A 252,422-nucleotide genomic window follows, 5' to 3' on the forward strand; every position below is an offset into this window, starting at 1 on the left:
TGTTTGATTTGACGGCAGTCTTAGATATCTGCAGGCCATCAGGGTGGGGATGTCCATAGGAAGCTGGCAACAGCACAAGCACCTTCCACATCTTCTCCTGCCATCTTCCTCTGACCATCTGGATAATCTTTCCTGAACCAAGCACATACTTTCCTGCCTCCATCCCCTTTGCTTGTCCTATTGCCTCAACATGGTATGCCTTCCATCCACCAACACCCTTATCCAAAATATTTCAAGGTCTAGTTCAAACGATATTTTCTCTCTTAAGCCATTCCTGACACTATCAGTTCCATCTGTAAAATCCCAAACCTTTTTCTGAACCTCTCTTACCATATATTATATTTTGAATTTCACTGATTTACATTATTGAGAAAAAGGCAGAAAAGCAAAAAGAAAGAATGCAAATAGATAACAAGTAGCAAGATGGAAAATTAAACTCAACTGTCAATAATCACATTAAATGTAAATGATCTAAACACACCAATTAAAAGACAGAGTTTGGGGATCCCTGGGTGGCTCAGCAGTTTAGTGCCTGCCTTCAGCCCAGGGTGTATTCCTGGGGACCCAGGATCGAGTCCCACATCGGGCGTCGTGCATGGAGCCTGCTTCTCCCTCTGCCTGTGTCTCTGCCTCTCTCTCTCTCTCTCTCTATCTATCTATCTCTATCTCTCATGAATAAATAAATAAAATCTTAAAAAAAAAAGTTTATCAGGTTGAACTGTAAAAGCAATATCTAACTATATACTGCCTACAAGAAACCCCTTTCACTATATAAGGACATGCATAAGTTAGAGGTAAAAGGATGGAAAAATTTTTACCATGCTAACACTAATCAAAGTAAAGTTGGAATGGCTATATTAAAACTAGATAGAGTAGATTTCAGAGCAAAGAGTATTACCGGGAATAAAGAGGGTCATTTCATAATGATAAACAAGTCAATTCATCAGAAAGCATAACAATTTGAGGGGCACCTGCCTGGCTGAGTTGGTAGAGCATTGGACTCTTGATCTTGGGATTGTGATTTCAAGTCCCACATTGGATGTAGAGATGGCTTTAAAATAAAATCATTAGGGCAGCCCAGGTGGCTCAGCGGTTTAGCGCCACCTTCAGCCCAGGGCCTGATCCTGGGGACCAGGGATCAAGTCCCACATTGGTCTCCCTATGTAGAGCCTGCTTCTCCCTCTGCCTGTGTCTCTGCCTCTCTTTCTGTGTCTCTCATGAATAAGTAAATAAAATCTTTAAAAAAAATAAAATAAAATAAAATAAATAAAATAAAATCTTTAGGGCAACCCGGGTAGCACAGCGGTTTAGCAACACCTTCGGTCCTACAGTGTGATCCTGGAGACCTGGGATCAAGTCCCTCATTAGGCTCCCTGTGTGGGGCCTGCTTCCCCCTCTGCCTGTGTCTCTGCCTCTCTCTCTCTGTGTGTCTCTCATGAATAAATAAATAAAAACTTAAAAAATAAATTAAAAATAAAATAAAATCTTTAAAAATAAATAAATAGGGGATCCCTGGGTGGCTCAGCACTTTAGCGCCTGCCTTTGGCCCGGGGTGTGATCCTGGAGTCCCGGGATCGAGTTCCGCGTCGGGCTCCCCACAGGAAGCCTGCTTCTCCCTCTGCCTGTGTCTCTGCCTCTCTCTGTATCTCTCATGAATAAATAAATAAAATCTTTAAAAAAAAAAGAAAATAATAAAATATCAAATTCACTCAAGAAAAATAGATCACCTGAATTACCTTATAGCTATTAAGCAGATTAAATTGTAGTTAAAGCCTTCCCACAAAAGGGCACCTGGGTGGCTCAGTTGGTCAAGCATCTGCCATCTGCTCAGGTCATGATACCAGGACCTTGGGATCAAGGTCCATGTTATTGGGCTCCCTGCTCAATGAGTCCCTGCTCAATGGGGAGTCTGCTTCTGCCTCTGCCTATGTCCTTGCCTCTCTCTCTCTGTGTCTCATGAATAAGTAAATAAGACCTTAAAAAAAAAACATTTGATGAAAATCCAATACAAATTTCTGATTAAAGAGAAAACCTCGCAACAAATGTTATATAAGAAAACTTCTCCAACCAGATAGAAGCATCTATAAACACACACACACACAAATATGGATAACATCATATAAAAACATCATAGTAGGGCAGCCCTGGTGGCGCAGCGGTTTAGCGCCACCTGCAGCCCACGGCATGATCCTGGAGACCCAGAATCCAGTCTCACGAGTCCCACGTCGGGCTCCCTGCGTGGAGCCTGCTTCTCCCTCTGCCTGCGTCTCTGCCTCTCTCTCTCTCTCTCTCTCTCTCTCTCTCTCTCTTTCTCTCTCTCTCTCTCGCTCTGTATCTCTCATGAGTAAATAAAATTTTAAAAAATAAAAATAAAAACATCATAGTAAAAGATTGAATACCTTCCTCCTAAGATGAGGAACAAGGCAAGGATATCTGCTCTCATCACTTTTCTTCAGCATTATACTGGAGGTTTTATTTTTTTAATTTTTATTTATTTATGATAGTCACAGAGAGAGAGAGACGCAGAGACACAGGCAGAGGGAGAAGCAGGCTCCATGCACCGGAAGCCCGACGTGGGATTTGATCCCGGGTCTCCAGGATCGCGCCCTGGGCCAAAGTCAGGCGCTAAACCGCCGTGCCACCCAGGGATCCCTATACTGGAGGTTTTAGCCAGTGTGATAAGGCAAAAAAGATAAATAATGGCATCCAGATTGGAAAGGGAGAATAAAATTGTTTTTATTCAGAGATGACATAATCATCTATACAGAAAAATCAATGGAATCTACAAAAAAGTTATTGGATCTAACAGCTAAGTTTAGCAAGTTTTCAAGATATAAGATCAATATGCAGAAATCAATTGTGTTCCTACCTACTAATGGCATTAGTTCCCCTTAGCTGCCATAACAAAATCTCACAAACTGGAATGGCTTAAAACAGCAGAAATGGATTCTCTCACAGTTCTAGATGCTAGAAGTCTGGTATCAAGGTATTGGTAGGGCCGTACTCTCACTAAAGGCTTGAGGGAAGAATCCCACCTTGCCTCTTATAGCTTCTAGTGTCTTTTTCATTTTTTAAAAAGATTTTATTTGCTTTTGAGAGAGAGAGAGAGAGAGAGAGAATGGGTGGGGGAGGAGCAGAGGGCTAAGCAGACTGCAGACTCCTGTGGGGAAGGGAGGCCAACATTGGGCTCAATCCCAGGGCCCCCAGAATCATGACCTGAACCTATTGAGCCACCCAGGTGCCCTAGCTTCCAGTATCTTCCGGTAATCCATGTCTTCCTTGGCTTCTAAATGCATCACTCCAATTTCTACCTCCATTGTCACATTGTCTTTTCCCAGTGGGTTTTTTTTTTTTTAATATTTTATTTATTCATGAGATACACAGAGAGAGGGAGAGAGCCGGACGTGGGACTCGATCCTGGGACTCCAGGACCATGCCCTGGCCCGAAGGCAGGCGCTCAACCACTGAGCCACCCAGGGATCCCCTACCAGTGGGTTTTTATATCATTTTCCCCTCTCTTCATGTCTGTGTCCAAGTTTCATTTTTTTTAACATTTTAATCATTTATTCATGAGAGACACAGAGAGAGAGAGAGACAGAGACAGAGACACAGGCAGAGGGAGTAGCAGGCTCCACGCAGGGAGCCCAACGTGGGTCTCGATCCTGGGTCTCCAGGATCAAGCCCTGGGCCGAAGGCGGCACTAAACCGCTGGGCGACCAGGGCTGCCCCTCCAGTTTCAGACTTATAAGGACACCAATCATTACGGATTGAGGGCCCACCCTACCTAGTATGACCTCATCTTAACTCTGTATCTGCAAAGACCCTACTTACAAATAAGATTACACTCACAGGGCAGCCCGGGTGGCCCAGTGGTTTAGCACCGCCTTCAGCCCAGGGCCTGATCCTGGAGACCCGGAATCCAGTCCCACGTCTGGCTCCCTGCATGGAGCCTGCTTCTCCCTCTGCCTGTGTCTCTGCCTCTCTCTCTCTCTCTGTGGGTCTCTTTCATGAATAAATTAATAAAATCTTTTAAAAAACAAATGAAAGACTTGTATAAGTCCAAGATTTATTATAAAGCTACAGTAATTAAGATAGTATAATATAGGCATAAAAAAAGACAGATCAATGGAACAGAAGAGAGAGTTCATATACATCCACATACATATGGTCAATTGATTTTTGACAAATGTGCAAGGCTAAGCAGTAGAGAAGGGATAGCCTTTTCAATATAGATTAGTTGGATAACTACATGTCAATAAAATAAAATAAAACAAAATAAAATAAAATAAAATAAAGGAAAAGAATAAGAGGAAGAAGGAAAATAAGAACATCAATCCATACCTGGCATCATACACAAAAAGTAACTCAAAATTGATCATAAAATTAAATGTAAAACATAAAACTTCCAGAAGTGGCTGGGTGGCTTCGTAGTTGATCATCTGCTTTTGGCTCAGGTCGTGACTCCGGGGTCTTGGGATTGAGTCCTGTGTTGGTTTCCCCACAGAGAGCCTGCTTCTTCTTCTGTCTGGGTCTCTGTTTCTCTCTGTGTGTCTCTCATGAATAAATAAATGAGATCTTAAAAAAAAAAAAAAAACTTCCAGAAGAAAACATAGGAGAAAATATTTGCAACTTTCAGTTAGGCAAAGATTTCTTACATACGACACTAAAAGCATGATGCATAAAAGATAATTAATCTTAAAAATAAAAGTCAGTTATATTACCAGAAAAAAATGGGCTTACTCAATAACAGGGAATTGAAATCGGGGACAAACTATTTCCAAATCATAGGCAAGCCCAACAAGGAAGAGGAATGTTATTTTATAGAGAAGGAAGTTGGCAGGTGTTGTTTTGATTCAAAGTCTATGAAAGGAAAGTAAGAGTTGCGGGCAATGAAGGTCACAGATTGGCTGAGTTGTAGTAGTGGGTGATTTCTTGTAGAAGATTTGATGTACAACTTTTCCTGTTGGGGCCTGTCATTGATCATTCTTTCCTGTTGATGACCCTTTTGCTGGGATCTTTAATTGACAGTTCTTCCTGTATTTGGCATTGAGTGGTATGGCTCCCCCTTCTAGGCTCTGGATTCCATGTTAATAAAGTTTCCCTTTATTAATTTTCACAAAATACAAAATGATAAATTTAACTTTACCAAAATTGAGGACTTCTGTTTTCAAAAGATACGTTTAAGAAGTGAAAAGATGAGTCACAAACTGGGAGAAAATATTTGCACATTGTATGTTTGATAAAGAACTTGTGGGGCATCCGGGTGGCTCAGTGGTTGATTGTCTTCTTTTGGCTGAGGTCGTGACCCTGGGGTCCTGGGATAGAGCTCGGCATTGGGCTCCCTACAGGGAGCCTGCTTCTCCCTCTGCCTGAGTCTCTGCCTCTCTCTCTGTGTCTCTTATGAAAAAATAAATAAAATCTTAAAAAAACAAAGGACTTGTTTTAGATTATATAAAGAACTCTCAGAACTAAAAAAAGAAAAGAAAGAAAAGGAAATAGGAAATAATATATAGCCGTATTACAAATCAAAGAAAATTGTTCTTTCAATAAAGAAAAGAGATTGTTCAACAAATGGTATTAGGATAACTGGGTAACTATTTGGAAAAAAGTAAACTTGGATTCCTACCTCATTTCTTATGTCTAATGAAATCCAGATAGAAAAAGGGCCAAAGGTAAACAACAACAACCCCAAAACAATAATAATAGAAATATTAGAAAAGACTGTGAAAGAAAGTTCCTAAGTGAAGTAAAGCTTGCTAAGAGTCATTCAGAACAGGCTAAGGAAGATACTGGGGAAGCAGGGCCTGTGGCTTCTCCTGTTTCAATTCTTGGAACATCATGAACTCTTATTTTTTGTCCATTGCAACTTGTCATTTGCATCTGGGTCCTCCTGGAACACATCCTTCTACTTCAGACTGAAATAGAGAGAATGTAACACCTGTTAGCGAACAGCCATGTATTCCTAAATTCATCTCTGCAGCACCAATTGTAACTCTTTCAAAACAAGTTTTGTGACTTTTGTCTTTATAAGCCTGCAGGCCCCTCTCAAAATTGGGAATACATAATTTCGATCAATTCCAAGCCTTGTGCCTTGGGAATTACAATTCCTAAGACCCCAAATACATGCTTTTGGTTGCTTTACAGCCTCTCCTCTTGGTTGACAAAAGCAATGGAATTTCTTCCTTTCTTTTTTTCTTTTTCTTTCCCTTTCTCTCTTTCTTTTCTTTCTTTTCTCTCTTTTCTCTCTTTTCTTTCTCTCTTTTCTTTCTTTCTTTCTTTATTTCTTTCTTTCTTCCTTTCTTTCTTTCTTTCTTTCTTTCTTTCTTTCTTTCTTTCTTTCTTTCTTTCTCTTGAAGTAGGGAAGTCCAAGGCCTAAAATACAGAAGCCATAGAAAAAAAGATGATAAATTTGATTAAAAATGTCTGCATGGGCAGCCCAGGTGGCTCAGCGGGGGCAGCCCAGGTGGCTCAGCGATTTAGCGCCTGCCTTCAGCTCAGAACGTGATCCTGGAGACCCTGGATCGAGTCCCATGTCAGGCTCCCTGCATGGAGCCTGCTTCTCCCTCTGCCTGTGTCTCTGCGTCTCTCTCTGTGTCTCTCATGAGTAAGTTAATAAAATCTTAAAAAAAAAAAAAAAGTCTGCATGGCAAAAGACCTACATAATCTACAGATCCTACCATCCTATATTTCTAGAGATCATACAATCAATTAGAAAACTCCCCCCCAAAAAAAATAAAAAAATAAAAAAAAATAATAATAATAAAGAAAATTCCCCAAAATCAAACCAAAGAGGAAAAAAAATGCCTATCACTACAACTATAGCAGTAGCAAAATTTAGAAGTTGGTAAGCATCACATGCTCATGGGGAGGTGGGAAACAGGATAATCCTGAGTTGCTGGTGCGAATCTAAACTGATAGGTACCATAGAGCAACTTAGAAGTGTCTATAAACTGGGGCGCCTGGGTGGCTCAGCGGTTTAGCGCCGCCTTCAGCCCAGTGTGTGATCCTGGAGTTCCGGATCAAGTCCTGCATCAGGCTCCCCTCTGCCCTTGTCTCTCTGCCTCTCTCTCTGTGTTTCTCATGAATAAATTTTTAAAAATATTTTTTAAAAAGTGTCTGTAATCTGGTTCTACTTCTAAGAATATGTCACAAAAATAACCCTACAAAGGATACATAAAATGATATATTCAAGGAAACTCATTGCTGCAAAAAAATGGGAAACAACCTTGGATGATACATACACGGTAGGTAGAACATGCACAAGGTATATGTAGATTTAAAAAAGTACTCATTCACCATATATTGTTTTTTAAAATATTTTATTTATTTATTCGTGAAAGAAACAGAGAGGCAGAGACACAGGCAGAGGGAGAAGCAGGCTCCATTCCATGCAGGGAGCCTGATGACCATATATTGTTTTTAAATTCCATCTCAAAAAAATTTTTAAAAAAATAAATTCCATCTCATACATAAAAGTGGAGTAGAAGTTTGTGTGTGTGTGTGTGTGTGTGTGTGTTTCAAAGAGTTTTTAAAATTTTAAGACAGTTCAGATTGAGGAAGGGACAGGTGAGGCTAGGTGGGGAGAGACAGGTAGGGGGCCACTGCCTAGGGTCACACAGGGGACTCTGTAACCAGGCTCAAGGAATCCCAGAGGTAGAGAAATAGATACCATATTTACAGGAACACCTGGTTTGTTCTCATGATAGTTACAAATTCACCTAAATATAGACATGATACTCACAACCCCCCCCCCCCCATGATAGCAACAAGAAATTTACCAAGTTCCCTGGTCAGTTTCTTATAAAAGCCAAAACATAAAAGCCCTCAGTGACAAACCCTCCTGGCCCCTCTGATTCTAGAGAGCTCTTTTCTTTCCTTTCTGTTCTCACCTTCATTTAATAAACTTTCACTTCGCTTCACCCTTTTAGCCCCAAGCTCATTCTTGAGCTCCCTGAGACCAGAACCCTGAAACCCTGCAGCAAGATCCGCGCGCTATGTTCCTTTGAGCTCCTTCACTGCCGGAGCAAGGGGACCAGGGACTGCTCTGGTTTCCCTGCCTTCTCTCTGTTCATGATGACCGAGGTATAAAGGTATCTGCTTCCCTGAACTTTAAACTTCACATTATCCTGATTTTTCTTGATCTTGATAGATTTGGCATCCTAAGGCTGGCGCTGAGCAGAGAGTCCTTGATTTCTTCCAATTTTGCAAGGCATGGCTACAAGGGGCACAGGGGAGGGCACAGCAAGCGGCAAGAAATGAGGACAAAAAGCCTTAGTAGAGGTTTTTTCGATATTTCAGTCTTTTTATTGAAGTATGATTGCTGCATGCACAATGTTACATTAGTTTCAGGCGTGCAATATAGTGATCCAAGTCTGGACCTACTGTGCACACTGCAAGTATACCACCCTGTCCCCTTACAGCCCTGTTACAATATCAGTGACTATGATCCCTATGCTGTGCCTTTCATCCCATGACTTAGTCATACCATAGCGATAGCAGAATAGTGTTTTATTTCTCAAAGATCTTTATTTATTTAACAGAGAGAGCACACGCACAAGCAGGGTGACCAGCAGGCAGAGGGAGAGGGAGAAGCAGGCTCCCCACAGAGCAGAGAGCCCTAGGCAGGGCTCCATCCCAGGATCCCGGGATCATGACCTGAGCCAAAGGCAGACGCTTCACTGACTGAGCCACCCAAGCTTCCCCAGGATAGTATTTTAAAGCACAATATTTAGTCAGAAGAAAAAAGAAAAGTAAAAGGAACAGAATAAGATAGTATTCCACAGGATTGTCCTGAAATCCAAAACACACAAAATAATATAACGTACTGATCAGAGATACACATATGGGGTGTGTGGGGGTCGATATATGGTGAAAAAAGATGACAATAAATGAGTATATGCCTATGGCAGGGGTGGCAAGGAACATGGGAACAGGGAGGGGAAAAGAGAAGATAGTAAAAAGGGAGGTGTGGATGGATTATTTAGTGTGCCTAAAGAACTGAGGGGTTTAATCCATTATACCAGCTAAACAAAAGAACAAAAGCATAGTTTTACTTAAAACACATTGTATTTTTTAAAGAAAAATGTAGAATAAAAGGAAGAAGATGAATTAAACCTTTTTTTTTTCAAGAGACCAAGGATATGAACAGGTGATTCACAGAAGAAATACAAGCATCTTAGAAGCATTTAAAACTATTATCAATCTCAAAGAAAACCTTAATTAAATATTCAATATTCCCTTTTGCCCATCAAATTGGAACAAATTTAGGACATCTGGGTGGCTCAGTGTTTGAGCGTCTGCCTTAGGCTCAGGGCGTGATCCTGGGATCAAGTCCCACATCAGGCCCCCCTGCAGGGAGCCTGCTTCTCCCTCTGCCTGTGTCTCTGTCTCTCTCTCTGTCTCTTTTTTTTTTTTTCTCTCTCTGTGTCTCTTACGAATAAATAAAATCTTAAAAAAAATTGGAACAAATTTAAAAGAATGATAATATTCATTGCTATGAAGGATGTGAAAAAATATAGATTCTCATGTGTGGTTGGAAGTACTGTACTTTTTGGAAGGAAGTTTGGAAGTATCTACCAAAGTTTTAAAGGTATATTCTCTTTAATCCAGCAGTTCCACTTCTAAGAATCTACCTTCCTAAAATGCTCCCATAAGTACACAACTATATATGCATAGAACAGTGTGGTACACTGCAGCATTATTTAGAACAAAAGACTGGAATTAACCTAAATGTCCAGCAGCAGGAGGATGGTTATATGAATTATAATACATATGTCCCATGGAGAAGTTTAAAAAGTGAAGTTAGTCTATATGTACAGATACAAAAAAGATGTTTATAACATATTGTTTTAAAAAAGTAAGTTAGCAGTACATATTAAGTTTAATTCTAATGGTAGGGCAGCCCCGGTGGCGCAGCGGTTTAGCGCCGCCTACAGCCTAGGGCATGATCCTGGGGACCCCGGATCGAGTCTCACATCAGGCTCTCTGCATGGAGCCTGCTTCTCCCTGTGCCTGTGTTTCTGCCTCTCTCTCTCTGTGTCTCTATGAATAAATAAATAATCTTAAAAAAATTCTAATGGTAAATGTACAATATAATTTTAAATGCATGCATTTGTACATTTATATATATCTGCAAAATGTAAAGTCTTAAAGGATACAGACCAAATGGTTAATAACGAATTTACTTTTGCAGAGGGATGTGCAATTCATACCTACACAATTGGTATGGAGGGGTCAAATATATATATATATATATATATATACACACATATATATATATACACCAAATATATTGGTAAAAAATATATATATATTTTAAAAATTTATATATTTTATATAAAAATTATATATTTATATATATATATATATATATATATATATATATATATATATATATATATATATATTTAAGTAAGCTCCATGCCCAGCATGAAGCCCAAAGCAGGGCTTGAACTCCTGACACTGAGATTAAGATCTGAGCTGAGATCAACAGTTGGATGACTGGGGATCCCTGGGTGGCTCAGCGGTTTAGCGTCTGTCTTCGGCCCAGAGCATGATCTTGGAGTCCGGGGATCGAGTCCCATGTCGGGCTCCCTGCGTGGAGCCTGCTTCTCCCTCTGCCTGTGTCTCTGCCTCTCTCTCTGTGTGTGTCTCTCATGAATAAATTAAAAAAAAAAAAAAGAGTTGAATGACTGAGCCACCCAGGCACCCTTTAACTCTACATAATTTAGTATTATTTGAAATTGTTAGGATAGGCCATATCTTACTTTGGTACTTTTTGAAACACTTTTTTAGAAAGAGAAATCCAGATCACACTGTCTCTGTCCCTCTCAAAATAAATAAATAACAAATAAATAAAATAAATTCTATGGTTTCTAGTAAAGTTGAAAAGATAAGGCAAAAGGATCCCTGGGTGGCTCAGCAGTTTAACACCTGCCTTTTGCCCAGGGTGTGATCCTGGAATCCTGGGATCAAGTCCCACATCGGGCTCCCTGCATGGAGCCTGCTTCTCCCTCTGGCTGTGTCTCTGCCTCTTCCTCTGTCTCTCATGAATAAATAAATAAAGTCTTAAAAAAAAGATAAGGCAAAGCTTCTGGAGAAATAGCTTATAAGAACCCCATCTGAAATGTCAAAAGGACTGGAATATATGAACAAATACATATTCTCAAGGTAAAATGGTAACAGGTGGTGGCTCAGCTGGTAGATTGTGTGACTCTTGATCTTAGGGTTGTGAGTTCCAGCCCCATGTCAGACGTAGAGAAGATTACTGAAAAATAAAATCTTTTCTAAAAATTAAAAAAAAATTAAAAATGGCAACAGGTGGACATTGGGACAACTCAGCAAATTGAGGAGGAAAGTAATGAAAGTGATGATTATCCCAATACAACTACCATTTATTGAACATTGTTATGCACTAGCATTGGGGTAAGGGCTCTACATGCTATGTCTGATGAGGAAACCGTTGCTCAAAGATTTCAAGGAATTCAACCCCAGGTCACACTAAAACCCACATGGGAGTTGACAGATGATTTCAGTGCAATTCAAGGTGGGGAGGGCAGTCTTAGAAACGCTGAGAGGCTCAGGAGGTGCTGAGCGTGGGGCAGTTGGAAGGCACACCAAGTCAGGGTGTCCCTCTACATCGCTGTGGAGGATGATTAGTACTTCAGCAGGTGAGGTAGGAGGAGGAGCCACCTGAGCAGAGGCCGGGAAGTGGGGAACCATACGGAGTGTGCCAGAGAGCTTCCGACTCCTAGAGCCTTAGAGCACAAAGTGGGAAGCTGGATGGTGGTGTTGGGGGGGGCAGACAGACCAGCAGGAGGCGCTCCCCAAAGGGACTCTGTGCCACGTTGAAGAATTCGGATTTTATTTGAGAAATAATGGGGAGCCATTAAAAGAATGCGGGTATAGAACCGTTGTGATGAGATTTGCAGTTTGGGCGGGTCACTGCGAGGGAGGGTCTGGAGGGCAGATGTCAGGGAGGAAGCCAAGGGGCGAGGAGACCAGCACAGGAGAGCAAGAGTAGACGGGTGGACACAAAGAAAGAGCTGGGAGTCGGGTTTAGAAGATGGGTCGATGTTGGTGATGGGTCGGCAATGGCAGTAGAGGGCACAAGTGTGCAGCCTGGGCGCCTGAATGCGGAGCGTGCCACTGATCCGTGTGAGGAACACCCCAGGAGAAGTGGGGTTGAGGGACGAGAAGAGAGGGAGGCCCCTTTGGGGTATAGGCGTCGCAGATTTCTGGGAGGTGTCCTAGGAAACAGGTCCAGCGGTTTGGCAAAAACCCAGAGAGCCAGCTTCCTCCCAGACCCGCCCCAGGAAGGCGTCCTGGGCCTTTGTCCCGCGCACCTTGGACCGTCCCTGCCACGGCCACCGCAGCCCCACAATTCCCCACCAGCCTCTCCTCCTCTGTGGTCCATTTTGGAGGGGAGAACTTCGTCCACAGACACACGGGGATCCCTCTACCCCACTCTGCTCAATGCGCCCCCCACTCTGCTCCACGAGCCTCGCCGCTGTCTCGGTCCTCTCTTCTCTACTCCCTCTGCCACCGCTTCAGTCCACTCTCCTGTGCTCGCCCGCTGACCTTGCCGTGACCTTGCCGTGACCTCCTAACACTGCTCCCGCGGGTCTCGGCTCAGCCCATCCCTCTGGGCAGCTACTCTCACGGTGATAGTGGTGACCGTGATGCGGGGTAAGTTCTCTGGGCAACAGTCTCAGGCTGGGGCAGGTGTGCAGGAGAGGCCTGTCAGGGGCGCTCTCGGGAACACCTGGAGCACCTGTCCGCTGTAAGAGAGGCTGCAGCGAGCAGAGGGGGAGGCTGTGATGCGATGCCCTGGTCGGCACGCTGGGGGCCTGCAGCCGAGCCAGCCCTTGGCTGTCCAGGGACTCTGACCCCCCACCCCCAACAGTCCTTGCACGCGACTGCTCCAGGGAGGGAGCACGGCCTCACACGGCAGCTGCCTTCCTCCCAGCCTCTCCTGAGGAGGCACAAGCAGGGAGTCGCGCTCCTGCAGCTGGGGAAGCGGGTGCCCCTGGTCCAGAGAAGGAGGAGACTGGGGGGGGCGGGGACTCGGCAGCACAGCCCCAGGGCACAGAATCTCTGCAAACACCTTCGGGACACGCCAACCCCTCCTGTCTCCAGAGCCCAACCCGGATGGGACCTGCCCACTCCCTCACCAGCACCTCCTCCGGTGGCTCCTTCCCCTCCGTGGGATGGTGGCGCAGGATGGTGGCGGGTGTCCCCGTGCGCCCCCCACGGCGCCGCCTGGTGGTTCAGAACCTAGAGCGGGTCGCGCTGGCTGGTCACTAAGCGGATGGTGCACTGAATGACATGGGACTGGCTGACGGAGGAGACAGACACGGGTCACAAGAGGCAAAGGTAGGCGCGCCACATGGGCAGGGATGGAGGGGAGGGAGGTGGCTCTGGGTTCAGTGCCCTCCCCGCCGCCCCCTGCACTTGGGCATGAAGCCGAGGCCCCGCTTAGGGGGCCCCCCAGAGAACCCCACGGGGAGCCAGAGCAAGGCTCCGAGCTGTGGGCAGGTGGGCAGGCGCCGGCCAATCACTGTCACCCGTGGAGAGCCACGTGGGGCGAGGAGAGGAAAGGAAAGCGCGGCCAGCTCGGCTCCTCCCTGACCCGACACAGGAGCAAGCGCACCTGTGCCCCAGGGCAGTGCGCAGAAGCAGCGAGCGCCCCACAGCCAGGACATGCACACGGACACGCACCAAGTGACACGGACACAGCCAGGAAAAAATCCCCCAGGAACCGGTACAGCATTAACACGTTTAAACGAGACCCCCATGACCCCCAGGCCCTCTCCTCCCTCCAGCCCCCAAGCACCTGCCAGAAACTCTTGACAAGAACATCCCTCCAACTGCGGCTCCCGCCACAGCCCCCCCACCCCCCGTACCCCCCCACCCTTTGTCCTCACCTGGGGGGCCCCGGGTTGGGGCGCTGGGCCCACAGGCAGGCGGGACGGCTCTGCTGGCCTCCAGCAGGGGGCGGTGTCCAACAGGCGATCGTTAGAGAGCCAGGAACCGGGCTTCCGGCTGGCGACAGGGCGGACAAGCCGGGTCCCTACCCCGTGAACGGTGATCCCATCCCTCCGCGGGCACCTAGCCCACTTCCTGGCTCAGCTCTCCAGGAGACCCAGCTTCGGGACCCCCTCCGCCACCCCCAGCCTCTTGTCCCCTCCCGCTCTGTCTTGGTGTCCAAGGTTGTCGGGACTCTGAGCTTTTGGTTGGACTCCTGAAGGTGGGGAACCCACACCCGGGCTTGATTCCAGGGCTCCCCCTTTTGGGGTGGATGCTGTACCCTCACGGGCGCCAGGGCAGACCCGTGGCTCTGGCTGGATGTCAGGCCCCTTCACCGCCTTGGCCTGGCACCCTGGGCAGTGCACAACTGTCCAACGGTACAGGTCGCCCGTGCTACTTGCTGCCCCCTGCTGTGCCACTTAGAGGATCTCATTTCATCCTCTAACACCCCTGGGAGGCAGGGCTTTATATGCCCCCCACTTCGCAGGTGAGGAACCTGGACCTGAGGAGGGCGTGTAGTCGGCCTGTTACAGCACAAAGAGTGAGGTGAACCTGGAGTCTGGATGCAGGTCCCGTGGTGCGGGCTGTGGCCTTGCTGTCCCCTCCATCACGACGCAGCTGTTGCTGCCTCCGCGCCACCTCCCTCCTCCCCGCTCCCTCCCGGACTAGCCTCCGAGGTGGCCGCCCGTTACCTCCCTCCTCCCGGGCACAGGCTGCGCCCAGACCCAGGAGCTCCGGAAAGGACGTGAGGAGGGAGCGAGCGGCAGAAAAAGGAAGCGGGGAGGCCCAGCCAGGACGACAGGGGACCCTGGCAGGCCCGACCGGGACGCGGGAGGGAGGGAGGTGGGCGAGAGGGAGGAGCCCCCGTGCCCAGCCTGGGAAGGGGCACAGGCAGGGCGTCCATTGTGTGGCACAAAGGGCCCATATGCCCGGTAGCCTACGCAGCGTGCGGGTGTGCGCGCTGAGTGTGAGTGCCTGTGGACGGGGAGGAGTGGCCGAGAGCCCCCTCACGCTCAGGCCCCTGGGCCTGCTGGGGGCTCCGCAACTGGCTGGCCTTGCTGAGCGAGGGCAGAAGCCGGGGTCCGTGGCCAGGAGGCGGCCCGACGGCTGGCAGGGGCTGGCAGGGCCTGATGAGGGCAGCCTGGGGGGACGGTCCCGGGTCCCCCCTCCACCGGCCCACCTGCTGGGACGCCTGTCCCTCCCACAGTCCCTCCTCCCTCCTCCCTCCCTGCGTGGTAGCCCCGGGCTCCCCTGTCGGTCGGTCCTTCCGTCTCCCAGGCAGCGCCCCCCACCCCCAGCTTCTCGGTCAGTCTTGCCGAGCAGAGCGCAGCCGAGGCCAATTGATTATCTGAAGAAATTTGGAGCTGCCGGAACAGCTGCAGCTGCCCCTCCCCACCCCAGGCCCCGAGGGAGCCCCCAGCACAGGGCCCGGTAGCCCGGCTGCCTTCCAGGGGGGCCGAGCCACAAGAGGGACAGGGGGCCCCAGGCCAGGAGGGGAGGCCCCGGCCGCCCGCAGGGGGGGTCCGCTTACCTGCCTCCGCAACAAAGGGGCAGGATTCAGTGACCCCCCCAGGGCCCTCGTGCCCTGCCACCCGCAGCCCTGTTGTCCTCATCCCCAGGTTCAGCACCTCCTCCAGCCCAACGGGCAAGGGCAGGGGTGCGCGGGGTGGTCCTGCCCCCCTGCTCCCGTCACACCCCCGCCGCCTGCGAGCCCCACCACCAGGCCACCAGGAACGTCTGCCTGCCTTGGTCCGTCGCTACTCCAGCCGGTCCTGGTTCCTGGCCCCATGGCACTTCCGCAGCCCGATGGCCACACGGGTTGAGAGGTTGTTCCTAGAGTTAAAATCCACTTCCCGCAATGTCCTCCCGCCAGTGTGGTTGGCTCTCCAGGGAGCAGGAGGCCTGCCCCTACCGGGAGGACGCTGAATCCTCCCGGGAGCTGTTCCTCCTGCACGGTTGTCTCCAGACCTTTTGCCATCTTGGCCACCAAACGGAATACTCGCTCGTTTATCCACGTTCTTGTTAGACGGTGAGGCCCACGGACTCTCACGGACAGAAGGAACCGAGGTTTGAACTTGACTTCTGTCCCTGCCTGACTGTGTGACCTTGGACGAGGCCCACCTCCTCTCTGGGCTCTGAGTTGACCATAGAGTTTCTTCCAGGATTCCTTTGATACTCACTCAGAGCTCCTCCTCCTCCCTTTCCCCAAGCCCTCCCTGAGTCCCAGGTCCTCCATTCTGTTCTCCCCTGTATTTTAAGGTTGGGGATCACAGCGTGCGCCAGGAACGAATTGCCACGAACACCCACCCAGCTCATAGACAACGTGGAGGAGAGGCTTCATGTCATGGCTTTTCCCAGCAGCATGGACTTACACATGTTTTACTTGGGTTCCACTGGGAACTCAAGCTCTTTCTCAGGCCCATAGAGAGCAGAGCAGAAGTGCAGTATCAGAGGGGCCAGAAAGTGGCACCCCGTGCATACCAAGATGGAGGGACGTGGGCCTGGGGGTGGGGGTGGGACTGGGACCTGTGTGTTACACCCTTCGCTGCAACCTCTTTACTCTGTGGCCCCTCCTACTCCCTCCCCGTTTACCCACCATGCTGAGCTCTCAGGGCCCTATCAAACAGCCTTCAAAGCCCAGGACCCTCCATGCCTAGGCCAGCTTCCCAACCCAATCGAATGATCCACAGCCATACCTGGTGCTAGAACGAGGTCACTTTAATTTTTTTTTTTTGTATGAAATTGGAACTGCAACGGGAGGGGGTCACACACAGAACACAGGACACAGAGCCTGGAGGCCCACTGTTGGGGGTATGAGGAAGAAGTGAGAGGTCATGGGAGAGGGCCAGAGAGAGAAAAAGGCAGGCAGGATGGGGTGGGACTGTCTGGGGGGGAGGGAGCTACAGAAGGGCCCAGGAGCCCTGGAACTGGGGTGGGGGCACCATCCCAGAGGACTGGGTGTCCTGACAGGTGGATCTGAGGAAGAGGTGTGGGTGTGGTGAGCAGAGAGGATCTCCCCACATACACTCCTGGAGTTGCAGAAGGAGTAAGAAAGGGGAAGGAGAACCAGGGAGGAAGCAAGAGAGGCCCAGCTAGGGCTGCCAGGAGCTCCCTCACTCTACCCCAAAGTGCACAACTCGGTAATAAATAGTAATATTTATAAATAAATAAGTAAATAAATAGACAAATAAATAAATAAATACGTAAATAAATAATATCCTTGTAGAGCACAGAGTCTGGTGTGAGGGAGGAGGGAGCATGGGAAGGGCGGTGGGCTCACTTCTTCTATGCTGGGCCTCCGGCCCTTCATTCCACTGCTGACCCTGGGCTGCCGTGAGCAGAGGGGCAAAGCCACATTGAGGGGGATATAGAGAGCCTGGGGGTGGGGAGCAGGATGGGGGGTGTCTTCCTTTGCTGAAGGCGAGCTGAAGGAAGGAGAAAAAGTATATATCTAATGAACTGGCCCTAGGTCCCAGGGAGCCGAGCATCCCCCCCTGCAGCTGAGGGAGGAAGCCCTGTGGGTTTTGCACTTGTTCCCAGGGGGCTGGGAGGAGGAAGCAGCTGTGAGGTCTGGCTGCCCCACTGCCTGGGCCCTCTGCTGAGCTCGGGGCCAGCATCCGTCCTTCAGGACCTAGGGTTTCCTTTCTGCGGCTGCACACAGGGAGGGAGAAAATTGGGAGGCTGGGCAGGAGGGGGCAGGGAGCTCAGAGAGGACAAGGCACTCAGTACCAAGTAAGATCCGAGGTCTGCATGTGCTGAGCCTCCGAGAGAGAAAACTCCCCATCACTCGTGGCCACTAAGCCTCCCCTGGCAGTTGTTGCTCCAGAGAGCCCTGCGTGGCCTTGCCTGTCTCCCTGGCCAGCAGTGTGGGGCCCAGAGGTCTGAGATGCAGCCCCCTTCCTGGGCCCAGGCTCCCTCCCTCCCTCCCAGGGGCAGGAGAGGCTGGGAAGGGGATGAGACACAGAGACAGGGTCCTGGGTGGGAGAGGCGGCAGCCCTGGAGAGAGCCGGGGAGGAGGATGCTTAGGAGGCCCTGCAAGGACTGGACCCTGGCAAACACTTGTGACCAGCGGGGGGCAGGGGGGGGCACTGCAGACGGTGGGAGGTACCGAGCATCGCCTTGGGGGTGGGGACAGGACCGAGGTGAGCCCAGGTCATGCTCCACCAGTCCCAGCCCCAGCCCAGGGTGCCCTGCCTGCACCCCGGGGGCCTGGGGGACTGGGTGCGCGTGGTGGGTGCAGGGGCCCATGGAGGCGGGAGGCGGGCCCGGTCAGACGTCCAGCACATGGTTCAGGTAGGAGATGTAGCAGATGGCCAGGCGCAGGATCTCGATCTTGGACAACTTCTTGTCGGGTGGCAGCGTGGGCAGCAGCTTGCGCAGCTCGGCGAAGGCCAGGTTGAAGGCTTCCACACGGATGCGCTCCCGCGTGGCGTGTGCCGTGCGGTACTTGGCGGTGGCCCGGCGCCGGCGCCGCCGCTCCTCGCGGCTCAGGTGCTGCAGGTCTTTGCGGGCTGCCTCCCCCGGCTCCAGCCCCCGGGCCTGGCCGCCCGGACCCCCAGGCCCAGCCCCATCGGGGCCCGCCCCGCCCCCGCAGTCACTGAAGCCCGACTCGGTCTCGGAGTGGGTGGGAGGCAGGTCCAGCTCCATCGCATCAGAGTTGAGCATCATGATGGAAGGCCCCTGCCCAGGGAGATCGGGGTCTCCTCCCCACCCCTCCCGCTGGGAGCCTGCGAGCCGCTTGTGGGAGGGGCAGGAAGGGCCTGCCGGACTGGGGTCGGCCACTGAGCTGAGGAGGTCAGAGCCACTTCAAGGTCCCATGGTCAGGGGTCCAGTCCGGAGCCTGGAGGAGAGAAGGGGGGATTGATTGGGACGGAGGGAGGAAGAAGGGGCAGCTCAGTAGATGGGGGAGCAGAGGAGGGTGCTGTAAGAGTGGGGGAACAGCAGAAAGGCGCTGAGGGGACAGGCCGGTGGACAGGTGCAAAGGGGTAGGAAGGAGGAAAGATGGTAAGAAGGGGAGAGAATCCTAGAAGGGAGCAACAGGAAAGGAGGAGGGGTGAGGAAGGGTGGGGCAGGGTAAAACCCAGCAGGAGGATTAAAGTCCCCAGGCTGGGCAGCTCCTAGAAGGAAACACCAGAAGCGTCCTGACATCCGACTTGGCAGTCAGTGATTTCTTGGCTAGGACGCCCAAAGGAAGGCAACAAAGCAAAAGTGGACAAATGGGACTCCGTCGAACTTGAAAAGTTTTCTAAGTCAAGGGACACAAGCAGGGGAGTGAAAAGGCAAGAGCTGCGGGAGAAAACACGTGCAAATCATGCATCTGATAAGGGGTGAGTATCTGGAATATTATAAAGAACTCTGGGGCAGCCCAGGTGGCTCAGTGGTTTAGTGCTGACTTTGGCCCAGGGCGTGATCCTGGAGACGCAGGATCGAGTCCCATGTCGGGCTCCCTGCATGGAGCCTGCTTCTCCCTCTGCCTCTCTCTGTCTCTCATCTCTCATGAATAAATAAATAAAATCTTAAAAAAAAAAAAAAAGAACTCCGACAGCAACAAAACATCAGACCACTCGATTAAAAAATGAGCAGAGGACTTGAATGGACATTTCTCCAAAGATGATACACAGATGGCCAGCAGGCATGAGAAGATGCCCAACATCACTCATCACCAGAGAAAAGCAAATCAAAACCACAAAGAGGGGCTCCTGGGTGGCTCAGTCGATGAAGCTTCTGCCTTTGGCTCAGGTCATGATCCCGGGGTCCTGGGATCAAGCCCCACATCAGGCTCCCCGCTCCAGGCCGCTGGGCTCCCCTCCAGGCCGTAGGGAGCCTGCTTGTCCCTCTCCCTATGCTGCTCCCCCTGCTTATTCTCTCTCTCTCTCTCTCTCTCTCTCTGTCCAATAAATAAATCTTTTTAAAACAAAACAAACAAAAACCCTCCATGAGCTAAAACGTCACCCCCATGAGGACAGCTGCCATCAAAACAAAAACAAGACAAGATAATAGGTGTTGGTGAGGACGTGGAGAAACCGAGTCCCTTGTGCTGTGTTGGTGGGACTGTGAAATGGTGCAGCCACTATGGAAAACCTAATGGAGGCTTCCCCCAAAAGTTAAAAATAGAACTACCAGATGATCTAGCAATCCCACTTCTGGATAGTAGCCAAAAAAAAAAAAAAGAGGAAATCTGCACTTCCATGTCACTGTAGCGCTAGTCAGAATAACGAAGATAGAGAAACAACCCAGACGTCGTCCATCCACAGCTGGCCACATAAAGATGTGGAGACATTCAGTGGAATATTATTCAGCCTTAAAAAGGAAGGAGATCTGATCACATGCTGCAGCATAGACGCAACTTGAGGACATTGTACTAAAAGAGAGGAGCCTGTCACGAAGAGACCAACACAGTATGATGCCATGGATCTGAGGTGTCTAAGCAGTCAGCCTTACAGAAACAGAAAGCAGAATGGTGGTTCCCAGGGCCTGAGGGGTGTGGGGGGAAGGGGGAAGTGTTCAAAGGGTGTAGAGTTTCAGATTTGGAAAATGAAAAAGTTCTGGGGAATCTCTTTCACCACCATGCGAGCATACTTAACACTACTGAACTCTGCACTTCAAATGGTACATTTTATGTTCCATGTTTTGTTTTGCTTTTTTAACCATCATACAAATATTTTATGATAATAAAAAGAAAGAAAAAATAACTGAGCAAAACTGGGGTCACAGCTCAGGAGAGGTTGGCCGCGCCCCTACACCTGCCCTAGTTGTGATGGGAGAGCTGCGGCCTTGCCTCCCCTCCCTCCCAGGGCCCCTCTCCAGCCTCGCAGCCTCTGGGGGGGGGAGGGGATACGCACGCAGATTGCCCATTGTAGGGTGGACTGGGACATATGGAGCTCGGCACAGCTGCCCCGGCGCCATCCCTGCTGGCCCCCACCCCCAGCATGACCGCTGCGACACCTGATCCTACCGCCCTGTCCACTAGAGTCAAGGGATGGTATCTCTTCTGACCATGACGCCCTGCCCAGGGTCAGCCGGCCTCTCCCTCGGTCCTCAACACCCTCAGCCCTGGGCTGCCACTCCCTAGTGCTCTTGGGTACTCCACAAAGGCGATGAGGGGAAGGAATCCTGGAGTCCTCCCACAGCCCAGCATCAGTTCAGATGTGGCCCGCAGTGGGGGGTGGGGATGTGCCAGCTTCTAGGAGACTTGGCTAAGGTCTGCTTGTCCCTGGGGCCAGCGGAGGTCAGGGTGAGGCAGCAGGCAAGGGGCTGGGAAAGGCTTTGCTTGGGAGAAGTGTTGAGTGGGGAGAGTGGGCCACTCATGTGAGCCCAGGAAGCAGGAGCGCTGAGCCCATGTCCGTTCCCCTGCAGCCTGGTTCTCCTGCCTGCTGGACCTCCTCCCCGGGGTCCCCACCCCCGCAGGGGAGACAGGCTCAGTTGTAGCTGACAGGTTACTAAGTGCGGGAGGGTGGCGGGTGCGAGGGCATCCTTGTCTGACATGCACATGCACACGCACACGCACAACCATCACACAAAACAGAAGGTGGTCAGCGCTGAAATTCAGGACAAGCTGCGCATTCCCAGCTCCAAGGGAACAAGAGGGATGACAGCAGCGTGACAACGGGGCAGCACCTTCCAGTACGTGGTCACTGCCCTGACTGCCCATCCTGTGGGCCTCAAGCGCGGCTATCACAGCGAGGTCCTGCCCCTGCCCTGGGCCGCGGTCCTTCCCCTCTGATGGCCCTGCCCTGCCCTCCCCGCCGCACCCTAGTGTGATCCCCGTCCCACCTCCACCTGGCCCCGCTGTCCCCCCCAGCTCCAGTCCCGGCAGCAGCTTCTGTTTACCCGCGCAGTCCTCACCCCACAGCCACTTCTGGTCCCAAAGTTCCAGGCTCCAAGGATGGGGAAAGCGGCAATCCCAAACAGCCGGGGAGGACCTCCAGCCCCACGTCTGCCTGCCGTGCTCCCCCCGACTGGGGACAGATGCAGAGAGTCCAAGGGGAGGAATGGGGAAGAGGGAGTGCAGGGACGCAGGGGCGAGGCACTGGAGAGGGCTGGCAGGGGGCTCACCCCCCCTCCCCAGCCCACAGTTCTCCCTTTACCTAGGAAGACCCTGGGAGGGGCTCCACGCTGGCAGGACAGGGGGCAGCGCTGACGGCCCCAGGCTCCTCTGGCTGCTCAGAGCTCATCCGTCTGCAAAGTTAGTGACCAGCTTTCTAGAGCTCTCGGGGGCGGCCTCGCGGCGCGGCTGTACAGGCTCCGGGGCAGATGAGAGGGGTACACATGGTGGGGACTGAGGGCCCAGGGGGAGGGGGAGGGCTTGGCCAGGTACGGGGCCAGCGCACCGCACACACGCACATACACACGCACTCACAGACACACATACACACCTGAGCTGGCCCAGCCCTATGTATATATATGGAGATACACACACACACCCCCGGCTCTCCATTGGCTGGCCCGGCCCCCCCCGCCATCAATATTAAACAGCCAGGCCGGGCAGCCATTGGCAGGGGGAACTGGGAACACCCCCCACCGCACCTCCGGGGAGCTGGGGGTGGGGGCTGGCCCTGGGGGGGGCAGGGAGTAGGGGAGCGGGGACATCTGTTCTCCATGCATATTTCATAAGCAAGAAATGGAGAGCCGGGGGAAGGGGTGGGGCTGGGGCGAGAGCCAGGGCAGGATCACAGATGAACCCCGTCCTCCCCACCCGAGGCGGCAGGGACACAGCCCCCAGCAGGCCAGGGCTAAGAGCCCAGGGCCCATTCTGAGGCCCAGCGTGACTTTGGCGGCCCCTTCCCCCGCGTCCTTTCCCCGGGGCAGGAAGCCTCCCCCAGCCCGGCACAGGGAAAGCTAGAAAAGTGCGCGCGGGCAGCGCCCAAACGCCGGAGGGGACCCGAGGGGACACGAGGGGCCTCGCCCGCGCCCAGCTCTCCGCCTTCGCCAAGCCGGTGCCCGCGGACCCGTGGGCAGGCTGCCCTGGCTCCTGCTGGGGCCCTGCCCCCGTGCCCGTCCTCCGGGACTCGGTCCCCCACGCCCTCCATCCCAGCCCTGGTCTCCCTCCCACCCAGGGGCCCAGAGGAGCGGGGTCGGCTTCCTGACACAGCCCGCCAGGAGTTTCTCTGGGCAGCCCCCCCCCCCCCCACCGACGAGGGGCTCCTGGGAGGAAAGCAAGGGCCCAGGGAGGAGGAAGGACGGGGACAAGGCGTGGCGGGCGGCAGCGGGGAGGTGCCGGGGCAGCAGACAGCGGCAGGAAAAGCAGCGACAAAACTGTCTGCAAACAGGCATCGTTGACGTCCACGGGGGCAGCCCGGCTGCCTGCAGCCCGTGTGTGCGTGTGCACGAGCGTGTGAGCACGAGGGTGTGTGTGTGCTTCAGGGCGGCAGGAGCTGGGAGTGAGGGAAGCAGAGGGCCGGAGGGCCGTGCGGGCTCCGGTGTCTAGCTCTGTCCCCCCCACCCCCGCCCGGCCAGGGGGTGTCTTCCAGTGAGTTTCCAGGATGGAGGGGCTGGGAGCACTCCCGGGGCGGCGGGCTGCTGCCGGGGAGAGAGCCCCTTGAGCCTCAGCCGTCCTTGTCTGTAAAATGGGGTCAACTGTAGCTGCTTCTTAGGTGGCCGTGGAGATTGAGTCACCGCCTAAAGGGCGTCCCCCCTTAGGAGGGGCACAGCCCACCTCCAGGTTGTTGGCGGCATCGGTCTCCCTGTTGCTGATCCACCCCCTCTGGGCTTTCTGCGGGCGAGGCTTCCCCAGGGGAGTCCTGTGAGTCCTCCCCGGGCTCCCCACCTTCCTCAGCCCCAGGTCTGGGAGGAGCCAGCTCCCACCTGGGCAGGCCCAGACAGGTGCCCAGGCGCCAGCAGATGGGCCGAGCCGGAGGGGAGAGGAGCTTGCTGAGGGGGCCGGGGGCAGGGGATCAGGTGGCGGCTCAGATCTTGCATCATCATTGCCATGGTGCTGATTAAAAACCAATCTCCACCTAATGAGCCCCCAGCAACAGCGACTCTACCTCCCCCGCCCCCTGCCCTCAGCCCCGTCCAAGAAACTGGGAGACGGAGAGACCCAGGAGAGAGGGAGAGAGCGCGGGGTGGGGGGGGAGAGGAGGGGAGCAGGCAGGGGTGGGGCGGTGCGAGCACTGTCGGTGGGTGACACGCGCGGGAGGCGGGTGTGCAGGGGGACATGAGAGACACCGGGGAACCGCCGGGGTGGGGGAGGAGACTCGGGGAGTCAGGGATGACCCTGCAGGGTGCTGGGGAGACGCAGACGGGAGGAGGCAGCCTCCGAGGTGGTGAGGGAACAAAAAATGCCAATGCCGAGGACGGGAGACAAGGCCCTGAGACCCGACAAACGGAGCCGAGGGGTGGGGGAAGGGAAGCAGGGGGGCTCCTGGGGTGGGGGCAGAAGGCAGGGAGGGCCGGCCGGCCGCTTCCCTCCTTGTGGCTGCTTGGCTCTGATGAGCGAGGCCTGAGAGCCCATCGCCCCAGCCAGCCCCCAGCTGTCCCCTCTCCAGGGCCGCTGCTGGTGAGGGGCTGGGGCCTGCCCTGGGGCCCCGCGCCTCTGCACGCATCACCCAGACCCTAGGCTCCCCCGGCCCCTGTCTTCTCTCAGGGATTCAACTTCTGTTCCTTCCGGGGAGTCGCCAAGGGGGAGGCAGGCCCGAGGTCAACGGGAGCCACGAGCGCGGAGCCCTTGCTGCAAAGAATAATTCTAGGCAACTGGGAGCCGGTGGACCTGGGTCCCGTCCTGGTGACCTTGGTCAGCAAGTTGGTCTTGACTGAGGTCATCTAGTCCCCGGCGACACGAGGATGCGCTGCTGCCCTCACAAGAGACGTACCGGGCAGCGTGCTCACCCTGGCCTCTGACACCCGGGCGCGACTTGAGGGTGGCCATACCAGGAGCGGGGGGGCCTGGGCGGGGGTGCGCTGCCGCCCTGCGTGTGCGGGCCCTGGGGGTCGCTTCCTCGGGTGGCCCCGCCTGGCCCCGGGCACAGCCTTGGAGGCTCGGCTGGCTGGAGGCTGGAGCGCGGGGAGGGCGCCCCCGGAGGGGGGGAGGGCCTGGAGGAGCTGGGAGGCAGTGGCGTTGGCAGGAGAGGGGGTGACATATGTGGGGAGCCCTGGGGACCCGCCCAGGCAGCGGCTGGCGGGGCGAGCAGACGGCGTTAACCCTCGCCGCGCTGGCGCCGCCTGACTTGCCCCGGCGGTGGCCCCATGCGCTGTGCCGCGAGAGCCGGTTCGCGTCCAGGTGGGTCCGGGGCAGCGGGGCCGAGGCTCCCGGCGGGGCTCCTGGGGGCACCTGGCCCTTCTCACCTCCCTGGGCCCCCGCCCGGCCTGGCCCGCCGGCCTCCCCAGGCTCCCCTCTCTGTGCCTCGGGAAGGTGACAGCGGGTCTCCACTCGGGTGCACCGCGCAATCTGTCACTCTCTCGGTGGCCAGCCCGGCTGGAGGCCCCCCTCTCCCGCGGCCGCCGGCCCGCTCCGCCCGCCGCCGGCCCCCGGCCTCGCTGCCTTTGTCTCCCGAGGCGGCCCCGTCTTTCTTCTCGCCTCCGCGCTCACCTCTCCTCAGCCCCAGCCCAGCTCCAATCTCATTAGGGCCTCCAACCACTGCCCCTCCAGCCTCCCCTCCCCCTCCCCCTCCATCTGTCTTCCCCGCAGCTCTGCTCTTTGTGTCCACCCATCTGTCACCAGCAGCCCCGGGCCCAGTCCCCTCTCAGCCACGCCCGCCGGCTCCCTCGGCTCCCCTCCCCGTCCCCTTGCCGGCTCGGGCTGCCCCACTTCCTGTTTCCCTGCACACTTTATTCTTTGCAGGTGGCCCTGCAGCCCCGTTTCTCCTTCCCTCCCACCGGCTCTCTAGGTCCCCTCTGGAGGGGTGGGCAGGAGGGGACCCCAGGGTCCCCGGCCCGCCCCGCGCGGCCTGCCCTGCCTGCAGGAGCCCGAGACTTACTCGCCATTGCATCATCTCTGGGCCTCCTGAGTGGCCCCTGGGCTCCTGCCCACGCGGGGGCCGGGGCTCCCGGCTGCCTGTCTCCACCCGTCTGCACGCGGGACTGCGGGCCCCCTGCCCCTTCCGCGTGTGCCTTCAGGCGGGGAGAGGGGTCAGACCTGAGGCACCTCTGAACCGCAGCCTGCACAGGGCTCGGTCCCAGGACGGGTTGCCCAGTCTCAGAGTCACTTTATGCTTCAATCCCACCCCGCCCCCAGACTCCTCTCTGGGTCCTGGGGTTCCAGGACAATAGGTGCCCCACAGGCCTCCCTCTCCTCCAGAAGGAAAACTTCCTAACTACCTTAGAAAGTTCAAGAATTGATCAACCCCCTTTTTTCTTTTTTAAGAGTTTCTTTATTTGAGAGAAAGAGCTTGAGAAGGCAGAGGGAGAAGCAGATTCATGCTGAGCATGGAGCCGACCGACCAACCAACCTACAGACCAGGGGCTCCATCTCACCAGCCCGAGATCAAGACCCTAGATCGTGACCTGAGCTGCAACCCAGCGTCTGCCACTTAGCCCGGCTGAGCCACCCTGGTGCCCCAACAATTGATCAGCCTTTTAATCCCGCTGCCCTGTGGAGTTTAATATGAAGGGGAGCTGCATGGGGGGCTATCCGAGCAAGCGGGCAGGGCCCAGGACAGCAGCCGCGCTGTCTGCCTCCCCATAGCGCCCGCGGCAGGGAGGGGATGGGAGGCCCAGAGGCCAGGATGCCTCAGAGTGGCCCTGAGCTCCCTGGTGACAGCGGGCCCCGCCCAAGCCGACCTTCTGCACCGAGCTCACCTAGAACCTGGTCCTAGCGTGGGGTGTGCGTGGAGCACGTGCTGCCCTGATGTTTGTCTGGTGTGGCCTCCCACCTGCCGTCTAGGCCCTGCATCCCAGGTCTCTAAGGGAAGGCGCCGGATCTCATCATAGCCGTTTGCGACCCCGGGGCAGCGCCCTTGCCCACAGCCGAGCTCGATCCACGTTCGTCACTGCCGTGCCTGCGAGTGCACGTGAAGTGTTCTAGTCTCGGCTCAGCTCTAATTTGCTGTGACCTTGGGTGAGCCACTCACTCCTCTGGTGAACGGTTCCCCCCCGTTTACTAAACGAGTTAGACCGTGCATTTTCAATTTCTGTGGTTCTGTGAAGAAACAGAGTCCTGCTGAATACGGTGGGATGTCGGGCTGAGCAGCAGACTCTGGATGAAACGCCTCCTTGCGGGCTGTGCCTTCGGGAGCAGTGACCCAGATGTGGGGACAGCGGGAGTAGGCCCTTGGCTCAGAGAAGCCGGGGGAGAAACAGCAGCTGTCAGGGCAGCCTTGGGCGGGGAGACAGGGACTGTGGGAGGCAGAGACGGCAGCCCTGGGGCAGCGGTCAGCAAGTCAGCCCCCACGGGTGGGCGGTGGGCATAGGGAGGGGACACATGTTGGCCTGGGTTGTGCCAGGCCCCAAGTGAGGCGGGGCAGCCAGCTGAGGACTCAGCCTGTGGCCCTGACCTGCTGCCAGCCAAGTCCCATGGGGTCTCACCCCGGGCAGGAGCCGGACCCAGGTCTCAGAGAAGGGGCCCTCAGGGGGTCAGCCCGGGCTCTGTGCCCCTCTGCAGAGCTCGCCTCCCCAGAAGCCACGGGAAGAGCTCGGCGTATCGCTGGTATCTGGGGGGGCTGAGGGGGGGTGGCAGGGAAGGCAGCAGCAAGCTGGTGGGCACAGGGCCCACCCCGCTCAGCCCCCACGCTGGGACCCTGCCTGCGCTTCCGGAGCTGCCAGCAGGACCGGGACGCGGCGCTTAGTGCCCGGCCCGCCGGGACGCCCGTTGGCCGTGGGAGGCGCGGAGGCGGCCTGCACCGGTGGCAGCTGCGCCCTGCCCGCCGCCAGCATGTGCCTGGGCCTGGGGGGGAGGCAGGCTTCGTGGCCACATCCTGGAGCCCAGACCTGCCCCCCCCCCGGGGAGCTGGGGGGCCGGAGGGGCCGAGGGAAAATCAGCCGCTCAGCCTGGGTCAGGAGCAGGCCTCCCGGTCATTGAGCGGCGGCGCGCCCACCCTCGCTGTGCTCCCAGGAGGACAGGGTCTCTGTCGAGGGGAGTCGCAGCCTCACTGGCTTGGGCCTGCAGGACGCCCACCCGCAGCAGCAGGCCCAATGCCTCCACTCGCTCCCGGTCCCCCTGGCCCGGCCTCACTCCTGCTGCACCCCGAAAAGCTGTCCTTCCCACCAAATGAGGCCGTGCCCTCAAGGCTTTGTGCTTCCACGGCTGAACTCCAGGCCGCCACTCGAATGCCCCCATGTGCCCCGAATCCTTCTGCGCTCGGGTAAATCGCACGCCATCACACAGGATCGCACCTGTTTCCCCCCCTCACCCCAACCATGAGCCACTCAGGGTCAGGCTGGTTCCCTCCATTTCCGTCCCCCAGCCCCGCGTCTCACACAGAACAGGGGCGCCTGTCAAACACCTGGTGGCTCTCACAGGAGGGACACCAGGGGCTCCGAGGCTCCCCAGGAGCCCTGCTTCCAGGATGTGCACCGCTCCTGACAGAGCCTCACCCCCTGGGCCCCTGGGGACCCAGAGAGGGCCTGCAGTCCGGGGCACCCAGCAGCCTACGGAACAGTAATGCGTCCAGGTTACGTGGGACAGTCTGTTTTAATGAAACTTGTTATTTATATATTTACACACATACACACGCGCACACACACACACAAAACAAAAATAGATATTACAGCTTAATAAAATTACAACTCAGCACTGTGGGCCGGCGGTGGGACACCCACCCAGCAGTGCTCCCCCCCCCACCCCCCTGGCTGTGCCATCTAGGGATCTGTGCCATCTAGGGATCGGCGGACAGGAGAGCAGGAGGGAGGCAGCGGGCGTGGCCCAGATGGCCGGGCCTGCTCCTCAGGGCTCCTTGGAGTCTGTTCCAGGCATTTGGCCTTCCTGTCCTTCCCGGTCAGGAAATAGGAAATGCTTGGGCACAGGGTAGGGTGGGGAGCAGGGGGCAGTCCTGGGCAGGATGGAAAGGGCAGAGGAGGGGCCGTAAGGAGGTCGTCAGGGTGTGCAGCTAGCAGTCCAACAGGAGCAAGAAGCTTCTCTCTGCCATCCCAGATCCTGGCAGGGGTGGGACCCAGGGGAACCGGGAAGGGGGAGCCGGAGAGGACAGGTGACTTGTTTCTCCCTCCCCATCTCTTTTGGGCAATTCCTCTTCTTTACATCAACTGCAGGCTGAGCAGGCCCACGGAGGCTCTGGTGACAAACTAGTGGCTATGTCCCCATGGGACAAGTGATCCAGGACCTCAACGGGGGAGCTGGCAGGAAAAGCTGGGTTCCTCTTCAGTAAGACACAGCTCCTGGCTCCCGGGGGGCAATGAAAAGGACGTCAGCCTTGGCGTTGATGCAGTAGGTGACGACGAGAGAGAAGACGAGGATGCCGAAGCCCACCATCAGGGTGATGAACTGCGGGGGGCAGGGAAGGACAAAGGTGCTCTCAGAACTCGACCCACTTTCATCAAATTCTGGAGCTGGCTCCAAGCGCCGAGTCCTGAGCAATCATAAGTAACATCTTCCCAACGGGGAGCCTGAGTCTCTCCATTTGGAGAGAGAAGGGATCCCTGTTCTTCCTTTCACCTTGTCTTAGATTTTAAGCATCTTGAAGTCAGGACCCACGGCTTTGACTCTGGAGGCTGTTACATCACTGACTTCCCCTAACACGGACTCCGTAGCTGTGGGATCCCACATATCCCAGCGCCGGCAGGTGGGAATGCTGGCTGGGAGTGGAGCCGTGGGGGGCCCGGGGTGAGGCGCACCTTCTGGGGTCTCTGGGGAGCCTGTCTCCGGCATGCATGCACACCCGAACTCTGTGAAATGGGCTTCCTAACGGGGCATGCGGGCTGATGGGGGACAGAGCTGCGGGAGGTTTCTGTGGCAATGTGGGGCAAATGGGATGAGGGAGGGGGTGTGAGGCAAGAGGCAGCAGAGGACAGGGTAAGGCGACCTCGGATCTCCAGGGCCCTTGCGGCTCACCTCCAGCTCTCTGCTGGCGATCAGAAATATGCGGGCCCGGATGTCTTTCCAGCGGCTCTCGGTCCACGTGGAGTACTCGGTGGAGCCCCACTGCCTCAGTTCAAAGGCAGGGGACAGGGCCCTGGCCAAGCGCGCCGTGGAACGCACGCAGTGGGGCAGCCGGTCCGTCTCGTTGGAATTCAGGGGGCCCTGGACCCACGCGTACTCATACAGCTACACGGAAACGCAGGCCATGGTGGGGGCCGAGGCGATCCTCCCTCACCCCAGGCACGGGGGGCCTCCACCCAGGCTGCAGCCTCCCCAGCATGCCAGTCCAAGGGGCTGCATCCCTCCACCTCTCCATTCCAACTCCCTGGGGCCCTCTGGGCCTAGGATGTTCTCGGACCTCCCTGGGGGAAAGGGGCCCTGGGGGGACCTCCCACATCCACTACCACTCACGTCCTTGTTTTCATTGGGGACTTTACTTGGATCCTGGCACTGCTCTCGGGTGAGGTCGACCACCTGGCCAGTCAGATTTGCCAAGGCGTACTGGACCACGTAAGTGGTGTTGGTGGGGCTGGAGACGGCGATGTAGTGCTGCAGAGGCCCGTCCCCTGAGTGGAGACCGCAGGGAAGGGAGGGTTGGGGGGTGGAAGGTGGATGCGGGCGGGAGAAAGAAGAGCCCACGGTGGGCAGGAGCCACAGAGAAGATCAGGAAAACGGATCCCACACGGATCAGGAGAAAGAAAAGAAGATGGGAGAAGAAAAGGAGACAAGGGAAAACAAAATCCCTTCCTTGGCTGAGGGGTCATTCCTGCAGCAGGTGCTTACCCAAGTAGGACCGCAGGTCCTGCCTGAGGATGGACTGGAACCAGGAGTTGTTGGCTCTGACCAGGAAGCCGTAGAGCAGGCGGGTGACCTAGGATCGGGAGTGAGAAGAGACAGCCTTGTGCCCCGGGGCCCAGGGAGAGTTCTCCATGGAGACCTTGCTGGGGGCTGGGAGCTGGGGAAGCAAGGCCGGCTCACCAGGGCGCAGATGAGGCCCAGCCAGGGATCCTAGGGCATTGGGGATCTGCACTGGGCTCTCAGGTTTGGGAGAAGAGGCAAGTGACAGAAAGGATGGAGCAGCGGACAAGGGAGGAGCCGGAGGGGAGGCAGGGTCCACGCTCTTACCGTGCGGGGGTCGGCCTGAATGGTATCGCTGAAGTTGGTTCCTCCCGCAAGCTGGTACAGGGCACGTCCCACCACCGTGGCCACATCTGCCAGGGCCTGCAGCGGGTGAGCGGGAGCTGAATGGCCACCTCTTCTCACCTCGGTGTGGCCGTGTTCTCTGCGCCCCCCCCCAGCCCAGGGGCTACCTTGGCAGTGTCCGTCACAAAGTTCAGGTCCTCCTCAGGGCTCTGCGACTCCGGGTAGCTCACGTTAATGCTCTCCGCAGTGTCATAAATGCTCTGGTAATAGCTGCCGGGAGAGCCACCGTGAACGTCGGCGTGAGCGTCGGTCACACTCGGGCGGCCCGCCCAGCCTCCCCCACAGACCCTTCCTGCCGGAGCCTGCTTGTCTCTTCAACCACCAGGGGGAAGGAAGAGACGATGAGGCTCCCGTACTAAAGACGGCGTGGGGACCGGAGATGGGAGAAGAGGGGGAAACACAAGGACCTTCCTGACAGACAAGGTGGGAAGGCGCATAGATCCCTGCGGGCGTCTCCCTGCCTGGGAGATCTCCAACCAGAAGACACGCTTCCGCACTGTTTGGGCTGGAGACCGCAGGATGGCGGAGAGGACTTTCGGGGGCACGCCCCCATCACCTGAGCTCCTGACGGTTTCAATGAACATTAACGCTGAGGGGGGCGCAAAGGGAGATGAGGGGTCTGATCCCGGATGCACAACATCGCGCTGGGTCAGCCACGCTATGCTCCTTGGGGAGCCCTGCGGAGGCAGGTCTCAGAAAAGAAGCCAGGAGGAGCGCTCCCAGCCTTCAGCACCAGTCCTTGCCGGCCTGCACAGAACCAGGCTTGATGTCTGCAAATGAGGACTATCTCGCCCCCCAAAGTGCTGCAGAGGTCAGGCAGGGAGGAGAGGGCTGGCCTCGGGTACTGCAGCGTCCCTGCCCTAAGCGGATGGGAAGGTGCTGCTAGGCTGGGGTCAGAGAACCAGAACTTTCGCATTTTTACTCAGAAAACCATCTGACTCCTGGCAGAAGGAAGGGAAGCTGGGGGCCTAGCAGTCTAGCCCTAGTGAGAAGTCCCCTGTTAGCCCCAGGCTTAGGTTAGCAGCAGTTTGGGGCGCCCAAAACCAGGAGAGGCACCCACTGGGCCTCCCCCCTTATCTCTGGAGTGTCTTCATCTGTAGGGGACACTTGTACCCCAACAACAAGAACATGCTATGGAGCAGAGTACGAAAACTCTGCCGGCAGCGCAGCGCTCCAGGCGGCCCCAGACCAGCAGCAGCCCGTCCTCCAGCCACGGGCACTCCTGTTGGGGATGCTGCCCTCTGCTGGAGGCCCCGGGGACCCAGGCCTCGGGAGAGCTGGGGAGGCCGGCCAAGCAAGGATGCTCTGTGCCAGGGAAGGCTGGGCGGGGAGCCTGTTCTCTCAGATGACAGCGACCTGCCTGCATGTGAGCGGGCCACTTACCAAGAACATAACTGACCCAGCATCTGGAGAGGGGAGCGTGGTGATCTTTCTCGACACAGAACTCTTCCCCTCTATGGACCCCAGACCTCAGAATAGAGTCTATTCTCTCCCAGAACGACAAGAATGCAGCCTGGGTGACTTACCGGTTATGGAAGACCGTGGAGTGGTCTGCAAGAACGACGCCGGAGATGTTCCGGGCCCGAAGGAAGCGCTGAAGGGAGGACGGTGGGAGGGGCTGGGACTGGTTCAGCCTCCGGAGCTCCACGGCAGGGAGGCCAGCACCACTTCTCTCCAGGGTGCTCAGGAGGGCCTCCACCTGGTGGGGAGGGATTAGCACAGAGAGGCTGGAGGGGGTCTCTTCGAGGCCCACCCTGCCCCCTACCTCAAGTCCCCAGCTTGGGGAGCTGCCCACAGCCCTCCTGCACCCCCATTCCTCAAGCCTTTGGGGTCGAGGCTGAGTGTCCGGCAGCTCACAGTCTCATCCTCACAGATGCTCAACTTCCTACTTGTGCAGAATTGGAAGAGCACGTTGATAACACAAAACTACACTGAATGCCACAGGGGAGCCCAGAGCAGAGTGGATGTGGACACTGGAATGGCAGGAAGACCACTTCGGGAGAAAAACAGGCCTAAAGCAAGACCCTGAGAGGAATGTAGTGAAGATGTGGAGAACAATCCGGGTGCAGAGTCTAACACAGCCAGGACACGGGCTAGGCAGCCTGGACAACTGGACCCGTGGGGCCGCAGGGAGAAAGGAGCTAGTCACCCCCCGTCCTCTGCTAGGGTACTGAGGCAGAACTGCCTGTCTCAGGGATGCAGACACACGGGCTGAGCTCCAGTTTCTCCCCAGGAGCTGTGACAGCCACGCTGTTCATCCTTCAGTGGCTGCCTAACCCGAGGTCCTGCTTCACAGGCCCTGGGGGCTGAGGGGTGTGGGGGGACAGGGCCTGGGCAAGGGGTGCCCGTATTCTGAGTTGTTGAAACAGGAAGTGAGGAAGCATGCTCAGATTACCTGATTCTGTACAGACTCGTTTTTCTGAGACATGGGGTCTGTGTGCATCCAAAGCTCTAGTGACTTTCTCAAAGCCACCTGGGGGAAGATGAGGAAGCAAGCAAGAGTCATCACCTGCGTCCACCGTAGCCCACACCCGGAAGAGAGGAGTGAGGGCAGAGAAAGGTCAAGCAGAGAGGTGTGGCCCCAGCAGCGGGGACGTGGAGGAGGAGGGAAGGGGGAGATGGACACCCGCTGCACACCTGTCCCAGCTCCACGAATGAGTCAATGTTCTCTAACTGCACAGGGAACTTGCCCTTCTCCATGTCGTAGACCATTCTTGAGCTGCCAATGTAGTCAAACGTTTCCTGAGAGTAAAGATGGGTGGGAAAGGGAGCAGAGATGCCCAAGGGTCAGGGCAGGCTCCGTCCCGGAGGCCAGATCACCCAGGCTCCAGGTGCAAAGGCGACAGCCTCATGTCGGCTCAGGCAGTCACGTGACTTCACCCTCCTCCCTACCCTGCCTCCCAGCTGTGACTCTCCCTCACACGTGTGTATCACAGGACTTCTCGAGCCTAGAAAGGAGGAGGGCAGCCTTGTCACAGGCCTGAGGCGAACATCAGCTGTCATGTGTCTGCTCCTAGCCTCACCCTCCCCTCCGCCGACTCAGCCACGGCTGCTGTTCCCTGATTCCAGGGCCAGGCTGTGGTGGCAGTGGGGAGAGGCAGGAGCCTCAGGGCCCTTGGGTGGGAACAGCAGTAAAAGGGGCCAGAGAATAAAAGTAAATGGCTGCCTCCAAAAGATCACCAGGAAGGGAGTGAGGGGACTGTTGTGGCACGATTGCAGGTCAGGGTGCAAAGGCTTCCTAAAATATGGACTCGGCTTGGGAAACAGATGGAAACATACCCAGGAGCTCTCTGCCAAGGTCAAATGCCCAGAGCTTCCTCAAACAATAGCCACGCCTACAATGACCCTGCCCGTGGTCCCCCCTTCCCCCACCCCCCAGCCAAAGAACCCATACCCCTTGGAAGAAGACGAACATGACGTTGCGGGGAAGGGTGGCCACGTCAGGGGCCTTCTGCAAAGCTTCAGCGGCAGCCAGCTGGGTGACGAAGGAGGCAACGGCGCTCTCTGCCCCTGGGGCCACATTCCAGAAAAACGAACGGCTGTCCAGCTGGGCACAGCAGAAAAGGCAGGGGAGAAAGGCTGTGATAATGGCAATTAGGACAAGGCCCTCCAGGCCCCCAGCCCCGTCCAGCCAGAACGAGCGTACCCTGGGATGAGCCCAGGCCCCTCTCCACGGGAGGCGCCCCCCCCCAGCCCCCGAGCCCCATCCAGCCAGGAGCATGTGCATACCCTGGGATGAGCCCAGACCCCTCTCCACAGGAGGTCCCCTGGCTCCTCTCCATGGGAGCCCCCCCGACTGCGGAACTCTGGGAGCTGGCGTGCCTACAAGAGGCCTGCTGCCCACTGTCCGCCAGCTCTGTCCTGTCCACCCTGACCTGCGGCCAATGCTCACCCGGGTGGCAGCAACCACAACCCTGTCGTCAGGCTCCAATGCCCCAGATATATTTATAGGCTTAAGCAGGCTCCATACGTTGTAGTCGGACAGGGGGTCACAGACGATTTCTGAGCAGGACACAGGGAGACAACAGAAGTAAGGGAGACCGCAGCACACATGGGGCCTGGAAGACACTGCTGCCCGAGGCCCCGTGGACCATCTCCTCTATTATTTAGACTCATCTCTGCTTCTCCCACTGCACGCTCACTGCCCATGCTCTCTCCTTCCCTGAGGTTGTCCCTCTGACATTCCCTGCTCCCCCAGGACACCTGCCCTGCCTCGGATCCATCCCACCTGGGTTGATGCTGAAGGTGCTCTGGATGGAGCTGCGCCGCATGCAGGTGACAGTGCTGATGACGGCATGCATGTGGGAGAAGAGCTGCATGGCGCACAGCGGGAAGGTGGGCGCGGAGCCATTTGGACTCAGGTTGTGATCGTGGTAGCACTAGAAGGGAGATGGAGCCCACTGAGGCAGCTTGCGTGGAATCCCGCCCACACTTCCTAGAAGGAGGGCCTGGCTCCATCTTCCCGATGCCACCCTCACATTTGTCCCTGAGCTTCCATCGTCTTGGGACAAAACCAGGGTATATGAGGCCCCAGAGCAAACCTCACCAAGAGGCATGAAGGGGCCCAGACTCCATGACTTCGTTGGGACAGATGACACAACCCTATCCCGAACGGCCCAGCCCAGGTTCCTACTGTGATCTGATGTAAAGAGCAGTGTAACTTTGGAACAAACCTCTTAACTGATATGCATGTAAATACCAAGAAGCTAAACCAGGATCAGAGATTACTGCAACTAAAAAGCATGTCAGAAGTGTCTGAACTGAATCTCTCAATTCCTAGTCTTTTTATCATGTTCACAGCTCCTAACTAGGGCTCTACACCTATTTCACATCAAACACCGTTTACATTTTCTTCCAACCTGCGAGTCGTCAACACCATAAGAGCAGGAAGGACAGAAATGGGAAAGAAAACGTGAGAAAAATAAATGTGGTGGCTCTTCTTGCAGCAGCTTTCAGAGGGCATGCTGGTAGATGCGGTCCCTCCCAACAAGCGAAGAGCCTACAAAACTTCTCTGTGCAACTGGAATTGCTACGAGCTGGCAGTCATTACCTGCTTGATGACCTTGGTTTCATTCTCATCTTCAAGAAGGAAAATGGGGAAACTGAAGTCTTCATAAGCCAAGCCATCGCCCAAGGGGTTCCACTGGATTTCTCTGCAGTGAGCAAATTCTGGTCCATAGGAGTTGGAGTAAACGCCTGAAGGGGTGGACGGGGGACAGGCTGTTGGGACACTAAGCACTTAGGGACTGAGTGAGGGAGAAAGGCTAAGTAGGATACCAGGGTTAACCAAGAGTTTTGGAGGAAAAGGTGACTCACGGAAGCATCAACCTGTCACCACTTATAGTAAATCAGACAAAGCTATCAGGGAGCCCGAGGCTGGGTGATTAGGGATCTGGGTATGTGACAGAAAAGGAGGATAGAAGGGAAGTGAAAGAAGGGGAAGTGCCAGAGTGAGGGGATGAATGGCACAGAGAAATACTATCTTCTATATGGGAATCAGTGGCCCCCACCGCACACGGACAGACGCATGCCCTCAACTCCTCCAAAGACATGAGGCCGAAGCAACAGCGAGCTCTGGGTGACAGGAGGTCCCCTGATCCTTTGGGGCTCTTACCAAACCCATCATTAGGACACTGCACACTGGGAGAGAAGCCTGCTGTGGGACTGGGCTTGGCCACAGACACTGCCAGGCCGGCGATTCGGCTGGTTCTCCCCTTCAGCTTCTCCATCAGATTCCTGGAATAGAGAGGCAACACCATGAAGAAAGATGGACAGGTTATCAGGGGCCCAATATCTTGCCCCCAAGGATGGAAACAAATGGGGAACTAATGGAATCCAACCTGTTGACTCCTTGTCTGCCTAAAACTAACGTAACACTGTGTGTCAACTATACACATAAAAAAAACAAACTAAACCCCCCACAACCTTTGACTCATTTCTTGCGTTCTCCGCCTCTAACTCCTAAGTGAGAACTATGATGCAACCTGAGCTCAGGGTTTAATCTCTGAGGGACCCTATGGACCCCTCCTTCCTCCCTGGAGCTCTATTTATAAGGTCACCAAGATGATTCCTTTGCAAGTGCATATTTTCTTCTGCGACTCACTCCCACCCCTGCCCCGACCAGAGCTGGGCAGCCAAAGGATGTTTCCATTCACAGGGGTGAGGACAATCCCTCAAATCTTCCCCTCTTTGGCCATGGTTTCCCAGCAGGCACACACAGCCCCTACCTGGTGAAGAGCGCGCCCTCCAGCAGAACCACGTACGGAGGGTTGGGGCCATCGGTCAGCACCCACTGCAGGTCCTCTTCCTTTTCCACGACGTGGATGACCCCCGTGTCCCCGCTGACGGAAGCTGCCAGGATGGAACGGGTCACATTAAAGCTCTCACAGCTGATGATTTTGACTTTGCTTCACTGATTCTGCAGATCGTTTATCCCCCAAACGTGGCACGGGACGTTGGGTGAATGCCGCCATCGCCAGCCTTAGACTTGAACTGAAGGCTGAGTCACCCGGCTCTGTCTGAGGGCCACCAGAGAGCCCAAGAAGTCTACTCATTAGAGGTTTCATTCACTAAATCTCAGAAAGGTTGTACAATCATTTTCTTGCCCTCTTCCTTCAACCTCATTTGGCCATACATAGAAATTTCTAGAAAGCAGACACGAAAGTTTTCAAACCTGTATTTTCTCTAGGAAATGGCAGGTTCTAGATTCCTAAATCTAGTTCAAAGTTCTAGCACGAATCTTCTTTGTGAGAACACATGTGTAGACTCCTTTGGCTTCTTCATTTTTTTTTCAAAGATTTAATTTATTTATTTGACAGAGACAGAGAGTGAACACAAGCAGGGGAGGGGCAGAGGGAGAAGCAGGTTCCCCACTGAGCAGGGAGCATGACGTGGGGCTCAATTCCAGGCCTCTGGCATCATGACCTGAGCTGAAGGTAGATGCTAAGCGACTGAGCCATCCAGATGCCCCCTGGGTCTCCATTCCTTTGCCCTATTTGGGAATGACTTTACTTGCTTTTATCCAGTTTTAGGTAAGGTTAATGAAGAACTTTGAGGTCTCTAGAAGACGGCTTCCCAACTGATGGGCTTTGCTAGATTAGCAACGAGATGATACTGACCTCCCCCTCATTTCTGGGGACCTAGGTTTTCCAAAGGCCCTAGACTGGTCACCCCCAGCAGACTCATCCATTACCCCAGGATGCCCTACAAATATCATCCATTTCCATATATGCCAGGATACCACACAAATAACATTTTCTGGGATCCCTGGGTGGCGCAGCGGTTTAGCGCCTGCCTTTGGCCCAGGGCGTGATCCTGGAGACCCGGGATCGAATCCCACGTCGGGCTCCTGGTGCATGGAGCCTGCTTCTCCCTCTGCCTATGTCTCTGCCTCTCTCTCTCTCTCTCTCTGTGTGTGACTATCATAAAAAACAAAAAACAAAAAACAAAAACAAAAACAAAAACCAAATAACATTTTCTATGTGTCTCAAGAATGACAAAGATTGGGAAGCACTGCAGTAGAGGATGGGCGGTTCACAGTCCTGAATGCCTGTCAAGTCCCTAGTGATTCACGTAGACATTCTACGGTCTCCCCATGAGCCTTAAACCCAGGGAAAATTGGATGTGTTATTTGCATATTGTCTTAGAGCAGTAATTCTTGACTCTGGTTGTGGAACACTTCGGAGTTTTAAAAAAACAGGTACTTGGGCTTCATCTCAGATCTACTAAATTAAAGTCTCTAAAGCTGAAGCCAAGGTATGTGCACTTTCCAAAGTTGCTACATATAGTGTTTTTTTTTTTTTAAAAAAAGATTTATTTTAAAGAGACAGAGAGCCAGCAAGCACACATGAGTGGGAGGGGCAGAGAGAGAATCTCCAACACATTCCACGCTGGGCGTGGAGCCTGACACAGGACTCAATCTCACAGCCCTGAGATCACAATGTGAGCCAAAACCAAGAGTCTGACACTTAACCAACTACACCAGTCAGGCGCCCCCATATGATTATTATACGAAGCCAGTCATGAGAATTATGGTTCTAGGTCAAGGCCATGAATTATTTCTAACTGGCACGACACAAAAACTTTACCCACATTCTGACCTCCAGCCAAGTAGGTTTCTTTTGTGGAAACTGGTAAAATCTAGACATGGAAGCAAGTCCCCAACCTTCAACTATGTCTTACAGAGAATAAGTACCTAGTAAGTTCATGAGAGATAATAATAAACTTAAGAGGAATATCAGAATGCGGATTGGCTAAAATAAAGATCTAGCTATGAAATGGCAGTTCTCAGTTCAATAAAAGGCAACAGTCCTTGCCACACGAATCACCGAAAAAGGAAAAGCTGTTCAGGCAAAACAATGTGTATCACTGCAGGCCCAAGGAGCACACAGAGAAGACGAGCCAGGATGCTGGAATGAAACACCCGGATTCTAATCTGGATTGCAGTTGGTGACTGTGTAGTCTGGAGTAGCTTGCTCACTTTCTCTGGGCCTTTGATGAGGAGAAACATTCTCAAGCCTTATTCATCTTATATAGTGGAGGCAGATTAAAAAAGGAAAGGAAGGAAGGAAAGGAAAGAAACCTACATAAAGCCTCCTCTGAGCACTTTAAAAGGGGCCAAAAGGGGCACCTGACTGGCTCAGCCGGTGGAGCATGTGACTCTTGATCTCTGGGTTGGAGGCTGGAGCCCCATATTGGGTGTAAAGATTACTTAAAAATAAAATCTTTAGGGATCCCTGGGTGGCGCAGTGGTTTGGCGCTTGCCTTTGGCCCGGGGCGCGATCCTGGAGACCCGGGATCGAGTCCCACATCGGGCTCCCGGTGCATGGAGCCTGCTTCTCCCCCTGCCTGTGTCTCTGCCTCTCTCTCTCTCTCCCTCTGTGTCTATCATAAATAGATAAAAAAAAATTTAAAAAAAAAAAAATCTTTAAAATAAATAAAAGGAGCCAAGAGAAGCAGAGCATTATAATTAGAAAATCAGACCTACATCTTTTTTCCTTAAGTTTATTGTGCCAGCAATCCTAATTAAAGAGGGTGTGGCTTGCTTGGGATGGACAAATGTGAAGTAAGACTTAGAAAGAAGTTGAAAAGGAGACAAGCTCTCCATGAGGAAGTGGCCAGAGTCCAACCCCACCCCTCTCGTTTCTCGTACTGGCACTTGGCTTACTTCTACAGGCTACTGCTTTGCTTCCTACAGAGCTGCTCTAAGAACATGAAGCAGAATGACTCATTCCAAAGAGGTTATCTTAGCACACACCTCTGGGAGGATGGGGGCCCTAGCCTTTTGGCAGGAGAGTGGAGCTCCAGCAAGCCCAGCAGTCTGATCTCACCCCACACTGGACGTGGCTCTCCTCCACCCACAAATCCAGTTTAAGAATGATGTCCGGATATTTTATTCGTAACTGTCTGGAGCCAGTTAATCTACCTCTAGAGTGTTCTGTGACAAGGACACAGCACAATTAACACAGAGTACAGCTCTGGGAAGGATGGATCCTCCCCAGTGTGTGTCCTCCTACCAATCCGGAAGGTTTTAGGCAATCATAGTACTCCTGGGACCAAGCTGCTTATGCAGCATCATCAATTAGAGTCTATACAAGGTAGTTTGACTTTCAGCTTTGTGCATGTATATTTTAGCTTTTTTTACAGGTATAAACTGAAATTCACACGTAACCAATTTAATGATGAAGCAGCCAAGATCTGGGGTGCCTGGGTAACTCTGTTAAGGGTCTTCCTTTGGCTCAGGTCATGATCTTAAGGCCCTGGGATTGAACCCCATGTTGGGCTCCCTGCTCAGTTGGGAGTCGGCTTCTCCTTTTCCCTCAGCTGCTCCCCACCCCACTTATGGACTCTCTCTCTCCCCCTCTCAAAAAAAAAAAAAAAAAAAAAGGCAGCCAAGACCTGACTCTAAGTTTCCTGCTTACTGCCCAATTACATTCTGACAGAGCAACTATTCACAGAAGAACAATATCTGAAGACTGAAGACAGCAGGTGAAGCAGCAGAGGAATCAGGCTTTCTCCCCTCGCATAGTTTTATGACCATATTGTCACCGTGCCCTGTTTTGGGCATAAAGGCATAAAAACAAATCTAAATGCTTTACTAATTCCTCTTGCAACTGTTTGGCTTTCTCAATGTCTTCTCTTTAAAGAGTCCACTGCCTTAACTAAGCCCATTTTGGTTCCAAAGAGATTATTCAGAGTGCTGGTGACAGTGGGCTCCATAATATACGAGGCTTCCTTTTCCTTAGAAGACAGTAGTTTTCTACCTTAACTAGTGGATGGTTAAGAGTCCCGGCTTAGAACTTGGACCATGAGGCTCAATTCCAAGTTTCATCACTTAATAGCATGATGATCTTGGAAAAGTTACTCAACTTCTCTCAGTTTCAGTTTTGTGATTTGTAAAACAGGGCTAATAAGAGAATCTACTCCACGGGGCTGAGGTGGTTAAACAAGATGCTCTAGAAGAAGCTTAAGTATGCAGCACTGACTCATTATCTTGCCTGACTTGACCAACAGTTCTCTATCACCTCCTACACACATGGACTAATTTGTGTGCTGAGACTCTGAAGCAATAACGCGGATCTTGGGCAGCCCAGGGGGCCCAGCAGTTTAGCGCTGCCTTCAGCTCAGGGAGTGATCCTGGAGTCCTGGGATTGAGTCCCACGTCGGGCTCCCTGCATGGAGCCTGCTTCTCCCTCTGCCTGTGTCTCTGCCTCTCTGTGTGTCTCTCATGAATAAATAAATAAATAAATAAAATATTAAAAAAAAACCCTAGATCTTTATACTGAGGGCACAGAAATACCAACGGCCACAAACACAAATCCAACCTCAACTCACACTGGCAGCCAATCTGGTGAGTGGCATTGAGCAGACGGACACAAGGAGCTGTTTTATTTAAGGAGATGTAGATCTTCCTCTCCACGGAATTGCCCCTGCAGAAACCTGATAGGAAGATAAAAAGAGAGTTAGGAAAAACCGAGAGATATTGCTGTTATCAAGTCATTTGCTCGCTGTACGGCTTGGGTATATCACACTTTCTGAAATGGGGCTAACTAATATCCACTCTTCTCATGTCCTGGACGCAGTTTGGGGGGACGGATAAAGGCACCCAGCTGGGTGTCAGAGAGTCATTACAAATTTCACTTAGGGCAACGGATATCAAAGCTAAAAGCAAGCAAGCTTCATTTCCTAAAGGAGAAGCACGAAACCTCAGGATGTACTGGCTTCTGGTCCCGGAGGGGCCAACATGCTTCTGCTTCCTGTCCCATATGTCTGTATCTACCTACTTAACAAAAGGGTGCCAGGGCCAAGAATGGAGATTACAATAAAAAGCTTTTTGAGGGGCAGCCCGGGTGGCTCAGCCGCCTTCAGCCCAGGGCGTGATCCTGGAGTTCCCGGATCGAGTCCCACGTTGGGCTCCCTGCATGGGGCCTGCTTCTCTGACTCTCTCTCGCTCTCTCTGTGTGTGTCTCTGATGAATAAATAAAATCGTAAAAAAAAAAAAAAAAAGCTTTTGAGGCATGTTTGCAGGAATCTGGACAGAATTGGGAGCAACCTCCTGCCACAGATCCACCAGCCGGTGTGCCAGCCCTTGGTCGCCGGTGTGTGGCTGCGGGGTGGGGCGACCGATTAATCTTTCTCCTCCGGGAATCTTCGGAGACAGCGGGAGCTTGGGGGCAGGTAGTGACGGTCGGTCACATCCAGGCGTGTTTGCATCTTAGGGCTTGGCCTACCCACCCAGCAAGGCCTACACTGCGGCATCCAGGCGCCTAAGCCAAGCCTCCTGCCAGCTCCTTGAGTCGTTCGTTATTCCACGGTCTCAGCGCTTAGGAGCAGCCACGGCCACCTTCGTCCCACTTTACTGATGAGACAAACGGAGGCAAAACGCAGGGACGCGGGTTTCGGCCGCATCCGCACGCAGAGAGCCTGGCCGCGTCCACCTTGAGCGGCCCCCGAGCTCTGGCGGCAGCTGGAGCGACACCTGTCCTGGCTGACAGGTGGGTGCGGAGGAGGGAGCAGGAGGGAGGTGCAGGGAGGTGGAGGGAGCGCTCAGGTGAGACGCTCCCAGGACGTCCAGGGAGAGGCCCGGGGAGGACCTGGGGAGACACGGCGCGCCGCGGGGTGCGGGGTGCGGGGCGGGGAGGCAAATCGGGGGGAACTTCTGTCGCGGGAACGAAAGAGAAAGAGGATTCACAGGGCGCGGGGACCAGAGCGGGGCCCGGCCGGCGGCGCTCGCGGCCTGGCCCATCCCGGCGCTTCTGCGCACGCACCGCAGCTCGCGCGCGGAGGACTCACCCGCCAGCAGGACGCAGAAGGACACCAGGCGGAGAGGACTCCGACTGCCCGGGCCGGCCGCGGAGCCGCCCCCAGCCGCGGCCATCTTGCCTCTGTGCCGAGCGGAAGCCTCCCCGCCACGCCCCGCCCCTTCCGGGCGGCCGGCTTCTCTAGGCCGCCGGAGTCTCTGTGGTCTGGAGGTGGGGTGGGCGGGGGCGCCTGGGACCGGAAGTTCGTGTCTGCGGAGCTTCCGGGAGCCACGGCGGAGCGGGGCTGACGTGGAGGGAGCCGGGGGCGGCCGGCCGCGGCGGGCCTGAAGGATGCTAACCAAATTCGAGACCAAGAGCGCGCGGGTCAAAGGTAGGGGCGCGGACCCGGGGGCGCTGCGGGCGGGGGGGTGGGCCGCGGCGCTGTGGCGGGGGGCGAGAGAGGCCGAGCGGGCCCCGGGGCCCCGGGGGCGGGCCGGCTTGGCGGGGCTTCTGCTGCCGCTTTCTCCGGAGCGGCCCGGGGGTGCGCGCGGCTGACCTCCGAGGCCGCGTCGGCCTGCCCCCGGTGCCCCCCCCGCGCCCCCCTCCTGGGCCGCCGCTCGCGGCTTTGCTCCCGCCGCCCGGGCCGGCGATGACCCCGCGGTGACCCGGCGATGTAGGGAGCGGGCCTGGGGACCTGGGGACCGGGCCTGCAGGCGTCCCGCTCGCATCCAGGTTCAGCGTTTGCTCGAGCTCGGCGGCGCCACGTCCACGTCCACGTCCACGTCCGGTGCCTCCCACGGACCGTGGTATCCTGCGAGGCCCGTGACCCCGGTGAAGTCTGTGCGGTTGCCGCGTGGACACCTATAGTTAGAACTTCAGATGAACCGCGAAGGGATCCCCGAGTACTGTCCGCTGTTTATCCGACCTTCAAGTTTAACGCGGCGTCTTCATTCTTGTTCCCTAAATAATGGCAACGCCCAGGCTTTGAGTTATCAGCAGAGGGAGGCGGCGGGCAAAGTGGCCTAAGTCGCCGAAGTCGCCGTAGTCCGTCCCTTAGGATGTCAGAGGGGGAAGGACACAGAAGTAAGGTCTTGAGGGATCCCTGGGTGGCGCAGCGGTTTGGCGCCTGCCTTTGGCCCAGGGCGCGATCCTGGAGACCCGGGATCGAATCCCACATCAGGTTCCCGGCGCATGGAGCCTGCTTCTCCCTCTGCCTGTGTCTCTGCCTCTCTCTCTTTCTCTCTGTATGACTATCATAAATAAATAAAATTTAAAAAAAAATTTAAAAAGAAGTAAGGTCTTGAGATGTTGAAACGTATGTGTACGTACATCTGGAATATTTGGTAAGATGCAGTAGAACAAGGTGTTTGGGAGCTTGGGTGTTTGGAGTCCCACTGGCTTGCTTGCTCTGGAATCCTGAACATCCCGCAGCAAGAAGTATGATCTTGGGGGACCTACTTAAGGTTCCCGAGCCTCTACTTTCTCATCCCTAAAATACAGATAGTTTTCTCTTACAGAGAGAATTAGAATAAGATATCAGGGGATCCCTGGGGGGCTCAGTGGTTCAGCACCTGCCTTTGGACCAGGGTGTGACCTCGAGTCCCGCGTCGGGATCCCCGCATGGAGCCTGCTTCTCCCTCTGCCTGTGTCTCTGCCTCTCTCTCTGTGTCTCTCATGAATAAATAAATAAAATATTTTTTAAAATTTTAGGTTAATAAAACAAAACAACAAATAACCAATTAACACCTGGGTTCAGTGACGTATGCAGATTCATATCTTTGAAAATCTGGTGAGACTTTAAACCCCTAGTCTTTTTGCAATCAGATAGTATCTACAAAAATGTTAAATGCACGTACGCTATTCCTGAGCAATCCTACTTTCAATCCTACTTTAGGGATCCATTGTCACTAGAATAATTTTAAATTGTGCTACAAAAAAAAAAAAAAGAGAATAATAAAAATAAAACATGCTACACATTTGTGTTTTGCTGTTAGAAAGAATGAGGTTATGATTATACATACTTAATGAGATCCAGGGTATATAGCTAAGCGAGAAAAGACATTTGCATAACATATTTCCATTTTCACAAAATGAGGTTTGCATTAGAAATCTGAAAGGAGGGGATCCTGGGTGGCTCAGTGGTTTAGCCCCTGCCTTCAGCCCAGGGTGTGATCCTGGAGACCCGGGATCAAGTCCCACATCGGGCTCCCTGCATGGAGCCTGCTTCTCCCTCTGCCTGTGTCTGTGCCTCTCTCTCTCTCTCTCTCTCTCTCTCTGTCTCTCATGAATAAATAAATTAAAAAAAAAAAAAAAAGAAATCTGAAAGGATATACTCCAGACTCTTAGCAGTTGTTACTTCTGTGGACTTCCATTTCCAGTTGTGATGGAGTAAGAAGACCAGAGTTACCTTTTCACCTTTAAACAGCTGCACAACTAAACAAAATGTATGAAACAAAGGTTTTCAGGTATGACAGGCAGTGTAGGAGAGTGATTCTTGAGAGAGAAATAAATAAGGTGACTCCTATGATTGTTTCTACCTGGAGAGTTTCCAGGCCGTGACATATGGGAGGGGGAAGAGCGCTGTGACCTCATGGAGGAGACAGTTTAGAGTTCAGGGAGGTCAGGACAGCTAGAATTTGCTGGACAGAATAACAAATACCACGTGGAACCCTCTGCAGGCCTTTGAGTCCTAATCTGCATATGCATTTGAGGAAATGACCCAAAGCCTGGGAAGGAACCTTTGGAGAGAAGGCAGAGTAATCCCCTGAACTCTCTTAGAGCTGGGAATAGTTTTGTGTTCCTGCTAGCCAGAATGGAAAGGCCTCCTGATACTTACTGCAAGGCGTCATCTTGAGATCTCGGATGCTATCACCTTAATAGTGGTTCCAAATTAGACCTACACTAAAGGCTCTTACAGACCGACACTAACAAAACTAAAAGCACACTTTAAAACAAGTAACCTCACAACATCCTAAAACAAAGTTTATGTGTCTTTAAGGGAATGTAACAAAATCCAGTGCCTAACAGCATAAAATTCATAACGTCTGGCATCCAGTGAATTCCTAGGATTAACCAAGCTCTTTGTTTTCTTCTCTAAATTGTAGCCCATACTTAGCTAATTGGATCATTCCCTGTTTGTTTGTTTTTTCCTCCCTAGGGCTCAGTTTTCACCCCAAAAGACCCTGGATCCTGACCAGTTTACACAATGGGGTCATCCAGTTATGGGACTACCGGATGTGTACCCTTATTGACAAGTTTGATGAACATGATGGTAAGATAACAGTTTCTTGGAGGAAATTAAAGAACTATAAGTATTTATTGTCTTCTGGAGTGGTTTAAGCTTTGTTTAAGATTAAAGAATATGGAAGGGCAGGATCTGAAAACTCCTGAATAAGAATTACCTTAGAGATTATACAGCTCTCTTAAACATATATTGCCTGCTTTCTTCCCCAGGTCCAGTACGAGGGATTGACTTCCATAAGCAGCAGCCATTGTTTGTCTCTGGAGGAGATGACTATAAGATTAAGGTACAGGGACACCTGGGTGGCTCAGTGGTTGAGCGTCTGCCTTTGGCTCAGGAGGTGATTCTGGGGTTCCGGGATTGAGTCCCACATCAGGTTCCCCACAGGGAGCCTGTTTGTCCCTCTGCCTATGTCTCTGTCTCTCTGTGTGTCTCTCATGAGTAAATAAAAAAAATCTTAAAAAAAAAAAAGATTAAGTTACAAGGGATCTGTTATGACTGGGAGTAAGGATAGGATTTGGGATTTGGCAATTATGGAAGGGACTAAAACCAGGATGTCATTCATACAGAGTTCAGGCTTCTGATGTTATCAGGGACCCTTACCCAGCAAACATTTATTGAATACTTACTGTGTACCAGACACTGTATTATTTTTTTGGGAATTCAAAAATAAATAAATGATCTCTGTTCTCAAGAACTTTTATCCTAATGGAGGAGATACACATATACCCAAAATAATAGACGTATAGTTTGGTGGGTGATACAATAGATAATGAAAGTGAAATTGGGAAAGACGGTCCACATCCAAAGACAAAAAGGCATAGGTGACATACATAGGTGAATACATATGAGAAACAGTAACTAATTTTGTGTGAATAAACTCTGAAGAAAAGGTGAGATAAGGGCCAGAAGATGAGAGGGGCTGGATTATGGGTACATATTTGCAGTGCTCAGAAGTTTGGGTGTCATCATATAGATAACAAAGAGCCATTATAGGGCTTTAAATAGAGAAGTGACATCAGATTTGTTTTTTTTTTTTTAAAGATTGCTTGAGTGGTAGTATAGAGAAAGGATTGGATGAAGTGGACAAGCCTCAAGGCAAAGATGCCAATTAGGAGACCATTGTATAACCCAATTGGTAGTTGGGCGGGACCTGACCTCAGGAGGTAGCGTTGCAGAATGGAGAGGTGGAGATGAGAGCTTAGGGAACGGCATCAGTGAGTGCTGGAGGGATGGTGGGGGAAACAAATGAGATGAAACTTATCGCAGATATCTAGCCTAGGTTACTGGGTGCCATTCATCAGGAAAGGAAAAACAAGGAGATATAGTTTCTGGAGTGTTGGGAGAGAGGATGGTGTCTTGGTCTGTTGGGGCTACTGTAACAAAATACCACAATGTGGGCGCCTTATAAACAACAGAAACGTCTCACGATTTTGGAGGCTGCAAGTCCAAGATTAGGGTGCTAGCATAGTCAGCTTCTGGTAAGGTCCCTCTTCTAGGTTGCAGATGGCTGACTTCTCTCTGTGTCTTCACATGGAGGAAGAGTGAGGGATCTCTGCAGAGTCTCTCTGATAAGAACACTAACCCCCTTTAGGAGGGCTCCTCAGGACCTAAGCACTCCTCAAAGGCCCCACCTCCTCATTCCTAAACATTGGGTGGTAGGATTTTAACGTAAGAATTCTGGGCAGGATATAGACATTCAGTCCATAGCAGATGGGTAACGAATACTGTCTTGAAACATGAGTTTGAGGTATGTAAGGGGAAAAATGCGCCTGTGCTGGAGTCCTCTCTGGGACCTGGCATTGTGAAGGAGGGAGCCAAAGCAGAGGTGGTATAAGGTATCCCTCTGGGATTATGTTGAATGGGAAGATAAGCTGTCATTTAAGAGCTAGAGGAAGTAGAGTTGTATAGGAAAGAATGATTTTAGAGGTTGGAGATGGAACAGGCGGAAGCCTGTGAGATGCCAAGGAAGGAGAGAATTTTGGGAAGGAGAAAGTGGTCGGAATAAGATACGGACCCAATAACCTTTGGATTGCTTAATTAGGAAGATCTTAGTGGTCCAGCACCTTAACATAAAGTGAGGGAACAGAATATAGGGGATTCTTTGAAGAAGCTTGACTGATAAAGGCAAAACTAGAGCCAGAGGCTTGGAATATGTTAAAAAAAAGTCAAAAATTTCTTTTTACTTTACAAGATGTTTTCATTAAAGCATGTGTATCCAATCAAACTAGTGAAATTTACCTCACGAAAAAAGTTGACAGTTTTTTCAGAAGCCAGTTCAGAAGGTTATGTTTTAGATTACACAGCAGAACCGAGGTGACAGGCATGACAAGTGAGGGCTGCCCACGGAGAAAAGAGGTGTTAGGATTATAGGAAGGACAGTCCTGTTTCTTAGATTTTGGTCCTGCATCCTGGGGACAGCTAGTGGAGGCTCAAACCACCTGACAGAGACCTCAAAAGCTCTTAGGGATTTCACTTTATTGTAATATTTTTAATAAAGTATTTGTTATTTATATTGATGACCATTGACTATCCAGAATGGTTAACTTGGGTTCCTTATAATCTGTTTAAGAAAGGAAAGACTGGGTGACATTGAAGGAAAAAGATTTCCCCAAAAATCATATTTTTAAAAAAGGATTATTTTTCATTTATATGAAATGTCCACATAGGCAAGTCAGTAGAGACGGAGGTAGATTAGTGGTTGTCTGAGGTTGGAGGGGTTGGAAGGAAATGGGGAGTCACAGCTATAGGGTATTGTTTTGAAGGGGAGGATGATAATGTGTTCTAAAATTGGTGGTGATGATGGTGGCACAGCTCTGAGTGTACTAGAAACATTGAATTTTATATTTTAAATGGGCAAATTTGGGGGGATTTGAATTATTTCAGTAAAGCCATTAAATAAAGAAATTAGCTAGCTGGCAGGTGTGCGGTGTTACAACAGGAAGCCACAGATAGCCAGAGTTTAAAAACCCTTTAGGTCTTTGTAAGAATGCACCTTCTGGAGTTTGGTAGAGGACTATAAAGGAGTCGAGATAGTTTGAAGCTGGAAATGTGGAAGTTTAGAACACTGAACTCTGTAAGGAGGAAAAAAGTTAAGAGAATGGTATTTATGGTGTGATCTAATTTCTGTGTGGCACTCAAACTCCATTGGGTACATGTATTTTATTTATACATAATTCAGCAGATGACAGTGAAAGTATTGGGATACTCTCATGTTTCGTGTTCTCTTTTCTCATTTCTACACATACCTGTTGAGCACCTCCTAAGTGTTAGCTGCTGTATTAGGTACTAGGGAAATAGTGTTGAGCATGGACTCTGCCTTTAGGGATTTCACATTCTCGTTTGGACAATCATACTTTCAGGTTGTTTGAATTTGTTACAGAAAATGGTATTACCTTTTGTAATTTGCCCAAAAAAATTGAAAAAAAATTTTTTAAAAAAGATTTTACGTATTTATTCATGAGAGACAGAGACAGAGAGAGAGAGAAAGAGAGAGAGGCACAGACACAGGCAGAAGGAGAAGCAGGCTCCATGCAGGGAGCCTGACGCGGGACTTGATCCTGGGTCTTCAGGATCAAGCCCTGGGCTGAAGGTGGCGCTAAACCGCTGGGCCACCTGGGCTGCCCTGAAAGTTTAAGTAAAAATAGTAACTAGTTTAGGGATGGTAGATTATAAGAAAATTTTAAATGTTAAAAGCATAGAAAGCCAAAAAGCCAACTGGTCTTGTAATTGGGCGCTTTTTGGGTGGTTTTCTGGATGGGAGTGCATACTTAGGTTTTTGGTCCTGGTTTAGCATCTTCCTCAGTTATGTGCATTGATATCTGCTACTTTGGTAGTTGGCTCAACTTTATATCTGAATATGATGTCTTTCTGATTAGCTCATCCTAGCTGAGCAACGTAGTATTTTCCATAGTGAAGGAATAAAGTCTGTCTGCCAAGTACAGACCGTGAATATATGGTCATCATTTGCCACCAAGTTAGCAGTCTAAGTGAAGATGATGCCATATGTTATATTATGGTTTCCTTTAGAGTCATGGTATTTGTCCTACTTTTTTCATCCTGAGCTAAGGTAGTAGGTAATGTACTAGGGGGTCAGTGTGCAAGCTAAGAACACAATTATGCAGTAGAAAGAAAAGTTAAGCCCTGGATAAACCTCTTGTTTCATGTTATTAAATAGAGATGGCTTCTCCCCAAGCAATATACTATTGCTTACTTGGATTTCTCTTTGCAGGTGTGGAATTACAAGCTGCGGCGCTGTCTCTTCACATTGCTTGGGCATTTAGACTACATTCGCACCACATTTTTTCATCATGTAAGTAGCCATGGTGGCTCTAGTTGTAGAGTATTCTTCAGTTTCGTTGTGGGAATCTTCTACTTCTCAGGAAGCCATGCTTTGATAACAGAATTACTGGAGTTCTTTAAGTGGCTCTTCTAGACTGTGTGTGGTGTTGACCTTTCTGCTTTGTTTTCCTTCTGCAAAAGGAGGTACTCAGGGTTATATTGAACTTAACTTAATTGGATTCATTGGACTGCATAAGGAAGGCATTGGTTTTCTATAGGGAAAAGTAGAGATTTGATTTCAGGTTTGCTGAGCTAGTGAACAAAAGTTTACAGACTAACCCCATGTGGAGTGTTATTAAGTAGGTGGGTCTGGAGGGATGTAGAGGTTAGATGCCATTGTGATGAGCTAATGTTTTGAGGCACTAACAATCAATTCTATCCTAGGATTTTAGGCTATAGTAGAGGCTGTTCCTCTAGCCAGGCTTTCTACCCTCCTTGATCTGTCAGATATCCTAGAAGACAGATACTGATTTATATGTAGATTAGAGATTCCAGCCTCTTAATCCAGTCTATAATTCTATGCTATTAGATTTAATTTATACTGTTGTTTTTACTCTCAGTAAACCAAGTCTCTTGAGTTAAGTTAGAATGTAATGAAATAAGAGTTTCTAAGTATACTTTATTTTTTTGTAATATTAAAAAGAAATTAGGGTAGAATGATTGTAAAATTATAGCTAAAACATTTGAGAATGATGAACCAAAGAGGCAAAATAATTATATTCTGAAAACTATAAAGCACTGATGAAAGAAATTGGAAATGACACAAAGAAATGGAAAGACATTCCATGCACATAGTTTGGAAGAACAAACAAATACTGTTAAAATATCTATATTCAAAAAAAATATCTATATTCCCCAAAGTAATCTAAAGATTTAATGCAATCCCTATCAAAATACCAGCATCATTTTTCACAGTACAAGAACAAACAATCTTAAAATTTGTATGGAACTATGTAAGGCCCCTGAGTAGCCAAAGTAATTTTGAAAAAGAAAACTAGAGGTAAAAAGAAAAGGAAAGAAAACTAGGATGAAAACTATCACAATTTCAGACTTCAAATTATATTACAAAATAGTAGTAATTAAAACAGTATGGTGCTGGCATAAAAATAGACACATTGATCATTGGAATAGAATAGAGAGCCCAGAAGTAAACACACAATTTTAAGGTCAATTAATCTTGGACAAAATAAGAATGAATATACAATGGGACAGTCTCTTCAACAAATGGTTTTGGGAAAACTGGACAGCTACATGCAAAAGAATGAAACATGACTATTTCCTTTCACCATAGACAAAAGTAAACTCAAAATGGATTAGGGACCTAAATATGAGACCTGAAACCATAAAAATCCTTGAAGATGGTGCCTGGGTGGCTCAGTCGGTTAAGTGGCTGACTCTTGATCTCAGCTCAGGTCTTGACCTCAGGGTTGTGAGTTTAAGCCCCACATTGGGCTACACACTGGTGTGGCACCTACTTCAAAACCAAACCAAACCAATTGTTTTTACATGTTATTTTCTGCTTCGGTTCCTGAGATGGGAATATTTTGAGACTGGATGGTCTGACAAGAAATCTGACCATAGAAGTTTCTTATAGAGGATCATATGGGAAGGGAGGGAAAAATAAAACAAGATGAAATCAGAGAGGGAGACAAACCATAAGAGACTCTTAATCATAGGAAACAAATGAGGGTTGTTGGGGACGGGTATGTGGTAATTGGGTGATACATTATATGTTAGTTAATTGAATTTAAATAAAGCAATAAAAATAACAATGTTCTAATCCTAGAGTTAGAGAAGATCCTCTCAAAGGATCTTAATTTACAGGACTAGTAGTGTATAAATAGAAATACATTTATGCACACACATAGAAATAAAAGTAGGTATGGTATGTATTATTTGCCTCTCAGAATCCTTTATGCTTTTGCCTGACTTCTCTTCTGAAATCTCCAGGTGAAAGTGCCAGTGTGGGAGAAGCTGGTAGAATGGTGGGGAGGAGACAGCGAGGCTGTGAATCCGAAGATGGGATCCCTTTGCTGGTTCAGCTGAGACACCCAGTAGTGGAGTGTTTCAGAGCCTGAAAGTACATGTTTGTTTAGTGTTAAAACCCTTTGTCTGAAAACAAAGCAAAACAATCCTTTGTCTGGATTATCTTTCAGGAATATCCCTGGATTCTGAGCGCCTCGGATGATCAGACCATCAGGGTGTGGAACTGGCAGTCTAGAACCTGTGTCTGGTAAAGCAGGAGATGCAGCTGAGAGAGAGGCTTCATTCTGCCTCCTATATTCATAATGAGCTTTTCTCTTCAGAGCAATCATTTCCCTTTCCCAGTAGGCCGTGCCTGCCGATTAATTCCTGATTGTCCCTGTAGGATGCTTTTACGTACAAAATGATAAATACAGAGGCAATCTTGTTAATAATGTATGAATCTGGATTTTCTGATCGTTTCTTGCCAAAGAAGGGAGGTCATAGCACTAGGTTTTTGCTGGTTTTCAGTTCTGTTCCTATGAAATCTGAGTTAAGGTCTAGACCTCCATTCTGCTTTGTGTTCAGGTCTTGAGCTTTCCATGAAGATATAAGGACCATTGAAAATGATGCCATTTAAGAGGGATGTCCTACCAAAATGTAACTGGTAGTTTTTTGTGTAAATTACTAGATTCCATTTATTTTGATCTTTGAACATCTTTAACATGAGAGGAGAGTTGTGCAATTTCACTTCTCTTGAAATTGGTAATATTTAAATACTGAAGCATCGGGGATAAAAGAGGACTATTGGTAAAACAGCTGACCTTGTTTATTGTTACTGATTCAGAATTGTTAGGATGACTTGCCTTTGCCTCCAAGAATACTTGGGTATGTTATCTGTTTGTGTAGGCTTCTGTTGAGTCCTGCCTCTAATATGGTATTGTCTTTTTTCTTCTTGCAGTGTGCTAACGGGACACAACCATTATGTAATGTGTGCTCAGTTTCACCCCTCGGAAGACCTGGTTGTGTCAGCCAGCCTGGACCAGACTGTGCGCGTTTGGGATATTTCTGGTGAGCTGCCCAAGTTCAGGGGACAGTCTCATCACATCTGACGCAAAACTGCAATTGCTGAAAATAGTGAGGGTAGTTGGCTTAGAACAGGAAAAGTTAGACTATTCTGTTCTTGTATAATAGTATCTCTGCTTATGAGGGTATTAAGTCTGCTTTTGGTGGTTCTTTATGTTAGTATTCTGGAGAAAAGTGGCTGCTCTAGAAAGTGCGTTTAACTTGAAGAAAATTTCACTTTATAGTTTGTTTCAGTTTGTAGTTTAAGTTTGTGGATACCATATCTAGTATAGTTTATAGAATCTGTATAGTTGGGGGTATTTTTTTTTTTTTTTAAGATTTTATTTATTCATGAGAGACACACACAGAGAGAGAGAGGCAGAGACACAGGCAGAGGGAGAATCAGGCTCCATGTAGGGAGCCTGATGAGGGACTCAATCCTGGGACTCCAGGATCACGCCCTAGGCCGAAGGCAGGCACCAAACTGCTGAGCTACCCAGGGATCCCCAAGTTGGGGGTATTTGATTAAGATTCATGCTTTCCAGTAAAATAAAGCAAGAAATGCATCTTCCACAAAAATGAATTTTAGGAATAGCTCAGTGCTGGAAACAGGACTCTGGGGTCATGTGGGCTCATTTAGAAATAGGAAAACCCCTCTCTTCCTTCTAGTGTAGAGAGTACAGGGGAGGGTGGGATTTTTATGTCCAGAACACCTTTCAGTGGGCAGACTTCTAGAAATTAAAATAGATTTGTACATTTTTTGATAAAATTTGTTTATTCATGAGAGATGCAGAGAGAGGGGCAGAGACATAGGTAGAGGGAGAAGTAGGACTTGATGTGGGACTTGATACTGGGACTGGGGGATCATGCCCTAAGCCAAAGGCAGACGCTCAGCCACTGAGCCACCCAGGCATCCAGATTTGTACATTTTGGATAGTAGGGATAATCCCTCTTTTCACAGTTTATGTATCTTGATTTTGGGATAAGGATTTGTTTTTTTGTTTTTTGTTTTTAATTTTTTATTTATTTATGATAGTCACACACACACAGAGAGAGAGAGAGAGAGAGAGGCAGAGACATAGAGTTCTCCCGGAGAAGCAGGCTCCATGCACCGGGAGCCCGACGTGGGATTCGATCCCGGGTCTCCAGGATCGCGCCCTGGGCCAAAGGCAGGCGCTAAACCGCTGCGCCACCCAGGGATCCCGGGATAAGGATTTGTATGTTTAGTGCTATGGAGAGGAAATGTGAGAAGTTGCTAGGTTGAGATTGTAAATTTGAGGGAAGGACGGCCCTTGTGAGGCTGTCAGGCCAGCTGGCTCCCTGGAAGTGCTTTGTGGACGGTTGGAATATGGAAAAGGAACTCCTAAGTGCTGTGGTTTCCTGCCCAGTCAAATCTGCCTTATCACTTGTTGAATTGTCTCCTTTATTTGTTTATTGCCTTTGGAATTCTCAGAGTTTGGGGTTCTGGGGAAGGTCAGTTGCTACACTGCAAAACACTTGCTTTGTTCTATAAAAGGAAGGCCCTTCAGAGGCCCTTGCCTGGTTCTTTATGGTGGTAAAGGTATCAATTGTGAATTGTGTGGCCAAGATGACAGGGTGGGCTAGAGCAGTATGGTACTTGCTGTCCTAATCCACAAATGAATAGCAAGTCAGAAATCTGGATTTCCGGGTGCAGCACTTGGAATGTTGTAATAGTAGTTGGTTAAGATTAATGCAGCAAGAGAGCAACCAGGGGAGGAGGACAGTGGGAGAGCAGAACCTTTGGGTTCTTTCTTTTTTCACTTTTTGACTTTCTGATGGTTATGTATTTTGGTGCAGCAGAGATCTGAAGAGCTGAAAACTAATTTAGGTGGCCCAAGTGCTCTTACATATCTCTCCAGCCCCCTTCCCTTCTCAACCATGAGAAGAATTTTTGACAAAAATTCAGTGTATGTTAGGTATGGTCTTGAATTCAGGGATGACAGTCTTGAGTCCTGTGTCCCCATGAATCATTGTGATGACTCTCATCTTAGGATTTCTAGAATCTCGTGCAGTTTTCAGAGGGTCAGAATTAGAAGGGAATGGTATCAACAAGATTGTGTTGGGAGATAGGGAAGTTGAACTCTTTCCACTAGAGTTTTTGCCATTGCAGTTTTTCGTCAGACTGATGAGGCTTTTTGAAGTACACCCAGATGTGACCAGCCTTGCCGACAGGAGTTAAGTACAGGCCCTACAAGCCTGTGCTCTCTCCTCACTGCTAGTGCCAGGGAGCTCCTTGTTTACTCTCTCAGTAACCTAGCTGTGGCTTTCCATGGTTTTTTGCTGTGCACACATTCAAAGCCCCCTCTCTGTCTCAGGATATAGGAGCCTGGTGGGGTTGGATTTGGCTCATGCTATTCTTGCTGATTAGCAGCCAGTTTTTGGAATAGCGTTTCCCAGCCAGAGCTCCGTGACAGAAGAAAGCACCACTCAAATACTTTGAGTGGCTGTTTTCTCAGTTCTTATGAGAACAGTGTATAGCTAATGCCATTGCAGATCATAAAGAAGTTTACTCATCACACACATAAAAGGGACGGTTTGGCCATTAGGGCTTAATTCTTTCCTCAGAGCACTGGGCTGAGAAGGGCCTCTTACTGCCCTCCTCTGAGAGTACTGTTCATGCTACCTGATGCTAGCATGGCAGGTACCTGTGGCCCACGCTACAGCGATTGGGGCAGTTGGGTGGATGGATTCTCACCGATAACCTGAAATGCCCAAGGCAAGAAATCCTTTCTTTGCTTTTGTAGGTTGAAGATCATTTTTACATCAGAATTAAGGACCTTAGAGAAGAGAGGGAGTGTGGCCCCAGTTGCTTGTGGGTCACACTTGCTCTTGAATGTGTGCAGTGCCTGGGTCACTATATAAAAATATTGCAGTAGCTGTACTTGTTTGGCATGTGTGATGCTGAGAATCTTGCACTAACTTGCTATACTAATGTTAATGTTCTCTTTACCATTTCTACGTGTTTTTCTCTACTCACAACTCTCTTGACTTCCAGTAACGCCTTAATCAGAGTAAAAGGAGATGTTTTAGTCTTTAGCCAAATGGAGCTTTAAGTTAGACTTTTGCATTTATTCTTTCCTTTTCTGGAAATCAGCATACTCTTTTTAGCAGTTATGTTTGCCTGGGTTCAAATAAGTGAACACAGGAAGAGGAATTAGCTTTTAAGTCTGTTAGGGACCAGAGTAGTAATTCTGAGAGAGGAAAAGTTAGTTCTGAGTCAGAGAATGAATACCCACATTTAAAGACTGCTGGAAATCCTAATTGTTTGGAATGTCTAGCTGTTGGAGCTCAGTATACAATGAGAAAACAGATCTTTAAAAGAAAACCTGTATTCTTGTTATCTGTCCCATGAGAATTGAGCCCTCTAGGGCTTACTTAACCTGAATCTTTTCTGTTAGCCTGGCAAAAACATGTATTTAAAAGAGAATATATTTATAATCTAGTTCTAGAAGATAATTTTTTTTAGCTTGATTTTCCAAGTAAACTGACAGTAAAATGATCTTAATGTGCTTACATCTTTGCATGTCAAGCCCATGTAATTTAGGCTTAATCTTTGAAATGACAACTAAAAAAGTATTAATTTGCTGCCAATTCCTATCCTTATTCCTCTCTTCTTACTCCTGCCCCTGGCCCCCGTTGGGAAGCGTGCATCAAACTGGTCCAGTCTGAGAGTGAACTCCCTTCCCTCTGGATTTGAGTAGCTGCTGTAGAAATTTTCCATCTGTCGTTCAGTCATAGCGAGAGGCTTGTCACAGGCTCAAATACTTCTCTAAGTATCTTTTCACTGCCTGTCACTATTCATCTGTCTGTTTTTTGCTCTCCCTCCCCCTCCCCGCTGTCGTGACAGCGAGTGCAGCAGAGGCTTGCATTCTGTCATACGGCTTTCCTTTTAATGTGTGTGTGTTGAAGGTTATTAGAGGTGAAGTTCCTCACAGGTGTCTGTCTTTGCACCTTCCTCTGAATCTGTTTCATACTCCAGACTCATTAGAAGAAGTTGACAGATCCTATTAAAGAGACAGGCGAAGTAAGTGAGAAGAGACATCCCTGTGATAACGTATTTATGAAGCCTGGGAGGGTGCATTTTTGTTCAAGTGTGGCTTTATTCCTCTTACCTGTTAACTGCTCACCTTGGACAGAGGATGAGATGATCAACATTGTCAGGCCATTGTGAAGGCCTCCCTCTCCGATGCTGCTGTCTGCATGCCCTTGGAAGAGAGATTACATGAATATTGTGATTTTAAAACAACACAGATAAATATAATCATTACTCTTAAATGTTCATATTTCCCTAGAGATTCCAAAATTTGGGCTTAAAGTGACTTAGGTTTTATTTTCAGTGATGGCTTTTATTTTCCCCTCAATTATTATGAATACTTGCTTTTTATTTTACAAGTGCCAGTTGCTTGAATTTCCTCTTTTCCCCACAAATACTTCAAAAGATAGAATTTTAGTCCCAATTCTATTTTCCTATTTATATATAATCATACCTGCTAGTCTGTCTCAAGGGTTGTTAACAGGATCAAATTACAGAACATATATTAGCACTTTGAAAATCACGGAATGCTTTTCCAGTGTAAAGCAGTTGTATTGTTTGCATAACTTTGCTTGTGACTGTACCACAGATAGTTTTAAAAGGTGTGGATGAGTTGTAAGTTTGGGTCCTATACACATACGATTCTTCTTATCTTGGTGTCTTTTTTCTATTTTCAAATTAAGGGCAGTTCCTCCCAGTGATACTACCCTCCAAAAGTTTTACTGGCAAAATACACGTATTCAGATCTATAACTAACCTTTTTAAGTAAGAGCTTAAAAGGACACGATGGTTATTTATACATACATACATACATACATACATACATACATACATATGTACCTGAACTAGATTTTATTAGTCATGATCTAAAAGAAAGAAGTTACGTTCATCTGGCAGTCTTTTTGTTGAATACATTTATAAAGTACTGTTGTGCATAAGGACATGATAGTTTAAATCATTTTGTTCTGTGCCCAAGAGTCACATAGAAGAGTACACTTGCTGCGATAGTTGTAGTTTTATACTCTCTTCCACAAGGTAGCTGTTTGGTTTCCTCTCCTGCTCTGGAACTTCCCCGTGAGTTGCCGAACAGCTTCTGGTTTGAGAAACAAAGAGCCGTGGCTTCCCCAAATGGCTTTTCTTTTCAAAGTTTTTGAGGTGATGGAAGAGAAGTTGCTGTAGTTGTCATAAAGTTGAGAGTGGAAATGGGACGCTTATCATTTGAGTCTGCATTTCCAGAACAGTAAAGACTAGAAATTTTCTCAAGTAGGCTGCTCCTGAGGCAAGGCTTGCGGAGGAAGTTAGCTGTGTTAGAAGTTTAGATTGTCATCCTCTGGGAGGAAACACAGTAGCAGGTCTGTTAAGTGTCAGGGGAAGAAAAGAGAGGATAGTGAAAGTGCTTCAACATCTGGAACATTTTTAGAAAGAGAGAGATAGGAGCCCTTGACTTCTTTCTTGAGTCTCTCTAGATTTCTTTTCCCCTCCTTTTTCATTCTCATTAGTCTATCCCTGTCCCTTCCTGTGCCTCTCTTACTGTGTTCTTTTTGGTAACACTATTTTGTGTCTTCCATCCCACTCCTTATCCCTTCAAAGGTCTAAGGAAAAAAAACTTGTCCCCTGGTGCAGTGGAGTCCGACGTGAGAGGAATAACTGGGGTTGATCTATTTGGAACGACAGATGCAGTGGTGAAGCACGTGCTGGAGGTACTTGTCTTCACAGCCTGCAACTCACATGGGCTCTTCTCCGGGAAATGGTGACAGCATGCCACTCATTTGTTCATTCCTGCAACAGAATTGTGTGGTGCTTATGAAATGGCACTGTTTTGAGGTGCTGGAAGCAGAATATCCCGTGAGCCAGGAGAAAGGAGGCTCCTGTGCCACCTAAGGGAGAGTCACATTACTTCCTAAACCCAGCGGGGAGAGCAGGAGAACGCTGGCGTAGGCTCCGTCACCATTCCAAAGCAGAGTCCGTTCACACGCCTCTTGTGAGAGTTGGGGCGGGGGTTGGGAGGATTTAATCGGACTAATTGAGGACCAGCCATGTGTAAGTAATTTGTGTGCGTGGTGAGAAAATAGAAAAGCGCTAGAGAAAGAAACTAGATTTTAAAAAAACATCTAATTTAATCCTCACAGCTATCCTCCGAAGTAGATATTAGTAACCTCATTTTACAGATGAAAAAAAATTGAGACTTAGAGAAATTGAGCAGTATACCAAAATCCACATGTATCTAGTAAATGGAAGAACTAGGATTTGAACGTGGATTGGATTCCGAACCCAGGGGACTTTGCCCACAGCATGAAGTCTCTCAGAAACACTGGTGATTTGAAACTACCTTATCTATGATTCTGCTGTAGTGCTGAGTACAACTAGATAAATGAAGTATAAGATATATTAAAATTGGCAGTTCTTTTTTTTTTTAATATTTTATTTATCCATGAGAGACACACAGAGAGAGTCAGAGACACAGGCAGAGGGAGAAGCAGGCTCTATGCAGGGGACCTCATGTGGGACTTAATCCTGGGACCCCAGGATCAGGCCCTGGGCCGAAGGTAGGTGCTAAACCGCTGAACAAGGGAATCCCTTAAAATAAGCAGTTCTTAAACTTTGTGGTCTGAGAACCTCCTTATCCTCTTAAGACTTACTGAGGACCTCAAAGAGTTCTTGTTTATGTGGTTTATATCTTTCAGTTTTTACCATATCTGAAATTAAAGCTAAGAACACTTAAAAACACAAAATATATAAGCACATATTCTGTTAACCATCAAAGCAATGATATCATTTCATGTAGCCTCTGGAAAACTTTATCCTTGGGAGGGAATAAGCGTGAAAAAGGCAAATAACATCTTAATGTTACTATGAAAATGGTTTTGACCTTGCATATTTCCTCACTCATCTGAGAGTTTCCCAACCATATTTCCTTGTTATGTTATGAGATTGGTTTTTATTCTTGAACTAATCATTAATAATTAGCTGAGGAAATAACATATAAGTAGACAACAAAGCAAGGCAGTATATCCCAAACGCAGATGACACTAAATTTGGGAGTAGAAAGATTTGGGAATTGGCATGAGAATTTGGGTGTAATACTGAATGGGTTGACGTACCTGTCATGTTTATATCTTAGAATAGCAAAATCCCTTGAGTCTTTTCACAGGAAGAACAAAAATCAGACATTTTTTATAATCACCCGCATGGCCCATAAGTTTTCTTTCAGTAATAGTACAAAGTCATTTCAGAAGAACCAATTCTTTTTTGCCACAGGGTCATGATCGTGGAGTAAACTGGGCTGCCTTTCACCCGACTATGCCCCTTATTGTCTCTGGGGCAGATGACCGTCAGGTGAAGATCTGGCGCATGAATGGTGAGTAGACCAGTGACCAAATCACCGTGTCTAAAAAATTGACTGCTGAGCAGCAAGGTGAAGTAGCTGGGTCTTCTGCACTTAGTGACCCATTTTCCTACCTTAGGTTCTTTTTTCCTCTTTTTGAGGCATCCTGGTTTTGAGGAGTCTGAGCATAGTTAAGAGTAACCATTTATTCATTCAAAAAATATTTATTGGGTACCTGCTTTGGAGTTACAATGGTGACTAAAACACATGGAGCTTATATTTGTTCTATCATGACAGCTGGTGACAAATAAGACCGGGTAAGCAAGAGGATAAAGGATGATGGAGAAGAGGTGCTGTCACTGGTAGGAAGGTCCAAATGAAAGAACAAAGAAACATGTATAGATTCTGAGGCTTAAATGAAGAAAATTACTCTGTTCGAGAGAAGTTGCTGATGCAGCTTTGGAGTAGCACCTAGCATTTGATGACAGATGCTGTGATTTTAAGTCCTGGATTTGTAATAGTAGAGAGTTGTTGTAATCTAATTCTTCTCCATCCTTCAGAGTCAAAGGCGTGGGAGGTTGACACCTGCCGAGGTCATTACAACAATGTATCTTGTGCTGTCTTCCACCCTCGCCAAGAGCTGATCCTCAGCAATTCTGAGGACAAGAGTATCCGAGTCTGGGATATGTCCAAGCGGTAAGGGGGTTTTGATGGGTGTGTGACCAAAGCCAGGGGAAGGCCCCTCCTTTCTCTCATTCTGTCCTAAAAGTTAGATTAGAGGACTTCTGTGCATCTCTTCATCTTCAGCATATAGAGACACCAGGTCCGATGTAATGGAAGCTTTAAGGAGCCTAGCAACAGCCAGCATTTACAGATCTCCCCTCAAGTACAGTCTCCACGTGCATTCTTTTTCTCCAAATTTAAGGGTGTTCTTCTGTAGTTAGAGAAATAAGAAATATGGAATGAAGGTAGTATTACAAGAAATCGTGATGAATAAGGGGAAATTGAAATCCCAAAATAGTAGGGTCTTTGTCTTCTTGGTAGAATTTATTAAGACTCCCCTTTACTTAGTATATGCGATTTGCTGTCCCTGATTTAATCTTTAATCAGTGTGCTGGCTTACAGTCAGTGCTCTCATATATGATGGGCTGAGGATTTCTCAGAAATGAACTCTTTCATTTGTGTACCTTTTGCTTTCCTAGGACTGGTGTTCAGACCTTCCGCAGGGACCACGATCGTTTCTGGGTCCTGGCTGCCCACCCTAATCTGAACCTTTTTGCGGCAGGTAAGGGCCATTTCTTCTCTTTTTCCCTTGAGTTCAGAGTTTGTAAGATATGAGAGTGATTCTGCATTTGCTTTCTCTGATTGATGCATAGCAGGATGGCGGGAAGGAGAAGGAGGGTTCTCAGAGCTGTGCAGTTGAAGCTTTTCTCCTTTGCTCTCCTTTACCTTCCTGGAGAACCATTCTTTCAGTGTTCATTGTCCACCTGGATCCATTTGCCAATAAAGCCCATTACCTTTGATCATTTAGGAGGCCAGTGGTGGACACTCAGGATTCTCTGACAGAGGAAGTGAGAAGCTAGAGGCAGAGCTTCTGTCATTCGTTTAGCTGATACAAACGGAGCCTCAGGCCCTAGTCTGGGTGTTGGTGTGAGAGCAGCCTCAAGCAGTATCCCTGACATTATGGAACTTTGATTTGTAGTGAAGGGAGAGAGACCATAAACCGTAAATATATAAAACAAATGTGGAAAATACTTTGAGAAAAGTAAGGCAAAAGGAAGGGGCATGGAGAGGGATGCATGTGGGGCACTGCTGCTTCCTACTGGGTGTTGAAGGAAGTGAGGGGTGACCCACTCACTGACAGTGCTGTGAGCAGTGCTGGACCTGTGTGAGTGGCATCGGAGGCCAGGAGGGTACAGCCAGTATAGGCTGAGTCATGGGACGGAAGAGCAGTCTCGGTTGTGGCTCCGCCTTACGGGCCAAGCTCAGATTCAAGATTTTATTAATGGGTGGAGAGCCATTGGAAAGTGCTGGATAGGGAAGTGAATGATCTGGTTTGTGTGTGGAGAGCTGACTAGAATGACAAAGGTCAGAGGTTGATGATGCTAGTAGGGAAAAAGCAAAATATTTTTAAAAAAACAACTGTACAGGCTTTTTTTTTTTTTTTTTAATATTTATTCATGAGAGACAGAGAGAGAGAAAGAGAGAGGCAGAGACATAGGCAGAGGGAGAAGCAGGCCCCATGCAGGGAGCCCGATGCGAGACTCAATTCCAGACCCCAGGATCACACCCTGAGCCAAAGGCAGATGCCCAACCGCCAAGCCACCCAGGCATCCCTGGACAGGCTTTTTAAACTAGCATCCCTGTTCAGCAAAAACTTTTATGTTCTTGCTATATGCTAAGGATAGGGGAAGGGTGGAAATTACCGTAATTTCTGTCTTCAGGGAGCTCGTGGTATAGTAGAGCTGGTGGACTTAAACAATCACAGTGCAGGGTGTTCAGTGCTATACTAGAGAGTTTTTTTTTTGTTTTTTGTATTTTTAATTGAAGCATAATGGACAAGTATACTCTATCCTATTAGTTTTAGGTGAACATCATAATGATTTGATATAGTTGATAAAATGATATATGGAATAGGGGACAAAATAGTCTCCTTGATTAAATCTAGTTACCATCGGTCACCACACAGTTCTTAGAGTATCATTGACTGTATTCTTTATGCTATTCATTACATCCCCATGACTAACTTATTTTGTAACTGAATATTTATACCTCATAATCTTCTTTATCTATTTGGATCACTCTCCACCTCCTCCAGCCTCTGGTAGCTTGTTTATTCTCTATATCTGTGCTCTGTTTCAGTTTTGGGTTTTTTTGTTTTTGTTCATTTGGTTTTTTTTTTAGATTCCATATATTAGTGATCTTTTACAGTATCATTCTGTGTCTGAGTATTTCACTTAGCATAATTCCTCTAAGTCCATATTGTTGTAAATGCAAGATCTCATTCTTTTTTATGGCTGAGTAATGTGCCATTTTGTGTGTGTATGTGTGTGTGTATGTGTGTAAAACATTTCCTTTATCTATCAGTGGAAACTTAACATTGCTTCTATATCTCTTGGCTACTATAAATAATGTTGTGGTGAATGTGGGAGTACATATATCTCTTCAAACTGGTGTTTAATTTTCTTCAGATGGATACCCACTAGTGGAATTGCTGGATCATATGGTGGTTCTATTTTTAATTTTTTGAGGAATCTCCATACTGTTTTCCTTGGGAGCTGCAAACAATTTACATCCCCACCAGCCGGGCACCAGGAGAGTTTTCTTTTCTCCACATCCTCACCAATACTTGTTATTTCTTGTCATTTTTTTTAACTAGCCGTTCTTAACTGGTGTGAACTGATACTCATTGTGGTTTTTGATTTGCATTTCCCTGATGATAAATGATGTGGAGCATCTCTTCATGTGTCTGTTGGCCGTTTCTGTGTCTTTGGAGAAATGTCTGTTCGAGTCCTCTGTCTGGTTTTTAATTGGTTGTTTGTGTGTGGTTTTCTTTTTTTATATTGAGTTGCATTCTTTATGTATTTTGGATATTAACCACTTATCAGATACGTGATTTGCAGATATTTTCTCCCATTCAGCAGTTTGCCCTTTCATCTTGATGATTTGCTTCAGTGTGCTGAAGCCTTTTAGTTTGATGCAACTCCATGTGTTTATCTTAGGTACAATGGAACTTTGTACAGAGTGTTAGGAGAACACAGAGGAAGGTGTGTCTAACTGTGACAGTATGATAAGAAAGCATTAGGAAAGGATTCACAGATTTTTTGAATAAGAAATCTAATAACTGTGAGAATTTAGGCAAAAAGCATTTAGGCATCTTTGTTTTTAGTACACGTACAGCCCTCGTCCTTGTGTATCTCCTGTTTCCAGCTTTCTTGCCTACAGCTAATTCTTTCCTCTTCTCACTGTGCTCCAGGCCATGATGGTGGCATGATCGTCTTTAAACTAGAACGGGAACGGCCAGCCTATGCTGTTCATGGCAATATGCTACATTATGTCAAAGACCGATTCTTACGTCAGTTGGATTTCAACAGCTCCAAAGATGTAGCTGTGATGCAGTTGCGGAGGTAAATCAGACCTGTTCCCTCCCTCCACACCCTTCTCTGTCACCACGATGTGATACCTACGAACTGGACTCTGTCTTTCAACATTTTGCATTTTGGATCTCCTCTCCTCTCACAGATTGAATCCCTACTGGGGAGACTGCTCAGTTTAAACCCCAAGAGCACGGTGGGCACAGAGGAGGCCATGAGGAGAATGAGAGTTTCCCTAATGAGAATGCTAGTGACCCTGTGCAGAGGAGATCATACTTCCACTGTTTGCCAGATCTCTTGCAAACCAGAGAAAGTTTCCTGGTAGAGAGCAGCCAAACTTGGTGACAGGCATTTTTGCCTCTATTTGGCATTTCTGTAACTCTTCTTTGCTTTCCAGCAAAACGCACACATCTCTAAACTAGAATATATGTCTCTGGAAGCTCTTAACTCTGAAGATATGATAACCTCTGGGATGTCTGGCAAAAAGAACTGTCCTCTTGGAAAGCCAGCTGCATCAGCATGCTGAAACATTCATGGTGGCAAACTCTGGCATGAGGGTTTGATAACCAGCCTCCAGCATTACTACAATAAAAAGATGGGTTTATGTGAACACTCCAAGGGACAGGAGAAATTAGCCAGAGACAGAGCACATCATGTTACTCTGTGGTGTCCCCTGCAATTATGTGTAGGAATTTGTACCCAAGAGGAACCAGTCCCACTCAGTACAATGAGTGCTAACCCTACCTTCTGTTGAATAATTGGGCTTGTAGTAAGGTTTGCCTTTTTTAAACTGTTTGTCAAAGCTGAGTTAGGGATCTCCTCAAGCGTTAAAGGAAGGAAGAGAGTAGATGCAATATTTATTTTTATTCCTGATTATAAAAGTGATGAGTATATGTATAAAGACTGGATAAGTAGGAGGTTTGGGAGTAATTCCATTCTTTCTTCCGTCCTTATTCTTCTTCCTTATTTTCTCTTTTTTTCCATGTATAACTCCAGTGGTTCCAAGTTTCCAGTGTTCAATATGTCATACAATCCAGCAGAAAATGCAGTCCTATTGTGTACGGTATGTAACCCACGGTGTCCTCCTATGATTGTCCTATTTCCCGTAACTTTCTTTCTCATGCTCTTAGGGAACCTCTAGTGGCTGTTTAGAAACTATGTAGTGGTCATTTTAAAAGAGCTAACATAGTGAACAGACTCAAACCAGGTCCACTCCAGTGATACCAGCATGTTAGGGTTTATGAACTTTCATAAGTCTGACAATTTCTAAACTTAACAGAGCATCAAGATGAGTGACCCAAATCACTACAAGTATATATATTCTATGCAAATAAGATGCTTATCTTGATTCCTCCATGTGGGTAAAAATTGTAGGGCTGACTTGGAAGAGGGTTGCTTTCCTTGGAGTTGCCTTTGGGGCCAGCAGGTGAGCCCCCACATTTCTTCATATAATTTGGGAGAAAAAGGAAATGACATTTTACTTTTAGTGCCCCTGTTTGCCAAGTTAAAAAGAATGAAAACCTGTCTTTCCCCATATGACTTCTAGTCTAACCCTAGTTAGTATCTAAGAACATTTTTTTCCTCACAGTTGTGTTTCTTATCTTTTCTTTGATTTTTTTTTTTCCCCCTTTTGAACAGATTTTTAAGTTGATGAGTATACACAGGTAGAGCAACCAGAATATTGGGGATTTGGTTCATTAAGTTTTGGAGGCAAGAGCAATCCTTGCTTCCTTTCAAATAACATCTGCGTTTTTGGAGGATACAAAAAATAAGGTGCTGTGAATTCTGAGCCTGAGAATTTTTAGCAGTAGAAACATTTGCTTGCCCTCTGGGTGAAGGAAAAGGAAGGGATAGCTTCAGATTGTTGTACGATGGCACAGTTTTCTCTGTCAGAATAAACTGCCATCTTGGTTCCCCTCGCTAATGATTTGACTTCTTTCTCCTTTACAGAGAGCCAGCAATTTAGAGAACAGTACCTATGACCTGTACACCATCCCCAAGGATGCAGACTCACAGAATCCTGATGGTAGGTGCTTCCTGTGTCTGCAGGCTTTGCGCACAGCTCCCGTCTCCCGTCTCCCGCGCCGTCACGCCTCTTCAGGTTTTTCACTTTCCATCCCCAGCCTGCGGCCACATCACTCATGTCTGTTGGCAGGTGCCGCTGACAGTTGCATCAGAGGCGACCATGGTGTGAAATATTCATGTTCCTCCTCCATTTTATTACTCCAGCTAGATATATATTTTTTATAATTTGGTTATTAGAAACTCTCCATTTTCTCTTTCAGCACAGCATGTTATCTTGGTTTATTGTCAGCTGATATGACTTTCACCCTGGTAGTTTCATTTATTTAAGAATGTGGTTCCAATCTTGCAGTGTCTCATCCTGGGACTAGGGATTTATGCCCTCCCATCCACATCCAGATCCGATTGGCTTCCTTTTGCATGTCAGAGAGATGAGGCTATTCGCAGCCCCATGCCCCACCAGGGATCCTAGGATCCAGCTGAGACCCCTGTCTACCTCTTCCATCACCACCACCCCTGGTTGAGTCCTTCCTATTAGAATTCGCTGACAAGAATTCACTGACAGCCTTCTCATAATGGACATGTCTCGCCTAAGCTCCTTTCAGTCCACTTCCTCCCGTTGCTTTACAGAGGGTTTGTTCCTTGGGTCCCCACCTTACTAGCACACTTCCATGATATTTTAGACTCCTGTCAGCAGAACGTGAGAAATCATTGTGCTAGTTCTGTCCCTGTTGTTAGTGCTACTGTGTCCTTAGTGTTGCTAATATGATGTACCTTAAAAAAAAAAAAAAAAATGTGGTTCTGGTGAGAAGAGGGGAAATCTGTCTTTGGTATCCATAAATCAGTTTCCCTATAAATTAAACAGTTAAGTCATTTCTGACCAAATTTTATGATTAAGTCCCTTCCTATCCACCCCCTTGCTCTTTTTCCCCATCTGTTACAATTAATAGAGTTTAAAATATCTTAGTTCTGTTTTCCTACCACTTCTGTTTTCTTCGTCTTTCAAGGGAGAGAATAGTAAAGGAGTAAAGGTGCAGCCCGGTGACAGGGAGCAGAGAGGAAGAGAAAGAGCAAAAGCTTGACTCAGCGTGGGTCCCTAGCCCCTGCAGAATGGGGGTGTTGGTTGTGATAAGAATTGCCTGTCACCCACAGGTGCTAGAGAGGTGTACAGAGCAAGGCTGGCCAGCATGTTTTGTTTACTTTTCTGCTGATGCTATAGATCAAAGAGTATTTCGTGCAGCCTTCTGTGTGTGACTGTTGAAGTTTCCCCAAGAGTAGAGAGCCCATTCAGAATTCTCATCAGCCAGTGAAATGTTGGGGAACTGAGGAGCATTTTATAACTTTCTTCAGGGTAATAAGAGTGATTGACATTTATAGAGCAACAGCTTGGTGCTAAATAGTGCCCACACAGAGCTCATCTGCCTGTCGAGATTTAGTTGGGAGCGCTGTGCCCCACCCTGCTCTACCCGGAGGTCTGCATTTGCATGTTAAAAGCAGTAGAGCAGCTGCGTCCTGGGGAGGGGGCTCAGTCTCTACTCCAGCTTGTTGAGATAGGAGGTCCTAGACACTGACAGGCTGCTTGCAGCGCTCCACGGCTTGGCCAGCAAGGCCCTGCTCGTTAGCTTGATGGAGTGTGCTGTCTCCCAAGATGGGCGGTCCTTCTGCCAGTACATGGTGTTGGCTGAAATGCAGCCACTTGGCCTAGAGAAAAGAGGCTTGGCAGGGGTGGAGGTTGGAGTTTGGAGGGGACTGGTGGGGAAAGTCACTGACAATAGCCTCAGGTTACAGCTGAATTAGTTAGGAAGCAGCTGAACTGGCGAAGCCAACATGGCAGCCAGCAAGACTGGCAGCTCCATGGCACCTGACTCTGTCACCTGCCAGTGGTTCACCACATGCTCCCACCCTTTGGTTTTGTTCTCAGCTCCTGAAGGGAAACGATCTTCAGGCCTGACAGCCGTTTGGGTTGCTAGAAATCGGTTTGCTGTCCTAGATCGGATGCATTCGGTGAGTTAAGCCTAAAAGGGGAAACTGATACAGGCAGTGTGGTAGCAGTGGTCTACGTATTGCATGAAGAAAGAGCATGTTTTTTCTCTCCTCACCACCTGGGGAGCTGTGATCATTGTGCAGATACCCTAGTCCCCTTAGGAAATAAACCTTAAAATTGATTTGACTGGGTTGATGATCACTGTGGGTCTGAGCTTGAGAACAACCAAGCTAATACCACTCTTGATAACACAGAAGCCAAAAACCATCAAATGTGAAATAGGTGGATTGGACAAGGAGTAAATCCTCTTCCTTATCCTAGTTATTCCCACTGGTATTAAAATGTAAGCCATCCTCAACAAGACAGCCAAAGCTCTTTCAAGAAAATATGTAACAAAAATTTAAGCCCCAGAAGTGCTGTTCTCTGTTTGAAGGAGGAATTCAGACTTTAGTTGGTTTTCTCAGGATGTTTCAGTTGGGGGAAGAAACAGAAGCTCTCAAGGCCCCTGAAGAGGGTCTTGTTTGGGGTGGTCTGCCCGGCGTGGTGACTCACCTGGATAGAAAATGACCCAGACTTGGTTTCTTGAAGCTAAGGAACAGTTGCTGAGGCACATCGTCAACTGCAGCTTATGAATGTGCATTTCTGATAACCCCACCTGTGATCATTATTTCAGCTTCTGATCAAGAATCTGAAGAATGAGATCACCAAAAAGGTACAGGTGCCCAACTGTGATGAGATCTTTTACGCTGGCACAGGCAACCTCCTACTTCGAGACGCAGAATCCATCACGCTGTTTGATGTACAGCAGAAGCGGTAACGTGTTAGGTGCCCCTAAAGCAGATAGGCATATGGGGGGTGAGAGTGGACATCTGTAGTGGGAGGTTTTTCTCCCAGTGACTCTACCTTAGGCTTGGCCACTTGTGTGCTCTAACTCCAAGACTCTTTCTCACCACTTTCTCCTCTGGGTCACTTTCCATCCTGTCTGTACACACTAGCATTACAATGAGGGGCTTATTTATCTGTTTTTGGAGCACTTGCCTGAACAAAGAATGTTTTGGAGACATAGAACTGTAGGCATATAGGGATGAATAGCACAATTCTTATCCTTAAAGGAGCTTACAGTCCACTGGTGAGACCAGACATACACAAATCCCTAGTAGTATGTGGGAATAAGAGGCAGGGAGTTGAGGGAGGGCAAAGTGTACAGTGTGAGCCAAAATGTTTCAGTCACTCAGCTACAATACAGAGAGCGTTCATTTGGCATTATTTTAAGAAACTGGGGCTTACGTTAATTTTGAGATAAAAGGATGTAGGTCTCAACCTGGGACGAGAGAGTTGAGTCCACTCACATTCGTTCACCTTTCTCTCTCTGCCCCAGAACTTTGGCCTCTGTGAAGATTTCCAAGGTGAAATATGTTATCTGGTCTGCAGACATGTCCCATGTAGCACTACTGGCCAAACATGGTAAGTCTTCATTGTATCCACCCTGATTTAGAGATCAGCCCTTCCCTCCCCATCCCTGCCAGTCTGCTTCACTCACCCTGTCCAGCAGAGCACTCATGCCCTTTGCCTCTTACAGCCATTGTGATCTGTAACCGCAAACTGGAGGCTCTGTGTAACATTCATGAGAACATTCGCGTCAAGAGTGGGGCCTGGGATGAGAGTGGGGTATTTATCTATACCACAAGCAACCACATCAAATATGCCGTCACCACCGGGTAAGTGAATTATCTGATACACAGAGAGGGAGAAGGTAGCTCTTGAAATCACTGTCCTGTCTCGAGGGATGTAACTGATTCCTCCTTGAACTTGCTTCGTGGGAAATCGTTCTCGGGCACATATGTACTGGGCACGGCTGACCAGTCTTTTTCAACTCTTAAAAAAATTGTGACATATGACTCAAAGAGAAATGCATGGAGTACATATGTAGAAAATAGCAGATTGTCAGAGGGGCTATAGCACACAATATAGTCCACAATAGCAGATTGTGGACGTCCATGTACCTGCCACTCAAGTCAGGAGCTAGGGCAGTGCCAGTGGCCAGAAGCCCTTGGCCATGTGGTTGTTACTGATCACAACCATGTCCACTTCCCACCCAAAGATCACATTATTCTGATTTTTTTTTTTTTTACATTATTCTGATTTTTAAGGAAATTTTGACCTAGCTATTCTTTGTAATTTTACCACCCAATATGTGTCTTAAAATAGTATCTTAATTTTGCCTTGTTTTGAATGTCATGTAAATCATACTGAATGTATTGTTCCATATTTTGCTTATTTTATTTACTATTTTGTTTGTAAGATGCATCCATGTTATAGCTCTAATTTATTTATTTTCATTGTTATGTCATATTCTCTTATATGAACATACCACAGTTTATCAGTTCTACTCTACAGGGATATTTGAGTGATTTCTAGAATTTGGCTGCTATGATGAACAGTGTTCTTTTAAGCATTTCTTTATATGTTCTGGTGCGTATGCACATAACGTTTCTCTAGAGTGTCCACCCAGAGTTGAATTGCCGGATCATAGAGTATGTGTATCTTTATGTTTACTAGGTAACGTGAAACTGCACTCCAAAGTGGCTATACCGGTTTGCATGTCTACTAGCATACTATAAAAAGGTCCTTGCTTGTCTTCCTGGCCAACTTATTTGTGTCTTTGCCACCTACTTGTGTCTGTCTAATGGGCGTGTAATGGCATCTCATTGTCATTTTACTTTGCTATTCTCTGATTCCTGAGATTGAGCAACTTTTCAGTTGACCATCCATCAGGATTTTCTCTTTGTGAATTCTGTTCAGGCCTTTTATCCTTTTTTTTTTTTTTTTTTTTTTAATGAATTATCCTGGGCAGCCCCAGTGGCTCAGTGGTTTAGCGCTGCCTACGGCCGGGGACGTGATCCTAGAGACCCGGGATCAAGTCCCATACCGGGCTCCCTGCATGGAGCCTGCTTCTCCCTCTCTGCCTGTGTCTCTGCCTCTCTCTCTGTGTCTCTATGAATAAATAAATAAAATCTTAAAAAAAAAAAAAAAATGGGTGATCAAGCAATATCAGAAACATCATGACCAAGTTAGATCTGTATCAGGAGGGGCAGCCCCAGTGGCGCAGCGGTTTAGCGCCGCCTGAAGCCCGGGGTGTAATCCTGGAGATCCGGGATCAAGTCCCATATCAGGCTTCCTGCATGGAGCCTGCTTCTCCCTCTGCCTCTCTCTCGCTCTCTCTGAATAAATAAATAAATAAATCTTTAAAAAAAAAAAGATCTGTATCAGGAATACAATGTTGGTCTAACATTTTTTTAAAAATCAATTTAATTCACTAATCAATAAAAGGAGAAAATCCTATGATTACCTCAGCATATGCAGAAAAAAGTATCTAATAAAACTCAATATTCACCTGAAATATAGCAAGAAAATTCCTTAATAAATAAAAGCTATCTCTAAAGATATCTACAACAAGCTTACATAATGCCAATACAATCAAAGCTTGCTCTTTTTCTTTTCTTAAAGATTTTGTTTACGGGCAGGGGGTGGGGTGGGCACACAAGCAGGAGGAGTAAATTGAGGAATCTCAAGCAGATTCCAAGCCAAGTACGGCACCCAACGTTGTTGCGCTCAATCTCACAACCCCGAAATCACAACCCAAGCTAAAATCATAAGTCAGACACCTAACGAACTGAACCACCCAGGCACCTCAAAGCTTACTCTTTAAAATTGGGAACAAGAAAAGAAAATTTGCCATCACCACATTTATTCAAAACTATGCTGGAGATTCTGGTCAGTACAAGAAAAACACATGAAAGTATAAGTACTAGAAAAGAAGAAACAAATTGTTATCACCCACAGATGCTATGATTATCTGTGAAAAAAAGACAAAAGGCTAACACGGTCTCTGAAATAAAATCAACCTAAAAATTTACTTGTGTTTCTAAATATCATAAAAAATTAGAAAATTAAATTCTTAAATGGATACTATCCACTTACAAATCTCATTGAAAACTACCAAGGGCCTAAGAATAATCTAAAGAACTCTATGGAGAAAATTGTAAAAACTTTATTGAAAAAGCTTTTGGAAGACCTAAATAAATGAAGAGTTACTACACCGCATTCACAGATCAGGAAATTTAATACTGCAAAGATTCAGCTAGGCCCAAAATGACAAACAGATCCAATACAATCTCAACTGAAATCACAATAGTGTGTTTTGTTTGTTTTATTCTGCATGGAATTTCACAGGCTGATTCTAACATACTTTTTTTTTTTTTTTAAGATTTTATTTATTTATGAGAGAGAGAGAGAGAGAGAGAGGCAGAGACACAGGCAGAGGGAGAAGCAGGCTCCATGCAGGGAGCCAGATGCGGGACTCGATTCCGGGTCTCCAGGATCACGTCCTGGGCTGAAGGTGGAGCTAAACCGCTGAGCCACCCGGGCTGCCCCTAACATACTTTTTTAAGGAAAAAAAAATGTGACAATTTGCCTTTTCAAGCCAAAATTAGAAAATAGCCTAATAACTTCAAAAACTGAAAGTGGGAAAGATGTGAAGAGTTGCTTTAGCAGATGCGAAGACTCCTCATGGTTTAAATGCTTAAGACAGAAGACACACACCACAAGAAACAGGTCCTTGCATTTTTGTAAAGATGATTCATATGTGACAAAGACGGCATTGCAGGGCTAGAGAATAAAGGCTAGTCTTTTCAGTAAATGACATTGGACAGCTGAATGTCCATAAGTAAAATGTGAAACTGAGCTCCCTGTACCTCACATGCCACACAAAAATCAACTTCAAGCAGATCACAGTTCTAGATATAAAAACAGAACTATAAAGTTTCTATAAGAGAACATAAAATAATGCCTTTATAACCTTGGAGTCGATAATGATTTCTTACATGAAATACAAAACCTAATATCCATAAAAGATAAGATTCATAAATTCAACAATATTAAAATAACACCTGTTCATTAAAGGGTATCATAAACAGAATCAAGAGACAAGCTACAGAATGGAAAGAGACATTAAGATTTGCAATGTGTAGCCCTAACAGAGGACACATACTCAAATATATGAAAAGCTCCTAAAATTACCAAGGATAATTCATTTATTTTTTTTAAGATTTTTATTTATTCATGAGAATACACAGAGTACAACTCTCAGTGAGTTTGTAATACAATTCAATTTAATTCTTCCTGAGATGGGGTGGCCTGGGTGGCTCAGCGGTTTAGCGCTGCCTTCAGCCCAGGGTGTGATCCTGGGGACCTGGGATCGAGTCCCACGTCAGGGCCCCTGCATGGAGCCTGCTTCTCCCTCTGCCTGTGTCTCTGCCACTCCCTCCCTCTCTCTCTCTCTCTCTCTCTCTCTCTCTCTCTCTCTCTCTCTCTCTCTCCTCTCCCCCCCCCTCATGAATAAATTACATCTTTAAAAAAATTTTTTTTCCTGAAATGTTAGGTAGAATTTGCCTGTGAAGTCATCCAGGCCTGGGGCTTTCTTTTATAGGAAGATTTTTTTATGATTCAGTTTATCTTGTGTAATAGTTACAGGACTGTATGGGGTTTTCTAATTCTTTTTAGTCAGTTTTGGTAAATTTTACTTTTCTTGGAATTTGATCATTTAAAAAAGTTTATGCCTATCCTCATCCTACAAGAGCCAGAGGAATACCCCATTTTCCATTCCTATTTTTGCTGTTCTTTTTTTGTTAATTAGCCTAATGAGAGGTTTATCAATTTTATTTAGTTTTTGTCTTTATTGAACTTCTGTGTTGTAGTTTTGTTTTCCATTTCTTAAATTTATGATTGGCTTCATTTTTTTCTAAGTATATTCTTTTATTTAACTTTTAAAAGAACAAAGTTTTTGAGCCAAGTGCTTATTAATTTTTATTACATTTTAATTTTTTGTCTTATATTGATTTTCTAATGTATGTACGTAGAGCTCATTAGTCTTCAGTGTTTTCTTTTAGTACAGTGTGTGCACTTAGCATCCTAGATTATCAGTCATGTATTGTGTTAGCTGTGCCCATAAGTTTGATAAACTTTTTTTTTTTTTAAGATTTTATTTATTTATTCATGAGAGACAGAAAGGCAGAGACACAAGGCAGAGGGAGAGGCAGGCTCCCTGCGGGGAGCCTGATGTGAGACTCAATCCCGGACCCCCTGGGACCATGCCCCGAACTGAAGGCAGATGCTCTATCACTGAGCCACCCAGGCGTCCCAGTTTGATAAACTCTTAATTTTTGTTCAACTTAAAATATTTTTACTTTTTGTTATTTCTTCCTGTGTCAGAAGGTTGCGTCTCCTGCTCTTCTACTTTCACTTGTAGCTTGCAAGGAAGGATTTAACTGGCCTGGTGACTATATATCAGAACTTAAGATTTAACTTTAGGGGAAAAAAAAGAAAGATTTAACTTTAGGCCTGATTCCTATAGCCGTGTCTGTTGGCGCCCAGAATAATAGCTTATGAAGGGAGATCATATCATGCGCCCCATCTTTTCCTGCTTCATACAAAAGAATAAGTAAATGTGGCATTTAGTTCTGTTCTTTTTTGACTTGCTTCCCATCTATACCATTGTGCAAATAGCACTTGGCAAAAGAGCAGTGACAAGCTAAAAAGTAGTGTCCTTGGCTTGTTCCAGGTCCTTACAGGTTGTGTTTTCCCCATCACTTGCTGAAACTTGTGCCCTCTAATTCCTGTTTGCAGGGACTATGGAATCATCCGAACCCTGGATTTACCAATCTATGTTACGCGGGTGAAGGGCAACAATGTGTATTGCCTGGACAGGGAGTGTCGTCCTCGAGTGCTCACCATTGATCCCACTGAGTTCAAGTTCAAGCTGGCCCTAATCAACAGAAAATATGATGAGGTATAAAACGAGAGTGCACACTGGGGGTGTGAGAGAGGGCTGGCACTCCTTTTTTCCTCTGCGTGATCTCTTTTTCTGCCCGACCCCACCCCAAATGTCTAGGTACTGCACATGGTGAGGAATGCCAAACTAGTAGGCCAGTCTATCATTGCTTACCTGCAGAAGAAGGGCTACCCTGAAGTGGCACTGCATTTCGTCAAGGATGAGAAAACTCGCTTTAGTCTGGCACTCGAATGTGGAAACATTGAGGTGAGGGAGACGTGGTCATGAGCCCCATGTCATTGCAGAGAAGGTTGAGAGGGTTATGATCACATTGTGAGGACTTTATTCTAGGCCGCTTCTTCAGCAAGTATGATGCAATTTGAGATTTTTCTAGTTGTTAGGTAGAGCTATTTTCCTGTTGCTGTTTGCCCATCTCTGCTACTTCCTGTCTCTGCTTCTGCCATAGCATTGCTACTGTCATCATTATCAGTCATTCTGAATTCATTAACTTCTAGAATTGGAGCAACAGAGCATGGAATCTGAAAAATCTCATTATTTCTTTCACCTTTTACTTCCTGATGGGCTGCTTAGATGTAATAGTACTTATGATATTTTGGGACCTGGAGGGGTACTTGGGTGGCTCAGTCAGCATCTGACTCGATCTCAGCTTAGTGAGTTCAAGTCCTGTGTTGAGCTCCACGCTGGATGTGGAGCCTACCTAACGATAAAATAAAATCTTAAAAAATTGTTGAGGGGCGCCTAGGTGGCTCAGTTGGTCAGGTGTCTGCCTTCAGCTCAGGTCATAAGTTCCAAGGTCCTGGATCAAGCCCCACCTTGAGTTCCTTGCTCTGTGGGGAGCCTGCTTCTCCCTCACCCTCTGCCTGTTGCTCCACGCAGCTTGCACTCTCTTTCTATCAAAGAAATAAATAAAATCTTTTAAAAAAAAAATGTGGGGACCTAGGGTGTACAGGCATTATTTTTAAATGGGGGGAGGGCTTAGGTGAGTTAATTTTCTAGTTCTATTTTCTGTAAAAGTAAACATCTTTTTTTTTTTTTTTTTTAAGATTTTATTTATTCGTGAGGGGAGGGGCAGAGACACAGGCAGAGGGAAAAGCAGGCTCCATGAAGGGAGCCTGATGCGGGACCGGATCCCAGGACTCCAGGATCACAGCCTGGGCCTAAGGCAGGCGCTAAACCACTGAGCCACCCAGGGATCCCCTAAAAGTAAATTGCTGAGGAGAAGGATAGTGTGATGTGATTCTTTCCATGGAGCCAGAGGGACTCTGTGTGGTGATAGGAATTTTCAGTAGAATTAAACTGAAAACTGGGAGTGATTACAGCTATAGAGAGCCTGTGGGAAATTTATGTAGAGGCAGATACTTTGTAGTCCCTGGTTTTGAGTCACAGTATCTGCCCACCTGTTAACTCTGACCCTCGGGATTCTTTAGATTGCTCTGGAAGCAGCCAAAGCACTGGATGACAAGAACTGCTGGGAAAAGCTAGGAGAAGTGGCCTTGCTACAGGGGAACCACCAGATTGTAGAAATGTGTTATCAGCGCACCAAGAACTTTGACAAACTTTCTTTCTTGTACCTCATCACTGGCAACCTAGAGAAACTTCGCAAGATGATGAAGATTGGTGAGCCCCGGCAACTAAGGATGGGAAGAGTGGTCCTTGGGGAAGGGAGGAAGGCAAAAAGAGGAACATGAGAACTTAAGAGAAAAGAGCTAACATGGTATCTCTTCCTGTCTTGATGCAGCTGAGATCCGAAAGGACATGAGTGGCCATTATCAGAATGCCCTCTACCTGGGGGACGTGTCTGAGCGGGTGCGGATCCTGAAGAACTGTGGGCAGAGTAAGTCAGCACGCGGGACTCACCAGCTCTTTTGGGGCTTAGTATTTTCTCTTCGTGGTGAGTTACCAGGTGTAGGGATGAGGTATTTCCCTTTGTTGTGCGTTTTTCCAGGAGAGAAAGCATGCTCCCATCCTGCTCAGAGAACATTCTTCAGAGCCAGGTGGGGGGGGTACAGCCAGAGTATTCAGTCTGACCAAGCACTCCTAGGAAAACAGTTAATAGTCATGTAGAGCTAGGAGGTTTTAAAAGGTCCTGAAGCAGAGACATTAGTAAATAGTTGGATGCCATTAAAATTTTACCGTTTTGCTTCAGGTCTGGAGGTTTTACTCATTTACTTATTTATTTGTTTGTATATCGAAGGGTTATTTTTAGAGAACCGAGAGGGTACCAAACACAATACTAGTGTTTGAGATATGCTAGGAAACAAGAAAGGTGAAAGATGTGATTTGCACGAAGGTGCTAAGCTGTGAAGGGGTCAGACTTGGCGTATGTTGTAAATGTGGAAACAACATGATTTATTGAAGGGTTAGGTGTGTGACGAGAGGAGTCAGGAATGATTCCAAGATTCTTGTCAGTGCTGATGAGTGAGCTTAAGGACAAGCGACTGTATTAGTTCCTTACTGCTGTGTAGCAAATTACCCCAAAGCTGAGTAGTTTAAAATAACAAATGCTGATTATCTCTGTGGCATGGCTTAGCTGGTTGCCTCTGGCTCAGTGTTTCTCAGGAGTCTGTGGTCAGGGTGTTGGCCAGGCTGCAGATATCTCAAGGCTGGAGTGGGGGAGGATCCCCCTCCCACACTCTCCACATGGCTGCAGGCTGGCCTCAGGTCCTCGTGGGCTGTTGGCTGGGAAGTGTCAATTCTCTGCCACGTAGGCGTCTCCTTAGGGCAGTTTACAGCATGGCAGTTGGTTTCTCTCCGAGCCGGCGATGGCATCCTGGTGGAGGCCACTGGCTTTGTATCCTAGCCTTGGAAGTGACAGCCCATCACTTCTGCTGTGTCTTGTTCAGTAGAAGTGCATCACCAAGTCTGTTCCACCCTTAAGGTGTGTGTGTGGTGGGGAGTGGATGGATTTTGCACAGGCTTAAATACCGGGAGGCAGGGATTGCTGGGGGACATCTTGGAGGCTGTCTGCCACAAGTCTCTCTTCTCTGCAGAGTCACTGGCCTATCTCACAGCTGCCACTCACGGCTTAGATGAAGAAGCTGAGAGCCTGAAGGAGACATTTGACCCAGAGAAAGAGACAGTGAGTCTTTATTTACATGAGTGTCTGGTTATAGGAGTAACTCTGAGATCTCAGGACAGTTTAAATCTAGAGACGTTAGTCTCCCACCTGGTTACCAGGAGAGGCAGAGAAATGAGATCAAGGGAGGCTCTGTAACGTTCCCTACATGATTCCTGAGAGCTGTTTGCTTTTAATCTTCTGCCTTTTAGATCCCAGACATTGATCCCAATGCCAAGCTGCTCCAGCCACCTGCACCTATCATGCCATTGGATACCAATTGGCCCTTACTGACTGTATCTAAAGGCTTTTTTGAAGGCTCCATTGCCAGCAAGGGTAAGTGCCCCCTTCCGTAGTGTTTTTGTAGTCATTTGTTTTGTGAAGAGCTGCCTACAGAGTGCCGTCAGCTCCTCTGTCCTTTCTTCTGTGTGAGCATTGTGGAGCACTGAGCCTCCAATCTGAGCTGTGGTACCTGCTTTTAAAAATGAAGTAGGAGCATTATGAGATCATTAAAATTTGGAAAATAGAGAAAAGAACGTTGTGTCTTAGTCCAGGCCTCCAACACCACTCTGAACATTTGGATGCATCCTCAGGCTTTTCCATGTGCATGTGTTCACTAAGTCCCAGTCAGTATTTCATCATTCATGATGTGCAGTCTTAAGGTATCAGGGCAATGACCTCAGGCTCTGGCATGTGGGTGTATGCAGACATGTGCTACCACCTGCCACCACTCCCATCCTTACCTGTTCCTGTTTTCTTGGATATGTCTACTGGCTTGTTTTTCTTGGCTGACAGCCTAGATAGACTCCTGGGCATCTTGTGCCCAGCCCTGCTTGTTCCTCCATCTCTCGCCAACCCTGTGTCACCATGCCCCGTATACACTTGTGGTGGTGGTAGCTTAGCAGAGATCTCAGCAGGAAACTTAGTCTAAGAGTTGCTAAGGAAAAAGTGGGTTAAGAGGGGCGCCTGGGCGCCTCAGTTAAGCGCCTGCCTTTGGCTCAGGTCATGATCCTGGTGTCCTGGGATTGAGCTGTGCATTTGTCTCCCTGCTCAGTTGGGGAGCCTACTTCTCCTTCTCTCTCTGCCCCACCCCCTTGCTCGTATACATGCTCACTCTCTCTTTCAAGTAAATAAATAAAATCTTAAAAAAAAAATGATTTTAGAGGCAGGGTTTGGGAGCACGAAGGCCAGTTGTTTCCATCTTTTTTCAATTCCCTCTCACTTTGAAACCTACTGCAAGTTAGCATAGCATATATACTATAAAAATGAAAAATAAGAATGTTAAGTGGACAGAGCCTTGGCACCTGCATTGGTAAGGATGCAGCTTGCCTGTAGAAGAAGCCAGATTTCAGACTTGATTGGCTATAACCAGCTCCTTTTTGTTCCTTCCCTCCACAGGCAAGGGAGGAGCACTGGCTGCTGACATTGACATTGACACTGTTGGCACCGAGGGTTGGGGAGAGGATGCGGAGCTGCAGCTGGATGAAGGTAAGAGTGTGCTTCTTGGACTCTCCTAGCAGGATGGTGGCCTGGACAGGGGCTGGGTCATGGGGTGAACCCTGGTCCCAGGGTTCCAGACCATGGGACCCACAAAGATCCCAGCATTGTGATTTATTTGGGCTAAGATTGTATCCCTTTGCAAATCCACTTTGAGCCTGGATTTTCTTACAGACGGGTTTGTGGAAGCTACAGAAGGTCTGGGGGACGATGCTCTTGGCAAGGGACAGGAAGAAGGAGGCGGCTGGGATGTTGAGGAGGACCTGGAGCTCCCTCCTGAGCTGGTGCGTGGGGTTCTCACCCTTAGAAGGGTCCCTCTGCTTCTCCCTGTGCAAGCCGGTATCCTTACTGCCCCTCTCCCCCTTCCTGAGACTCCTGAAACGGAGGGGGGTCTAGACCCTCCTGATCTGATGCTTGTCTCTCAATTTGAAAGAAAGCAGGAGGTAATTAGGTTGTGCCAACAGCAGCTAATGAAAAGGCAGCAGGCTTTATTGTCTGAATTGGAACTTTTGGGGTATCATTTTGCTGGTGAAGCTGCTCCTATTTTGAGGGTCTTCTCCCACAACCACCCCCTTCCTCCACAGTTGAGGCTGGGAACAAGGCAGAGGGCTATGTTTAGATTTATCAGGACAAAGTGCTTGAATGGCTTATAAGATGACCGACCTGTTTTTTGCCTAGGATATACCCCCTGGGGCAGCTGGGGGTGCTGAGGATGGGTTCTTTGTGCCCCCCACCAAGGGAACCAGCCCAGCTCAGGTAAGCAGGGAGGCACGGCCTTGTGGGCATGACTGTTTATGAGCTGGCCCTGCTGGGTTAGTGTGTCAAAGGCATCTGTACTCCTCTGCTCTAGAGACAGAGTTGGATAGTTTAGGAGGAGAAAGGGCAAAGTTTCACTTGGCTTGGGTTTTCCGTTTCTTGTTAGATCTGGTGCAATAACTCTCAGCTTCCAGTTGATCACATCCTGGCAGGCTCCTTTGAAACAGCCATGCGGGTAAGTCTTGCAATAACGTTGGCTTTTGTTGAGTGTTCCTCGTTCAGGGTCCCCAGGGAGACGGTTGACTCATCTTCACCAAGTGGAAATTAATATATCCACAAGGGCAGAGGTGTGTCTTTATCGTGGGAACCCTGGTCTTGCCTAAGGAAACTTGCCTCATAAGGCCTTCCCCTTCCACGCTTTCCATTTGGCTTAGTAATCTCTTCAGGTGGGTCTTCGCAGCCACCTCCCCCTCATGTGTAGTTTGCTTTCTGGCTCACATCAGCGAAATCAGCACCCCTGAAGGAACAGGTGTGGGTTTTGAACACTAAGCTGTATGTTATGATTGCAGTAACAGTAGCTACAAATGCAGTAGCCTCAAATGCTTCCTCAGTGTTGGCTGTGTGTCAGGCACTACCCTAAATACTTTATAGGTATTATTAAATAAGGCAGGTCCTATAATTAAGTGTAATTTACTGGTGAGGAAACGAGTACAGAGAAGTTAGGTACCTTGCCTAAAGTCAGCTAGTTTTTCAGTGGTGGAATTGCAATTTTTGTGTTTCTTTCCTCTTGTATTCCAGCTCCTTCATGACCAGGTGGGGGTGACCCAGTTCGGCCCCTACAAGCAACTGTTCCTGCAGACATATGCCCGCGGCCGTACCACCTATCAGGCCCTGCCCTGCCTGCCCTCCATGTATGGCTATCCTCATCGCAATTGGTAAGGCCCTTGCTGCTAGCTGCAGTCTCCAGCTCGGGGAGGTATTTCAGACAGCAGCCTGGGGAACAGTTAAGCCCCAGAGCTGAGGTCCCCTAGTAGGAAGAAAACTAGGGCTGGAAGCCCCGTGAGGTTTGGTTTACACATCTGCATCCTGCTCCCCTTTGAGCCGAGTGGGTTTCCCATTGTGCTTTCTTCTTCCTACTTCTCCAAACTCCCAGGAAGGATGCAGGCCTGAAGAATGGCGTGCCGGCTGTGGGCCTGAAGCTTAACGACCTCATTCAGCGGCTGCAGCTCTGCTACCAGCTCACCACGGTTGGCAAGTTTGAGGAGGCTGTGGAAAAGTTCCGTTCCATTCTTCTCAGCGTGCCTCTTCTTGTTGTGGACAACAAACAGGAAATTGCAGAGGTAGGAGGGGCACCGCTTGTCCCAGTCTGGGCACCCTCAACCTCCACACCGTGACCTTGCTTCGCCCATCTCTGTAGGCCCAGCAGCTCATCACCATCTGCCGTGAGTACATCGTGGGTTTGTGCATGGAGATAGAAAGGAAGAAGCTGCCCAAGGAGACTCTGGAACAGCAGAAGCGCATCTGTGAGGTACGATCTCTGGGCCTCTGCACCGTACAGAGGCGTCTTCCCCTTCCCCTTCAGTACATTTGAATTCTTGAATTCTAAACCCAGATTTCAGTGTGGGGAGAATGAGAGATTTGGGCTCACTTCTGTGAGGAGAGGATGTATCTTCTGCGCTTCTTCATTCCCTCAGTCCTCCATACCCAAGGGGCAGAAGCTCCTCTGCTGTATAGTCCTAGTTTTGTTTGCTGTGTATCCTGTTTAATGCACCGGCAGCAGCCTGTAAATGACCTACTAATGCTGTAGCGTCAGCCTGGCATGTGTCCCTCCTTCTGTCCACCAGATGGCGGCCTATTTCACCCACTCAAACCTGCAGCCTGTGCACATGATCCTGGTGCTGCGTACTGCCCTCAACCTCTTCTTCAAGCTCAAGAACTTTAAGACAGCTGCCACCTTTGCTCGGCGCCTGTTGGAACTGGGGCCCAAGCCAGAGGTGGCTCAACAGGTATATGGGAAATCATTCCATAAGCATAAAGGAACCAGATTTGCTCTTATGTGGAGCGGCCAAGGCCATTGCCTCTGAAACAAAGCACTGAATAGCAGCATTCCACAAAAGGAACCAACACAATGCCATCTTCTCTTTCCTTAGTGGCACGGGTGCCTCCTTCTGTTCCTGGAAAGTGAACTTCTATCTCGTTCAGACACGGTGCAGGTGTAAGAGGGACCTACTACCTAGTAGAGTCCACTCTTCCTGTCCCTAAGCTTTGCCACCCAGTACCACCACTGCTACCCACCCCCCAACACGTGCCAGCACTTGAGTTCACTAAAAGCATTCCTCTTGGGTAATGGAAGCCAATCTTAACCCTTGGAGTCCTGACCCTGATATTTCTCAGACTTGGGTGGAGGAATATGGGTCTAGATCTGTGGAACCACTTTGTTATCGAGAAGGGGAAATCCTGACATGGCAGGAATGGTGATTGTGACCCCTCACATATGTCCTGTACAAAAGACATATTCTGTATTCACTCGGTGCAGTTGGATCTTGAATCAAAGAAACTACTAAAGCATGGTGCTGAGATCATTTGAGTTGCAGTGTGCAACTTGCAGTCGTCTTAAATAAAATCTTTTTTCCCTTCCTTCAGACCCGCAAAATTCTGTCTGCCTGTGAGAAGAACCCCACGGATGCCTACCAGCTCAATTATGACATGCACAACCCTTTTGACATCTGTGCTGCATCCTACCGGCCCATCTACCGTGGAAAGCCAGTAGAGAAATGTCCGCTCAGCGGGGCCTGCTATTCCCCTGAGTTCAAGGGTCAAATCTGCAAGGTCACTACAGTAAGTACCATCCTCCAAAAGTGCATCCCCGATATTGAGAGAAGAGGAAGGAGAAAGAGGCATGTTGGTCCTTTTTTTCTCCTGGATTTGCCTCGAGCTCCTTGGGGCAGCAGTATTGAAGAAAGCTTGAGCTACTCCCACTGCTGTTTACTGATGAGTCACAGACATTAACAGCGTACTTTCCTGTGCTCCCTGAGGACCGGAGGGAGTAAGCTTTCTGGGTTTCTCGCCCTCACAGATCCCTAACTTTTCCCTCCGTCTCCTTTTCCGCAGGTGACAGAGATTGGCAGAGACGTCATTGGTTTAAGGATCAGCCCTCTGCAGTTCCGTTGAGGCCCCCTTTGGTGTGTGCAGGTCAATCACCATATTTTCCTCCGGAGAAGCAGCATCTCTGTCCTTCTAGCGCCTTCTTCCTCAACTACCCTTCAAATTATTGACATTTAGATCACCTGCTCTAAGACCTAGTATCCCTTTCTCATCTTCTATGACTAATCAAAATGTCTACACTATTTGTCATTGTCTCAAGGTGACTACAGTTATGATCACAGTTGGTCTTGCCTTCCCGGCTTAGATCTTTCAAGGAATAAATGAAGACTCAGTGATGCGCATTTGCTTACTAAATTCCTTCAGCATTTATTCTTTCCCTCCCCATCACCTTTGTATCTTCTTTTGGAAAGAAGCAGGGTGTCATAAATAAATAAGATCCCATCTTTTGCTCAGCCACAGCAAACTATTGCCATCCCCGTTTATCTTGGACCTTCCAGGCAGGTACCGTCTGTGTGCCCAGAAACTTTAAAATGTGAGAAGAAACTTGTTTTCCAAAAATGCACATCACCTTTTATTGATTTGTTCTCTATACCCATTGTTCTTGTGTTTTGTTTCTCACCCTTAATAAATTTCTTATGAGAATTTTGTGACCCCATTTGTTTCTCAGACACCCTCATGTTCCTATTCCATGCAGCTACCTTCCCAAAGCAGATAGCTTTTTTTAATTAAAAAAGTAATAAATGCCCATTTTTAAAGCATATATTATTCACATATTAAACTGAGAGTGTAGAAAACAAGTAGCTCCCCTGTTCCATTACTGAGGGCAGCCTTCCGCCTTTTGCTAGTTACAGCCAGTACCTACTGAGCTGTTCTAGATGTTTTACAGGTTATTCACATGTGTATATTAATTAGTAATACAATACGTTGTATTATCTTACAGTGGTTACACTGGCAATACAGTAGTTTGCTTGTGGCTTTAAGACTACAGTTGGGGGATCCCTGGGTGGCTCAGGAGTTTGGCGCCTGCCTTTGGCCCAGGGCGCGATCCTGGAGTCCCGGGATCGAGTCCCACGTCGGGCTCCCGGCATGGAGCCTGCTTCTCCCTCCTCCTGTGTCTCTGCCTCTTTCTCTCTCTCTCTGTGTCTATCATAAATATAAATAAATAAAAAAATAAATAAAATAAAAAAGACTACAGTTGGATAGAGTGATATATTGTGCCTGTGATTACAGTTTGTACCTTTTTTCATTTTAAACTCATGTTTTCAATAAAATACATTCATCTAATTCAAAACTCAGTAAAGGTAATAAGTATTGTGACATCCTTCTCCCACTCTTTTCCTCAGCTACCCAGTTCCTGTCGCCTTCCCCCAGGAGCTGCTCTTTGGGCGTCCTTGTACGTACCAGCAGTTTATCTATACACAAGCAGATAGAAATATGTTCTTCACTGCTCCCCTGCTCTACATAATGCAGTATGATACTAAATCATTTTGCACCTTGTTAGTTTTATCATGTACCATATTTAAGATATTTGTATCGTATATTAGCTTCGCTTGCTTTTCTTCTCTGCCTAGTGTACCCTTGTATGATTTACTATAGTTTATGTAAATTGCCTGCTTTGTTGATGGGTATTTGGATTGTTTTCCATCTTTGGCTATTATAAACTGCTGCAGTGAGTAACTTTAACATACATTGTACAGTTTAGGGAAGTGTGTCTGTAGGACAATCTCGAAATGGAATCCTGCGTCAAAGAGCACAGGCCTTGGTGTTTTTTAGCTTTAAAAGTTGCTTGCTTAAACTTAGTATCCCCAAAGTTTGCCTTCTCAAGAACTTGCATACTGCTTTGATGACATTCTCAAGCTGTCAACATTCTTTCTGTAAACAGGCAAGTTGGTGATAAATTTTGGCAAAAAAAAAGAAAACCCACAAAACACTTTTTATAAGTTTAAAAGTTATATTACAAAACTTCATTTATTTAAAGATTTTATTTATTTATTCATGAGAGACACACAGAGAGAGAGAGAGAGAGAGAGGCAGAGACACAGGCAGAGGGAGAGGCAGGCTCCATGCAGGGAGCCCGATGTGGGACTTGATCCCAGGTCTCCAGGATCACGCCCTGGGCCAAAGGCAGGTGTTAAACCACTGAGCCACCCAGGGATCCCCTCAAAACTAACTTTGATACAAACATAAACTTTATTCTGAACTGAGGGATATAACAAAAGGAGGACAATCTATGCTTCCTGAAGCTCAAGTTGTTGGGGAAACAAAATGGTTAAATGTAAAATAACTGTGAATATCAGGCAAGAATTTGCAGTTAGGCAATAAACAATGAAGAGCCATTAAGTCCTTAAGTGAGAGGATGGTATAAAGAAAATGCTGTAGGGGTGTCTGGGTGGGTCAGTTGGTTAAGGGTCCAACTCTTGATCTCAGCTCAGGTCTTGATCTCAGGGTTGTGAGTTCAAGCCCTGTGTTGGGCTGCATGCTGGGCATGGAATCTACTTTAAAAAAAAATGCTGTAAAATACTATTTTGCAACAGTATTCAGTATACATTAGAAAGGCAGGAGATGAATAAATGTGCAGATGAGGTTTTAGGAGTATCCCTAGTGAGAGAAAAGCAGAGCAAGTTTAAGAAATGAGGCAAAGGAAGAATCATGCTTGTTTTCAACTTCATGTTCTCATTTATTTCTGGTATTTTGCTTATTAACATGCTAATGTTACCACATTAATGTGAAACCAATAGAAATACCTGTAACATGACTGATGTAACTATAGTCACATTCGAAAGACACATGTAAGTGGTTTGGAGTTGAAGGAGAGAAGCCTGGGATAGATTCTGCAGGTGTTGGGGAGAAAGGGGTTAATCAGAAGGATCCCTTATGGAAATTTAGAATTGAAAAGAACTTCAACGTTACATAGTTGCCATCTGAGGCCTTGAGTGGTGAAGGGTTTTCAACAAAAGCAGTTGGTTACAGAATTGGGACTGGGACTTAGCCCTGCTAACTTTGGGTTCAGGATGTTTTGTCCTCAGTCACAGCCCTTGGGGTGGAACAATACAGCACGTGTTGCACAGGTGTGATTTAGGAGTCTGGGGGATCCCTGGGGGGCTCAGCGGTTCAGCACCGCCTTAGGCCCAGGGCCTGATCCTGGAGACCCGGAAGAGTCCCAGATCCCACAGATCCCACGTCAGGCTCCCTGCAGGGAGCCTGCTTCTCCCTCTGCCGGTGTCTCTGCCTCTCTCTCTCTCATGAATTCATCAATTAAAAAAAAAAGTGCGCCCTGTCTGGGAAGCAGAGAGTACCTAAGCTGGTGCTCGACACACATTCTAGCGTGTTTTCGGGAAGCCAAGGACGAAAGCCGCCAAGGGACTTCATTTAGATGTGATTTCCCCATTTTACGCCCCGCAGCACTCGAGGGTTCTCCGAAGCCGTGAACCTGGCACCGCACCTCCGTGTGCCGGTCGGGGCCGCCTCCAGCCTCATCCCCGGGCAGCGGTCCCCCCCTCCACGTCCGCGGAGCCCAGCACGGGGTCCCAAAGGCAGTGGACGCCCCCAAAGTGCTAACGCTGGCCTCCGTCTGAGGCAGGGGCGCCCTATGTCGGCAGGGAAGGCAGGTGTCCGCCTGCGTCCACGCGAGCGCCCCAGCATCCCTGGGTTGGGCGCTGGGTTCTGAGCAAAGGAGATGGTTCGGGGGAGGCCGGGGCGCCGCTGCGGGGTCTGCGGGGTCCCCGGCTCGGTCCAGGCGCGCACGCTGGCTTTTCCTGCCGGGCCTGCCTCCGCCGGTGCCGGCTTTCCAGTTGCCGGGCCTGGGTCGTCCGGTCCCGCCCCGCCGCTGGGGAACGGGGGGCGGGGGGGAGGGGGCGCCCCGCCGGGGTCCGGGCAGGTGCAGGGCGGGGTGCAGGGCGCCAGGGCCCCGCAGTGAGCGAGTCCCGGCCCGCGTGGTGGTTGAATTCGGGGCGGGGCGGGGCGGCGGCGGGGAGCCGGGAAGGCCGCGGGGGAAAGCGGCCCGAACGCCGGGTGCCCTGGGCAAGACGAGGAAACGGCTGCTTCCCGGAGAGTGCCAGAGGCGGCGGTAAAGGGAGCCGGGCTGCTAAGTGACCCGGCGGAAGCGACACGCTCCCATGCCGTTAGTTCAACGGTTCCCGGCCAGAAAGAAGAAGGAAAAAAAAAAACAAAACCCACACCAAAAACAAAAACACAAGCCCACGAAGCTTCCTGTCCCTTTAAAGATGGCGGCTCCGCACCGGCCCGCTCTGCTATTGGCTGCCCGAGGGGGCGGGCCGGGCCGGGGGCGGGGCGAGGGGCGGGGCGGGCGCCGCGGAGCCCCGCCCCCTACGGCAAGCCGGACAGAGCAAGATGGCCGCCGCCGAGGAGGACTGTGCTGCCGGTGCCGACGCGGACCGGGAACTGGAAGAGCTCCTGGAAAGTAAGAGCTCGTGGGACAAGAGGCCCGACGCGGGCGGTTGTGAGGGCTCGCTCGAGGGCAAAGCGAGCCCCGAGGTCCTGGGGGCGGGGGCGGCTCCCGCAGGGTTGGCGGGGGCGGCGGGTCTCCTTGCGACCCTGGAGCAAGCCCCTGGGCCGCGCGGGCCGCGGTCTCCGTCCTCCGCGGCGGGTCAGACCGGAGGTGCCCGGGCCGCAGGGGAAGCGGCAGCGCGCGGGAGGGCCCGACCCCAGCCCGCCTTGGCCTCGCCGCTCAGGTGCCGGGGCCGAACTTCCCGCCGGCAGCGGCTTTCGGCGCCTGGGGTCGGCGGCCGCCGCTCACCTGCCCTTCGCCATGTCAGAGCCCCCCCCCCCCCGCGCCCCCACTCAGGCCGCGTGTTCTTTCCTGCCCGCCCCGGCCCTCCCGTCTTCGGGTGGTTGCTTGCCCACAAGGGCCCGTGTCGTGCCCCCCACCCCCCCTCCTCCCCTCCTCCCCCAGCCTGGCAGGCGGGATGGCGGTGAGGACTCAGGTGTTCAGGGCAGAGGTGAACACGTTCTGTCTCCTGCCCAGTCACAGAGACGTGGGCAGACAGAAGTACGGTCAGACACGGTGAGGAGCGCCAGGTGGCCCTGTGCATTGGCACACGGTTATCTGCAGGGGCGAGCCCGCTGCGGGGAACTCCGGGAGCTCCGCCCCCCTCCCCGGCCGGACTGAGGCAGGGCTGAGTCGGAGGGTAAGAGGAGAGACCTTAGTGCCCTCCGGGGAGTCCGGTGTGCTAGCCCTCAAGTCTGTGCCACACCAGGACCCAGGGGACACCGGGTGGAACATCATGTGACTGCCGCTTCCTTGCCAAAAATCATTCTCTGGAGGCCTCCAGAGTGAGTCCAGGGGTTGAGGGACATGTGTGCGCTCTGCCCTTAGACGTTTATGTGGGATTTCTGGGAAATCGTTACAGTGCGGCAAGAAGGCCTCTGTGTAGTGGGAGATGCGTTTGCACAACTCTTAACTCCCTCCTCCCGGCTCTGGGTGAGATGCCTCCTCTTCCACCCTAAGGGATTCCTTTTATCGTTGATCACCATAAATTGGGTGGGTAGATGAGGAGGGAGGTGGGGAAGCTGATTGAAGGGTGGGCCAGGAGAGGGAGACTCAAGAAAAATTTTTTTTTTAGGAAGCTTGGCACATTGATTGTTCTCCTAATGCTTTGCCCAGAACTAACCCCCCCCCCCCCACCGCAGCCTTGCATCCTCATCCACCCCCCAACACACACACTATGTCTCTTGTCTCTGAAGGTGCTCTTGATGATTTCGATAAGGCCAAACCCTCCCCAGCACCCCCTCCTACCACCACGGCCCCTGATGCTTCGGGGGCCCAGAAGAGATCGCCAGGAGACACTGCCAAAGTATAAATTCCACCCTCTTAAGGGACGGGAGGGGATGGGCGTGCATCTCTGAGCAGACGTGGGGCAGGCCCCTGTGGGTTGGAGTGGATGGGGGGAGGAGGCCTCGGCCTTAGAGAGCTGAGCGCTCTTGCAGGCCTCAGTCCTGGTAAACAGGGACTTTCTGTGATGGAGAGGTGGGTTCTCAAGGCAGTTCTTTGAAAAAAAAAAAGAGTAGGTTTACATAATTGTTTTGGGAATGCCACCCTATACCCTTTCCTCAGTGGCCAGATGCCTTTTGTACTGTTCTCCTTAAGAGAGGTAGTTAGAATGTCCAGTGGAGGCCGGCGGGAGGGAAGCACTGCATTTCCCAGAGCCACTGCCTGTGGCTTGTGTCAGAGGGGTGCCAAATAAGAGATGCATTTTGGCCACCCTTTCCCTACAGGATGCCCTCTTCGCCTCCCAAGAGAAGTTTTTCCAGGAACTGTTCGACAGCGAGCTGGCTTCCCAAGCCACTGCAGAGTTCGAGAAGGCAATGAAGGAGTTGGCTGAGGAAGAGCCCCACCTGGTGGAGCAGTTCCAGAAGCTCTCAGAGGCTGCAGGGAGAGTGGGTGAGAAGGCAGCCCAGAGGGCTGGAACTCTGTGAACCAAGTCCTGACATCTGTGTTGCCTGAGAACACTAGGTCTCTTAGTAAAGCTGATAGCACTCATCATATCACTGCCGTGGGAGGGGCCGGGAGGTGGGAAGAGGTATGGGAACATGGTATGATGAAAGGGAGGAGGCTGAAAAGACATTGAAAAGATGACTGAAGACTGACCATTTTAAAGGTCGTAGTGTTGTGTGTGTCATCGTGGAGAATAAACTGACATGCACAGTTCGTGTAGCTTCATGAAAATGACTAGGAACCACAGAGGATTCAAGAGATTGGTGTGCTAGTGATCCACTAGTAAATGTTCTATATCTATATCTACTATATAGAAGATATTTATATCTTCTATTATCTATATATCTATAGATATATCTGTATCTACTTGATAACCAAGTCAGTCTGGGTTAGCAGACAGTTAAAATCTAAAATGGCTTTTTATTTTAAGATTATTTATTTATTCATGAGAGAGAGAGAGAGAGACAGAGACACAGGCAGAGGGAGAAGCAGGCTCCCTGCAGAGAGCCCGATGTGGGACTCGATCCCAGGACCCCCGGGTCACACCCTGAACCAAAGGCAGATGCTCAACTGCTGAGCCACCAGGTGTCCCCTAAAATGGCTTTCTTGATCTTTCTTAGGCAGTGATGCGACATCCCAACAAGAATTTACGTCTTGCCTGAAGGAGACACTAAGTGGACTTGCCAAAAATGCTACTGATCTTCAGGTGAGGGAAAGGGGTGAGGTCCACGAGGGACCCCTCAGGCATATCAGCAGCAGAGTCTCAAAAGACAGACTTTGTTGGGTAGCATCTAAAGTCTGTTCCTGCCACACTGTTTTGTTGCAAGTGTAAATCGTTTTCTCCCACCTGAAAGGGTGGTAAGCATCTCAAGAAGGCAATATACAGATCTTCCTCAACTTATGATGGGGTTACGTCCTGATAAATCCATCATAAGCTGGAAATAACATAAGTTGAAAATGCATTTAATACACCTACCCTACTGAACGTGACAGCTTAGCCTCGCCTACCTTAAACACTACAGAACACTTACACAAGCCTAGAGTTGGGCAGAATCATCCACCACAAAGCCTATTTTCTAATAAAGTATTGAATATCTCATGTAATTTATTGAATGCTGTGCTGAATGTGAAAAACAGAACGGTTGTAAGCAGATAGAATGGCTGTTAGTGCATCGGTTGTTGACCCCGGTGATCACATGGTGGCCTGGGAGTCACAGCTGCTGCCCAGCATCACAGGAGAGTATCATCTGCGTTTCACTGGCCTGGGAAAAGATCCAAACTCAAAATGTGAAGTACAATTTCTACTAAATGTGCATTCCTTTCACACCATCATGAAGTTAAAAAATGGTCCTAATTTAGGGACCATCTGTATTTGCTCACCTCTCTCCTGGTCTTTCTAGAACTCAGGCATGTCAGAGGAGGAACTGACCAAGGCCATGGAAGGGCTGGGCATGGACGAAGGGGATGGGGAAGGGAACATTCTCCCCATTATGCAGAGTATCATGCAGAACCTACTGTCCAAGGATGTGCTGTACCCGTCACTGAAGGAGATTACAGAAAAGGTTTGTGGACTTAGATTTCTGCTTTCCCTCTTTGTTTTCCATTGCATCAACCCCTGTGGGCTACTTTGTCTGCTAGAGCATACAGAGCTAGAGTAACTCCAGTGTGTGATCCATTCACTCTTTTGTTTATTTGGAGCAAGAGAGCTGGGAGGAGCTGTGTCTCTGGGAATAAAGGTACCACACCGAAGATGTTTAAGGTAGAAAGGGAAGTCCTTCAGCTCTCGTTCCTGTAATCTGGTTCGAGACTGTTGCTGACCAACCCTTTCTTACATAGTTGTAATAACTTCATTTGTTTCTCCAACAAGGTTTTACTGAGGATTTACTGATTTATGCCACAAACAGTTTAAGAGTAGTGTGAAGGATGGCCCCTGCTGTCAAAGAGCTTATGGTTTCACTGAAGAAACAAAATACAGGAATAGTAGCTCTTCAGTGCCACGTGTGGTCAAGTGTGATGTGAACCGTGTGGACCAGGAGACAATAGACCAGGGTTTGGGTGGACCAAATCCAACTCTCAAGCTAAGAATGGTTCTTACACAGTTAAAGGTTGTAAAGTCAGAACAGAAAAAAGAAAGGATATGTGACAGATCATATATGACCTGTAAGGGCTCAAATGTTAGTGGTAGCACAGCCAGGTGATGTGGTTGGAGTCAGTGCTGCTTCTCACACTGTACTCGCTTCTTTAGTATTTCCTTCCTCAATATCTTCTTTGTTTCTTCAAGTTCTATTGTCTTTTATATTTAATTGCCCTTCCCAGGCCATTGTTCATTAATTCTTCCCCACCCATTCTCTCTTTCCTTAGTATCCAGAATGGTTGCAGAGTCACCGGGAATCTCTTCCTCCAGAACAGTTTGAAAAATATCAGGAGCAACATAGCGTCATGGGCAAGATATGTGAACAGTTTGAGGCAGAGACCCCCACAGACAGTGAGGCCACTCAGAAGGCTCGTTTTGAGTTAGTGCTGGATCTTATGCAGCAGGTAAGGCCTCTCCTTGCCGTCTGCCTCCTGGTGCTGTGTGTTTGGGTGTTCAGTGGAGGAGGTATCAGGGAGGCATGCCGCACTGCCACACCTGGGTGGAGGAGGGTTCCCAAGCGAGGTCACATAGCCTGGTCCTCAGAAGAAAGGTGAGAGACCATGGCTCAAATTCTTAATTGGTGTGCTGTATTGTCTTCCAGGATTTTCTCTTTCTCAAATTCCTCTTATCTTCCAGCTACAGGATTTGGGCCATCCTCCAAAAGAGCTGGCTGGGGAGATGGTGAGTATATGTTCCCCTAGATTTGAATCTGAGTCCAAGTTTCTGGAATTCTGTAATTGTTAATGATTGCATGTGAGGTGATCACCATGGCTACAGGGGAGGTACCGTCAGAAGCTCTCATTTGATGTAAGGACAGTAATCTCAGTCCCCCCGTCTCTTCTCCAGCCTCCTGGCCTCAACTTTGACCTGGACGCCCTCAATCTGTCAGGCCCACCAGGTGCCAATGGCGAACAGTGTCTGATCATGTGAAACACACACGTGTTTTGTCCCTGATTCCCAGCCCTGGGGAACATCTGGAGTCAGCAGGACCACTGGGACCTGAGGCTGGAGTGTCATCTGCGAGAGCAGTCTGCCCTCTGCCCTCTGTCATCCCAGCTGAGATCGTGCCATACCAGCTGAGGCTTTTACTCTCTCTTTCTAGTAATAAGGCCTATTGTGCAGGCCATTTCTGTGAGCCCCATCCATATGGTTTCTGCTGCTAGCAAAGGCCCAGCTACTTACCAGATGAAGGAAGGCACCCCTTGTGGGGCATGCACTTTCTTCCCTCCCAAATAATGTTATATATGGCCACACAAATGTTCACTTTTGCATCCAGGGTCTTCGTGCCTTGTCTCTACTCCCTCTTGGACCTGGGGAGCAGAGACAGAGTCCTGGGACTCTGTATTTCTCTAGTTCTTTGGGGCAGGGCCTTTGGGAATGAATGGGGAGAAACTTCACCTGGCCTGGGGCTCTAGGTCTTTCACCATTCCCTCTTGCCTTCGGATAGACCGTTGTGAACTCTGTGAAGGAAACGGAGGTGGGGGCTTTTGCATCTCATCACAGTAGGACTGAAAGAGAAGCCCTGGGATTCTCCTCTCTCTGGGTGCTGAGCCTTCAGCTCCTTGTTCCAGCCCGAGAACTCAAGGTGCTACCTTGGTTCTTTGTACAATGCTGTGTGATCTGGGTGAAACCAGCCCTTGACCTTCCTGCGCCCCTGCCTCCTCATCTTCTCTCTTTTTAAATACCTGTTTATTCCAACTCTTCTCTGAACCCAAGCTGTGACAAAGAAGGGCCATCCACCACTCTCATTGGCCCCTCTCCCTGGAAAACATATAATTACAGTGTCAGGTCTAGGAAACGAATGACTGTTCTTCCCCAGATCCAGATATGTTCTGGCTTATTTGAGACCTCTGATTTCTTTGAATCCTGTCCCTTGATTAAGCAGGTGACTTGGGAACGGGAGTGGGGTGCAGCCTGGGTCCTTTTTCTTGACTAATAAATATTCTGATTGAAGAGTGTGGCCTGTTTTTCATTCAGGTCTTTCTCTGATCTTCCTCACCTTCTGTAAGCTGCCATGTGAGGAATGTTTGCCCGCTAGTTCTGGCTTCTACCACCACCCCCCCTTCCTCAGCTCAGTCTGCACCTCAGTTGGCAATGGAGACTGAGTCGCCATCTTGCGCCATCTCATTCCCTCTGGGTGTTTCAATCTGGGAAGCCCTTCAATTGGTATCATACCCTAACGTTTGGTATTCTTATTGTTAGTAATATATCGTTAACATGGTATTTTTTTTAATTACTTTTTTTTATTTTTTTGAGTTGACCTTGCCCTTTTCTTGGGGAGCCAGTCCGTGGACCTTGGCTGCCATGTGTCAGTGGATACTCTGGTCAGACCAGCTGGCATCCCGTTTCTGCACTTGGAAAATAATGCACAGAGCAAGTGTACATTCAGCCCGAGACACTTTGTGCTCCTGATATGCCACTTACCTCAGATTAAGCTTTTCACCCCTTAAAATGATCCTGCATGTCCCAGGGTATTGGCAAGGAAGGAAATACTGTGAGGGCCTCAAGCTGTTTGGGAAAGTCCTGCTACTGTACCTTTTTTTTTTTTTTTTAAGATTTTTTTTTTTTATTTATTCATAAGAGACAGAGAGAGAGAGAGAGAGAGGGAGGCGCAGAGACATAGGGAGAAGCAGGCTCCACACAGGAAGCCCGACGCGGGACTCGATCCTGGGTCTCCAGGATCACACCCTAGGCTAAAGGCGGCGCTAAACTGCTGAGCCACCCGGGCTGCTCCCGCTACTGTACCATATCAGAGTAGGGAAGAGTCCTGGTCCCAGGCTGAGACTCCTCTACTCTGGAGGAGGTGGGAGCAGTGTAGGTGGACTTGCGATGGTGGGCACAGGGCCTCAATGGCCAAAATTCTCTCCTAGCTCTAGCCAAAAGGTGGACGAGGATAGAAAGGAAAGGGGAAGAACGAACCCTGTCCCTTGAACCAAGTGCCTGCCATACTGGCAGTTTTCTTTTACAAATTGTCATCTCCTGCTGGCCTAGTCAGGGCTTACTCCAGGAATCTAACAGATGCCCTAGTCCAGTTTACTTTAGTTACCAAGCCATTTGTTTTCATTTCATTGAACATAAGCAAATTGACCTCCACTTACGCTCTGTTCCAAAAGTTATTATTTGAGTGATTCTGGGACTCATGAAAGGACAGAGCAGTCCTTCTCAAACTGTCTGTGGTAAAGGACCAGGCTTTTTGCTTTATAGATATCCAGTCCTTTGTACCCTAAGATGTGTTCCTGTTGCCTGTGACAAGTGTGCAGTTCACACGGTACACAGCCCACTACACAGGCTTGGCCACACCTGAATTGACCGCACCCCTTTCAGGAGAAGTCCAGTGATTAGGCATCTGGATATTACAGCAGGGTCACAATGCTCAAAGGTTTCTAAACACTCAGTTTCTAACTCATCATGTCATAGACTGTTAAAAAAAGTGTTCATGGACCAGTACAAGTCTTGAACCATCTTGAGTAGCACTGTTCTGCCCCCCCCCCCGGTTTCCATAGCTCCATCAGCCGCACTGATACCTTTCTGTACCTGTTCTCTCTCACTTGAGGATTGCTTCTAGTGAACTTTTTTCTTTGGCAAGGTATTTCACTGTAAAGATATTTATAGTATTTTTCTAGCCTTTTCTCTTGCTTAAAAATAGCCATCACAGAGTTTAGGTTTAAGCTGTATATGGAGTTTTTATGCCACTCTCAAACTTTAAAGGAGGTGCCCTTTTGTTCCGAAATTCTGTATGTTAGATAATAAATTTGTAGTTGTTTGGATGGTTTAATGAATTAAGAATTGAATTCATATAGAATTTGTGATAATGATATTTTAGCAAGGGCCCCAAGAAGTGCTTATAAATAAGCTGTTGAGATGGCTTTGGGGAGCTCGGAAACAATGATAGCTTACAGTAAATGAAGCTTAGATGATAGACCATATAAGAAATGATCAAAAGGTTTAGAGGAAGTGGGCATGCAAGAATGAATGTATTTTACACTGGAAAACCTGCCACTGACCATGTTCCACAGGACGGCCTAGGGACAATTTTTTTTTTTTTTAAGGAAAGGCACTAATGAATGGGTCACCAGCATCTTTGAGAAGTTTAGAAGTGGCTCTATGGGTGGAGGCTGATGGAAGGGGATGTTTAAAAACTGGTTTCCTTTAGAACAGTGAGGATGATAGGATCCTGGCATAGCAGAGGCCGAGTGGCAACACTTAACTCTCAGATGCAGGGTGGGTGGATTCCCAAAAGGGCGGTGGGTTCAAAGTGGAGATGGCTAATGGAACGTGGGTGGTTGTAGGGACCAGATAAATGGACAGCCAAGGAATGTATTAATTTATAGTTAATTAAGAGAGATGAAGAATGATTGAACAGAAGGAGGTCAGTAACTTCAAAAAATCAAAATTCCTTGCCTGTTTCCTACGCCTAAGATAGTTCTCAGACTCAACCTATCGTCTGAAAGAACCATATACTTAATTAACCATTGGGGAATACTACTAAATTTTTTAAGTTGGAAAACTGGGATTTAACTCTGATACCCAGGGACCTAAATTAGCACCGCCACAGCTCTTCCCTCCTTACACCCTATCCCTATTGCAACAGGGAAATATTGGATCAGAATGGAGTGCTTGCCCAAGTCAGTCTCACAGTGGGTCCAAAAAACCACTTTATGATCTTTTCAGTTTCCAAATGTATAATCAGAATGGATATATTTGGCAGTTGGTAGAAAGTCCCAATAGAAGTCCCTGAAACTGTACCCTCACTCTGCCAAGATAGAAAATAAAAAATAATATTGCATTCTGGGGAAAATGGCAGTGATTAGTTCAATGCTTAAAAAGGTAGAAGGATGCAGGGATGTGTGTTTCCATCTTTGCCTCCTTTAGTTTCACCTGTCTGGCTCTTGTAACTACTGGATTGCCGTGGACTACAGCAAACTACAGTAGGTAGTTGTTCCAATTGCAATATTGTGTTGGGTGTGTTTTCTCTACTAGAGAAAGTACTACAGCTTTTGTCACAGGTATACGGTTGTTAGTTAATGTGTACTGTCTGACCCTTTACAGAAAGTTTGCTGACTCTGTGTTCTAGTGAATATGTTTTTCATTAAAGAGTATCAGAAGCAGTTTGCATTCGCAAGTGGTGGGCACCAGTGTATACTCACAATCCTGACTAGAGCTCTGTCCATTCTCCCCCTTTGACACAGTGTAGTCCGAAGGGAGCTGGACATTCTACAGAATATCACATTTGTATGCTTTATTAAGCTTACGCCACTCAGGAATTAAGGATATGCTAATCGGACCTGATGAACAAGCAGTGTCAAGTGTTCTGGATTCCTTGATGTGACACATAGACTCCAGAGGGTAGAAGATAAATCCTGTAAAACTACAGGGTCCTGCACATTGGTTAAGTTTTTAGGAGTCTAGTGATCTGGAGTATTCTGGGACATTCTCTGTAAAGATTAAGTTATTGCATGTTATGTGCTTTACTGCAAGAAAGAAGCACAATGTCTTGGTGTAGGCCTCTTCTTTTCGGAGGCACCATATTCTGTACTTGGGAATGTGGACTACAAGATCAGCCTTTGTAGCAGATCCAGGCTAAGATACAGGCAGCCCTGCTGCATGGGCCCAATAGCTTGGAAAGTTCTATGGTACTGAGGTATCTGTGATAGGGAAAGAAGGTGTGTGGATTCTATGGCAATCCACAGTAGGAGAGTTCCAGCATAGATCTCTAGGGTTCTGGAATAAGGTTATGCTGTCTGAAGTAAAGAAAGTTTCATCATTTGAAAAGCATCTCCTGGCATGTGATTAGGCCCTGATAGAAACTCAGTCAGTACCTAACCACAAAATGTCAAGTGACTGTGATCAGTTGGCCATATAACCAGTTGGTTATTGTGAGACCTGTCAAGTCATAAGATTGGGTACAATAGCAATCCATCTTACAGTGGAAGTGGTACATTTGAGAAGAAGCCCAAACACACTTGGTGGGCACAAGTAAGTTTATCCTTGGTGAACAAGGGTCCCCAGACCTCCATATTACCTACGTCTGTTGCACTGATAGCTTTGTCCCAGCTCCTGCCTATGGCATTGTAAGAATTCCTACAACCATTTGACAGAGGAGGAAAAAAATCTAGGTCTGGTTTGTGGGTGAGTTGGTTTGATATGTAAGGGCAATCCAAATAAGGACTACTGCTTCTCAACAGCCCCATCTGGAGTGGTCTTGAAAGTCAGTGAGGAGAAATTCTCAACCAGTAGGTCTTTTTATGTTTTGTTTTTTTTTTAATTAAATTAACTTATTTTTGAGAGAGAGCCCGAGCAGGGGGAGGGGCAGAGGGAGAAGCAGGTTCCCTGCTGAGCAGAGAGCCCAACTTGGGGCTCAATCCCAGGACCCTGGGATCATGACCCGAGCTAAAGGCAGATGCTTAACGGAGTCACCCAGGTGCCCCAACCCACAGGTCTTTAGGAAATGTAGCTGATCATCCACTTTGTCTGGAAAGAGAGAAGTGGCCTAAGGGCAAGGGTATACATGAATCAGTTGGTGGGCTGGTTGGTCAAGGGCCCAGAAGGTACAAGATAAGAAAATGTGCAAGAAGGTCTGGTGAAGAGCCTCTTGGTGAGGCTGTGAGAGTGGGACTTGTCACAGTATTCACCAGAAAAGTGTTAACTAATAACCAGAGGGACAGGATAATTTAGTCAGGAGCCTCACCTAGCCCAGTTCTTGGTTCTTGCACAGTGTGCTCATGATTCAAATCACTTTGTTGGCAGAGATGGAGCTATTTATCCACCGATTAGCGTTGGACTCTTCTCTTACCCAAGGCTGACATAGCTATTTTTCAATATCTGTCATCTACAAAGAACAGTGCCCTTAGCTCAGTACCACTGCCCAAGGAGAACAAGCAGCCACCTGGTGGCAACAGTTCCATGCTGGCAAAGTCAACAACTTACTCTGCTTGCGTATTTTCCTTTGCTTATCCTGCTGAAAAGTGCCGTGGCTAGTACTACCATCCAAGGACTCAGAGACCTTTGATCTGCTGGTATGGGATCCTACATGACAATGCCTTGGAACAAGGGGCCCATTTAATGACAAAGCAGGTGCAGCAGTAGGGATAGGACAGTGGGGTCTGCTGTTCTACCAAATACTGTTCCATCTGGAGACTTCCTACCTGGTAGAGCATTGGGATGGCCTTTTGAAGGTGCATTGGTGGTGCCAGCAAGAGTGAGGTGCTGTCCTTTACAATATAAACCTACATGGCCTTAAATAAGGTGCTGTATCCTCAGCCCTCTGGTAGAGTCCAAGGGCTCTGTGGCCAAGGGGTGGAAATAGAAGTGGCCCCATTCAACATCCCTCCCAGGGATCTACTTGAGGAATTTGTACTTCCAACCCTGCAACTTTAAATTCAGTCTGGAGGTGCTGGTTTTGGCGGTGGGGTGGGGTGGCACGGGATATCCCTCTACCAGACAACATAAGAATCTCAATAAACTTAAAGATATGCTGCCTTCTGGTCCCTTTGAGCTCCTAATGCCAGCAGACGATCAAGCAAAGAAGTTAACCACACCACCTGGAATAATGAACTGTATGAGGAGGTAGGACGGCTGCTAACGTGGACACAGAGAGCAAAGTATGTGATGCACATATCCTTGGGATATCCCTTGGTCCTATACTCTAACTACAAATAAGTAAACAATTACAGCCTGATAAGGGCCTGATCTCTAGGGATGAGGGTCTGGGTTACTCTACTGGGTAAGTCATCTAGACTAACAGAAGCGCTCGCCAGCAGGGAGGTGAATCTAGAATGGATGCTAGAGAAGAGAGACAATATCATTTACAGCTTAGGGACCCCTCTTGCAAGTGTCCCCAGAAATTGTGATTAACCAGAATGCTGGAGAAACTGCCTGGATAAAATGAACTTGTGCTCTTTTACAAAGCACATGGATCTGAGCAGTGCTAGAAGTGGACTGTTGTAAACATTGTTGGTACCAGATTCTCTTGACCAGGAAGTGTTAAGTCTTGGCTGCTAATAGTTCGCAGTGGCATCCTTGTGAGAATTGCCCTCTGTGCCAATGGAGCCACTTCTGAAAATTCCTAGAAGGTTATTCCCTCCTGAGGACAGCCTCACAGCCAATGATACGACAGCAGGTTCTGCAAAGAAGGCAGCTGAGATTCTGATGGAGATTGTATTATCAGTGATGACATGTGGTCGTAATTGTGTTATCAGCAAATGATACTAGGTTGTCAGCAAATGATCCTTCCCTCTTTCCCCACGGTGGAGCAAATGTGCCATTTATGTGCCAAGAGTTCCCAGTGGAGGGTAAACAGGAACACATCTCTACCTACTTTTCCTCCCTGTCCTGTCTTGCTTCCCTCGCTGCATTACAGGTTTTACTTGAGAGCACTCCCTCAACAAACCATTTGCACAGAATCCCTTTTTTGAGTTCTGCTTTTAGGGAATCCAGCCTATGAACAGTGGTATCAATTAAGAGATAAGAATAGGAGCAGTTTGAGTTTGGCAGAGGTGGAGCAAAGGTGAGTTCACTTTGAGAATGTTAAAAGTACCAGTGGCTGGAAGAAAAGGGAACATCCTCAACCTGATAAAGTACAGCTATGAAAAACCTACAGCTGACACTATACTTAATGGTGAAAGCCTGGATACTTTCCCCCTAAGATAGGAACAACACAAGGATATCAGCTATCACTATTAGTCAACATTGTGCTGGAGGTTCTGGCCAGGAAAGTAAAGAAAGAGAAATGAAAGGCACTGAGATTGGAAAGGAAGAAATAAAACAGTATTTGCAGATGGTATGATCTTGCATAGGAAATTCTAAGGACATGCGATCAATGTACAAAAATCCACTGTATTTTATATGTTTGCAATGCACAAAAATGAAATTAAAACAGTCCTGTTCACAATAACATAAAAAGATGGGCACCTGCGTGGCTCAGTGGTTGAGCATCTGCCTTTGGCTCAGGTCATGGTCCTGGGATCAAGTCCCGCATCAGGCTTCCCACGGGGAGCCTGCTTCTCCCTCTATGTCTCTGCCTCTCTCTGTGTGTCTCCCATTAATAGATAAATAAAATCTTAAAATAACATAGGGGATCCCTGGGTGGCTCAGCGGTTTGGCGCCTGCCTTTGGCCCAGGGTGCGATCCTGGAGTCCCAGGATTGAGTCCTGTGTCGGGCTCCCTGCATGGAGCCTGCTTCTCCCTCTGCCTGTGTCTCTGCCTCTTTCTGTCTCTCTCTGTCTATCATGAATAAATAAATAAAATCTTTTTTAAAAATAACATAAAAAGACTTCTTGGGGGGAAAAGTACTTAGGAGTAAGTTTAACAAAAGGAAGTGCAAAACTATACTGTGAAAACTACAAGACCTTGTTTAAAGAAGGGAGATCTAGGGACACCTGGGTGGCTTAGCGGTTGAACATCTTCTTTGGCTCAGGGAGTGCTCCTGGAGTCCCAGGATCGAGTCCCACATGGTGTTCCTTGCAGGAAGCCTGCTTCCCCCTCTGCCTGTGTCTCTGCCTCCCTCTCTGTGTCTTAAATAAATAAATAAATAAATAAATAAATAAATAAATAAATAAATAAAATCTTTAAAAAAATAAAGAAGAGCGATCTAAATAAGTGGAAAAGCATCTTGTGTTGATGGAGCAGAACACTTAACATCTTTAAGATGGCAGGACTCCCAAGTGATCTCAAGACTCTGTGCTGTTCCCATCAGAATCCCAGCTGACTTCTTTATGGAAATTGACTAGGTAATTCTAGAATTCGCAAGAAATTGCAGTGGACTCAGAATAAGAAGAGTCCTGAAAAAGGAGGACCCATACTTCCTAATTTCAAAACTTCCTGCAAAACAGTGGTAATCAACACAGTGTGGTATTGGCACAAGGATAGACACAGATACCAACGGAATAGACTTATGAGTCCAGAAATAAACTCATATCTATGGTCAACTGATTGTTGACAAGGGTGCCAAAACCATCCAGTGGGGAAAGACAATGGTGCTGGGACAACTGGATAACCACATCCAAAAGAATGAGCTCAATCCTTACCCCACATTTTACTTAGAAATTAGCTCAAATAGGTCAAAGACCTAAGAGCAATAAAACCATAAAGCTCTTAGAAGAAAACAGGGGTAAAACTGTCATAACTTTGGGTTTATGTAGGGGTTCTTAGATATGACACCAAAACCATGAGCAACAAAAGAAAAAAGATACATTGGACTTCATCAAAACTAGAAAGCTTTGCGCTTCAAAGGATGCCATCAAAAATGAAAAGACAACCCACAGAATGTGAGAAAGGATTTGTAAATCATACCTGGTAAGGGATTTGTTTCTAGAATATATATTCTTACAACTCAGTTAAGAGAAAATTTAAAATTGGGCAAAGGATCTGAATAGACATTTCTCCAAAGAAGACAAAAATGTCCAATAAACGTGAAAAGATCCTCAACACCGTTAGTCATCAGGGAAGTGCAAACAGAAATCACAGTGAGATACCACTTCACATCCACTAGGAAATAAAAAGTCAGATAATCAAATATTGGCCAGGATGGGGAAAAATTGAAACCTGCAGGTGTGAATGTGAAATGGTAAACTGCTTTGAACAGTCAGTTTCACAAACGATTAGGCATAGAGTTAGCCATGTGACCCAGAAATTCTACTCCTAGATCAAGATCTGAGAAATGAAGTATGTGTCCACATGTGAAGTATATGAATTTTCATAGGAGTACTATTCATAATAGCTGTAGGGAGCAACCAAAGTGTCCAGCGATAAAGGGACACACAAGATGTGGCATATTCATACAATGGAACAATATTTGGTATGGAATACTGATACACGATACAACATGGGTGAACCTGAAGACACGCTAAGTGAAAGGAACCAATCACACACGCACACATGCAAATGTATGATTTCATTCATACGGAAGTCCAGAATAGGGAAATCATAGATACAAAGTAGTTAATGGTTTCTTAGGGCTGGAGGGAGATGAGAAGATGGGTGATAGCACAGGGTCCCGGGTTTCTTTTTGAAGCAATGAAAATAGTTAAACATTGACTGGTGATGGTTGCACATATCTGTGAATGTACTGAAAGCCATCCAATTGCACACTTTAAATGGATGCTGTGAATTTCATTTCAATAAAGGAGTTCTTAAAAAATTGCCATTGGCTATCAGCAACGTAAGTCTAAAGCTTGAAGGAGAAGCCTGATTGGCAATAAAGGTTTTGGGATATGGGTGGTAGTTTAAGCCTTGAGGGTGGTTAAGATCACTCTGGAGGAACACATAGAATGAAGAGGAAGAGTAGCTCCTGAAACACATGGTCAAGAGATATAAATAGAACTATGAAATAGTGTTATAAAAATCCATGAGACAATATTTAGAAGGGGTAATGATCATCAACAACCTCAAATGCAGTAGGAAAGCTCAAAATAAGAAAGATTTGGTGGTTAGAGCAATGGTGTCCATCAAAGCACAATAACCAGGTCAGAGTGGGAGTTTATTTCCAAATCACTCTTGTTGAGGTCTTAACCTCCATGTTTCCAAATTCGGTAGTCGACTTTTAGTCCTCTTAACCTCACACTGTTAAAACAGGAATGACAGTTGACAGGCCCTTCTTGAAACATTTAAGAAATTTGTTTTATAAGACCCCTTGCTCTTGGGTTTTAAATTATATTTCCTGGTTGCTCATTTTAAATGAATTTTCCTGGATTTTTTTCCCCCTGACCTTTACTAGTTGGAGCGCCTTGGGATTAGAGGGTTCAGCCTATAAATAGACTGCTTTTCTTTTCTTCCACATTAAGTGAGCACTCCGCGCTCCATGGTTATATATGCTGTTTTTTATACCTAATGACTCCCCAGTTTATACCACCAATTGTCTTCTCCTGTGAGCCTCAGATTCATATTTCAATTGTTTACTCAGTAGCTCCATTTGGAAATCTAATAGGCACCTCCCATTTAACATGTCTAAAATAGAACTGGACATTTTTCCAAAAAAAAAAAAAAAAAAAAACCCTCCCCCTGCTTCTCCCCCCTCCTGCCAGGAGTTCTAGCTCAGTAAATGGCATTACTATTTATCCTGTCGCTCAAGTCAAAAAACCTAAAATAGCTTGACTCTTTATCTTGCACTCTATATTGAATCTATTAACAAATCACCTCTGCCACCTTCAAAGTATGTCCTGAATCCAGCCACCTCCTACCATGTCCACTGTAACACTAGCCTTGCAGATCTTTTGCAATAGCTTCCTTCCTAACTGGTCTTTCAGCCTCTATTATGCCTCCCTGCAGGAGTAAATCTTTTCATTTATAAATCAGATCACGTCACTTACTCAGAACCCTCCATGGCTTTCTAGCACTTTTAGTCTGGAGATACAATCCAAAGTCCTCTCCTTGGTCTATAAATCTGGGAGTGATCTGGCTCCCGTCGTACTTCTCCAAACTAATTTCCTATCTGCCCTCTTGCCACACTGGCTTCCCTGCTGCTCTTTGGATACACCAAGCACACTCAGGCTTCAGGTCTTTTTACCTTACTGTTCCCCCTGCCTGGAATTCTTCCTGTGTATATGATTTCCTCTCTCACTTCAAATCTTTTTTTTTTTTTTTTTAAGATTTTATTTACTTATTCATAGAGACACACAGAGAGAGGCAGAGACACAGGCAGAGGGAGAAGCAGGCTCCATGCAGGGAGCCTGACATGGGACTCAATCCTGGGTCTCCAGGATCATGCCCTGGGCTGCAGGCGGCACTAAACTGCTGAGCCACCCGGGCTACTCTCTCACTTAAAATCTTTATTCAAATATCACCTCAGCAGGGCCTTCCCTGAGCCCCCTCTGTAAAAGAGCACACCTACTCAATCCTGCTTTATTTTCTACTGGTCTTCATATCATTATTGTCGGTGTGACCCTGTCTTCCCCTTACACTCCCAACCCCTACACTGAGAAATAAGCTGTGACTCCAAGAGTCTTGGTTGGTTTTATTCATTGCTTCAGCCCCAGTACCTAGAACCGGGCCTTACACACTATAGGAATTCAACAGCTTTTGGGGTGAATGGAAGAATGGATAGAACGGTAAGGCATCAGACAGCTACTTTGCACTTTGGTCCTCTTCTAGATACTGGAATTACAAAGATGAGAAGCCTAGTCCCTGCCGTTACAGAGCTTATATTCTAGTGGTATACTTAGGTTACAGACACATAATTATATGTTAACAGGTAAAAAAAAAAAAAAAGTTAGAAAAAACAATGCAGAGTGAGAGGACAGAGGATGATGGTTGGAAGAGTCAAGAGCTGCCTCTCAGAAGTAGGATTTCAGTAGAGATATGACTGAGTGGAGAGAGCAAGTCTAGTAAAGATTGGGTAGGTGAGGGCAGCCTGGGTGGTTCAGCGGTTTGGTGCCTTTGGTGCCTGCCTTCGGCTCTGGGGCATGATCCTGGAGACCTGGGATCGAGTCCCATGTTGGGCTCCCTGCATGGAGCCTGCTTCTCCCTCTGCCTGTGTCTCTGCCCCTCTCTCTGTTTCATGAGTGGATGATTAAAATCTTAAAAAAAAAAAAAAGATTGGGTAGATGAATATCCCAAGAAGAGGGAACACATGTGGAAGCTCCAGAGATGGATCGTGCCTTGGCTGGAGTTAAGAGTGGAGAAGGCTCCACTCTTAATAAGGCTAGAGCAGAGGCAAGCTGTATGGAAGGAGATGAAATCAGAGAAATAGGTGCCAAATCAGGTAAGGCCCTCTTTGGAAGCAAGCCATTGTTATCACCTTTTTTTCTTTTCCCAATTGAGTGATGAGGAAGCTTTTGAGGTAATAATATGGGGAGTGGGGTAATATGACCTGACATATTTTAAAAAGTTACTCTGCCTGCCATCTGTTTAACTGGCAGGTTAATAGTGGAAGTAGACAAACCAGCTAGGTGTCCTTTGCAATAGTCTAATATATAATATATAATGACTTAGAATAGGGAAGTAGCCATATGAGAGGTGAAAGGGGTCAGAGGCTAGCACCTGGCCCTCTGGTCAAAAATCCCTGTGCCCTGAAGGCACCTTTCCAGGCGACCTGTCGGAGGGGAGCACAGCACATCACCAGACCCGTTCTGCAGGGCCCGCAGCATGACCCCCAGCTCCCCATCTGCAGGGCCCGGGGCACGAACCCCCATTCTTCAGGACCCAGGGCACGACCCCCACCTCCCCATCTGCAGGGCCCTGGGCCACGACTCCCCCATCTGCAGGGCCTGGAGCAACAGCCTCAGGAATAGCTCGCCTGCACCTTAAGCTTCCGAAATCCTTCTTTTAATTTGAAAACGGGTAAATGGAAACGGGGGGGGGGGGGCGGGGAGCGGCCTCGAGGGCGTAGAAACCACCGAAGAAAACAAGGTCCTCGAAGGAAGCGGGGTCTGCGGAGGAGACCCGGCGGCGGCCGCCCGTTCCCCGTGTTGGAAGGCAGGGCGGACACGGAGGCTGCCCGGAGCCGCCCGCCGCCCCCGCCGCGACCCGGGGCACCCCCGACCCGTGCGGGTTTCGGTGGCGCCGCGGGGCCGGGCCCAGGCTCAGGCTCGCCTCCCGTTGTGCGCACGCACCGCCCGCCGCTGGGCCCCGCCCCGCCCCTCGGCGTCCTGGGAGCCGCGAGCTCGCGCGACCGCTCTTCCCCAGCCCCCCCCCGCCCTCGTCGCAAACGGGGCCGGAAAGCGCGGCGGCGCAGGCGCAGGCGCCCAGAGCGGAGGCGGCGGCGGCGGCGGCCGCTGGCCAGTGTAAGATGGCGGCGGCGCTGGCGGCGGCAGCGGACGGGGCGGCCGGGCCTGGGACCGTCGGAGCAGCCGCTGGCGGAAGGATGACCCGAGGCGGGGAGCGGGCCGCTGAGCCCCGCCGGCTCCCGTGCTTGTAACCGCCCCGCGGACACCCCCCCCCGACCGACCCGGTCCGTGTCTCGTTCCGGCTTGGCCCGACCCCGAGCCCCCGGCGCGTCCCGCGTCGGCGTAGGTCGGACCCCGGCCCCGGCCCCGCGGCTCAGGCGAGGCCCCGGCGCCAGCCCCGCGGGGAGGCCCGGCCGCGCTTGCCCGGCTCGGCGCGGGACTGCCCCTGAGGCCGGCGCGGCGTCCTCGCGGGGGGCGTGCGAGCCGGGGGTGGCCGCCGGCGTGCGCGTGCGACCGGGGCGCCCTGCGGGTCCGAGCCGGGGCCGCCGCGCCCCTCCCCCCCCGCGCCGGGCCCAGCCCTGCCCCGCGAGGCCGCGCGCGTCCCCTCGGAGGGCCGGCCCGGCGTGACCCCGCGCGCCCCCGCGCCCCCGGGGCTCCTAGGCCGCGCGTGCCCCGGTCCCCCCGGGCGGCTCGTGCGCGTCGCCCCCCGCCCTGCGCGCGCTTTATCTCCGTGGCGGCCGCGGGGCCCCGGCCCAGGGAGACCCAGGTGTGCGAGCCCAGGTTCCTCCCGGACGCAGGCCTCCGCCGTGTAAACTTTTGACTTTTCTCAGCCCTTCAGTGACCCGACAGACGCATTATCTCAGGAGCCCAGCCTGGTCCGCCCGCAGGGATAGGAGGAGGAGGAGGTGAGTAGGAGCTGAAGCATGCGCATCCCCGGGCCACGGCGGGCCCCACCCCGGTGCTCGGACGCCGGGCCCCGTGCCCCGGGGCCGGGGTCTGGGGCGGGCCGAGTCGCAGCGCCGGCCCCAGCTCCCGCCTCAGCTCCCCGGGAGTCACTCTGGCCAGTTCCACGGGCCCGCGGGCGCCCCGACTCCCCGTCCCGCAACTGTTGCTGCGTATCTTCCAACGACTCTGGCTAAGCCTGGAAGCGAATGCGCCCCCCCCCCTCCTTCCCTCCCTCTTCCTTTATGCCTTTGCCTCGTGCGTCGCCTCCGTGTGGATCGTGTTTCCTGCACTGTTAGAGGCTGGGAATTAACTTTGCCGGAGTTCCTGCGGCCGCGGCCTCTCATCGAACCGGGTGTCCTCCCTCCTCAGGGCCCTGGGCCGCGCTAGTTATTTCTATTTAGAGGAGAATCTTGAGCTGCTTGTCACTAAAAGCCGGGCAGGGACGCTGCCGTCAGCTGGTGCCCGAGTTCAGTCCATCCCGCGGAGTTACAGCTTGGCAGGAGACCGTAGCAAATAAGGTTAAATATATATATTATACGTACACATATATATGTATATAATAACACCAGCCGCTCCTTTGGAGCCGCTCTGAAGAGTTCTCAGTCATCCTGTGCGTTCAGCAGCAGCAGCAGCAGCAGCACGGTCCGGGGCCAAACAGGGAGTCCGAACATACTGGTAGACAGGATTTTTTAACACTCCTAGGTTGTTACTTTTTTCTTAGGTGTAGTGCTGTGGTTAAAGTCTGTGGGTTGTGACAGAGGAGTTGGGTGGCTCTGGGAGGTTGGGCCTGGCTGACTCTTAATTCCTTTACAGTTTATACTTGGTGAGGGTTGTTTTGTTCTACGTGCTGTCCTGATTAGAAAACGAACTGGAGTAAGACTATATTACTGGTGGCATGTATGTGTATCCGTGAGCTCTAAGGAGATAATACAGCCTTTGGAGCTGGACAGACCCGAGTTTAAATACTGTGCTAAGATTTATTGGCCGTGTGACCTTGGGCAAGCTACTTAAACTTCTCTGACTCTTAATTTCCACATCCCTAAACGTGGGATAATGCGCTAACGTCCTGGGGTCATTGTTAGTATTGGATGGGGGAACTTACATGAAGCTCTTAGGTTATGCCTAACGTATGATAGACACTAAAGAAGAGCGTTCTCTGTCTCCCTTAACATGTCGTTGCCATGGCTTTGAGGAAGGTCTGCGTTAGTTTACACTTCTTTGGATTCGGCTTTTTAACATGTTTTCCTTTTTTTCCCCCCTCCCCACTTTAAATCATTTCTAATTGGTCAGCTTAGAGTTATACTTTGTGGATACACCCCTGGAGTTATCTTTTGAGCGTGATTGAGGTCCGTTTGGTGGGGTTCAAGACCAGAGGACAGTGGAAATACTAGATGTTAGTCTGTGTGTGTCTCCAGATGCATTTTTATTTTTTTATTTTTTAAAGATTTTATTTATTCATGATAGAGAGAGAGAGAGGCAGAGACACAGGAGGAGGGAGAAGCAGGCTTCATGCAGGGAGCCCGACACAGGACTTAATCCCGGGTCTCCAGGATCGTGCTCTGGGCCAAAGGCAGGCGCTAAACCACTGAGCCACCCAGGGATCCCCCTTCAGATGCATTTTTAGACTAAACATTAGCACATCTCCATAGTCGATTGCTTCTTTCCTCTTGGTCTGTTAGCACACCTGATGATCGTTGACACAAGGATTATAATTCTTTCCCTTGCTGCTTTGGTGGAGGTCACTGTCTCTGCTCCAGCTACCTGTTAGACCTTTTCCTTTTGGCCTTGAATAGAATACATTTTTTTTCCCAGGCTATTTGGCACTGCAGTGATCCTCATCAATAGATTATCAGAGAACTAGATCATGAAAAGGTCTCCTTGTTCTTGGAAGTGAGTCTGGGGCTAGGGAGCAAGGAATGCAGAGCGTATTATTTCATCTCCCCAGCTGGACCATCTTAACAATACGATGGCATAGATGCAGGTTTTTAACTTTCTCTGTTGGCTATTCTTCTACATCTTTTGGGGGGAGGTAAGGGCACATTTAAACTAAAAGTGTTGATAATATTGCAGTGAAGTCAACTGTATTCATTCAGGCCAGTGGTCCAGTTAGAGTTGGTCACCTTCCATTACCACCATCCAGGGTCTGAATTCTCCCAATTGAAAAGTAGACTTTTGGATGGAGGGTTTTTGCGGTGGGCTGAAACTGCATTTTTATTATTTGTTTTTATGAGATCTGGAGATCTGTGTTGGGTAAGGGGTGGAGTTGGGAGGAAAGAAGGACGTATGTTGAAAGAGGCATAACTTTGTTCCTTATTACTCTGTGTGCCGGGTAAGAATCCCTCCTCCCCCAGGCGTTTCACAGTCTGAGCTCAGGGTGCTATCTTTGTATATAGTGAACCCCAGTGTTCTTAGTCTGTGGACCCCAACTGCAAAATTCTTAACGTTTCTGAACGTTATTTTGTATTTCAGGGCATTGCATAAGAATTGTCGCATCTTATTAGGAAGTATTAGGAGGTGTCTTATTAGGAAGTATTTCCTAGTAGGGCTGAAGTGGGAGGCGAGGTTTGCTTATGAACTTTATTCCCACCACCAACCTGACAGGGCATTTTATACGGCAGTCTGTGGAATGTGTAGGAACCAGTACCAGTGCTGTGATCTTTAGTGTTGACTAGGATTAACCTAAGACAGAAGCTTGTCTTCAGAGAGCGCTAAAAGAAAGCAGCCTTTTTGTTGCCAGTTTAAAACAATACTGACATTTCAAGAGCAAAAGGACTCTAGGAGAAGACGTTCTGCAGAAGCGCGCCCTGTTGTGGAAGTCTGAGGCCTTCAGGCTTTCACGCTCACAGTCCCTTGTTCTAGCAGGTGAGTTGCAGGCTTTTAAAATCGTGAAGTGACTAATTAAACTTTGTTTTCAGGAGATAGGTTTGTTTCTGGATTGTTTCTACCCTAGAAAAGTTATTCTAAACATGTCTAGGAATGGTCTAGGTTATAAAAGACAGTTATCCAAACAGAGCTTTCCATTGTATAACATTGGCCTTGAAGTTTTTAAGATTGAATTAGCTTTTTCCTTTTTTTAAAAAAGCAAATTATCAGTAAGCCAAGATAATCTCCTTACCCTCACCCAGTCTGGAACCCTGGCCACTAACTGAAAGAATTGAATCAGCAACAGACGTGGAGGTGGCGACGTGTATCTTGGTGTCAGAGCCAGATGCCAGTGATTTTAGTTTAGCTTTACGGTAACACTGAAAACTTTTCATCCTAATGTTTTTGTGAACGTGATAGAGAAACTTTTCCATTGTTAAGATTGTCAGAAATTCTTGTTTACTTGATTCAGTTGTTTTCTTGGTGAAGAAAGTCCTTGAAAGGTCTTTGAAAGTTAGTGTGTAATGAATTTTGTGAATCGGTCACACTCCTTTACAGCAGTAGGCTTTTATCTCTGTCTCCATAGGATACAGTTTTCTGGGCCAGAAGCCCACTTTCTCAAGTACTGCCTCAACTTCTGGAATGTGTATGCTAAAGATAAATTAATGACCTAAGTCTGCTCTGAGTTTGCAGATAGGGCTTGGGGAGTTATTAATATGACAAAGATGGCATCTTATTAATGAAATGTAGTGCGTCTAATGGGTTGGGTTATTGCAAGCATTGTTGGTATCACATCTGAGAGGTTAGGTATTTGCTCCTGTCCTCTGGTGGTACTGTTGAAGTTCTGACGTGAGGCATTCATGCTTGCCTCTCATGTCCTTTTGTTGTTGTTCTTGGTTTTTCTTAGCCATCTGGAAATCTCGTGGTAGCCAGGAGGCTGTTTGTCTGGTGTACTTTAAGCCTCGCCACGTGATCTGACCTGTTTCTAACCTTATTTAGGACCCCGGCGTTAGGCTCTCTCCTCTCACCTAGTGCAGGTAGGAGGGCACTTCTTGATGTTTTTAGCTTTTCTGTTTTTATTGTTTTGTTGTCAGTTGTGTCTTTGGAGTATCACTCTTCTGTGTCCTTTCCCGTGATTAAAGAAAAATTTGAAGTGTGAGTGGTAAAAACTGGTAATGGGAGCTGGATTCTGATGTAAATGTAAATCATTTCATTGTGGAAACGCAGTGGAGTTTCATTAGAAATGACTTTTCCTTAGAATCATTAAATCGAGGTAAATGGGCTTAAATGTTGTCATAAAAAGTTCCTTAGCTGTATGGCTGCAGACAGCACTTAAGAGTTAGAGTGCATTCCTAACATACTCTGAAATACTGTTGTTAGAATTAAAGCCAATAAACTATAAACACGGGACATGTGGTATTACCAACAGGGAGAGAAGGCATTCATCCAAAGGGGGAATGAAGCTCCTTGTGCATAGTATAGCTGATGCAGGAATTCCTTGTTTCCTTCCTCCTCATCTGTGAGGACTGCTTTGAAGTGCTCATTGTGGCTCTCCAGCAAACCTTCAAGAGGGAGAACAACTGAGAGAGAGGGAGGCTTATATTTTGGGCACCTCAGTATGTTGCTTTACCATAGTTTGTAGAGCATGAATGTGCTCAAGAGATACTGACAGAGCCCCTTGATTCTTCAAGAGGCCAGTGAGAGCAGGTAAGCAGATCTCAGAGCCTTGGAACCATGTCCTTGGTTGTGCACAGTGTTTGGAGGATTGTTGCTGAGTGGTGAAGCAGCCCAGGCTTCTCTAGGAAATGCCGTGGCGGGGGGGGGAGGGGGGCAGAAATGAGAAGCTAGAAAAATAATAAACATCTTTACCATGTACAGACAGGCTCTTTGCAAAATCCTTGTCTCTAATTCTCTAAACCAGCTCTTGTGGGGTAATGGACTTGTCCCATTTTATGGAAAGAGAAACAGACTTAAGTCTGTTATTAGACGGTGTGCTGTCTTCAGAAACCTGGGCTCTTCGTGGCCAACCGATGAAGCAAAAGCGCTGAAAGGAAGAGTTTAGTATTTCTTATAAAAGCATATGTAGGGCAGCCCCGGTGCCCCAGCAGTTTAGCGCCTGCCTTCGGCTCAGTGCCTGATCCTGGAGACCCGGGATCGAGTCCCACGTCGGGCTCCCTGCGTGGAGCCTGCTTCTCCCTCTACCTTTGTCTCTGCCTCTCTCTCTGTGTGTGTCTCTCATGAATAAATAAAATCTTAAAAAAAAAAAGCGCATATGTAAAGTATAAAAGGTCTGTCCACATGACAGTATGAATAAAAACATTTCTGAATTGTTTAAACATGGGTCTCAGGTTGTGATAAATTGGTAAGCTAATGAGTTTTTTGAGGAAATGACTTTAATGGACGTAACCAGACTGCAAGAGATAGCTGGATCCTTTCCTGGTCCTTGAAGAGAGAGAGAACAGCGTTCTCCCTTCACAGCGGAGGAAACCCCACAGAACACTGCCTGACTCTCAGAGCCTCTCCTCGATCTGCATCTTTCTGTACTTCTCTGAAGCATTTGAAATGTGGACGGTCCCCAGTTCTTGAAACCTTTTTGTCCCTTGGCTTCCAAGATGTTTGATGCTCATTATTCCTTCTGTTCTTCTGTGCATTTTTTTGGTCTCCCTCTTATTTCTTTTCCTACAGGTAGGTATTCCCCAAGATTCCTTCCTTGGACTCTCTCACCTTTCTTAGGTACTTAAATTTTTGATTTTTTTTTCCCAGTGAGGTATAACTTATAAGGTGGTTGATTTTGAAGCTTCTCTATACAGTAATTCCCAAGTCTGCATCTCTGACCCTAATTTCTCAAATTGCAGACCTGCATTTGTTTTCCACTATCTTCCTGATGTGTCAACTTGGATTTTAAACATAAAGTCAAATTCATCTCTTCTCCCACACATGCTAGCTTCTCATTTATGACACTGATCTCCCCTGGGCACCCAGAGTCAAGCTTGTCTTTTTGATTTTGGGGCTTCTGAAGAAGTGCTGTTGAAGCAGGTACTATCGGTTCCGCCTCAGCAGCATCCTCACATCCCTACTTTTCATTTCTTCTGCCAGCAGCGTGGTGCTTTTTACCTCCATGACTAGGGGAGCTTTTGAACTTGTTTCTCCTTCCCTTTCTGTTTCAGTCTGTCTTCTTATCCTTGACAAAATAACCCTCCTGATTACTCAACACACACGCACATCTTAACCAATCAGTTGCACCCTACCACCTGCCCCAAACATACCAGGTTTTTCATCTTCCATGTATTTGCTCATTCTTGGCCTGATGTTCTCAGCTTAATCCACTGAAATCCTATCTTCCCTTCAAAGCTGAGATTATCTGACACTGATGCTTATTATGTCATTTATATCATAGTTGTATACTCATTTTTCCTAATTGACGATTGGCTACAGAATGGATCAGGACTGCCCTGCCTGTATCTGTAGCTCCTGTGTCACTTTGGAGGTTGTTGCGTTACTAGCTTGTCTGTGTATGGATGGGCCACTGGGTGGTGCCAGAGGCCTAGAATTTGGGTAAACAAGGGCAGCTAGAGTGCTGGCAGATCTTCTGCACAACATGAATAGAGATTAATTTTCCTGATCCAGAAGCGTTTATAGTTTCTTTCTGCTCCTCTGTCTAGTTTACCAGAGGAGACAGTGCAGTCTGTTCACCTCCTCTAAGTACTCAGTGGAGAGTGGCACAGAACTAAAGGCCTACCCGCCCTGTAAACATGTTGTATGTAGTATGAGTTTCAGTTTCCTTGGGGTTATTCTTTGAATTTCAGTGCCTAAGGCTCCCTGATTAATAAACACCATACTGTTGGGAGTGTGGTTGGCGGCGGGAGTCAGGAAAGTTGGCTAGAAGAACCGTTTATTGTGAAGTAGAGATATAAGGTGAGGAGAATGAATTGAAAGTGAGCCATTTCAGCTTGAAAACTACACTTGGGGTGGGAAAAGTAGGACTGGTCTATTCCAGATGGACCACAGAGCCCAGGGCAGAGAGGCAGATTTGTCTTGTGGATGAAGATTGGCCCTGAACAGCTGTCCTGTTATGGGTGTGTTGGGACGTGTGTCCTCCCAAAAGGAGCCAGGGACTGTGTGGCTCTTGGATATCTGTTCTAATAATAATTTAAGTATTTTCTACCACCGTTTCTCAGTTTCAGAGGAGATTCTAAAACTTTGTCTACTTAAATATTGGGTGTTGGTGTAGGGTAGTTGGGCACTTGAATTGCAGAGGGAGGCGCACCAAACCAGACTGTTGGGCTTATATAAGTCACAGGGACTCACAGGGTGGGGAGAGTTTGGGTCTTAGTAAAGGGATCGGGGATGGTAATGTTGTAGGTGTTGATGCTCCCATTGGGCCTGAGATGAACAAGATTTACCACACCCATTTTCTTAGACCCTAGACTCCAAAGGAATTAAAATGAAATTGAATTTGAGAGAAATTTAAAAAATAAATTTTTTTTTTAAAGATTTTATTTATTAATTCGTTCATGAGAGACAGAGAGAGGCAGAGACACAGGCAGAGGGAGAAGCAGGCTCCATGCAGGGAGCCTGACGTGGGACTCGATCCCCAAACTGGGATCACACCCTGGGCCCAAAGGCAGGCGCTCAACTGCTGAGCCACCCAGGGATCCTTAAAAAATAAAAATTAAAAAGCGTTAAGTAGGGACGCCTGGGTGGTTCAGCAGTTGACTGTCTACCTTTGGCTTAGGGCGTGATCCTGGTTCTGGGATCGAGTCCCACATTGGGCTTCCTATGGGGAGCCTGCTTCTCCCTCGGCCTGTGTCTCTGCTTGTGTATCTGCCTCTCTCTCTGTGTCTCTCATGAATGAACAAATAAAATCTTTACAAAAATAAAATAAAAAATAAAAAGCGTTAAGTGTACAAATCAACAGTACAACCACTGGAACTCTTTTAAACTGCTTGAAGCTCCCGATACTTTTAGTTGTCTCCAAGACAGTGAGGTTGGAATCTTTTTATAAGTTTAGGATTCATCTTGCGTTTCATGGCGTTGCTGGTAAATCATAGGTGCCTTTGGTCACAGCAAAACCCCTCCCATACCGGCTTTTTCAGATAAGGACTGATGTTTTGCTCTCACTTACTGTGGCATATTGATCATTTTAGCTAATTTCTGTTAATAATCACAGTGTTGAGAATTGAGTGTTTTAAATTTTGTCCTCTATTTTTTTTTTTTTTTTTTTCAAGTAGGCTCCATGCTAGGCATGGAGCCCAGTACAGGGCTTGAACTCATGACCCTGAGATCAAGATCTGAGCAGAGATCCAAGAGTCGGATGCTTAACCAACTGAGCCACCCAGGCGCCCTGAGAATTTAATATTTTTCACTTTAATTGTTGGTCTTTGTCACTTAGCACTTTGCCTGACTTTCTTCCCCCTACCTCCCTTCTCTTATTCCCTTTTATCGGCCACATTTCTTGAAGTATCATTTACATGTAAACATGTATGTTGTATGAATTTCAGTTTCAGTAAAATTTATGCCTTTTCTCAGTGACCCATTCGGTGGATTCTGACAAACACGTAGTCCCATGACACTATGCTGGTCCAGGTGTAGAACATTTCCATCACTTCCAGAAGTTTTCTTGTGCCTGTTCTTCCCTCACCCCCAGCAACCACTGTTCTGCTGTCTATATAGTTTATTTTTTTTAGCATGTCCCGGGAATGGAATCCTATTATGTAGCTATTTGAGTCTTGCTACTTTGACTTAGTGTGACATATTTGCCACCTATCCACAGTGCTGTATCAGTAAGTCGTTCCTTTTAATTGCTCAGTAGTATGCCAGTGTGCGGATGGACCACAACTTGTGTGTTATCCATTACCCGGCTGGAGGACATTTGGTTGTTCTCAGTTTTTGGTGGATCTAAATAAAGCCACTAAAAAAACATTCACCTGTAGGTGTCTGGATAAATGTATATTTTCATTTTTCTTGAGTACATACCCGAGTGGGGTTCCTGGGCTATATGGTAAGTTTGTATTTGGCTTTATAAAAAAATTGCTGCTTTCCAAAGTGACTCTGCCGTTTTGCATTTCTCCCAGCAGTGTGTGGGACTTCAGTTCTTCTCCTTGTTAGCACTCAATCAAGGAAGCTTATGTTATTATTTTAATAAATTTTAGCCATCCTAATAGGTATAGTGAGGTGTAGTATAGTTTTATTATATTTTATTATTATTTTAAAGATTTTATTTATTCATGAGAGACACAGAGAGAGAGAGAGAGAGAGGCAGAGACACAGGCAGAGGGAGTAGCAGGCTCCTCGTTGGAGCCTGATGTGGGACTCGATCCCGGGACCAGGATCATGCCCTGAGCCAAAGGCAGACGCTCAACCACTGAGCCACCCAGGTGTCCCTGTAGTGTAGTTTTAATTTGTATTTCCCTAAAGACTGATAATGTTGAGCATCTTTTCAGCTGATGGATACTTAGCTGTGAGAAGTAGATTTTGTCTGCTGCCCTCTATGAAATCTATTGCAGATATTTTCTTCCAGTCCATAGCTTGTCTTTTCATTTTCTTAGCGGCATCTCTCAAAGTGTAAATTTTTATTTTGAGATGTCCAGTTATTTAATTTTTTTCTTTCATGGTTTTTTTATTTTTTGAGTCCTGTCTTAAATACTTGCCTAACTTCTGTCCCAACATTATCTTCTTTGTTTTCTTCTGGAAGTTATATTGTTTGTGCTTTTACATTTTTTTGTGTGTGGTTTGTTTTTTTTTTGTTTTTTTTGTTTTTTTTTTTTTTTGCATTTGGATGTCCTGTTCTGGTGCACGTAGTCTCTTGCACAAATCTTTCATCAATATTAGGAAAAAAAGAAAGCAGCCCCAGGGGTTTTAAACAAGAGATATTTGGTACCTCTTCCACAAAATATTTTTATACTCTGTATTAATTGTCCCTTTGCTTCGTTTTTAGTTAATAATTTGTCATATATTTGGTTAAGAATTTAAAGTCTTTTTATTAGCACAAGAGAAATCTAGGTCATTGGAGTTTCTTGGGTAGAAATTAAAATGACACCTGGATCTTTTTTTCCCCCCATCCCCCAATAGTTTACTCTTTAACCTTCAGTTTGGCAAGGGTTATGGTTATTTTTAGAGTATAGGCAGTTGAGCTAATCTAATTAAACTCCCCCAGCTACCTGGGACAGTCAGCTCATCAGCTCTTCCAAGCTCACATTGGTTTGCTCTGGACTGGATTTGACATGGAAATTGGTCAAGGTAAAAGCAGTGGATTTGTTGGGAATACAGTGCATTAAAGAATGAAGAAGGTAATTTATGTTTAGGTCAGGTATGGTCCCTAACTTCTGATCGCAAAATAAGGTTATATTCTTTGGTAATGAAAGAGATTCTAGAGTGGCTCCTACCTTTTGAGACCTAGGGTACCGTCAAAGCATCCTAGCCTGCTTTAATTTGGATACTTTAATTCCTGTCCCAGAGTTGAGATGGTTTTAAGTTTCTTCATTCTGATAGAAATGTGTATGATTAAAAATAACAGGTCATTTCCAAAGTAACTATTTCTTTTTTTTTTTACCGTATTTTATTGTCATCATTTCTTGCCTTTTTAGAAAAGTGGCCCTTGGCAGGGGGGAAGGTGTACCAAGGGGTATTGGAGATGGGCCAGTGATGTATAGAAAAAGCAAGTTGGGATTTCTATTTTTTTTCCTAGAAAAATTAAACTTAGTATTTGATGTGGTTTGATTAGTTGTGCATATGTGCATATACAAGTGTTGAGGATTTATGGTAAAAATTTTCACTGATGGGGTTTATAGTCAGTTTTGAGACCACTGCTCCAGAGTATCCTTCTGCACAATCTTTAACATACAATTCTACTTATCTGTATCATCTCTGGAATTATTAATACTATTTTACCAAAAAAAAAAAATGAAGTCTGAGAAGATTAAGTAGCTCATCGATGGTCAGAAAGGATGCTACTGGCTGAGATACTACAACCTTGGACTAATTTTCAATCTAGAACTAATTTTGCTAAACTCTGGCCCCTAAATTGTGACCTTTAGAAGCTATCTGCCTACCAACTCAGTGGTTAAACACAGTTGGCATAGGCATTTGCAGGCTTGTCCCTGCTTCTGAATTTAGTAATACATTTCTGTCAACTTCTCCCCAAAAGATCTCTTTTTGCAAGAACCTTAAGCCATTTTCCCCAAAAGGCAGATCTTTCAACCTATCAATATGGGTTGAACTGTATGGCTCTGCTTTTCCCGCCTCTCAGGGCTAGGAGCTTTGGCTCCTTCTGGTCATGGAGGCTGGGAAGGCAAGTGTATTTCCTAGCGCCAGTATGCGTCTACAGCTCGGGCAGTCTGGGCTTCTGTAGGAATTGATGCAATTTGATTTTGAGAGAGGGTTTCTGGAGCCACTTTCTTCTTTAGAAGATGATAATGGTGGGGTGGAAAATATGGCTGGTATGGTTGAGAGTTTTGCTTCTGGAGGTGAGAACATCGAATCTCTTCTCAGTTGACCAGAACGTGTGCTTAATGACCCGAGTTTTTAACCTTTTTTTTTTTTTTTTAAATATTTTACTTATTTATTTATTTATGAGAGACACAGAGAGGCAGAGACACAGGCAGAGGGAGAAGCAGGCTCCATGCAGGGAGCCTCATGTGGGACTTGATCCTGTGTCTCCAGGATCATGCTCGAGCCAAAGGCAGATGCTCAACTGCTGAGCCACCCAGGCATCCCCCGAGTTTTTAATCTTAACAAAGTAGTGCACTTGTTTTTCCCGCCTCAAAGGACTTTTTGCAGTTAATATAATTAACTTAAACCCTAGATGGGGAAGAAGATATTGCTGAGATTCTCAAGAATAAATACAGGGACTACCAATGGGAAAAGGCCAGTGCTGTGTGAGGAATGCTGTACAAAAATACCTCCTTGGAGTAGGAGGAGGAAAACAGCCTACTTTGCAAACCGTTCTTTGCTGTTGTTTTTGACGTGGCTTCACAAATCTGTGCTTTGTTGGCGTTGTCTCCCAGCACCCTTCCAGGTCCTTCCTTGGACTCGGCCTCAGCCTGCCCGTGCATTATTTCCACTCCCCCGCCGCCTGCCAAGCAAGCTTTGGGCAGCTGTCTCTTGGCAGGGGACAGTTTTTGAAGCAACTTGGATTTCTGTAGAGGAGAGTAGGGGGTCAGGATAAGGATGAGGCTGCTTCTGGGATAATTGTTATGGGAATGAAAGGGCTGTTGAAAGATTAGAAGCCAGTGTGCCTGGGTACGAGGACTTGAGTCATAATCATACTTTGTCTTTGACCAGTGCCTTTTGTCTAGGCACTGAAAGAGCTTAACAAAATTCTGGTCTGAATAATATTATTCTTTGCTCTTTGGAATTTGCTCGAGGTGGGAGTGAGGCCCTGTAAAAATAATGAATATGTTAACAGTGGTATGAAAGGAGAAAAGCTAGGTACCCAGATTGCCAGATAGGACTTTTCTAAACAGATCTGGTGAAAGTTGGTGGAATTGGGTAGAAGAACATTTGACGTTTTTAAAGTGGACTGAGATAGTTTAATGGAAATGTGGCCTTTACAAGCTTCTTCCCCAGCTGACTTAGTTGTAAAAGGAAAAAAAGAAACCTTTTAGGTTCTTTCTTGGGGAGAGGGTGCTCCTGAATTCTAATTTGGCTCTGTTGCTTATAATTCTTCATTAATATCTGTGCCTGTGAGCTTGAAGCTTGGCATCTGAGTGAACCTAAAGCCCAGGCTCTCACCCCAATAGCTTGGTCTCTTCTGTCTCTGTTGATTTGTGTGTAAGGTGATATTCAGAGTCTGGCCCACTTGTTCATGTTATGAAGACAGGTCTTTCTTAGATTTTATGGATGATCCATCTGACTAAATTTGCAACAGAAGATTCTTGCCTAGAGGGCAAGACTGAAGGTAGCTTTCTAGGTTATGGTCCTCTGCATGCAGTACCTGTCACTGGGTATGTGCCTGCTGGCACAGGTGGTATCTCAGTTCCTTCTTTCCCATCTCAGAAATCACTGCCAGCTACTCAGTAAAGAGATGGCAGTTGAGGGACCCCCGGGTGGCTCAGCGGTTTAGCGCCTGCCTTTGGCCCAGGATGTGATGCTGGAGTCCCGGGATCGAGTCCCGCATTGGGCTCCCCGCATGGAGCCTGCTTCTCCCTCTGCCTGTGTCTCTGCCCTACCACCCCCCACCCCCCGTGTCTCTCAGGAATGAATGAATAAAATCTTTAAAAAAAAAAAAAAAAGAGAGAGATGGCAGTTGACCTCTCAAAGATATGTTCCGTTATGAAATTTAGACATGGGGGATGGGGACCTGGTATGATTGTCAGGAGCTAATGAGCCCTGTTGAGCACACACTCAAAAAAATCTTCTTTTTCTTTTTAATTTTTTAAAGCAATCTCTACACCCAATGTGGGGCTCGAACTTATAGCCCTGAGAGCAAGAATCACATGCTCCACTAACTGAGCCAGCCAGGCGCCCCTCAGAAAAATCATTCTTATGAAAATGACAAAGGCTGTGTGCATGGTTAAATGTCCTGGCTCTTTTATCTTCTCTTATAGATTATTTCGTAATTATTTCATTTTCTTCCTCTCCTAAATGCAGGCTGGCCACAATAAACATCATTCAAGATGTCCAGCAAAGGGAGCAGCGCAGATGGCAAAACAGACTTAGCCAATGGTAAGGAGCTACCTGAGGTTCTCCTCCTTCCCCAAAGAAAGTGGAGAGACCTGGATTTTAGCGGAGGAAATCTTTCCTAAGAGTGGACCCTTCCTGTGTTTTATGTGTAGGACACTATGCAGGAGACACCTTGGACTATCCGGTACTTTTGTTCGTTCAACTTCTGATTGTTTCCAGAAGATCAGTAATAGAGCTGTGCCATTAGGAGGAGTTCAGGTAGTTTGGAATTCTGAAAAGTGGTAAGAGTGGATGAAACTTAGGAAAGAAAGATCAGTTGGTGGTGGAAATAAGGGAGTTGTGGGAAGGTGAGGTTCCCCAGTTGTGATAAGAGGTCTCTTTCTACAGCAGGTCCTAGTTTGGTAGAGACCGCAGACGAGAGATGAAGTTACAGCCCACACTGACTGGAGTGAGGGCTGGCCTGCATTCTTTGTAGGGTCTGGCTGGGTGTGAACTCACTGGGTCCAGGGCCCGTTTGAAGGTTTTGGTAATGGATTATTTGGTCAGTGCTTCAACCCTGGGCCAGCTTCTAAACTAGAGACATGTCCTTCAAATGGATATAATTGAACAGCATAGAGTTCAGCATTCCTCAGCACATTGCAGGTCAGGATTATAGGCTCAATTCTAGTTGATGTGATTGTAGAGCAATGACATTGAGTAAGGGAAAGTGAGATTTTTCAACAACCTGGTTTATTGCCCCTGTGTTCTCTTCTTACCATGCTGTTCGTTCATCTCTGTAAAAGAAAGTGGTTGAGATTCTTCACTGGGTTCATTTGAGAGACTCAGGTTTGAGGTATATAATTGATTTGGAATTTGGCCATTAGCCAGATCAGGCATTGGCAGACTGTGGCCTGCAGGCCAGATCCAGCCAGCCACTGTTTTTGTAAAGTTTATTGGAGCACAGTCATGCCTTATTCACATGGTGCTTATGGTTGCTTTTGTGCTCTAACAGTGGAGCTGAGTACTTGTGACAGATCCATATGGCCTGTGAAGGCCCTCTACAGAAAAAAATTGCCAACCTCTGGATCTTGGTCATTGACTGTTAGGGTCCTGTTGCTGAGCTTGTAATTTGCTGGCCCTTACGTTAATGCGGTAGGGCCTCCGAGTCGTCTTGATTGGTTAATCATAATTTTAACAAGAAATGCTGGGAGCTTTGGTGTTTCAGTTTTCCTCATCTGCAGAAGTGAAATGTGTGGTGTTTTATCCTTTCTCACCACTCCCAGTTTCAAAGCCAATTGTATTTGAGAAACCACAACTACTAATCTTTCTCAGTATTCACAGCAGTCTCAGCAAGTGTGGTTCCTAGGGGCGAATTGCTGCACTTTCCCCCTTTTTCTTCCAGTTCCTACACCCGTTTGTTTTCATGCTGGGATCTTAGTTGTGGTGCTTTCTGAAAAGAGCTGTTTATGAGTCTCCCAACCTTCAGTCACCACTTCAACCAATGTGTTTGTATTGTTCATTGGTTTTCTGTGTCGGGTTTTGCCTGAGAGTTTGTCGTGCGGAGGTTCCATTGCTGCAAAGATCTTTGGAAATTACTGCTCTACTCCAGGTGACTAAGCTGTCAGGCGCTACTTGGAATCCTTTCAGCATCCTTGTGGGGTTGGATAGCTCCTACCAGAGTTGCACATAGCTGGTCTGCTGTTGCTAACAGCCTTTACTTCTGGCAAGGTAAAGTCTGTCATCAGGAAAGGAGACTGTGAATGGTACTTAAAGTCCTCATTCCTGCCTTCCTTCATACCTTGGCTTCAGTGTGGAAGTTGTGGTCATATTGGCCAGAGTGCTCTTTTCTTTTTTTTTTTTTAAGATTTTTAAAAATTTATTCATGAGAGACACAGAGAGAGAGGCAGAGGGAGAAGCAGGCTCCATGCAGGGAGCCCAATGTGGGACTCTATCCTGAGTCTCCAGGATCACACCCTGGGCTGAAGGCAGGTGCTAAACCACTGAGCCACCAGGGCTGCCCCAGAGTGCTCCTTGAAATATGATTTGCTGTTGCTAGGTAGGCGAATGCAGTGTCTAATTGTCAGGGATGAGAGTGACTGAGAGTCACTCAAAGTGACTCCGTTCTGTTACAACCACCAACATGGCAGACTTAGAATATGGTGAACTTTCTCTCAGATACCACTCACGAAGCCCTGCTTTTCATCAATTTTACATATGCTTCCTTTTTTTTTTTAAGATTTTATTTATTTATTCATGAGAGACAGAGAGAGAGAGAGAGAGAGAGAGAGAGGCAGACACAGGCAGAGGGAGAAGCAGGCTCCATGCAGGGAGCCTGACGTGAGACTCGATCCCCGGTCTCCAGGATCACACCCTGGGCTGAAGGCGGCGCTAAACCGCTGAGCCACCTGGGCTGCCCTTGCATATGCTTCCTAATAAAGCTCTACCTGGTTAAAAAAAAAAGTTCAACTAAAAGTCCTATTAACATTATTAAATTAATAGAAATCAGAATACATTTATTAGTAAAAAGTTAACCCATTCTAATGGTCAGAATCCCCACGTGTCCCTTCTACTTCTTCCTGGATTGCTATTGGATTTTAGGACCTCAAGAAATTAGGAATTAGAAAGTAGGAGGTAGTGGTGCTTTCTTTAAGTAGGAAATCTTTCAACTCCACACCCATTGTCAGAGTGATTTTAATCCGCTATTTTGTATCCTTCTCTAAGAAGATGACTATACCAGTTCTTCCTGGAGATGGCTATTCTTTTTGTCTTATATTCAGTTTAATTCTTTGCTGTGGCTGCTGGATGTGTGTCCAGCAGAACTGAGCTTCAGGTGGTTGTATAGGATGTACTTCCACACAGCTGCCCATGCTTTGCAAGATAGACTCTTAGGCTGTCCTGCAGTTCTTCACTTATAGTGAAATACCTTTGTTTGTGGCTTTGGTGTTAATCTTTTCAGTTTTTTTGTCCTTTCCCAGATTCCTGCCCAGAAGTTAGTTTTTATAAGCATTTGAAAAAAACACTTTAACCAGAGTTGGTTTCTGGGTCTTTTGATGTGATGATTTCTGGGACTAAGGAGGGGCTATACTTCTGATCACTATCCCATTTCCTTATTTTCCCCCCTCACCCACTCATTCCTCATAACCTGCAGGAAGCCTGTCTAGCAGTCCAGAGGAGATGTCTGGAGCTGAGGAGGGGAGGGAGACATCCTCAGGCATTGAAGTGGAAGCCTCGGACCTGAGCTTGAGCTTGACTGGGGATGATGGTGGCCCCAATCGCACCAGCACAGGAAGTCGGGGTACAGATACAGAGAGCTCAGGTGAAGACAAGGACTCTGACAGCATGGAGGACACTGGCCATTACTCCATCAATGATGAAAACCAAGTCCATGACCGCTCAGAGGAAGAAGAGGAAGAAGAAGAGGAGGAGGAAGAGCATCCTCGGCGCCGTGTCCAGCGGAAGCGGGCCAACCGTGACCAGGACTCGTCAGATGATGAGCGGGCCCTGGAGGACTGGGTGTCTTCAGAGACATCCGCCCTGCCCCGACCTCGCTGGCAAGCCCTTCCTGCCCTGCGGGAGCGGGAGCTGGGTTCCAGTGCCCGTTTTGTATACGAGGCTTGTGGAGCAAGAGTCTTTGTGCAGCGTTTCCGCCTACAGCATGGGCTTGAGGGCCATACTGGTTGTGTCAACACCCTGCACTTTAACCAGCGCGGCACCTGGCTGGCCAGTGGCAGCGATGACCTGAAAGTGGTGGTTTGGGATTGGGTGCGGCGGCAGCCAGTACTGGACTTTGAGAGCGGCCACAAAAGCAATGTCTTCCAGGTGAGGCAGGGGAGCAGAACAGCAGTAGAGAAAGTCAGGCAGGAGTTAGAAAAGCCTGAGGTGCCTAGAGTGGGAGCTGATAGTGAGATGTGGTAGGAATTAAGGCAGCAGGATTCAGTCCTCGCGTGCTCCCACTATGACTTAGAGGGGTTAAATGCACTAAGCGACCAATGACAACCTTTTATTTTTCCTAAGCATAGAGGTGTTTGGAAGTCATCAGGAAGGTACTAAGTGTGCCCTAGTAGAAGGCATGCAGAGTAAGAGCAGAGGCTCTTGAACCAGACTGGGTTTAATTCCTGGTCCTACACCTATTAGCTTCATGATCTTGGGCAAGTTATTTAATGTCTGTCTTTGGTTTACTTATCTGTAGTGTAGAGCTAGTAACATAGAAGACCATGAGGGTTATATAATGATAGAGGTTAAGCAGTGTAAAACCATGCCTGGTGCTTTCTGAACATTTGATGAGTATTAGCATTATTGTTCTGTTTCTTCATCAGCCCTCTCCATCTTCTTGGTACTAGCACTGATTCCTAGGCATAATCTCTTCCCCAGTATCCTCTCTGTTTTCCTTTGTCATTGTAGCAAATTTGTTTGCTTCCTGAATTAAGATAGATTTTCCTCCTTTTTTCCTTACATTTTCCCCTGGTAGGCATAGTCCTAGTTCACGTGAGCGCTTTATCCTGTACCAGGTCCTTGCAGAGTCAACTGAGATACTCTTATATTAGGAGGTTTTCCTCCCTCTTATTTAACTCTTAGAAGAAATTGGACTTGAGCCAACTGTAAGACTAGGAGAGCTAAGTTTCCAGCTGTTGTGCAACCAAGGGGATAGATTGGGGTTGTTATTACAGTCTTTCCCTCTCAAATTAACCTCCTCAATTTCTTTCGTATATCCCTTTTTTTCATGAACATCCCAGGCCAAGTTCCTTCCTAACAGTGGTGATTCCACCCTGGCCATGTGTGCCCGTGATGGGCAGGTGCGGGTAGCAGAGCTGTCTGCTACACAGTGTTGCAAGAATACGAAGCGTGTGGCCCAACACAAGGGAGCGTCCCACAAGGTAAGTTAGCTTTGCTCCCACGGTTGTGCAGTCCAGCTGCTCAGTCAGGCATCTCAGCCAGGACCTTCCTAGATCTCTGCCTCCGTGTGTCCTGTCATGATCACCTGCTTCACTTCTTCCAGTCCTAAAATTTGTAGATAAGAAAGGAGAAGTAACAACCACCCTAAACTTCTTGGAAGTGTTTGAAAGCTCTCTAGATCTTGCGTGTACAGTATTTAATTATGCCTAACCCCTAAGCTGACCAATGGTCGGTTTGGAAGTCCTTGAGGTCTCCTTTGCCTTCCTCTTAAATTTACTTTGCTTGTATCTAGAACACCTTAATAGCTCCAAGGTCCTGGTGGTTGGCTCCTCACATGTGAGAGCTCCAACTTTTCTCCTAGGTCTCAGGGCACAGACTATTTCTGGAAGCCCTATTTAGGACTGGGAATATAGGACAGACAGTCATAGGGGCATGGGTGAGGAGCTGAGAGCTGCCTCGTCTCAGAGTGGTCATGCTGTAGAGGCGGGTGGCCTTCTCTTAGAAACTCTAAGCTAATATATAGGTGGACCTGGAATATCCTTTTCTAGTCCAGATGGCTCAGAAAATAAGAAAGTTACCTATTTCTTTGATTCTTAAGCCTACTACCTTCAACCCATTAGTTAACTAATTTTACAACTAAGATGTAGGGAGTAAAAAACTTGGGCATCATTTCTCTCCCTATCTGAGAGTGGAATTGATTTCATTTGAGAATAACCCTTTTTGGGATCCCTGGGTGGTGCAGCGGTTTAGCGCCTGCCTTTGGCCCAGGGCGCGATCCTGGAGACCTGGGATCGAATTCCACGTCGGGCTCCCGGTACATGGAGCCTGCTTCTCCCTCTGCCTATGTCTCTGCCTCTTTCTGTGTGTGACTATCATAAATAAAAAAATTAAAAAAAAAAAAAGAATAACTCTTTTTAATGGTTGAAGTTTTTCTTTGGTATCACTATTCAGATCCCTTGGGGACTTAGTTGAAATAAGAAAACTCTTGTCCTTTTGACTTGTATAGAATAAACAAGCTATAACTAATTCACATAGAACAAGAGTGAATGGGTTTCTTAGTTCCTTTCCTGGGGTTTTACAACAGAAAAGCTAGACATGTCTCTTAATTGAGATACTAAAAATGCAATCCTTCCTAAAGATAACGGAATGAACTAGATGGCTTCTGATTCTGATCTGTAGAAACCTTTCTTTTTCTCCCTCAGTTGGCTCTGGAACCGGACTCTCCCTGTACGTTTCTGTCCGCAGGTGAAGATGCAGTTGTCTTCACCATTGACCTCAGACAAGACCGGCCAGCTTCGTAAGTATAGCGATAATGTTTTTACAGAACTGGACCTCTTGGCCTTGAAAATACCCCACGTGTCCTAGGTAATACCCACCTCTCTGGTCAATCCAAAGAGTCCCTCTGTGCCTGTGCTAAGAAACAGATTGAAGTTCAGGGCACTTCCTCCCTTTGTTGTTTGCCTGCTTCTCAGCAGTACCGTACTATTCAGTCCACCTTCATGTCTAAAACAAGATACAGTTCTCTTATATGTGGGCTTTAATAACTACTTGTTGATCTCCTCTCTGTCCGCTTGGGTGCCACTCAGCTCACCCATAGGAAGCGTCTACAGAGCAGCTTAGTTCCTGTGTAGTTTTCAGTTCAATTATGTATAGAAATATGAAAATAAGTGATAAATCGTACACTAAAATATTAGTAGCGGTAATAGAGTTCTGTTGTATCACAGCTCATTTCTACATGAATTTGAGGCTTATGGTTAAATGACATCCCTCATCAGCTGTGTGATGTCATAGAAAGAACAGAGCTCTTGTTTGGCTCTGGACGGACCTAGGTCAGATTGCAACTCAGGCACTGCTATCTAACCATTCCGAACCTCTGTTTCTTCAGCTTTACTTTGGGCATAACCCATCTCTCTTTCTCTCTCTAGGCTCTGAGGGGGTCATTGATAAATGTGATTGATGGCCCAGCATAGTCTCTGGCACCATGGTTGGAACTGATTATATTACGGCTACTAATTAGTTTTTAAAATTTTAATTGTTTTTATAATAAATATATCTTATTTTAAAAATTCAAATAATAAAGTATATGGACAAAATGTAAATGCTCCTTCAGGCACACCTCCCCTCCCTGACTTTTCTAGCTATTGGTAGCCGCTGCTAAAAATTCTGGAATACCTTTCCAGTCCTTTTTGTATATTTTTATGTATCTTAACATATATTCATATATACACTTTCCCCTATAAATGGGATAAATATATGTATGTATAAACATACATAATGTAAGTTTCTGCAGTTTGCTTTCTTCGTTGAATTGTGTTTTGGAAATCTTTATGCATCAGACCATAAAGGTCTTCTTAACCATGGTACATTACAGCATTGGTGTAATACAGTTTATTTAATTGCTGCCTTGTTGATGAATTATCTAGATAATTTATGGTCTCGTTAATCTTAAAATTATAAGAAAGCTTGTATGTCAATACCAATATTAAGTAAGGGATGTCATTGATTTACATAGAATACAAGTAGAATATAAACTAATTTAGGGAATATAATTTCAAACTTGGTTAATATTAGATTTTTTCCTTTTTTTTTTTTTTTTAAGATTTTATTTATTTGAGAGAGTGCAAGCAGGGGGAGTGGCTGCCAGAGGGAGAAGGAGAAGCAGGCTCCCCACTGAGCAGGGAGCCCAATGTGGGGCTCAATCCTGGGACCCTGAGATCATGACCTGAGCCGAAGGCAGATGCTTAACTGACTGAGTCACCCAGGCATCCCTTCTTTATTTTTTTTATTATTATTATTTTTTATTTATTTATGATAGTCACACACAGAGAGAGAGAGAGAGAGAGGCAGAGACATAGGCAGAGGGAGAAGCAGGCTCCATGCACTGGGAGCCTGACGTGGGACTCGATCCCGGGTCTCCAGGATCGCGCCCTGGGCCAAAGGCAGGCACTAAACTGCTGCGCCACCCAGGGATTCCCCCCTCTTCTTTATTTTTTTAAGTAAGCTCTACAACCCACCATGGAGCTAGAACTCACAATCCTGATATTAAGAGTTGCATGCTCTACCAACAGAGTCAACCAGGCACCCAGACTTTTATTTTTAGAGAGATAATTATAGAAAAGGTTGTTTAGAAAGTGGAACAATTAATTAATTAATTGGTTAATTTATTTAGAAAGAGATGGGAGGGCAGGGGGAGGGAGAATCTTAAGCAGGCTCTGTGCCGAAGTTGGAGCCCAACATGGGGCTTGATCTTAACAACCCTGAGATCATGAACTAAGCCGAAAGCAAGAATCAGATGCTTAACCAGCTGAGTCACCCAGTCACCCTAGAAAGTGGAAGAATTTAAAAAATGTTTTAGGCTTGTGGAAAGGATGTTCAGGTTACTTATATAAACCTTCAAGAGAACGAAGTTTGGGAAATTATGGTTTTACTGGAAAGCGAACAGGACTAATTGACAAGGAATCCATCTGCCTTCTAGTACTAGCCCGCAGTTCTTTAGTTGTGAGGAGATCATTGGATTTCTCAGTCTACATGTTTGTTGTTTTCTTATTTTATTTTTTAAAGATTTTATTCATGAGAGATGCAGAAAGAGAGGCAGAGACATAGGCAGAAGGAGAAGCAGGCTTCTCGCAGGGAGCTGGCTGGGGGACTTGATACCCTGACCCAGGATCAGGCCCTGAGCCAAAGGCAGACGCTTCCCTGCTGAGCAACCCAGTCCTCCCTCATTATTTCATTCCAAAGTTGCAGAGGTAGGGGAAGGACAAAGATGTAACAAATGAGCTGAGTTTGTTTGATCCGCTTTGGTAGAGGTGTGAGGCAGACTGGGAGCTTATCCTGTATGTCAGGTCATAGGAAAACCACCATTAGGCCACAAGGAGTGGGCGGGCGGGGGGAGACCACATAATGGGCAGAACAGATGACTTTGGCAGATTATTGAATTTGGAATGAAATGACGTAAGCAGTGGCTCTGCATGCAAGCACTGATAGATGGGATAGAAATTCAAAGAGGAAACTTTCCTAGGAAGCCCAGATTCTAGATTTGGGGAATAAGAGACTGAATTTTCATAAAGTTTTTGCTTTATGGGTTGAAGAAATACAGAAAGCCTGACCGAAGTGGGAAACTGAATGTGAAGGTCATGGCTGGAAAATCCAAGCTATCCTAATGTGTTGAGTTAGTGTGTGAACATCCACCTACATCAAGAGGCATTTGTATGTGGAATTTTTTTTTTTTTTTTTTTTTTTTAAGGGGAACTTTTGTGTATTTATGATAGCTAAGTTTCTGGAAGCTGGTGAGGTTGGCTGACATCTTAGGAAGAGTTGGATTTGGAGCTGTGGGTGGGATATTCCACTAACCAGTAGAGGCCAGTTTGAAATATTCTTCAAAGGAATTCTTTGGTCTGATCTGTAATTATTTTTCCTTTTCGTTGGAACATACCTGTTTACTAAAAAAATTGCAAATTTTAAGGCAAAATTTGGTAAATTTGTTTCTGATGCTGTCATGTGCTCCCTCCTGATGTGAAAAAAATTTTTTTTTTCTCCTACTGCCATGATTGATCATTTTTACAGCACCTCTGCCAGTTCCCCAGAGAGCCCAAGGTACTCTGCCTTTACCCACTGGGTGAGAGAATTCTTCATTACAGATGAATAAATTGAAGCAGTAGAAAGATTGAGCTTGTTGTCAGGATTACAGGACAGCGGAGCCCTATTACATAATCTCCCATTAGTTTCTTTTGTTTCCACATGGTCACCTTTATATTTATCTGACTCTCTTTTTCTGAAAGTCCAAATTGCTGAGAAAATGAAATAATCCTGTGAAAAGCAGATACTGCTGTCTAAAACCCGATTAGAGATGCCTCTTCTCCATTGCTAGTTTTGTTCCTTCAACTCACTTTGGGTATATTTTTTATCTTGTGTTCTTGAGGTTTGTGTATGTGTTTGTTTTCCCTAAAGGCATTCATTTTTAATAATCTCTATGCACTGTTTCAGTGAAAAACTACAAAGATTTTAAAATCAAGTAAAATCTCTCCACTTGGCTTAGAGCACTTCTAGGCTGGAGAGACTTTGACCATGCAGAGAGGATGCTAAAATAATTTCTTTACAAAGACACTCGTTGTCATGGTTATATTTCTTTCAGTTTCCATAACAACAGAATGAGCAAAACCTTAGAATTAAAAATGAAAGCTAGAACCCAGCCCTTCTCTGTCTTTCCTTTCTTGTAAATTTACTAATCTCTGTGATATATTTGACTGGCTGGACACTTAGATTTGGGAAGAGCATTCATAGTGCCACCCTTAAACTGGGTCAGATTATGGCTATTTAGCCAGAATATTCTGGTTCAAACTCTAAAATTGTGTAGAGTTTTCCTCAGGACCCCAGTGCCCTCCTAAGGATCACCCTTTTTTGTAGTACAACTAGAAGAGTAATTTAGAGATGATTTCCCAGCTTTAGAAATAGGTGTCTTCATAAGAATCTCCTCTCCTAACTTGCTTCAGATAAAGGAAGAATACTGCTTTCCTTTGGATGGTCCCTGTGTTAGAAAGCTGTGGCTTGTCATTTTTCGGTGTGCATTTTTAGAACTGGATTGTAAGTGACACTTCTTGTGGAATCTGGGAGGTCAATTCTAACCTAAAGATCTTTTCTGGCCACTGCTTTTATGATTCATCCTCCTCTTACTCCCTGCTCCCAGCTGATTGGGAGGATGTATTTATATAGGATGGGAAGATGTGGGTGGTATCGTCTGTTTAATGATTGGTTATCATCATGTTGGACTCCAGCTAAACTGACAGCACCTGAGGAGCAGTACTTTTATATACCTTTAATTTACACGTCTTGAGGAACACCAGAAAATGACTTCACTACATGTTTGTTTTTCCCTCCCCAAGGTAACATTTATTAAATACACGTGGAGATGATTTTTGTTTTTTCTTGTCCCAGTGTTCAGAACAAACAAAGCCACTTTTTTTTTCTTTCTCAGTGAGATTCTGGTTTCTTACCAGCTATGTCTGCATTACTCTGTCTGCTCTCTCTTGCCGTGGCCATCTGGGTCTTTTACAGAATATAACTTTTACACTTTTCTACTCTCAAAGGAAACTGGTGGTGACAAAAGAAAAGGAGAAGAAAGTGGGGCTGTATACGATCTATGTGAATCCTGCCAATACCCACCAGTTTGCAGTGGGTGGACGAGATCAGTTTGTAAGGTGAGTCTGGCTCTTTTGTGTCTTTGAGACTGATGCATCAGGTACTACCAGGTATCCCTTGTGGGATGGTGTGAAAGACCTAGGAATCTATTAACAACAATCTTGGATTTTTTACCATCTTCCAGAGAGTTTAGGCTCCTTCTGAGGCATTCTGTTCCCTGATGTAACAATCCCTGACAGATGGCTTAACATATTAGAGGGTTTGTCAAGTTTTAAAGAAGTTCGATGAATTGACCAAGGTCCCCACATAGCAGCTAAGACATTAATCCAGGTTTACTAGTAAGAGCTGTATTAGTCAATATTTTCCACCATTTTTCATATATAAATTAATGTGTACTAGAAATTTTGAGTGCTGGTTTGAGATACAGAAATGATTCGAGTGGGAGTACTGAGTGAGAACTCAGGGTTTTTGACTCCCACTGTCATGAGCCAGTTTTCTTTCTGCGTAGTGATATCTTTGTTACTGTGAATGCTTGTTGTAACACTGGCTGTTGAGGCAGATCTCAAGGAAAACGAGAGTTCATAGGTTCATTCCCCATGTGTACTACTTAGTTTCCTTCTGGCCCTTAGTCTTAAACTGTATCCTTTCCCTACCCAGCTGGCCTATTTGAGCTGTATTGCTGTGGTTATCTATCCCCCTTCACTGAAGGATCATCAGTTTGAAAAAGAGGAGGGAGAGGATCACTAGAAAAATGAATGTTTTTTTGCTTTCCTGATGGTGGGTGAAAAGCATTATCTTTTAAAATGAGAGCACATTTTTATAACTATATTTTGAAATTAATTTCACTGTTAAGTATCATCAGATAGAGTAAGTTTTTAGAAATATATGAGAGATGACCTTCCCTTGTTCAAGAATCCTGCCACAAGAGAGACAACTTTGTGCCTCTCTACTTCCTGTTTCCCTTGCTTTCCAGATTTCTTTCCTTTATTCATCAATACTAGATATGTCATAGTAGGTTTTTTAAGTAAGAAGCTGTTGATCAAAAAGAGTTGTAGTTGTCAGGTGCTGCTTCCTCCAAATAGAGCATTTACTGAAATTCCTAGTTTGGATTTCCTGTTTAGAGCTCTGGATTGCTTGAAAAGTCTGTATCTATATAGATAATTCAACCATTAGGTCCTTGATGTTTGGAGGAGACTAAAGTAGTTGACTCCATGGAGAACTGCAGTTGATAATGTCTTAATCCAAAGCTGATACATTCCAGGGTTAGAAGAACGTAAGGCTGGAAATCCGTTTGTACATTTTAGCACAAGGAGAAATACTTAGATGTTCTGTCTCTTATCAGCTTAACATCCTCTGTCCCTTTGTGCATTGCAGATTTTCAGCAGATACAAACTATTTACTTGGCAGAGGCATGTATAGATTCTGAGGCACACTGACCCTGTGTGGGCAGGTGGCCTTGTAGCACCCCAGCTCTTCTCTGACTTTAGGGTCATTCCTGCTTTCTCTGGCATCTCTTCAGTTCAGCCAGTTGAGTATTTGGGGTTTCCCCTTTCTGATTCTTTCTTTGAAAAAACCTAAAGAGCTCACCTTCCAGTACAAATTTGAAAATATTTATGGTGAATATTTTATAAGAACCATTAGCTTTCATTTGTAACCTGAAAGAATTCCTTCAAAGGAATACAGAGGAATTGCTTACTCATCCTTAATAAGGCTTAGGGAATTTTGGTTTGGTATTGTGAAGAAGCATTAAAGGAAGCTTAGACATGCTTTTTGGCCTATAACCAAAAAAAAGGGGAGGATGCGGGGAAGGAAGGAAAAAGTAGGCAAGTGGAAGTGGTGGAGGTGTAAGTGCCTATTACTAAGTCCCATTTCGTTTGGTTTACAAATTGATAGGAGTGAGGAAAAGGAGAACGTATCAGATGAATGAGTCCTGTGGTGGTTGGTTGACGTGTAAATTTATTGGTAAAGGATTTGATATAGGCCCTGGCTCATAAACACTCAATAAATAGTCCCTTTGCTTCTCTGTCCTTAGGCTGATATCAGCAACACCAAGAGAACACTAGATTATGGACAGGTGGGAGGGGTGGGGAGGGAGGGGAAGCAAAGGTGAGAAGGGAAGAGAGAGGCTTAAAGGGTAATGAGTTAATGGGTGCCTGAAGGCCTGTGGAGATTCCAAAAGGGTGTCGAGGCAGTACTGAAGTCATTATTTGATTTAAAATGTGTGAAAGGCATAGGAAGACTCAATATTGTGGAGGTGTCACTTCTTTTCTTCTTTGATCTGTTGATTCAGTGCAATTCCAATAAAAATCTCAGCAGGCTATTTTATGGGTATTGGTAAACTGATTCTAAAGTTGATAAAGAGAGGCAAGAGACCCATAACAGCCAACTCAGTATCGAATGGGAAGAACAAAGTTGAAGGACTGACACTACCCAACTTCAAGACTTGGATAAAGCTATGACAACGGAGACGGTGTAGTATTGGCAAAAGAACAAATTCATCAGTGGAACAGGATGGAGAGCCCTAAATAAACCCATGTACATATGGTCAGTTTATCTTTGACAGAGGAATAAAGGCAATACAATGGAGCAGAGATAATCACTCCAACAAATGGTGCTGGAAACAGCTGGGCATCCACATGTGAAGAAAAGGAATCTGGACAGACCTCACACCCTTCACAAAAACTAACTCAAATGGATCACAGACCTAAAAGTAAAACCCCAAACTATAAAACTCCTAAAAGATCACATAGGAGAAAACCTAGATGACTTTGGGTATGGCAGTGGCTTTTTATTTTATTTTTGACTTAATAAATTTTTATTTTCCAAAAGGTAGAGTTAGTGGGATCTGTTCATGCATATTCACTAGCAGCCAGGGCATCTCCACCCTTGGTTTTTCTGGTGTAAGTTCTTTGAGCTCTGTGCTTTGAAACTAGTTCAATAAGAGTACTTCACTAAGGAGCTCCTGAAGAGAGCTGCTCCTCACATCTTTAGTCTCTCAGAGATAGAAGCTGAGAGTTGGGAACTTCCTTTTTTTTTTTTTTAAATTTTTATTTATTTATGATAGTCACAGAGAGAGAGAGAGAGAGAGAGAGAGGCAGAGACATAGGCAGATGGAGAAGCAGGCTCCATATACCGGGAGCCCGACTTGGGATTCGATCCCGGGTCTCCAGGATCGCGCCCTGGGCCAAAGGCAGGCGCTAAACCCTGCACCACCCAGGGATCCCTGGGAACTTCCTCACAGAGTTCATCATATGTCACTTTGTCAGACAAGACCAGGTTATTGAGGTTGTCCCAGACTTTGCCTTTGGACCACTTCTTTTCTGGCTTTGCCCCCAGATTTGTTCACTTGGTCTTGGTCTTTTTTGGCCACCTCTCTGGCATCTTTCTTCTTGTCCTTGGGTGGCGTTGCGAAGCTCAGAGAGTGGCGGCCGCTCTGCAGCCTTGCTAAGATTAAGATGTCAAAGAGTGGTGATGCCTTTTCAGATACAATACCAAAGACATGATTTGTGAAATAGTTGATAAGGTAGACTTTGTTAAAATGAAAACCTTCTGGTCTGTGAAAGAGAATTAGAGACAAGCCCCAGGTAAGGACTAAATACTTGCAGAAGACATAGCTGATAAAAGACTTGTTACCTCAAGTATAAGAAGAACTCTTAAAACTCAACAGTAAGAAACCAGCCCAATTAAAAAATGGGTCAGAGACCTTAAGAGACATCTCACTAAAGGTATATACATGGCAAGTAACTATATAAAGAGATATTGCACATCCTATGTTATCAGAAAAATGTATATTAAACAACAAGATACCGCTCCAGAACACACCACCAAATGCCGGCAGGTATGTGGAGTCCCGGGAACTCCCGTTGACTGCTGGTGCGAATGCAAAGTGATGCAGCACTGGAGGACAGCTTGGTAGTTTCTCACAAAACTAAACATGCTGTTACCATATGGTCTAGCAGTCATGCTAGACTCCTTGGTATTTACCCAGAGGAGCTGCGGACCTGCATCTGCACAGACACCTGTACACAGATGTGGACAGCAGCTTTATTTATTATTGCCAAAACTTGGAAACAGCTAAGGTGTCCCCGAGTAGGTGAATGGATAAACGGGTACATCTAGATAATGGAAGAGGATTCAGTGCTAAATAAGAAATGGGCTGTCATTGTCAGGACGTGAAAAGACATAGAACACGAAATGTAGATTACTAAGTTTAAAAAAGCCAGTCTGAAAAGGCTGTATGCTATATGATTTCAGTCAGATGACATTCAGGAAAGGGCAAAAAAAAACTGGGACACAATAGAAATACTAGTGGTTGTCAGGGTTGGGGTTGGAAGAGGAACAGGCACAGGAACCTGTTCCAACAGGAACAGGTTGGAAGAGGATTTTTAGGGCAACGGAAATGTTCTGTAGGATAGCAGAATGATAACTGTGTGTCATACAATTGTTCAAACCTGTAGAAAGCATAATAGCAACGCTCAGGTAAACTGTGGACTTTGGCTGATTGCGATGTGTCAGCGTAGGTTTGTCCTTGGTAAAAGCTAACAAAAACCATTCTGGTGAGTGGTGTTGATAGTGGTGGAGGTGGTGCATGTGTGTGGGCAGAGACTGTGTGGGAGATCTCTGCCACCCCTGCAGTTTTATTGTAAACCTAAAACTGCTAGAAAAAGTAGTCTCTGACTTTAAAACATTTTTTTTTTTTTAATGTCAAGGTCCTGTTCTGTGCTCAGGAAATAGGGGGAAAATTTGTATTCATCTTTGTATCCGTACGGTCTAGCACAGGAGCTGAGAAACTACACTGCCTGTTTTGTCTTTAAGATTTTATTTATTCGAGTGAGAGAGAGACAGACAGCAAGCTAGAACCAGGGGAGGGGCTGGGGGAGAGAGACAAGCAGACTCCCCCTGAGCGAGAAGCCTCATGCTGGGCTCTATCTCAGGACCCTGAGATCATGACCTGAGCTGAAGTCAGATGCCTAACCAACTGAGGTAGGCAGGTGACCCTACACTGCCTGTTTTTTATAAATAAAGTTTTAGTGGAACACAGACAGGGCCATTCATTTACACATATCCAAGGCTGCTTTCATGCTACAATGGCAGAGTTCAGTATTGTGACAGGGGCCAGATGGCCTGCCAACTTACAGTATTTACTATCTTGCCATTTAAGAAGTTTGCCAACCCCTAGTCTAGTGTCATATCTAGAATATAGTAGATTCTTATTAAATAGTTATGGAAGAAGGCGGAAGGAAGGTAAGGATTGCCTCATAAAGGGGAAGGGCAGAGAGCATCAGCTATGGAGGAACACCAAATGGTCCATACACCAAAATATCAAATACCTAAATATGTTTTACTAATTTGCTGACTTACATAGTTTATGATGGCTTAGTGACATTTAAGAGTTGTTAATTTAGACTTAGTTAAGAAGGAAAATATCTGATTATCAGATGGCTGTGTTTGCTGAGAAATAGTAATTGGTAGATAGTACAGTAATATCCTTTTTTTTTTTTTCGGGGTTCATTTAGCAAACATTTCCAGATAATTCTCTTAATGCAGGATATTAAGCAAGAAATTGTGGAGAATACTGACATGTGTTGATTGATTCATTTATTCATCCAGTGTTCACTGAGCAGCATCTCCTATGTGCTAGACATAAAATTGACGAGACAGTCTCTGCCTTTAAGGAGCATTCTGGAGAAATAGGTATATAAGGATTGAAAATAATAAGTAAATGCCCAGGATTACTCAGCTACTAAGTAGCACGGTTCATATTTGAACTCAAGTCAGACTCCTTAAACATGGGATAAACCATTTCTCCATGTTCTTTCTCACAGAGGAAATATTCGGAACAGATGGGAAATTAGTATTTCAGGTAGAGCGGACGGTATGTGTAGAGTGACATGGTATACTCAAGGAAGCATAGCTTTTTTGTTTTGTTTTTATGACGTATAGAGTATTTGAGAAAGATGGAGAGTTATACAAAGGAGTTTGGACTTAGAAAATACAGTCACTGAAGAGATTTTAAGCAGGGAATTTGCATAAAATGTTGCATTTTAGAATAATTCTGGCGACAGCATGAGCAAGGAGGTCAGTTTGAAGGATACTACAAATAATCTAGGCAAAACCTCCCTCTAGGTTATAGTTTCCCTGTATAGAGTCCAGGGAACTTAAGACCAGACCTCGGGGGAACGTCAGCATTTAGGAGATAAAGACCAACAAGCTCATGAACACGATGAAGGGGGGATGGTTGGCCATCAAGGAAAGAAATGGTTTTTAGGGAAGGACTAGTGAACAGTGTCAAGAGGAGAACGAGAAGCCTGAAGGGGACACTGTGCGTGGAGTCTGTGGGGCTACAGGTGACCTGAGCCAGGGAAGTATCACCAGTGGGCTGCGGGCCAGACCTCGATGGGAATGGATTGAGAGGGGAATAGGAAGTGAGGAAGTTAAAACACTGAACACAGGTTTTCAGTGATATGACTACGAGAGGGAAGGACAGAAAAAACAGAGGGAGGGTTTTTAGGAAGTGGGCAGACAGGCCCGAGGAAGAGGTTGAGGAGTGGGCTAAGGAGAGCTGGTCCTCGGAGTGAGGGAAAGAGCGGCACTGGAGAGGAGGTGCGGAGATGGGAGGAAGCACACCCGGCCGTGTCTTGGGTGTCCTGTATGTCCAGCACTGACGTGATAGCCGGCTGGTGACATCTGTCCTAGATGTTGGAACGAATGGTCAGAGTTTGAATTGTAAAGATAAGGAAAGGTGACGGTGGTTGGATGGGAATGAAGGCCAGAAGAGGGAGTCTTGAGGAGATGCTTGCGGGGTTTGTAATCATCACTGTGGGGAGCGCAAGAGAGAGCGGGCCGAGTTAGGAGCCAGGACAGGCTTGAGGATACACAGACTTGAGCATGGCCTCTGTATGCAGCAGGAAAGCCTGTTGGGGGCTTTCAGTGGAAATAAACAGTAAGCAATTGAAAGCTGAGAGGAGAGAGAAGCCACTTTAGACTGATGTGATTTAGTATTACCCCTTGAAAATACGAGTGTGTGGCTCAGAGGCAGGATTCAGAAAGGGCTAGCAGAGGAGGACCTGCGGGGAGGAGTGGGAGCCACAGACTTAGTTGGGCGGTGTCCTTTTTCTGTCCTGACAGCCCGCCGACTGCTGATCCTGCCACTGCTTTGCAACTCTTCAAGGTATCCCTTTGTGAGTTTCAACATTTTGTTGTTTCCTCCATTACAGGATTTATGACCAGAGGAAGATTGATGAGAACGAGAACAATGGAGTGCTCAAGAAATTCTGTCCTCATCACCTGGTAAGATTCATGAGGGGCCGCTGGTTCCCGGCTTTTCTAACTCAATCCCAAGGCTGTCCCCGAACTTGTTGGCATGGTGGGATGAGCTTGGACTTTTGAGTCAGATCCTTGGATTTGAATCCCGGCTCCACCACTAGCCAGCTTTGTGATTTTGGGCAGTGACTTCACCTGTTAGCCTAGATTTTCTTACTGACAAAGTGTAGGGCAAAGATAACTGCCTTGCCCCGTGATGGTAAGGCCGAATGAGATATGGAGTGTGTGTCAGCTGGCTAGCACACAGAAAACAACCAACAGGAAGCCCTCTCCCCTGACGTGGCCACGTTTCACTGGTTGTACTCCTGTCTCTGTCTCTCTTTCTCTCTCTCTCTCTCTGGGAGAAGATAGAGGGGAGTTTGAAGGAAAACCTGTTTCCTGAAGGTGGTATAACAAGTGGGGGGGTGGGGCATCAGTCAGTATCTGCTCCTTATTGCAGGTGAACAGTGAGTCCAAAGCAAACATCACCTGTCTTGTGTACAGCCACGACGGCACAGGTACGTGAGCAGGGCCCAGCTCCTAGGCTGGCACGCCCCCTCTGTCTAGGGAGCTGCTGAGCCAGTGAGGCATGTGCCCTCCGGTGCTCACCGCTGTGCTCTGGCTCCTCGTGGAGCAGCTGGGGATAGTTGCTGACGGTGAGCACGCAGCGGGAGGATGCAACCGATGACCCTTGGAGATGCCAGGCGCCTCTTGCAGAATGCTGCAGATGAGATTTGGCAGTGCCTGTCCTGAAGCCCAGGCTCCTTGCCTGAGCAGGTGCTTATGCCTTCGGCTCATTCTTGAGTTAGTGGGTGTGACTTCCTGAGCATTCTGCTACCCCTGGGTTGGCAGTGTGTTCTTCGGCTGCCCTGGACACCTGACTGCCTGCTGCTCCAACTGAGGGAGACGGGTGCTAGACCTGGGATTAGGAGGGGGCACCACTGGCAAGAGGCTGCGCCCCAGCCCCCCACCTCTGGCCCCAGCTCTCTTCAGCCTTTGCCTTCACGGCTGTGTGCTTGTTCTTGGCAGAGCTCCTGGCCAGCTACAATGACGAAGACATTTACCTCTTCAACTCCTCTCACAGCGATGGGGCCCAGTATGTGAAGAGATACAAGGGCCACAGAAATAATGCCACAGGTGAGCCTGTCTTCCCAGTTGCTGCCTGGTGGCTCAGAGAACTGCAGTAGCTCGTTCAGGCTGAAGGATCACAATTACCGGGCCCACGAGGGCGGCCCTCCCTGGGCCGGAGCTTTCGCGGGCCTACTGTGCTCAAGCACCGAGGGCCCGACGCCCCTCTCACGGCAGAGGCAAGATTTGTCATTTGGGCATAAGGAGACTTGAGTGACGATATTTTACTTACGATTCAGGTAACTTCAGGCTTCACGGGCTTGTTAGAGAGTCTGGGAAAGCCCTCCTCAGTCTGTGGTACTGAATTGCCTGGAGTCGTGGAGGGGGGAGCCTCTAGCTCGAGGGCAGAGGTGGCAGTGACTCTTTTGAATGGGGCCGAGGAGGCGGTGTGCTGCGGGTGCCTCCCGTCTGTGGCGAGGGTGGGCCGGTGTGTGTTCCACGTGTGGTTCCTGAGCGCGGCTGCAGCGCCGAGTCACCTGCCGATCTTTAAAAAAAAATACTGAAGCCTGGCTTCTGTCCCCAGACATTGTGATTTAATTGGTATGGGGTACAGCTTGAGAGTGGTTTCTAAAAGGCTCCCTGTGTGACTCTAATATACAGAAAGGTTGGGGTGGTCACTGCTCTTCGCGGTCGCCACTGCTCCTAACAAGTGTCTGTCATAATTTTGATGTGGAGAGAGCAGTGACTTGCCCTTTTTCTTCTGAGCTGGTGAGGGGAGCGGGAGTACTGGTGCTTGGAGCTTAGTCCACGGGCAGACGGAAGCATGGGTACAGTCCCATGACTGCTGTGCACTGCACATAGCTGCTGGGGCCCCAGCTCCCCCTAGTAATTGCAGAGAGCGGAGCCTTGTCACTCAGACTCTCGGCAGCAAGCACAGTTCAGATGCTTCCTCCAGGCAGTAGTGGCATGTACCTCCGTCGTCCTCGGGCCAGCTGCCGGCCCGAAGCAGTGACAAGGTACTAAGGAAGTACGCAAACCCAGGGTGATCCTGGGGTGTAGGACGGGGCGGCCTGGGAGTAGGCGGAGCAGGGGTGGTCAGGCTGGGACAAGGAGGGCAGTCGTGAGGCCGGAGGTGCTCCAGGGGGTGGAGACCAGTGAGCCTGACGCTGCTGCTGCTGGGGGTGTGCAGCCCCTCAGCCCTGGGGAGCTCTGCAGGGGAACAGAAATAGTCCCTGGGACTGTGTGATTCTTGTTCTATCTCTTATACACACAGCCCCTTGATGTGTTTTGTGAAAATGAAAGGAATTTTTTGGCTCTTTCTTAGCTGGCTTAGAGTTTGTGAATAACTAAAGTCCCTCTGAGGTAAATATATACAGGCATAGGCCTGATGCCAACTCTCGTGTGGTTTCTTCCCTCGTTTATCATTTCAGTAAAAGGCGTCAATTTCTATGGCCCCAAGAGTGAGTTTGTGGTGAGCGGCAGTGACTGCGGGCACATCTTCCTTTGGGAGAAGTCCTCCTGCCAGATCGTTCAGTTCATGGAGGGGGACAAGGGAGGCGTGGTGAGTATGCCGTGCTCGGCTGCCTGGCTCCGTGCCCTCGCCAGCAAGGTAGGTTTTGGCAGGGCCACTGAACTTAACCGTGGCAACATGGTGCCAGGTCTTAGGGGTCTAGCCAGCTAAATTAAAGGCAGTACTGTAGTCTGGGGTACTGAGGTTTTGGTGGAATCCTTTCTTCCTCTTTCGGTCTTCTGCCCCTCTAACGTGTGGTTTATTGAGAAGAACCACCTCCGGCTTGAATAAGCGATCCCTAGGCGTGCCCCTTTCCTAGAGAAAACCATTGGAGTTGGGGGCGCTCCATCCTGCACTACGCAAAAGACGTCTCCATGCCTCATGCCTCATCCCTTAAGAGTAGCTAAGTAGTGATCTTGACTACATCCTGGGTCAGTGGATACAAGCTAGAAGGAGCTAATAGGGACAGCGCAAATACAGCAAAAAAAAAATTTTTTTTTAAATGATGACTGAGCAGCCTGCTATGCAGCCCATGATCACATCACCGTCTGTCTCTCCTTGGAGTTCTGGACTGCCTTCCCAGAGGGAGGGCAGAGAGGAAGCACGAGGATCCTGAATGGGGGGTGAAGCATGGTCAGCTTCCAAGATGGATCTAGCTAAGCATATATTTTTTTCTGTTTTGAGACCCAGTATCAGGAAGGGAGTTGAGTGGCTTCTTATGGTAGGGTTTTGGGCTGCAGAAGATCTGAAGAGAGGCAGTGTGGGAGACTGCCTTGTACCGATTCCCCGAGGCGGTCTGGTTAAGGACCTCAAAGGGGAGTGGCTGAGACAGCTTGGTTTCTCTTCTGTTTCATTCCATCTAAGCTTTGGGCGGTTGCAGAGAGCCCAGCCACATCGTCATGAGGCTTGTCCCGAGAGTGCTGGTATAATTTAAAATGGGTCCTTGCCGTCAGGCTCCCTTTTCTTGTGTGTCTCTTCCCCTCGTGGGAAGTTATTTCAGATTTTTTCTGATTTTGTCTAAATTTGGGGGACCTGGGGCCAGTACACATCCAAGGCTTCTGTGGCCTAAATGTATGTGGAGAGGAGTTTAGATCATGAAGGCTTGTCTCACTCTTGCCTGCCTCATGTCCTGCTCTGCCATAAGCCCTCTTCTGTCATCTGCAACGAACATACGAAAACCTCGGAGTCTTCATGAGAATTCTGCAGTAGGCGTGGAGTCAGAAGGAAGTCAGGAGGGGCCAGTGAATCCTTTCTAGATCATAAACTGTCTTGCGTCCTGTTCCAGAGACGCGGGGCTGAATGCCCTCCCCCAGGCCAGCACTTGTCCATTCTCCCAGACTACTCTGCAGGCCACTGTGCTTTCACCGCAGCCAGTATCAGAGTTGGATGATTAATCCCAGTGCTCAACGGGGAGGGCACCTGCCTGGGACAGGTGGGCCTCAAGCCTGGATTCAGTGGTCACAAGTCACAAGAGTGAGAGTCCCCAACAAGAGATACAGAGACTGCACCCCGAGACAAGGTTCCCAGCTTCTGCGTGCCCCTGGGTGACTTGATGATCTGTGTGTCATCACTTGGCCTCTGTTTTTTGGTCTTGACTTCCCTGTAGTGTGTCTCCAGGCACCAGCCTCAAAAGCACATTCATAGCAGCTCATCATAAAGCAGAATATTAGAACCAGAGGGGATCTTAGAAATTCTCCTCTCCTTGCCCAGGTCTCTTGCCTCTGGTTTTGGCTCAAACTCTAGTCCTTTGTTTGTTCCCATTCAGAGACAGGGGTGGGGGCATGACGTCAGAGGACAGTCCTTAGTGTCCTGAAGCACTCGACCACTTCCTATCCCTGCATTCCCCAGGCCAGTCCTTCTAAGGCTGGAGCTCTGCTCCGGGGTGTCACTGACAGGGTAAGGCAGGCCTGGCCCGGAAGCTCTCCGTCGGCTCCCCCTGCGGCTCCAACCCAGGTACCATGCGCTACTGACTTACTCCCTGCGCCCTTGACTTTGTCTTTAGTCGTAAGTTCCAAGGAGTTTCTCCTCTGTGCTTTTTGATTTACTGACGTGCTCGAGCAGAGCTAGATCAGAGTAGAAGGGTAGCAAAGACTTATTATTATCTGGAGGTGGATGAATGAGTTCAGGGTTGTATGTGTGAGTTATCACGTATCTTTTGATCATATTCTCAGGCAGTGGAGTTCATGTCTAATGCCGCCTCGAGCTGCAGATGCCGGAAACTTCCACACTACCTCAGAGAGCCCCAGTATAAACTTTGCAGTGAGCAGACATGGGGAGTGAGAGAAGGAAAAGAGGAGAAATGGGGTTTCTGCTTTATTCTTAGGCTCAGGCTTAGCTTCAGTTTTTTCTGGAGCATTTTTATTTACTTGTAAAGTGGAAGAACAAAGAAATTGGAAGTCTGTGGATCAGTTTTATTTTCCATGCTGGCCCCGGTTTCCCCCCAGCTGCTCCCTCTGCGCGTGCAGGCCAGGCAGAGAGGAGTTGGTCCAGAGAGAAGTAAAAGATAAAAGAGGCTTTTTGCCAGGGGTTGTTTTCTTGGCCTACGGGGCAGCTGCAGGGCAGGATGGGATTGGGGATGGGATTGCGGGGGGGGGGGGGGGGGGGGGGGGGGGGGGGGCTGAGGACCACACCCTCTTCCTTCCGGGTGCCTTTCCTATCTATTCCTCATCTGACTAAAAGCCTGAAAATGCTTCAGCAGCTGGATTTGGGACCAGCTCTTCCAGTGGCCATGGGAGCGCCCTGCCCTGCCCAGCCCAGCCCTGCCCTGCCCTGCCCTGCCCGGCCCTGCCTGGCCATTTGGAAGGCTGATGTTTTCAAGTCAGACAGCAGGGGGCATGGGTGCCTCCAGACAGAAGGAAGCTGCCTAAGCCAGAAGGCCTGCCTGTCTGCCCAATTACATTTCTCCTGCCCAGTGACTGTACCCGGAGGTGGCGGACATTGAAACCATGGGTGCTCCAGGACGCTGTCTTCCTGCACTGTGCCTGTCGGGCTTCCAGGGCCACTGCAGGGTGCTGTCCCCTGGGGCGCGCAGGGTTCTCAAGCAGACTAGAGCTCCAGCACCGCATCACCCCCCAGCCTGTGCCACCCTCCAGTTCAAGTAAACAGCTCCAAGGGAATGTAATCATCCCTGGGCTCTTTTCTGGGGGTTCAGCAGCAGCTGTTGCTTTCTTCATTTTAAAACTTTATTTGAAAAAAAAATAAAAATAAAAAAAAATAAAACTTTATTTGCCATTTGGTGAAACCCACTGAGAGGTTTTTCTTTTTCCAGCCGTGGGCAAGTTGGAGCTGTGGAATCCGGAGTGGATGAGGTCATCTGGACCTCACTGCCTTTTTGTGAAGCCAGCAGTAAGCTTGGCCAGTCACCCGCCCACCCCTAGGGCTGTGTCTAGGGTGAGGCCACCCCTGCCTATACTTAGGAAATGAGCGATGGGCCTGGTCTTCTACCCAGTCTGTGTCCAGTGTTTCTTCCACCCCCAGGGCCCTTGGCCCACACTCATGACGGTTGGGCCTGCCTTCCCAGCAGCTGCCTCAGCTCTGATTGAGGAATATGTTTGGCTCAAGGTGAGTAGTGGTTTTTAAGCCCCGTTTGCATACACCCCCTGAGCCTGTGTTTTCCTTTCCTTCTCACCAGGTGAACTGTCTCGAGCCCCACCCTCACCTGCCAGTGCTGGCAACCAGTGGCCTTGACCATGACGTCAAGATCTGGGCGCCCACAGCTGAAACTTCCACTGAGCTGACAGGGCTGAAGGACGTGAGTAGCTGGCTGCCCATGTCCACGTTACATTTTGAGTCTTCGTTGTCATGGGAAGGAATAACTGCTGCTCAGTTCTTTAAAGGCACTGATTGCCCCTTGGGGAGTGGTCCCAGCGTGGGGGCTTGGGGGGGCAGCGGGGTGCCTCTAGTAAACGGTGGAGCAGTTGGGGTATCTTCAGAAGAACCATTCTGGTTTAGAGCTTCCCAGCCTTCTCTGTGGATAAACGTGGCAAATCCTTCCCTGATCTCATACAGCACCTCTTCAGCTTAACGGATCCTAAAGGAAGTTTTCAGTGGGATAGAATGCCAGTCTTTTCTGGTCAGGTCCAGGGTTCTTACTCCTTGCTCATGCCCACTCCTACCACCCATTTTGGTTCCAGGTGATTAAGAAGAACAAGCGGGAGCGGGATGAAGATAGCTTGCACCACACTGACCTGTTTGATAGCCACATGCTCTGGTTCCTCATGCATCACCTGAGACAGAGACGCCACCACCGGGTAAGCGGGTGGGGGAGGTGAGCTCCCAGGGCGGTGATGCTCTGGAGGGGAGAGTGTTCCAGTGCCCACTTCCTCACCACCTTAAAAGGGATCCGGTGGCTTGGGTTGGGTGTCCTCTGCATGGTCCCCCGTCCCCGTCAGAGCCCTGGTGTGGCAGAATGGGTGGTGTCTGCTTTCCGATCCCCGTCGCCGTGCATGAGAGTGCTGTCTCCACGGGGATAGAGGTGTGAGGGTGGGGAAAGAGTTGAGGAGGAATGTGGGGGAAGGGGTGGCCGCCTTTTTTCCCTTAGGGGGGAGGAAGAGGCTTAGGACAGGGGTTGGTGAACTCTGGCAACTTTTGTAAATAAAGTTTTATTAGACACAATCCTACCCATTCATTTACGTTGTCAGTGGCTGCTTTCATGCTGCAAGAACAGAGCTGAGTAGTTGCGGCAGAGCAGCGGCCCAGGACTCTGAAAGACTCCTCATCTGGCCCCTTCAGAAGCATTCTGCTGACCCCTGGCCTAGAGCATCGGAATTAGAGTTAAGACCTAACAGGCTTGTCCTGGTTCAGGGAAATTACTAACAAGCCTTTCCCATTCTACAGCGCTGGCGAGAACCTGGGGTTGGGGCCACAGATGCGGACTCCGACGAGTCTCCCAGCTCCTCCGACACCTCGGACGAGGAGGAGGGCCCCGACCGGGTGCAGTGCATGCCGTCCTGAGGCCTCGTACCCAGGAAGGGCGGGCTGGGGCTGCCAACCCGATCCTGCCTGGGCAGCCCTTTCCTGTCCCAGGCCCTTACATTCAGCAGACACGCACTTTGGACTTTTTGCTTTAGATGAAAAAGACAGACATCCCAGGAGAAAGACCAGAGGGGGAGCGAACCTGCCGAGTAGCTCGGAGTGGGAGCAGGCCCCGGGGTGGGCTGCACGGAGAGGCGCAGAGGGCTCAGCAGAAATGGCCTTTCCCCAAAGCCTTGTTTTTTGGGAGGGGGGAGCCTATTTTGTTAACTGGTTTGGGGTAGGGAATGGGGTTTCCTTTTCTTTAATCTCCCTGTTTCTCGGGTGGGGGGTGGGGGTGACTGGCTGTTCAGGACCCATGGGCCACAGTGGGGGCGGTACAAGTGCCACTCTCTCTTTGGTTTAGGTTTTTGGCCTTTTTCTTCTTTATTTTTTAAAAGTCTGTGACAGTTGCATTGTTTTTTTTCCCCCCTGAACAACCCCAACCCCGGATCCTGTTTTTTCTGGGAGGTCCTTAGAGCCCCTAACCATCCCACACTCTTCACTTTCCTTCCCACCCGCTTGTCCTCTGTACTTCCCACAGTGTTTCACATTTGATGAGGTGTCCTTCCCGCTCTTCTCTCCGTCGTCCCGTCACCCCAACTAGGCCTGGTGAGGGAGGCTGGGGGAGGGGGAGGAGGAATCTGAAGGACGTGTTACCTCTTCTGTTAATGTTAAGAAAAAGTTGTTTGGTGGCAGCGATTTCCTTGCCCTGTCACTGTTAGAGGCCTAATTTTATATCTATAAATATATTAAAAAGCAAGTCAAACTTGGATGTATCACGTTAAAATTATTGTCCGTTTAAATACCTATATATCCTCTATGACTGCAATAAAGGGACGAGAGCGGATCGTGAGCTCACGGTCACACCGGGGTCAGCCCGCCCTCTGTACGCAGCCCTTGGAGGTCGGGGCAAGCCCCTTGGGCTTTCGGAGGCTCTAGAATGGAAGGGTCCTCAGCTCTGCCCTGCCCTGCTTCCTGCCACAGCTTCGGGGCTGGGAAAACCAGAAACTCCTTTCAGTCCTTTGCCTCGGGTCTCCCACCTCTCCTCCCGGTGGTGTTCCGGGGCAGTCTCAGGGCCTCTGGTCCGCAGAGGCCGGCGTCTCTCGCGCCTGACTGAACTGACTGCAGGCGGTCTCTCCCGCTGTGTGCGGCAGGGGACACGGGGACACACGCCCTCCCTCGGCGGCAGCTGCTTGATTCTTGAAGCCCCCACCTCACCGCAGCAGCTCCTCTCCCGGTGGAAGAGCGAAGTAGAGAAGGCCTTCCTGGGTCGGCCGCTGGAGCTTGTCCACCTCTGACATCTTGCGATTGAGGGACACGTCGTTGGAGGATGAAGATGGCTGGGGCTTGGACACCCGTCCCGTCACCGGTCACGGATACGGAAGTCCTAGTTGAATTCTTGCCCTATTGCTTGTGCTGCTATTTCTTTGCCCCCCCACCAGAAACTGCACCCTGGGGCAGCCCGATTCTACTAGAATAAGCCAGGGAGGAAGGGAACAGTGAAAGGATGGAATTCCAGACACTCCTTCCTTCTGCCCCTTTCTTAGCCACGGTCAGACCAGCTGTGAGCTGCTGCACTTGCCCCGAGGTAGGGGGTGTGTGGTGACTGAGTGGTCTGTGTTCCTGTTGCTGGGGGGGGGGGGGGGGGGGGCGACGGAGTGGCCTGAAAACCACGCATTCTGGACTTTGTTGTGTATTTTCTCTCAGTAAAGCTTTTTTTTTTCTTCTTCTTTCTGACTGCTGTTCTGTGTGTGATGTGTGGCCCTCTCACCCAAGATGGGCTGGTGTGGTTCCTGCCGGCCTAGGTGCTTGGCCCTGGCCTTCCTAGGGCCTGAGGAGGTGTGGTGTGCGGGGCGTGTCTCCAGGCTCGGGGCTGGGGGAGGGGAAGGACACCACGATGGGGGTTTTCCTGGCCTCTGTTCCAGGCTAGTGAGGGAGTGGGATTAAGTATCATCCCCCCCTTCCCAGTCATCCAGAGGCTCCAGAAACCTTCACAGAAATTCTAGAAGCAGTCAAGTACAGTACAATCACCTTTATTCCAGGGTTAGAACAAGGCCGTGCACACTGCAGACAGGAGCACAGGATGGGGACAATCTCACAGCCGTACAGGGTGGGAGGGCAGGTTAGTCTTTTTAGGTTATTTTTGCCTTACAGAGAGATTTCTAGACTCTGCTGGAAATGACCCTGTCTCCCTTCTCCCATCTCCCCCCTCCTCTCCTCAGAGAAGGCTCCTATTCCTTCCTCCTCTTCCCCCTCTCGCTCTCGCTCGCTCTCACGCACATTCTCACATCACATAATCCTGACCGGAAGGACAGTCGTGCTCAGCTCCCCCCTCCCAATTCTACAAGTGCCTCTCGGTCCTGGAGGGAGAAGCAGACAGGGCTGGGGCATCTCGGGGAGGTCCTTTAAGGCAAAACTGTGGAGTACTCCAGGTGTCCGTGTTAAGGCAGGTGTCCGCAGCAGTGGCCAGAGGGGACGGCTGGGCTGGGCTGGGCGTGCAGGCTGCTCTGCGGCCCGTCGGCTTTCTCCCTCCCCGGCAGCCGGTCCTCCCCCCGCTTAGGCCTGCTCCCTCAGCTGAAAAGCTCAGAACTGCGCTCGCTCCAGCCTGTGGAGGTGGCACGTGGACGCAGTCTCCCGTGTGGACTCCGCAGCGACTCGACCGGCAGTCCTCTGGCTGTGGCCTCCCCCCAGCCCCGCCCGGGCCTAGACAAGAAGTTATGCTCGACACCACGAGAGGGCAGGCATGGCAGTGCGGGTTTAATATACATATATGTCGGTATATATGTACACACAGTTAGCACGGTCAGGGCGGGGAGGGCGTCGGCACAGGACGAGGCCGGGGTCCGGGGACTGGCTGGGAGGCATTCACGAGCCCGACGCGCCAGGGTGTTGAGGGAGACAGGCCAGCAGGTCCCCTCCTAGACTGAACTGGGGGTCAGTGCGGAGGAAGAGGCCCTAATTAGCTCCTTCCTGTCTTTCTAGCTGGGGGTGCTGTAGACCCCAGAGAGGGCAGGTGGCCTGTAGTCCCCACGCTGGGACCCTGTGGCTGGGGCAGGGGTGGAGTGAAGACCTCAGGGGCTCACTGCTCAGCCTCCCTAGGTCTGGAGTCCGTGTGTGCAACAGTCTGAGTAGGAATAAAGGGGTGGCAAGGAGGCCCCTCTCTGCCCGCGCCCCCGAGTTGGTGGGGCTGCTCCCAGCATGGGCCCTTCGGGGGGGGGGGCGTCTACCGCTCGGTGCTCCGCGAAGTTGGTACTGAGGGTCCAGGAAAGGATCCCATGGTGCTCTCATTAGATCCCTGGCTCGTACCCATCCTAGGCCCGCGGGACGGGAGCAAAAAGGGACCTGCTGGGGCCCAGGCCCTCCGGCCTGAAGACCGTCTAGAAAAGCTCCCTCAGCCGATCCAGCACGGGGTACAGGCGCCAACTTGGCTTTCCTTTCCCCCTTCCGGGGAGGGGGGAGGTTGGGTGACCACCTTCCCTCCCACTGCTTTTCATTAAATGCACCCACCTTGCCCGTGCTTTACCCGCAGCTCGGCTCCTCAGTAGGAAAATACAGGTCCTTTCTGCTCCCACACTTTAGCCGTGGAGGGAAAGGGCAGTAGGAGGAATGTGCCCATTTCTATTTGCATAGAAATAGCCCCCACCTCCCCCTAAAGTGGGGATACGAAGCCCCCCCCCCAGCCCGACCCCCATCCCCTCACAAGGAGGAGGAACTAGATGAGCTAGACATAGAGACAGACAGCCAGAGCGTGCGCACACGCACACACACGCGCACAATAAGGGGGTTAGGACCGGGTTAGTAAGTGGGTAGACTGGGGGGGTTGCCCGTGCCCCTCCCCTGGAGGCTGGGGGAAGGGAGTGGTCCAGTGAAGGTCCAACCTTCCTCCTCTCCTCCCCCTCGCTCAGGCTTTCTTCGGTGGCGGAGCCAATTTGATGATCTCCTCCTCAGAGGGCTGCCGGATAATGTCTGGGGGCAGAAAGGCACGTGTGCGGGACGGAAGGCGACAGCAGGCAGGCCCACCCGTCCGCTTCCGTTGGCCCCAAACCCGCGCGCTCCAGGGATCGCTGTGGTGGGGGGCGCAGGGGTGTGTGACGGGCACGGGCTCCTACCTTTGTACTTCTTGGCACTGGGGATCCGGGTGAGCTTGGTGTCCAGCTCATCCTCCTCCGAGATCTTCAGGACGCGGGTTCTGTAGTCCACCACCATGGTGAGGAGGTCGGGGCGGCGGGAGATCTCAAAGATGTGCTCGATGTACGAGAGGTTATCTGGGGGGGGCGGGGGACGGGGTCAGCCGTGTGCGGGCCGTGGGGCCGGGAGGCCAGGCCCGCAGCGGCTCGGACGAGGGCTGCAGGCTGAGCAGCAGGGACGACAGGGAGCTGCCCTCGCCGTGGCCCCGCCTGCCTTGACCCAGCCAGGGCCCCACTCTGGCCTCCACGGTGCCGCTCCCCGGGACTGCGGCGCCACCGTCCCCCGCCCCCGGGCCCTCGCTGCTCACCCCGCTCCGTAGGCCCCCCAGAGCCCCTCGGCCGCAGCACGGCCCACCCTACCCTAGCCGCTCCCAGGTCGCCTGGGCCCTGGGCGAACAAAGCAGGCGGCCTCATCCTCCAGACACCCCAACGCTCCCGCCTCTGGGGCGCCCCCGGGGTCCACTGGCCTTTCGGGGCCTCCTCACCCGCAGCTCCCTTGCACCCGCCCTCCCCGGAGCCCGGCTCTGAAAGTGCCAGAGCGGTTCTACTTCTGACACTTGTGGCTTGGCTGGGCGCTCCCTCCGGCTCTGCCCTCCCTGTGCCTGCCAGCAGGGGCAGCAGGTGCATGGGGGCCGGGGGGGGGGGGGGGGGGGGGGTCGTGGGCCCCGTGGCTCGGCCCCCGCCCACCTTTGTCCAGCTTGTTGTGGCTCTCCAGGAAGCTGAACCAGGCGCTGCCGGTCGTGATCTCCTCGCTCTTCTCGCTGGGGATGTCCTCCTTGCAGGCCGACTTGAGCTGCTCCAGGTCCTCCAGGGTGATGTTGTTGGTCAGGTCCTGGAGGAGGGTCCCGTACTCGGCCATGACTGATCGGAGGAACAAAGGGAGGCGCTGAGCTCGAGGTGCCCGGCGGTGGACTCGCTGGCACCTCCCACCAGCACCTCCACTCTGAGGGGGGGGGGGGAGGCTGGGGAGGGCCAGGCCGTTGGGAGAAGCCAGGGAGAAGCAGGGGGCCGGGCTGCGGCCTCGAGGGACCAGTCACACCTCCTTACCCCCATCTTTTTTCCTCATTCCCCCCAAGAGTAACCCTGGCAACAGCTCCCCTGACTGAGGAGGCGGTTACCATAGCAACCTGCTCCAGACTTTCTCACCCGCAGCCTTCGAGCCCCCCATCGCCCCACCCACCCGCAACCCCTCCCCCTGTCAAAAAAAAGGAAAGAAAAAAAATACTCCAAAACCACCCCGAGGGAGAGGCTGGCTGGGGCACTGGGGGCGCCTGTGTTCCAGCCTCCACGTTTCCCCAGCAGCGAGGGGGACCCTCACTTCACCTCCCCACCACCCCATGGTGACTCACTTTGGATGGATGCCCGGGGGCTTGGTCTAACGGTCCTCCCGGGATTCAGTGCTGGGGCCGGGGTGGGCGGGGAGGGGGTGGCGGGGGCCACCCCAGCCTTGAGGAGCCCATGCCTCCCGTGCTGGGCCCCGGGCCTCCGCGCCACCCCCTCCGCCAGCCTTTGTGCTACACCCGCAGCCCCCGCGCCCAGGAATACCAAGCGGCCTCCTCTGGCCCCCTGCCCGGTTCCCAGGCCGGCTGGGTGGCAGGGGAAGGGGTTCCGACGCGGCTGTGCCCCACGACGGCCTCCGCGGGGGGCTGGGCAGGCCTTCCTCCAGGCCTTCCCCCTTGCCTCATCCAAGGCCTTCAGGTGGAAAGGGAGGGAACATTCGAGGCCCTCCCTGCCCTCGCCAGGCACAAAGTGTGACTGACACAGGAAGAAGGAGGGTCGGTCCTTTGCAGGTGCTCCCCGGGTGGAATAAGACGTGAAGCCCTCGTGGGAAGTTTAAAGGGGCTTTGATCCCCCCACAATGAGGATGTATTTCTTTTATAATCAGAAAAATAAAGCGTTTTAAAAAGTAAATTACATCACAGCTCTGGCGAGACGGAGGGCCACGGCAAGGAGTGGGAGGACGGCGTCCTTGGACTGCCCCAGTCACCCCGGCAAGGGGATGGGAATGCAGCACATAGCAGGGGGCATGTGGTGTAGACGCAGAGAAACTGAGGCAGAGAGGTGGCAGCCCAGGTGTGCCCATTCCCAGCCCCCTCGGTGGGCCAGAACGAACCAGCCTCTCTAGCTTGCAGGCACCGCAACGCAGACGCACGATGAGCCAAGCGGCAGGACCCCCACGAGAAACAGGCGCTCACAGGTGCAAGGGGACAGAAGGGCCCAGCGGTGGCCCTGCCAGGCGGGGCTGGGAACAATGCTCGCCGACTGTCAGCACCAGGAACCGTCTCGCCTTGAAATCTAGGTCACAGCGGCAGCTCTGGAGCCCAGCCCCCACCCACTGATAATCCCGGGACAGGAAGGGGGCGATCGGGAGGGGTCCAGACGCGCGGAGTCAGAGGGGGTGGGGCTTCCCCAAAGGAAGGGGTGGCTTGGGAGGCGGCAGCGTGCCCCCCACAGGGAGACCCTGGGACCAAGCCCTCAGGGGAAAGCGGGACAGCCCTGAGGAGCATCCTGTCCCGTTTTCATGTGGAAGAAGAGGCTGTAACTAGATCCCGGGGAAGGAAAGTGTGTGCGAATCTCTGGAAAGAGTTAAGGCTCCGGGCTCCGATCCTACAGCACAGACTTCCAGGGGAGGTGGGCGGGCCGGGCTCAGGGTGGTGAGCAAGCCACCCACGGCACCCACGGCACCCACGGCCGGGGGCGCGGGCAGCAGCGGACTCCAGGAGGCCCCAGGAGCAGGGTGGGGGGGCGCACGGGGGTGGGACTCTGCGGTGGATGTGGGGCGGGGGGGGGCACAGGTGCGGGGGAGGGGTGCATGATCAGGGCACGGATGTGCACATGCCAGCCCCGGGGGCGTGCGTGTGTGAAGAGTATGCGGAAGGTCTGCAGGCACAGGCCCACGTCCAGAGGAGAGGGGACGGCGGAGGAGACCCTGCGGAATGGAGGCAGGCCTGGGAATGGCCAGGAGGCGGCAAAGGACAGACCCTGGGGGGCAGCCCGGGACTCAGCGGCTGCCATGGCAACCTTGGTTCTGGGTGCCCCCCAGCGCTCAGGACAATGACACCACTGGACAGGAGGGGGTGGGGAGTGGTGAGTGAGGGTCGGGCCGCGGGGGAAGGGGGTGGGGAGGCAGCTGGCGGCCGCAGGGCCATGGCTGGTCCCCTGGGGAATCCTGTGGTGCAGGGAGGTGCACTTCCTCACGCAGCCCTCAGGTCGCACTGCCCAGCGCTCGTCCCGGCTGGTGCGGCCACGGAGGGCTACGCGTCCGGGCCCCTTCACCTTCCTCCCGGCTCCCGGCGAGTCCCCTCCCCTCCCGGGATCACCCGGCAGCCTGGGCGGTGGCCCTTCTTGGGACAGGATACCGGGCAGGAACTGGCCTGGCCACTGCCAGGAAGTCCGTCCCCTTCCCTCCCGATCATTCTGTGCTCCGCTCCCTGCTTCCTCGCACCTTCCTTCCTTCCTTCCGCCGCCCCGCAGCTGCCCAGGTGGAGCCCCACGGACGTGGGACCCGCTGGGGACGCAGGGGAGGAGGGGCAGGGATCCGCTTGCTGGTCCTCGGGTGGGAGCCAGAGCGGGCCGGCTGGGGATGTGGGGGTGGTGCTGGGGGTGGTGGGCCAAGGGGACACCACCGTGGGGGGCGCAGCGCCCCGATAAGGCCGGGCGTCCCGACAGCACTTCCGGATCATCCCTAGTGGTGCCTTCCAAACCCCCAGTCGACTTGGGAAGAAAGCCCGAGGCTCAGGAGCCACCGCCCCCCTGCTGGCTACCTGTGGGGGGGGGGGTGTGGCCTGGGTGGCGGGTGGAGGTGTGTCCCAGGAGCTGGGAGGGAGGCCCCAGCCCGGGGGAGGGGCAGCAGGCAAGGAGGGGGGCACAGGGGGCCCACTTCAGTTTCCACCTGGGCCCCTCGTTCGCCCCTCATTATCCCGAGTGTCACACGCCGTGGACCTCTGCCCGTAGCTTCCGTTCAGCCTCACCCTGTGACAAAAGCAGGGGGCTCTAAGACTGAACCGCCAGAGGGGAGGTGGGTCCTGGGGCCTCGAACTGTTCAGTGTGGCCTGAGAGCAAGAGGCTTAGCCCTGGGTACGGACACTGGGCTGAGCCTGTGGGACTTGACCCAGGTGGGGGCATGGAGCGTGTGATGGGGGGGCTGCCTCCTGGTGTGGGGAGGGGGGGGGGGGGAGAGGGGGGAGGGGAGGGCCTTGCCTGCTGCTGAGTCGCCTGTCTCTCCCCTGCATCCAGCTCCTCCCCCCCCATCTCTCCCTCCTCTTCCTCTGGTGGGCTTCCATCCCATGTCATGTGGTGCTGGCCCTGAGTACTGAGGACTTCAGGGCCCTGTGCCCCAGTGTCCGTGTCTGAACACTCGGGGCCCCTACCCCAACACCCATCAGGAAGGAGTGAGATTCCCAGCTGTACAGGGATCATCACTGTGGTGGGGAGGAGCCTGAGCGGGTTGGCTGTGCCCAGGTGGTGCTGAGGGTCTGCCTACGAGGCATGGCCTCGTGGTGGGCATGCAGGAAGGGCACCCAGGGAGGGCATCCAGGGCAGGGTGGGCACAGGTGCGGGGCGAGGGAGCAGGCCGCGGGGGCTCTGGCGGCCTCGGGGGCTCTGGCACGGTCCCCGACGCGGCGCTTAGCCACAAAGGGAAGAGCAGTTACAGCTAATCGCTCTGACAGCCCGGGGGCCAGGCTCACCCAGACACAAAACCCACAGATTCAGCGCGTTTCCCAGCTCGAGCTCCCGGGCGCGCCCCCTCCCCCGGCCGCCCCGACCGCCGCCGGCCGCGTCCCTGTCCCTCGCACACATTCCCCTCATTCTCTCTCCCCGACTCGGGCTCCATCCTCGGCTGACTCATACTCATTCTCTCCCGCCCCCTCCTCCGGCCTTCCGCCGCCCCGGGGCGCAGACAGCGGCCGCTCGGGCCCCGGGCGCCCAGCGGGCCCAGCACAGCGCCCTGCGCGGCCCCGGACCCCGGATCGCAGCCCCGGATCCCATCCCCGGATCCCGCCCCGGATTCCCGCCCCGGATCCCCGCCCTGGATCCCGGATCCCGGATCCCGGATCCCAGCCCCGATCCCAGCCCCGGATCCCGCCCCGGGGGACCGCAGGACCCGCCCCCCCGCCCGTCCGCAGCGGGTCGCCCGGGGCCGGGCACATGGAGGCCGTGGGGGAGGGGGATGCGTAGCGCGGGGACGGCTGTGATTTGCTGCGTGCGAAGCGGTGTGTGTACGAGTCACATGGGCGTGTGTCGGCGCGCGTGCCGGCGGGCTCCCGTAGGCGTGTGTCCCGGTCGGCCCCCGCGCCCGCGCCCGCCCGCGCCCCGGCCCCGGCCCCCCGACCCCCGGCCCCGGCCCCCGGCCCCGGCCCCCGCTCCCCGATCCCAGGCCCCCGCTCCCCGGCCCCCGCTCCCCGGCCCGCGCCCCCCGGCCCCCCGCCCTCACCGCCTCGGGCTGAGCGCTCAGGGCGCGGTCTCCGGCGTCCCGGGTCCTGGGCAGCGTCCGGAGCCTCCGCTCGGCTCCCGCCGCTCCTGCCGCCGCCGCCGCCGCTTCCGCCCGCCGAGCCCGAGCCCGAGCCCCGCGCGCGCCCCGCCCGCCCGGCCGGTGACGTCAGCGGGGCGGGGCCTGCGGGGGCGGGGCCTGCGCGGCGGGGGCGGGGCCTGCGCGGGGGCGGGGCCGGGGTTCTGGAAGGCTCGCGGGTGGGCTGCGGCCGGCGGGCGGGGGGCGGACCCCGCTGCGGGCCTTGTCCTCTCCGTCCTCGCCCGCGGGCACCGGGGCGGCGAGGCTGCGGGGTCCGGGCCGCCGGCCTGCGCGGGGAAGCGACGGCGGAGGCCGAGGCCCCGGATCCCCGAGCGGCCGCGGCAGCGCGGCGGCGGCCCCCTGCCCTCCACCTGGGCCCTCCCCCGGGGTGATGCCCGCGTGTCCCTCTCACCTTCCCCAGATATCCCGCCCGCCGGCCTCCCCCCACCATGATGTAATTTGATTTTCTGGGAGGAAAAGAGCAGCAGTGAGCTCAGCGTGCAAATATAGACGCCGCCGTGCAAAGCCACGCTCAGCTCGGCCTCCCCTCTGCCTCGGCCGGCCGCGCTCTCACTTCCTCTCCACCTCGGGGACTTTCCTCCCAGAGTCTCGGCCACACTGAAACAGGGAAGGAACACGGGGGGGTGGGGGGGAGCAGTCTGCGCCCCATCTGCAGCCTGCAGCCGGAGGGCTGTTGCCTCAACTCCGGCGCGTGGGGCCCTGGGCAGAGGCCTGTGCCACCTCACCTCCAGCTGGGGAGCCCCCCTCCTGGCCTACAGGCCCCCTCCTGCCTCCTCCCTGCTCCCCCATCACCACCCTCTGCTAGCAGGGCGACCCGGTGCCCTGGCTGTGTGTCTCCTGTGCTGTGTCCTGGGACCGGGAGCCATTTCTCTGAGCCATCAGTGAGACCCAGAGACCCAAAGTGACGCCTGTACAGGAGCTGGGGCTTCGCGCTGGCTCTGCCCCTCCCAGGGGGCAGGGTATGCCCCTGACACCCAGCACCCTCGCGGGGAGGGTGCACATGCTGCTGCCCCCCCAGGCAGGGCTCTCCCGAGACGCGGAAATCCTGAGTGTCAGGAGTGGCGCAGATGGGTGCTCAGGACCCAGCAGCAGATGGGCGGGGGCCCTGCCCTGAGCTGTGCGGGCTGCCGACTGCCCGTGGTTGGCCCAGGGCCCACTCCTCGTATTAGAAGCAGGACTGAATGGTGGCAAGAGCCCTCCGCCCCCTGCAGGGGCGCTTCCTGGGTTTGTCCAGGACCGGGACGTGTCTCCTGCACTTAGCCGTCCTGTAGTCTCAGTGGCACCTCTGTACCTGGCCCACAACTGTCATGTCTGTGAGTTCTGGGCAATCAGTGCCTTGGTCCCCCCCACCCCCCCGACGGCATCCCACTCCCTTACCCGGACGCCAGCCTGGGCTGTGCTGGGGGCCGTGGGGAGCCTTCCTGCCCGGAACCTCGGCCGCCCAGGCCCAGGGGCAGGGTGGGGGCCCGCGTGGACAGAACTCTGTGCCTCCTCTGCAGAGCAGGCCCTTCTGGTGGCCTCTGGCCTTGAGTGCCGGGGCCCCCTTCCCTCCCTCTGCCCACCCGCCCATCAGTGCCCTTCCTCCCGGCTCCCAGGACGAGACCCAAGCCCCACACACCCCGTGACGCCCGCCCATCCTCATGGGGCCCACTTGTGGGTCTCCTCTTGTCCCGCTCATCTCTTTTGCGCCCCCAGTATGACACCCACATCCTGCAGGTGCTTCTGATGCTCTCCACTGGCGGGCAGGCCCCTTCCCTGCCTCCTCTGCCCCGTCAGCCCCCACTCTTCATGGAGGGAGGGCCTAGCAAGGGCTCACTCCTTGGAGCCTTCGGAGCCCGCTGCGTGGCGGCCACTCCCTCCTGAGCCCTTCTGTTCACTGGCACGTTCTGCTAGCAGACGCGGTGGGGGCCGCCCTTGGTGGGCACAGAGAAGCCTGGGCTCCTGCCTTCAAGGGGCCCACGGTCCAGTGCAGGGGGACAGACACGTAGCCACAGATGGAGGGGGTCGCCGAGGAGGGGACCCCAGATGAGGGGGCTGCAGCGGGCACCGCCTCTGGGAAGCCCTCACCGAGGAAGTGTCACTGGGGCTGAGTCTTGACGTTTGGAGAAGAGCTGCAGGGAGGGTGCGATCCAGCAGCGCAGGATCAGTCTGTGGTGGGTTTCCATGTGCTCCGGCCTGTCCTCACTTCCAGCCCGGCACTCCCAGAGCCTCCTGGGGTGCTGCACAAACATCTTGTGTTGGGGAGGCGAGGAAGCTTGGTTCCTGGCCACAGATAAGTCATCCACTCTCCTCTGGGGACGATGGTCTGGAGGGAGGCACCCATCCTGCTCCGATCGCAGTGCCCGCCCCTCCTGCCCCCCTCTCCCGTCCTCATCCTCCGGCTGCCCCCCTCCTGCCGCGGGGTGACACCTCTCAGCAGACACCTGCTCATGCTGCCCCAGATCCTTTATTGAGGCCTCTCAATATCTGACCCAAATACATTAACAAGAGATTGCCGCGAGGTGGCCCGGGACGTGGGGCCCGCCCTCCCTCCTGGCCGGAAGGACGGAGGATTTGGGGGTGTGGGGAAGAGTGTGCGCAGGTAGGGGGAACGGAAGAGAGGAGGGTCATGAGGGAGAGCACATGGACCGGTGGGGGAATCCGTCGTGGGACGGGGCCACCGAGGGACAGGGGACAGTCAGTGAGGCGGCTGGGTGGGCGTGTGGGGGACAGGGGTCCTGTCCCTGTCAGGTGACAGTCGGGGTCAGGTCAGCGGGCCTGATGCAGATGGAGGGTGACCCAGGGTCCCTGGAGGAGCCCAGGGAGGGGCAGGGAGGGGGGAGCACAGGAGAGGAGCAGGCGGGAGGGCAGGGAGAGGGCGGCCACAGCTGCTAGTCATCGTCGTCGTCGTCGTCCTCCTCCTCATCGTCGTCCTCCGTGTTGATCTCGCCCTCCAGCACGTCCTCCAGCCAATCCTCCAGCTCCTCGGCAGAAGGCAGGTCCTCCTCGTCGTCCATCTCCATCCACACACTGTCGGCCTGGGGCGGGGCACACGCAGGGAACCGGGTGAGCCCAACCCGGGTCCTAGGAGCCCGGTCCCCGGGCTCACGGGGCCCCCGCCGTCCTTCCCCTCCTGCGCGGCACCGGCCAGGTTGGCAGGGCGGCCTCCGTCCTTGGCCTCCCTAACAGGCCTCCGGCGTGGGCCGGCGGGGGGCCTTCGGCGGGGAGAGTGAGGCCTGGCTCCTGCCAGCACTTCATCACCTGCCGTTCCAGCACCTTCCACAGAACCCTCGAGCCTCGCAGGCCGTAAACACGACTTGCCTTTTCCAGAACTTCACAGTCCTTCTCCTACTTGTGACCTTACTTAGCTCTACCTCTTGCATCGGTTTGGAAAGGCCTTGTGTGTGCACGTGGCGTGCCCCGCAGGCTGTGCGGGCGCTGCGCCAAATGCCCCCCACCCCCAAGCCTCTCTCCAGCGGAAGTGGCTTTGATTTCTGTGGCCTCCTAGCACTTTATTGGTCTCCTCGTGGTCGCGTCTATAAGATCTGGCCGTGTCGTCAACACAGCACCTGCCTCCCCGGTCACACCGGGAGCTGGGGGGACGCAAAGACCGTACACAGCCCATTCGTTTCATCGCCACAAAACCACGGCTGAACACCTGCCACGTGTGGGTGAGAGTTCTGCCCTCAAAAAGCTCAACGTCCGCTGGAGAGGCAGACGCGCCCCATATGTAGACCCGAGACGAGCCACATGGCAGTCACGTCCTCGATGCCCAGGGGGCTCTGCAAGTGCCGGGGGGCGGGGTGGTGACTCCAGGTGGGGAGTCTGGGGACCGGCCCTGCAGGACGGGGCGCATGTTCAGAGCCTGAGTGCGTCCGTCCAGCCCTGAGACGGCGTGTCTGACTCCTGGGGGGTCCGCAGAGCAGGGAAGCAGGGGTGGAGGCCAGCGGGGCAGGAAGGGGACTCACGTCCGTGACGTTGACCACTCCTATTTGTGGGGCCGACAGGTCGATGTCGAACGTCTTCTCCCAGTATGGCACCAGCTGGGGAGAGACCACAGGGCGCCGTGGGGGGGTGCAGGGGGAGCGGGTGTGGGCGGCTGGCACAGGGGCGTCCCTGTGAGCCCCGGGGCCGATAGGGTGCGGGTCCAGCTATAGGGCCTGCAGGGAAGGGCGAGAGGCCAGCAGCGGCAGGGCAGTGCAGACGCCGGCCCCTCCCCCGAGGAAGGCTGGGCCGGAGCCCGTGTTCTGGGCCTGGTCCCGCCCCGGTGCCACCGGGTCACCTCGGGGCCGCTCAGCTGGGCGCCCCTGAGCTGAGGCCTCCGTGCGCGGTGATCAGGGCCACTCAGGCAGCAGATCACTCGCTCCTGCCACGTGTATGCTGGGGGTCGGGCTCCGGCGGGGACCGAGCTGTCCCCTGGGACTCGGCACTCCGCGTGCACCCACCTGCAGGGCCCGCCCGTCTGGTCTGCCCCCCACAGCGCTGCCAGTTGGGGCTGGGGGGGGGCGCCTGCCGGGCCTCCGCTCGGGGTGTCGTGTGTTAGGCTCCCTGCGGTTGATCTGCTGTCCTGTCTCCCCACCTCGGGCTGCCTTTCAGTGCCCTTGAGGACCCGCCGTGACCTCCCGCGCCCCCGGGCCGGGCGTCGGGGCAGGAAGACACCCGCTCAGGGCCCCGTTCGGGCCTCTTACCAGGGGGAAGTCGTCAGGGTCGATCCAGATGATGCTGAGGTCCGGGTTGTCCGTGTTATCCTGGGCCACGGCCTTGAGCGTCTCCAGGAACTCGAAGCCGTCTTGGGGGGAACCCAAGTGTTGGGTGGTCGGGGGGTGGGGGCAGGCGCCCTGCCTCTGCCTCCTGCTGCCCGGGCCGCTGCGCTCCCAGGAGCCCCCCCCCCATGCGGCGCCCTGACCAGCCCGGGCTCCCCTCCCGCCTGCACCCATCCAGTCGAGCTTCCTCCCTCACCAGGATCGGCCTCCTCGGCGAAGGCCACGATGTGAATCCCGTCCATGTCGTCCTCCTGGGAGGGGAGGGAGCTTAGTGTGAGCCCGGAGGAGGGGGCGCCCCTGGCTCCCTCGGGCCTGGACGTGGTGCAGCCGCGGCTTCCGGGTCAGGTGGGTTCTGGCGGCATCGCTTGCCCTCCAGGCCCCGCGCCGGCAGAGCAGACCCCTCCACCCCACGTCCCCCCGTCGTCGTGTCAGCCTGTGTGTCTCCCAGTCCCCAGGACACCGCCCTGCAAACTCGGCTGCCGCGCGGTGGCTCCTACCAGCGAAGCGCGGGCCGTGGCAGGGCCGGAAGCTTCTAGAACTTGGGTCTTCAGCCACCTGTGTCCCTCCCCCTGGGGCCCAGCCCCGTCCTGGGGCGGGGGGGACACTCACCCAGGTCTCATACATGCTCTCGGGCTTCAGCTTCCTCAGGGTGGACCTAGAAGAGACGGTCACTGCTCAGTGGGCAAGAGAGAAGGATGCCCCCCCTTCCAGAGAGTTCTGCGCGACGCCGGCTGCCTCTGGGTCAAGCCTGGGGCACAGACGGCTCGTAGCCCAGAGCAGAACCATCTGGCAGAGTCTGAACGCTGGGCTCCGGGCCCAGGTGGGGGCGCAGCGGCCAGGCCCATGGCCTGGAAGAGAAGAAGGTCTTTGGGAGAAAGGCGGGAACGGGGCTTTGGGGCCTTCATGCGTTGTTGTGGTTCAGCTGAGTCTGAGGCGTGTTAGGCATGTGCCGGGCGCCCTGGACGTAGGCCCTGCCGGGCCGGGGGGTCCCTAATCTGGGGGGGTCAGGCTACTGGCGTCCCACAGAGCTGTGCATGGTCCCGGCGGGGAGTGCCAGGAGGGAAAGGGTCCTGTGGGTGTGGGTGGGGGACAGGGGGCTCAGCCTCGGCACCACTGACCTTTGGGGCTGGAGAGTCCTCGGGGCCCGGGGGGGTGCAGGGAGTGACCGTGTGCCCTGGAGGTCGTTACCAGCACCCCCGCTTCTCCTCCAGCGAAACCTCCTCACTACCCCCCAGGAGTTCCCTCCTCCAGCGAAAATGCCCCATGACCCCTGGAGGGCAAAACCCGCTCCCACCCCGGCCGCCCTGCCCCCTGTGCTGAGAACCACGTCCTGGGATTGAGTCCCGCTTTGGGCCCCTGCCCAGCAGGAGCCTGCTGCTCCCTCTCCCCCTGCCCCTCCCCGCGCTCGCACTCCCTCCCTCTCTCTCTCCCTCTCTCTCTCTCTCTGTCAAATAAATAAAATCTTTAAAAACTAACTGATAACGGAGGGGGATGGCCGTCGGGGTTCCTGGCAGACGGCAGGCCGTGAACGCCAGTCAGGGTCAGGGAGCAGGGTGGGCGACGCTGTGGGGCCTGGCGGCGTGGGAGGGATCGCGGGCACCCAGAAGACGGGTGCAGGGAGAGGGAGACGAGCTCCGGACCAGCCCCCCCCCCACCTGCCCCTGCCCCGGAGGAGGAGCTGCCCGGCACCCACCTCCTGTGCTCCTCCACGAAGCTGACGATCTCCTCCTCGCTGTTGGGCTTGTCAGGGATGGTCACAGGCTCTTCCATGAAGGCCTCATAGAAGTCGATCTCATTCAGCTTCAGCGTCAGCTTCTTTGCCACCTTTGGGGGAAGAGGCAGGGGCGAGGGTCAGGGGACAGGCGGCTTCCCGGGGCCCGCGCCTCAGGAAGGGGTCGGACCAGCTGGCCCCAGCCGCTGCCTTGACTTCCCCAGGCCTGGGCTGGACGAGGGGTGGGGTGAGTAAAATCTGGGTGGGGGTGGTGGTGGTGCGGGTGGGGAGCGTCCCGGGTAGCAAGGGGCCAGGTTCCCGGGGCCCCGGGGGCGAGGTCGGGGCGGCTGCAGGGAGTGGGGCACCCCTCCGGCCACAGGGACGTGAACCTTGCTGTCGAAAGTGGCAAAGAAGGGGATGTAGGGGTGAAACTCCTCCGCTGCGTCCTCGAAGGCCTTGTAATCTGAGGGAGAAACTCTGGGTCGGTCTCTGGGGAGCCGGTCTCCCGGTGGCCCCCCCCCCCCCCCCCCGCGCCCTCTGCGTCTGGGCGGTTCGTGCTGAGACCCACCCCCTAGTCCTCTGAGAACAGCCGAAAGTCAGTGGGGGAGGTCGGGTGCAGGGGGTGCCCGACCGGGAGCCCCAAGTGCAGAGAGGTCGGAGTGGGCCGGGGGTTGGGTGTAGACACGCGGGTGGAGGGGGGTTAGGAGACGGGTAAAATGGGGGTCCCGGGAGGGCCTCAGGCATCAGGGGTTACCCACGCTCTGAATCCTTGTTCTTGAAGTAGCCAATGAGTTTGATCTCGTCCTCGATGTTCTCGAATGCCTGCAGCTCTCGTTCACCTTCGATCAATTCCACAGGGTCCTCCAGGACCTGGGGGGGCAGTAAGGAGGGGAGTGAGGGGAGTGGGGGGCATGAGGAGGGGAGCAAGGGGGTGGGGGGGTCGTGGGCTGCGTGCGCGTGTGTGTCCACGTATGTGATGCATGTGCACGTGTATGCATGCTCGTGTGCTTATGTGCGTGTTCATTTGTGTGCTCATGTGCATGCTCCTGTGTGCTCGTGTGTGCTCATGTGTGTGCTTGCGTGTGCATGTTCGTGTGTGCGCGTGCACAGAAGCGGGGGCCGGGTGGGGCCGGGTGTGGGGGGCTGAAGCAGGGCCGGTGGGGCAGGCGGATCCTCACGTCGAGCAGGAACTCCACCAGGGTGTCAGCAGAGAACTCGCCGTCGTACTCAATGACTTCGTCCCCCTTGAACACGTAGATGCTGTCCTCCTCCGTGAGCCCTGGGGGACACGGGGTGGGTGGGGGCCGGCTACCCACGGCTCCAGGCCCGGCCTCCCCCCGCCCCCTCCCCGCGCATGACGCATCCCCCCACAGCCTGAGGTCTGTGCCTGCGGCCTCAGCACCCCCGGAGCAGGCGGGTGCAGGGGGACATGGGGGGATCCAGAGTCCGGCCACACGCCCCCCATGTCTGCTTCCCCTATGACAGGCGGGCACCCCCCCAGCCCCCGGGCACTGTCCCAGGGCTGTGACTGCCCGGATGCCCGCCTTCCCCAGCCCGGCCCACCACCTCAGGCCTGTGCTGCTCCCTGGTGGCTGCCACGGCGCCCTGACCAGGGCTCGCCCCCCCCCCCCCCCCCCCCCCGCCCCCGCCTGCTTTCCAGGGAAGTGTGAGGAAGGCCACCCCCACTTTGGGATTAGAGCCCGGGTGTCTGAGGAGGGCAGACGGGCCGGGCCCCTCACCAGTCAGTGTCTCTGCCCCCGGGGTGAGGCCCTGTGCCCGGGCCTGTGCAAGGACAGCTCCTAACCCCTGGCCCAGGCCGCCCCCTCCAACGCCTATGCGCCTGGGCCCCGGCAGTCCCACACCACCCGCCCTCCCGAGTCCACACCACCCATCCTTCCGGGTCCACACCACCAGCCCTCCCAGGTCCCAAACCACCCGTCCTCCAGGGTCCACATCAACTATCCTCCTGGGGCCACACCACCCACCCTCTTGGGTCCATACCACCCGCCCTCTCGGGTCCATGCCACCCACCCTCCCGGGTCTACGCCACCCGGCCCCCCAGGTCCCATACCACCTGTCCTCCTGGTCCCACACCACCCACACTCCTGGGTCCACACCACCCGCCCTCCCGGGTCCCACAGCACCCGGCCCCCCAGGTCCCACAGCACCTGGCCCCCCAGGTCCCACACACACCCCCTTACCTAGTTTCTTGGCCACAGCTGCGTCCTTCTCAGAGTCCACCAGCCCAAAGCCAACGCCCTTGTCTTCGAGGACTTGGGCCGCTAACTGGAGGGAATGTGTTCAAGTCAGCTCCAGGGTTCTTGCCCCCTGTTCCCATGTCATGCTTCAGGTGGGGTCACTTGGGATGCAGGGAGTGAGGACTTGGCCTCGGCGCTGCACGGGGCTCTGGGAGCTCCACCTTCCCTGCAAGCCCACCCTTGGGTCTGCAGCTCAATCTTGACCCCTGGCCGTCTATTGCTCCTAGACGCTGTGCTTCTGGGGTTGCCCTGTAAGGGCACACGCGACACCCCCGGGGGCCTAGGAATGCTGAGGGGTCTGGCTTCAGAGTGGTGGAGGCCCTTCCTGCTCCGGAGCTGAGCCCTGCCCTCCATCCTGGGTAAAGGCCATGCAGTGTGGGGCGACGTCAGAAGTCCCTGTGGTTCTTCCAGTGACCCCCACTGGGCAGGGGGGTGTGCGGGGGGTCTGGCCATGTCGTGAGGAGTGGGGAAAGCCAGAGAGCTGAGTCTGAGGTCCCCGTGGCTTCCGCTTGTCGCCTTCGGAGACAGGGACCCCAGGAGGCACTAGAGGGGACACAGCGGGCCCCCCCTCGCCCCCTTTCCCTCTTCACTGCAACCCGCCTTTACGCAGGCCATGGTGGTCTCTGCCCTCGGTGCCCACCTCCCAGCAGGACCCTGGGCCACTCTGCACGGCCTTGCGGCTTTCCCCGCCTGCCAGAGCTGGGCGCCTGGATTCTCGGGAGGACGGGGAAGGGAGGCTGTTGGCAGGTGGATGGCCCGAGATGCTGAGCACTCAGGATAAAAATACTCCACGCACATCAGATGGCAGGTCCCAGCAGCCGCAGGGACACGCAGGAACAGCCCGTGGTCCTGCCCCACTGTCCTGCAGGGACGCAGAAGGGCTGCAGAGCTTGGGCCAGGAGGCTGGCAGCCTGGGGCTAGAGAGGTGGGGGCCTGGCTCCGGGCATCCCCCCCATGGGCTGCTTCTCTCCTTCTAAGTCCACTTGGGGGCCAGGAGAACCTTCCCGCAAAGAGAAGCTGGGGAGGGCGTGCTGAAGCCTCCTCCAATCGCAAGAATTCTCCAATTGGGGTGTCCAGCCCGACCCAGGAGAGACTGATGGGGAACGGGGGAGAGCGGGAGCCATGCTGGTCTCCCTTACACCTTCAGCAGAAACAGATGCCTCGCAAATAAGACATCAGGAGCATTTAAAATTCGAGCGTTTGCATCTTCGTGGGGGTGGGGTGCAGGGAGGGGAAGGTAGATGGGGCGCTGTGTGCAGCTCCTCCCCCTCCTCTCTCTTCCTCCTAGTGCTCCCCTTCCTCCACGGACAGACACCTGGGTGCTAGCAGCCTCCTGTAGCACGGAGGCCGCGGGCCTGCAGCGCCTCCCTCCTGACTGCCTCCCTGCAGTGGAGCTTCGGGCCCCAGGCCAGTCGCCCCCAGGCCCCCCTGCACAGCCCCTCCACATGTGCATGCAGCCTCGGGCGGGGGCTGCCGGGGGTGGGGGGACCGGTGTGCCTGCGACCCCACCGCTCACCTCCAGGATCAGCTCTTCCATCTCGAACTGTCTCTGCGAGGCCTTGTCATCCTCTGGGGGCTCGTGGTACAGCAGCGCCAGCACCTCGTACTTCTTGAACACGTTCTTGTAGTTCTTTGCGTTGACGTTGACCACACGGTCCACGCCGTCGTACTCGGGGAACTCCAGCCCATCCTCCCCCTGCACCCCCAGCCTGGGCTGCCCGAGCACCAGCAGCAGCAGCAGTGCCAGCGGCAGGCCGGGCGCGGCTCTGGCCCCCATCCTGTCTGCAGTGCGCAGGGAGGTGGCGGGCTCAGGGTCGGGGGTCCTGGTCCAAAGGAGGGTCGCGGCCGGGCCCTGGGTCCTGAGCCCTGAGTTAGGGGCTCGCCGTGGGGGCGGGGTGGGGAGCGGCCCAGGGCAGTGGACAGAGGACACTGCTGGGTCCCGGACAGGCCGCCGACAGAGCCAAGAGTGAAAGGGTCAGGAGGAGGGATGGGAGCAGGGGGCGGGGAGGGAACTGGAGCCGCAGGCCCCAAACTGGCACCGCCGGGCCCCTGCCTGGCTCCATCTAAATATGTCTCTTCGGTTGGCAGGTGACAGGATAACCTTCTGAGGCCAGGACAGCTCCGCAGGCCCGACGTCCCACCTCCTGGCCTTGCCCCCAGGCTCCCGCGCCCCTCCCCTCCGCCTTCCCCGACAGCCAGGGCTCCTCAGCGGGCTCTCCACGCTGCCCTAAAAGCTCATCGCCATATTAAGAAAGGAAAAAGCCTGAGCTAAAAATAAGACCAGATGAGTCGGAGGTAAATGAGCTGGGCTGGGGGAGGGGAGGTGCGTCCTGGGAGGGCAAGGGTACTCAGACCCAAGGAGCGGGGGTGTGGAGGAGCCCTTCTGGGTCAGGACAACGGGGACACGGATGGCAGATGGCCTCTGGGCCTCAAACCTCTGGGCGCAGTCTGTTTCCTTGATCCTGAGAGGCCAGGGCAGTAGAGAGCGCCCGGGCTGTAGGGGAGACCCCCGCGCTGCCCCACAGAGAACCAGGACCAAGGATGAGGTCATCTCCCAGTAAAAGATGGAGCCGCGTCCAGCACTGGCCACCTGGCTCGGGCCCAGCGGTTTCCTGCGCCTCCCTCCCACTCGAGCGGCCACGGCCACCCTGCGGGGCTGTGATTTAGGGTTTCTGTGGGCAGAGGCCCCAGGCGGAGAGGGGCGGCGTCCTGCTCGCCCTCTGCACTCCCATCGCTCCCATCGGAGGGGACTTGGTTCTCCAGGGCCCAGTGGGAGGGGGGTCCCCGGGCCTGAATGGTCTCAGGGAGGGAGAATAGCCACAGGGCATCCTTGCAAAGGCGTCAGGCGGCCAGGCCAGGGGCAAGTTAACCCTGGGGCAGCCCGGAGAGGTGGGCCTGCCCCACGGCCACGATGTCCCCTCGCCTGTGCCCTCCAGGGCCCAAGGGGACGTGGCAGGAGGACTCTGACCTCTCGCATCCCATCCTGGGGGTGAGGGCTGTGGACCAGTTCTGCTCTGGGTACCTTGTGGCCCCCCCGGGGGCTCTTCCCTGGACAGGTAAACTGAGGCACGAGGGAGCCCGTGGAAGAGGCTAGATCAAAGCCCTCCATCCCCACCCTGAGGTGTCTCTGATTTTGGAGACACAGGGTTTGTTTTGCACCCAGACAGGGGCATGGACTTGTGTTAGAGGAGGAACATCTCCCGTCCTGTGGGGTGGGCCTTGCACAGCTAAGCGGGGAAGGCCACAGAAAATCTCAAGCATGTGGCAGGAGTGCGTCCAAGAGAGACAGCTGTGCTGGAGCGAGGGAGGCCGGGGCTGGCCTGAGCAGGGCTGCTGGGAGCTCCAGCCGCCCCGGAACCCATCTCCTGGTCTCACCAGGGAGCCCCTGATCTGCCCTGCCGGTGGGTCCCCCAGCCCCAGGGCCATGGCACGGGGCGGCTTCTGCTGCACGCTGGGGAGGGGGCCACCCTGGAATATGGGACCTCCCCTCGGCACCCCTCAGGCCGCGAGACCGGGCTACGGGGTGCCCTGGGCCTGCAGCCCCCGCCCTTGGCTCCCAGGCCCGCCCGGGGCTCCCCAGCAGCTGCGCCCTCCTGCCTGCCCCTCACCCCTCTCCCTGCTCCCCTCAGCCCCTTCCCTCTGGCCCCTGACTCCAGGCTCTTGGACTTAATAGGCCCCCGGGCAGCCGGTATCAAATGACCCTGAGTTGGGGCCTCTGTATTTTTAACCCACCAGACACCCGAAGCTCCTGCTGCTGAAACCCGAGGAGCTGGCCCCTCGGCCTCCCCGTCCCCACTCAGTCCCCGCAGCCCGGCCTCTGCATCTTCCAGGTCTGGTTCAGCCTCGTCAGCAGCGGGAAGGACCCCTGTCCCCAGGGGACCTGCTTTTGCAGGAGGGCGGGCGACAGGTGGGAGCGCCCTGGGGATGCTGCTCCTCACAATGGCCCAGCCTCCCTCCGGCCTCCGCCCTCACCACCCCCTTGGTCTGTAGCCCGCATATTGGCCCAGCCCTCACTGTGGGCCTGGGCGCAGGGGGCTGAGGGTGTAGGTCTGGGAATCTGCTGCACCCCGGTTCCCTCATCCGTGAGCCAGGGTCGGCGCTAGGAGCCTGCGTGTCGTGCGCGTGGCAAGCGCTTGTCCCACGGCCAGGGCAGCACGCGTGTCCTGCGGGTGCGGACGGTCTGCCATTTCCAGCAGGTTCCTTCTACCCGGCCCTGCTCCGCCCGCTTGGGGCATGGTCCCCCAGGAGGCGTGACAGCGACCTGAGCTAGAGGGCCAGGTGGCCCCGCTCACCACGAAACAGCCCGCAAATGGGTGAAGAGTAAGGCGGGGCGCCCCGGGGTGGGGGTGTGGGGAAGGCCCCAGGGCTCCTCCTTCCTCTGCGCAGACTTCAGGACTGTCTGGCACCCTGTGGGCCCGGGGGTGGGGGGGGGGGCAGGACGCTTCCTGGGAAGTCAGGGCTGTGGGGATCCAGAGTGAAGGGAGGGGTCAGGATGGCCGCCAGCAGGTGCGACCACCATCCCCGCCCCAGGCGACCCCTCACCAGGTGGTGCTTCCCGGGTCCCGCTGGGCACCGTCTGCCTGATGAAATGCGGCCTGTTCTGCCCCGAAGTTCCACGAGGAGCCCGCTGCCTGCACGGTCGGGGAGCCGTCCCCCGCCTCCTATTCCCCCTCAGGTCTTCGGACTTTAAGTTGGGGGCTCGCCCTCGAGGGCCAGGGATGCTTGATTCCCAGCCCCTGCCGGCCTCCACCGGGGCCGGAGACACCGCCCGTGCATATCGAGGGGACCCTGGCGCCATCGCCCCTCTCTCCGGAAAGCAGACGCGCACAGGCGGCCAGGGAAGGGCCGTTGCAAACATTTACTGTTGGGACTGGCCACCGGTTCGCAGGACGGAGCCCCCAGGGCCCCAGGCCAGCCCCGGGGGTGCTGGCCCCTCTCATCCCAGGTCATTCATCCTAGCATCTCTGCCCCCACCATGCTCTCTCGAGGCGCCAAGCCCAGAACCCTAACCCCCCCTCCCTGGGGCGCCCCCGTGTCGGGCAGCTCCTCTGCTGAGTTCAGTAGTAGGTCTCTCTCTCCAGCCAGCCTGTGGGCGAGAGTTGACCACAGTGAGCTGGGGAAGGTAGAGGGGAGGCGGGTGGGGAGCGCGGATGAGGTAGGTAGGTGGGGTGGGGGGATCTCAGGGCTCCCCAGGGCGGAGGGCAGGAGGGCAGGGCCCGGGGCAGCGCCAGCTGGGGGGAGAAGGGAACGGCGGGCACAGGCTGGAGGGGGCTGCTGAGCGCTCAGAGCAGGGGCAGGAGCCTCACCGCCAGGATGACGTCGGATGGTGAGTTTTCGGATTTCGTCATAGACAAAGATAAGAACGCTGTAGGGAATGGCGCAGAGCCACCAGGGGAGCCTGTGGGGAGCAAGCGCGGGTCAGCGGGGCCGGGCCGGAGTGGCCGAGGACGGGTGGCCCCCAGTGTGTCCTGTCACCCAGGGTTGAGCCCCCTGTGGGGAGGTCAGAGCCTGCTGGGGGAGGGGCAAGACAAAAACTGAGCGGCCAGCGATAACAGACGGTGACAAATGCCCTGTTGGGGGTGCACGTGGTGTCCCCGGCTCCTGCGGAGCCGTCAGGGCGCTCCCGAAGCCCTGCAGGGCCTCTGGGCTTCGCACCTGCAAAGGGGGGCTAGTCTGAGCAGCATGGGCCTACCCGAGACCAGACGTGGGGGCTGTGTCACCACGGAGAACATACACTTGTCTGTATCGGGAACACGGGGACCGTTTTGCTCCCAGCATCTCTTCTGTAATGAGGGGCCAGGGAGAAAGACTCTGGGGGGGGGGGGCCCAGTCGGAACCACATCTGTCCCTTTGGGTGAGAGGGACGTGGCCTGGACCAGGGCCGGCCCCGAGCAATGCACTGCGAGCCACCTGCGAGGCTTGATGTCTTCCAGTGGCCACATTAAAATACGTAAGAAGAAACAGGGGCAGTGAATTCTAATAATAGATCTTTATTTAACCCAGTTTATCCAAAGTATCATCATTTCAACACGGAACCAATGTAAACATTATAAGGAGATATTTTGCATTCTCCTTTTTATCCCAAGGCTTCCAGAGCCAGGGAGTCCTGTACCCTGACACGCATTGCGCGCCAGACACTCAGTTTTCCAAGGGTCAAGGGAAACGTGGTCCCACCCAGACGGGAAAGCTGCATTTAGTGGGATAATATCTGCCACTGCTTGAGTCTTTAACTTGACATTCACCGGATAAAATGACCAACTCAGTTTCTCGGTAGCCGAACGCTGAGAGCCCAGCGGCGGGATGTGACGTGGGAACGAAGCAGACGCAAGATTAAGGTTCCTTCCCGCCTGCAGCCCACCGACACATCCTGGACGCAGGCTGAGGGGCCTCCCCCTAGGGACTCATCTGCCTCGGTGTTGACACTTGCTAAGGCCACAGGGCAATCCTAGCCCGACCCCCGGGTCCTGGGAGTTGACTTGAACATATAAAAATTCCTTTGGAAACTATCTGCAGCCCCCGAGGTGCGTGTTGATGCTCATCCTCCAAGCACACGACCCACTGATCTACATCTGGAGGGTCTCATGGGTCGGGTTTCATGGCTAGCCGGCCATAAATGCCCCCTCGAGGGTCGGGAACCCTGCTGCCAAATTGCCGGGGGACTGACGCGCTCCCTGGGCCCCTCCCAGCCTGGTAGTGTCCAGTGGGCGCTCACTCCTCGCGACCCCGTGCAGCTCTTTCTGCCAGCGGGTCCTGTCCCCATGCCTGGTAATAACACCACCCTTTGGCACCAAGGACCGCTTAAGAATTCTTTCTAGGCCCTTGGCGTTGAACCCTGACACCTTTCCTGCATCAGACAGCAGCTGCCATGGTGGCCCGTGTAGACCTCGGCTGGCGCTCAGCCACGCACGCACCTTTCCCTACACATGCTCACGGCGGCCTGCCCGGGCCGTGTGATGCACGCTCGGCAGGTACCCCGGAGGCGCAGGCGGGTTACGCACACCGTAGGGCTGAGACTCAAACCGGGCCGGTCAGGCTCTAAGGGCAGCGCCAGTGTCTGTTCCGAAACATTAATGGAGCACCTGCAGTATACAAAGCACTGTGTCAAACACTGCAAGGGGCGGAAAGGTGAGCGCGCTGCGTGCATTTGCAGCAGACAAAAGCTGGAAGAACAAGGTCTATGTCACTAGTAGGCAGCCTCTGCGGGTGAGGGTGGGTGGGGGTGGTGGGACCCGGCGGAACGGCGGTTTTGCTCTTTTCCCTGTAAAATTTTCTTTCTTTCTTCCTTTCTTCCTTTCTTTCTTTCTTTCTTTCTTTCTTTCTTTCTTTCTTTCTTCCTTCCTTCCTTCCTTCCTCCTTCCTTCCTTCCTTCCTTCCTTCCTTCCTTCCTTCCTTCCTTCCTTCCTTCCTTTCTTCTTTTCTTTCTTTCTTTCCTTCCTTCTTTCTTTCTTTCTTTCTTTCTTTCTTTCTTTCTTTCGGATTTATGTATTTATGGGACACCTGGGTGGCTCAGTGGTTGAGCGTCTGCCTTCAGCTCAGGGTGTGATCCCAGAGTTCTAGGATCCAGTCTTGCATCGGGCTCCCCGCAGGGAGCCTGCTTCTCCTTCTGCCTGTGTCTCTGTGTCTTTTATGAATAAGTAAAATCTTTTAAAAAATTATTATTATTATTTTTTAAGATTTTATTTATTTATTCATGAGAGACACAGAGAGAGAGAGGCAGAGACACAGGCAGAGGGAGAAGCTCCCTGCATGGAGCCCGACGTGGGACTCGATCCCGGGACTCCAGGATCACACCCCGGGCTGAAGGCAGGCGCTAAACCGCTGAGCCACCCAGGCCACCCTAAAAAAATATTTAAAAAAAAGAAAGATTTACGTATGCATTCGAGAGAGACAGAGCGAGTGAGCGAGAGTGCTGCATGCACACAACCGCGGCAGGGGCAGAGGGAGAGGGAGGAGAAGCCGACTCCGTGCTGCGCGTGGGGCCCCAAGCAGGGGCTCGATCTCAAGACCTTGAAATCAAGACCTGAGCCGAAACCGAGGGTCAGACACTCCTCCTTGCGGGTTTTTTTCACAATAACAATACACGGACGTAAAACAAAACAAATCAGAAGACAAAAACATGGGCATGATTTGAACCAACCAGGGTCCAGACAGTGAGAACTTCGGTGTGCGCCCACCGACACGAGCGTGTCGGTCACAGCAGGATGAGAGGCGCGCACTTCAGGCCATTTTTGTGCTCGCCTGCCCTCCGCGCAGCCCACCCTGGAGGCTCTAGCGTGTCACCGTCGGTGCCCCGCCAGCCACGCTCCTGCCCCACTGCTGGAGGTTCCAACACCCGGCAGCCCCTCCACTCTGCGTCCTGAGGGCCGGGGAGTCCGCTAACCTAGTGTGCCCCGCGCAGTGCCGTTGCTCGGCCCAGGCCCTCGTGCCTCCGGAGTCGGACACACGTGTGGGGGCGCAGACGGTTCTCCTTACATCCCCGAGGGTAGCCCATTCACCCAGGCAGCTTCCTCTCTCAGGCCCCCGCCCCGGCTGAGGCCCCCGGCTGAGGCCCCCCAACCTGCGTGGCTCCCTGACTCACTTGAGGGGGTACATCCGCAGGGCCATGTCCATGCCTGGGGTGTAGGACAGAAAGGCAGCCAGGAATGTCTCCTCCATGATCCCGAATATTAGGATGTTGTTTCTGGGAAGAAATGTTGCAGGGCGTGCTGCAGGAAGGGAACGAGATGGGGGGGGCGGGGGAGTAGGTGTCAGCGCGGGGGGCCGGGGGCGCTCACTTCATGCCCTGCTGGAAGACTGAGTTGCGGCGGGTCTTGCAGATGATGAGGTCAGCCCACTGCACGACCACGATGCTGACGAAGAAGGCTGTCTGGCAGGTGAACTCCAGCACCTTCCGCTGCTCATAGGTCTGCGGGGTGGGCGGTCCGTGTCAGGAGGGATCCCATCCACCCCACAGGCTTGGTCCCTCCCCCGCCACCCTGGGCCCCAAGGCCAACCCAGGGGTCTTAGGCCCCACACGTCACACTGTCACACCGTCTGGCCCCAGCCCTTCCCGCACGGGCTCCGTGGGTTCATGTGGGCTACCCGGGACCTGCCGGCGCTTTCCTGGCCCCCCCGGAGCATGCCAGGGGCGAGCACCTGTCCCGCCTACCCTGGTGCCGCCCTCCCACACCCAGGGCACCGGGTGGCAGGTGTTAGCCGGGTGCCCAGAAGGGCGGTGGGGCGGAGGGCACCCCCGCAGGGAGGGCAGCGAGTCGGGTGCTCACCCTGGGGCCTCCCTCGCGTCTGAGGAACCCAAGTCTGGCCTAGACCCTAAGTCTAGCGGGGAAGACGAGTGGGCCGGCCAGGCCAGCGCCCCAGGAGGTCCCGAGAGGAGTCCCCAGGGCAGCGGGAACCGGGGGAGGCGCATCTCCGTTGGCCCCCCCAGAAAGCCCGTGTCTCAAAGATGAAAACGGCACAGGCATAGTGAACGGGGAGACGGGACGAAGAATTTGAGACTGTGGACCACTGAACGACGAGACACCATGTACAGAAGCTCGTGGGCTGGGCCCTGGGAGGGCAAGACGGAGCCTGAGATGGTTGGAAGGCAGAGGCTGGGAGTCGGGGATCCGGGCCCCACCAGTCCTGTGAGCAGTTGGCGGCCAGCACCCGTGCTTGGGCCCCACACAGCCCTGCTCCTGCCTGAATGCTGGGGATGCAAACGCTCACGTGGGTGCTCGGCTGTGCGTGCCTCGGCCTCCCTCCCCAGCCGTGCGGCCCTCCAGGCCCTGCCAGGGCTGCTTGCGCCCGCGGTCGCCCCGGTCCGGCTGTTGCCCTGGGATTCCCGCTTCGAGCAGCTCCCTCTCCCTCATTACCACTTCGCTGTCTCCGTCTCGCCCACTCCGGTGTCTCAATTCCCAGCCTTCCCGGACTTCACTCGGACCTCAGTCCCGTCGACCCAGTGTGTTAGGGATTTGCTTGTCATCCGCCCACCTCCCGCCCCCTGCCCCGGGAGGACGTAAGCTCCACAGGAGCAGCAGGTGGACCGTGTGTGTTGCTACGGCGCGCGCAGGGCCAGGACAGGGTCTGGCACGTAGGAGATGCTTCGCGAATGAATGAGTGGCGATCAGTGGAATGAAGGGCGAGAGGTGTTTAGAAGGTAAGGAGCTCTCCTGGCTCCCAGCAGCCTGCAGAGTCCTTCCTGGGGGCGGCGGGGTGCGGGGGGGGGGGTCCGTACGAGATCACCTGGAAGAGGCAGCGACCTGCCTGACGAAGTTTACTCCTCGGGGCGGCTGTTACCAACCCGTTCTGCGAGACCTCAAGATGTCTTTGATGCAATCTGGCGTGACTTCAAATTAATTTTAATTACCTTTAATTAATTGTAAATGAGTATATGGTAAGCTGCCTCTTGGCAGCAGAGAGATGGCCTCAAGGTATAAAACTAACAAAGGCTGGAGCAGAGGATGGAGGAGACGCGGACGGTGTGACGACTTTGGGCATCATTGGACCGTGGAGCGACCTTGGTGGCTGGGAACACTGACCTCTGATGGCCTCGTGGGGCTCAGTGAGGGGAAGCCAGGTGTGTATAGGGGGCCCCTTTCCAACAACCCGGATTCCAACATTCTTCTGAGAAACCTGCCATCAGCTTGGTTTGGAGGCATCACGGTGCAGGAGGAAGGGGCCGGGCAAGAACCAGTGCAGAGGCCCTCCTAGGGATGCCCCCTGGGATTCGGTGCAAGTTGTAAAGTCTTTCCAGACTCAGTTTCCTCATTTAAAGAATGATGATGACAAACTATGTGTCCTCTATAGACTTTGCATCCTCTGTGGTCCTACGACTCTAGCAATAATCGGTGTCACGACCCCCGCGGTTTTGGGAACTGGGACAGGCACGTTCACAGGTAGGGGGATAAACGCCTACCTACTAACACTCTTGAACACGTCCTGTTGGCTCGAGGGCTGCAGTTTGAGCCTCACTTATCTAGGGTCTTAGGAAAGAGTACTACAGAGAGGTGCCCGCTGGGCCTAACACGTTTGGAAAGGCGAGGGAGGGCGGTTGTACAAAGCACATGCTTTTCAGACTTGAAGTCCTATAATTTGGACTCCCCTGGAGGGAGGAACGGAGCGAAACACAGAGAGAAGACCCAGCAACGGGTCTTTCAGGGGCAATGATATTTCCAGAACCTGGAAACACAGAAACCAGCCCCTGAACGTTGGCATGATGATGAAGACCTCCCGGTGCAAGGAGGCTGAGAGACCCAGCAAGGTAAGGACCGGCAACGGACAGAAATGAAGTCCGCGTCCAAAAAGTGCTCATTTGAGGAGCATTTGCCGATGTGACCGGAGAGCGAGGTCCCGTAGGACTGGACCTGAGGCATCACCTCTGTGTGCTGCCTGCGTCCCCCACTCTTCCCTGTCCCGTCCTCACCCCTCCCGGTCCCGTGTGGGCCGCCACCCCTTCGCTCACCCACTGCTGTCCGTAGCTGTCCTCCAGGTCATTGAAGAAGCGGTCCTCCCAGTTGAGGCGGATGCCCAGGAGGTCAATAGGCTTGAAACCGTTCTCGGCCAGGATCACAAAGTAGGTGAAGAATCCAGCCAGGGCCTGGATCATGCCTGTGAATGACAGCCACGGGCCGAGGAACCTGGTTCAGGGAAGGACCTCGAGAGGCAGACTGGGGCAGGGGTGGCGGTCGGGTCCCGGTGTGCAGGAGCCTGCATCAGCGACCCGACCCCTTCACCTCCGCAGGACTCGTCTCCAAGCCCCGACGTTTGTTTCGGGGCTCTGACCCAGAATCACCTTTGGGTCACATACTCTTAAAACTGAAAGGACCTCAGAGGGAATTGATTCCCACCTCCTCCTGAGCGAGCGCTGGGCTCCTCTGTGTCCACTTCCCGTCACACGCGGACCCTCATCAGGTCCTGTCCTCCCCTGGTGCCTCCCCCTCTGCGTCTTGCTGGCCTGTCCCCCCCGCCCCCCGCCCCAGGCGACAGCTCCATCCACCAAGCGTTTGCCAGCACTTGCCTACCGACCGCTGAGCTGAGCAGGTCCCCGTGGATGTCACCACGACTGCGAGCTACTATTTACCCTTCATAAGTGGGGACACTGAAGCCCAAACAGGATTCAGTCCTCATTCAGCATCACACAGGTAGGAAGTGGTGACCTTGGGATCCAGACGTAGGTCTGGCTCCTAAATCTGTTTCTCTCCTCCTCTAGATATTGGGGTGTCTCCCCTGCCCTCAGTCTCTTCTGCGTCCATCCCCCTCCTGCTCCCCAAAACACTACAGTGGCAACTCAGGAGCCAAGACTTCCAACGGCTGGCGAATGCCTTTCAAGGCTGGTCCAGCACAAATGCTACCTGCATCCACAGCCTCATTCTCTACAGCTCCTTGCTCGGGAGCAGGGGCCCCCCCAGACTGCTCAGTCTTCTGGGGGCAGCACATGGGCTCCCCCTCCTCGGGCCTGCTCAGCTGACTGTGCATCTGCGATCTTCCCCGTACCAGCGCCAGCCCTGTTCCCTCCCCTCGGCCGCCCTGACTGCCCCGCTGGCTCGGGAGCCTCCTGCCCTGTTCTGCCCTCGCGTGGCCTGTGCACGCTCACTCCTGGGCCCTTGGAGAGACGCTATCAGTTCATATATGTTTGCTCCTTCCCAGCTGGACTCCTAAGGGCAGATGACGCACAGGTGGCTCCCTGCGTGCCGGAGGGAGGTGGTGGCAGCACACGGTTTGTTGTCACGAAAATATCCCCCTGACTTGCAAGTGGAGCTGCCTGCGGCGGCCGGGCAGGTGCAGCTGCTCCCCGCCCCAGCCCCACGGCCTGGGCCGCACCGATCTGTCCGTAGGCCATGCCGATGAGGCGGTTGTTCACCAGGTTGTCGATCTTGGGATTCCGTGGGGCCCTTTTCATGATGTCACTCTCAGCTGACTCGTAAGCCAAGGAGATGGCCGGGACCTGGAGGGTGGAAAGCAAGACAAGGGAGACAAAGCTCAGAGGGAAACACAGGGGTCCCTCGAGCGAGCACTGTCCCTCACCCTGCGCCCTGGTCCCCCTCGCAGGAGCTCCGTCAGCCACGTCTCGGTTAGGGCCTCACCATGTCTGTGCCCAGGTCGATGCAGAGGATGGTTATGGTGCCCAGAGGCAGGGGGATACTGAGGATGATGAACAGCAGGAAGGGGGTGATCTCGGGGATGTTGCTGGTCAGGGTGTACGCGATGGATTTCTTGAGGTTGTCAAAGATGAGGCGGCCTGGGGGAGGACGGCCACCCTCCTGTGAGAAGCGCAGAGAGGACCCCGCCCGCACAGCAGCTCCTGGGCAGAGATCACTACAGAGCAGGGTCCGGAGGTCCTAGACCCGCTTTGCTCCTGAGCTACATGACCCTCGGGGCCGTGCTTTACCAGTGAGCCCCCCGTGGTCAGATGCAGTGGGGGTAATGGCCCCTGATCCCTGAGGATGCCACAGGCTTGGGCCTGGCCGAGGCTGAAAGGTGTCTGGGAATGCCGACACCAAGGCCGGAGAAGCTTCAGGCTGAGGCCGAGACAGCCTGGACTTGGCTCCCAGTTCCATTTTCTACCACGAATAGCTTGTGACCTTGGGCCCCTCTCACCTCCCAGAGCCTCATTCCTCCTGCCTCGCAAGTCCCTGACCCCAGCCCCATGGCGCTCATCTCCCCGTAAGCTACTATGCACTTGACTGTCTTGCTCCCCTAGAAATGAAGGAACATGAGGGTTGGGATTTGTGTCTTTTTATTCCCCGCCCTTGCTCCCCAGTATCTAGAATAGAGCCTGGTGCACGGTGCTCTGGAAAATGTATTGAATGGAGACCGGATAGTGAGCACGGCATCAGGATCATGCTAGGCCGAGTTCCACAGCCTGACTATTACTACTATATGGGTCGTCCTGGGTTTCAGTGAGCTGGCCGCAGGCAGAAGGCAGGGAACCCCGGGGAACAGACTCTAGGGCTCCCCCGCTTGCCCGGGGGCCTGGTCTTCAGATTTCTCTGGGACAGAGGGCCGGTGGTGAGGCTCATGCGGTCAGTTCTGGGGTCACGCTCCAGCTGATCTCACCGTATCAGCATCACTCAGGCGAGGGGTTCCTAGGGACCCCAAGACTGTGGTGTATGGAGCAGTCCCAGGGAGGGGCCACATCCTGGAACCTGCTGCGGACTCCCCGGGGTGCACGTGCGAGGACAGAGCACCCTATGCTAGACCACACCCTGGTCTCCTTGTCGCACCTGCGCTTTCTTCCCACCTCGTCCAGAAGGGCTCCCAGGGGTGATGTTCCCAGGATGGCCAAGCCTGATTTATGGAATTTTGCCTTATGTGGATGCTTCCCAGCCCGTGCAGGGTCGTGGAGCTTGGATGCCAGGCAAGGGGAGTGACAGCGATGCCCACCAGCTCCCGCCCGCCTGGGGTCACCTGAGTCGACGGGCGCCCTGCCCCTCACCCTCCTCCACGCCCGTGACGATGGACGCAAAGTTGTCGTCCAGCAGGATCATGTCGGCGGCCTGCTTGGACACGTCGGAGCCCGAGATGCCCATGGCGATGCCGATGTCGGCCTTCTTGAGTGCTGGGGAGTCGTTCACGCCGTCCCCGGTCACGGCCACCACGGCCCCCTGGGAGGAGCCAGGTCATCACTGTTTCGCATCGAGACCAGCCCCGGGGTCACTCGGATCCCATCATCCCTTGCTTCTGAAAGCCCTTGTGCCTGGCCCTTCCCTCTCCTGCTCCTCCCAGGACATTACAACTCTCGGGGGGCCCCCGACTGGCGCCCCTCTCAGGGGCCGGGCAGGCGGCGCTTTGGAGACTCCCCCAGCCAGAGGAGGTCTGGGCTGGCCGGGCCCCGTGCGGCGCCCGCTCACCTGCCTCTGGCAGCCCTCCACGATGATGAGCTTCTGCTGCGGGGACGTCCGCGCGAACACGATCTCCGTGTGGTTCTTGAGGATCTCGTCCAGCTGCTCCGACGTCATGTCCTTCAGGTCCGAGCCGTGCACCACGATGGCCTTGGCTTCCCTGAGGGAGACTTGTCAGGGGCCGCGGCAGGAGCCCGTGATGCCCTGGCGCCCCTGTGCAGCCTGCGCTACAGCTACAGTCTGCTTTCAGCCCGGCCCCTTCCTTTTCCGCAGCCACCTGCTGTCCCCTGATGGACAGACGGACGCCCCGCTTCCCACCCGCCCCTCCCCTGCTCTGCGGGGTCCTCCTTCCTCCCGCTTCCTCTGAGAACCCACGGCCAGAGTCATGTGGTCGTTCTCCTACTAAGCTTTACTTTGCAGTGAGTGAACCCCAGCCTCCTCCCGGCTGCAGGGGCCTCCAGGCAGGGTGGTGAGTGGGGTCGGAGTGGGGTGGCCGAGGGTGGAGGGCAAACAGTGGATCCGGGCTCTCCAGGGGCCCCACCTGGGGTTGGTCTGGCTGACAGGGACCTGCAACCGAGCTGCCACGTCCTCTGAGGTCTCGGTGCCTTCGGATATGATGCCCACCCCTTTGGCGATGGCCTTGGCTGTGATGGGGTGGTCCCCAGTCACCATGATCACCTGGGTCGGGAGGGGAGGGAAGGGGCGCAGAATCGTCTTTGTCCCCATGACCTAAGGGCCTAATGGATCCCTATTCATTCCCCGGGGCCTAGTCGCAGCTCATTCCCAAGAATGTGCACTAAGGTGGCTTCACCCCCGGGGACTGGGTCAGGACCCCCAGACCATAACACAGGACAGTTCGGGTTCTAGGTTCCCCAGAAACAAATTGGGGCTCTGGGCAGTTCATTACTATATTCATAATTTCACAGAATGGCTCCAGAAACTATTCTGCATCTTTAAGCTCAAAAGACAAACACCTACACGTAGAACATGTGGCAGCAAAGGGACGTCTGGCAAACACTCACTGGGCCCGGGTGTGCTTGGACCTCCCCCTGCCTCTCGCTCACTGTGGCCTCCCCTGGGCTGCAGCCCTTTGCAGGTGCCTGGTCCCAGCCCTCCCCGTCCCTGTCTCCCCGACGGTCAGCTGCGAGCGCAGTGCTGCCCTAGCAGTCTGCTCCTTTTCTCTTCACCGCACGGGGAGGGCTGGTCTGTCCCCCACGGGCCCGTGCTCTGCAACAGGGGCCGCTCCCGGGGGCTCGTGTGTGGCCACCTGGGACCCATTGGGCAGGTGCACCGTGGGCCTGACCCAGCCCGGCACCGGCCCGGCCCGGCGGCTCGGGGGGTGCTGTCCCGCAGCCTTCCCCATGCCCGCGCCAGGCTGGACGGACAGAAAGGCAAAGTCGGTCCCCCAAGAGCGAGTTCCCAGGGCGCGGGCTTGCGGGGCTCCGCAGTGGCGCAGGTGCAGCAGGTGCAGCAGGAGCGCAGTCCTGCAGGGGCGGCTCCCTGTCACGGAGACGTGTCTCGGGACTGAAGCAATGTCCTGTCCAACTTGCGGGTGCTGATGGCATCTCCGAAGTCCCCATGGGGTTTTGCGAGTCGCCCCCTTGTTCCCTTGTCCCTTCGGTCCCTGAATCCGTCCCGTCCGAGAGCCTGAGTCCGCTGTAGGTGCCTGACTGCAGTTCTTGGAGGGGCCAGGTTCACGGTGAGGCCCAGACACCTTCACGGCGTCCAGAGCCTCTGCCATTGGCAAATAAAATTGGATGCTTCTATTTATCTATTTTTAGTTCCCTTTTTTTTTTTTCCCTCAAGGGCCAAGCACATGGCTCTCCCTGGGAAGTACCAGCCCTGCCGTCGTCTCCTTGTAAGAACTTTGCTGCCCTGTGACCCTGGGTCCCTCCGACCCCTTTTAGCAGCTCTGCATCATTGCCGTTCTGGAAGTGGCCCTGGAGGGCTCTACCCCATGTGACAACCCACCGACTGTCCACGACCTTTGTCTTCCCCGAAGGACAGCGCCCTGCATGTGTCTTACGCTTCCGTACAGCGAAAAGGGGCCGACTCAGAATTTCTTACCACGTCTGCCAAAGTCCTGTGAGCTTAGGGCCCCGAGGAAGTGTGAGATTATAGCAAGAGCTGGAAGTGGGTGCCCAGAGCGCCGCCCCAAGGCCTCAGGCTCGCCTGCCTCGGGCTGAGATGACGCCCAGGCTGACTCACCCCTCCCACCTCGTTCGGGCCTCCCAGCCTGCAGGTGCAATCATAACTCCTTCGGGCCCTAAGGGACCCACGACTCCCCAGACGAGTCACGTTTCACATCCACAGAGTGATTCCCTATCCAACGGCCACCTCGAAGCTCAGAAATCTCGAATGGGCCCTTCTCCAGCTCTGCCCACGATGAGGGAGCCGGGGAGGTCCGACGTGGGCTACCTACGCAGACGTGCTGCAATGACGCTGCTGCTTGGACAGCATGTGGCACATAGGGAGCTCACTTGGAATAGTTCCTACGTCCGTGCCTGGGTTGTCACTCTAGTGGCCCATCATTGAACTTGGCACGGCCCTGCTGCCCCCAGACGAACAGCCTGCCGACAGTCAAGGTCTAAGAGAAAGCCCGCGCTGACTGTTCCCATCCCCTTCCCCCTAAATACCTCCAGCGCCGCCCCCAGCCCGGCCTCGAACCTGCTCTCCCCCAAGCCTGGGATCCAGACTATCAGGTATGAGCAGGAAAGGTGTTGACCCCTGATCTGTGAGGATGTGGGTGAGCCCAGCATCTGACCTGGAAGCGGGGTTCGGACCATGTCAGAACTAGAGGAATCCTTGCATGAAGCCCCCCAAGAAGTCGAGCCCCACCTCACGCCGGGCCTGGGAGCTTCACTCTCAGACCAACCCATCTTAGTTTCTGCTTTACACGCACCTGCTGGCATAGCTCTTCACCCTGAGTCAGGTGCCCTGAGGGCCCGGCTCTCAGCAGTGCAGTCTCCCCCCACCCCGTCATCCGCACCAGCCCCAGAACCCTCCCGGCAGCACATTGACCTGACCTCTTCTAGCACCTTGCTACTCCGGCCGTGGTCTGCAGACCAGCGGCAACGCTTCACCGGGGAGTTTGTTACAAATGCACAGACTCAGGGTGTCTTGCACCTGCTGAATCAAGATTTGCATTCCAGCAAGACCCCTAGATGAGTCCTGTGCACATCCTTGGAGCTGGTTCTCAAACTTACCTGCCTACTGAAATCTCTGAGACTTAAGGTTTTAAGAGTGTAGATGCCTGCACCCCCACCCTGGAGCTTCCAAGTTAATGGACTTGGGGGTGTGGCCTAGGCATCAGATTTTCCTTAAGTTTGTTTGTTTAAGTAATCTGTGCACCCAGGGTGGGGCGTGAACTCACAGCCCTGAGGTCAAGGGTCTCCTGTGCTCCACCGACTGAGCCAGCCGGGTGCCTCCCAGTCATCAGATTTTTAAAGCTCCCTACACGACGAGGCTCTAACTACAGAAGAAACTTAGGATTTCCTATTAGGTTCTCCCTGAAGACTAAAAATCATCAGCTCAAGGAAACAAATCAATTCAATTCAACCAAGGTTACCGGGAAGCTACTCTACACAAGGCTGTCTGCCGCTGCTCCAAGGTGCGAGAGGCCAGGGGCTCCTGGGACGGTCGGGGGTTTACCTTGATCCCCGCACTACGACACTTGCCCACAGCGTCAGGCACGGCAGCCCGGGGAGGGTCAATCATCGATATGAGCCCCACAAAACAAAGGTTCTCCATGGGAAAATTGATTTCATCCGTATTAAACCGGAATCCCTTGGAGAAAGTGCTAGGCAGGTTCAAGAAGCAGAACCCTGGGGAGAGACAGAGGGACCAGTCGTCACTCAGGGGCCTGCGTCCCAGCCCTGCTCACCCCAACATCTCCAACATCTCAGCCTGCAAATGACCATTTGGATGTCGTTCTTTCCAGGTTACGTCCGCAGCCCCTCACCTAGCACGCGCTCCCCGAGACCTCCCAGCTCCAGGTAGGCATTCTGGAAGTTCTTCTTCATCTCGTCGTCCATGGGGTACTCCTTTCCCTTCAGGAGGTACGTGGAGCAAAACTCTAAGATCCTCTCAGGGGCGCCCTTCATCATTAGGACGTGGGCCTGGGAGCCGTCCTCCTGCAGGTGGATGGACATCTGGGGAGGAGAGAGGAGGAGTCCTCGCAGCAGCAGCAGGAGGAGGGAGCAAGCGAGGGTTGGGGTAGGAAAGCAGGGGAAAGGTTTTTTTTTTAATGATTTTATTTATTTATTCATGAAAGACACACACAGAGAGAGAGAGGCAGAGACCCAGGTAGAGGGAGAAGCAGGTTCCACGCAGGGAGCCTGACGCGGGACTCGACCCTGGGTCCCTGAGGTCATGCCCTGAGCCAAAGGCAGACGCCCAACCGCTGAGCCACCCGGGCGTCCCAGGAGAAAGGTTTTTGAGGGTAAAACAATAAACAACCTGTCCCCCCCCCCCCCCCCCGCACTTGCTTTGTCCCATGACCCCAACACAGCCCCCTCCCTCCAGTCAGATCTGACTCAGGCTCGAGCCCTCCACTCCTCCAGTCCAGGGATCCTAGCCACCCCCCCCCCATGCATTATTTGCACCCACATCTCTGCTTTCCCCTGAGGCACAAGCAGGGCTTGGCTTTCTCTGCTTCCTCTCTGCCTGGAAAGCAGAAGCGTGAGCCGGGCAGAGGCAGCCGAGTGGATAGGGAAGGGGACGGGAGTCCACAGGCCTGCGTCCCAGGGCCAGGGGGAATGCTCCATGACCTCAGGCCAACCCGCGTAACCTCTCAAAACCTCAGCTCCTCTGATACGGTGCAAAAGAGCCTGTGGTGCTGACTTCACTGGGTTTTTGTGAGACATGACACAGTCAAAAATCCGCCCCAAACCTAACTACAAATTCAACCTGCCGTGACCCTTACCAGTAACACGAACAGTCAGTTAACACCTATGCTGTGTGTCCTTTGTCTCCCAGGCTGTATGCTTGCAGGAAAGTGAGCCAGGGAAAGGAAAACGTGAAGAGAATCACAGGGGAGAGAAAATCCACAGACAGGACCGAGCTGCGTTTACAGAGAAACGTCGGCGTTTCAAGTGGATCCACGCAGTTCGCGTCCTGCTGTTTGAGGGTCAGATCATTGTTAAAAAAGTGCCTGGACAACCACGAAGCAGAGTCCAGGAATAGGTTAGTCGTGGTTGTCCGTTTGCAACTCTCCCGACAGCGTGGAAGTCCCAGGGGCTAGTGGCTGCGTGGGGTCGGGGTCGGGGTCGGGGTCGGGGTGGGCAGGAAGGCCACATTCACGAGTGAACGTGAGGGGACCACAGACCCGGAGGGGAGAGGGTGCTGTGCTCTGTGAGCAGGGACTACGCTGCAGCTCCCCTTCCGCACCAGGAGGCCCCTCTCCCGTATGTAGCCTGTTCTGGCCCAGAACCTGCGCCTCGAGGGGAGCAGGTGCAGAGGCGACCACACCGCCCAGGGGACCAGCAAGGTGTGGCGGGGGGAGCCTGTGCGTAAAATGCTCTTAAGACCGTCCCACTGGAGACTTTCAAGTGTTTCCTGTGACTTTCAGCTACATTCAAAACACGCTTGAGCTGGTAAGAGGGAGAACTGCGACTTGTTTCAACAGAAAGCTCTACGAGGTTTTTTAAAAAGCTTGATCTCCCGAGTGCTTACAGCAGATGATTGGGGGGGGACAGCAGGGCCTACACATGCGGGGTAACTTGGTCTCGAAAAACTCACATCTTGTTAGAAATTACGGATAAAAGGTGGGAGAAAGCTGGAAATATCAGAACAGAGGACCCTCCTTTCATTTCAACCTGAGAGCAAGGAAGAGGTGTCGGGGGGTGGGTGGGGGGCGGCCTCGCAGAGCCCAGGGCTCCCGCTGCCCCTGGAGCCCCCCGTGAGGCCGAGCGCGCGCGGGGCGGGTGCCGCAGAGGAAGACCGTGCCCTCCGCACATGCTGCCTGGTAGCTCAGAAGATCCACTAATTAACCTAGTCCTTTGGGGGAAAGTGGCTATTTTTGGGGGGGGGGGGAAAGTGGCTATTTTGTTGGACACCCCAACAAACGGCAGAGATTACGTTTTGCTTTTATTTCAAATCACGTGGGGGAAGAAATATCTACCTCTTTGCAGGCACCGGCTTTGATCCGGCCCCGCCATGCACAGAATTCTTGTCTGGGCTGTGAGGCCACCGAACGTCGGGAGAAAAGTAGACGTACGTTTGCAGTTCGGGCTCGGGAGACCTATCTTATTACACCGGCTGGGAGCCGGCGGAGACAGGAGGACTCTGGATCTATGCCTTTAACCCTTACTGGCTCCGTGTGCAGTGTGAGGACACAGGCAAGTGGGTTTTAAATACTCAAAACCCCGTATGTAGCTTTTGTTATGTTATTGCTATTTTTTTAAGCTATGATTTCCTTTCCGTCATGAGGAAAATCTGGGCGGGGGGGACCTACTGTCTTAGCAACTTTCACCTATGACTCCAGGTGCGTTAGCCCGTCCGCAGGCCCTGCTGCCCCTCTGTGTTGTTCGCCCGTTAGTACCTGCGCTGCCAAAGCGAGCACGGTTATGTGTTTTTTAAGACAGGAAAACAAAACTGACTTTTTTTGGGGGGGGCTCCTTTCTCCTGTCTCGGCCGCACCTGAGCGTCTGGCCCCTGTGGTAGCGCATGAGAATTCCGCTCCTCTGAGCAAACCATGACTGTCCCGTAGGAGCCCAACCTTCCTGGTGGCGCCGCCCAGCCCCTGCTTCCACCACGACCCCCTCTTCACGTGGGAGGGTCCCACTGGCCTTCCCGTCTGCCTGGTGCATTCGGGGTTAGGGCCCCACCGATGGCCCTCAGCCTGCACGTCTCCCTCCATCACTCCTCCCTGGGCGGCGGGCAAAAGCCGGGAGACGAAAGAGCTCACACGTGCCGTCTGAGGGCCATCGCCCCATCACCTACCTGCTGGCAGCTGCTAGGATCACAGCGTGGAGTGAAGCGAGGCGCCAACGGGCAGGGCCTTGCAAACCCAGCCTCACCTGCATGGCCAACCTCACAGGAGCCCCCGCGGCTGTCCCCGAGCAGCCCTTGCTACCCACGCGACACCCCCGCGCGCCCTCTCTGCTCCGCTTAGGCCCGAACGCCCCCGCCTCCCTTTACCTGCCGGGCACTTTCCCTTGAGCTGAGCCTCCTCCCCCCCCACCCCGCCGTGGGGTGCTGGTTACCCACGGTCTCTATTCCGTTGTGCTGAGGGGATGGTGAAGGCAAAGGTGAAGGCAAAGCTCCTGTTTCCCCAAATGCTGAGCTCCTCCCCGTCCCCCGCCACCATCCCACCCCCGTGGGTTCTGTACCTGGTACTTGTTGGTGGAATTAAAGGGAATCTCTGCCACCTTGGGGTTCTGCTCTCTCATCTCCTTGACAGAACTGTACGACTGCTCGATGAACTTGAGGAGGGCAGACTCGGAAGCATCCCCTGTTGTTGCCCGCTGCCGGGACGGGGTTGGCAAGGGGAGCCCCAGGTGAGCCCGAGGGGTGGGGCCCAGGACAGGGGTGCAACAGGGAGGTCCTGGCGGCGATCACTGAGCGCCAGGATAGGGATCTCTGGGAAGAGGGCGGGGTTGCCCTGGACACCCCGGGGTCCCCCCCAGGACTGATACCTTGGCAATGGGAAGGGTCTCCTGGTTAGGCTTAAAGTCAGCTCGGTTGCAGAGGGCAGCGATTCGGGCCAGGATGAACCAGGTAGTGGAGCCCTTGGCAAACGTCTTCCCTGGGGAGGAAGAAGAGACTTGTGAGTGAGGGCGGGTGGTGGTGGTGGGTTTAGAGCAGGGACGTACCTGCACCCTGCCCTGTCCCCCCGCTCCCTGCAGCCAGGGCCCAGCCGTCCCGTCAGTCCCTCAGCCCCGCACCAGCCATCCCCACCGCGGGGCCCGTCCGGGCCGCTGCTCACCCGTGTGCTCTTCGCTGGTGTCGGCCTCGTATATGGTCTTGTCGAACCACATGTGGGCGACAGTCATGCGGTTCTGGGTGAGGGTGCCCGTCTTGTCGGAGCAGATGGTGGACGTGGATCCCAGTGTCTCCACCGCCTCCAGGTTCTTCACCAGACAGTTCTTGCGCGACATGCGCTTGGCCGTCAGGGTCAGACACACCTAAGGCCATGAAGACGTCGAGAATTACCGGAGACGGCCAGGGCAGTGCTCCCACCACTTGGCGTTCTGGAAATCCGATGGTTTCTCCTGCTATTGACATTTTCTGGGTATTTCTCTTTTGCTCCCACCTCGTCTTTAGCAATTCCATCTGCGGCCATGGCAAAGGAAGTTGGGAAGGGATCATGTTTGTGCTTTACCGCCGAGCTTCGGAAAAAGAATGTCTTCCTTTACCAGGGACCATAGAGGATGACCTTCTTCCCCAGAATGTTCTGCTCCCCCAGGACCCTTTTCGTCTCTTCTGTTCAGCAGCCCTGTTCCAGTCAAGTTCAAGCCACCCTTCTCAAGTCCAGCCTTCCCGGGGACCAGGTCAGTAGCTAACCTTCCACTGTGGCGTAAAGGGACTTGTACCAATGGTTAGAAAGAAAAAAAAAAAAAAAGAAGAAGAAGAAAAAGGGGGAGAATCTTGAAATTGAGAAAGAATATTGCAACATTGGAAAGGACTTGAGAAGTTGTTTAAACCGGGAAATTTTTGTTGACGTTCATTATGTGGACCAGGAGTTCAATGAAAGTCAGCTGGGTGGCAGGGTTGTTTTAAAAACTAGTACGTTCTTAGGTGAGGGTTATATATTTTTTTTCAAGATTTTATTTATTTATTCATTAGAGACACACAGAGAGAGAGAGGCAGAGACACAGGCAGAGGGAGAAGCAGGCTCCATGCAGGGAGCCTGATGTGGGACTCGATCCTGGGACTTCAGGATCAGGCCCTGGGCTGCAGGCAGCACTAAACTGAGCCCCCCGGGCTGCCCAGGCGAGGGTTATATGAATACAGAAGCCTGATCACGGGGTTATGATTTATTTACATATTAACACCAGTCCTGAGGTTTCTGTGCTAACCAACCACACCCTGAGTATTATTCTTGTTTCTATTTTAAGAAGAATATTGATAAACTAGAGCATATCCCAACATAGGTGACCAATAAGCCAGGGATGACCATGTTATATAAAAAACTGGGGGAAAAAGATGATTTCACCTCCCACCAGAGAGTGTGAGGGTCACACAAAAGCATAGTTTGTAGGAGAGAGAGAAATGACTTGTTTTGTGTTTCTTCAGATGGGAAAACTAGGACCAAACAGGAAATCATATTTCTGCTCAACACAATGAGATCTAGCTAGAGCAACCCAGCGGTGACATGAGCGGAGACCAAAGGGGCGGACTTCCCAGGACTAGAAATAATCATCTCCTCCTATGGATTGTGCACGAGATATTCAGCATTGGTCAAAAGGTTGAATTTCTATGGGCTTTGAAGTCCTTCCCAACAAGATGCTATAATTCTGAGTTAATCTGGAGATGTTCAGTGATTTGGCCAAGTTCCCCGGCCGGTGCAGCCAGGACCGGAACTCACTGCCGGCCATGAAGAATCTAACGCTTCCTGCATCACTACCCACGGGGAAGAAAGAGAAGGCACCAGAAAACATGGGGGGAGGAAGCCGGGAGGTTTTGGGAGCTGAGGCACACATGTCAGGAGTCCTCTGCACTGGGTTCAACAGCCAGAGAGAGACTAACGGTCTCACCCCCTGGGGCGGGTGTCTGCCCAGAGGCCGCCCTCCCCCTTGGCCACTCACAGTGACGGTGGCCAGCAGCCCCTCGGGCACGTTGGCCACGATGATGCCGATGAGGAAGATGACAGCCTCCAGCCAGCCGTAGCCCAGGATGAGCGAGAGCACGAAGAAGGAGACCCCCAGGAAGACGGCCACCCCCGTGATCAGCTGGATGAAGTGCTCGATCTCAGCCGCGATGGGGGTCTTGCCGACCACCAGGCCGGACGTCAGGGTGGCAATGCGGCCCATCACCGTGGAGTCTCCCGTGGCGATCACGATGCCCCGGGCTGTTCCTGCAGAGCAACGGGGAGGTCTGAGGCGGGGGCGCTGCCGGCCTGGGCGCCCACGAGGAGAACCCTCTGTGCTCAACAGCAAGGTGGACACTCGAGGCCCTCCGGGAGGCTCTTGTATTCTATGCTCCGCGTGTTCAGGTTTTTTTTTTTTTTTTTAAGATTTTATTTATTTATTCATGAGAGAGAGAGAGGCAGAGACACAGGCAGAGGGAGAAGCAGGCTCCATGCAGGGAGCCCGACGCGGGACTCGATCCCGGGTCTCCAGCATCACGCCCTGGGCCCAAGGCAGGTGCTGAACCTCCGAGCCACCCGGGCTGCCCTCGCGTGTTTACTTTATACAAGTAAAGTTCTCGCCCGAAACACCTCTGCGGAGAGTTCATAGTTGTCCAATGTCGTGGACTCGTCGCCTTGCCTGTCGAGAAGCTCGATGGCCTGTATGTGTCCTTCTCCGCCCTCAGCAGCCGGAGTTTCTAGAGCCCCAGGAATAGGGGTCCCCTTCTAGAGTCCTCCCTTCCAGCATCTGCTCATCCCCCAAACCAGTGGTCCTCAGCTGGTGGCAGTCCGTCCCCAGGAGACACAGGGCAACATCTGGAGGGCTGGCAGTTGCCACACCTGGGGCGGGAGGGGCGGGTAGAGCTGGGGTGCAGCTGCGCCTCCCCTGCGAGTAGCAGAGTGCCCCGTCACCCCTACCACTGAGAGTTACCCCGTGGATGGGTGGTGGCGAGGCCGAGCCCCTCCCCGCTCGGCGCTGGAGCCAGCCTGACCCCTGCCGGGGAGCAGAGGCCATAACATGGGCTCGGGCCTGCGCGGCCTGGGGTGGGGGGGTGGCCTCTGTGCCTCCGAGGCCGCTCACTCACTCACGGGGCTTGAGGTGATGGCCGAGGGCCCAGACTAGGTTCTTGGCTCAAAACAGGTTTTCCGCTTCACCGTGATGGAGGGAGTTGCTACCCTTCCAAGTCACGGTCAGAATCACCCTGCAAAGCAACCTGTTCTAGAAGTAGCACTTAGTTTAGAATCTGGGGACTCCAGCTGCAAGTTTAACTTTCCACCGGGGCAGCATGTGCCCAGGGCGAGCTCCTTACACCGACTCTCGGGCTTCCTCAGCTTTAAAAGGGGGATGAAAGCATCTAGGAGGTGCGAGGGGTGCACACCCGTCACGGAGCCCAGAACTGGATTGGGCACACAGAAGGTGCACGACTGTCGGTGTCTTTCTTCTCTTCGTTTATAGTAGTTCAGGGTCTTAAAGAGGGATGATTCAGAGTCACACGTGGGGCTCAGTGGGGGTGGCTCTACCCCGACATCTCCCACAGACACTGTGGTGCAGGAGGCCGCTCATCTCTGGGGTGGCCTCCAGCTGAGTGTGCCTGGGAGCAGGGTCCCACCTGGATGGCCACAGGAGGCTGGTGTTCCAGGGAAGAGTGGCTCAGGCACGAGGCCCTTTGCACACGCGCTCCACGCTGGCTGCCACCGGAAGGGCCGAGGCCTTTGCCGGGTCTTGTTGAGAACGCTACACTTGCTGAGAGGTGCTGAGAGCGTTTGGTGTTTGGGGCAGGCATGGAACCTGTAACTACTTTGTGTCAAGGTTTGGTCTAGTTCTTCATTTTTACTCCTTCATGGGTTACCCCATGCACAGAGAGGCAGGATCTAGTATCTAGACGTAGGATGGGTTGATGTCAACCTGGGGAAGTTAAGCCCAAGGGCAAGGCTCTCATACCCCTGGCCAGACAGACACCTCCGTTGTCCTGCACATCTCCAGGGAGACAGCTCAGGCCCCATGGAGATGCACGAGAACCCAAAGACAGATGTCTGTACCCACTGCCCCGTCAGGGCCACGGAAAGTAGGGAGCTGAGGGTCAGGAATAAAGGTTAAGGTATGCTCCTCGTTTGCAAAGCGCATGGACATTCCTCGCTTTAAGAGTCAAGAGCTCCTTCAACCTCGCTCCACCCTCTGGACCACATGTTGAGTCCCTCTGGTCTCCTATTAAGGCCGCCTCTATCCCGGCCAGACCCTTGTTTCTCGGATGGGATGCTACTGCCCACTCTCCCCCTTCTCTGAAGCATATATGTTGTTGATAAAAAACCTACTTGAGAAGGACAAATGTGAGCAAAACTTTTCCCTAAAAGTTAATAATAGGAATCTAGTGCTTGGGGCAGCCCCAGTGGCCCAGTGGTTTAGCGCCGCCTTCAGCCCAGGGTGTGATCCTGGAGACCCCGGATCGAGTCCCACGTGGGGCTCCCTGCATGGAGCCTGCTTCTCCCTCTGCCTGTGTCTCTGCCTCTCTCTCTCCATGTCTCTCATGAATAAATAAAATCTTAAAAAAAAAAAAAAAAAGAATCTAGTGCTTTCAAGGGAAGCTTGCTAACTGCATCTCTCTGCCCAATAAAAAAAAATGTTTTTTAAGTTTCAAATATATATATTTTATTTTCTGGATGGATTCTTCTTCAGCTTTATTGTTATTCTCGTCTTTTAAAATATTTGTCAAACAATTTAATGACCGGAGAGGTCGTTGGCAAGCTTTATTCCAGGGAAGGGTCTGTGGAAAGAGCACGAGCTTTGGGAGACAGACCCGCACTCAAGGGTTCCTTGAGTCTCCTCTTTGCTATTTACTTGTGCCCTTGGGTACCGCATTTAATTCCTTTGAGCTCTTCACATGTGAAGTAGAGATAATGCCTGCTGTGTTGTGTTGTGAGGGCCAGAGACATCTGTAAGCACTTGGCCCATACGGGGCATTCAATTAAAAAAATAGCTGTTTCTTAGATACCTGAACATTTATTCTTAAGCATGAATAATGGCTTTCACGTATGTTCCAGAGAGTCTTGCTGACCTCCTTCAGGGGGAAGGTTGACATGAGACTGAGTCCGTTGCAACCACCTTTCAGAATTGCCTCCCTGTTCAAGGGTGTCTTAGGTTCCAGGAGCAAAGCCAAAGTGTGAGTGGCACCCTGGGAAACTCAACTTTCCAATGCCAATACCTCCCTGGAATAGTGAGAAGCTGGGGTTCATTCAGGAGAAGGTTGACCTAGTGGGGCTGAATAATTTTCTGCCCTTCTGGGCTGTTTTCAACTTCTGGAGAGCACAGTCCATTCACCGGCTGGAATGATACGCGGTGACGATCACAGGGCACTTCCAACATGTGAGGCTTTGTGCTGGGTGTTGTATACACATTGTCTCATTGAATCCACATAAAAATCTACGGGATAGCGACCCTTGGTATCATCATGGTGCAAATGTGGAAATGGTGGCTTTGACCTTTCACCAAATGTCGTACAGCTCGTGAGTGCTGGAGGACCTGGGCTGGTCACCAGCTGTTACCTACCCAACTACCTTGAGAAGATACGTCGTTCTTGAAATCTTTATTTTAATCTCTGCTTTTGCAACGAGGCTATTTATGGTGTGATGCTCACCTTCCACACAGTTGGTGGAGAAGAAGCAGATGTTGCGGGTCTCCAGAGGGTTTTCATGGGTGAAGTCAGGGGAGCGGGTCTGGGGCTCTGACTCTCCAGTCAAGGATGAGTTGTCCACCTGGGATGGGAAGGAGGATGGGTCGTCAAGTGAGCATGGGAGGAAAGATCCCTTTATGACAGTGACACGTCTTCGTCTGCCACCACCATCATCATTATTGGCACGCGGGGAGAAACAAATTTACACACAAGCACCTGTTGTCTCCAACCTCGAATTTGCACTTGTCACTTCTGGAGGTTCTGAATAATAAGAGCATGCTTTCCTTAACCGAGTCCGGCTCACTACCTGAGGCCACCTAAGACCGTGCTTGGCCCCCTCCCGGGGCTCCCCTCACTCCCTCACCTTACATCCCTGCGTGGAGATGAGCCGGAGGTCCGCCGGGATTCGGTCTCCCCCCTTCACCTCCACGAGGTCTCCTACCACCACGTCCTCTACATTGATCTGCATCTTCTCTCCAGCTCGAATCACCAGAGCTTGCTGTGGGAAGATGGTGCGGGGTCATTGCTGAAGTTTTCTGCGCCCCCATACCCGCTCCTGGCCTGTAAGCTCCTGTGCCTCATCGCCTTCCTTCTGACTCCCTTCTCGATGCCGTCCCTCGGCACACCACCCTGGAGGGGCTCTGTGGCAGACTGTAAATGCTGACCATCCTGTCCCTTGCAGTGCGACTCCAACGGCCCTCTCCTAAGAGATGGAGTCTGCCTCCGCATCCCCAAACTGAGGCTTGGCTGTACGCCGTGCTCCAGCTCATCAGACATTAGAAGCATGATGTAGAGCTTAAAAAAAAGCTTAAAAAGTACTTGCAGGTGGGGGCTTGCCCTGCTGTCCCCGGGAACCCCCCTGCCTCCGGATCGAGCAAGCCTGAGCCAGCCTCCCGGAGGAAGAGAGGTCAGAAGGAGAAAGGCCCTGGCTGTCACAGCCAGCTCGGTCATCCCCAGACACGGGGGTGAGGTCATCTGTGCCCGTGCAGCATCCCTCAGCTCAGCCCAGATCAGAACAGCCCTGCCACAGACGTGGGGCAAACGCTGATTCTTGTTCCGAGCCACGACGTTTGGGGTGGCTTGTTAGGCAGCAAAAGCTAATTAAAGGTCTCCAAACTCCGACTTCATTTTACCAAAGCATCGTCCCCTGACTGAACCCAGGAAAAGATCCTGGGCTGTGACACCAGAACATGACAATGCTGTGGGGAAATTCTGGCGCCCGTTCCTCTCCCAGTTTCCAGCTCTGTGCCTAGAAACCTCTTTCTGCTGTCATCTTACTTCCAGATGCTTAAACATCACTTCTTATTAGAAAACCATCTAAACTCTCAGAAAAGTGGCAAGCATAAAAATTGTGCCGCGAATACCTGTATAACCTTTATCCAGATTCACCTGTTGACATCTTACCCCATGAGCTCTGTCATTTGGTCACTGTACAGGGTGCAAACACGTCTGTGCTGGCACCATCGTAGGGTAAGTTTCCTACATCGCTATCTTCTCTCCTGCGTACTTTAGTGTGGACATCCCAAGAATCAGTATGGGTTTTTTTTTAAGATTAATATTTATTTATTCATGAGAGACACACAGAGGCAGAGACCCAGACAGAGGGAGAAGCAGGCTCCCTGCGGGGAGCCCGATGTGGGACTCGATCCCAGGACCCCGAGGTCACACCCTGAGCTGAAGTCAGGTGCTCACCCACTGAGCCACCCGGGCACCTGAATCAGTGTGTTAAACACCCGCAACGTGGTTGTGGATTTCACTAGATTTCCTTTGACACCAGACCGTCATCGACCGTCTGTCTTCCAGTTTTGTCAGGGCCCAGTATGTCCTTTGCCACACTATTTTCTCCTTCAGCACAGGATTTGCTCTCAGCCAGGTGTCTAGATACTAGTTGTTGTGTCCCTTTAGCCTCCTGTGGTCTGGAACATTCTCAATTCTCATAGCTGCAGTTTGTCTTTTTTTTTTTTTTAGAGAGAAAGAGCATGCACAAGGTGAGGGCAGATGTGCAGAGGGAGGGAGGGAGAATGGCAAACAGACTCCCCCCCCCCCAGCGTGGAGCCCAAGGCAGGGCTCAATCTCACAACCCTGAGATCACGACCTGAGAGCCGAAATCAAGAGTTAGATGCTCAACCGACCGAGCCACCCAGGCGCCCCTGTGCTTTGTCTTCAAGGTCACTGACATTTGAAGAATCCAGCTTCTCCAACCTCCTTTGTACCTCCCACCTTTCAATAGAATGTTCTCATTTGGGACTCCAGATTATGCTCGCCACATTGAGATCATGCGTTGCAGACCACGCTACTCATGGTGATGCTGAGTCTTTCTCAGGTACTTTTAAGGCCTGAGAGTAAAATCTGAGTGACCCTCATCCTCATCACCAGCCTCACTCAGCTCACGTACTGTTGGGTATAATTTTCCAGGGACTTTAAAATTCCTGTGTTTGGCCACATTCTACACCTCCCTCACTCCATCCTCCCACCCCAGTCCTACCTGAGGCACCATGTTCCTGAAAGACTCCATGATCTTGGAGCTCTTGGCCTCCTGGTAGTAGGAGAAGCAGCCGGTGATCATGACCACAATAGCCAGGACCATGCCCAGGTACAGCTGGGGGCGGGGAAACAGAGGGCTCGTCAGGAGGTCTTCGTCATCTTCTTCATCCTCAGAAAATGAGCTTGCAAGGGTAACAGCCGGGGTTAAGGAAGAGTCCGAGGCGGGGGCCTCACTCCGGAGCCCTGAGCTTCCGTGAGGGCCAGCAAGGTCCAGCAAACACCCGGGAAGATGGTTTGTAGGCTGGGGGATGCGGAGGGGAGGGGGCCTGGCCAGGGAGGGGGACCGGAGAGGATGCGGGGATGAACCGTCTGGGGAAGAGGAAGAGCTGCGAGTGCTCTGCTGGGTGTGGGTCGATCATGAAGCAGAGCACGTGTCTGGGGGAAAGCATCCTGCTCGGGGAGCTGAGCCGTGGCCGCTAGACCGCAGGCCGGGGAAGCAAGGGGCTGAGGGGTCCCTCAGCGGCCGGGGGCGCCAGGGATTCGGGCAGGGACCTCGGGGGAATGCGTGGCGGGCGCAGGCCGCAGCCCAGCACACTCACGTTGTCCTTGGTCGAGTCCTCCTTGTAGTGCACCTGGATGCCGTAGGCCAGGAAGCAGAGGACGGCCCCAATCCACAGCAGGATGGAGAAGCCCCCAAACAGCTGGCGACAGAACTTGACCCACTTTGGGGTTGTGGGGGGCGGGGTGAGGGCGTTGGGCCCATTTTTTTTCAAGATTTCCTGCGCCCTTTCGGGGCTAAGGCCCTGCGTGGAGAGGAACCAGGGAAGGATAGAGAGCCCCGAGCGGAGGAGCAGCACGAGCGAAGCTCAGGGGTGCTGCAGCCCCAGGCGCTGGAGACCAACCGACCCCCTGAAGGTCACCTGCGCGTTCTTCCTCGAGAAGCGGGGCCTTAAACTGGCAGGACAGGGGGGTTCCCCTCGTTTAGCACACGCTTGCGCGGGCCGGGACATCAGCTGATGGGCTGACTCACAACCGAACACCTGTCTCGGGCGGGTGCAGCAGCAGGACATGGGGACGAGCTGGTCCCTGCCCTCCCGGGGTGCCAGCCCTCACGCCGATGAGCTAACGTGCAAGCCCAACGCCACGAGGGGGCACGCCAATGACGTACGGACGTTCACACTTGGGGTCTTTCACTCAGACTCGGGGGAAAATGCCAACCAAACCCATGAATGCAGAGATCCTCCCCGTAGCTGGGGCCTGTGTCTGTGTGCCCTTCCCTCTACCTGAAAGAGTAGAACCCACCAGAAGGTCCTTTCTTTTCTTTTCTTTTTTATTTCTTAAGATTTTATTTATTTATTTCATGAGAGACACACAGAGAGGCAGAGACCCAGGCAGAGGGAGAAGCAGGCTCCATGCAGGAAGCCCGACGCGGGACTCGATCCCGGGACCCTGGGGTCACACCCTGAGCTGAAGGCAGATGCTCAGCCACTGAGCCCCCAGGGATCCCCCCAGAGGGCTCTAGAACAAGCTCTCCTTAGTCCCCACCGGCCCCTCCCCAGTTCCCCCTGAAAGACACACAGTTTGAATGAAAACATTCAAGGCTCCTACGCGCCTCCCTGGTTACCAGATGGAGCCCTTCAGTGAAGAGATTCTAGAACTAAGAGCTTGTACTCTAAGTTTTTATTTGGGGTCCTCGTGTCAGTGGCCACAGTAGCAGCAGCACTAGTGGTGATAGCAAAGTATTAGTTCACTGTTAAAGCGGTGGTTCTCAAAGTGTGGTCTGGGCACCCACGGGGCCCTGAGACCCTCTCGGCGAGTCCGCGAGGTCAGACGATTCTCACAAGGGGGCTAAATCATGGTTCGTCTTTTCCCACCCTTGCTCTCGGGCATGTGGTGGAAGTTTCCAGAGGCTACGTGACGCGTAGCATTGCGACGGATTTAATACTGAAAATATATGGGAATCCAGCTGTCTTCTATTAAAAAGCTAGACATTAAAGAGGTTTGCAAAAATGTAAAAACGCCGCTAGATTTTTATTTGGGAAAACAGTTATTTGTCATGAAAATATTATTTTTACTCATATATGGTGGATCTACCCTCGTTTCGAAATGAATCAGGGAGTGCTTTTTAATTTTCTCAGTGGTCTTGTTGAATATGATCATCATGGGTAGATGTACCTCACATAAACCAAAGCTCCTTAGGGTCTTGATACTTCGTGGGAGCCGAGAGGGGGTCCCGGGGACCCCGGCTGGAGAGCTGCCCTGCCCCATCTCCTTTCTCTCACGTCACCCTGAGCTCTTGGGGGCGTTGCTGGGCGACGTCCCTGGGTGCAGGGCGGGTAACAGCATCGCCCGGGAAGTCGGGGCCCCGAGTGGGACCGGTGGGATGGAGACCCTCCACCCTCTGAGGGACCTCCTTCGCTCACCATCATCAGGTCCACGGAGTACTTGGTGCTCAGCTCTTCCAGGGTTAATCTGTGATCATCCTGAGGGGAAAGTGGAGTCGTTGAGGGACAGCTGGTGACCCGGGTCATTTCCGGGGGGCAGGGGAAGCACCTGGGGAAGAGGGACAGGCCTGGCCTGGGAGCTGGACCCAGCGGGGAGGGCCGGCCTGGGCTGAGGAGGGCAGCAGGGGGTTCTTACCAGGACCACTTCCTTCTTCAGCTCCTCCACATCAGTCTTCTTTTTTTTCCTCTTCGTTTTTCTTCTCTTCCCCATTTTAGGCCCCCTTTTAAGTCTTGGGCTTGGGTTCAGCTCCCGAGGGGTCACGGTCCCCTTCTTCCCCCCGTGCCCCATGGTCCTCCCTGGAGATGGCAGACCCAGCTCAGCTGGGGGGAAGGAGGCCCAGAGCGCGGAGGAGATGGTGGCAGCGCCCAGGGAGAAGCGGGGGGCCGGGTGGCCCGGTGGGGATGGGGTGGGGGAGCAGAGGCTGGAGGGGGCCTCCCGGGAGGGCGAGGCCGAGTGGAGGCGGGCGGCAGGGCCAGGGACAGGGTGGGGGCAGCCCTGTCTCGGGGAGCAGGTGCAGATGCTGAGCGCCAGTGGTGGCTCAGGGGAGGAGTCCCCGGCCCAGGCCCTGCGGGCGCCATGGCAACCCCCAGCTCTGTGGTCACAAAGGCCTCAGGACAGTTCTGGCCCAGAGTCCCTGGCTGGGCTTGCAGTGGACAGGGGCGGCTTCCGCCACAGGGTCTGAGCCTCGGCGTGAGGGCCGGATGGGCCGGGGCCCGCAGGGCCCCTTGGCAGCTGATGGGTGACGCGGGCCCTGCGTGGGGGCGAGCTCTTCCTGCGGCCTGCGGCCACCACCCTCCTCCTCCACCTTTTAGTTTCAGGAGGTCGGAGCAGAATCGGTCGGACCTTGGGCTGAGACTCAGTCCTGGGATCGCATCCTGGCTCCTGGGCTTACCAGCTGTGTGGCCCTGGGCGAGCGACGGAACCTCTCTGCGCCTCTCCTGCCCCGTCTGCGAGGGGGGTACCGCCTACCTAAGGTGGCAAGAGTGCGGATTTAAGTGGAGCTGCTCTGCGTAAAGCACAATGTCTGGCGCATGTAGTAGGTGCTCAGGAAATAGCTTGAATCAACCATTATTACTTTTATTTGTGGCTTCATGTGTAGCTCGCCTTAGAATAAAACCCGGCTTTTCCGCGTGACGGCGCTGCATTTCCTCCTTTTAAGACGACATATTTTTCTCTCCTGTTCTCCTTCTTTGACAGCTCGGAAAGTGCTTTGATAATGTTAATTGTATTTGTTTTATGTGTAAATACCTCCTTCCAGAAAGCATCTCCGAAGCAGCTGTATATTTCTGTCATTTGTAGATTTTTCTCCGTTACGCACGCCACAGACATCCTCCCCGGCTGTTGTCTGGTATCTGTTTCACTGCAGTCTAGTCTGGCACGCTTTTTACAAATACGAGCCAAAAAATATGACTACATCAGAAAACCTCGCCTTGGTTGCTGACGCAGTGCTCCTTCAACTGTTCAGAAGTAGAGATTTTTTCCCTCCCCGCCAGGACAGTGATGAGCTGTTTCTCCACTAGACTGGCCTGGGTTTCTCTTCTCTTTTAAAAATGGACAAAAAAGGGCAGCCCGGGTGGCTCAGCGGTTTAGTGCCGGCTTCAGCCCAGGGCGTGATCCTGGGGACCCGGGATCGAGTCCTGCGTTGGGCTCCCTGCATGGAGCCTGCTTCTCCCTCTCCTGGGTCTCTGCCTCTCTCTCTCTCTCATATGAAAAAATAAAATAATAAAATAAAAATGGACAAAATAAAAACGATGAGTCCCACTTGGACTCCCTCCAAACCAGATTCGCCGCCGGTGGTGTTACTGCCGGGGCGACGTGTGCACATCCTTCCAGTCTCTCTTCTGCTCACACAGTCTCGAAGGAGATAGAGGCTTGGTGGGTAAGGAATCGTCCAGCCCCCCTTCGGCCGTTGACCCGTGCCAGAGGCCAGGGCTGCGATGGTTCCAGATTCTTCCCTGACCCTGCTCTACTCGGCCTCTCCCCCGACCGATGAATCTACCGGATGATTTCCTTTGCCTTTTACTCATTGGAGACATTGCGGCAGTGGCCGCGTCCTACGTGGTTCCCGTTCAGTCCTTTGTTTCCTGGGAAGCTGACTTCTGCGGCTGGATCACAGGCTCCTCTTGTCTAGATTTTTAGGAGGTTCTCTGGATCGCTCTTGGAAAGGGCTCTTCCGAGCTCTGTCCCGGCAACCAGAGGCGAGCATGTCATCGCGCCGGATGACTTTGCTGTTGTTTCTGCCACTGTAACTGGTGCAATGCGGTACCCTAGAGCTTTCGTTTGCATTTCTCAGTTGTCTAGGTGAGCATGTTTTTCCCTTATGGGCTTTCTGGATTTCATTTTCCTTTTTGTGGATCATTCCTTATCCTTTTCCCAGGTTCCCACTGCCCTCTTATTCTTAGGGATTTGTTAGGGCCGCTTGTCATACCTGTCACAAACCTTCCCCGTGCCCCCCCCCCCCGCCCCGGTCTTTGTGGGTCATGCAGGGTCTTTGTGGGTCATGCAGATCGTAAAGCCCTAAAAAGCAAGGATCAAATGAAAGTTACCGTCACCAGGCTCACCTGTGCATCATCTACGTGAGCGCAGCCCTCAGCCCAGCTTTGCACACGGGAGGTCACCCTCGCCCCCAAAACAACTAGAATCAATGAAATTATTTTTGGAAACCTTATTCTGCTCTCAGATCTTAGCTCAAAGGTCTACTTCTTCAGAGAGGCCTTCTGATTGTCGAAGCCAATACAGCTGCCCTCCCCCTGCCCGGCACCCTCACCCCTCCCCTCACCCTTAACCTCCCATCCCCACCCCTCCCCCATCTGCACCCCTTACCACCTCCACCCCCACACCCCCCGCACCTAACAGCCCTCAATCCATCCCCGTGGCCTTCGCTGTGCTCTGCACCCTCTGAAATCATCCCACCCACTTATCTGCCGGTCGACTTGCTACCAGTCTGTTTCTCCGTGACCATGACCGTGACCGTGGGGACCTCTCCCGGCTTATTCACGGCTGTATACCCAGTTCCCAGAATAGCACAGAGCGGCTGGTCCACAAATGGTTCCTAAAAATATGTTGGATGATGAATGATGAACTTTCAGGTTTTATCTCAATGTTCAAGGTTTTGCTGATTGTCCCTTTGGTCAGCTACGGTTTAAAATCTGCCAGAGCCAACATGCTAGCCCAACGGCTGCCTGCCCATGGCTCTCATAATCACCTAGAAGAAGCTCTGATAGTCTTGCCCGAGCCCGCTTGCAGTGAGGTCACGACTGCCAGGTCGTGTTTTATGAAAACATGGTGAAGATTCTGATATTGGATCGAGTCTTCAGAGCAACTTCTGTTTCTCTTTCCTACATTCTGTCTCCCAGACAGCAGCGGGGACTCGCAATCCCCTAATTCCTGTTTGTCTTTATTACTCTCCTTGGTTGTGCTTTTAAAGTTTCTTTAGTAAGTGCCATATGTCACGCACGCAGAATCTTGACTGTAATTGGCTTTGGCTCTGTCGTAAATGGAGGCTGTTTGTACCGTATCTTCTATCTCACTAATTTTAGGGCTCTGTGTGATTTTGAAAGAACTGATATCTCCTGCCCCGTGACTTTGAACTCATTGCTTCCAGGTGTTTGTTGTTGCTGCTGTTACTTCGTTTAGGAAGACTACCGCGGATCTTTGACTTATTTAACAGCATCTCCTTTACCACACACACACATGCACAAAAGTTTTTATTTCTACTGGTTTGTCTCTCTATTTAGACTATTTAAATATAAACTCCTAATTCGGGATTTCAAAAGTTGCTAGAGCTTTTGTTGTAGTTGCTATGATAGTTCTCCAGACTTACTGCATCCCCCTCCTCTTTGAGCACGATCACTCTTCCTCGATGCTTTTTCCTTCTTTTCTTTTTTAGGTTTATGTATTTATTTGACACAGAGAGAGCACAAGCAGTGGTAGCAGCAGGCAGAGGGAGAGGGAGAAGCGGGCTCCACAGGGAGCCGGAAGCCCGGCTGGATCCCAGGACCCCCCACCCCCCACCATCTTGACCTGAGCCAAAGGCAGACGCTTAAGGGACTGAGCCACCCAGGCGCCCCCTAGATGCTGGATTTTAATCCACAATAGATGCTGAATTTTACTGATCACTTTCTCAACATTTTTTGAAATGACTATTTAATCATTTTTCCTAGTGGATGTTGGTGGTTGGTTTTCCATATAATACACTGTACTTGCATTCCGCGATTTGTTGGTCGTCATTATAGATACGTTTCATTAAATTCTATCAAAACTGTATTTGTCTTATAAAATAGGCTGGGTGATACAGTTTCTTTTCTTTTTCCTTTTTTATAAAGATTTTATTTATTCATGAGACACACACACACACAGAGGCAGAGACACAGGCAGAGGGAGAAACAGGCTCCATTCAGGAGCCCGATGCAGGACCCGATCCCAGGGCCCTGGGGTCATGCCATGAGCCGAAGGCAGATGCTCAACTGCTGAGCCGCCCAGGAGCCCCACAATTTTTTTTCTATACCCTAGCACAGTTGAAATAATATAAGGATGTCTTTAAGCAACTTAGGGGAAAAAATTATCCACAGAATTCACTGGAGCTGAGGATGTTTTTGAAAGACTCATTTTAAAAAAATCAATTAATTACCAGTATTTATATGCTACCAGATAACGTATTATTAGTTTCAGAGTAGAGTTTAGTGATTCATTAGTTGCCTATAACACCCAGTGCTCATCCCATCACGTGCCCTCCTCCATGCCCGTCACCCAGTGACCCCATGACCCCCTCTCCCCACCCCCCACCCCTCCAGCGACCCTCAGTTTGTTTCCTGGAGTTAAGAATCTCTCATGGTTTGTCTCCGGCTCTGATTTCACTTTGTATCAGATGTCTTCCTTTGATAGTGATCTACTCATTTTTTCCTATTTTTTGCTGCATTTTTAGCATTGTGAATATTTAGCTTGTCATCTGTCTCTGGTGAGTCATCATGTTTCCTATTCCGTAGATAAAAAGGAAAGGCCATGGAGAGCGTTTCTGCCTGGATCAGAGGTTGGCCTTAACCTCTAGCACCACCTCTGCCTTGGGCTGAATCCTCTAGCAGAGGGTTGAATCTCTGTATCCTTTTTCTCACCCCCCTGCAGTATTTTTAAGACCAGTCCTCCCGTTGCCTGGCTCTAATCGCTTGGGTCTGCCCAGCCCCTCCCGCGGAACAGTCATTTCCCACAGAGCCCTGGCTCCCTCAGAGGCCTCCCCAGTTCACTGGACCACTGGGCTGACCAGGCTCCGTCCGGGCCTGCAGGCTGGCGGATGGAGAGTCAGATCCTGATTCTGAGGCGCACCATCCTGGAAACGTCGACAACATATTTTAACCCTTCCAAGCTGGGGGCGCCTGGGTGGCTCAGTCAGTCGAGTGTCTGGGTCTTGATCTCAGCTCAGGTCTTGATCTTGGGGTTGTGAATTCAAGCCCTGCGCTGGGCTCCGTGCTGGGCCTGGAGCCAACTTAAAAAAAAAACAAAACACCACAACAAAAACCCTTCCAGGCTGAAATTTTCTCCCCTGTAAATTAAAGATAACAGTAGCATCCATCTTCCTGGATGGATTCTTTCAGCCATCCCGCCCACCCTGACTCATTGTCCAGTCTGCATCAGGCATTGTTTCAGGTACTAAAGACAAAGGTGGTGAACGAAAGAAAAACAATCTCTGTGTGCCTGGAACTGACCTTGCAGATGGAGTCAGGCAAACAAACCAACAACTCTGCGTATATTTGAATTGTATCTGGGTGACGGGCACTGAGGAGGAGGGCCCTTGAAGGGATGAGCACGGGGTGTTATGCTGTACGTTGGCAAATTGAATTAAAAAAAGTCTAAAGAAATGAATTGTATCTATGTTTCTATGTTTTCCTCTCTGAATTTGAGGCAGTAAGCATTCACGAATAAAAACGGAGAGGATAGGGAACGAGCTGCTGGAAGTGTCAGCTTATTGGGGTGGCCGATGGGAGCCTCTCCCAGGAGGGACTGTGGGAGGAGCCGGCGGGCGGCCCGGGAGTGTGGGACGAGGCAGGATCCTGGCTGCTGGACTGCGGACTGCAGAGGAGAAAGGCCCCAAGGTAGGATTAAACAAGGTCATAGGGACGAGGGTCCCAAGGGGACAAGGGTCCCAAGCGGCCAGGGCACCAGTGAGCTGCGCTGGGTTTACCAGGCCATCGGAGGGAAGCAAAGGGGCCAGGCTCAGACTGCCAATTGCCCTTACCCGATCCCGGCTCAGGGGTTTATTGGTTGGCATCATCCCCTCTCCCATTCCCAGGGCCCTGGGGGGAATGCACAGCACCCTGCCACCCCCGCATCTGCCCCCACAGGGTCCCTCCCGCCTGCCCATGGTGCTTCCGGGGTGGGCACCTTGGGTGAAATTCAAGGACTGCAACTACTTTTCCCTCTGCGCCAACCAGCACCTAGAACGGGCTCTGCCTGCAGTGTAGACTGTGAGCTGGTGTTGACCTCAGGTGGGGGGAGGGTGCCTCAGCCCGCCGTCTCCTTCCCCCACCCTCAGAGGGAGAGCGGCTTGATGTGGGTCTGGAACAGGACAAGCAGAAGTGGCCTTGAAAATTTGGGTCCCGGGAGACTCATGGGTCCTTCCCTGCTCTGGACAAGGCTTTGTGACTCCCAGGGCAGCTTCGCCCGGAGAAAGGCGGCCTCTACTACGACATTTTCCTCCAGGTCACTTTGCAGCCTGTTTTCCATCCCGGCTCTCTCCACTGACGTCATCTGCCCCCAGATCGTCCCCTCCCTCGCTGCTTCCCCCGCGCACCTTTCAATACCCCAGGCTGGGAAGGAGGCCAGGATTCAGTCTGGACACCTGAATGACCGACGGGATTTCTTTGTCATAAATGCGACTTTATTATTTTCAAGTACATACGTAGTACCTCGAACTAATGTCTTACAAAAGGTCACCGAGTGAAGGTCTTGCAAATGTTTCTTGAACAAACACAGGAGAATTGATGATTAGCCCATGCACACGCTACTTCTACGTAGATATTCCTAAAGTGCCTCCAAAGTATGCTTTTAGGTGGACTAGATATGCCATCGCTAGCAATGTGGTTTATGCTTTTAATTTGCTAAACAGATGCCTTTTTTTTTTTTTTTTTTAACTGACGGTGCAAAGGTAGACTTTGTCCATAGTCAACAGATCTCAAACTTCTCAGGCCCAAATTCATGTGGTTTCCCATTTCGTTTTCTGAGCTGGAGCAACGACTCACTTATTTCAAGGTATTTCTGATAAGGTAAAATTCCAGTGTAGTGAAGGGGCGCCCCCCGGGGGTCGTCCACGGACCTCCCTCCCTCTGCCTTGGGTCTTCCCTTTGGCCGCTCAGCTGGGTGTCTCTCCCCGGCTTCCCAGGGCTTCTGGGCTGGGCCTAGAGGAGGGGCTGAGCTGCCTGCAGAGCGGAGCTGTTGGGTGGGGGTAAGGGGAGGGCAATGTCTCCCAGGAACCTGAAACCAACTCCCCATCCTGGGAAGCGGGGTTAGTGCTCCCACAGAGGGGGGGGCGTTCACCTGGGAGGAACAGCCCTCCCAGCGCCTGCTCTCTTCTTGTCGGGAGGTTCTGAGCAGGCTGGTGACCTAAGCTGGTTCTGCATGTCCCTGGGCCGTGGGAAGGTCCTGGGAATGTCCTCCACCCCGATTGCAGCTGGTGGCCGGGCGCTTCAGGGAACAAGGCAGCTTCGTGGGGATGGACACAGCGGGGAAGGGGGTGGCAGGGGCAGGTGTCCCTCTGGGCCCAACACGGAGCCTCTGAGGACCTAGCAGCCTGGAGGCATGAGTGAGTGAGGACAATGCCGCCGGACCATCTGGGACACCTGGGCCGCAGGACCCAGAGGGCACGAACCGGGTGGGTGGGGACTGTACGGGGCAGGGGTGCGGGATCCCAGCGGGGCTCCTGGGTTCTCTGGCTGCCTTTGCCGCTACTCTGATGACATTTGAATTGGGTCTGCTGGCAGGAAGCTCTAAAAGGGCAGGACACGGGGCGGAGACACTGCACATCAGCTGTCCTGTCCTGGCACTCTCTTCCCCGCTCCCTTTGCCACATCCCTCCTCGGCCTCCCACGCCCCTGCCCGCCCTCCTCTGGAGGCTCCTAACCAGCCTCGCCTGCCTGCGGAGGACTGGCTTCTACAATCAGCTTCCCTTTCCGGCCTGGCACTCCCTAGGAGGAACTGTGTCTGATCCCAAGGGGCGCGGGCGGCAGCTTGCAGGAAGCAAACGATGGGTGGACTGGATGGTGGGGTGAGACGGAGAGGCGGAGGGGCATCAGTGATCTGAGACAGTCCCCTCTTCCCAGTTAAGACAGGTCCCTGGCCGGGGAAGGGAGGGCGTTGATGTGTTCTAGCAGGAGGCGGGTGTGCGGGGGCAGATGACGGCAGGGGGTTGGGGTAACCCTCAATTCCTCGGAAAAGTGGACAACAGGGTGGAGCAATGGAGCAGGATCTGGGAGGGACCCTAACGTGTGGTGTCTAAGCCAATTGTTCATAGTTAGGTCTGCAAGGCAATCGCCCCGAGCTTACGAGAGCTTACGTGCCCGCTGCCCCCAGCTTAGTCTGCTGAGTGGCTCATTGTCCCTCCCTGGACCCTCCCCCAGCACCCCCAGTCTTCTGCGCATCACCATTCCCTGCACCACCTCCAGGCGCCCGGCCTGAGCCTGGTCCTTCTTCTGAAGGCTCAGTAGTAGGTCTCCTTCTCCACCCAGCCTGTGGGAGAGATGGGGCACGGCGTGAGTTCACGGGGGGGGCGGGAGGGGCGCAAAGATCCATCTCCCTGGGCTGGGGGCTCACGGCCATGCGCAGCACAGGCCTGGGGCAGGGGCCCCGGGATCCCAGGGAGGGCGAAATCAGGGTGCAAGGGAGGGCGGACGTCAGGGAGCGGAGGCCCCGGGTTAGGGGAAGGGAGAGAGTCCTATTAGCACAGAGCAGCGCGGGCACAGAGTGGGCTGCGCAGTAACAGGTGACTGTAAAGGGGCGACCACCCTGTGGCTGTGCAGAGACGTGGCCGTGGGGTTGACAGCTCACGATTCCCTGGAAGTCAGAAATATGGATTTTATGTGAAAGCCCCTAATTTTAGTCATGGGGCCTATTGAAAAACACAGCCACACAATAAAGGGTGGACCAAACCAAACAATATCCACGGGCGTATTTGGCTCAGAGGCCATCCGTTCTCAACTTCCAGGAAGTGGCCAAAAATGCTTGTTGGAAGAAAAAAAAACAAACTTGATTGTTGCTCTGGAACCGGGAGGCCTGGGTTCCAGCGCTGGCCCTGCTGTTCTTTGCCTTATAACCCCAAGCAGATAAATTCTGCTCTGCACCTGTTGGTTTCTGTAGATTGTGGAGGGGGAAGGGGGTGCCCTGGGCCCTCCTAATTCTGTGCCCTGCAATCCAGGGGGCTGGCGGAACCTGAGGATCACCTGTCTGTTTGGTGGGGGGGAACCCGGGCCTGTGAGGAAGAGGCAGGGTCAGGGCTCCGAGGACCTGGGGCCCCGGGATCTGGGGACTGCAGGGGAAGAAGGTGCGAGGATACGCGGTAGGAGCGCTTGGGGGCTTGGCGTCCTGGGGGGTGGGCAGCAGCCGGGCGCCCTGGCGGGCGGTGGGCAGGGGTGCTCACCGCCAGGATAGCGCCGCAGGATGAGCTTCCGGACCTCGTCGTAGATGAAGATGAGGAGGCTATAGGGGAAGGCACAGAACCACCAAGTGACCCTGCACCAAACAGAAAGGAGAGCGTGTCAGGGGCGTCCCGGGTGGTCAAGCCAAGGAGGCTGTGGACACCGGAGCCCGGGTCCGGGGGGCCGCGCTGGGGACACACTCACTTGAGCGGGTACATGCGCAGGGCCACGCCCATGCCCGGGCAGTAGGACAGGAAGGCCGCCAGCGCCGTCTCCTCCAGCAGCCCGAAAATCAGAATCTTGTTCCTGGAGAGGCAAAGAAAGGAGGGTAGGCGGTGCTGGAAGGGGGGGTGCGGGGGCAGGAGATGCAGGGGGACCCTGGAGATGGGAGGGACAGAGGCCCCGAGAAATGTCCGGATGGTTAGAGACACCCCCGCTGCCCTCTGTGTGCAAACACCCTCTTCCCAGGCTAGATGGCTGGACGGCTCCTTCGCAGGTTCTCTTTACTTTTCCTGCCTGCTGACCTCAGCTCCGATTATTGCCTGTCACACACGCAGTCACCCAGCAGGTAAGTGTTTCTAGCGTGTGGGCCAACGAGCTCTGTGTGGGGGATGCTGTGCTCCCCACGAGCTTCCGCCCCAGAGGGGGGCCGCCCCACGCGGCCTACGGCCTGGTGACGGCTCCAGGCACATACTCGCTAAGTGACATGTTCAATAAAGCAGAGAGATGTGAGGAAGGCACCCAGCCAAGAGGAAGCCGTCGCTCCCCGGAAGGTGAACGCTGGAGATGTACTCGCACAACGCCAGGACCCAAACACAGCGTAGAGCACGGTCCCGGGAGCTTCTCTGGGACTCTCCACTTTCCTCTCTTACATGCTATTAACTTCACCAGGGTTTTGGCATCTTGCTTCGTTCCCCACACTGAGAAATTGTGTCAAAAGTGCCCTAGGGGAGCTTGTGCTCGAGGAGGACCCTGATTCCTCCAGCGCTAACCACCGTCCACGCCGCGGTCACCGAGTGATCGCTGAGCACCGACAGGGGCCAGACCCCGACAGAAGCCCGCCTGGTGCCGTCGCCAAGAGCGTGGGCCCTAGAGGCCGACCTGGGTGACCTCGGGCACGTCATGTAAGCTTCTTGGGGTCTCTGGTCCGGAAAATGAAATCAGCACCTACCTCGCTGAGCTATTGTGAGGGTAAACGACGTGTTTGAATGACAGCACGCCGACTGGCACCTGGTGACTGATGCACTAAGGACACACCGAGCCTGCCCCCGGGCAGCTCCCAGCCCCCAGGAGGGTGACACACTCCGAGGGGCGGGCGCTATGAGCCTGAGCTCCCTGTGTCCAGGGGAGCGAGGGGCACCCGCACTTAGGGCTGGGCACGGGGGAGCGTGGGGACGGGAGTGGACACGGGATGCAAGAGGGAGGATGGAGGAGGGAAGACATGTGGGAAGATGAAGAGGAAGGGAGAGGGCAGGGAACCTTAAAGCACCGGATTAGGAGCAAAGTGAAAACTGGTCAGAAATGGTGCTCGGACCGCTTTCTTCTCAGCCACCCATTTCAGGCTGGGCTGTGGCCGTGCGAGTATCCGGGCAGGTGCAATCTGATGCTCTGCCCCCGGATGTGGCCACGGGGCGAAGGGGTCTGGGGGGGGTGGGGGCCCGGCTCTCTGCCGGGAGTGGGGGCCGGGGGCACTCACTTCATGCCCTGCTGGAAGACCGAGTTGCGGCGGGTCTTGCAGATGATGAGGTCAGCCCACTGCACGACCACGATGCTGGCGAAGAAGGCCGTGTGGCAGGTGAACTCCACCACCTTCCGCTGCTCGTAGGTCTGCAGGGCGGGCGGGCAGCGTGAGAGGCGGCGGAGGGGCAGGGGCAGCATGCTGGGGGCCCGGGCAGGCTCTTGGCTGGGGGCACCCTCAGTGGCCACTCCCGCAGGCGCCAAGCCCGCCCCCCGGCCCCGGAGTCCACAGCCGAGGCCCCACGCACCCACTCCTGCCCGTAGCTGTCCTCCAGGTCGTTCATGGACCGGTCGTCCCAGTCCAGGCGGATTCCCAGCAGCCGCGACGGCAGGAAACCGTTCTCTGCCAGGATGACGAAGTAGGTGAAGAAGCCACCCAGGGCCTGGATCATCCCTGCGGGGGGGCGGGCAGAGGGCAGGCCCGGTCAGAGGAGGAAGGGGGGGGACCACAGACGACGTCCGGGGCCCTCGGGGGGTGGCTGCTGGCCTGGGATGTGCCTGGGGCTCCTCCGTCCAGCAGCGGGGCAGAGACTGCCCTCGGGCCCCCCCAGGCCCCAGGGCCCCGCCGCACCAATCTGTCCGTAGGCCATGCTGATGAGCCTCTCGTTCACCAGCTTGTCGGTCTGCGGGTTCCTCGGCTGCCGCTTCATGATGTCGCTCTCGGCTGCCTCGTAGGCCAAGGAGATGGCGGGGACCTGCGTGCGGGCGGATGCGGGGAGGATGGCGGTGGAAGGGAGCCGACAGGTGCAGGGGGTGGTCAGCGGGGGGGAATCTTCGATGCCCTTCGGCGCGTGCTGCTAAGGCCCTATTATGGTGAGGGTCTCGGCTTCTGTTCCCTCAACCATGGCAGCCCGGCCAGCGGCCCCGGGGGCGCCTCTCCCTCCCCGTCCACCCACCTCCACCCCCCATGCCGCTCCACCCCGGCCTCACCATGTCTGTGCCCAGGTCGATGCAGAGGATGGTCACGGTGCCCAGAGGCAGGGGTATGTTGGCGATGATGAACAGCAGGAAGGGGGTGATCTCGGGGATGTTGCTGGTCAGGGTGTACGCGATGGATTTCTTGAGGTTGTCAAAGATGAGGCGGCCTGGGGGAGGTTCGGGGGGCATCAGGGGGATGGGGGCCCCTCCACAGCCCCAGCCCCTGAAGCGAGGCTGCCCATGTTCCCCAGAGAGGGAGGGAGACTCTGAGTTTGAGGGGAGCCAAAGTGGGCTGCAGGGGCCTGGAATCCCGGGTTGGCTCTGCTTGGGGGTAAAGGCCCAGGAAACGGGGTGCTGGTCTCCACCATGCTGGGTGCCAGCCCGGCCCACGAGGCTCCTCACCCTCCTCCACGCCTGTGACAATGGATGCAAAGTTGTCGTCCAGCAGGATCATGTCGGCGGCCTGCTTGGACACGTCGGAGCCCGAGATGCCCATGGCGATGCCGATGTCGGCCTTCTTGAGCGCGGGGGAGTCGTTCACGCCATCCCCGGTCACCGCCACGATGGCCCCCTGGGTGAAGACACAGCCAGAGCAAGGAGGAAGCCCGTCCAGGCCCGTCCAGGCCCGTCCAGGCCCGGCCCTGTGCGGCGCCCGCTCACCTGCCTCTGGCAGCCCTCCACGATGATGAGCTTCTGCTGCGGGGACGTCCGCGCGAACACGATCTCCGTGTGGTTCTTGAGGATCTCGTCCAGCTGCTCCGACGTCATGTCCTTCAGGTCTGAGCCGTGCACCACGCACGCCTTGGCTTCCCTGGATGGTGGGAGCAGAGGTGAGTCCCTGCCGCCGGGTTGCAGGGTCCCTGCAGAGTTGGGGGCACGGTCCCCCTCACCCTCTCCCCATGGCCTGTCTGTCCCATCTTTCTCAGAGGAAGTGAGGCGACATCGTAGCCCAGCAGAGTCGTTGCTAGGCAACGTGCTGGTTTTCTCACCCATGCCTCACCCCCATAGCCACCCTGCAGTGTGGTTTGTGCCCTAAATTTGTAGTTGAGAGAGTGGAGGCTCAAGGCTGCCGTAACACAGCATCTCCAGGGACACGCAGTGAGCTAGTGGCACAGCCTGGACACGCTCGGGGCTGAGGGGCCGGCCGCTGGGGTGTCAAAGGTACGGCCTCAAAGCTCCCAGGGAGGTGTTCTGTGGACGGGGCGGGGTGACCGGGGACGGGGCCTGCGGAGGCCTCACCTGGGGTTGACCTGGCTGACGGGAATGTTGAGCCTGGCCGCAATGTCCTCCACGGTCTCGTTGCCTTCGGATATGATGCCCACCCCTTTGGCGATGGCCTTGGCTGTGATGGGGTGGTCCCCGGTCACCATGATCACCTGCGAAAAGGAGAAAAGAGAGGAGAAAAGCAGTGCTGAGGGCCTCTCCCAACCCACTCCTTGCCATAAGTCAGAAAGAGCCAGACTGAGAGATCCCAGCCACGCTGGGGGAACCGCGTGTGTGCGTGTGCCCATGTTTGAGGGGGACAGGCTGTACTTGGGGGTCAGAGATACTGTGTTTGGGTGGAGGAAAGCCTCCCAACGAGTAACGAATTCACCGGGGTCCCTTGGCAGAGGAGACTAAGAGGCTGGCTGTCCTGGGATACGAGGCTGTCAGGGCTCCAAGGGCCCTCATGTTCCCAGAAAGGGCCCATGACTGTCTGTGTCCAGGCTCGCGTCCACTCTGGTCGCTGCGGCCATGCAGCCTGGCAGGGCAGGGTGAGGGCACAGCCACCGCCCCGGCCTTCCATCACCCCTTCTCCGCATGGGAAGAAGTTGATCCATGCAGAGTGCATGGAGTTTGGTGGGGGGGTGGCTGGCATCTGCGAGGTGGGCTACGGGGCGGCCTGTCACGGGCGCGGGGGGATCAGAGCCCGATGGAGGAGCGTGTGCACCTGTGGGTCTGTGGGCAGATCCCATGGACGCTGAGGAGCCAGCCCCTTCAGGGCCCTGTGCCCCTGACGGCAGGTTTGCAGCCCTCATCCCACCTGACCCCTCTGAGCACCGGGCAGCATCCACCACCCCCTCCTTGAGAGTCGGCCCCACGCGGTCTGCATGGACTCCGTTACTCCCAGGTCCCTTCCCGGCTCGTTCCAGCTCTTTCCCGCATCCTCAGGGTGGCCGCCAGGTGGAGGGGAAGGGGCAGCAGGCCTGAGCCCGCACACACACTGACCTTCCCCTCTCTCCGCTGGCCCAGGGTGGGGACGACCCCAGCTTCCCGGGTCGTCCTCATGAGGAGTCAGGGACACTGGTGGGCACCCAGCAAACGTGAGCTGTGACGTTCTCCCCCTCCTGCCCTGGTTCCTCTCTCTCCATGTAGCCCACGACCCGTGGCCCTGGTTTCACCCTCATCCCTGTGTCCCCATGCCTGCTATAGGTCTTGAGCTGCACTCGGGTGCCCACCAGCCTCTCTTTCCGGCCCTGACCCTCTGTGCTGGCCTCTAAGCTTAGCCAGCTTTCCCGGGGACGTCTCTCCCTGGGCGTCTACTAGACGCTTCCCACGGAGGGTCAGAACTGAACTCGAGGTTCGCTTGGCCACCCTGCCAAGCCTGCCCCTGCCCCCACCTCCACACTGTTCCCTCCCTTCATCCCTGCACCTTCCTCACCGACTGTGTCTGGCCTGGTCACCGTGTTCTCAGAGTGTTTTTCAAAAGGGACCCATCGCCTCCACCCCTTTGCCACCCTGGTTCAGGATGTTGCCCCGGCTGGAACCACCGCAACGGCCTCTCTCCCTGCGTCCTGCCTCTGATCCTTCTCCAGATCCACCCCCCTCCACCGGGGGGCCTCTTGCAAGCTGGATACCTGTGGCTCCCTGAGGACCCCAGGATCAAGCCCAAGTCGGGCATCTGGGCAAAGCCCTTCCACGTGGTCCCGGCCCACGCCCCGGTCTCCTGTGCTCCTGCCCCATGCACCTGTACCCCGCGTGCCGTCTCATGGCGTCAGGCACGCACTGTCCCTGACCTTGACAGCCTCCCTCTCCCTGCCTCACAAAACACCGTGGCCTTCGAGGCCCAGATCGAGTATCAAGCGCTCTGTGAAACACTGCCCAGTTCTCCGCGGCGGAATTAGCTGCTCCCCGCTCTGAGTGCCCGGAGGTACTGTCCCCAGGCCCCCGTGCAGGTTCCGGTCATGGCCACAGGCAGCCCGATGTGCCCGAGCACGGCTTGCCAGACGCTGGGCCACGCTTCACATACCTGATCCACCCCTTACCGGCAGTTTTATTTTGGGAAAGCGACTTACCCACTCTGAGTCTCAGCTGGTTTTATTTTTAAATGGGGATGATGACGCCTACCTCGGAGACGGAGTGATTGGGGTTGAGAAATCCCTTACACACACGCACATGTCTACACACTGTGCTTCGGGGTGATAGCAAACAGCAGGCTGCCTTGCTTCACATCCCGGCTCCAACCACTGAGGAGTGTGCTACTTGGTGCCTCAGTTTCCCTTTCCTGTTGTAAGGGAAAGTCCCAGTGCTGACTCATCAGGTGCTTGTGGAGATCAGATGAGCTCATGCAGGCTGAGTGCCGAAAACACTGCCTGGCTCCTACGAGTGGCTGTTTGTATTATGGGAGCATCTGGGCCGTGGCAGGTGCCCACGACCCTGGCTGTCGGGCTGTTCCGTGATTAAGTGTACAGGCATTTGTTCCCCTGAGAGCCCGTGAGCTCCGGAGGCCAGGCACCACGTCTCCGTCGTCTCACTATCCCCTGGCCCTCAGTGGACGGGCAGCCTGAGCTGCTCTGGTGTCAGCTGAGATGCTGGAAAAAGAGGAGCGGCCATGGCACGGTGCCTGGCTGTGAGATGGGGTGGGGGTGCTGAGGAGGTGCCTTGGCTCCGTGGGGGAAAGGGCTTACGTCTCCGCTGGCCTCCAGCTTTGGGCAGCGCCTGGTCCACAGGTGCTCAAGATAAATGCAGAGTGGGGAACAAAAGTGGCAGGGAGGGTGCTCACCGAGCAGCAGTTGCAGGTGGACACAGGGACCTAGGAGAGGTGTGCCTGGAGGATGAGGACCAGAGCCAGCTGACGGGGCGCGTGGGGAGCACGAGGGCACCGGCAGGAGCCTGCTCGTCCCACTCCCGGGGGCCGAGAGAGTGGGCCTAGTCGGGAAGGTAGGACAGCCCGATCCCCGAGACACAAGCGCCAGATCAGCTCCGGGTCAGAATAGCAAGAGTGGGGGAAGGGATGTGCCTGGTCGCTGTCCTGAAGGGACGGGGCCAGAGCTAGGGGCGGGCCGGCTTTCCCTGCTGATGCACAGATTCTCCTCTCAGCTGGCGGGAAGGCGGCCGCTGGGACCTGGGTGTCCGGGACCTGGGTGTCCGCAAGGCAGCAGCCCGCCCGCCCCTTGGCCCCTGGCGTCTGGGAGGGAGGATGGGAGGGCGGGGCCCGTACCTTGATGCCAGCGCTGCGGCACTTGCCCACGGCGTCTGGCACAGCGGCCCGGGGAGGGTCGATCATGGACATGAGCCCCACAAAGCAGAGCTTCTCGGTGGGAAAGTTCAGCTCGTCCGTGTCAAATCTGAAGCCCCGAGGAAACTTCCCGGAGGGCAGATTCAGTTGACAAAACCCTGAATTGGGCAGAAAGGAAGAGCGAGCGCAACCAGGTGACCCCAGGCCTCCCGGGCGCCGTGGAGGCCCAGAGCCCCTCACCCAGCATGCTCGCCCGGCCCCTCACCCAGCACGCGCTCGCCCAGCCCGCCCAGCTCCATGTAGGCATTCTGGAAGGCGTCTTGCATCTCCTTGTCTAGCGGGATCTCCTTGCCCTGCACCAGGATGGTGGAGCAGCGGTCCAGGATGCGCTCCGGGGCCCCCTTCATCACCAGCACGTGGCTCTGCGGGCTGTCTTCTCGCTCGTGGATGGACAGCTGGACAGAAGACAGGCCGTTAGGAACGGGGCCGGACTTGCCCCAGGGCCTCCCAAGGGGACACGTCCTCTGGTCTGTCAACTAGTGTCAACGGAGGGAGAGCTGGCGTGTGAGGGGGCGTTTGTCGTGCCAGCCCTGTAACCCAAGAGCCACCTGCCCATAGATACTCATTCGCCTCACAAGTAGGTGAGAGGCGATCAGTTAAGAGAGGCGTGTGCGAGGGGCCGTGTGGCTCTCTCGCCAGCACCCCACCACCGTGCTGGCTTCGGGGTGCTCCCACAGGGCGGCTGAGGCTGCCTTGTCGGCACTCAGCGGGTGCCAGCAGCCTGAGGGACCCCCCAGGGAAATTTCATAGGTGTGGCCGACCCCACAGCTGAAGGGATGGCAGGCTGAGGCCAGAGCTGGGAGGCAACGGGGTTTAGTGAGGATGGCAGTTTGGAGGTCAGGGTCATTGTCACCAGACACAGAAACCCCCGGGGTTCCTGGGGGACACGGCAGGGGCAGGGCCCTCGGATGCCCCCACCACTCGCAGGCTTTGTGCGCCCCGCTCATGTCAGCCCCTTCCCCCGCTCCTGACCCGGCACCCCAACCAGACCTGGTACTTGTTGGTAGAATTGAAAGGAATCTCTGCCACCTTGGGGTTCCGGTCCCTCATCTTCCTCACAGAGCCGCAGGACAGCTCGATGCACTTGAGCAGGGCCGACTCGGAGGCATCGCCCGCCGTGTCCCGCTGCCAGAGGGGAATTCAGTGTCACACGGGCAGGGGTGGGGGGTGGGGAGCGCCGAGGGAGGGGGTCCCGGAGCCTCGAGGCTGGCAGAGGATGCGAGCACAGGAGCCGGGCATCGGCAATGCGGGCGGGCCGCGGAGGCGCCCCCGGCTCCCTACCTTAGACACCGAGATGTTCTCCTGTCCGGCCTTGAAGACGGCCCGGTTGCAGAGACCGGCGATCCGAGACAGGGCCGTCCACGTGGGGGATCGCTTGTCGAACGTGGCCCCTGGGAGGGAGGCAGAGAGGGAGATCCGGGAGCCTGGCTCCCCTTCCCAGCCCCAGTCTGCTCCCGCCCTCCCCGTCGTGGGCGTCGCGTGGGTGCCCTGGACGCCCCCGCCCCCGTGGAGTGCCCACTCACCAGACTGATCTTCGGTGGTGTCCGCTTCATGGATCTGGTTGTCGAACCACATGTGGGCGACGGTCATGCGATTCTGGGTGAGGGTGCCCGTCTTGTCGGAGCAGATGGTGGACGTGGAGCCCAGCGTCTCCACCGCCTCCAGGTTCTTCACCAGGCAGTTCTTGCGCGCCATGCGCTTGGCCGTCAGGGTCAGACACACCTGGACAGAGGAGAGTAAGGAGGGCTAAGGCCGGAGCCGGAGGGGCCCGCGATCTCGCCCCAGACCAGGCCCTCGCACTCCTGCCTTCATCCCGGTCCACGGACACCTGGTGGGACCTCCGTGTGGGGGTGGGGGTGTTCCGTTTCAGAACTGTTGAACTGACACCGTGGGTGTGTATTTAGGTGAAAAGTCCAGCCGGGAATTGAAGATACAAGGCCTGAGCCCCAGAGCGGGCCCCAGAGAGCTGGGCCGAGGGGTGTGCGAGTGGTGGGGGGGTGGTGAGCTCACTCCAGGGGTGGGGAGAGCGGAGTGGGGGGCCCGAGGATCAGGGTCGGGGTTGGGGTCGGGGGAAGAGGAGACCCTGCAGGGGACAGAGGGGAACCAGGATGGCAACATGTCACAGACGGAGGGGAGAAGTCCAGGAGGGTGGGCAGCGGTGCCGTGTGTGGGCAGAGCCATGGAAGGGCCCGAGGAAGGGTCACCGCTGGGTTTGCCAGTTAGTCATCCATGACCTCTGAGGGAGGCTTTGCGGCAGGGTGGGCGGGGACGAGCTGCAGAGTGCGGTGGACAGCGCGGCGGGGGGTACAGGGTGGCGACGAGCTCCGGGGGAGCCCCTGCGCCCCGAGGTGCAGCCATACCAGGGATTTTTCAGGCTCAGACTCTGAGCCATGTCTTAGATGACAATCTGACAAGTGACTTTAGGGGCTGGAAGGGAACAAATTGCCCAGATACCATTAGGCTCTAGCGCCTTTGAGGAAAGGGTAGCGAGACTCTCCCTCCCTCCCTCCGTCCCTCCGCCGGCGGCACCTGAGCCTGAGCCACTCACGGTGACCGTAGCCAGCAGCCCCTCAGGCACGTTGGCCACGATGATGCCGATGAGGAAGATGACAGCCTCCAGCCAGCTGTAGCCCAGGATGAGCGAGAGCACGAAGAAGGAGACCCCCAGGAAGACGGCCACCCCCGTGATCAGCTGGATGAAGTGCTCGATCTCCATGGCTATGGGTGTCCGTCCCACCTCCAGGCCCGAGGCCAGCGTGGCTATGCGGCCCATCACCGTCCGGTCACCTGTGGCGATCACGATGCCCCGAGCCGTGCCTGCAACACAGAGGGAGCCGGGGCCTGAAGTCCCACCCTACTCCTTGGAGAAGCAGAACCCCGGAAGAGTAAACGAGCCTCAGGTGGGACCTGCAGGTCACCCCGTGGCAACCGCACCTCCCGCGCTGGCCCCCCCCCCCCCGCCCCGTCCACCCCCGGCACAGACCGCCAGGCCCAGACTCCAGGAACCGCATCTCGTTTTCCCTTAACACTTGGGCCTGAGAAGAGACCTTGCAGAGAGACTCAGATTCAAACGGAGGAGGTGCAAGCAGTGAAATAAGTGTTGCTCGAGCAGCTCAGTAAAATCTGGCTCCTGCTTGTTAGGATCCAAAAGTACATGATGTTATGTTTTCTGTGTGGTCTGAAGATTTTCTCTCTCCGCCTCGGGCCAGAGAATCCACAGAGGCAGCCAGGCCGGCAGACGCCCCCGGGGCTCCCGGGGAGGGAGCGTGCCGTGAGGGAAAGAGCGGGTGTGCGGGGGCTGGCCGGTCCTGGTCCACACTCTTGCTTGGGTTCCCGCCTGGGATGGCTCTGATCCGGAGCTGCGGGGTGCCGTGACACACCTGGCCGGCGCCCGGCACATAGTAGGCGCTCAACACATGCCTGTTCTATTCAATTTTTCTCCTTCTTCCAAGCCCATTTCAGAGAAAGCAAGGCACGTATCTTACCAGGCATTTTTACCAATTGTGGGAAACGTGGAGCAGCTTTCAGAACCTCAGTACATTAGAAATTGAAGAGATTTCATGTGCTGCGACTTTCATTGTAATCCAAACTTGCTAAAGGATTGGGAGAAGCTCCGAGAGGGGCGCCCAAGTGCGCATCTAGCTCCTGATTTCGGCTCAGGGCATGATTTCAGGGTCCTGGGATCGAGCCCCACATCAGGGCTCATCAGTCCCCGCTGAGCAGGGAGCCTGTGTGAGATTCTCTCCCTCTCCCCCTCACCTCCCCACACATGCTCTCTCTAAAATAGATGAATCGTTTTTTTTTTTTTTAAACTGCTGGGAGAGACATGATACACCGAGGAGAGGTGAGAATCGGCAAGGAAGGACATGGAGGCAGGGCGTGAAGCCTCCTCCAGCCCCCGTCCCCCGCCCGAGGTCTAGCCGGTCCCCCTTCCCCTCCAGCTCTCACCATCGGCCCCTCTCCAGGAGGCACAGCCACAGCGGGCAGGGGTTTGGGGTGGGCTTGGTCTCCTGCCCTTACGTGGTGGCAGCGCGGGGAGCTCCCGCTGGGCCTGGCTGGTCTCCAGGACCCTGTATGGAGATGGGGTGTCCTGGGCAGCCCGAACCTCCCAGCCTGGTCACTGGGCAAAGCAAGAGTGATACAGGTGAGGGGCTGGTCCCAGAACCAGGAGAAATGGAAGTTCAGTCCAACCATGACTCGTAGGCGTCAAGGCTGACTGGGGGCATGTGCGTGCTGCCTACTGTGTGTGTCTGTGTGCCTCCGTGTTGTGTTTTGTGTATTGCGTGTGCATGTGCGTGTGCACGGAGGTCGTGGCCCGATATCTGCAAGCACTGGGATCTGCTCGGTCTTGCCGTAGACGGCCCTCAGATCTTCCTGTTGTGGGGGGGGTCACTTCCACGGAGCCAGGTCCCCCCAGCCTGTAATACTCAGGCCCCCCTCCCACCCCGGGTCTGGGAGCGGACTGGGGAATCAGGGTCCCCCGCACCCTGGGCTGGAGGTCTGACAAGTGAGCACAATCGCAGCCCCCTGGGGATTCATGGCAGAGACTCTTCCCTCAGTCTGGCGAGGACGGGGAGCTCCCAACCGGCCAGCTTCTCACCTTCCACACAGTTGGTGGAGAAGAAGCAGATATTGCGGGTCTCCAGGGGGTTCTCATGCGTGAACTCGGGGGAGCGGGTCTGTGGCTCCGACTCTCCCGTGAGCGATGAGTTATCCACCTGAGGAGGAAGCAGGTGCATGGTCAGCGGACGGGCGGACACGGGTGTGCACAGCTGTCTTCCGGCTCCAACCACGCTTGAACCCGTGACCCCAGGGACAAAATCACGCTTGTGCTCATCATGTATTTAGAGCATTACTCAGCTATTGTCCCTGCTCTGGTTCAGAATCCTGGCTGTCCCCGACTTCTTATGTTACCTTGGGCTGGTTACTTAACCAGCAAAACCTCCACGTACTCGTCTGCAGACTGGGGACCGTAACGGGCATCCCTGTGTCACACACCCACAAGGGGCGCCTCGGACACGAGGGTCTGAGATAACACCGCCGCCTGGGGTTGCACCTGGCACCACCTGCGGCCTGTGCGGCAGCCCCGCAGGATGCACTGCTCTGCGGAGAGAGGTTAGGCGGTGTGCACACCTAAGGGGCATCTCACACCTAACGACACCCACCACGCAGCTGCGATCAAGTGGGAATCAAACAAGCCTGGGGCATGGCGCGTGCCCAGCACAGCCTCCTGACACTCCGTGTACACGGTGGGAGACCAGCTGGGCCAGGCGTTGCGGGGGCCAGGGCCTCCCAGACCTTCCGCCTCTAGCCGGGGTCCCCCAGCGGTGTGCGGCCTGCTTCTTAGGGCCGCCGGGGCCCCCCGCCGCCTCCTCACCTTGCAGCCGTGGGAAGAGATGATGCGCAGGTCCGCAGGCACGCGGTCGCCGCCCTTCACCTCCACCAGGTCTCCTACCACCACCTCCTCCGCGTTGATCTGCATCTTCTCTCCTTCCCGCACCACGAGGGCTTGCTGGGGGGTGCGGGGCAGGAGGCTCATGCTCTCCGCTGCCCATGGCCCCACTGCCACCCACCCCCCGCCCCGGCCTCCCGCAGGCCCCCCGGGCGCCCTGAGCCATGGAGCGAGGTCCAGGCATGGAGAGCGGGAGCCCGGGTCTGGGAGCGCGAGGAGCTCAGGAGCTGGGACCCTCGGCGAACCCTGGCGCCAGCCCGGAGCCCCGTGGGTCTACCTGAGGCACCATGTTCTTGAAGGAATCCATGATCTTGGAGCTCTTGGCCTCCTGGTAGTAGGAGAAGCAGCCGGTGACGATGACCACAGCTGCCAGCACCACGCCCAGGTAGAGCTGGGGAGGAGGAAGCTGTGAGGCACCTGCAGCCCGGGAGGGGCAGCCGCCACTCCAACCGCCCCGGCCCCGGGGACTTTGCCTGTGACTGGGAGTGACGGCGGCGGAGAGCCCTTCTCCCCAGCCTCCCACTCGTTCTCCTGAGAAGGGGGGACTGTGGGCGTTGCCAGGACTAGGACTTCTCTAGGGGCTGAGGCTCCAGGGAGGCAGCCAAGCCCACGCAGGCGGGAAGGAACAGGGACGGGCTGCCTGGAAGGCAGGGGCCTGTGGGGCTGGGACCGGACGCTCTCGCTCCCTGCCCCCAACTGTATCGGGCCTCTGGGAGGACAGCGGAGCCCGGGGCCCGGCTCACGTTGTCGTTGGATGGCTCATCCTCCATGGCCGCCTGGATGCCGTAGGCCAGGAAGCAGAGGATGGCCCCGATCCACAGCAGGATGGAGAAGCCCCCGAACAGCTGGCGACAGAACTTGACCCACTCCGGGGTTGTGGGGGGCGGGGTGAGGGCGTTGGGCCCATCCCGAGCCAGGATGTCCTGGGCTCGCTGGTTGGTGAGGCCCTGAGGGAGTAGGGAGAGGAGTGTGAGCGCGTGTCCACAGTCGTCCCGCGGCCCCTCGGCAGGGCCACGATGTCCGCAGGGAAAGACCCCACCGCTCGGAAGAGGCAGGGGAGCTTTGGGAAAGGCCACGCAGAGGAGCTGACATTTGGCCCCGAAGCCCGCGGAGGCGTGGACTGTGCCCCAGCCCCGGGGGTCCTTGGGTTGAGACCCCTGCGGGTCAGGACACAGGCTCCCCGCAGATGCAGCTGCGGTCCCCCCGCCCTGGGCCTTCCTTCACATCCTTTCCAGCGAGCGTTCAAGGAGAGGCCAGCGCTCCTGACCGCGAGTGTCACGCGGCTTTGGTAACAGGTGTCCTCCCCGACAGCCTGGCCTGCACACCCCCCCCCCAGTCCACCGGCCCAGGCAGTCCCGTGTAGCCCGCGCGCTGACGGAGCCGTGCTCCGCGTGGGGCATTGTGAGCTCTGCAACACGTCCTTTCCTGCTGCTGGACTTCGAGCCCCTGGAGGGCAGAGTCCACTTAGTTACCCTTCCATCTGTGCACTCATCTATTTAATAAATGTGCCTTGAGCACCTACTGCATATGGGGTGCCATCGTCAGCTCTGGGGACCCAGAGAACCCCTGCCTTGGGGGGCTTACGACCTGGTGAGGTGACACATGATCAGGAGATATCCCTGCCAGGCCATGAAGAAAAATAAAATAAGGGGAAGGAACGGGCCGGGGGCAGGGCGGTGGGCAGGGAATTTTCAAAAGGGAAGTCAGGGAGGGCCTGCAGGAGGAGGTGTGTGCACAAACTACCATCATGGATGCTTTGTGTTTCAGAAATATGGGCTTGCTGTCTGACTGTGCTGCTCGTGGGGCCCTCCTCGAGTCCCCCCGCATCAGGAACAGGCATACAACAGCTTCCCCGCAAGGGCATCAGGGAAGTGTACCTGGACCACTTGTCCTGCCGCGGTGCGCATGGCGGGCACACGGGTCACACTGAGAGCGGTGGGGTTACCTCACCGTTTCACAGGTGTCCCTTCCCTGAGACGTGTGTCCCTTCAGGGGCAGAGGACAAGTGCCACCTGGGGAGCCCCTGGGGCCTGGCTGCCAGGTGCGCAGGGGAGGGGCTGTGGCCTATGCAGCAGGGGGTCTGGGTTTGAGTCCTGGCTCAGCCCGCAGCTAGTCATGAGTCTGCGGGTCCCAGGGCTGGGATTACAGCTCAGAGGCCCTGCCTGCGTGGGTCCTCCGGTCGTGGGCACCCTCCCCCAAGGTGACCTTCCACTCACCTTGGACAGGTCCACTTGGTACTTGCGGCCCAGCTCATCCAGGGACAGCTTGTGGTCATCCTGGGGGGACAGTTGAGTTACTCTGGGGCTGGGGGCTGGGTACCGAGCCTCGAAGGCGTGTGTGGACGGAGGGGCCCGGGGCTGAGGCAAGGGACCCGGGGGGCGCTGGGCTACGGGGGCCCCTTCCCACGGCCCGCCTCACCATGGCCACCTCCTTCTTCAGCTCATCCAGCTCCTTCTCTTTCTGTTTCTTCTTGCCGCCCCCATTCTCCGCAGTGGTGGCAGCAGGCGAGTACTCACGGCCGGCCTGCAGGGGGAAGGGAGAACCCGGAGAGTCAGGGAGGCCGGACACCCAAGCCTCTATGCCCCCTGGAAGCAGGAGTGCAGGCGCTGGGCCGGGGGTGGTGGGGTCAGAGGTAGCAACAGCCCGGGGGGGAGGGAAGGGCGTGGGTGGAGGAGGGACCCCAGTCCTTCAGTTCCCCCACCAGTCGCAGGGCCACGGGCCCTATGTTGGAGGTTCAGGGAAGGCCGTGGGCCCCGGGGCTCAGGGCCCCACTCGTAGCTGCCTATTGTTGGGCTCTGCTAGGATTTTATTGGCTCAGAAAACCCTGCTGCTTAATACTGAACGGAACAAAAACTTTAAAAAGCAGCATCCTCCACTATTTAGAACGCTGGTAGGCAGTGGCCAGGGTTGGGGGCCGCTTTGAGGTAGAGCAGCCTGTGGGGGGGCTTTGCCCCGACGCCACGGACGCTGAGAGGAGCGGAGACGGCGAGGCACCTGGGGGAGCAGAGTCTCTTGGGAGCCTCGGGTCCGGTGGTGGAGCTGGCGGTGCGATGGGCAGGGCTGATGGGCTGAGAGAAGCCATTGGCCGGGGGGGTCCGAGCGAGTCCCAGAAGCGGGGACAGAGGGGAGCCGTGGCCCGGTCCTGACTGTGGGCCAGCCCGCCCGCCTCTGGGCAAGGGGGTGGTCCTCACAGTATGAGGCCTCGAGACGCGACGGGGTGACAAGGAAACTGGGCCCCATTTGTCCAAAATACAAGAAATCAGCTCTGGGGACACAGCTAAAACTCAAATGCTCCCAGGCCCTGGCATCCTGGGGGCCTCCGGGGAGACCCGGTGACCATGTTCCTGGAGCCTCGAGTGGGCCCTTGTTCCCTTCCCCTTCATGGCCTCCGTCCAGCCTCCTCCAAGCGCCGGGCTCCCAGGCTCCACGGGGAGAACAGATTTCCCCTTCCGCGGGGTGGGCAGTGGGGCTGCTGGGGCGCTGGGGGAGGGGGGGCAGGGAGGGCCTGGGGGCGCCCCGGCGTCCTCCTCACTCCGCCCCCACCCCCGCGTCCTTGTCATAGAAGGTCTGGATCTCTGTCCCCTGCCTCCTTCTCCACTGGGCCCTCAGGCAGTGTGAGGCTCTCAGGGACAAGCCTCTCTACATGCTGGACTGTGGTGTAATTCATCTTTTTGTACAGACTGGACACCCAAGGGGGAGTGCCTGGGTGGGGGTGCAGTCACTTAAGTGTCTGTCTCTAGGTTTTGGCTCAGGTCGTGATCCCAGGGTCGTGAGGTCGAGCCCCGCCTGGGGTCCATGCCCGGCATAGGGTCTGCTTAAGACTCTGTCTCTCCCTTTTCTGCTCCTCCCCCTACAATAAATAAATCTTAAAAAAAAAAAAAAAAAAAAAAGCCTGGACACCTGGATGGGATCTACAGCCAACGTATCTATTCTTTTCTTACAGGATCATGAGCATTCTTTAAAAGTAGACTTTTCTTTTAAAGGCAGTTGTGCGCTCACAGCAAAGCTGAGCAGAGAGTACGGAGAGTTCTCAGATGCCCCCTGCCCCCCTGCCCCACTGTCAACACTCCTACCCACCCCCGAGGGTGCATTCGTGGCCATCCGGAACCTACTCTGGCCCCTCGGTATCACCTAGAGTCCAGAGCTGACAGGAGGGCTCGCTCGTGGCGCCGGCCACTCTGTGGGTTGGGACAAATGTGTCCTGACGTGTGTCTATTGTAGCTCCCCCCCCCCCAAGTGGTTTCACTGCCATAAAAATCTGTGCTCGTGGATAATGCACTTTTCCCCCCATTGAAGAGGCAGGAGCAACCCGGGAACATGGCTGCAGCCGCTGCCCTCATCAGGCGGGATCACAAGGCCTGTGCCCGCAGAGGGAGCCGTCTGAGCAGGGAAATCGGGCACAGGCAGGGGGCTCAGGGACAGGGGGACACCCTTGTCCCCACCTGCTTCCATAGGGAGCACCAATGAATCAAGTATGTCTTTGACGTCCTGGAGGCTGAGCATCTTGGGGAGACGGAAGCAGCCCAAGCGGAGAGGGGAAGGGCTCCTGGGAAGTTGTCCGACCCCCTCCCCAGGAGACCTAAGCAGGGGGACTCATCGGGTGGGATGGATTCCTGTGTTTTGGGTTCACCAACACTCCCCGTGCTGGGACCGAACTGTGGGTCGGACGGAGAGCAGCAGAGGGACCAGAGGCGAGACATCAGGCCAGACCAGCTTCAAGGGACCCTGCAGAGCGTCGGGGGCAGGAACAGGGCCTGGGCGTCAGGGTGGGGGTGCGGGGGGCTGTGGCGGGGGGCAGAGGAGCAGAGCCCCGAGAATTTCCATACATTCAGACATGAGATAAAGTTCGTGAAAATTAGAATCCAATTGGCAGTCGGTGCGCTGGGGGCACGTTGGGTGGTGGCCGGAGTGAGCATCCCCACGCAGCACCCCTTCTCCTGAGCCCCCACCCTGTTCTCCCCCCGGCCTGCACAGAGCTGGGGACACACGGCCCCCTCCCCCTCCCGTCCTGGCAAGGATCTCAGGCTCTGCAGCCAGGATCCTGCGGAGATTTGGGGCCAGCGGGCTGCCCGGGCAAGAAAGAAAGAGAGGAAGCAAGGACCCCCCCCCCGGGCTCCCCCCACCACGAGTCCCCCTCTCCGGGTCTTGAATGCTGAAGGAGAACAGAGAGTTCTTTCTGAGGGAGCCAGAGGCTGGGACAGAGTGGGGGCAGCTGGAAAGCAGCCACGCTTCCCCCACCGCAGCCTCGTGGTGGCAGCTGGAGCGGGTTGGGCGCTCTCCTACCACTGCCATCCCAGCCCCCAGCTCCCACGCTGCCCTTCACGGCCACAGGGCGCAGGGTGACACTCAGGCCTGGCTTTGTGGTGCGGATGTAGGGAAGGAGACAGGAGACAGAGGAGCCCTGGCACTGCCCTGGCACTGCAGTCAGCGGCTCTCCTGGCAGGTTGAACTCCGAGCTCTAGCCCTAAGCGCCCCCATTGCCCCCCAGCCCATGCCTCCCAGCAGAACCAGGTCCGCTCCCCAGCCTGCCATTGCCTGCGCACAGCCAGGGGGGTGGGGGTCGGGGTCGGGGCTGCTGGCAGGAGGGCAGAGACCCCAGGCAGTGGGGTCCCTGGAAGAAATCAAGGTCGAATTGCGTCCGTCTGTCCGTCCGGAGCAGGACCTGGTGGGCTGAGCCTCCCTGCTCTAAGAGGGAGCAGCAGAGGAGACCTCCCCTGGCTCTTTGCGCTGGGCTGGGGGCTCCGGGCTGGGGGCAGCCGGGCCTCTCCTCAGCGGTCCGCATGTCAGAACAGGACATGCCAAGGTTCAGCTGAGGGTCCCAAGTGGCCTGCCTTCCCAGGGGTCAGCATGGGGGTTGGGGTTGGGGGCAGCGGCTCACAGAGCCCCGCTCATCCCCATGCGGGGACATGTGCGCTCCCACGTGCCCGGAGGCCTGCAAGGTTCTCGCAAACCTGCCTTCTGAGGCACACACCGGAGCTCACCCCGGAACAAGTGTGTCAGCTCTGGCCTATGGAGAGCACATGTGTCACACACACACACACACACACACACACACACACACACCGGTTCTATTTATAGCTCCTACCCCAGCTCACGGACCCTGGTGTCCAAGCTCAGAGTTTTCCCAGCTGCTAAACCCAGCGCAATAACACGTCCTTGCGTGACCCCTCCCTGGGCCCAGAAGCTCCCCCAGGCTCCCCACGGGCATCCCCGTGCCTCTGCGCCCTCCCACCGTTCCCCAGACCCTTCCCCTCCGCCAGAATTCCACAAAAGGAAAGCATCCAGGCGCAGTGTGTAAGGGATTGGGTGACTTTTCTCCATATGGAAATTTCATTTCCAAGAATCCAGAGCCCGGTCCCTGCCCCCCCAGCCCGCCCAACTCCACAGTTGTTAATCTTCCCCTTGGCATTCCCAGGGCTGCAGAGTGGCCCGGGCAGGGGTGGGCCGCGGGGGCGCAGGCAGCTCTCCCAGCCCCTGGGAACGCGCGCAAAGCCCAAGCCACGGAGGATGACCGCCTGCGCTGCCAGGGGCTGGGGGCACACGCCGTCCCGGCACTCAGGGACCCTGGAGCTGGTGACTCGGGCACCGTGCCCCCGGGCCTCTCCAACTGTGACCTGGACCCCCATCTTCTCGGGCTGGGTCTGCCAGAGGAATGGGTATTTCGGGGAGATGGGGTGGCACACACAGGAGCATTCACGGAACCAGGTTCCCTTCGGCGGGCACACTGGGAGGCGCAGTGAGCCAGGGTCTGTCTAGGATGCGGGGAGACCAGGGATGGGGGTGTGGGGTAGGGTGGAGGGCCGCGGGCTCATCCTGGCGAGTGGTGCAGAGGGGGGCACTGGGGCATCTGAGCGCTGGGACCTGTGGACCGAGCGCGTTTGTAGCTGGGAGACTCAGCCCAAGTCCGAAGGGCCGGCTTCTTGTGCCCCTCCCTTCGCACCCCTGCCCACCCCATCCTTCTCCCTTGCGGCCTCCCTCACCCCCCAGAGAGCCCTCCTCCTCCCTACAGGGCCGCTGCTGTCTTTGGGGATACTCACCCCACGGCCCATCTTGGGGCAGAGTGGCTGAGGGAGCCTAGACTGCACAGGTCACGGGGACCGTCCCGAGCCCCCGCCTCTGGTCCCGGAGGCCAGAGACCCCGGCAAACAGACAGAGCGGCAGCGAGCCACGGGGTAGCTTTAAATAGGTCCCTCTCCCCCTCTCCCCCGCCTTCTCCTCGGGAAAGAAACGTTTGTTGAAACAGGATCCCTGAGGACTCCTCCCCTCCCGCCCCTGAAGCAACAGGCGGCTGGACCATGGAAGGTCCATTTGTCCGGCTGTGCGCTCCCCGTGGCCACCCCCCTCCCCTGGCCCACGGCAGCCCCTGCTGAGAGAGGCATGGGGTGGGGGCAAGGCTGGAGCCATGTGGCTGGGGACAGGCTGACGGGAACAGTCCCACAGCATCCCAGGTGCCACAGGCCACATGGCCCCACTGTTTCCCTTGTTTTTCTGGTGGGGAAACTGAGGCCCAGGGAGACAAATAATGTGAGTGGATAGAACAGAATCTGGGGCTCCGGACTCTGTGCCCAGCCTCCCAGAGAAAGAAGAAGAGACCGTTGTCCCCCCTGCAGAGGTTGTGGGGACGCAGGAACTGGGAAAAGGAGTCGCCTGGGAGCCCAGGGCCACTGCTTCTGAGGCACCTGGGAGGGGCCCTGGGCTCAAGAGGCAGCGCGATGCCTGCACGCGGAGGGGACAGGGTCTCGGCAAGCCCTCCCTGGGAAGCCCTCCCTGAGTCTGAGGATCGTGACTGTGGGGGGCGGGGGACAGGCTGGGGGGCCAGGCAGGCAGGGGGGCCACCCCGGGGCCAGCCCACGGACGGATGCACAACCACGGCAGCAGCGCGGGTCCTGTTCGCCCCTCGTTACTGAGGGCACCTGCCCTCCCCTACTCCCCGTTGAGAAGTCCTGGGCCGGATCTTGGCCTGGGGTTGGCAGGTGGGAAGGAGGAAGCCAAAGTGGGGACAATACAGAGTTCCTCGGAGGTAGAGGGAAGCCAGCATCATGACCTGGGCCAGAGCCGGGAACCAGAGCGGCCTCGGTCCTTCTCATGCTGGGGCAGGGAAGGCCGGTCTGCAGCGCGGAGGCCGGAGGTTAGACCAAGGACCGGAGTCCTCGGCGGCAGGGGAGTGGCGGGAAGTCCCTGGGAGTGGGGACAGGGCCTGGTGGCTGGAAGCGGCGTCTGTAACCCCGTAGCAGCTGGACACCAGGGTAGAGAGGAGCTGGATCAGGACCAGCTGGGGGGGGGGGGGGGGGGCGTTGTTGCCGTGCATCTAATAAAGGAGCCAAAGAATGAGGGGCAAAGAGGGGAAGGGGAGGCCAGAGGGGGCAGATAGGAAGAAAAACTGCCCCTGGCATCCGGGAGCAGCAGGGGGACAGGATCTGCCTGTAGTGTCCCCATTTCTCTGGGCACAGGGATGGGGTGGAGGGCAGCCAGCGGGGGGGCAGGTCCGAGAACTCTGAGCCCAAAGATGCAGAGGGAGGGGCGAGGTGCCCGCGGGGCTGGGTCCTCTGGGCCCCGCTGGGAACTCCCCGCAGAGGGATTATCGAGCTCTTCAGCAAATCCACTCTCAGGGCGCAGGGCCCATGCCTGAATTCCCCAAATAACTGGCCCCCTCCGGGCCTGCGCCTGGGATTTTCCATGACAGGGATCCGGAAGGTCACATCCCGCTTCCGCCCTCCTCCTCCTCCTGGGTTACAGCTGGAAGGATGGGTAGCATGGGGCAGACACCTTCTGTCCTTGGGCCCTTCCGCTGGCCTTGACTTTGAGCCTGGGGGGGAGCAGGCCGGGGGGCAGCCACAGGGAGGAGCAGACCCCAGTTCCAGCCCCGTGTGGACGGGGGGTTGGGGGAGCAGTAGCTGATGCCCCGCAAGAGGGCCTGCGGTCAGCCCCTTGCAGGGCCGGCCCACGGAGGAGTCCCTGGAAGAGCTGCCCACAGACGGCTGGGCCGCTGGGCAGTTGGGCGGCCCGAGGGCAGCCTTGCTCTGGACCGGGAGGCAGGGGGAGAGGGTCACTGGAGGCTTAGGAGGCTCCTGCTCCCTGGTTCCGGGCTTGGAATCCCTTCTCTGCTCCAGGGCGCAAGGTGTGCTGGGAGAGAAAGGCAGCCTGTCCTTCCCACCGCCCCCGCACTGCCCCTGGCACCGCCCGGGCCTGCCCCGTCCTTCCAAGGCCCTGGCTCCAGTCCCCGTGGCCAGGCCCATACCGGAAAGCACTGTGCCCTCCCTCTGCCCACCCGGCCTGGTGGGGGCTCCAGCCATACCTGGCACTGAGGTCAGCGGGCAGCCCCGGGAGCGATGCTGCTCACACATTTGGGGCCCAGATGTGAGGAAGGCTGGACAGGTCACCCTGGGGCCCGTCCTTGCCCGAATGTCCCCGACCACCCTCCTTGCCTGGGCGAGCATGGACGCCCTGAGAGTCGGACCCCCCCCCTCCACCCGGCCCCGCTGCTGCGTGGACCTCACGCTTCGGGGACATCGGTGGGATGTGGGCACCTGGTGCCTTGATCTGGGGTCATGGCGGGGGCAGGGGGGAACTAGGCCTGTGAAGACAGCCAGAGGTGGCTTCGGATCCAGGCCCTGGAAGTAAGAGGGACAAGCAGAGAGCAGCGAGCCTGGAAGGCAGGAGTGGAGGGACCAGGGCCTGGCTTTGGGAGAAGGGCAGAGGTCGCTGAGGACGGCTGCTCCCGAATCAGGTGTTTGGTTGGCACAGGGAGGTGCGGCAGGCAGGTGTGTGTGTGTGCAGGGGTGTGCGCCTTCCGACTGCGAGGCTGGCGGTGGGGACCCGCTGTGGGGAAGGGGTGGCTTGGAACTCGGACGCAGGAGCTGGTGGCAGGGGAGGCTCTGGGATGCGCAGGCATCCGGTGAGGATGTGAGGATGGAACGACTGTGTCCCAGGTGCGTGGTCTCTGGGCCGTGCGTGCGTGCATGCTGGGGCAGAGCCGCGTGGCCTACGTGAGAGGACCTGGGAGAAAGTGCGTGTGCGCCAGGGGGTGGGGAGCCGCTCAGCTGCAGATGGGCCGTCAAGGTCTCCCAGAAACAGTTCTGTTTCCTAAGTGACTAGCCTCCTGGGGCCGGCAGCCCAGACTTGAAGGTTGTTTCAAGATCATGAAAGGGAGGGGGAGGGGGAGGCTGGGGAGGCGCTGTCACCCCCACTGTCCCTCCTCCGGCCCCCACCCCGCAGCTCGGCCGCTCCCCACTTTGGCCCAGCTCTGCGGTCCTCCTCCCCAGGCCTGCCCTCTCCGGGGGGCCTCGCTTCTCTCCATCGTCTTCCATTCCCTCAAAGATCCTTCCTCCCTTCTCCAGGGCCTGGCCTCTTGGCTCCCCACCCCCACCAGGCTTCCGGGGCCTTCGGAAACGGATGGGACTCTCTCGTTCCAAGGGCAGGTTGGCTTGGGATGACAGCGAGGACGGGGAACCTGGAAAGGCCTGGCCGTGACAGGCGTCCAACAAAGGTCCCTTTCACTCCCCTTCCTCTCCGGGCCTCTCCTCCCCTTCCCCGCACGTGGCAGTGGCCTGGTGGTGGAAAGCCTGGGCTCAGAGCCACAGAGTGCCAGTCTGAGTCCCGCCGCTGCCTCAGTTTCCCCACTGGACCACAAGGCCAGTGTTGGATTTTCTCCCCATCCCTCCCTTGATGCCTGCACCCCTGTGTTCTTTCTGGTAGTTCCTTCCAATCTCCTTGAGTAGATTCTAAGCCCCCACCGGCTTCTGTTGTCCTTAGTCTTCCCCGCAGATGATTTCTATTATCCCCTTTACTGTTAACACCATCGCATAAAGAATGCAGAAAATATGGGAGAGAACACCCAGGATTTTCCTGACCGTCTCGTGTCCGGTCCAGTCCCACGTCTTCTTGCCCTCTGCACCGCTGTCTGGGTGTGGACAGCGTGGGGGGCCCACGCCAGCCGTCCCGGGCACCCTCTGTCCTGCCCTCCCGGCTGTCCTGCCTGCAGTCCCTGCGAGGCCTGACCTAGCGAGCCCCTCGGCTGAGGCCGGTCCTGCTGGGACCAAGCAGCTGAGGGACCTGGGATCGGAGGCGCCCCCACGCCGGCCTTGCTCCTTGTTTGAGGGACCCTCGAGTTCGTCGAGGTCACCTTCTCCTCAGCTCCTGGCTCAGCTCAGGTGAGCAGCGGGGGAGGTTACTTGTACCCGTGGGATAACCCCCCATCTGGAGTCCGGGGCTCGGGGTGGCGGGAGCTGAGGCGGCAGGTGCCCCGATGTTGATTAGCGTGACCCACAGAAATGAGTGTGCGATGGCTTCGACCCTTGGCTCAGAAGTGGGGAAGGGCTCGGGGTTGGGCACGGACTACCCGCTTCCTCGCAAAGGGCCGAGGGCCGGGCAGGCTGGGGAGAAGGCCGGGCTTGGGGTGATGCTGCCGAAACCTGACATTTCTTGGCTGGCGTTGGTTCACCAAATACCAGATTAGTCTGTTTCCAGAGATTCTTTGGGCTGGAAAAATATGTGAGGGGCGATGGGGTGCATGGGGTTAATGGACCTTGCTGAGTTTGGGGGTCAGGGGTCACAGCTGGGCCCTCTAGGGTTCCTGTTTGCCTTTGATTCCATCCGGGCAGGGAGGGAGAGGCCCTGCAGCCGCCCGAGGCAGGTTTGCTTTGGCCGGAGATCTGACCCAGCCACTGGCCCGGAGCACCCCGCCTCCCCGCTCCCCCTATCAAGAGGCAGCCTGTCCCGGCCTCCTCCTTCCTACCTCCTGCTTCCCTCGCCAGGCCCCCTCCACTGGCCTGCCCGTCCCCGCTGCTGCTCCAGACACCTGGCCAGGGAGGATGCCCTGCGAACATCTGGCACGGGTTCCCACATCACGAGCCCTCCTAGGGGCTTCGGGGAGCTCAGCCTCCCCCTTGCCTCGGTTTCTCGGCGAGTCTGGGACGCTCTCGCTCTTGTGCTCCCGCCTGGGTGCTCACAGTGCTGCCTCCTGGGGCATGTGGGTGCCCCCCCCCACTCAGTCAGTAGAGCTTGCTTGTTTTCGGGGCACCGTGCCATTCCCATGTCCTACCAGCATTTGCTGAGCGCCGGCTGCCCATTGCCCAGCAAAGTCCTGCAGAGACTATTGCAGTTGAGGCCGACAAGGCCCCCACCCGCATGGTCCTCCTTCCAAGTCTCACGCCCCTTGGTCACCCTGGTTTGCTCCCAAGGCCAGCCCCTAGCCCTTGGGGACAACTCCTCATTTGCTCCAGCGCCCTCACTTCCTGACCTCTGCTTCTGCCAAGTGGGATTGGGTGGGCCTGGACCCCGTCTCCCACCTGGGCGTTCCTGCACCCCAAAGGGGCAGGAGCCGAGTCGGGCCAGGGGCTGAATGGGGTGAGGGTGGGGGCTTGCCATATGGGACCGGCTCTACCACCAAGAGCTGTGGGCTTGAGTAGTGCTTGGACTCCCATCCCTACAGCAAGGGCCTGTGTGACTCCTCACGTCTGCACCTCATCCCAGTGGCCGTGCTGTGACGGGACCGTGGTGGGGCCTGGGCACCCGTGTCCTCTGAAATCTCCCCAGAGCATTCGATGCACAGGTGGGGTTGAGAGCCACGGAGCCCGACTGTCCCCAGGATGTCCAGCTCATCACCTACTGAGGTGCCATGTTAGGGCCTTGGCCATTTCCACGCGTTACTCAAATGGGTCCCTTTCTAGACGGGGAAACTGAGGCACCGTGCTCCTGAGCTTACCCGACAGGGGGAGCTGGGATTCAAACCCAGGCAGGCTGGTGGCAGAACCAGCACGTGGAAAACTGCGCCGTACGACGCAGGGAGGGCTCCCCTCTGGATTTCTGTCTCTGGGGTGGCATGCACGGGAGCCCCCAGGCTGCAGTGTGGGGTGAGGGGAGTCCTGCTAGATTAAGGGGAAGGGAAGGCGCCGCCCGGGGCCAGATGCCACTGGCTGCTGGCTGCACCCCAGTGGTTTACAGGGCATTGGGGACTCAGAGGAGGGAGAAGGGCTTCTCAGCCCGAAGAATCAGGAGGCCTTAGGGAGGAGGTGGCTTCTAGCTGGGCCTTGGCAGACACGCAGGGTGTGGCTCCGAGGACCAGGCAGAGCATGTGCCAAGTAGAGGCAGCCGTGTGGGCACAGGCGCAGAGGCCTGGAGCACCCAGTGGGCAAAGACGTGGCCTGGGAGCCCGCCCTGGGTGTGGGGCGTGGGAGCTACTGTGCGGGCGCCGTCCCGACCACGGGTGTTTCCTACGGGGCTCTGGCGTTACTAACCACCTGCACGGAGGAGGCGGGATGCTCTAGGAAGGCTCCCGTGATGGCAGTGTGGGTGGGCACACGGGCCGGGGTGTCTCACGGAAGGGAGAGACAGGGAGGCGGTTCTGGCAATAATTTAGGCGAGAGGTGGTGGGTGTCAGCCACAAGACGGCGGCCACACAATGGGGAGAAAGGGCAGACGGGAAAGATCTTCGGGAGGTGGAATTTCAGGATTTGGTAACGGGCGGTCTGTCACAGGGAGGGAGGAAGGATGGGGTGGCCGTTGGTGCAACGTTGACTATAATCAGGGTCTGGAGGAAAGGCAGTTGTTGGGGAGGGAAGACACATGTTCGCTGTGGGACACCTGGCATCCTTGGCACCGATGCCCAGTGCCCGAGCGGCCCCCGGCCCTGGAGCCGGCTGGCCCTGCAGCCTTGCTGCTCCCCCGGACACCAGCTCCCTCGTGGGAGGACGGCCTGTCCTGGGCAGAGGCTGCAGGGCAGCGCGGTCCGAGGGCCTGGAGAAGGAATCCAGATGTGCCGCTCACCCGGCAAAGTTGTTGCTTGTCTGAGCTCGGTTCCCGGGGTGGTGTTGAGAAGCCACGCGCTCAGCGCTGGTGCCCCTGCTGTTCCGTGCCCAGGCCTCGGGACGGCCAAGTCCGATCTCCGCGCCCTTCCCTCCCTGGAGGAGGACAGCCCTCGGCCCTCCCCCCGTGGCCCGGGAAGCCAGCCTGGGTGGTCTCCTGAGGGACGGAAGGTTCGGGCTCTGAAACGGGAGGGGAAGCTTTCTGTCCACCGGTGGATGCCTGGGCCCCGGGCAAGACGAACGCCAGAGGCGGGAACAGTGCCCTCCGTGGAGGTGATCCGGCCACCCAAGAGGAAGCACCTGGCTTCCCTCTCCCTCGCTCTCCCCCATGCTCCCTCCCTTGCTCAAGCACTCGGCAGGCGTCCACGCAGCTTCCCCTCCTCGCGGGCACTGCGGGCACCGCGCTGGGCGTGGGTCAGAGCCGCGGAGGGCTCACCACCGTGGGATGGCAAGGCCCGATGGGAAAGGCCGCCCGAGAGCCGAGAACAGGGTGCTGGGAGCCAGGGGAGGGTCATGTCAGCAGCAGGACTGGGCCCTGCGCTCCCATGGCCCACGCCTTCGCCCCCGCGGGCCCATCTGTTTCTTTGTTTTTGGAGTTTTTATTTCTGGGTTTGTTTTCCCAATAGAGAGCCTTTGGAAAGATGCCACCCTTGTTTCAGTTGGACTAGGGAAAAGGAGAATTGTCCACTCTGGGGCCAGGCTGGCAGGGGGGTGCCAGGTTCCCGGAGTGCCCAGGTGTGCCCGGTGGAGGAGCCAGGGGCAGTCAGGGCGGGGGGTGGGGGCGCCCGGGAAGAGCATGGGGCATCCGGGCTGGGAACGGGGACAAGCAGAAGCCGGGCCGGCTCACGTGGCTCTGTGGCTGTGTGTCCCCAGACCTTCCCTCGTGCCCCCCATCCCGTGACAGCAGGGAGAAGTTAAGACCCCCTTTCACCTCAGGGAGCCCCATGAGCCCTGGTTCCATCCTCTCGCCCCCACCCCGCCCCCGGGGTGCTTTACAGGGCTGGGACCCAGAGTCCGAAGGGAGCCTGCAAGACCATTCCAGCTCGGGAGGGCTCTGTGTGGGAGACCCCCGGGGCCGACCCCCCCCGACTCTCCTGCTATTCCCCTCTTCCTGGTCCTCACCCATTCATCCAACACATATTTACTGAGCACCCACTACGTGCCAGGAGCTCGCTGGAGATGACGCTGGTGGGAAAGTTCTTTCAAAAGGGTTGTAGAGGCACCAGGTGCGTGTGCGTGTGCGTGTGCTCATGCACGTGTGCGTGTGAATATGTATGTGCAGGTTCGGGAAGCAGGAAGAAGAAGAATGTTCCAGAGTCAAACAGTCTGCATTTGAATCTCAGTGCTGCCCCTTAGCCAGGTGACCTCGGGTCACTTACGTAACTCCTCGGGCCTCCTCTCCCATCTGCAAAACAGGCCTCGGGAGCACTCGGCCCACGGGGTGCTTGCTGTGGGGACTGAGCGAGCGCGCCGTGTTTAGCGTGGAGCCCACAGAAAGCAGGTGCACAGGAAGTGTCAGCAACAAGGGGTGCCTCCTCCTGGCCGTGCTCAGGGCTGGCTGCGCACAAACTCGTCAATGACCCGTTCTTCCAATCTGGCCCTTGCTCAAGCTCTGTGACTCAGAAGCAGCCACCTGGCCCTAACCACCTCCTGTCCCCTGAGGCTCATCTATATGACGCAGCCCACAAACCTCTGTCTAGCAAACCACCGCCCGCTTCTGTCCTTGTGGGGGCTGCCTCGGCTCCAGGCTACCCTCTGCACGGGTGTCTGTGCCCTCAGCTGGCTGCGAGAGCAGGGGAGGGACAGGAGGGGCTCTGGGATGGCGCCCAGGCCCCCAGCACTCTGGGACTGGGGAGCCAGGGACTTGTCAGGGAGGGAGGGTCAGGGGATTCCAGCTCAGAGGGATCCGTCCTTGGCATTCCGGAGTGCTGGCGCCAATCCTGGGCATGTAGAAATGGCAGGGCCTCCCTGGGAGTTAGGGCCAGGTCCTGCCGAGGCCAGCATCGGCCTGGGGGCTCCTCTGTTCTCCAACAGCTGTCCGAGGAGGGTTTGAGAAGTGGGGAAGGAGTGTGGGCTCGGCCAGGACCAGAGGAGGGCCCGGGAAGCAGACACACACACACACACACACACCCGAGTCCAGCACGAGGGTGCAGTGCCTGCTGGCGAGGACGGAGGGAGGGAGTCCGGCCGGCCTGTGTGTGGGTGTGGGAGGCAGCTCTGCGGCTCTGCCAGAAGGCGCGAGCGCCCGTAGGGACCAGGGACCTGTGTTGCCCTGTAGGTTTTGGCTCCACCTCTGTCCTGCCTCTTTGCCTGAGCCTCTCCCCAGGTCAGCAGAGAGGATGCTCCCGTTGGGGAGGGTGGGAAACTACGGCTCATCGGGCGGTGTGGGTCAAGGCCTTACAAACACGCAGGATCACAGGACGTTCTTCTATGTGACCCTCAGCTCCACCGAGCTGGGATTTATACACATTCAAGGGGGAGAGCTTGAGTGCTGCGTGTGCGTGTGTGTGAGCACGCGCGTGTCACTTCCATGTCCGATGTCGGGGGCGGGGGGGGGCACATGCGCCGTGTCTGATGTGTCTGTCACCCTCTTCAAGGCCTGTGTCTATCGCGGGGTCCACGCCGGGGCATGCTGGGTCCACGTTTGCCTTCAAGAAGCCACGTAGCAGGGCAGGAGCACAGGCTCCTCCAGGCCCAGCCGATCGCAGGCTCAGATCCGAGTTGGGATCCAATCCATGTACCTTGGACATGCTCCGAAGCTTCGGCCCACCTCAGTTTCTTCCTGGGGAAAGCAATAGCACGAACCACACCAGGTGCTGGCCAGGATTAAATGAGACTAAAATACGCACCTGACACAGGTGAGAACATGTTAACGGTCCATCCTGGTGCCCCTCGCAGAACCGTGTCATCACAATCGTGACCATCACGCGTGACACCTCCGTCAGATGGTGAGTTGCTTTAAGGCAGAGCGTCGGTCTTGGTTATCTTCAACGACACTCAGGACCCCTCGCTGCCGTCTCAGTGTCATGCACGTCTGTCCTCTTGAGGGGGTTATATCAGCCCGGGGAACAGAGGCCTGGTGCCTGACGTATGCCCAGCCCTGGTGGCACCTAGGGGGCGAGTGGGCAGCCGGTGATGGCACAGTGATGACAGCACCCCATGGCCACTCCTGGACCCCCCACCCGTGTCCCTCTGCAACCCCCAGCCTCCCGTCCCCTGCCTCAGGCTGCCTTCCTGTCTCTGCTCGCTCCTCCACAAGCATCAGCCACGGTGCTGGGCAAGCCTGTGTGGCTTCTCATGGGCCAGCTGGGAGGACACAGGAGCACTCTCCAGTCCGCGGGCTATGAGCCCCCTCCGCAGCGTGTGCGTGTGCTGTGCGTGTGCCTGTGGGTCTCTGTTGGGACGTGTGAGTGACGTCTCTCCGCGTAAGCTCCTCTGTGTCCGTTGTGTGACGTCCTGGAGCCTGGGCTGTGCCCCCCTCCCCGCACCCCCCACCAGCATTCTGTTACGTAAGCCTTGAGCTGGACTCAGGCCTGGGCTCCGGGCTCCCCCTGCTGGCAGCCCCGGAACTCCCAGTCTGGGGAGGGGCGCTTGGAAGAATCTGGTTCTCCCGGCCTCCTGCCTGCCCCAGCTCCCGCCCAGCCCCAAGCCAAAGGGTGTTCCCAGCAGCCTCAGTGTCCCCTCTAATAACGCTCGGCCTGGGGGGTGGTTATTACCTGCTTATGCTCTGTCTCCCTGGCATTTCCATGGTCCAGTCCAGGCCTGGCCTAATCAGTGTGTGTTGAATGACCAAATTTATAGGGTGAAGAAGCTTGGGAAGAGAAACAGTGGGATGTGGGAAGATCTGGGGCTCTGGGGACAGATAAGCCTGAGCTCATCAGACATTGGCCACTTAAAAGCTGTGTGGCCTTGGGGAAAATTCTTAACCTCTCTCAACCTTCAGTCTCTCACCTGTTAAATGACACCATCTGGCAAAATACACTGTAAAGACTAGAAATAATGTCCAAAAGGGCCTTACTGTCCTTTTAGGTGTAGGTGTAGGTGTAGGTGTCCCATAAATGGCATGTACTGGGATGATGATGAATGGCAACATCTCCCGTCTCTCAAGCATCAGGGAGCAGTGAGTCCATTCCGTCCCCAAATAATAGGAGAGTGGGTTTTCCCCCAAAGCCTCCCTGTGCCTTTCTGCTTTCACGTAGCTCAGTCTGACCTGTGGATAGACTGAGGTGAAATGGATCCAGAGAAATCAGGCTGTGAATCTAGTCTAAGCGGAAGGAAGCAGGCATTGTGCGGCCTGGTTCCTGGGCCAGTCCTGGAGGTGCTGGGGGGTGGGGCTGGGCGAAATCAGCAGTCTGCTTCAGAGTTCCTCCCGGCTCTGAGTGTGGCTTCAGATGAGCACCTCGACTGAGCCAGGCACTGGCTGCCCCCCAAGGAAGATCTGGTCTGGCCTCTGCCACTTGGCTTTTTGGGGCCTCAAAATGGGGAGGGGAGGGGAGGGAGGGGAGAAAGAGGGGAGGGGGAGGTTGGAGGAGCCCGGGGAAGGTACCAGGTACGGGTTGGAGGGTAAAGGTGATGATGAGCCCGGGCTCACTTCCCAGGAACCCCCGCTTTGACAGCCTTAGCTTTGCAGACCTGGCTGTGCCTTCTCGGGTGGGTCCTACCCTCCCTGGGGTCCCAGCTCTCCCATCCTCCTGCCTCCAGGGCAGGCCCCACTCTTCCCAGCATCCCCATGTCTGTCCTGCTGCTAAGGCTCAACAGGACCCCTCAGGAAGCACTTTTTTTTTTTTAAGATTTTATTTACTTATTCATAGAGATGCAGAGAGAGAGGCAGAGACACAGGCAGAGGGAGAAGCAGGCTCCACGCAGGGAGCCCGACGCGGGACTCGATCCCGGGACTCCAGGATCCTGCACTGGGCTGCAGGCGGTGCTAAACCTCTGAGCCACTGGGGCTGCCCAGGGAGCACTTTCAATAAGCATTCAAAAAGCATGAACAAAACCCCAGCATACCTTATCTCCCATTCCGTGTTATCCTGCGCCAAGAACCTTGTGTACATGATCTCAATTAACGTCACAAAAACCCTCGGGGTGGATGTTACCGACCAGAGAGCAGGTCGCAGGGAGTCAGCCAACCTGACGGGATCCCCAACCAGGAGGTGCTGGCGCCCAGGCGCCCTCCCTGGCCCGCTCCCTCTGGGTCTGCCCCGCGGGTGGCAGCCAGGTTTCTGGGAGCTCCGGTCCCGCCCAGCCCCACTCGAGCCGGGCTGCGGCCAGGCCTAGCGGCCCAGAGCAAACGACTGGGTCTAAGCGCGAGGCCAGTCACCTGACCCACCCGAGGCCCTGCACCCTGCTCTCCGGTGAAGGCGGGCAGGTGCACGGGGTGCGGGGCGGGGTTGGGGCTTGGCCGAGCCCAGGTGCCGCCCCCCACCGCGTAGGCCGGGGGGGGGGTGGGGTGGGGGGTGGAGTTGGGGTTGGGGTGGCGGCTGGCGGGGGGAGTACGGGGCTGGGCGGAGTCGGGACCGAAGTTGCGGCGGGTGGGGCCGGGGCCGGGGCCGGGGCCGAGCTGACGTCGGGGTTGGGGGCGGAACCTGGACCGAGGTGGGCGGAGCAGGGCCGGGGTCTGGAGTCGGGGCAGGTCCGGGGTCGCGGCGGGTCGGGGTCAGGTCCGGTCCGGGGTCGGGAAGCCGGGCGGAGACGGGACAGAGGGCGGGGCTGGGACCGAGACCGGGGCGGGGCCAGGGGCGGGAGGGGCGGGGCTGGGGGCGGGGCCAGGGTCAGGGGGGGTTTGGGGGCGGAGCCAGGGTCAGGCGGGGTTGGGCGGGGCTTGGGGGCGGGGCCAGGATCAGGCGGGGATTGGGCCGGGGCTTGTCCAGGGCCAGGCGGGGCGGGGCTTGGAGGCGGGGCCAGGCGGGGCCAGGCGGGGCCGGGCGGGGCTTGGGGGCGGGGCCAGGGTCAGGCGGGGCGGGGATTGGGGGCGGAGATTGGGCGGGGCCAAGGCGGGCGGGGCTTGGGGCGGGGCCAGGGTCAGGCGGGGCGGGGCGGGGCGCGAACGGTCTCCAGAGTCGCGGCGGAAGGAGGGAAAGCGGTGGAAGAGGAGGGAGGAGGGAGGAGGGAGGAGGGGAGGGAGGGCACTCGGAAGCTCCCGCGCCGCTCGGCTCCGTGCACCCACACCTCGCTGCTCCGCGTCGTGCCCCCGACCCGGGCATGCGCCCCCCTAGTCCCCGTCCACCCAGAGCCCGCGCCGACCCCCGGAGCCTCCCCGAAGCCGGCCGCGCAGGATGGGCGCCCTCGGTCCCTTGCCGCCGCCGCTGCTGCTGCTGCTGCTGGGTAAGCGGCCCCCGCCCCCCCCGGCCCCCGGCCCCCCACCCCCCACCCCCCGACAGGTACCTGACACCTGGCACCCCGCTGGCCCGCCTCCGGAGCCGCCCCGGGCTCGGCGCCCCGCTGCCCAGTGGCTGCCCGCCCAGCAGGGACGCAGCTCTAGGCCGGGCGGGGGCCCAGGGAGGACGCAGCGGCCCCACTGCTCAGCCGGCGGCCTCGGGCCCCGGGGGGCGCTGCGCCCAAGGCTGCGACTCCCTCTGCCTCACACCGAGCTCCGGGCCGGCTCTGGGCGCCCGCCCTGCGTGGGCAGCGCTCGCCCGTCTTCGTAATTGCCCGGGCTTGGCTGGAGGCCCAGGGGCTGGTTCTGCCCGTGATCTTTGAAGTTCAGTCTCCCCTGGTGGCTCCCCTCCCCCCAGACTTCACCGTCTGAGATTTGGGGCAGTTCCCTCCCCCGTCACCCCCATCTCCATCCTGGGCTGGGCTCCCTTTGCCCACTTTCCCTCTCTCAGCTCCAGCACTTGGCTCTGTCGCCTCCCACCGTTCGTCACACCCCCTTGGTCCCCCAGTCCCTTCCTGGGGAGACACCAGGCTCCGTGGAGACTGATGCTGGGATCTCCAAGCACCTTGTGTCTGTGAGGGTGGGTGTCCGTGGTGAGGTGTTCTGGCCACCGCTGCGTGGATGCATGAGGGCAGTGACAGCGCCATCGCTTTTGGCCTGAACTGGAGGGTCCCTTAGGAGGTGGTTCGGGGAGGAGTATGGCTTTGAGACAGGGATGCTGCCGGCACAGATGTTTGGGAGACTGAAGCTCTTGAAATAAGAGCGCAGAGTGGGGGTGGCCCTGCCCCCCAGATTCAGAGCTGCCACAGTCAAGGCACAGGCTGACGAAATGCCAGCAGCCCGTCTCTAGACCAGAGCTCCACTGCAGTGCCAAGCAGATCCTCCCCTGGCTCCATGGGTCCCTGGGCCCTGGGGAACTAGGCCTCCTTAGGGCCCTGGGTGAGAGGCAGGAGGAAGTTGCTGTGGGGCCTGGTTGCCTAGCAGTTGGCCTGTTGTCCCCAGTGGATGGCATGGAGTGGAAGAGCCCAGGGGAGGTGGGGAAGTGTGATGCACAGACTTGCAAGAACCTGCAGAGGTCTGAGCACCCACTGCGTGCAGATGCTTACGTTCATTCTGAAGAGGAGGAAAATGAGGTAATTTGCCCCAGAGAGCCCATCTAGTGAGTGTGGGGGCTTGGATTTGAACCCAGACCCACCTGACTCCAGAGCAGGTCTCTCCTGCCCCGCCTCCCCTCCTGGGCTGAGGAGAGAGCTGTCTGGCAGCTGGTTTCCTTTTTTTTTTTTTTTAAAGATTTTATTTATTCATTCATGAGAGACACAGAGACAGAGGCAGAGACACAGGCAGAGACAGGAGCAGGCTCCATGGAGGGAGCCCGATGTGGGACTCAATCCCAGGTCTCCAGGATCACGCCCTGGGCTGAAGGCGGGGGCGCTAAACCGCTGAGCCACCTGGGCTGCCTGGCAGCTGGTTCCCTAAGGCGGCCTGGCTGGCCTGCTTTCCCATGGGGATCTCCACAAGCAGCAGCAGCTGTGCGGCCAGGAAGGTGGGAGGGGGCCCTTCTAAGCAGAGTCTGCCCCGAGGCCCGAAGGTGTCAGCTCAGCTGTCTCCACCATCACCTAGATTATGAAATGCCCTGGGGCAGGGCCCTCCTGAGTCACAGGCTCACTCACTCTCAGAGAAGCAGCCCTGAGCTCTCCTCCAGGAGGGGAACTGTCTTGGGAGAGGAAGGGATGTGTCAATCCAGCTGAGCATGGGGCTGTGTCTGGGACCCAACCTCCTGAGGCCCAGCATGTGCTTTAACCAGGCGGCCATGAGGGACTCAGCCACAGGAAGAAGGGGCTGAGAGCCCACTCACGTGGGAAAGTCAAGGGGAGCACTTCTGGAGGAGCTAGAAGGCAGAGTTTGACCGCGGACTTTGTGTTTTCCTCTGGCTTCTGTAGAAAGGCCCTGGGAATGCCCCTGGGAGTGACATTCTGGTTGGTGAGGTCAGTCCCCTGAAGCCTGGCCTGGGAGTTTCCCATCTTCCTCCCTGGCTTCATCCCTCTGCAGGGGCCTGTGGAAGCCATCGGGTAGTAAGATCTAGACAAGGCCTCTGCAGTGTCTTGGTCAAGACGTTGTACTTCTCCGGCCTTTTCCGTCCCTCGTCTGTGAAATGGAGGCGGGGTGCTGACCGGGGGCTGCAGTTCTGTGGTCTTGGGGGGGGGTTGGCTATGGAAGAATGGAAGGAGAGAAGGAAGAAGCAGGGCCTCTCCAAGGGCCTCGGGAGTGTCCTCTGGGGCTGGATAAAGAACAGAAATTTGGCCTCTCTGAGGAGAGCAAGATGGGAAGAGACAGCTGGGGTTTGTGCCTCTCAACAGAGAGGGGACCTTACATAAGCGAATGCACACCATATGCAAATGAAGGCTTTTGTTAGGGAGTTGGAGGTGCCCTGCATCAGCTGGGCCAGCCCAGAAGATTGGCAGGCCCTGGGGTGGGGGGGGGGTCTTCTGCCCCCAGAGGCCAGGGCAGAGGCTGGTTCTTGCCCCAGAAGCCTCAGCTGCCTCAGTAGCGCTGCCGGGTGGGAGAAGCAGTGAGCTCATGGCACAGCTGGAGGGGGGAGGGCATTGTGTGGTGAGAACTGGCTGGGCCTGTGCCCTGTCCTGCTCGGCCACTGGCTCCATTGTCTGGAGTCCCCTGGTCCAGGTGACACAGCGGAGCCAAGCAGCCCTCATAAGGAGGGGGACGTGTGGTCTCAGAACCCTTAGCTAGAAGACCCGAGGACCTGGCCCAGAGCGGATGAGGGTGGGAAATGCCAGAGGGACATGGAGGTGCAGCTGAAGCCAAGGAGAGAAAGCAGCTGGACCTTGCTCTGCCCGCCGGCGCCTCACCTCTGGCCTGCCAGAAATGGGATGTTTCTGGGTTCTGAGGCAAAGCCAGGTCTCTGACCCCCTGGAGACCCAGGTGTCTTACGAGGTGTCTTAGCTCTGGGCATTCTTCCCCTATGCTCAGGGCAGGGCCCCAGCCGGGCCCCCACCTTCCCCAGGTTTGCTCTCCTTTACCGGACAGGGGTCCAGGATGGTGCTGGCAGCGGGGGCTGCAGTGGGGGCCCAGGCCTCTCCAGCTTCTCTCGTCCTTCCCTACAGGAGTCCAAGGCTCTGCCCGGGAGGTGCTGGTCCCCAAGGGGCCCCTGTACCGCGTGGCGGGCACGGCCATCTCCATCTCCTGTAACGTGAGTGGCTACGAGGGCCCATCCCAGCAGGACTTCGAGTGGTTCCTCTACAGGCCGGAGGCCCCCGAGGCTGCGCTGGGCATCGTCAGCACCAGGGATACCCGCTTCTCATACGCCGTTTTCGGGCCCCGCGTGGCCGCTGGTGAGGTGCAGGTACAGCGTCTGCAGGGGGACGCCGTGCTGCTCAAGATTGCCCGCCTCCAGGCGCAGGACGCTGGCATTTACGAGTGCTACACGCCCTCCACTGACGCCCGCTACCTGGGCAGCTACAGCGGCAAGGTGGAGCTGAGAGGTACCGGCCCGGGGTGGGAGGGGGCCCGCGCGCCCTGAGGGGACAGGAGGGGCCGACCTAGCGCCCATCGCCCATCGGGTTGTGTGGCTGAGGAGGCTGAGGCACGGAGTCGGTGTGGGGCTCGCACACAGTCACCGGTTGGTGGCCGGCCCGGGGCTCTGAACCGGCATCTCTCCATTACCACCCAGCGCCCTTCCTCTTCTGTGGGGCTACCTCCTGGGAAAGGGGGAGCCGGTCCCTGCCATTCCCTGATGGGGGAGCCCCCTCGGGGGAACAGGCTCCATTCCTGGGGATTCCAGGATGCAGATCTGGGGGCAGTGGGGGCCAAGTGGAGGTAGGGTCGGAGGAGTGAGGCCATGTGACATTCTTGCTCTCTTACGTTTCTTTGTCTTCTGAAGAGGGAGACAGAGCCACTCTTCTGTAGTTCTGAGTAGTTCTGACAGGGGTTAGTTCCAAACACGTGGGTGAGTAGGCGTTGGGCTGGGCTCTGATCGTCAGCAAGTATTTATCGAGCGCCTGCGTGTGCCCAGCGCTGTGCCTGGCACCACCGGGTCGCAGAAGAAACAGCACACGGTGAACCCCGCGCTGTAGGAGCCAACCGCGTGGGTCACAGTTTGCGCACGGGGACGGGGGCCACCAGCCCCGGGCCCTCCCTCACTCCAGCTGTTCTATCCAGTTCTTCCAGATGCGCTGCAGGTGTCGGCGGCCAGCCCCCCGGGCCCCCGAGGCCGCCAGGCCCCAGCCTCAGCCCCCCGCCTGACCGTGCACGAGGGGCAGGAGCTGGCCCTGGGCTGCCTGGCACGGACGAGCACACAGCAGCACACGCACCTGGCGGTGTCCTTCGGGAGGGCCGTGCCAGAGGCGCCAGTGGGGCGCGCGACTCTGCAGGAGGTGGTGGGGCTCCGGCCGGACTTGGCCGTGGAGGCTGGGGCTCCCTATGCCGAGCGGCTGGCTGCGGGGGAGCTGCGGCTGGCCAAGGAGGGGGCCGAGCGGTACCGCATGGTGGTGGGGGGCGCCCAGGCGGAGGACGCGGGCACCTACCACTGCACGGCTGCCGAGTGGATTCAGGATCCAGACGGCAGCTGGGCCCAGATTGCGGAGAAGAGAGCGGTGCTGGCGCACGTGGATGTGCAGACGCTGTGTGAGTGCCACGTGTCCCACTGTGGGAGCTGGGAGTCGCGGCCGGGGCAGGGGGCGCCGGGGGGTCCCTGCCTGACTCCGGGGAGCCCATCTTCCCGAGGGAGCGGCCCCGTTAGCGCCACTTCCTCCCTTGACGGCTTTTCTCTGCTCAGAAGTTGGGTGGAGCTCGGAGGACCTCGGCTGAGGGGTGAGGGTCAGGCCCTGGGTGGTGGGGAGGGCCGTGCCCCGTGGGGGCAGACTGGCCGCCTGGATGCTGCTGTGGAGGAGGGAAGTACAGAGGGGGGGCGGGGGTCAGGGGCTGCATCCCTCCTGCCTCCGTGACACCTTATGCCCCTCTCGTGTTCCAGCCAGCCAGCTGGCGGTGGCCGTGGGGCCAGGGGAACGACGGATCGGCCCAGGGGAACCCTTGGAACTGCTGTGCAACGTGTCAGGGGCCCTGCCGCCTGCTGGCCGTCACGCGGCGTACTCCGTGGGCTGGGAGATGGCCCCCGCAGGGGCCCCGGGGCCTGGCCGCCTGGTCGCCCAGCTGGACACGGAGGGCGTAGGCAGCCTGGGCCCCGGCTACGAGGGCCGGCACATCGCCATGGAGAAGGTGGCATCCAGAACCTACCGCCTCCGGCTGGAGGCCGCCAGGCCGGGTGACGCGGGGACCTACCGCTGCCTCGCCAAGGCCTACGTCCGGGGCTCTGGGGCTCGGCTTCGAGAAGCTGCCAGCGCCCGCTCCCGGCCGCTGCCCGTGCACGTGCGGGAGGAAGGTGAGGGGGGGGCTGGGGCCTCACCCGGGGCCGGGGCTCCTGGAGGCGTTTCCGTGTGTTTGGGGGCCGCCCTCTGCCGCATCAGCCGCTACCCTGCCTTCACCTCCTGCGCTGCCTCCTCAGGACGGCGGGAGCCCCTCGAGCTCCCGGGGGTGCTGACCCGTGCCCTTGTCCTGCAGGGGTGGTGCTGGAGGCCGTGGCGTGGCTGGCGGGAGGCACCGTGTACCGCGGGGAGACAGCCTCTCTGCTCTGCAACATCTCAGTGCGCGGCGGCCCCCCGGGGCTGCGGCTGGCGGCCAGCTGGTGGGTGGAGCGGCCAGGGGACGACGAGCTGAGCCCCGGGCCTGCGCAGCTGGTGGGCGGCGTGGCCCAGGATGGGGTGGCGGAGCTGGGGGTCCGGCCCGGAGGAGGCCCCGTGAGCGTGGAGCTGGTGGGGCCCCGAAGCCATCGGCTGCGGCTGCACGGCCTGGGGCCCGAGGACGGAGGCGTGTACCACTGTGCCCCCAGCGCCTGGGTGCAGCACGCCGACCGCAGCTGGTACCAGGCGGGCAGTGCCCGCTCGGGGCCTGTCACGGTGTACCCCTACACTCACGGTGAGGCCGCCCTGCCCGCCCTCCTCCTGCCCTTCCCTGTGTCTCTCCTGCCCTGTCCCTCTGTCCCCCTCGTCACCCCACCAGAGTCGCGACAGCCTGGTTGCAGCTACCTCTGGCGCCTGCATCCCCACTGACAGCGCGGAAAGGGGTGGGGGGAGGAGGGCCCGCAGCCCAGGGAGAGGCGCTGGGATGCGGCTGTGCCGGGGGTGCAGGCCGGCGGCCCCCCAGCTGAAGCCAGCCGTCCTCTCTGGCCCAGCCCTGGACACCCTGTTTGTGCCCCTGCTGGTGGGCGCGGGGGTTGCCCTAGTCACCGGCGCCACGGTCCTCGGCACCATCACCTGCTGCTTCATGAAGAGGCTGAGAAAACGGTGATCCCTGGCTCCTCAGGTGAGGGAGAAGAGCCCCAGCCCCGGCTTCTGTCCCCAGGGCCACCCCCGCCCAGCACCCCCTCCAGCCCCCCCAATCCCCCCGGGGCACAGCAGCCTGGGCTCCGTGCTCAGTGCGCCCACGCTCTCCCCAGGCCTTGCAGGTGCCCAGTGTCCTCCGGCCCAGCTCCAAGACAGCCTCCAGTCACCTGGCTGCCACCCCCTCCCTGCTCCCCTTCCTTTAATTTATTTGACCCCTTGCCCCCCACTCCTTCCTTCCCGACCCCCCCTCTGGCCTTCTGTTCTGTTCTTGATCTCGGCCCGGCCCAGAGGGAGGCCATTCCCTGGCCTAGAATTAGTTTTTCTAAAATGTGAATAAACTTGTTTTATAAAATCCAGGGCTAGCAGTGTCTTCCGTGGGGGGGGGGGGGGGGGCTGCTGAGAGGTGGGACAGGGCGTGGGGGGGAGCTGAACAGCTCACTCCCGCGACCTGGGCCTCCCTTCCCACCACAAACACCATCTGGCCCTTGTGGGCCGTGCCACCCACCCCAGGAGGGGACACCTGGGTCCCATCTGCTGCCTGAGCTGTCGCTGCCTTGCCAGTCCCTACTTGGACTCCTACGTGGGGGGGGGGAAGCATGGGGGGGGGTGCGTTCCCCGAGCCCGGCCCCTCCCCAGCCTTCTCTGTGCTCCAGGGCAAGAGCTTCAGGGAGGCCCCATTCTGAGTCCCTGACACCTTGGTGCCTTCTCAGGCTTGGCCCTCCTCCTGTGGAACAGAAGCCCGGGACGCAGCCCCCGGGGGCGGGAGGACAGCCGCGGGGGGGGGGCGCCTGTCACAGAGCCCGCACACTGCCCCCCAGCAGCCGGCGTGTGCCCCCAGGTCTTGGCTCCCCTACCCAGGTTCCCCACAGCCCCCGGAATTTGTCTTTGCTTCAAGACTCTCTCCTCCAGGGACGCTTAGTTGCCCGTCAGGGGCACAGTCCCCCCTCCTGTCCAGGCTCCCCGGGTTGGCAGGTAAACCTAATGACAGTGGCCCCCACCCCAGCATTTGTTCTGTGGGAACAACCGATGCCAGGGCCTGGGGACCTCATCTTTGATGGTGACCCAGGTGGCCCCATGACGTGAGGCAGACGATTCCTGGAGGGCCCGTGCCGGCGGCTCCCCCGACCCCTTGCCCGCCTCGCAGAGGCCCAGGCACCCGCGGACCTGGCTTCCCAGCCCCACTGGGTGAGGAGCCAACGCAGTGCTTTGCCCTGAGGGGCTCAGTCTTTTATTAAAGGACAGGAACAGGGTGTGGCCAGGACCCAGGGTGGAGGCCGCTGCGGGGCGCGGGGCAGTTTGTGGGAGCACAGGCCAGATGAGCTCCTCTCCCAGGAGGCCGGCCTCAGGTCCCCTCCGCCTCTGCCCGTCCCATCCTGTCACTGCTCTGCCCTCACCGTCTGGAGCGCTGCCCCTGCCCGCCCGTGACTCCCGGGGCACCACGCAGGGGGTGGGGCCGTGATAGTGTCTCCAGGGCCTGGTGGCCCAGCAGGGCAGGCAGCAGGCCACAGGCACATCCCGAGGTTGGGCTCTCCGCTTCTCCCTGGCACTGTCCCTGTCCCCCGTATTCAGTCCTGCCTCTGTGCTCTGCAAGGCATTCGTCTCTGCTAGGCCCCAACCCAAACCCTGCGCAGGAACCACCCCCCCTCGCCCCCCAGGATTCGGGGCCTTGCCTTCCCTATCCTGCCTATTGGGCTTCCCCAGGCGCCAGCTCCAGCTCCTCACTGTGCTATTTCCGCTGAGTTCCCAGGCCCAGAGTCAGACTCCTCAGCCTGGGTGTCAGGGGCTCCTTTCCCCTCAGGATAGCCCACCCTTTAGAATTCCAGCTCCTCCCCCAAGGACCTCTGCTCCTCCTCAGCTCCCCCCACCCCACTGGCTATCCCTTAGCTCCTGCTCAGCTCCTCCTCAGCTTCCTCTGAGCTTCCCTTCAGCATCTCAGCTTATGCCTTAGCTACCCTTAGCTTCCCTCCTCTACTCCCCCTCAGCTCTTCCTCTGCTCCCCCTCAGCTACTCCTCTGCTCCCCCTCTGCTCCTCCTCAGCTTCCCCTCTGCTCCTCCTCAGCTCCCCCTCTGCTCCTCCTCAGCTCTTCCTCTGCTCCCCCTCAGCTCCCCCTCTGCTCCTCCTCAGCTCTTCCTCTGCTCCCCCTCAGCTCCTCCTCTGCTCCCCCTCAGCTACTCCTCTGCTCCCTCTCTGCTCCTCCTCAGCTTCCCCTCTGCTCCTCCTCAGCTCCTCCTCTGCTCCTCCTCAGCTCTTTCTCTGCTCCCCCTCAGCTCCCCCTCTGCTCCTCCTCAGCTCTTCCTCTGCTCCCCCTCTGCTCCTCCTCAGCTCTTCCTCTGCTCCCCCTCAGCTCCTCCTCTGCTCCCCCTCAGCTACTCCTCTGCTCCCTCTCAGCTCCTCCTCAGCTCCCCCTCTGCTCCTCCTCTGCTCCCCCTCAGCTCCTCCTCTGCTCCCCCTCCGCTCCCCCTCAGCTCCTCCTCAGCTTCTCATGAGCTCATCAGCTCCTCCCCAGCTCCTCCTCTGCTCCTCCCCAGCTTCCCCTCTGCTCCTCCTCTGCTCCCCCTCAGCTCCCCCTCCGCTCTTCCTCTGCTCCCCCTCCGCTCCCCTTCTGCTCCCCCTCAGCTCCTCCTCAGCTTCTCATCAGCTTCTCATCAGCTCCTCCTCAGCTCCCCCTCAGCTCTTCCTCAGCTCCCCCTCAACAACTGCTGGGCTCCCCCTCAGCTTCTCATGAGCTTCTCATCAGCTCCTCCTCAGCTCCTCCTCTGCTCCCCCTCAGCTCCTCCTCAGCTCCCCCTCAGCTCCTTCTCTGCTCCCCCTCAGCTTCTCATGAGCTTCTCATCAGCTCCTCCTCAGCTCCCCATCAGCTCCTCCTCAGCTCCCCCTCAACTACTGCTGGGCTCCCCCTCAGCTCCTCCTCAGCTCCCCCTCAGCTCCTTCTCTGCTCCCCCTCAGCTTCTCATGAGCTTCTCATGAGCTCCTCCTCAGCTCCCCCTCAGCTCCTCCTCAGCTCCCCCTCAGCTCCTCCTCAGCTCCCCCTCAACTACTGCTGGGTTCCCCCTCAGCTCCTCCTCAGCTCCCCCTCAGCTCCTCCTCAGCTTCTCATGAGATTCTCATAAGCTCCCCCTCAGCTTCTCATGAGCTTCTCATCAGCTCCTCCTCAGCTCCCCCTCAGCCCCTCCTCAGCTTCCCCTCAGCTCCCCCTCAGCTCCGATGAGCTGCCTCCTGATGTGGCTCCCAAGGCTTTATGTAGAGCAGTGGTTCTCAAAGTGTGGCCCCCGCTCCAGCAGCATCACCATGACCTGAGAACTTACTAGAAGTGCAAATTTTTGATCTCCCCAGACCCACTGAGTCACAAACTGGGAGTGAGGCGGAGCAGCGGGCTGGCAAGCCTCCGTGGCTGACACAGCAGCGTGGTGCCCGTGGTGCCCCGGGCTTCCTTGCTCTCCGCACCTCCTCACTCCCTTGATTTGATCCCGAAGCCTCCTGCCTCTGCTTGGACGCTGGGTCCACTTGGAACCACGGTGCTCACCGCAGGGGCAGGTGTGCGGCCAGGGTGGGGCCGGGGTCCCCCAGTGCCCTCCGCCTCAGTGCAGGGTGCGCCCCCTCACCCGCCCCGGCCCCACCCGAGC

The 252,422-nt window shown here is 53.7% G+C and overlaps 10 protein-coding genes across 21 annotated transcripts; 4 read left to right on the plus strand and 6 right to left on the minus strand.

Moving 5' to 3' along the window:
- Positions 1 to 17,780: 17,780 nt before the first annotated feature.
- Positions 17,781 to 22,295, minus strand: NHLH1 (nescient helix-loop-helix 1). Its single transcript, XM_025986348.2, has 2 exons — positions 22,116 to 22,295; positions 17,781 to 18,868 (listed from the first exon to the last, which is right to left on the minus strand). Exon 2 carries the CDS (start codon positions 18,694 to 18,696, stop codon positions 18,298 to 18,300), a length of 399 nt encoding a protein of 132 aa, XP_025842133.1. The 5' UTR covers positions 18,697 to 18,868; positions 22,116 to 22,295; the 3' UTR covers positions 17,781 to 18,297.
- A 6,280-nt stretch (positions 22,296 to 28,575) lies between these two features.
- Positions 28,576 to 43,680, minus strand: NCSTN (nicastrin). Its single transcript, XM_025986273.2, has 17 exons — positions 43,490 to 43,680; positions 42,032 to 42,136; positions 37,426 to 37,549; positions 36,813 to 36,934; positions 36,249 to 36,394; positions 35,427 to 35,577; positions 35,091 to 35,200; positions 34,593 to 34,745; positions 33,836 to 33,940; positions 33,594 to 33,671; positions 32,725 to 32,897; positions 31,306 to 31,408; positions 31,121 to 31,216; positions 30,779 to 30,866; positions 30,407 to 30,561; positions 29,969 to 30,181; positions 28,576 to 29,401 (listed from the first exon to the last, which is right to left on the minus strand). Exons 1-17 carry the CDS (start codon positions 43,572 to 43,574, stop codon positions 29,279 to 29,281), a joined length of 2,130 nt encoding a protein of 709 aa, XP_025842058.1. The 5' UTR covers positions 43,575 to 43,680; the 3' UTR covers positions 28,576 to 29,278.
- Position 43,681: 1 nt separating this feature from the next.
- COPA (COPI coat complex subunit alpha) lies at positions 43,682 to 86,765 on the plus strand. 5 transcript variants are annotated; one of them, XM_072759690.1, is made up of 34 exons: positions 43,690 to 43,828; positions 46,595 to 46,708; positions 46,891 to 46,964; positions 50,910 to 50,990; positions 53,176 to 53,252; positions 53,943 to 54,052; positions 59,691 to 59,800; positions 61,359 to 61,458; positions 61,986 to 62,121; positions 62,628 to 62,710; positions 65,402 to 65,552; positions 66,516 to 66,582; positions 67,470 to 67,545; positions 69,463 to 69,545; positions 70,199 to 70,338; positions 70,904 to 70,989; positions 71,105 to 71,243; positions 76,210 to 76,372; positions 76,475 to 76,621; positions 77,803 to 77,992; positions 78,114 to 78,209; positions 79,366 to 79,454; positions 79,643 to 79,766; positions 80,829 to 80,918; positions 81,102 to 81,211; positions 81,606 to 81,683; positions 81,850 to 81,918; positions 82,482 to 82,618; positions 82,837 to 83,023; positions 83,101 to 83,211; positions 83,528 to 83,689; positions 84,327 to 84,521; positions 84,795 to 84,875; positions 86,132 to 86,765. In XM_072759690.1, exons 1-33 carry the CDS (start codon positions 43,789 to 43,791, stop codon positions 84,852 to 84,854), a joined length of 3,675 nt encoding a protein of 1,224 aa, XP_072615791.1. In that variant the 5' UTR covers positions 43,690 to 43,788; the 3' UTR covers positions 84,855 to 84,875; positions 86,132 to 86,765. The 5 variants fall into 5 exon arrangements, with proteins under 5 accessions (XP_072615788.1, XP_072615791.1, XP_072615793.1 ...); XM_072759692.1 differs by having other exon boundaries at positions 84,795 to 84,865; XM_072759688.1 differs by having other exon boundaries at positions 43,700 to 43,828; positions 71,078 to 71,243.
- Positions 86,766 to 89,076: 2,311 nt separating this feature from the next.
- On the plus strand, positions 89,077 to 95,329 carry PEX19 (peroxisomal biogenesis factor 19). The gene is made up of 8 exons (XM_072759693.1): positions 89,077 to 89,208; positions 90,492 to 90,601; positions 91,023 to 91,188; positions 91,863 to 91,948; positions 92,643 to 92,804; positions 93,604 to 93,780; positions 94,013 to 94,057; positions 94,223 to 95,329. Exons 1-8 carry the CDS (start codon positions 89,139 to 89,141, stop codon positions 94,304 to 94,306), a joined length of 900 nt encoding a protein of 299 aa, XP_072615794.1. The 5' UTR covers positions 89,077 to 89,138; the 3' UTR covers positions 94,307 to 95,329.
- Positions 95,330 to 108,013: 12,684 nt separating this feature from the next.
- On the plus strand, positions 108,014 to 150,036 carry DCAF8 (DDB1 and CUL4 associated factor 8). Of its 6 annotated transcripts, none has more exons than XM_072759695.1 (14): positions 108,014 to 108,093; positions 108,807 to 108,881; positions 122,374 to 122,448; positions 125,534 to 126,204; positions 127,119 to 127,259; positions 128,481 to 128,575; positions 133,362 to 133,472; positions 140,631 to 140,703; positions 141,176 to 141,233; positions 141,745 to 141,852; positions 143,214 to 143,344; positions 146,925 to 147,044; positions 147,427 to 147,543; positions 148,130 to 150,036. In XM_072759695.1, exons 3-14 carry the CDS (start codon positions 122,400 to 122,402, stop codon positions 148,244 to 148,246), a joined length of 1,791 nt encoding a protein of 596 aa, XP_072615796.1. In that variant the 5' UTR covers positions 108,014 to 108,093; positions 108,807 to 108,881; positions 122,374 to 122,399; the 3' UTR covers positions 148,247 to 150,036. The 6 variants fall into 6 exon arrangements, with proteins under 6 accessions (XP_072615796.1, XP_072615795.1, XP_072615797.1 ...); XM_072759694.1 differs by having other exon boundaries at positions 108,043 to 108,260; XM_072759696.1 differs by having other exon boundaries at positions 108,057 to 108,318.
- A 287-nt stretch (positions 150,037 to 150,323) lies between these two features.
- On the minus strand, positions 150,324 to 158,085 carry PEA15 (proliferation and apoptosis adaptor protein 15). Of its 2 annotated transcripts, none has more exons than XM_072759701.1 (4): positions 157,928 to 158,085; positions 153,181 to 153,354; positions 152,416 to 152,571; positions 150,324 to 152,272 (listed from the first exon to the last, which is right to left on the minus strand). In XM_072759701.1, exons 2-4 carry the CDS (start codon positions 153,350 to 153,352, stop codon positions 152,208 to 152,210), a joined length of 393 nt encoding a protein of 130 aa, XP_072615802.1. In that variant the 5' UTR covers positions 153,353 to 153,354; positions 157,928 to 158,085; the 3' UTR covers positions 150,324 to 152,207. The 2 variants fall into 2 exon arrangements, with proteins under 2 accessions (XP_072615802.1, XP_072615803.1); XM_072759702.1 differs by lacking the exon at positions 157,928 to 158,085 and adding an exon at positions 153,843 to 154,321.
- A 2,365-nt stretch (positions 158,086 to 160,450) lies between these two features.
- Positions 160,451 to 168,955, minus strand: CASQ1 (calsequestrin 1). The gene is made up of 11 exons (XM_025986276.2): positions 168,251 to 168,955; positions 166,678 to 166,762; positions 165,655 to 165,755; positions 165,235 to 165,346; positions 164,866 to 164,939; positions 164,459 to 164,589; positions 163,375 to 163,420; positions 162,962 to 163,016; positions 162,691 to 162,791; positions 161,971 to 162,045; positions 160,451 to 161,040 (listed from the first exon to the last, which is right to left on the minus strand). The coding sequence occupies exons 1-11, from the start codon at positions 168,509 to 168,511 to the stop codon at positions 160,894 to 160,896; spliced, it is 1,188 nt and encodes a 395-aa protein (XP_025842061.2). The 5' UTR covers positions 168,512 to 168,955; the 3' UTR covers positions 160,451 to 160,893.
- Positions 168,956 to 171,791: 2,836 nt separating this feature from the next.
- Positions 171,792 to 200,549, minus strand: LOC112910081 (sodium/potassium-transporting ATPase subunit alpha-4). 2 transcript variants are annotated; one of them, XM_072759704.1, is made up of 22 exons: positions 200,136 to 200,303; positions 199,919 to 199,978; positions 198,095 to 198,298; positions 197,497 to 197,610; positions 195,376 to 195,510; positions 194,976 to 195,093; positions 191,303 to 191,571; positions 189,481 to 189,679; positions 189,191 to 189,300; positions 188,885 to 189,019; positions 185,515 to 185,704; positions 185,205 to 185,377; positions 182,095 to 182,231; positions 181,563 to 181,713; positions 181,148 to 181,316; positions 179,796 to 179,950; positions 179,533 to 179,656; positions 178,175 to 178,320; positions 175,509 to 175,639; positions 175,313 to 175,414; positions 172,041 to 172,132; positions 171,792 to 171,820 (listed from the first exon to the last, which is right to left on the minus strand). In XM_072759704.1, the coding sequence occupies exons 1-22, from the start codon at positions 200,286 to 200,288 to the stop codon at positions 171,792 to 171,794; spliced, it is 3,096 nt and encodes a 1,031-aa protein (XP_072615805.1). In that variant the 5' UTR covers positions 200,289 to 200,303. The 2 variants fall into 2 exon arrangements, with proteins under 2 accessions (XP_072615805.1, XP_072615804.1); XM_072759703.1 differs by lacking the exons at positions 171,792 to 171,820; positions 172,041 to 172,132 and adding an exon at positions 172,712 to 173,813 and having other exon boundaries at positions 200,136 to 200,549.
- Positions 200,550 to 206,849: 6,300 nt separating this feature from the next.
- Positions 206,850 to 229,581, minus strand: LOC112910077 (sodium/potassium-transporting ATPase subunit alpha-2). The gene is made up of 23 exons (XM_072759705.1): positions 229,263 to 229,581; positions 224,644 to 224,748; positions 224,442 to 224,501; positions 222,969 to 223,172; positions 222,503 to 222,616; positions 222,151 to 222,285; positions 221,374 to 221,491; positions 219,322 to 219,590; positions 218,297 to 218,495; positions 218,055 to 218,164; positions 217,764 to 217,898; positions 216,979 to 217,168; positions 216,696 to 216,871; positions 213,515 to 213,651; positions 212,936 to 213,086; positions 212,678 to 212,846; positions 212,288 to 212,442; positions 211,929 to 212,052; positions 211,606 to 211,751; positions 211,317 to 211,447; positions 209,825 to 209,926; positions 209,623 to 209,714; positions 206,850 to 208,715 (listed from the first exon to the last, which is right to left on the minus strand). Exons 1-23 carry the CDS (start codon positions 229,272 to 229,274, stop codon positions 208,687 to 208,689), a joined length of 3,063 nt encoding a protein of 1,020 aa, XP_072615806.1. The 5' UTR covers positions 229,275 to 229,581; the 3' UTR covers positions 206,850 to 208,686.
- A 12,527-nt stretch (positions 229,582 to 242,108) lies between these two features.
- IGSF8 (immunoglobulin superfamily member 8) lies at positions 242,109 to 249,154 on the plus strand. Its single transcript, XM_072759706.1, has 7 exons — positions 242,109 to 242,351; positions 245,526 to 245,903; positions 246,580 to 247,044; positions 247,391 to 247,798; positions 247,978 to 248,391; positions 248,648 to 248,778; positions 248,912 to 249,154. Exons 1-6 carry the CDS (start codon positions 242,303 to 242,305, stop codon positions 248,761 to 248,763), a joined length of 1,830 nt encoding a protein of 609 aa, XP_072615807.1. The 5' UTR covers positions 242,109 to 242,302; the 3' UTR covers positions 248,764 to 248,778; positions 248,912 to 249,154.
- Positions 249,155 to 252,422: the final 3,268 nt, after the last annotated feature.

Source organism: Vulpes vulpes, chromosome 5 (assembly GCF_048418805.1).
Source record: "Vulpes vulpes isolate BD-2025 chromosome 5, VulVul3, whole genome shotgun sequence".
Lineage (NCBI taxonomy): Eukaryota > Metazoa > Chordata > Mammalia > Carnivora > Canidae > Vulpes > Vulpes vulpes.

What these genes read in the sequence shown, in the direction of transcription:
- NHLH1 (XM_025986348.2), bottom strand. Translation starts at nt 18,696, where the DNA reads ATGATGCTCAACTCTGATGCGATGGAGCTGGACCTGCCTCCCACCCAC.
- NCSTN (XM_025986273.2), bottom strand. Translation starts at nt 43,574, where the DNA reads ATGGCCGCGGCTGGGGGCGGCTCCGCGGCCGGCCCGGGCAGTCGGAGT. An exon ending in CACCTTCAGCATCAACCCAG is followed by an intron (nt 35,201 to 35,426) that starts GTGGGATGGATC and finishes TGTCCTGCTCAG; the next exon opens with AAATCGTCTGTGACCCCCTG. An exon ending in CATTCGTGGAGCTGGGACAG is followed by an intron (nt 33,672 to 33,835) that starts GTGTGCAGCGGG and finishes ATCTTCCCCCAG; the next exon opens with GTGGCTTTGAGAAAGTCACT.
- COPA (XM_072759687.1), top strand. Translation starts at nt 43,789, where the DNA reads ATGCTAACCAAATTCGAGACCAAGAGCGCGCGGGTCAAAG. An exon ending in GCACCACATTTTTTCATCAT is followed by an intron (nt 50,991 to 53,175) that starts GTAAGTAGCCAT and finishes ATTATCTTTCAG; the next exon opens with GAATATCCCTGGATTCTGAG. An exon ending in CCTGAAGAACTGTGGGCAGA is followed by an intron (nt 78,210 to 79,365) that starts GTAAGTCAGCAC and finishes TCTTCTCTGCAG; the next exon opens with AGTCACTGGCCTATCTCACA.
- PEX19 (XM_072759693.1), top strand. Translation starts at nt 89,139, where the DNA reads ATGGCCGCCGCCGAGGAGGACTGTGCTGCCGGTGCCGACGCGGACCGG. An exon ending in AGAGGCTGCAGGGAGAGTGG is followed by an intron (nt 91,189 to 91,862) that starts GTGAGAAGGCAG and finishes GATCTTTCTTAG; the next exon opens with GCAGTGATGCGACATCCCAA. An exon ending in TGCTGGATCTTATGCAGCAG is followed by an intron (nt 93,781 to 94,012) that starts GTAAGGCCTCTC and finishes CTTATCTTCCAG; the next exon opens with CTACAGGATTTGGGCCATCC.
- DCAF8 (XM_072759695.1), top strand. Translation starts at nt 122,400, where the DNA reads ATGTCCAGCAAAGGGAGCAGCGCAGATGGCAAAACAGACTTAGCCAAT. An exon ending in ACAAAAGCAATGTCTTCCAG is followed by an intron (nt 126,205 to 127,118) that starts GTGAGGCAGGGG and finishes TGAACATCCCAG; the next exon opens with GCCAAGTTCCTTCCTAACAG. An exon ending in AGCTGACAGGGCTGAAGGAC is followed by an intron (nt 147,045 to 147,426) that starts GTGAGTAGCTGG and finishes TTTTGGTTCCAG; the next exon opens with GTGATTAAGAAGAACAAGCG.
- PEA15 (XM_072759701.1), bottom strand. Translation starts at nt 153,352, where the DNA reads ATGGCCGAGTACGGGACCCTCCTCCAGGACCTGACCAACAACATCACC. An exon ending in CCACAACAAGCTGGACAAAG is followed by an intron (nt 152,572 to 153,180) that starts GTGGGCGGGGGC and finishes CGCCCCCCCCAG; the next exon opens with ATAACCTCTCGTACATCGAG. An exon ending in CAGTGCCAAGAAGTACAAAG is followed by an intron (nt 152,273 to 152,415) that starts GTAGGAGCCCGT and finishes TTCTGCCCCCAG; the next exon opens with ACATTATCCGGCAGCCCTCT.
- CASQ1 (XM_025986276.2), bottom strand. Translation starts at nt 168,511, where the DNA reads ATGGGGGCCAGAGCCGCGCCCGGCCTGCCGCTGGCACTGCTGCTGCTG. An exon ending in AGCTGTGGCCAAGAAACTAG is followed by an intron (nt 165,756 to 166,677) that starts GTAAGGGGGTGT and finishes CGTGTCCCCCAG; the next exon opens with GGCTCACGGAGGAGGACAGC. An exon ending in CGCCGAGGAGGCCGATCCTG is followed by an intron (nt 162,792 to 162,961) that starts GTGAGGGAGGAA and finishes GTTCCCCCCAAG; the next exon opens with ACGGCTTCGAGTTCCTGGAG.
- LOC112910081 (XM_072759703.1), bottom strand. Translation starts at nt 200,288, where the DNA reads ATGGGGCACGGGGGGAAGAAGGGGACCGTGACCCCTCGGGAGCTGAAC. An exon ending in TGGAGGGCTGCCAGAGGCAG is followed by an intron (nt 181,317 to 181,562) that starts GTGAGCGGGCGC and finishes GGCTCCTCCCAG; the next exon opens with GGGGCCGTGGTGGCCGTGAC. An exon ending in GTCTTCCAGCAGGGCATGAA is followed by an intron (nt 175,415 to 175,508) that starts GTGAGCGCCCCC and finishes ATTTCTTCCCAG; the next exon opens with AAACAACATCCTAATATTCG.
- LOC112910077 (XM_072759705.1), bottom strand. An exon ending in TGGAGGGCTGCCAGAGGCAG is followed by an intron (nt 212,847 to 212,935) that starts GTGAGCGGGCGC and finishes GTCTTCACCCAG; the next exon opens with GGGGCCATCGTGGCGGTGAC. An exon ending in CATGGCCTACGGACAGATTG is followed by an intron (nt 211,752 to 211,928) that starts GTGCGGCGGGGC and finishes GCCCCCCCGCAG; the next exon opens with GGATGATCCAGGCCCTGGGT.
- IGSF8 (XM_072759706.1), top strand. Translation starts at nt 242,303, where the DNA reads ATGGGCGCCCTCGGTCCCTTGCCGCCGCCGCTGCTGCTGCTGCTGCTG. An exon ending in CGTGGATGTGCAGACGCTGT is followed by an intron (nt 247,045 to 247,390) that starts GTGAGTGCCACG and finishes CTCGTGTTCCAG; the next exon opens with CCAGCCAGCTGGCGGTGGCC. An exon ending in GGTGTACCCCTACACTCACG is followed by an intron (nt 248,392 to 248,647) that starts GTGAGGCCGCCC and finishes TCTCTGGCCCAG; the next exon opens with CCCTGGACACCCTGTTTGTG.